This window comes from Annulohypoxylon truncatum, assembly GCF_022578515.1.
Source record: "Annulohypoxylon truncatum strain CBS 140777 unplaced genomic scaffold F4807scaffold_20, whole genome shotgun sequence".
Classification (NCBI taxonomy): Eukaryota; Fungi; Ascomycota; class Sordariomycetes; order Xylariales; family Hypoxylaceae; genus Annulohypoxylon; species Annulohypoxylon truncatum.
The window spans coordinates 1-233,755 of record NW_025953806.1 but is presented as its reverse complement, the minus strand read 5'-3'; the positions used below and the strand labels follow the sequence as shown (position 1 = coordinate 233,755).

The 233,755-nt window shown below is 48.6% G+C and overlaps 74 protein-coding genes across 74 annotated transcripts; 32 read left to right on the top strand and 42 right to left on the bottom strand.

Annotated features, from left to right (window-relative positions):
• Positions 1 to 1,499: 1,499 nt before the first annotated feature.
• Positions 1,500 to 4,017, bottom strand: F4807DRAFT_133503 (Di-copper centre-containing protein). Its single transcript, XM_047993011.1, has 4 exons — positions 3,499 to 4,017; positions 3,317 to 3,447; positions 2,972 to 3,238; positions 1,500 to 2,916 (listed from the first exon to the last, which is right to left on the bottom strand). The coding sequence occupies exons 1-4, from the start codon at positions 3,797 to 3,799 to the stop codon at positions 1,717 to 1,719; spliced, it is 1,899 nt and encodes a 632-aa protein (XP_047853290.1). The 5' UTR covers positions 3,800 to 4,017; the 3' UTR covers positions 1,500 to 1,716.
• A 695-nt stretch (positions 4,018 to 4,712) lies between these two features.
• On the bottom strand, positions 4,713 to 8,822 carry F4807DRAFT_133559 (DNA-directed RNA polymerase I subunit RPA2). Its single transcript, XM_047993012.1, has 2 exons — positions 8,151 to 8,822; positions 4,713 to 8,088 (listed from the first exon to the last, which is right to left on the bottom strand). The coding sequence occupies exons 1-2, from the start codon at positions 8,613 to 8,615 to the stop codon at positions 4,828 to 4,830; spliced, it is 3,726 nt and encodes a 1,241-aa protein (XP_047853289.1). The 5' UTR covers positions 8,616 to 8,822; the 3' UTR covers positions 4,713 to 4,827.
• A 2,135-nt stretch (positions 8,823 to 10,957) lies between these two features.
• Positions 10,958 to 12,374, top strand: F4807DRAFT_133120 (ADP-ribosylation factor 1). Its single transcript, XM_047993008.1, has 4 exons — positions 10,958 to 11,065; positions 11,183 to 11,255; positions 11,325 to 11,344; positions 11,440 to 12,374. The coding sequence occupies exons 2-4, from the start codon at positions 11,193 to 11,195 to the stop codon at positions 11,846 to 11,848; spliced, it is 492 nt and encodes a 163-aa protein (XP_047853288.1). The 5' UTR covers positions 10,958 to 11,065; positions 11,183 to 11,192; the 3' UTR covers positions 11,849 to 12,374.
• A 2,201-nt stretch (positions 12,375 to 14,575) lies between these two features.
• Positions 14,576 to 15,802, top strand: F4807DRAFT_429320 (chitin synthesis regulation, resistance to congo red-domain-containing protein). Its single transcript, XM_047998324.1, has 2 exons — positions 14,576 to 15,049; positions 15,108 to 15,802. Exons 1-2 carry the CDS (start codon positions 14,877 to 14,879, stop codon positions 15,418 to 15,420), a joined length of 486 nt encoding a protein of 161 aa, XP_047853287.1. The 5' UTR covers positions 14,576 to 14,876; the 3' UTR covers positions 15,421 to 15,802.
• Positions 15,803 to 17,626: 1,824 nt separating this feature from the next.
• Positions 17,627 to 18,918, top strand: F4807DRAFT_429314 (uncharacterized protein). The gene has a single exon (XM_047998323.1). The coding sequence runs from the start codon at positions 17,868 to 17,870 to the stop codon at positions 18,882 to 18,884; it is 1,017 nt and encodes a 338-aa protein (XP_047853286.1). The 5' UTR covers positions 17,627 to 17,867; the 3' UTR covers positions 18,885 to 18,918.
• A 786-nt stretch (positions 18,919 to 19,704) lies between these two features.
• F4807DRAFT_461306 (uncharacterized protein) lies at positions 19,705 to 20,583 on the bottom strand (the record flags this gene model as incomplete). Its single annotated transcript, XM_048001667.1, has 1 exon — positions 19,705 to 20,583. One exon carries the CDS (start codon positions 20,581 to 20,583, stop codon positions 19,705 to 19,707), a length of 879 nt encoding a protein of 292 aa, XP_047853285.1.
• Positions 20,584 to 21,376: 793 nt separating this feature from the next.
• Positions 21,377 to 23,777, bottom strand: F4807DRAFT_429265 (vacuolar membrane protein-domain-containing protein). The gene is made up of 5 exons (XM_047998322.1): positions 22,810 to 23,777; positions 21,754 to 22,751; positions 21,675 to 21,697; positions 21,589 to 21,624; positions 21,377 to 21,435 (listed from the first exon to the last, which is right to left on the bottom strand). The coding sequence occupies exons 1-2, from the start codon at positions 23,332 to 23,334 to the stop codon at positions 22,119 to 22,121; spliced, it is 1,158 nt and encodes a 385-aa protein (XP_047853284.1). The 5' UTR covers positions 23,335 to 23,777; the 3' UTR covers positions 21,377 to 21,435; positions 21,589 to 21,624; positions 21,675 to 21,697; positions 21,754 to 22,118.
• A 651-nt stretch (positions 23,778 to 24,428) lies between these two features.
• Positions 24,429 to 25,689, bottom strand: F4807DRAFT_132845 (pre-mRNA branch site protein p14). Its single transcript, XM_047993007.1, has 5 exons — positions 25,523 to 25,689; positions 25,403 to 25,426; positions 25,285 to 25,347; positions 25,090 to 25,217; positions 24,429 to 25,022 (listed from the first exon to the last, which is right to left on the bottom strand). The coding sequence occupies exons 1-5, from the start codon at positions 25,558 to 25,560 to the stop codon at positions 24,922 to 24,924; spliced, it is 354 nt and encodes a 117-aa protein (XP_047853283.1). The 5' UTR covers positions 25,561 to 25,689; the 3' UTR covers positions 24,429 to 24,921.
• Positions 25,690 to 27,233: 1,544 nt separating this feature from the next.
• Positions 27,234 to 29,152, top strand: F4807DRAFT_452132 (putative arylsulfatase; the record flags this gene model as incomplete). The annotated part of the gene is made up of 3 exons (XM_048000296.1): positions 27,234 to 27,464; positions 27,527 to 29,004; positions 29,062 to 29,152. 3 exons carry the CDS (start codon positions 27,234 to 27,236, stop codon positions 29,150 to 29,152), a joined length of 1,800 nt encoding a protein of 599 aa, XP_047853282.1.
• A 305-nt stretch (positions 29,153 to 29,457) lies between these two features.
• F4807DRAFT_429253 (uncharacterized protein) lies at positions 29,458 to 31,779 on the bottom strand. Its single transcript, XM_047998321.1, has one exon. It carries the CDS (start codon positions 31,122 to 31,124, stop codon positions 29,745 to 29,747), a length of 1,380 nt encoding a protein of 459 aa, XP_047853281.1. The 5' UTR covers positions 31,125 to 31,779; the 3' UTR covers positions 29,458 to 29,744.
• On the bottom strand, positions 31,158 to 32,649 carry F4807DRAFT_468391 (uncharacterized protein; the record flags this gene model as incomplete). Its single annotated transcript, XM_048002602.1, has 3 exons — positions 32,525 to 32,649; positions 32,036 to 32,471; positions 31,158 to 31,968 (listed from the first exon to the last, which is right to left on the bottom strand). The coding sequence occupies exons 1-3, from the start codon at positions 32,604 to 32,606 to the stop codon at positions 31,158 to 31,160; spliced, it is 1,329 nt and encodes a 442-aa protein (XP_047853280.1). The 5' UTR covers positions 32,607 to 32,649.
• Positions 32,650 to 33,719: 1,070 nt separating this feature from the next.
• Positions 33,720 to 34,535, top strand: F4807DRAFT_461300 (uncharacterized protein; the record flags this gene model as incomplete). Its single annotated transcript, XM_048001666.1, has 1 exon — positions 33,720 to 34,535. The coding sequence occupies one exon, from the start codon at positions 33,720 to 33,722 to the stop codon at positions 34,533 to 34,535; it is 816 nt and encodes a 271-aa protein (XP_047853279.1).
• A 295-nt stretch (positions 34,536 to 34,830) lies between these two features.
• F4807DRAFT_132797 (P-loop containing nucleoside triphosphate hydrolase protein) lies at positions 34,831 to 36,773 on the bottom strand. Its single transcript, XM_047993006.1, has 3 exons — positions 36,554 to 36,773; positions 36,413 to 36,504; positions 34,831 to 36,351 (listed from the first exon to the last, which is right to left on the bottom strand). Exons 1-3 carry the CDS (start codon positions 36,554 to 36,556, stop codon positions 35,127 to 35,129), a joined length of 1,320 nt encoding a protein of 439 aa, XP_047853278.1. The 5' UTR covers positions 36,557 to 36,773; the 3' UTR covers positions 34,831 to 35,126.
• Positions 36,774 to 36,948: 175 nt separating this feature from the next.
• F4807DRAFT_429247 (T-complex protein 1) lies at positions 36,949 to 39,159 on the top strand. The gene is made up of 4 exons (XM_047998320.1): positions 36,949 to 37,153; positions 37,206 to 37,257; positions 37,307 to 37,962; positions 38,013 to 39,159. Exons 1-4 carry the CDS (start codon positions 37,100 to 37,102, stop codon positions 38,853 to 38,855), a joined length of 1,605 nt encoding a protein of 534 aa, XP_047853277.1. The 5' UTR covers positions 36,949 to 37,099; the 3' UTR covers positions 38,856 to 39,159.
• Positions 39,160 to 39,407: 248 nt separating this feature from the next.
• F4807DRAFT_461297 (NAD(P)-binding protein) lies at positions 39,408 to 40,643 on the top strand (the record flags this gene model as incomplete). Its single annotated transcript, XM_048001665.1, has 3 exons — positions 39,408 to 39,562; positions 39,636 to 39,764; positions 39,929 to 40,643. 3 exons carry the CDS (start codon positions 39,408 to 39,410, stop codon positions 40,641 to 40,643), a joined length of 999 nt encoding a protein of 332 aa, XP_047853276.1.
• Positions 40,644 to 41,359: 716 nt separating this feature from the next.
• F4807DRAFT_452129 (uncharacterized protein) lies at positions 41,360 to 43,466 on the bottom strand (the record flags this gene model as incomplete). Its single annotated transcript, XM_048000295.1, has 2 exons — positions 41,360 to 41,405; positions 41,497 to 43,466. The coding sequence occupies 2 exons, from the start codon at positions 43,464 to 43,466 to the stop codon at positions 41,360 to 41,362; spliced, it is 2,016 nt and encodes a 671-aa protein (XP_047853275.1).
• A 973-nt stretch (positions 43,467 to 44,439) lies between these two features.
• On the bottom strand, positions 44,440 to 47,462 carry F4807DRAFT_132740 (uncharacterized protein). Its single transcript, XM_047993005.1, has 2 exons — positions 46,658 to 47,462; positions 44,440 to 46,600 (listed from the first exon to the last, which is right to left on the bottom strand). Exons 1-2 carry the CDS (start codon positions 46,917 to 46,919, stop codon positions 44,694 to 44,696), a joined length of 2,169 nt encoding a protein of 722 aa, XP_047853274.1. The 5' UTR covers positions 46,920 to 47,462; the 3' UTR covers positions 44,440 to 44,693.
• Positions 47,463 to 51,856: 4,394 nt separating this feature from the next.
• F4807DRAFT_132654 (uncharacterized protein) lies at positions 51,857 to 53,709 on the bottom strand. The gene is made up of 2 exons (XM_047993004.1): positions 53,199 to 53,709; positions 51,857 to 53,012 (listed from the first exon to the last, which is right to left on the bottom strand). Exons 1-2 carry the CDS (start codon positions 53,462 to 53,464, stop codon positions 51,980 to 51,982), a joined length of 1,299 nt encoding a protein of 432 aa, XP_047853273.1. The 5' UTR covers positions 53,465 to 53,709; the 3' UTR covers positions 51,857 to 51,979.
• Positions 53,710 to 54,460: 751 nt separating this feature from the next.
• On the bottom strand, positions 54,461 to 57,684 carry F4807DRAFT_132652 (uncharacterized protein). Its single transcript, XM_047993003.1, has 3 exons — positions 57,086 to 57,684; positions 55,284 to 57,029; positions 54,461 to 55,212 (listed from the first exon to the last, which is right to left on the bottom strand). Exons 1-3 carry the CDS (start codon positions 57,335 to 57,337, stop codon positions 54,682 to 54,684), a joined length of 2,529 nt encoding a protein of 842 aa, XP_047853272.1. The 5' UTR covers positions 57,338 to 57,684; the 3' UTR covers positions 54,461 to 54,681.
• A 1,573-nt stretch (positions 57,685 to 59,257) lies between these two features.
• F4807DRAFT_461292 (Pkr1-domain-containing protein) lies at positions 59,258 to 59,737 on the top strand (the record flags this gene model as incomplete). Its single annotated transcript, XM_048001664.1, has 1 exon — positions 59,258 to 59,737. One exon carries the CDS (start codon positions 59,258 to 59,260, stop codon positions 59,735 to 59,737), a length of 480 nt encoding a protein of 159 aa, XP_047853271.1.
• Positions 59,738 to 60,205: 468 nt separating this feature from the next.
• Positions 60,206 to 61,101, top strand: F4807DRAFT_429230 (Sm-like ribonucleoprotein). Its single transcript, XM_047998319.1, has 3 exons — positions 60,206 to 60,331; positions 60,436 to 60,485; positions 60,544 to 61,101. The coding sequence occupies exons 1-3, from the start codon at positions 60,318 to 60,320 to the stop codon at positions 60,840 to 60,842; spliced, it is 363 nt and encodes a 120-aa protein (XP_047853270.1). The 5' UTR covers positions 60,206 to 60,317; the 3' UTR covers positions 60,843 to 61,101.
• On the bottom strand, positions 61,012 to 62,138 carry F4807DRAFT_132613 (uncharacterized protein). The gene has a single exon (XM_047993002.1). The coding sequence runs from the start codon at positions 61,879 to 61,881 to the stop codon at positions 61,138 to 61,140; it is 744 nt and encodes a 247-aa protein (XP_047853269.1). The 5' UTR covers positions 61,882 to 62,138; the 3' UTR covers positions 61,012 to 61,137.
• Positions 62,139 to 62,427: 289 nt separating this feature from the next.
• On the bottom strand, positions 62,428 to 62,887 carry F4807DRAFT_461289 (uncharacterized protein; the record flags this gene model as incomplete). The annotated part of the gene is made up of 2 exons (XM_048001663.1): positions 62,428 to 62,689; positions 62,859 to 62,887. The coding sequence occupies 2 exons, from the start codon at positions 62,885 to 62,887 to the stop codon at positions 62,428 to 62,430; spliced, it is 291 nt and encodes a 96-aa protein (XP_047853268.1).
• A 477-nt stretch (positions 62,888 to 63,364) lies between these two features.
• On the bottom strand, positions 63,365 to 66,993 carry F4807DRAFT_429225 (nonselective cation channel). The gene is made up of 8 exons (XM_047998318.1): positions 66,059 to 66,993; positions 65,625 to 65,961; positions 65,524 to 65,572; positions 65,061 to 65,326; positions 64,752 to 65,009; positions 64,627 to 64,686; positions 64,517 to 64,580; positions 63,365 to 64,462 (listed from the first exon to the last, which is right to left on the bottom strand). Exons 1-8 carry the CDS (start codon positions 66,345 to 66,347, stop codon positions 63,563 to 63,565), a joined length of 2,223 nt encoding a protein of 740 aa, XP_047853267.1. The 5' UTR covers positions 66,348 to 66,993; the 3' UTR covers positions 63,365 to 63,562.
• Positions 66,994 to 67,066: 73 nt separating this feature from the next.
• F4807DRAFT_429223 (SNase-domain-containing protein) lies at positions 67,067 to 68,772 on the top strand. The gene is made up of 2 exons (XM_047998317.1): positions 67,067 to 67,559; positions 67,629 to 68,772. Exons 1-2 carry the CDS (start codon positions 67,191 to 67,193, stop codon positions 68,046 to 68,048), a joined length of 789 nt encoding a protein of 262 aa, XP_047853266.1. The 5' UTR covers positions 67,067 to 67,190; the 3' UTR covers positions 68,049 to 68,772.
• Positions 68,773 to 70,338: 1,566 nt separating this feature from the next.
• On the top strand, positions 70,339 to 74,719 carry F4807DRAFT_132446 (cortical protein marker for cell polarity-domain-containing protein). The gene is made up of 2 exons (XM_047993001.1): positions 70,339 to 74,277; positions 74,330 to 74,719. The coding sequence occupies exons 1-2, from the start codon at positions 70,806 to 70,808 to the stop codon at positions 74,560 to 74,562; spliced, it is 3,705 nt and encodes a 1,234-aa protein (XP_047853265.1). The 5' UTR covers positions 70,339 to 70,805; the 3' UTR covers positions 74,563 to 74,719.
• A 1,023-nt stretch (positions 74,720 to 75,742) lies between these two features.
• On the top strand, positions 75,743 to 79,722 carry F4807DRAFT_429217 (armadillo-type protein). Its single transcript, XM_047998316.1, has 2 exons — positions 75,743 to 78,111; positions 78,173 to 79,722. The coding sequence occupies exons 1-2, from the start codon at positions 75,871 to 75,873 to the stop codon at positions 79,577 to 79,579; spliced, it is 3,648 nt and encodes a 1,215-aa protein (XP_047853264.1). The 5' UTR covers positions 75,743 to 75,870; the 3' UTR covers positions 79,580 to 79,722.
• A 3,211-nt stretch (positions 79,723 to 82,933) lies between these two features.
• F4807DRAFT_132331 (uncharacterized protein) lies at positions 82,934 to 83,637 on the top strand. The gene has a single exon (XM_047993000.1). The coding sequence runs from the start codon at positions 82,974 to 82,976 to the stop codon at positions 83,529 to 83,531; it is 558 nt and encodes a 185-aa protein (XP_047853263.1). The 5' UTR covers positions 82,934 to 82,973; the 3' UTR covers positions 83,532 to 83,637.
• A 5,023-nt stretch (positions 83,638 to 88,660) lies between these two features.
• F4807DRAFT_461284 (uncharacterized protein) lies at positions 88,661 to 89,937 on the bottom strand (the record flags this gene model as incomplete). The annotated part of the gene is made up of 2 exons (XM_048001662.1): positions 88,661 to 88,797; positions 88,860 to 89,937. The coding sequence occupies 2 exons, from the start codon at positions 89,935 to 89,937 to the stop codon at positions 88,661 to 88,663; spliced, it is 1,215 nt and encodes a 404-aa protein (XP_047853262.1).
• An 11,881-nt stretch (positions 89,938 to 101,818) lies between these two features.
• On the bottom strand, positions 101,819 to 103,756 carry F4807DRAFT_429187 (8-oxoguanine DNA-glycosylase). Its single transcript, XM_047998315.1, has 4 exons — positions 103,528 to 103,756; positions 103,277 to 103,464; positions 102,968 to 103,125; positions 101,819 to 102,908 (listed from the first exon to the last, which is right to left on the bottom strand). Exons 1-4 carry the CDS (start codon positions 103,644 to 103,646, stop codon positions 102,162 to 102,164), a joined length of 1,212 nt encoding a protein of 403 aa, XP_047853261.1. The 5' UTR covers positions 103,647 to 103,756; the 3' UTR covers positions 101,819 to 102,161.
• Positions 103,757 to 103,959: 203 nt separating this feature from the next.
• Positions 103,960 to 106,356, top strand: F4807DRAFT_132127 (uncharacterized protein). Its single transcript, XM_047992998.1, has 5 exons — positions 103,960 to 104,194; positions 104,269 to 105,410; positions 105,468 to 105,729; positions 105,778 to 105,989; positions 106,042 to 106,356. Exons 1-5 carry the CDS (start codon positions 104,167 to 104,169, stop codon positions 106,066 to 106,068), a joined length of 1,671 nt encoding a protein of 556 aa, XP_047853260.1. The 5' UTR covers positions 103,960 to 104,166; the 3' UTR covers positions 106,069 to 106,356.
• F4807DRAFT_132128 (heme oxygenase-like protein) lies at positions 106,357 to 107,906 on the top strand. Its single transcript, XM_047992999.1, has 2 exons — positions 106,357 to 106,380; positions 106,540 to 107,906. The coding sequence occupies exon 2, from the start codon at positions 106,804 to 106,806 to the stop codon at positions 107,596 to 107,598; it is 795 nt and encodes a 264-aa protein (XP_047853259.1). The 5' UTR covers positions 106,357 to 106,380; positions 106,540 to 106,803; the 3' UTR covers positions 107,599 to 107,906.
• A 248-nt stretch (positions 107,907 to 108,154) lies between these two features.
• On the top strand, positions 108,155 to 111,890 carry F4807DRAFT_461279 (Mad3/BUB1 homology region 1-domain-containing protein; the record flags this gene model as incomplete). Its single annotated transcript, XM_048001661.1, has 3 exons — positions 108,155 to 109,141; positions 109,234 to 109,636; positions 109,768 to 111,890. The coding sequence occupies 3 exons, from the start codon at positions 108,155 to 108,157 to the stop codon at positions 111,888 to 111,890; spliced, it is 3,513 nt and encodes a 1,170-aa protein (XP_047853258.1).
• Positions 111,891 to 112,327: 437 nt separating this feature from the next.
• On the bottom strand, positions 112,328 to 113,773 carry F4807DRAFT_461278 (AP endonuclease; the record flags this gene model as incomplete). Its single annotated transcript, XM_048001660.1, has 3 exons — positions 112,328 to 112,864; positions 112,957 to 113,459; positions 113,515 to 113,773. The coding sequence occupies 3 exons, from the start codon at positions 113,771 to 113,773 to the stop codon at positions 112,328 to 112,330; spliced, it is 1,299 nt and encodes a 432-aa protein (XP_047853257.1).
• Positions 113,774 to 115,539: 1,766 nt separating this feature from the next.
• Positions 115,540 to 118,423, top strand: F4807DRAFT_132048 (MFS general substrate transporter). Its single transcript, XM_047992997.1, has 4 exons — positions 115,540 to 115,542; positions 115,655 to 116,719; positions 116,791 to 117,564; positions 117,618 to 118,423. Exons 2-4 carry the CDS (start codon positions 116,192 to 116,194, stop codon positions 118,383 to 118,385), a joined length of 2,070 nt encoding a protein of 689 aa, XP_047853256.1. The 5' UTR covers positions 115,540 to 115,542; positions 115,655 to 116,191; the 3' UTR covers positions 118,386 to 118,423.
• Positions 118,424 to 118,801: 378 nt separating this feature from the next.
• Positions 118,802 to 121,821, top strand: F4807DRAFT_132043 (DRMBL-domain-containing protein). Its single transcript, XM_047992996.1, has one exon. The coding sequence runs from the start codon at positions 119,140 to 119,142 to the stop codon at positions 121,708 to 121,710; it is 2,571 nt and encodes an 856-aa protein (XP_047853255.1). The 5' UTR covers positions 118,802 to 119,139; the 3' UTR covers positions 121,711 to 121,821.
• Positions 121,822 to 122,054: 233 nt separating this feature from the next.
• F4807DRAFT_429152 (U6 snRNA-associated Sm-like protein LSm2) lies at positions 122,055 to 123,810 on the bottom strand. Its single transcript, XM_047998314.1, has 4 exons — positions 123,532 to 123,810; positions 122,956 to 123,103; positions 122,584 to 122,686; positions 122,055 to 122,475 (listed from the first exon to the last, which is right to left on the bottom strand). Exons 1-4 carry the CDS (start codon positions 123,543 to 123,545, stop codon positions 122,444 to 122,446), a joined length of 297 nt encoding a protein of 98 aa, XP_047853254.1. The 5' UTR covers positions 123,546 to 123,810; the 3' UTR covers positions 122,055 to 122,443.
• Positions 123,811 to 124,409: 599 nt separating this feature from the next.
• On the bottom strand, positions 124,410 to 125,938 carry F4807DRAFT_132026 (CCAAT-binding transcription factor (CBF-B/NF-YA) subunit B-domain-containing protein). The gene has a single exon (XM_047992995.1). It carries the CDS (start codon positions 125,641 to 125,643, stop codon positions 124,699 to 124,701), a length of 945 nt encoding a protein of 314 aa, XP_047853253.1. The 5' UTR covers positions 125,644 to 125,938; the 3' UTR covers positions 124,410 to 124,698.
• Positions 125,939 to 126,369: 431 nt separating this feature from the next.
• On the bottom strand, positions 126,370 to 127,675 carry F4807DRAFT_131807 (uncharacterized protein). Its single transcript, XM_047992994.1, has one exon. The coding sequence runs from the start codon at positions 127,229 to 127,231 to the stop codon at positions 126,542 to 126,544; it is 690 nt and encodes a 229-aa protein (XP_047853252.1). The 5' UTR covers positions 127,232 to 127,675; the 3' UTR covers positions 126,370 to 126,541.
• Positions 127,676 to 141,416: 13,741 nt separating this feature from the next.
• Positions 141,417 to 142,544, bottom strand: F4807DRAFT_131625 (uncharacterized protein). The gene has a single exon (XM_047992992.1). It carries the CDS (start codon positions 142,309 to 142,311, stop codon positions 141,574 to 141,576), a length of 738 nt encoding a protein of 245 aa, XP_047853251.1. The 5' UTR covers positions 142,312 to 142,544; the 3' UTR covers positions 141,417 to 141,573.
• Positions 142,545 to 145,436: 2,892 nt separating this feature from the next.
• Positions 145,437 to 148,768, bottom strand: F4807DRAFT_131729 (VRR-NUC domain-containing protein). The gene is made up of 2 exons (XM_047992993.1): positions 148,157 to 148,768; positions 145,437 to 148,094 (listed from the first exon to the last, which is right to left on the bottom strand). The coding sequence occupies exons 1-2, from the start codon at positions 148,690 to 148,692 to the stop codon at positions 146,060 to 146,062; spliced, it is 2,571 nt and encodes an 856-aa protein (XP_047853250.1). The 5' UTR covers positions 148,693 to 148,768; the 3' UTR covers positions 145,437 to 146,059.
• A 209-nt stretch (positions 148,769 to 148,977) lies between these two features.
• F4807DRAFT_429124 (uncharacterized protein) lies at positions 148,978 to 150,353 on the top strand. Its single transcript, XM_047998313.1, has 3 exons — positions 148,978 to 149,306; positions 149,478 to 149,839; positions 150,029 to 150,353. Exons 1-3 carry the CDS (start codon positions 149,130 to 149,132, stop codon positions 150,102 to 150,104), a joined length of 615 nt encoding a protein of 204 aa, XP_047853249.1. The 5' UTR covers positions 148,978 to 149,129; the 3' UTR covers positions 150,105 to 150,353.
• On the bottom strand, positions 150,332 to 151,518 carry F4807DRAFT_131247 (40S ribosomal protein S13). The gene is made up of 4 exons (XM_047992988.1): positions 151,049 to 151,518; positions 150,958 to 150,990; positions 150,773 to 150,819; positions 150,332 to 150,714 (listed from the first exon to the last, which is right to left on the bottom strand). Exons 1-4 carry the CDS (start codon positions 151,248 to 151,250, stop codon positions 150,541 to 150,543), a joined length of 456 nt encoding a protein of 151 aa, XP_047853248.1. The 5' UTR covers positions 151,251 to 151,518; the 3' UTR covers positions 150,332 to 150,540.
• Positions 151,519 to 152,932: 1,414 nt separating this feature from the next.
• F4807DRAFT_429112 (phosphopyruvate hydratase) lies at positions 152,933 to 154,851 on the bottom strand. Its single transcript, XM_047998312.1, has 2 exons — positions 154,337 to 154,851; positions 152,933 to 154,279 (listed from the first exon to the last, which is right to left on the bottom strand). Exons 1-2 carry the CDS (start codon positions 154,458 to 154,460, stop codon positions 153,087 to 153,089), a joined length of 1,317 nt encoding a protein of 438 aa, XP_047853247.1. The 5' UTR covers positions 154,461 to 154,851; the 3' UTR covers positions 152,933 to 153,086.
• Positions 154,852 to 155,139: 288 nt separating this feature from the next.
• Positions 155,140 to 159,165, bottom strand: F4807DRAFT_131307 (peptidase family M1-domain-containing protein). The gene is made up of 5 exons (XM_047992989.1): positions 158,849 to 159,165; positions 158,399 to 158,776; positions 157,525 to 158,342; positions 156,351 to 157,462; positions 155,140 to 156,299 (listed from the first exon to the last, which is right to left on the bottom strand). The coding sequence occupies exons 1-5, from the start codon at positions 159,046 to 159,048 to the stop codon at positions 155,820 to 155,822; spliced, it is 2,988 nt and encodes a 995-aa protein (XP_047853246.1). The 5' UTR covers positions 159,049 to 159,165; the 3' UTR covers positions 155,140 to 155,819.
• A 1,047-nt stretch (positions 159,166 to 160,212) lies between these two features.
• Positions 160,213 to 162,779, bottom strand: F4807DRAFT_429107 (DEAD-domain-containing protein). The gene has a single exon (XM_047998311.1). The coding sequence runs from the start codon at positions 162,564 to 162,566 to the stop codon at positions 160,326 to 160,328; it is 2,241 nt and encodes a 746-aa protein (XP_047853245.1). The 5' UTR covers positions 162,567 to 162,779; the 3' UTR covers positions 160,213 to 160,325.
• Positions 162,780 to 162,982: 203 nt separating this feature from the next.
• F4807DRAFT_429106 (uncharacterized protein) lies at positions 162,983 to 163,807 on the top strand. The gene is made up of 3 exons (XM_047998310.1): positions 162,983 to 163,443; positions 163,533 to 163,593; positions 163,644 to 163,807. The coding sequence occupies exons 1-3, from the start codon at positions 163,058 to 163,060 to the stop codon at positions 163,677 to 163,679; spliced, it is 483 nt and encodes a 160-aa protein (XP_047853244.1). The 5' UTR covers positions 162,983 to 163,057; the 3' UTR covers positions 163,680 to 163,807.
• Positions 163,808 to 164,199: 392 nt separating this feature from the next.
• F4807DRAFT_461264 (uncharacterized protein) lies at positions 164,200 to 165,084 on the top strand (the record flags this gene model as incomplete). Its single annotated transcript, XM_048001659.1, has 1 exon — positions 164,200 to 165,084. The coding sequence occupies one exon, from the start codon at positions 164,200 to 164,202 to the stop codon at positions 165,082 to 165,084; it is 885 nt and encodes a 294-aa protein (XP_047853243.1).
• An 870-nt stretch (positions 165,085 to 165,954) lies between these two features.
• On the bottom strand, positions 165,955 to 166,994 carry F4807DRAFT_461263 (putative 14-3-3 family protein ArtA; the record flags this gene model as incomplete). The annotated part of the gene is made up of 5 exons (XM_048001658.1): positions 165,955 to 166,068; positions 166,126 to 166,196; positions 166,256 to 166,497; positions 166,561 to 166,867; positions 166,934 to 166,994. The coding sequence occupies 5 exons, from the start codon at positions 166,992 to 166,994 to the stop codon at positions 165,955 to 165,957; spliced, it is 795 nt and encodes a 264-aa protein (XP_047853242.1).
• Positions 166,995 to 170,448: 3,454 nt separating this feature from the next.
• F4807DRAFT_131156 (mitochondrial ATPase inhibitor, IATP-domain-containing protein) lies at positions 170,449 to 171,415 on the top strand. The gene is made up of 3 exons (XM_047992987.1): positions 170,449 to 170,595; positions 170,822 to 170,953; positions 171,019 to 171,415. Exons 1-3 carry the CDS (start codon positions 170,453 to 170,455, stop codon positions 171,056 to 171,058), a joined length of 315 nt encoding a protein of 104 aa, XP_047853241.1. The 5' UTR covers positions 170,449 to 170,452; the 3' UTR covers positions 171,059 to 171,415.
• A 184-nt stretch (positions 171,416 to 171,599) lies between these two features.
• F4807DRAFT_429089 (Nsp1-like C-terminal region-domain-containing protein) lies at positions 171,600 to 174,211 on the bottom strand. The gene is made up of 2 exons (XM_047998309.1): positions 174,123 to 174,211; positions 171,600 to 174,054 (listed from the first exon to the last, which is right to left on the bottom strand). Exon 2 carries the CDS (start codon positions 173,783 to 173,785, stop codon positions 171,638 to 171,640), a length of 2,148 nt encoding a protein of 715 aa, XP_047853240.1. The 5' UTR covers positions 173,786 to 174,054; positions 174,123 to 174,211; the 3' UTR covers positions 171,600 to 171,637.
• Positions 174,212 to 174,762: 551 nt separating this feature from the next.
• On the top strand, positions 174,763 to 176,770 carry F4807DRAFT_468373 (uncharacterized protein; the record flags this gene model as incomplete). The annotated part of the gene is made up of 4 exons (XM_048002601.1): positions 174,763 to 174,841; positions 174,899 to 175,321; positions 175,377 to 175,642; positions 175,705 to 176,770. The coding sequence occupies 4 exons, from the start codon at positions 174,763 to 174,765 to the stop codon at positions 176,416 to 176,418; spliced, it is 1,482 nt and encodes a 493-aa protein (XP_047853239.1). The 3' UTR covers positions 176,419 to 176,770.
• A 144-nt stretch (positions 176,771 to 176,914) lies between these two features.
• F4807DRAFT_429083 (eukaryotic translation initiation factor 2 subunit gamma) lies at positions 176,915 to 179,179 on the bottom strand. Its single transcript, XM_047998308.1, has 3 exons — positions 178,468 to 179,179; positions 177,430 to 178,416; positions 176,915 to 177,373 (listed from the first exon to the last, which is right to left on the bottom strand). Exons 1-3 carry the CDS (start codon positions 178,989 to 178,991, stop codon positions 177,343 to 177,345), a joined length of 1,542 nt encoding a protein of 513 aa, XP_047853238.1. The 5' UTR covers positions 178,992 to 179,179; the 3' UTR covers positions 176,915 to 177,342.
• Positions 179,180 to 181,917: 2,738 nt separating this feature from the next.
• On the top strand, positions 181,918 to 183,523 carry F4807DRAFT_461258 (uncharacterized protein; the record flags this gene model as incomplete). The annotated part of the gene is made up of 3 exons (XM_048001656.1): positions 181,918 to 182,331; positions 182,386 to 182,853; positions 182,912 to 183,523. The coding sequence occupies 3 exons, from the start codon at positions 181,918 to 181,920 to the stop codon at positions 183,521 to 183,523; spliced, it is 1,494 nt and encodes a 497-aa protein (XP_047853237.1).
• A 494-nt stretch (positions 183,524 to 184,017) lies between these two features.
• F4807DRAFT_429076 (uncharacterized protein) lies at positions 184,018 to 185,402 on the top strand. Its single transcript, XM_047998307.1, has 2 exons — positions 184,018 to 185,111; positions 185,224 to 185,402. Exon 1 carries the CDS (start codon positions 184,484 to 184,486, stop codon positions 184,790 to 184,792), a length of 309 nt encoding a protein of 102 aa, XP_047853235.1. The 5' UTR covers positions 184,018 to 184,483; the 3' UTR covers positions 184,793 to 185,111; positions 185,224 to 185,402.
• F4807DRAFT_461257 (uncharacterized protein) lies at positions 184,894 to 185,251 on the top strand (the record flags this gene model as incomplete). The annotated part of the gene is made up of 2 exons (XM_048001655.1): positions 184,894 to 185,111; positions 185,224 to 185,251. 2 exons carry the CDS (start codon positions 184,894 to 184,896, stop codon positions 185,249 to 185,251), a joined length of 246 nt encoding a protein of 81 aa, XP_047853236.1.
• Positions 185,403 to 185,594: 192 nt separating the features above from the next.
• F4807DRAFT_429074 (uridylate kinase) lies at positions 185,595 to 186,903 on the top strand. The gene is made up of 2 exons (XM_047998306.1): positions 185,595 to 185,660; positions 185,790 to 186,903. The coding sequence occupies exon 2, from the start codon at positions 185,872 to 185,874 to the stop codon at positions 186,520 to 186,522; it is 651 nt and encodes a 216-aa protein (XP_047853234.1). The 5' UTR covers positions 185,595 to 185,660; positions 185,790 to 185,871; the 3' UTR covers positions 186,523 to 186,903.
• F4807DRAFT_429073 (PCI-domain-containing protein) lies at positions 186,904 to 189,213 on the bottom strand. The gene is made up of 2 exons (XM_047998305.1): positions 188,236 to 189,213; positions 186,904 to 188,173 (listed from the first exon to the last, which is right to left on the bottom strand). Exons 1-2 carry the CDS (start codon positions 188,802 to 188,804, stop codon positions 187,384 to 187,386), a joined length of 1,359 nt encoding a protein of 452 aa, XP_047853233.1. The 5' UTR covers positions 188,805 to 189,213; the 3' UTR covers positions 186,904 to 187,383.
• A 2,949-nt stretch (positions 189,214 to 192,162) lies between these two features.
• On the top strand, positions 192,163 to 195,428 carry F4807DRAFT_429070 (uncharacterized protein). The gene is made up of 2 exons (XM_047998304.1): positions 192,163 to 192,776; positions 193,178 to 195,428. Exons 1-2 carry the CDS (start codon positions 192,535 to 192,537, stop codon positions 194,805 to 194,807), a joined length of 1,872 nt encoding a protein of 623 aa, XP_047853232.1. The 5' UTR covers positions 192,163 to 192,534; the 3' UTR covers positions 194,808 to 195,428.
• Positions 195,429 to 195,684: 256 nt separating this feature from the next.
• On the bottom strand, positions 195,685 to 199,596 carry F4807DRAFT_429069 (uncharacterized protein). Its single transcript, XM_047998303.1, has 5 exons — positions 199,480 to 199,596; positions 198,400 to 199,389; positions 197,502 to 197,978; positions 197,343 to 197,450; positions 195,685 to 197,281 (listed from the first exon to the last, which is right to left on the bottom strand). The coding sequence occupies exons 2-5, from the start codon at positions 199,081 to 199,083 to the stop codon at positions 196,247 to 196,249; spliced, it is 2,304 nt and encodes a 767-aa protein (XP_047853231.1). The 5' UTR covers positions 199,084 to 199,389; positions 199,480 to 199,596; the 3' UTR covers positions 195,685 to 196,246.
• A 348-nt stretch (positions 199,597 to 199,944) lies between these two features.
• On the bottom strand, positions 199,945 to 201,928 carry F4807DRAFT_429066 (Metallo-hydrolase/oxidoreductase). The gene has a single exon (XM_047998302.1). The coding sequence runs from the start codon at positions 201,601 to 201,603 to the stop codon at positions 200,545 to 200,547; it is 1,059 nt and encodes a 352-aa protein (XP_047853230.1). The 5' UTR covers positions 201,604 to 201,928; the 3' UTR covers positions 199,945 to 200,544.
• On the bottom strand, positions 201,906 to 203,980 carry F4807DRAFT_130874 (uncharacterized protein). The gene is made up of 2 exons (XM_047992985.1): positions 203,095 to 203,980; positions 201,906 to 202,737 (listed from the first exon to the last, which is right to left on the bottom strand). Exons 1-2 carry the CDS (start codon positions 203,801 to 203,803, stop codon positions 202,253 to 202,255), a joined length of 1,194 nt encoding a protein of 397 aa, XP_047853229.1. The 5' UTR covers positions 203,804 to 203,980; the 3' UTR covers positions 201,906 to 202,252.
• Positions 203,981 to 205,062, bottom strand: F4807DRAFT_130859 (uncharacterized protein). Its single transcript, XM_047992983.1, has one exon. The coding sequence runs from the start codon at positions 204,827 to 204,829 to the stop codon at positions 204,158 to 204,160; it is 672 nt and encodes a 223-aa protein (XP_047853228.1). The 5' UTR covers positions 204,830 to 205,062; the 3' UTR covers positions 203,981 to 204,157.
• Positions 205,063 to 209,843, bottom strand: F4807DRAFT_130860 (canalicular multispecific organic anion transporter 1). Its single transcript, XM_047992984.1, has one exon. The coding sequence runs from the start codon at positions 209,723 to 209,725 to the stop codon at positions 205,295 to 205,297; it is 4,431 nt and encodes a 1,476-aa protein (XP_047853227.1). The 5' UTR covers positions 209,726 to 209,843; the 3' UTR covers positions 205,063 to 205,294.
• A 443-nt stretch (positions 209,844 to 210,286) lies between these two features.
• On the bottom strand, positions 210,287 to 212,409 carry F4807DRAFT_429062 (Annexin). The gene is made up of 3 exons (XM_047998301.1): positions 212,370 to 212,409; positions 210,979 to 212,319; positions 210,287 to 210,922 (listed from the first exon to the last, which is right to left on the bottom strand). The coding sequence occupies exons 2-3, from the start codon at positions 212,008 to 212,010 to the stop codon at positions 210,635 to 210,637; spliced, it is 1,320 nt and encodes a 439-aa protein (XP_047853226.1). The 5' UTR covers positions 212,011 to 212,319; positions 212,370 to 212,409; the 3' UTR covers positions 210,287 to 210,634.
• Positions 212,410 to 212,864: 455 nt separating this feature from the next.
• Positions 212,865 to 213,290, bottom strand: F4807DRAFT_461248 (uncharacterized protein; the record flags this gene model as incomplete). The annotated part of the gene is made up of 2 exons (XM_048001654.1): positions 212,865 to 212,964; positions 213,025 to 213,290. 2 exons carry the CDS (start codon positions 213,288 to 213,290, stop codon positions 212,865 to 212,867), a joined length of 366 nt encoding a protein of 121 aa, XP_047853225.1.
• Positions 213,291 to 215,579: 2,289 nt separating this feature from the next.
• On the bottom strand, positions 215,580 to 216,874 carry F4807DRAFT_130399 (uncharacterized protein). The gene is made up of 5 exons (XM_047992980.1): positions 216,810 to 216,874; positions 216,528 to 216,721; positions 216,351 to 216,460; positions 215,868 to 216,227; positions 215,580 to 215,768 (listed from the first exon to the last, which is right to left on the bottom strand). Exons 2-5 carry the CDS (start codon positions 216,667 to 216,669, stop codon positions 215,661 to 215,663), a joined length of 720 nt encoding a protein of 239 aa, XP_047853224.1. The 5' UTR covers positions 216,670 to 216,721; positions 216,810 to 216,874; the 3' UTR covers positions 215,580 to 215,660.
• Positions 216,875 to 219,097: 2,223 nt separating this feature from the next.
• On the top strand, positions 219,098 to 220,432 carry F4807DRAFT_429035 (uncharacterized protein). Its single transcript, XM_047998300.1, has 4 exons — positions 219,098 to 219,435; positions 219,501 to 219,572; positions 219,632 to 219,834; positions 219,899 to 220,432. The coding sequence occupies exons 1-4, from the start codon at positions 219,222 to 219,224 to the stop codon at positions 220,253 to 220,255; spliced, it is 846 nt and encodes a 281-aa protein (XP_047853223.1). The 5' UTR covers positions 219,098 to 219,221; the 3' UTR covers positions 220,256 to 220,432.
• A 1,887-nt stretch (positions 220,433 to 222,319) lies between these two features.
• On the top strand, positions 222,320 to 223,062 carry F4807DRAFT_130335 (ribonuclease-domain-containing protein). The gene is made up of 2 exons (XM_047992979.1): positions 222,320 to 222,718; positions 222,777 to 223,062. Exons 1-2 carry the CDS (start codon positions 222,427 to 222,429, stop codon positions 222,887 to 222,889), a joined length of 405 nt encoding a protein of 134 aa, XP_047853222.1. The 5' UTR covers positions 222,320 to 222,426; the 3' UTR covers positions 222,890 to 223,062.
• A 224-nt stretch (positions 223,063 to 223,286) lies between these two features.
• Positions 223,287 to 223,667, bottom strand: F4807DRAFT_461244 (WSC domain-containing protein; the record flags this gene model as incomplete). The annotated part of the gene is made up of 2 exons (XM_048001653.1): positions 223,287 to 223,324; positions 223,379 to 223,667. 2 exons carry the CDS (start codon positions 223,665 to 223,667, stop codon positions 223,287 to 223,289), a joined length of 327 nt encoding a protein of 108 aa, XP_047853221.1.
• Positions 223,668 to 224,288: 621 nt separating this feature from the next.
• Positions 224,289 to 225,385, top strand: F4807DRAFT_429031 (uncharacterized protein). Its single transcript, XM_047998299.1, has 2 exons — positions 224,289 to 224,852; positions 224,946 to 225,385. The coding sequence occupies exons 1-2, from the start codon at positions 224,588 to 224,590 to the stop codon at positions 225,143 to 225,145; spliced, it is 465 nt and encodes a 154-aa protein (XP_047853220.1). The 5' UTR covers positions 224,289 to 224,587; the 3' UTR covers positions 225,146 to 225,385.
• Positions 225,386 to 225,458: 73 nt separating this feature from the next.
• On the bottom strand, positions 225,459 to 228,274 carry F4807DRAFT_468363 (uncharacterized protein; the record flags this gene model as incomplete). Its single annotated transcript, XM_048002600.1, has 2 exons — positions 225,459 to 228,085; positions 228,143 to 228,274. The coding sequence occupies 2 exons, from the start codon at positions 228,272 to 228,274 to the stop codon at positions 225,764 to 225,766; spliced, it is 2,454 nt and encodes an 817-aa protein (XP_047853219.1). The 3' UTR covers positions 225,459 to 225,763.
• A 1,248-nt stretch (positions 228,275 to 229,522) lies between these two features.
• Positions 229,523 to 230,662, top strand: F4807DRAFT_429026 (uncharacterized protein). Its single transcript, XM_047998298.1, has one exon. The coding sequence runs from the start codon at positions 229,616 to 229,618 to the stop codon at positions 230,378 to 230,380; it is 765 nt and encodes a 254-aa protein (XP_047853218.1). The 5' UTR covers positions 229,523 to 229,615; the 3' UTR covers positions 230,381 to 230,662.
• A 183-nt stretch (positions 230,663 to 230,845) lies between these two features.
• F4807DRAFT_130297 (galactokinase) lies at positions 230,846 to 233,038 on the bottom strand. The gene is made up of 2 exons (XM_047992978.1): positions 232,095 to 233,038; positions 230,846 to 232,032 (listed from the first exon to the last, which is right to left on the bottom strand). The coding sequence occupies exons 1-2, from the start codon at positions 232,724 to 232,726 to the stop codon at positions 231,114 to 231,116; spliced, it is 1,551 nt and encodes a 516-aa protein (XP_047853217.1). The 5' UTR covers positions 232,727 to 233,038; the 3' UTR covers positions 230,846 to 231,113.
• Between the last annotated feature and the right edge of the window lie 717 nt (positions 233,039 to 233,755).

Here is a 233,755-nt window from a genome sequence, read left to right as displayed (position 1 = left end):
GAATCTGTGACCAACAAACGTCAACTGAAGTCATACTAACTAGTAACACATAGTACTACGGTTGAGATATCCATCAGCCCACTTTCTGCTTCTTAAGGGGCTGGTTTTCAACGAACTACCTTTTATCATAGACCGAAAGCTGACCTAACTAAGCTGCCTTGAGTATAGACGTCGAACATCTTGGAATTAGGATTAGAATTAGAATCGCGAAAAGTTTCATGTGAAGGTCTCGTATCAACCGTTAACGGTCAACGGTGAATGGCTGTGCTCCCAACCCCCTGATCTCTACATGCGTAGTAACAGGGTACCTACCTACCAGATCGGGAAGGTCATCAATAAACAGCGCCTTATGCAGTACGGGACATAGATCTGGTTCATTCGCCGGGACCCGGTAGGGTTCGGGGGGTTCCGTGATATAATGATGAACGGATCAAGAGTATTCTGTCTGATAGTTTGCAATTGAGAGGATGTTAGACCCCTATGCGCTAGCTGTTGTCTATTGCGGATGAAGTCAATTATAAGTCTTAAAATCCAATCCCCCACGGACCATCTAACCCTACCCCTATTGGGCGACTTCATCGTAGGGTGGCTCACCGGGGGCTCACCGGGTGGCTTCGCCGTCTCAACGCCATTCAACCACATACGCAACATTATTCTCTATCAGTTAGCGTCCTTAGTCTAATGCTCCCACAAGCCTCAAACTAATGCAGTGTCTCTTCAAAGACGCCATGCGGCCGTTTGAATTGAGGTAGTGACCAGGTACCTAAGTCGAAGATCTCCTAGGGCTGAAACCTTAACTGCAAGCCTATCCATCGGTCCGATATCACTTGTTTTATCGAAACCAGTTTCAATATATCTAGTTCGATATAATCTCCGGGCACGCGAGTGCCTATGAATAGATCTCATATTTCCAATTGTCAACAATGTTTAGCATACAAGCTTGACATCTCGCGATTCTTTCTCGTAGGGGACCGATGACTTCGAAGAGTAAAGACAGTGGTATCCGGTGCACTGCTCGAAACGGTATCTGCGAATGGATCTTAGAGATAAACACGACGAGTTATTATGCCAACGAGTATCATGAGCACTTGCCTACCTATTTTGGTAGCTACCTAGGTAGTATCTTGAGTGAAAGAGGAAAGTCGTGGTATATACTATACCAATCCTTAGAGAAGTCTAAACAAGCAATTTATTCATTTTATTCACCATTACAAGCCGCAACACTAGCTAGTCTCAAGCAGCCTTCAGTACATATTCCAGATATCACGAAATTGGCAATCTAGGTATGGAATGAAGATGTCGTTGAGAATAGGTATTGTCTGGGAATACCGCTATGAGAAGGATGGATGGGTCCACCGAAATAGCCTCCAATCAGAGGTTAGCTCACTACCACAATAGGAATACGGATAGGAATTGTCAATACCTATTGGACTATTATGCCAATAGATGATGCTATGACGACATGGGTAAGATTTAATTTTGAAAGTTACACCTATATCCTCAGGAGAAGCAGTTAGTAGCCACTCGTCGCCTCTATACATCACCTTCATAGAGAGGAGAAGTAATCTGTCCATTAATTATTAACAATAGAAACAAAACTAGAATCGAATCACTTCAAAGTCTTCTACCTAATCAGGTCTCAAGGGTGCTGCTATAGGAAACCCACCACATACAACATGGCCAATCCTTCTATGAACTGTCTAGGACATATGTCTCTTATGCAAATAGATCAAAATGGGTTTCGATTTCACCCCATTCCGAAAGTACGTTTTCTGATTTTGGCGCCTTTACCATTGAGCTGATAATTTGGATATAGAGGCCGTCTACTTCATGAACTTCGACTATCGTGCCATTGGCGAGGCAAACCCGGATTTCGAGATTAGACCTAAGGAATGGCTCAACGTCATCCGCATGTAAGCTCGGTACCTCCCCGGATGCCACCAAATTCATCAGCGCCGAGGTTATTGGGACCGTTCCTGTGATTTTTCGATCAGACTGCATGCCATGCATACCTCTATGAGCGAATACTCCTAGAGTGCCAACTAAGCTGGAAGCTACCGGCCATGACAACGGGTCAGATGGAATTTCTCCTAAGAAGAGGTGGATAGAAAATGAACCACCCATCGCATGCTTTTTGACTCGTATGTTCGCAATCCACTCACGATACTTTCCGTTACTAAAAACGGCGCTCATAGCAGGGCGAGATGATGTCTGACTGTTCCAGGATAATCCATTTGCGGCATACAACCCCCGATCATCCAATTGCGTTTCATCTTTCTTGCCATGTCGCTGAGTCCCGCTTGGCCTCGTGAACATAGCAGCTGGGCTGAAGTTTCCGTAAAGTCTATTGATAGTGATAATAAGTTCTGCGCGACTCTTGTTGGCTACCTCAGGGTAGGTATAATTGAAGACTTCATGGTCTCGGACCATATCTGATGTCCAGAAGTGTGTTTCATTAGAGAAGAATGGCGTAAGGGGGGTCTGGGAGTCTTCCGTTTCGCCGGGAGACGTCGTGTGGGAAGAGTAAACAGCAGACTGAGGAACGACAAATGTGTCATTGTAAAGCAATTGCCACATTGCAAAGATCCTGTCGACATTGGTATGATGTAGCCAAAAGAGTGGATCGAATCCCGAGTAGGCTATGATGGCAAGATGTCCATAAACGCCTCCTCCTACGGTATGAATTGCGTCATGGAGGGACTCGACAGAATCATAGGTGCCGTTGTTTCCATAAGGGATCCAAGCCTCGTTGCTAAAAGCCGTATAATTTGGGTAATTGGAAAACAGGTTATATAAACGCTGTTGGAAGCTCGGGAGGTGAACGTCTAGCGCATGTGCCACGAATGAGTTATTAGATGTTGCGTTAGCACTATTTATTGGACGCGGTGCTCGTTTTGTCTCTGGCCATGCGTTATACTTTCATGGGTTATTGTCAGTTTGTAGTCTTCAACTCCGTGGAAGTCAGACTTACCGGAAAGTCAGGGAACGTCGATGCGTTAAATGGTCTGAAAACATAGCTGAATAAGGGGTTCGAGATTGTTTGAATGCCGTTTGGTCCGGATATGTTGATAGATGGTGAACCACCAACGCTTAAGGGGAGGACACTAACTCCCTCCGGTGGAACGGCGGCCCAGTCCCAGTACGGGATTCTAAAAGCCGTCGCAGCTTCCTGAATGCGGCCCCGACGATCTGGCGGATATAGCGATGCAATATATTGAACAATATTGTACAATACTTGCTGGGGCCAGGTAGGATTAGCACTATATTCTAGAGTAGCAAATGTCACAGACAAGACAACAAGATCACCTCAACGTACCTCATATAGAGCAAGGTAGGGCCTATGCCACGTAGGGAAGAGAATAGACACATGAGTACAGTATCCGCTATGCTCGTTGCCGGGGGTCGGGTCGACATCTGCCCATGTAAGTGCTGGAGCACCATGAATCCCTAACATGTAGTCAGTACAAAATATATCCAGTCTTACTCTTTGCTACGTACCTGTAATCTGGTACCACGAGAACGGTTTCTCTTGATCGGTGAACTGCATCCAACTGAGAGCGAGGATGTACAAGCTCCACTTGTCTTCATCCTTCTGCAAGTCTCGAATGTCTGGCCTCGGCTGTGCCTTGCCATCGACACGGGGAACGCCGGTGACGATACGGGACTGGACGGGATCCCGTTTTCGGAGGCGCACATCGGCATTAAACCCGTAATCATATTGCCCGGGGTGAACGAGATCGGCGATGGCTATAGAGAGCAAAAAGAATATGACAAGATAGACCTTATGAATGAGCGACATGACGAGCCCTCGACAAAGTCTTGAACGGTCGATCCCGGGAATTACTAAAGGACACAAAGAATGGTGCTGGTGCTGCAGGACTGTACAACGCAGACTGGAAATATTAGAGGCAAGGTACTTGAAGAAGGAGCCGGGAAGAAATTATTCAAGGCAAGGTATAACTAACTTATCTCCTTGACGAAGAGAAAGAAACCAAAGGAGCTGTGTCAGGCCGTTCTTTTTCATATGTTATGGAGGTAAGAGAGAATATGTATGAGGTTATATGTATGGTTGATTAAGAGGAAGAAATATGATGGGAGGAAGTCAAGACCTTCGGAATTCTGACAGAAACCGAGTATCTGTGTCTAGGTAGGTAGGTTTCTACTCAAGGTTGTAGTTTCCTGTGTGTGCATTGACCAGGACTTATTTTGGGAAACGGCGACTTGATGCGATCTCGTTATCTTGCTGTTGCTCCTTTTGCCGACCCTGAACTATTCAACGTTACAAACATCGAACGCATCGAACGCTCGACCAGGAGCAATTGATTCCGTAGCCCCGAGCCCATGATCAGATCTGGCATTCGTGAACATGAATAGGACCATCTCATCTTAGAACGGGCTCTCATAGTAGAAACTAGAAAAGTGATCAGTGTTTGAAGGAAATTGGCTACTCGCCTTGAATTGCAATCTCCCCAACACCGCATAAACGGGAAGATCTTAAATGAAGGGCCTCTATAACCAGGCAAATCCCTCTCTCGGGCGGCGCAGTGCACGACGATTGCGTCGGTAGGGATATAGATGATGCACAACATATGGCCATTCTGAGACCAATTGGTCATTGCAACGGCTACCTGCAGTACTGTCCCTCTGACAATATGATGAATCCCAAGACATCCCAAATGAAACCATTGTACGTCGTTCAATAATTCAATTAGACTCCTCTGTGTTACTACCAGAATTGTCTATTCCCCAAACCGAGGGCCGGTAACCTCTTAACTCCATCTGATGCTATCCCGCAGTAAATCTTTTTGAATGTGTCTAGTGAAATGTTTAAGCGGCCGCTATAGCAGGAGGGAGGCCATTTGCTTCCTTTGCCGCCGAAATACCCTTCCAATTTTTCTGCAACAGCGGTCCTTTTCGCGGAGCATCCTTCGGGTCAACTCGGTATTTCAGCTTGACACCCATAGCAGCTAGCTCAACATCCAGGTACTTCAGAGCACCGGGAACTGCTACTTTCGTTGTGTCTTCGCCTCCAACCCACTGATTCCCTTGGCCGTCTTCCCATATCTCACCAGCTAGCTTGGTCAAATCAACGTCACTGATCTGATCAAGGCGTGTCGCACAATTGCGGCATCGCACTGTGTTCGCCGTCTTCTTCCTGCCAACGAAAGGAGACACTGTCGGTTGTATCGACAAGAAGGAGCCGCATCTACGGCAGATCCATGACGGTGAGTAATCCGAGCAGTTGAGGAGACGGTCCTGGAGAAGGAATGCTGTGCCGTGTGCTAACAAAGCATCTCTCTCCATTTCTCCCACACGAATACCACCTCCTCGTTTTCTACCTTTGATTGGTTGACCTGTTGTTGCAACTACTGGTCCCGTGGTTCTTACTTGATATTTGTCGTTCACCATGTGTCGTAATCGTTGGTAATACACAACACCTATGTAGATGTCCGCAGCTAACTCCTCACCTGTAATTCCCGAATACATCGGCTCATTCCCGTGGTAATTGTATCCGGCCTTCATGAGCTGATGGCCGAAGAAGTCGGCGGCCGTGTTCTCCTCGTCGAAGCGGAAAGGTGTTGAATCTTGTGCTAGCCCATGAAGCGCACCTGCCTTTCCTGCTAGAGACTCGACAAACATACCGATTGTCATTCGTGACGGGAAAGCGTGAGGGTTGATGATAATATCTGGTTGGATACCGGACTCTGAGAATGGCATATCCACAGCCGGCCATTTCTGCGAACATACACCCTTTTGACCGTGACGAGATGAAAACTTGTCTCCGATGACTGGCGACCGAGGGACACGGAACTTGATCGAGATCGTCTGGGCAGGCTCGTTACCTTGCTCACTGCCAATTAATCGCACTTCTTCAATGAATCCTTGCTCCGAGTCCTTGTACTTTTCGTACTTGGTGACACCATCTCGGTTTACCAAGTTGCCACTATAGTCTGCAGAGACCGTGTGGTAAGCAAAAATGACGTCGCCCTCCTGAACCATTCGTCCGACGTGGGGGAGCCCGTCTTCGTCCAGCATCGTCTGCGTCCACGCCTTCACAACGCTGCCCGGGGCGAAGCCGAACATCTTAGTCACATTTTTGGCTGCTCTTGTGCGACTTTCTTCCTTGAGTGTGTATTTTTTGGTCTTGTAGATGGTCCCGTGCCCAAAACCTCGTTCGTGGGCCGACTTGTTTAGAATCATAGCGTCATCCATATCGTATCCGGTGTATGATATGACAGCAACAACAGCATTTGTGCCGTTGGGGAAATTGTCGAAGCCATATGCGTTGTGTAGCGGCGATCTAACGATAGGTGTCTGGCCGGTTTGGATACGGTACATTTTGTTGTCTGTTCGGTAGGCTAACGAAGCTCCTGGGGTTCCCATCGTCTGCTTGCCCATCTGGCATTGATACATATTTCTCGGAGATTGGTTGAAGTCGGAGAACGGTGTCATGTTCGCCAATATCGAAAGTATATTCGTGGGGTCGAACTCGACGTGTGTCGATTCCCCGGAGACGACTTCTTGTTCCGTACAAGCAATAGACATATATGGTTGCTCAAGGGGACCGACGAAATCCTCCTTCTCTAATGGAAGATATTTCGTCGGCCTCACCATCCTAGCTGGCTCGGATGACATATATATGCCAGGGTACGATCCTCCGTTAGAGGACGGTACATGGCCGATCTCAAGATGGACAGGGATGCCATGAGAGCCCTCGACTTTCCAATATCGAAACGTGTCCGCTATTCTGCGTGACTCGGACGGATGACACCAACCAAGGATCCTTCCGTTAAGCATGACTACGACACTCTCATCCGTAGCGGCAGATGAAGTGTCGACTACGCCAAGCTCAGCAGCTAGCTGGGGGATTGCCGAAACATCAACGGATTCGGTCATAATCTTGCACTTGTGCGCCAGATGATTGAGTAGGCCGCAAGGGGCACCATCTGGCGTGTGGACGGGACAAAGGTAACCCCAAGATTCGGGCAACAACTTTCGTACGGTTGTGGTCTTCAATTGAGCGAAGAAACTTCCACGATGAACCATGCGGAAATGGCTTATGAAACGAAGGAAATTGAGCTTCTCTGCAACAACGGTGAAACCCGATACTTGTTGTAGATCCAGACCAGATGGACTCGACAAATTGCCGGTTGACAGAAAGTATTCCAAAGCATTGCCGACGTTCTCGTTAGTTTTCTGGAATAGTTTGATGGGGAAATCTTTCCCAAATTCTTCCGAAGCAAATGACCTTGCCGGGTATCTCCTAAAATAGTCTCGAAGCGCACTGCGAAGTCCAACCGAAAGCAACTCATCTAGTCGCTCTTTAATTATCATGCCGTATAGAAACCCGCCTAAGAGGATCTCTTGGTTCTGCACCGCATCAGGGTTGTCCACGGCACAGTCACCAGCAACTAAAGCATAGAGTTTTCTGATCATGAACAAAAGCATGCGAAACTTGTCCGAATCTTGCCCTTCCGTGACATTCATATTGCCAAGATGAACGAGCACAATTCGCCGCAAGAACTCGGTGCCGACTTCATAGTTTGACAAAGTATCAGACACGCCCAATACCGGTCGAAATTTCTCCCCAAGATATGATCGGGTCTGTGCCATCGTGTATATTCCATAGGTCTTATAAGTCCGTAGTAGGAGCTCGACGCGATCCGTGAGGAATGTGTTATGGATCCCCTTCGAATCAGGGGATCCGATTAAACCTTCGAAAATTTCTCTGTCGTTCGTCTCCACGAGTGCCTTTAAAACCATCATGACAGGGACCAGGTACTCATTCTTTCGCCAAGAGAAACGAAAGGTAACATTTCCGTCGTCTAAGTAATGAAGAACGTTGGTCTGAGAAGTTTCATCTGGTCGTACTGATCTCACGATGATACCGTAAGGGGTATAAGCAGGACCGCGATTGGTGAAACTCGGACGGTTAATCGCTAAGGGGAAGTTTCTTCGGTTGACTAGGAGAAGCCGTATTATCTTCTCGATGCCATTGATGATGAAGTATCCCCCTAGTTCTTCTGATTCTTCCTTACGCAAAACTAACTGTGCTGGGCTGTTGTCCCTGAGATGGCAATACATCGACTAGAGTCTAGTTTAGGGACCAATTCTCTCATAAGTGTATTATCAAGAGCCCTGGGTCTTACCTTTACCATAATCGGGAGCTGACCAATTTCTCGAGTAAACTCTCTCGGATCTCCATCATTTATTCTATACTCGAAGGTAGCAGAAAGCTTTCCCCTATATGACACATGTCGTTCCCTACATTCAGCGGGAAGAATCTCTCGGTTTTTGACGGCAAATTTGTTGGTAGGAGGGAGTTGCGATTTCTGGAGGTGTATGCCTTTGTATCTGATCTTCAACTTGTTCTTCCCGGCCGGTGGAGCGCGCTCGTCTCCATCTAGAAACAGTTTTGTACCAATGTCGGCAATACCGTGCGCAATCAGGCCATCGTTGCCGAAAAGCGCATCGAAAGACTCGATGTGTGGATTGACGGCTTGTTGTAATAGAGGGTACGCAGAGCGATCTGTTGGGGGCTCTCTAAATAGCTTCTCTCGGCGAAGAGTATTATATTCGTGATCCCAGCTTGTGCTGGTTGGCTGCGGCGCCATGTTGGCGGCGAAAACTTTCCTTGTGTCAATTGAGGTGCAAAAGTCAAAGTTACTTCTCCCACATTGAGTTCACGTTTTCGAAGCTATCGTTGAAAAGCGATAACCTTGAAAAAAATTCCTTATCGACCAAAAGATTTCAATTCCCAGGATTAGCCCCCACCGTTATCACCTGATCTGCTATCGATAAGCGTTAATCAGATGGACTTACGTACCAGGTACGTAGTTAGCGCCCTCCTTAAGTTCCATTTCGATCCACCTGGACGCCGGCATTGGGGGTACATTGGTACGTAAAAAGCAGTTATGCAATTGCGTTGGTTGGACGTGCTTGAAAGTTGTAAAGTGATAGCTACGAATTGGCTCAAAGTTATGTACATATCTAGCTGCTTCCTTAGTTGTAGCAATGATCTTTTAAGTTCATCACGTTTTAATGGGTTCCAGCTCGACTTTTATAATATTCTGCTCCATATAAACTTTCATCTGAATCTCTTCCTCATTTTCTTCAAGAAAGTCTGGAGATTTTGCAATCAAGCTCGTTCCAAGTCGTTGCGATAGATATACAACAATCCTGTTCTGTTCTAGACGATTCTCAACCACTCATATCTTCACTAAGCACGAGGTACGACGTACCTCCAATACATACATACCCAGAAGGTTATTGTTGCTGTCATCTTGCACCAGTCTTGCAGCCCAACCCCGACCTCAAAGCTACCTGCCGTGCAATGCTTGCATCCCGCAGGCTGCCTCGCCTTGGCCCGAATCCGAATTCGTCTGGTGGTAATTGGTAGGTACCTAACCTTTAGACTCTTGGTCCTGGATTCTACCAGGTCTACAACCTACCTATCTTCTCTACTTCTGGCCTGCCGCATCTGACCTCGCTTGAGGTCGTTCACTACCTGCATCTGAAAGACCCGACCAGTTCTGGGACCTCAAACCATAGCCTACCATTCTCGACCTGATCCTTTTGCTACAAACAAGCCGATCTCCGTCCAGTGCTCCGGTCCAAGCACCAAAGCACCGCCGCCTTCTCCTCTTCCTCCCCCGTGATCGCTCGCACCGTGCTGCCGAAAGTTGGATTTGCCGTGATATCGTCCTAAACAGTTTCATTAAACGTTGATCTCTCCATACTACTTCTTGCTATTACTACTTGGGGCAAGGAGGAGCTAAGTACACAATCGCTGGTGGAAGCAAATTGTCTGCCCAGCGAGGAAGTACGTAAAGCATTACAGACCCAATACGTTTAGCTGCTTGCTGAGTGTGGGGGAGTTTTGGATACCTTACCCGCCCGAGCAGGTGACGGGTCTCCGAGGCGGCTAGAGTAGCAGTTCGGGAAAACCTCGAGGCGTAAAGTTGCGAGGAGAGCATAAGGAAAGTCTTGATTACCGTTCTTCTACAGTGCTCCCCACAGGAGAGAGCATAAGCCCTTACTGCTTTCGTTCTATCCCCAACTTCCATTCGACTATCTATTCTACTATCGCCTGCAGACCTACTGGCTAGGCAAGTCTTACATCTGATTCCCATCGAGCTACGAGACTAGCAGTCTGGGACCTCTGGGACCAGGACGATACCTCCAAGGGTTGTCCGTGTACGAAACGCTCGCAACGGGCCGTTCAATAGCGACCGTCTTAATTCCCCATACTCGCGGCTCTCCAATCTTGTTCCCGCTTGTCAAGTTTCCTATCCCGCGCGCGCATTATTCATTCCTTTTTGCTGTGTAGTCTTGTCCACAGTACCAACCTTACCTACTACATACCACTATCACTTTTTAGCCCATTTGGATTATTGTGGTTCGAAGTCGACCGGCCTTGTCGAAACAGACGAATGAAACCCCAGTCTTTCTAGCCGCTGCCCGTTCAGATGCAAGGTCGGCCTTCTATCCCTCCCACTTGGTCACGTCCCAGTTGAAGGCACGGGGCATCATAAGTTCATAACAGCTTGTGCGATCTTCCGTGGTGGGGAATTGTGACCCTCCGTCCAGGCGTCACCGTCCATCCCGCTTCTATCTTTCATCAAATGTTGCATGTACCTTCACCACCGCCAGAAGCTACCTAGACAGTTCGCATTCACCGAACGCAATTTGCGCCTGGGGCCGACGAACCCGCCGTGAGCGCTACGAGCGAAGACATCGCAGCTCATCGTCATACGAGACATTTTATTCCTAAATTCAGCAAGCAAGCCGAAGCGCAAACTATTTAAACCTGTTGTTTGAGACAAACCCTCAATCATCTCTTGCGTCCACCGCGTGTAATTTTTTTTCCCTTAACCGCCCAGCCTTGTGCGGACCTACAAAATATCCTCGCTTTCTACGATACCGGCGATCCGATAGCTCACAAGTTTAGCTACTGATTAGACACGATTACCTGTGAATCTGGACATGATGGCAGGGTTATTCCGAAAGGTGTATGACTGGTTGCTCAGAACGTTCTGGTGAGTCCACGAAAGCAGCGCCCAGCGCGGGGTCGCAAGATCGCGAGAGTGTGCCGCTCACCGCCGTACCTGCATGCGCATTTTGCATCACGACGCCGTCAACCTTCTTACTCGCAGCGCACCGTACTAACGGCCCCGACTAGGGCGACCGAAATGGATGTCACGATGATAGGTCTGCAGAATGCTGGAAAGACCTCCTTGCTTCGCGTCTTGTCGGTAGGTACCCGAAATCATCATCCATCAAAATCTTCAGCGCCGCTAATGATCTGTTTCTTCTTTTTCCAGGGTGGAGAATTTACGATCGAGTAAGCACGAGACCCTCACTAATAACACTGATGAAATTCGTCACACCCTCAGGCGTCGATACGGTAATCATCGGGTCGGCTAACAGGTCGTGTAGCTCTATTCCAACCGTCGGTTTCAACATGAAGCGCGTACAACGTGGCCATGTGACACTCAAATGCTGGGACTTGGGCGGTCAACCTCGTTTTCGGCCGATGTGGGAGAGGTACTGTCGCGGAGTGAATGCGATCGTGTTCATCGTAGACATCGCTGACCAAGACCTGCTGCCCATGGCAAAGGAAGAACTCCATTCCCTCATGTCGCAGCCGAGTCTTGAAGGGATCCCGTTGCTCGTGCTAGGCAATAAGTCTGACCTCCATATTAAGCTCAGCGTGGACGAGCTTATAGACGCTCTAGACCTCAAGAGTATAGGACATCGCGAGGTTTCCTGCTACGGGATTAGCGCGAAGGAGGAGACCAACCTAGACGCGGTAATCCAATGGCTCATGAAGTGGGCCAACAGATGAACTCTCTCTTTACGCAACACTTGACTTCTGTTTTTGATTTCTCCGGCCACCGGGGACCAATCCTGCTGACCGGGGCATCGTCTCGCTGTCCTCGCGGCACTTTCGAAGCATTTTCACGACGCTAATGATATCATGGGATGTAAAAGACGGTTCAACTTCCGGCCGGCGACGACCTAATATATAAATCATCTCTCGCGAGCTTAAATACGGAGGTGCCTGTACCGTTAGTGTGCCTTCAACATCTCGGGCCTCACCCTCCAGTATTCCCTTTCTTTTCATATGCCTCGTCTGCTCGACTCAAATACTGCATAGCAATCGGAGATGGAGTCGACGGTTTCGGAACTCGAAGTGCTAGAAGGGTCAGGATAACATCCGACATATTCTTTTTCCTTTTCCTTTCCTTTTCTTCGGCTGGAATCTCTTGTCAACGTTTGAAGGTTGTGACGGCGAACACTGCTAGACGTCCAAGTATGAGAGCAGGGCGGCAAGGAAGCATTGGTGTAGTTAGGTGCATTTATGACTAAATCAATTATGACTTGACGACTTCACTCAAAGCCAGAAGGCATATTCGACAATTTTATATGCGCTCCTCTTTGACGCGTGTGAAAAGACAATTAGCGAAAATTAAGGGCGTGAAAAAGAAATGCGCCCAGCGTGGCGCCGGAGGATTCCTTAAGTCGCCCTAGTGAGGTGTGTGACAAATATGCAGTTTGACATGGCGTCGGTGGCTCGACTCGGGGAGGAGACAGGGTCAAATTTGGCAAGAACTAGAAATAGAGTAAAGACAAAAGCCATTTACATGCCAAAATCAAGATTGGGATAGCACGAAGAGAAGGAAGGGAAAGGAGAAAAGCGTCGGCGACAAGAGAGGTGCAGGAATAGCGATACTTGAAGGCTACACACAGACCACATTTGATGCGATGATGAGTTGGCAAACCCTCCAGCGAGGCGATGGGAGGGGAATGATTGGCTCACAAGGCGACCGTGGACAGCGCAACGTGGACTTCAGGTACCTCAGCAGGGAGCATGTGGGTATGGAATATATGTATTCATGGATGCATTTGGACGAAAATTGGGCTCGCGGCTACCAGTCAAGTGGTATTCGCGAGTTACATCTACGGCAGGTAGAGGATCTTACGAGCGAGTCATGTACTTTTGTTTTATTTGGGTTGTGTGTCGTGCTGTTTCTTGTTTCTCTTCTCGGGCGAGGTTGCTGCTACAGTTGCAGTTGTGTGTGTTGAGATGGGCGGCATGCCATGGGCCCATGATAATGAATCTACGGAGATTTTTGACGTGGCCGCATGTCATTAGCTCGCGGACCTGCTGCCCTCCGTCCCCTTCAACTCAGCAACTGATCGTCAAATCTCGGGTTCTAGACTAGCTGAGTACATACAAGATCCTAGTAAAAGGACTCTGCCAAAAAAGAAAACAACTCGGAGTTTGTTGAGGAGAAATCAGATATTTACTAACATTGGGTAGTACTATTGGAAAATTATAAAATTCTCTTCTACCTATTCCGAATACCATAGTAGTAAGAGGTAGAAGTTGTAATCGTGCTTCTAATGCCATAATGTCAGACACCGGCACTTAGGCCTGCTTCCATGTATACGATGCCGGATAAGGAATGGAAAAGCGTGCAGGGACATAACAGGAAGTATCGTTAGTAATATAAGACAAGGATACATTCCTAGGAGAAGAAGCGAGACCGAAGTGTTTACATGCTTCAGGGAAAAGTAAGTGTAGATGGTCGCAACCCCCCCCGCGAATGTATGTCGTGAACCGTGACATGGATGTCGGTAAAGAAGGATGATAGATCCATACGCTTGTATTTTATACGTAGAAGGCAAATATCGCGCTTTGTCTCTCGGTGCCTCGTTATTTGATATCATTAAGGTCTAAGCGACCAGTAAAGAAGAGCTCTTGCGATTCTCATAGCCACAAGAACCTTGAAGTGATATGAGGAGAGACGGTAATCGTCTGAGGGGGAAGACACTCTTAAAGTCCTATGCAGGAGCTGAGGTCACCCATCGTGACCGTAACAGGATAGCTTCGCTATCTGAGACGGGTTCCAGATAGTCTAGAAGATGCGAGGGAATTTGTATTAGGGAATTTGTAGGTATTCCTCGGATTTGTCTTATTCCATTGTTGCTAAGACTTGCTCAGCCTTGATTGCGGAGCTATGGATGGGATCTAGGTATTCATTCGTCATCTCACGCCCAAGCCACGAGCAGCTAAGCAGGTGATTCAAACAAAATTGAACCATTATGGTATTTCGTTGCGAAAAGCTTCGACATTTGGAATAGAGTTAAGAGAGCTGTGCATTTGAAGGACCAATTGACTTTTTGCTCTGCCTCGATAGCTCCAAGACTCCATTCTGGAAAGTTCATTAGCAAGCTTTCAACTACATAAACCTTGCGCACAGTAAGTTAGTAGACATATGCAATCTTATGTAATATGTAGTCAGTGTATCTTCTCATGTGAATATGCGTGTAAGGTACATTGGCAGTACAAGACATGTCAAGGTCAGGCCCTCTAATACGCGTACACAGCCACCATTGGCAGCTAATTGGCACCACAGGCACTCAATGATGATTCCATTCCCGCCTGCCACGCCAAGCAAGATCCATTCCAAATCGGTAGTCGGCAACTTTCAGCCGTGTCATGCATCGTATTGCGTGTTCATTGTCCTAAGACCGCTCCTCAATAAAAAGCAGTCATCTCTTCTGAGCGTTTCAAATGAAATCTCACTCTGACTTTTTGTCAACATAAATACAAACTGCCTATCTTTAAAAAGTGAATATCCACAATACACAAAGTAGCACCAAATTACCTTAAACCTTCCTCGACGTCATTCCGCATCATACCCCGGGAACAAACGATAACCTTTCTACTTTCGGACATTTTTAGACGGACTTCTCTACCACTGCATCCGAACATATTTAATTGAAGGTTTCTTACCCACCAGCAATCACTTCTGACACATACATACATACCACAACTCATTCTCGTCGCGCATCGTCAAGAAGACATGGCGCCTTTCATCGACCAAGTCGGTGCCGAATTGGCAAAGCGCCAGCGATATTGCGATAATGGATACTACGACAGATACGGCAACTGCTACAGTGCATGGAATTGGTACGGCCGCTGGATCTTCGCGGCCGTAGTCATCGTTCTGATTCTCGCCGTCTTCTTCCTGTGGGCGTAAGTACTCAATCAAATATGCAAGACCGAGGGTTTTGAAAACTAACACCCGCCTCAGATGCATCAATTCTCGTCGTCGCAGACGCCAAGGCCTTCAGCCAATGTATGGTACGGGTTGGATGGCTGGCAACCAAGGCCAGAACGCGTATTACAACAACAACAACCCCCAAGGCTATAGTGCCCACCCTCCTCCTCCGGCGTACGGACAGGCGTATCCGATGGACAACCAGTACACCGGAACTACATTCAACCGTGACGATGGTTACTATGGTCAACATGAAGGCGTCGTACAGCCCCCGAAGAACGTCTACAACAACGGCGCCGCCAAGACTGACTACGCACCTCCTGAGGGCCCCCCTCCCAACCGATAAATCAGGAAAGTGATCAGACAAGTGGAGGACAGCAGACTTGGAACATACCCTGATTGATTTGGTGGTGTAAGGCGTTCATTTAAAGGGTCGGTTGCTTACTCGGCGTTGGTAATGAGGACGGGCATAGGGAATGAACAAGTAGTATGTCTGCACGATTCTGCACGTCGTTGGGAAGGGTCACAAGTGGTCAAGAATGGGTTTCGTTCTTTTGCCTTCATACCTACTTACGGGTCACTTCATGTGTACCTTCATAATGCTTATTGACTTCCGGGTTGCCCCGGAAAATGTCTCTAAGTCTTCACCTGGTGAAGTTCTCATTCTATTACAATAGTTGTCTAATGACACAGGCTTTCACAACCTGCAAAAGATCTCAGTTCCATGCATAATTGCCAATGTGATCCATCTGATTTGTTATATCAGCCGGTTCACCAGCTAAGGGAATTGTCAAATGAGGTGCGATGTCTTGAACATGCAGTCAGGTCCACTAGAGTTTTCAACGACGATCCCAAGGGTTGCGGATCCGCGGATCCGCGGGTGAGATTCTATGTACAGTGAAACGCTGCCAATCATTGCAGATTGCATAGCTTAACCCCGCAAATCTGCATCTTCTCAAGCTCGACCGGTGAACGTACGATATTTTTCGGTCTGATAGCTCCCCACATCGTCTTTTCTAACTTGGCACCCTTTGCGCACCAGATTCGGTCAATATATATGTAGTAGTAAACCAACCTGGCAAACAAAAGCCATCCATAAGGATTTGAGTTGTGGATTCTGTTCCTCCGGTAGCAAAAAAAAAATTCATTAGTCTGATGCCTGATTATACGGATTTAGAATGTGGGCGCAGTGAATACATACATAGTAAGCGCCTATAGGATCATCCTGACGCCAGCCACAGTTAGAGCACAAAGGAATACAACCCACAGGTCGACAGCCCCCTCATACAAAGATCAATTGTTGCCCAGCGAGTTGAAACAGCAGGCATATTGGCAATGACCTCGCGCCCTTGGCAAAAGACTGTGTAATCGTGTTTCGTTAATACGTAATTATCGAGTTAGGAAATATTAGAGTTAAATGACGAATGCAGTAGCTTATCGGGTCTTGCCTAGCAGCCCTGGCCTTGTCAGGTACCGCTGCCCTGCGCTGCTTAGGAACATGCTTCGTTTTAGGCAATCTCCACGCTGCGTCCCATCTACATAGCGGGTTAATTGCGACTTGCGTATGGAATTGCCGTTCTTCCAAACGCCCCCACCTTTTTCAGGAACGGCTTACAGAGTCCTGCGGCCGTTCTGCAGAGTTATTACCTCGCTTACCAGGTTCGATATTAGGGATTTACATACTATGTACAGCGATCCCCAGTAAGTTTAGGAAACTTTCCCTGTCCCTTCCTCCAAGCCTTTCTGAGGCCTTTACGCCTTTTACCTTCTCACCCACTACCACGCCAAATTCTCTCCTTCTCAATAATCGAGGCATGTTCTCGTGTTATTATTGATTCTTTGTTTTTTTCGCGACGATATACTAGTTATATCGTTTTACGCTCCTTTTTCCATATCGGATTGCTTTGACATTCATCCCTTCATTTTATTAGACAGACGGGCTCAACTTCGCCTTTGACTGATCCCCTATATCACACGCTTACCCTCAAAGCCACGCCGAAACAACGAGTCACGAGCGAAACATCGTCATATTTGGACTCGAAACGAGTAATTCACGGGCTGGGAAACCCAATTTAGATCTCCGTTAGTGTATAGAGTATTTTGTTTGCTATTGAGCAAGGTGATACTCCCACGGGTTGGGGATAATATTACTCTTACCACTATTTGACGGTATTTTCGTGCCATGGATCTTTAACAACGCTTCCGCAACTCGACCATCTTCCCGAAAATCTACGAATACCTACAAAATCACATTCACTTAGCACGGTACCGAAACTACGTTTATATTGAAGGACTACGCGATGCCACATATCGGCGTATTAATGGAGCGTAGCCTCCAAGAGCGAAGCTTCAAGGATGCTTTCGTAAACCTTCTTGCGCGAAGTGCCGCTGCAGCGATAAGCAAGCGTGCTTCAGTCGACAGTATCACAGGTGACATCAAAGACGCCAAGACTGCCTTCTCCAGTTGGGATAATTGTATGCAGGCCAGCTTTTGCAAGTACGGTTGAACGGATCCCAATCCCGCGTGATCTCATAATTCTAACATTCGATAGGTGGCCAGTAATTGCTGTAATTGTCATCGGTGGTCTGATCATTCTCTCCATCGTTTGGTGTATCGCTCGGTGTCTCTGCTGCGGCCTTTCGTGCTGTTGCGAGTGCTGTTATTGTCTAAAGTGCTGTGGTGAGTGCTGCGGATGTTGTGATCCACCACGAGGCAAGCGACACAAGTATCTCGATGAACCATTCGTCCCGCCACACCATAACGAAAACCAACAGTATCGTTCGCAAGCACCAATGACGCCAAGTTTTGCCCCAGCTCCAGCTCCAGCTCCAGTGTCTGACACCCCGCAATATGCCATATTTGAGGACAGTAAAAAGGACGCGGATTCTTTGCCTGCTATGCCGAGTTGGGAAGGCGCGCAGACGAAGAAAATCTTGATCGAGGATGATTCTGTTGAGATGGAACCTTTAAAGAAAACGGAGACCCAGAACATGGCTCTCAGTACGAACAACCTATCTCATCCGACTACGCCAAGCCCGGTTTCTCCTGATAACAGAAATCCCTATGGTCCGCCCCCCGCACAGGGTGGCCCTAACGGGTACATGGCTCCGGCGCGAGCTGGAACGGATCCGTACTCGGCAAATGGACAAGGATATGATCACTACGACTATAATGGTTACGGACAGGCTAGGCATGATAATTCGAACCAAGGATATGGTATGGCGGCAGTTGGGGCAATGAGAAGTCAAACACCTCAACAAGACTACAATAATGGATATAACAACGGGTATGGTAGAGGAGCCGATCAGGGATACCCTCAGTCGCGAACCCCGAGACCATATGACGAGTATGGACGCAGCGGAACCCCTGGTGCTCCGCCTAGCTACCGCACTGCACCAAGTGTGAACAACGCGTACAACAATCCCGCTCGAATGGGATCACCCGGTCCAGGAGCAGCTTATGGCTACGATAACCCAAATCGCATGCGGTCTCCTGGTCCCCAAATAGGGTTTGAATATCCTCAGAGGTCTCAAACGGCTACGCCCAGCAGCTATAATAGGCACCCAGCACCATACCGGCAATACTCGAACGATTCAAGCCGACCTCTAGTACAACCGACACCAGTGTCACCTATCCAGAACACTGGCGGATTCGATTTCAGTTCGGGTTATAGCCGACCCTCCACAGCAACCCCGGTGCAGACAGCCCCAGCGCAGGCGGCGAATGGAGGAACGGCATATCCCGGCTACCGCACATACAGACCCCCTGGAGGAGGGGCTCAGCAGCAGGATAGCTGGAACGGGGCGTAATGAATGAAAAGAAAAAAACGATTCGGCTTGTCGATATGTAGCAAAAGATTTATGGGCGCTTATGGGCTCAGCATCCTGGAGAAATATGTGCGTTTGGTAAAATTCTACGAACAAAGGCGTTTTGGGGATGATCATCTGCATAGCACGATGGAATTTCCGATAGAGAGATAAGGCTTGTTGTACAATTGATTTCTTGGAATTTCTTCCTGGTATGCTGTCTTTTTGTGTCGATATGATCGCCGACATTATGATGGGTTGGAGGTTTAATGTGGTCTGGAGGATAAAAGATTAAGGGGCGCCGGTTTCATTTGGACTGCCAGCAATCTGCCATCTTCCTTTGCTCAAGTGAGCACATAAGGGAGGAGCATTTTATGTGCTGGTATAGGAGATGGCTTTGTCTAAACATCCGCCGTATAGTGACTGCCAACAAGCTGATACAGTCACAGGATGAGAGCAATCACATTTAGCACAAGCAAACTCAGGTAAGTTCATAGAGAAATCACTTCGTGTATTTGTGAAATCGTTGCACTGGACTGATGACTAAATCAACGCCAGGCAATCGTGAATATCCATCTCCCCTTAACTCCCGTAAACAAAGTGTGTTGTCCAAGTGGACACATTATTTTCTCCCCTTTTTTCCAGATCTTAAAAGAAACCATTCCCCCCATTCCCTTAACTCCTAAGCCAGCGCAATGTATTTTCCGTCCCGCCGTTAACTACGTCCCAACCCAGTGCTAGTCTGTGACGATGGTTCCTTCCACCCCGTCCAAACCATTCATAGTGTCGGCGACTTGTATGGTAGGCGGCAGGCACGACACGCTTACTGGCGACCACCGGACATGGTGATGTCGGCCTCTTCGACATCTTCGTCGATCTCGACGGTGGTACGGCGGCCCTCTCGGTCGACAGTCTCGTGTCGAGAAAAGATGCGAGCGGGGCCGGTGCGGCGGCCAGCCTCTTGCTGTGCCTGCTGCGCCGTGGGGACGATGAACGGCTCGCCCATCAGCAGCGCCTCACCCTGCGTCGTGAAGGCGACAGCAGGGATCTCATTGTCGGGTGTAAGGCTGTTGGCGCGGCGATTGGTGGCGTCGTTGGTGTGGCCATCGCCATTGGTGTCATTGCCGGCGCTGTTGTTGGTGCTGTGGTCGCCGTCATTGTCGTCACCGCGGCGGTGGTTTGCCTGCTGGCCCTGCTGGGTCAGGTTGTAGGGGCCGATGTGGTCATGGTCGCTCACGCCGTTCATCTGGGCCGGCCCCGCTTCGTAGAGACGGCTGGCTCGTCCGGGTCGCGGGTTCGGAGCGTCGGGTCTCTGGGTACCGCGGCCTCGGCGAGGGGCAGGACGGTCCGCGGTGGTGGCGTTGGGAGGACGGTGAACGCCGTTGGTGATGCCGTTAGGACGGGCGGGACGGGTGCCATTGAACACTTCCGTGAAGTAATTGTCCACGGGAGTCATGTAATCACGGTGTTGCTCACGGTTGGTGTTGGCGCGGTTGGCGAGAGACCAGGTCGGGTTCTGGCCATAGGCAGCAGCATGTCGATCTTCCTCAGTGAAGAGGATAAAATCTTGCACGTCCTCAAAGAGCCCATCACGAGCATTGTCGATGTCGACGTCGGGGAGATAGTGCTGTGGATCGGGAGATCCGCCGTTTCCGTAGGCATGGGCTGCGGCATTGTGGGCGCGTGGGTGTCCAGAATTCATATTGTGGGTAAGCACCGACACCTCGATGTTGCAACGAGGGCAGCGGTAGTAATCACGCCCAATGGGGTTCAGATGGTGGTGTCGCGGCACACATGGTGAGCAACACCGTTCACACATCACAGTGACTCCTTGATAAGCATCCATTGCGAACGTATTTTTTGTCCTGTGGTTGAGTAGAGGCGGTAAGTGGTGATGTGTTGGAGAGTAGGTTGTGTTGTGGATGTGGATGTGGATGTACGGACGAGGAAGAGAGTTGTTTGAGGAAGAATTGTGAGTAGGAAATTCAGTGATGAGATCCGGTGTTAAATAGAAAAACACAGCACGATAGTGGGGCAATACCGTCGACGGTACTGGTGAGAACGGGGCAAGAGCAGTTTGACAAGAAGTGTTGTTATGGTAGCTGCCCCGTATGTGAGTCAAGAATTAATAGGGGGGACGGTGACGAGCTTACCGGAAGGAAGGTGCAGCTATACCTAGGTGACCACCTAGCGTATATTTTAGACTCCCCGAGACGCTCTTGACAGCCGGTTCACCAGTCTGTCACTTGTAGATGGAAAGAGGCAGCAGCAGGCAAAGGAATGTCGTCATAAGCCCTGCTATGGTATATCAGACGGGGCAGTTACAGCTGAGAGATGTGAGGAGGAAGCGACGTATGGGCAGTTGCGAATTGGCTGCCAGCTGATTTGGACAGTGACACCTTTTCATGATTCTAGGATATCATAGTCCGCTTACAGTGTCAAGAAAATAGCACTCTCGTCTAATTATTTTTGCGAAAATAAACAGGCCTGATATGGCATTCGTTGTGTAGATACTCTATCGCCACCAGTTCGAGTATCTGCTATCTAGAGACGACTCACAGTGTTAGCTCTCCGAACTAAGTCTCCTAAAAACAAACATGGGGAGTATTAGTATTATTATAATTCTCTCTGATGATGGCTTCTTCTCTCAGGGTGCACTTTGTCCCCTTTTCTTGAAACAGCAGCCACACATCGTGTCTCCACATACCAAGCTTTAAGGAGCTTTGAGCAAGCTTCAACTCATCTATGATATAAATTAACGCGGCGTATGCTTCGTCCAGACAACATACGTACTGCACAGAGGGACATAGGGGAGCATATCAAACGCACATTAGCAAAGATTGTGACACTGGAACACACTAATGAACAATACCTTATTCGTGATGACTTGATTCAGCCTTGCAGTTGGTCAACAAAGACGTAATAAGAACATGAAGGACCGTCTGCAGGCAACAACCTGCAGCTGCAGCTAAGACGCTGCGGAGTCCCGCCAAACGTATGAGGTACGAGGCCAAACTAATCCGCGATTGATATCTCTATGGATACCATTACCACTTATTTAAGATCAACCATACACCGTATCCATACCATATATTCCCAATATATAAAACACTGCTTAGGAATGCGTAAATGCCGATTGGTGTACTGATATCTTCATCATTGAGTACCTAATATACACCGTTTAAAAAAACAACAAACTTGCCAATGCTAAACCGTAAACAAAAGTGACGCAATAAGTTACTCTGGTGGAACCAATTCCTTGGGTAGAAGTCTGCCCCTATCTTCATGACTTCTACTGCTCCCTATGACCGTTTGGCCATCCAAATCCGGATCGTATTCTTCACGTCCTTGACCAGGGCCCTTTTGGGACTTCTTAAAATTCCTAGAATCGGAAAGCTTCATACTTTCGTTGCTCTCGGCGCTGACGGAGCCCTCGTCGTCGCTATCCGCGAGTGCGTCGTCGAAAGGATCACGTCCCTCGTCATCTTCCGACGGTAATATTTCGTGGCCGTTGTCCTTCAGCTTGATGAAACTGTCGATTATGTAATACTGCATCGCATTCATGATGAGGGGGAATAACATCATGACAAATACGATCTGAACGCGTTCGTTGCCTTCGGTCCACCTGAGAGCCCAATCCCCCACACGAGATATCCATGGTAATATGAAGAATATGATAAGGACGCAGACTTTCATGCCAAACAGGCCGCAGAAGTAGATAACGGATTGTTTTAGCCACCACCAGGCGCTTGGAGGGCTGCCGTAGTTGCCAGACTGAATTGACTCTGGCGGCTTTCCCCAGGGTGTGTATGATACGAGACCGGTGACGACGCGGAGAAGGATGATGAGAATGGGAATGCCGACGGTAGTCTGTCGTAGGATTAGTATCTGCCATGTTTATTACAAAGCATGCGGCACGTAGACTTACATCGATAGCCAAATTTAACAGATAGAAGGAGCAGGGGTTTGGGACGTATGGGTCATCCTCTCGTCGAAGCATTCTCTCCGCCGCCTGCACACTCGCCGGATCCAACTTAATAGAGAACCGACCGCTGGTGAGCATCGACATAAAAACATTCGCGATATGCACCAAAACCGACCCAAACACCTGCTTGGACACATCAAAGAACCAGATCTTGACAGGTCGCTGCGGCCGCTCTCGCCACCGCTTGTAGACCAGAGACAGGAGGGCCAAACCACCCAACGCAAGCTGTACAAATAAAGCAAACGGTCCTAACAACCGACACTCTCCCTCTCCGCCATGATCGCCTTCGGGAGGGGCCATTGATGTGGTCGCCGCGGCGGCTATCGCGGTGGCGGTAGTAGTAATAAGCGAAGAGACGTCGGCGGGAGCAGGAGGGAGGTCGACTCCTATCGCTGCGTTCGGGGAAGCCGTGGCTATCGTCGAGGGAATAACTTCGATAAGAGCAGCAGCCGTGGAAGAAATAGACATTACCTCTGTGCGAAAAGACACAGGGCAGCGGTTCGAGACAATGACGAGAGGGATAAGGAGCGAAGATCGACGCCTAGGTTCCAGCCAGGGTTCGAACGAATGGTGTTCCTGCTTGGAATTGAGGTGGCTTCTATGCCAATAAACGAGACCAACGAGAATGCATACGCGATTGGGTGTTTTTTTAAAACCCCAGTAGGGAGCGTCACAAAGAAGAAAGAACAAGAGGGGATGCCTTGCTGGCCTTGGTAAGCTTATTATTCCTGTCGGGGGAAAAGCAAAAACACGTTAATAGATTGGAAGCGGTTGTAGGTCGAGGTTGTAGGTGAAATGGGATTGTTACAAGCCACAATGATCAGCCGCTCAGCGCATCCATTTAATCCATCCTAAACATAACATCCATAAGTCCTTGGATATAAGGTTTCTATGATGCTATGGCGCTGTGAATGGCCGCATAAAACTGGAGATCGTATACGGGGTAGGGCCTAGGTACGGTAGTACAGGCCTTCCCAGTACTGCCTAGTACGACCTAAGTAAAGCTCCTGCCCCACCTAACCGTTAGAAGCCTGGGAGCCCTGATGCCTGTGGCGGTACCTTCTAACGCCAGATACCTCCTGCATTAGGCACTGTACGCCTACGAGGGAAGTATCTATCATCCTTCATCGACAAACGCCAAATACAGGTTTAGGCTTCATCAGTCAGAGGTTGATAAACTTCAAGATATGGCCACACGCTACCCATTTAAGGTTACATATCAAAGTTATCGGAACATTTAAAACACACGCCGGTCTTTTAATGGTTAGCCCTATCCTATTATATGATGAAAGGAAATTTTCTACGCTACGAAAATAGCTGTGTTACGAAGTAAATATTCGAAATCATGTTGAAATGTTATGTCCATCAGAGCAAATTAGTTAGTAACATTATTCATAGACGACATACATAGCCACATGATAAATTTGGAGACGGGATATATCATTTCTGAGAGTTAAAGCCGCAAGGTCTCCTGCATTCTCAAGGCTAGGTAGAGGTCGAAAAGCCTCAGAACCATGAATATTTAATATCTTCCCGTGTCATCGTAACGCCAGGTAAAACTATGTGACACACGTGGTGCCCATTCCCTAGAACCTCCCGAATCAACCTTAATCAATCTGAACAACGTACAACGTTCCCTGCGTTCTGTAGGTGTACCTAAAGAGCGACTCGCAATCATAAAAGGGGTAGCAAGGGTAGCGGTAGCATGCCGAGCAAAAGCCAATTCTGCGCTCTCGTGAAATTTGTTGTATAGCGTGACCGTATTGTCCATATCTGCGCAGATGATGTGTACGATACGTTCTAAGTCATGCATAGCTTGTTGGATTTCTGTGGGAGAATGCCTCGCACGAAGTTCAATGCGAGCTTGCGTGCGTGCCCGGCGACGTCGTCGGGCCTGCCCTTCTTATTATTCGCCACCGACGCCGGAGTCTTCTGGATCGACGTCGTAGTGGAGGTGGTAGCTCGCGAGCTAGATGTGGTAGAAGCTGGAGAAGACGGGACTGCAGACGGAGTACGAGCACATGTCTGTAGCCTGTCCGCAGGCCCGTCTAATTGTCAATCGATTCCATGCTTCATCTTGAGCTGCGCTAAATTGTCCTTGCGAGCCTGGAGGTCATCTTTCGACTTCAAGGTCTTCTCTGGCTGGTGCCATAGCACTGTTGATATGTTAGACGGCTGCAATGGGGATGCATAGGGGTCCACGTGATGACGTGGTCAACGTACCGACGAGGTAACGGTTCTGGAAGTTGTACCCATTTAGCTTCTCGAGGGCATTCTTTGCATCCATGACGTTCCAGAAGACGACATAGGCAGTTCCCTTTGCATCGACCGATATTCCCTGTCGAATTTGGCTAGATGTATGTAGTTAGCGGATACCGCCCATATGTGCGTATAATGCAGAGTCCAGCAGCAACGTACCGGATGAGTCCGTCCTCGCCGGGATCAAAGAGTTTCCAAAGCGCGTCAGACGATACCTCGTAGCTATATCATTGTCAGGAGGAGATCGAAGGTAGGTATCAGGGTAAGGTAAACTAACTTTAGATTCTTCACGAACAAGATTCTATATTCACCGACGTCAGCAAATGCGTCTCAGTCGAGATGCCAAGGCCCAGGCAAGCCGTGGGGGGCGAAAGGAATTCAAGGGTCAAAGACTTACGGAAGCTGCTCGGGGGCAATCTTGCCGGCGCGACTCATATCTTGATGAGGGCAGTTAATTGTTCGTTCTCTTGATTGAAATGATTAATTGCTGGATGTTGGTCCAGGTCGGTTGGTATTGGTGATTTGGTGATGGATGTTTTAGGTAGTGTCAAGATTGGCGAAGAGGCGTGTGCAGCTTTTGGAATCGATCTGGTTCTAGAGACGGGGGAGTTTCGTTTTGGTAGCGGAGCAAATCGGATTAGGCCACGCCAAAGGCCGAGCAAGTGCACGTGATGCAAAATTGGGTCTTATCAAACTGGGCAATCGTTTGACCTACACTAAGGTAGGTGCATAACTGTACTGTGCTGTACTGATGATAAGCCAACGCCGCTTCCTTCCTCCAGTATGGCGATTGAGCACGTGGATAAGTGAAAAAGGAAATTGCTCGGAATCAACTGGACATTGAGTCAATTGATCTAGAAATATCCATCTGTGTTCCTGCCACTACATATAAAAAGTCAGGCACCACATGCTGTTGTGTCTTACCTTGTTACGTCACTACAGGAAGAGCCTGGAGATTGGGTTTCCAGATCTTATTACTGACGGTTGAAAGAATAGGGCATTATGCCGATCTCCTTCACCTCTCATCTCCGCCTCGAGAACAAAGGGAGTTAGGTACTCGAAGGTACTTCCTCCGAGCTGGAGTTCCGAGCACTCCGAGATAAAATAGTAGGATTGGCTATATGCTCCGATTACGCCTTGCTTCACGAGCATCGTTCGCAGTATACAACATACGCGCCATCTTACTTGAGGCTGACCGTTATCTGTACCATTTTATTGGTATCTGAAGGTGCCACCACATTCGGCAGGATCATTTGTTTCATTCGCCATCCGGCAGTGCAAGCCGTTGAGTTGCTTTTCAAGTCAATGGGGTCTTCGGAAGCGAACCAGTTACACAAGCTAGCACTTATAATACACCCGATCTGAATGAAACTCTACAAATCTTGTCCTGTCAAGATCGGAACCGAACAGAATGCCTTACAACTATCACTAGGGCTATGCCGAACTATGAAGGTAGGCTGCGTATCGCAACACAAGCCTATCATGCCGAATAAGACAAGAAAGGTATCCGTATCCGCTGCGACTAGCGGCGACTTGAAGCAGATGTTCCAATAGTCTACTCGTCCAGCTCACTTAGAGGCGTCGCAGCGACCTATTACAATTGAGGATATTCACATTTGAAGGCACGTGGCCATGATGCTCTTCAAATGATCCAATCAAGTTGTTATTCACATATCCAGGAGATAAGAATAATAGTAGTAAATCCCGATAATGCAATTCTGAATCAAGTTTAATCCATCCCCCTTTTCATTTGGTAATGCTTCCTCCTAAATCTTACAACGTCGATTCATCTTAAAGAGTCCAAAGTTTTTCTGGCTCTTATGAAATAGCCATTGTTTAGTCGTCTCAGGTGAGTACTCTATATGTAGGTCAATTATTCCCTGCGATATTCCCTGCTCGCCTGATGGATATATCCATGTTCTTGTATTCTTCCGACATTCGATTATTGTGCTACGATGACTTTTGCCGGCAACACGGAAACGCCACTGTGTCTGTGAATGAAAATGTGGCTTCTTCCAGGAAGAGAGGCTTTACGGCGTTCGCTTCTTGGTATCTTCATGCTATCTGCGTTTTCTGCATTCAAATACGATCGGTATATTAGATCGACGATGGCGGAGAAGAAGCCGAATTTTCTAATTATTGTCGCAGACGACTTGGGGTTTAGTGACACTTCCCCTTATGGGGGCGAGATCGACACGCCCAATTTACAAAGGTTGGCTGAAGAGGGGATTCGCATGACCGGCTTTCATACGGCTGCATCATGTTCTCCTACGAGGGCTATGCTCCTGTCGGGCACAGACTCCCATATAGCCGGGCTAGGAGTAATGGCTGAAAAGATAGCAAGTGCTCTCTAATTATGGCATGCCTTACACCCCTACTTAGCTAACAGTCTTTCGTTCAGAAAAAGGTCCCTGGCATCTTCAAAAACAAGCCCGGGTACGAAGGGTACTTAAACTACCGCGTTGCTGCTCTAGGAGAAATCCTACAAGATGCAGGGTACTTCACCCTCATGAGTGGCAAGTGGCACTTAGGTTTGAAGAAGGAGCTTGGTCCTCACGCAAGAGGTTTTACCAAAGTACTCTCTACTCTTCCGGGGGCCGGAAACCATTTCAACCATGAGCCGCAACTGTATGATCTCAAGGAAAAGCCAACGGCCATTTTCAAAGGCGACGGCATTTGGATGAAGGATGGGGCTTTTATCAATGGTAGCACGGATCTACCCAAGAATTTCTACTCCTCGAATACATTCACAGATGACTTCTTGAACTTCTTGACGGAAAGAACAGAAGAAGAGAGATCCCAGCCTTTCTTTGGCTATCTCCCTTACACAGCGCCCCACTGGCCGCTACAGGCCCCGCAAGATGTCATCGAGAAATACCGGGGTAAGTACGACGATGGTCCCGCCGTACTACGGGATCGTAGACTTCACAGCTTGATAGAAAAAGGACTTGTACCACCCGATGTTGAGCCAGCGCCCTTGCACATGCTCAAGACTCAGCCTTGGGAGGAGCTATCAGAAGAAGACAAGAGAAAGTCTTCTCGAGCTATGGAGGTCTATGCAGCAATGGTCGACCTCATAGATGTAAACATAGGTCGCGTGCGAGCCTATCTCGAAGATACAGGCGAGCTCGACAACACTTTTATCGTCTTCATGTCTGACAATGGAGCCGAGGGACAACTATTAGAGGCCTTGCCCATCCTGGCTGGTTACACGGTCGAAGATGTTGTCAAAAAATACTACGATAATTCGTTGGAAAATATCGGCAACTACAACTCCTTCGTATGGTATGGGCCACAGTGGGCTGGCGCAGCAACAGCGCCTGCGCGCGGAGCGAAGTCACATTCGACCGAGGGCGGAATACACTGCCCCTGCATTGTGCGATATCCTCCCGCGTTGAGCAAAACCGGTTTAGTCACCAGCACTTTCACGACAGTCATGGACATCGTTCCGACCATCCTAGATCTCGCAGGCTTAAAACACCCGAGTCCCGTCTTTCGCGGCCGAGAGGTGGTACCCGTCCGAGGAAAATCTTGGCGACCGATCTTAGAACACCCCGAGGATGAGAGCATCCAAATATACCAACCCACGGACATTGTCGGCTGGGAACAGCTTGGAATCGCCGCCGTGAGAGTAGGCGATTGGAAAGCGCTGTTCCTCCCTCCTCCTAAAGGACCTGGCCGATGGGAATTGTACGATCTTTCTAAGGATATCGGCGAAGTTCATGATCTAGCGGAAAGTCACTCGGAGAAACTAAAGGAAATGCTCCGGCACTACGAAACTTACTTCCAGGAGACTGGCATGTTCGATTCGTACACCATGTACCACGAAGCGTTGAAGCAGAAGAAAGCCGAGGGAAAGAAAGTTGAGACCAGCTTATAGTATGTACATGTTCCTAAATGTTTGATGAGGTTCGTGCCAACTAACCTAAAAATCAGCACTCCATATATCTCAGTTCTTCGTCAAGGCTTAGCTTTTGTGCAGGAAAGGTTTCTGAGTATTGCCAAGGGCACCTGGGGTGATGAATAGAGGAATATCTCACAAGCAAAACGCAAGGTTGGGTACACAAATGGCGGGATTCTCTTGAAAGATGGTTCCCTTTTTTTAACTGTATTATTCCTACTAAAACTCAATATGGCACTTTGCTGCATTGCATTACATGTGCGTACCAAACTTGATAACGAGTTAGCATATGCGTGACTTTATAATGTCCTACAAATGGTATAGATATTTCATACTATGAAAATCAAGTTAACATAGAAGTATGCTTGGATGATACTCTGACTGGGACTCTCTACGCTACTAAGATGGTAAATAGCTAGAATCTACTTCGTGCCTATTAACATGTCTAGGTTAGGAGGATAGTATTAGGTTATTTATGACCTTCTACTCAGCTTTTCACATTAATATCACGACTCTTAACCTAAACATCTTATCCGTTGGAAAAGAAGATATAGAAATTGTCGATTAAATCGAGGTAATATCTTTCTAGGTAGTCAACTTTATCGCCTCGTCTCAACGACTAAATGTTTCCTATGTTCGTTAATCCTTGATGTTTACTCCCTAACCACTTCAGATAGATTTGTTGGCCCTTATCCATTATCTGTCGTCCACCACTTGATCACCATGTTTCGCCGGCCATAAGAGTCATCCGATCAACTCTTGCTGGACCTAACCTCGGCGTCCAGTCGCCAGTATCCCAGAGCCAGGCCTCCCAGCGGCTACCCGTAGAAAGAATGTTTTGAATAGGTCCGTCAGCAAACCAGAAACTCACAGTCATAGCTGATGTGACAATTTTCACGGTTGAGATAACGTGTACACGTCCGCTATGACTAGAAATACCTTGATACATTGGATCGGTATTTTCATCATCTAGCAATGCTTGGCGTAACCCAGCTTGAGGAATCTCACCATTGAGGCTTACATTCCAGAATATAAGAGCGATGACGGGATGGTAGACATGTGTTAAGAGAGTATCATCGGAATATGGAAAGCGCTGCTTGTATTCCCGAATTGTACCAATGTGTTGTAATGGGTTCTTATCCTGTAGGATGCCGAACGGGAGAAGATGGTTCCAGATCACAAAATGGGTTCTGAACTCTTCTACAAATGGCTCGATGAACATGTCGCGCTTTGGGTGTTTATGCATAGCTTCAGACTTGTCCATAAGTATCCCCTTCGGCGCTCTAGCTTGGCTAGAAATCCGCCCAGTACATATTTCTGTGAGTACTGCCGACAACCAATGTGACGGGTAACCGACGCGGGATAGGTGTATAATTAAACGGAAGAATGCTGTCATATTCAACGGCATATAAACTTGTTGACCCTTGACTTTGAGTCGGCGTGGTGGAAGGCAGAGTTTCAAAATATGCATGTGTAACCACTTTATCAACTCGTATCGAGGCATAAGTTGATCCCAACACATTGGTTTATTGCTCGTGCGTACCCAACTCAAAGCCTGTAGCATCAACAGGCAGAACCCATTACTACTGGAAATTCTTTCGTGAAAATCTCTCTCTTTATAAGAGGATTCATCCGTGAGAGTTGTTGCAAATGTGTTGGTTATCGTTGAGCGGTCGGTCAGAAGAAGATATTCGGTGAGAAATTGGTCTTGTGAGGCCCATTGGGTTGGGTTGAAAGAGACCCAGGACCTCAACTCAGAAATCTTGTCATGACGAAGAATTGGGACTCCATAAGTAAAAGTGGCTAATGGACCACCAATGATGTCCGGCAGATAACTCAAATCTATACCATCGTAACGATCCGGGATCGATGGATGATCATGATTGAGGAGATGTAGTTCTGCCAATTCCATGACGTTCATCGCATCATTGACGATTATCTTGATCACCGTTTGTTCTTGGATTTTTGCAGACCACTCAGCCGCTGAAGAGAAGAAGTGCGTAAGATATTCAAAAGCACACCAGTTAACTGTTCCCGTCTCCTCTGGATTAAACGTCCAGTAAAGATCACGCACGACTTCCTGTGGTGTGAAGTTCATACGAGGCGCAAAAGTGTACTCCCCCGACGAATACTAATCAAAGTCGAGGAGCGTCACATTCGGCCACCAGTATGATTCCACATAGCGCTCTAATAATATTTTGCCGATAGGTGGGCAGTTGGGCATGTACCCGAATCTCCCAGCTAATTCTAGCAGTCCGCGTTCGTTTTCTTCTAATACTGGAAGTGGAGGCAGCATGAAGTTTAGGTTCTTAAAACTGAGACTGTCAGGACTATCAGGCTCGCATGGCCGTGGAGGTATGTTGGTGTTAGAACTGGTTGTCATGTCCCTCTCTGCGAGCTGGTTGCCGGTAATGCTGAGGATCTGTCCTGTGGTGAATGGATGTTGGAGAGGATCCTGCCAATTTCGATAATGGCTAGAGATTAAACCCCGAGTTGCCGTGTCGATGCAAAAGCGTCCCATAATGAGAGATACGTCTGTGTTTAGTTCGTCGGAGACGCAGCGTATCGCACTCTTCAGTCTATCATAAACCCAGGACGGCATGATCTGAGAGGCGAAAGTGTAAGCAAGAGCCGCCTCGGTCACCCGTCGTTTTGTGTCTGACTCTGTGACCCAGTCGGCCAACATGCGGAACATTAACAGGTCTCGAGCAAATGTAATAGGCTTAAGGTCAACCAATGTGAAATAGAATTTTTTGGCTGAAGGAAAGAGGTTTTGCGAGACCATGTATCCAATATCAGATAACGTGGCAAAGACGTCTCTAGCATCGCCGGTATTGGTGAAAAGAAACGAATAATTCTCTTGATTCGGGTCAACTGATGAACTGTTAAAGAGGCTTCGCACGCGTTCGCTGCAGACGGGAATGAATTCGACTTCATCGGCTCTATATTAATAAGCATATTAGTATTTGTTCCTAAACGAACAACATTCCTAAAATTGCAAACTCTTACAGTCCTGGTCTACATTTTGGTAGACGTTCGATCACTTTGCGCCACAAAGTCTTTTTGTCGGGCTGGAAGGTCAGCCCTTGACTATGGCTGTCCGATCCATTGGTAGTGGTGGTAGGAGGACTAGACATAGTTGCCATTGCTTCTATGTGCAGAAGACTTTTCTCGAATTGGCGACGATTATGCTCTGACGTGATATGTGAAATTGCTGTCCGGGCCTTCTCAACGTTGCTAGACAAGAGACATGCTCTAGCCATAGCAATATAGAGCTCTTGTCTTATGGGCTCATGTGAATGCGGATCGAGAAGGGACAATGCACGTTGAATGAAGAATATGGCGCTCGCATAACTGCCTATCTCATACCGAACAGCGGCCAGTTTTGCTGGGAAGCGATAATCGTGCTCAGCAAAGCGGCGCCCTTCAAAAAACACCCATTCAGCTATAGGAGGAGTTAGTATTGTATGAAGATGATACCATTAGTGTGATACGTACCCTGAGGCAATTTGCCGGCGTCAAACAGCGCACATCCGAGCATGTATGCCCCAGAAGCAGCGTCTAGAAGTTGGGCGTCCATGATATTAAGATATCTGTTGAAACCGTTGATACTAGAGTATGGACGACTCTGTTGGTAGTTTGGACCACGTTACTTGGAAAAGAGGATGATATAAGTCGGCGACTATGACTTGATACCTATGTTGATGGATTGGTTGTATGATATCTTTGAAGTGATATGAAGGAATATTGCGACTGGGAACTGTGAGTGGGTTGGTTGAAGAGTGAGAAGAAAAGCGTTAGATCTGCGGCGGTTCCCCGTGTTTATATAGGTTTTGGAAGCCATTGTGAACATCCTACCTCTGGAAGTTACGATCCCAACCTTGCTCTAGGGGAAAGAGCGTCTTTGCAAAGTTCTGATGAAAACTGAAGGAGCTCAGGGTTTGAACACTGTGGTAGAGGTGTACCTGCCTTCGGTCGTTGTATATAGTTACCTAAAGAGGAAATAGCACGTATACTAAGGAAGTTGCAACTTCCTTCAATCAGTCTTAGTGTACAGTAGACTTTTCTAACTTTTAAAAGTTTAATATTGCATATATGTATTATCTAGGACGTGGCTTCCGTTTATTTGATGATGGAGTCTTCATGCCTAAGGTGCGATGGCTTAAGCTTTTATCTACCTACCTAGTATATATAAGAAAACTTGACTATTATTGACAGGAAATTACTCACTCTTTTGGGGCACTGACCAAATATGTATCCTGCTACTACTACATACTATGTAGGTAGGCAAACTTAGTTGTTTCTTGTTTTTTGCAAGTTAAAGTTGACTTCCAGTTTCCTCATAGCTGTGCCGGACTGTAGGTACAGTTAAGTTGCTAGTCGCACTAGGTACCTGATTAAGTACCTATTTAGCTATGACAGGTACACCCATGCCACAGGACCCCTGAAATTCAATTGATCCGAGCGTCGAGATAATCCGTCATATCCCGTATCACATCACCTTAATAAACAACCTACTTGGCCACCATGTAATAGTCCTTCCTTCTACTCGTCGCTAGCCCTCAGCCTGGCTTCGTTCATTCTTCTGGCGACCATAGTTGCCCTTTTTACTGCTAGATGAACCGGGAAAAATATCATCATCGTTTAAATTTGCTTCCAGTTTATGCAATCCTTTGGATACAGAGCTTTGGCAATGCCTTCGATAACACCGATTGAGCTGCCCACGTTCTCTACGAGTAAGAAGAGGAGACGAGATGACGACCACAACGAAAATCAAATGCCGTTGTACGGTTCGCCAAAGTCCTTGTTGAGGTCCTCACCCGCTAACTCCGACGCTCGCTCCAGAACAATACAACATAATGAATCAACAAGCCTTCTCTCTACCATCGACAATAATGAAAGGCTCATTCTCCCTTCCCCGGCCCGGGGCGCCTCCACGATGCTTAACATGCCGCGAAAAGTGATCCCGCTGCCTGTAAACAAAAGGTTCCGGCTAGTCAACGATGACGACGAGCACCTACATTCCCATAGTAGCCTACCGACCCACTACTCGTCGCAACAGTCCCACCATTCGCATGCTCATCCCGAGTACACGACACCACCAACATCACCACAGCAGAGCCGAGCGGGCGCCCAAACCAGACCGAATCCGCCAGTACCACTTAGCCCGTGTCACATCTGCCACCGAAAACCAACCAAGAAATCCGACCTCGACTCCTTCGCTGATTGCATGGGGTGCGGGCAAAGAGCCTGTTTTATCTGCATACGTGCGTGCCAAGGCTGGCTTCCGTCCTCGGAGGAAGATGAGAACTTATCTGCATCCTTCACCATGCAAGATGTAGACGACGACAGTAACTACAGTAATAAACCCGACCGAAAGGAAAGCAAGGGAGGAGGATGGAATGGTCGCGGCCACCGAGAAATGATCTGTAGCCGCTGCTGTGTAGAGCGAGGCCCTGAGGGCGACGTCGTCTGCCTGGGTTGTCTGGCCGGCATGGAAGGGGCATAGGGTGGTCCAAGACATAAAGGACATTAATCATCATCAACGCCGACGTCGCTCACTGTACAACATGACACCGCGTATCGAAGCTACTGCTCCTAATGAAGGAAGAGCGTAAGGGCAGGAAGAAAATGTTCGCTCTAAACATATTTACATTAGTGTCTTACGAGGAGGGTTCATTCCACTTTAGACATGAGCACGGCGTCAAACGGGCATCGCATTGCATTGCGTTGGAGCAAATTTATTACCTGTTAAGATACCATATTCTTATGAGCCGCGGGTTTGTTCATTATCGCGGGAATCGCTGCCAGGGCTTATGATGCAGCTTGTAATAATAGTGGATGGGCACACGGAACGTATTGTCAGGAAGATCATTGTGTAGATACTGTTTGAAGAGCTTTGCTCAGCAGGAATCGCATGCCCCTATTGCAGACTTTATGTCTCTACAATGCATATTACAAAGCGAGAACGGCGCTATAGCGCTTCATTAGCCATGCTTATTGATAGCTACCTCGGAATACAGAAATCCAGTGCAGCCATTTGTCCCATTATCTATCTACTCGTACATTTCAGGCCTCACGGCCCAAGTAGTTTCGCTTTCTAATTGTATTGCATGTACGTGGCGGTCGAGTTGAATTTCAGGTTACCCTTGATAACCTTGTCCACGGCGCTCAGGAAGTCCTTCTCCGAGGCGACCTTCCTTCTCGCTCGGATGGCGAACATGCCTGCCTCTGTACAGACACTGCGTAGCTCGGCACCGGTAGCGTTGGGGCAGAGACGGGAGATCAGCTCCCATCGGATATCACGCTCCACCGACATACTCTTGGCGTGGATCCGTAAGATGTTTGCGCGTCCCTCGAGATCCGGCAAGGAGAACTCAATCTTGCGATCGATACGACCAGGTCTCATGAGCGCAGGGTCCAACGTAGAGGGTCTGTTCGTCGCGAACATGACCTTGATGTTTCCACGGGCGTCGAAACCGTCTAGTTGGGTGATGAGTTCTAACATAGTTCGCTGGACCTCGTTGTCTCCGCCGGCTCCGTCGTCGAATCGAGCACCGCCAACTGCATCGATTTCGTCGAAGAAGATGATACAAGCCTTCTTGGTTCGTGCCATCTCGAAGAGCTCTCGCACCATTCTAGCTCCTTCGCCGACGTACTTCTGTACTAGTTCGCTACCGATAACTCGGATAAATGTGGCATCCGTTCTGTTTGCGACAGCTCGGGCGCAGAGAGTCTTTCCGGTACCGGGGGGACCATATAGCAGAGCACCCTTCGGAGGATCAATACCGAGATTGACAAACCGCTCGGGCGACAGCAGCGGCATCTCGACGACTTCTCTTAACTTCTCAACCTGTTCCTTGCAGCCACCGACATCGCCATAGGTAACGTCCGGCTTCTCTTCCACCGTCATCATAGTAACACTAGCGTCGATCTTGGGTGGCAGAGGTAAGAGAATCTGGTATTTATTTCGGTCGACGCCTACCCGCATACCTTCCTCTATGTCGGTAGGCGATACACGCTCGCCTAGCTGAACGACAAACTTCGCGATTTGCTTGACGTTGATGACGTATTTGCTCTTCGTCTCGTCCTTCGGGTCGGCAATGATCTTGGTGCACCGCGCTACCTGAAGCGGCTGCTCCTCGGACATGCGTTGACGGTCGGCGGCGACATCCCACAGATGAGGTGCGGCGAGTCCCGTATCAGATTCCTTAACACCGATCTTTTCATCCACAGCCTGTTGCTTCTCCTTGATCTGCTTCTCTAGGTTCTTGATCGCCGTACCGTAGGGTGCCGCGCCGTAGGTCTTCAGAACTTGGATATCTCTGATTGCACGGTTAGTTGCGTCATGAAATAAAACCGTTGGAATATTGGGTTAGAGTTTACTCGTCTGATAGAGGTGTGATCTTCTTCTCTTCTATTTCATCGTCGGCGAAGTTCTTCCTGTACTTCTCCCAACTTGATCCGGTGGCAGAAGGCTGCACTGCTGTTAGCTAGGACGCATGACAAAACACGTAGGAGCATTACCATTTTGTTAAGAGGCTCCTGTTATCAAGGAGCTCAGTAGTATTTATGGGAATAAAAAGAAGCGAATGAACAAGAGAGTGTGAGGATAAATTTGTTAAGGTGGTTGAGTATTGTTTGGGGGTGGACGGATTGATTGGTGATGAAGTTGGGAAGTTAGAAAGTTGCGAATGGCAACCAGAAGCTTGGGCTAGGCGAAGTTCAGGGTTGTTGCTGATGATAGATCACTGTGGTTGCATAAGCTCGTTCATTGCCTAGAGCCCTGGAGAGTCGCAGCTTCCAGTAAAGGTCGATACGTATCTTACCGCTATACCGTATTAGGATTAGCGGATAAGTAGCCTCGCAGCTACCCCGGGAACGTTTTTACTCAACTAAACTCTGGGTACTAAAAAATATCACAGCCTGCGCGGGGAGCTTTTTTGTTAAGGCGGCCACTTCCATAATAGGAGTACAGCAAAATTCTAAGATACTTTCCAAACTTCCTCAATCCCCATTTCTAAACACATACCCTAGAAACTGTCATATTTGTTGCTGAGATCCTGAACCATCATGGCTACCGCAGCGCAGTCCGCCGGTGGCGGTAATTCCAACGCTACTTTCAGAGTATGCTTGCTTGCACCCCTCAGCTTTGGAGTCCTGTATTAACAAATGATAGGATAAGGAAAAGCCCGTCGCCGTTCGATCCTCAAATATTGTTGCTGCTAGAGGTACTTACAAGCCCTGAAGCTATTTGGTACACCTGCTAACTCCCAACAGCTGTCGCCGATGCTATCAGAACTTCGCTGGGTCCCCGAGGAATGGACAAGATGATCAGAAGCGGCAAGGGCGAGACCATAATTACGAATGATGGAAACACAATGTTAAAGAGCATGTCCGTCATGCACCCGACAGCTAAGATGCTTGTCAACCTTTCAGCAGCACAAGATGTCGAGGCAGGAGATGGTACAACGTCAGTAGTGGTCATATGCGGCGCGTTGCTTGGTGCAGCAGACAGATTACTGTCTAAAGGAATCCACCCCTCCGTTATTTCCGAATCTTTCCAGAGAGCGGCGGCGGCGGCAGTTCAGATCCTCCACGATATGTCTCAACCCATTTCACTAAACGACACCGCCGCCCTCCTTCAAGCAGCGAATACATCCTTGTCCTCCAAGATTGTTTCTCAGTACTCTGGCTTGTTGGGTCCCATGGCGGTTAACTCGGTTACCAAGACCATCGACATCAAGACAGCAGATAATGTTGACCTCAAGAACATTAGAATCATCAAGAAGGTGGGAGGTACGATAGAAGACAGCGAGTTGGTGGATGGACTTGTTCTCAACCAGCCTGTCATCAAAGCAGCTGGTGGGCCTGTGAGAATGGAGAAAGCCAAGATCGGTCTGATCCAATTTCAACTAAGTCCCCCGAAGCCAGATGTAAGTCAATACCGGTTCCGCTATTTTACTATTTCTAATAATGTGTGTAGATGGAGAATACTATCCAGGTCAACGACTACCGTCAAATGGACAAAATCGTCAAGGAGGAGCGTCTTTACCTCCTTAACCTGGTCAAGAAGATCAAGAAGGCCAAGTGTAACGTGCTTTTAATACAGAAGTCCATCTTACGCGATGCCGTCAACGACCTTTCTCTACATTTCCTTGCTAAACTCAACATCCTTGCGGTCAAGGATATTGAACGAGACGAGGTTGAATTCATCTGCAAATCTACCGGCTGCAAACCGATTGCGGACATCGACTCCTTCACGGAGGATAAGCTCGGAACGGCTGATCTCGTTGAGGAATCTCAGTCAAGTGGTGCACGGATGGTCAAGGTCACGGGTACAAAATCGGCGGGCAAGACAGTGTCGGTTGTCTGCCGAGGCGCCAATAGCCTAATTCTAGACGAGGCTGAGCGTTCGCTCCACGATGCTCTTTGCGTCATCCGCTGCCTAGTCAAGAAGAAGGCTCTCATTGCGGGAGGCGGTGCGCCGGAGATCGAGATAGCAGCTCAGCTCTCCAAACAAGCACGCTCGTTGACTGGTACGGAAGCAATCTGCTGGAAAGCCTTTGCAGATGCTCTAGAAGTAATACCTACTACTCTAGCAGAAAACGCCGGATTGAACAGCATCAAGGTAGTCACAGATCTACGACATCGGCACGAGATGGGAGAGAAGAACGCAGGGGTCAGCATCAAGAGCGGCGGTGTCAACTCGAACATCGCCAAGGAGAACGTGCTGCAGCCTTTATTGGTGAGCACGAGCGCTATCGAGCTAGCAGCTGAGACGGTCAAGATGATCCTTAGAATTGACGACATCGCCTTGACGCGGTAATATGGGGTAGGCCAATCAGAAGGAAATGTACGTGAAATGAGATAACATAGACAGGATGTCCACGAACCTCCAAGCTATAGGTGACGAGTCTACATCCACAGTAAGACTCGGCCGAGTCAAATGAAAATAATCTCAACAAATACCATGATTTCTAATCCAAGCCATACAGATTCTCAGATATTGCTTACAAAGATGTTATTCACTCGGCCGGGTGACGCTTTCGGGGCCGATGTTACGGCTTTAGTTACCTTGCGGGGCAGGAGGGGTTCGGTTTCAATGCCAAAATGGCGTCACTTCCGCGACAGCTTAGGCGACCTGCCTCAAGTCCGTTCTCTTTGTGTAAGGAAATAGCTCCCCGTACTCAGTGTAGGTCTCGTAAATTCCCGAGTCATTTCTAAAATCCCGAATTCCTTGGACCCATAATCGGTGTTTATGTCCTCTATAAGAACAGCTTCATCCCGCCTGCTAGCTCACAGTTCTAGGAGTCGAGCATCCACCATCTCTTCGTACTTACACTTTCACAAGACAACACCCACGACCTATATACGCACCATGGCTTCCATACCGAGCACCCAGAAGGGCGTCCTAATCGACAAGACGGGCGGCACTGAGGTCCTGCAATACAAGACCGACTTGCCCGTGCCAGCTCTTGTCGAAGGCCAACTCTTAGTCAAGAACGATTATATCGGAGTCAATTTCATCGACACGTAAGTCTCCCCTTACCATAAAGGGACCACTTGTCGTTTCTTATTGTACTAATGATATATGTTATATATATAGGTACTTCCGCAGTGGTCTATACCCAGCGCCCCAATTCCCGTATATTCTCGGCCGAGAAGCTGAAGGTACCGTCGTCAAGACAGGCGGCGGCGAGCTCTATGGGCTGAAGGAGGGAGATAAAGTTGTATGGTACGTATAGGCATAACGGCTCGTTACATTCAATGTCTACCTATTCTCAAATCACCTCTGTGCTACCATGATACCCCCTTGGCTTGGCAGGCCCCCCTTTTCCTCTCTAAACATACCTATCTCTCATTCAAATTTCAACGCCGTTTACTAACTCTCACTCACAGGATGGCCGATAGCGCTTACGCCCAATACACCGCCGTCCCCGCCTCAAAGGCGATCAAGGTGCCGTCCACGCTACCTCCTAAAGTAGCCGCGGCGTCGCTGTTGCAAGGCCTAACAGCCCTAACCCTCGTGCGCGAAGCGCACCCCGTGCAGAAGGGGGACTGGGTCCTGGTGCACGCCGCCGCGGGCGGCACGGGGCTCTGGCTCGTGCAACTCCTGAAATCGATCGGCGCGCGCACCATCGGCACGGCGTCGACGCCGGAGAAGGTCGCGCTGGCCCTTAAGGCCGGCGCGACCCACGTCATCAACTACAGCGACTCGGACGTGCGGGCGCGCGTGGCGGAGCTGACGGCCGGCCAGGGCGTCGTCGCCGTCTTCGACGGCGTCGGCAAGTCGACTTTCGACCTGAGCCTCGACGTGCTCGCGCGCAAGGGCAGCCTCGTGTCCTTCGGCAACGCGAGCGGTGCCGTGCCGCCTGTTACTATCACGCGGCTCACGGCTAAGAACGCGAAGTTGTTAAGGCCTACCGTGGCGAATTACGTCGCTACGCGCGCCGAGTACGAGGCTTATAGCAAGGAGTTGTTTGATTTTATTGAGCGGGACGGGCTTGATGCGAGGATTCATGGGGTGTACCCTTTGAGTGAGGTCGCGAGGGCGCAGGAGGATCTGGAGGGGAGGAAGACGACGGGGAAGTTGCTTTTGGATCCGGAGAAGTAGATGGGATGGATGGTACGAGCGGGTGTTTTAAGATAGACCGTTGAGGAACGAAATATACGTTAGGAATGTGTTCGAGATGGTATATTTGAGAAAAATAAGCACCTCTATCGAAACAACATCGAAATCGTTTGGTTTCGATGTGCTTAGATACGCAATGTAAGAATCTAGGTATCGACTCGAGCACTTGATTACTTTAGGGATAGACAGCTGTACTATCAAATTCCTCCGCGTTTACTATACTTGTCGACACACTATATGGCGGCCCTCGATCTACCAATTTCGTTACGAGGTCACGTATGACCCTTAGTCAGAAACCTCGGCAAGTCGTGTTTAATAAATATTCATTGTCATTGGGACTATGGTACAGCATGTCCTCGCCACTTTCAAGCAGCGGAATCAGCACGCAAGGCACAGTAGTGCCAGGTGAACTGATGAGACAGCAATTATACCCCCCTAATCGCCAACGCCCTCTCCCCTGAAATGCCTTTGGATGTAAAACGAACCTGCCTTGGATCTGGCCCGCAAAGCCGATCCCCGAGGAAGACAAACCAGGGAAAATACATTGCACCGTGTCCTTGGGGCAAAAAAAAAAAGGGACTTTTGTCTTCATAACCGGAACTCCAATAGGGGGGAATACGCAGTGAACAAAGAGTTTGAAAACCGCCGACTAGGAACGAATATACCGTTTCGAGTTTCCCTTGTCAGGGTGCTCGCATTCAACCCAGCATGGAGTGTGAATTGATCAGTTTAGGACCGTGCTCACTGCAGCAGGTATCGTTAGTATATAAATCATTATATCTTCGAATTCGAACAATGGAATGAGAGGGAAAGGATATAGGAAAAGGATGCTTACTTGTAATCGACACGATTGAGGCTCATCATGCGCTGCGACTCCGTAGTCTGGGCATCCAAGTTATGGACGCAGAAAGCCAGACGGGCCGCGATGAGCGAGCCAAGGAACATGGCCTCCTCAAAGCCGTTCTTGGTCCATTCCGCCAAGTACGTGGGCGGAGGTGCTTGCTTAATGCTCATAGGCGACTGGCCATGCGAATGATGACCGGATACAATGTCTCCTGCTGCTGAGCCGGGAGCTAGCGCCGAGCCTGGAACACCTAGAGAAGCGGTTGTCGCCGCTTGCAGTAGCGGATTAACCGCGCTCGTGGTCGGGAGCTGGCCGGTGAAAGAGCCAGTGGGTGTCTGAGAGCCGGTTCCACTCGGCGTCGCCATGTTAGAGGGTAACTCGGAAGTAAATATCGTAGCGGTACTAGGCGAGACCATGTGACGCGCGATGAGGGTCTGGATAATGTTGTCCTTGAGGCCACGCAGACGACTGCCGTTGCCGACAAAGACGATGTTGTCCCAGCAGCCGGGACGCTTGTAGAGCTCCTCGATGCTCTGAATCGCCTGATAGATCGTATCGGTAATACGGTCTATCTCGCGACGATCTGCGAAGAGGAATCTCTCAAGTCCGACCTCAATATCACGTCGCACTCGCCTCGTTCGTCGCTCCGTGCCGGTAGCATTGGCTGTGGACTCTACGACATCACCATTGGCGTCTGCAGACAGCTCGGGCTTCGTCTCTTGGGCGCCAGGTGCCGCCTCGGCAGTCTGCGCGTCACCCGTGGGCGCAGTACCATTTGTCGGAGCAGAAGATTCCGTCTTAGGAGCTCCGTTTGAGATGGGAACTTGTACGTCCTCATGCACCAGCTCCTCGTAATGGAACGTGTTAAACTTTCTCTTGGAGTTGGGCAATCGAGCTGGCTTGGCCCCCGCAGGCTCGGCTTCCTGACCCTTGCCTTGCTTTTTCGACTTCGCCTTCTCGGCCTTCTCCTTTTCTTTCTTCGCCAGGAATTCTCGAGTATTTCCGCTAGTGACAATATTGGCTACGTCAAGGACACCTTCATCGGCCTCCTTTCCCTCTGTAGCTGTGCCATCCGTTTCGCCGCCAAAGGCCGTGGCGGGTTTTGGAGGCTCAACGACTTTTACACCTTCTCCGCTAGGTGGAGCAGCGGCGATAGGCTGGCCAGTAGCCACGGTCGGATTGTCCGTAGGGAGTTCCATGAAGTTCTCAGCTTCAGGCGCGTATGGTAGAACTTCACACAAGGGACTCTTCTTGAGCTGCTCGGCCATGTCATAAGTAAAGTTCTTGTCCTTCAGAAGCGACAGTAGCTTTTGGGTAAAAATCTCTCCGCCTGCGATATCTCGGAAGGGGTTAGGATGGCCTAGTTGCTTGTGGCTAACAATCAGGTATTCGTGTATGCAGGTAACGTCGACTTTCTCGAAGCCAATGTCGACAACTGTCAAGGTGGGCCACTTCAAGCCATACTGCGTTGCGACTGCGCTATTCAGCAAGCATAGAGCAGGAGTCTTAGTCTTCTCAAATACGTAGCGCGCGATCGTTTCACAGCAGGGTCGTGTCCACTGCGGCGATGCCATGAGCAGGATGGGTGTGTTATGGTACGTGGTTGTGAGTAAACTGTGGACGTGATCGAGGAATGCTAGGAAGGCAGCCATATGTACGATGCGACCACCCTGTAGAGGATATATTGCACCCTCAACGCTGTCGCGATCCTCGACATATTCCCATTGGTCGTCATCTTTCTCGTCGCTGGCAGCAGCACTTCCGGATGCGCCAGCCTTCTTGCGCTTGTATATGCGGTAAGGGGTGTATTCCTTGGTGTCGGGGTCTTTGAACATTCTAGTGGGAATACGATGCGCGGGAGGTGTAAGCTCGCCACAGCCCAGCTGGGCCATGGTAGTCTGGCTGCCGGGGCAGATGATGAGGACTTGCTCCTCCCGCCATTTTCCCTGTTGACTAGCCATCTCGCTGCAACGCCTACAGGGAGACGTAGATAGCCTGCGCAGAGGCTCTTTCTTCGATTGTGGGTTTACGTCGGGGAAATGCCTGCAGTAATGGTCTTCGTCGCTGAAGCTCTCTTCCTGAAATTCGCGAAGTCTCGAAAGCGCGACGCGCCCACTTCGATTGGAGCTACGGGTACTGGTAGGCGCCAGCGGCTGTGGCTGAGGCTGTGGAGGTTGTGGCTGGACAGGCTCGGAAGCAGGCGGAGCGGGAGCAGGAATAGGGTCCGAGTCTTGGCTATCCTGGCTATCTTCGCTGTCTTGCCTGGAACTATGTTAATCCGTGATCAATGTCTCCACGCAAGTAAGCTTAAATTAAATGGAATAGATAGGTGAAGCGCCGAGGCAGGTGTGTAGATCATACTACAAGATTGATTACATACATATTGAAGATACCTAGATTTCGTTTTGCCGTCGAGCGTCGCCCGCGATTACCCAGGGGGTGTTTTTTCCACTTCGGTTTGCGTGCCATTGTGTTATTGTATGTGATCTTGTTCGAAAGAAACGAGGTTGTGAAAGCAGAAAGTAACAACGTCAGCGTTGAGAAGAAGAAAAGATTTGGGACGACAAGATATGTCAGTGTAAAGACGACGAAGGTGCGGATGTTGAGGTTGACAAGCAAGCCTTGGAAATTTTTAGGCGCCTGTGTTCTACTACGGACATCTATCTTCAGTACATTGTAGCACTGCACCTACATAGGTAGAGACCTTGGTGACTCACTGTCGCCATCTAGGTATTAACACGCTTCCAATGCCATTCTCATCCACCCTAGTACCAGTAGATAATGGAATAAACTCAGTACCTCTCCTCGTAGTTGAACTCTTGACGAGACCCCATAGGTCCCTAACTAGGTACGCATTCACATTATGCCTGTCAGCTACATTGAATATATGGATGTATGTATGCTTCATGTGTTCAGGTTTGTACAATGTATAAAAACAATAAAAATACATATCAAGGGTATTGTCGTGCTCGAGCTTGAGAACATCCATTTCATCCTCAACGCGCTCTTCTAATGCTCGTCCCCACGTGTGAAGTTTCGTGCAAGATAGTCCCACATGCCTATAACCCGGCCATTCCTTGACATATTGGTATCTCATCCTCCCATTAGCCGTCCCTATGATGTTCCTAGAACTCCAAACGTGCCGTAATCATGAACTAAAGAAATGTTGAATACCTCACTGTTATCCCTTACGCGACAGAGACAGATCGGTCGGGGCTTGCCTGTAAGCTACTGTGCCGCTGTGCTTCTGGCGACAGGTCGACGATGGTCTCCTCTTTGAAGGAAGATCGATCACTGATCTTGGCAAGCTGGCCCTCGACGCTTGCTGATTCTCGAGTCGGAGTCACCGAGTTCTCAATATTTTTAGTTTCTTCATCCTCAACAGATACGGCTGCTGCTTTCTCCACCTTTTCTGTTGGGGGTTCATTTGCTATATCCGCAAGCTTGTCGGTGTTATCCTTAGCTTTAGGCGTCGTTGCTTCGTCGACATCGGCTTCAAGCTCAAATTCCTGTCTCAATGGGCTACTCACTAAGCCGCCGACATCGCCCATCTGACTTCGTGTACGAGATGAACGACCCGGATTCCTGGCTGGAAGCGGTGGTGGTATCCTTACAGGGATATTGACTCGGGAAGCTCCTACTACAACTCGAGCTGGAGCTTGAGCCGTGGCCACTTCATAAACTACGGCTTCTTCTTCTTCTTCCTCTTCATCGGAACCATCTTCTTCGCCCTCCTCTGCTTCTTCCTCATTTTCATCCTCCTCGTCATCTCCATCATTACTATGGTTATCGTCCGAAACCTCGTCGGCTGTATTAGTATTAATAGCTTCAGTATGTGTTCCTATGCTCTTTCTCTTATCCTCGCTAGCTTCGACGTTTAGGTCCCGGTCTTCCCCTTTAATTGCGATGGTGGTTATTGGCTCGTCATCCAAGTCTGGGAAATTCGATAGCTTCCTCAAAGCACTAATGTCGATTTTAGTATAGTCGACTTCTACCGGTTCTTTCACTTCTAAGATATCTTCAATCGTTTGTGGTTGGTTCCCATCCTCGCTTTGGCTTTGGCTTGAGCCAGGTGTAGTCTGGGGTGTCGCAAAATATGTTTGGGTACCCGCATCGGTCATCTGGCTCCGTTCAGTGGCCATCGTTTTGTTGGACATATAACTGCCTCTATTGCTTCGTGATAGAAAAGTGTCAACGCTTTGGCGACCAGCTCTGGGGAAGAATGGACTCGTCGGGCTAGGGTTATATTCAAATTGCGTGCTGTCGGGCCTTAGTCGTGTGCCAGCCTCACGAATACCCATCCCGGCCATCTCGAGAGCCAAAACACCAAAAGGATCCGGATCTTCCAAGTCGGGGACACCGAATGCCGGCGATGGGCCTGCCGTCTTCGGTGATTCGATCGTCGCATCTCCCGGCGCCTGCGATGCAAGTTGTTCGACAAGGGCCGTATCATAGTCGGTTCTCCCTTCGGCAGCCTTGAGAACCTCAGTTAGAGATCGAGTCTGGGGCATGCTTTGGTTGATATCGCCTGCTAGGATCTTGGCAACACTTATTTTCATCCCATAGAAACGTTCATTTTCGTCGGCTCGCTCGCTTACGACTATACCTTCCAACTTGACTTCCGCACTCTGGCCCCTCGCTTTGATATACGTGATGGCCCGGTCGCTTAGATCGGCCCACGTAACGTCGTTTTCAAGTAACCCGAGAGCCACAAGAGGACCAGCTGTCAGACTGACATCGGTACCAAGCGTCATTCTAGGTCTAGCGAAAGCCTCAAGGACGGTGAAATTATTGATAACAAGGACGCAGTCGTAGATGTCGACCCCGAAGACGAATCGTAAACTAGCAGTCTGAAGCATCAGACCGGATGGCGGAGACCACGTCCCATCTGCTTTGCGCGCGATTAAGACGCCGCTACCACCGGAGCCGGAACCGGAATTCCATATTCCAGATCGCATCGAGGTAAAAATTGCGAGCCCAACGGCATTCTGTATTATCCTCGGAGGTATCTTCTTTAACAGTCTATGCGACGAGTGGGAGCTCGAATAGGTCGACGGACTCCCCGGTCGGTCGTCTGGAGTTGAGAAGCCATCGCCTATAGCAAGACGTTAGTATCAGTTTGTTCTTCGGCGTGAACAGCGCAAGCACATACTGCAAAAAGACTTGATAATGCGAGCGGCCTTTTCGCATTCCTTATCCAAAGTGGTGGGTAAGAAGGCATCTCTACTCAGTCTCGAGGTGCTCAGGCGGTTGACGGGAGAGGGGATCTTGTCGGCCCAGCCTCGGACGATGTCGACGCTGTTCTTTTTGACATGGCCATTTGTATTGGTATTAGTGTTGGTATTGGTACTACCATTGACGCCGGTGCTCGTCCTGCTGCGATCCCACGGGAGGAGTGCGGAAACCCGCTGCATGGCTGCCTGCAACTAAGAGAGCACGGATCGTCACCTTCCGGAATGTGCGCGTCCCAGGGGAAAGGCTGTTCAGTTATTTATCAGAGATCAAAACTATAGTGACTAAGTCAGATCAACAGTAGAAAGGATGGAAAGTCGGATCTCCTCATCGGGCAGGCACTGGGCCAGCAACATTGAAGAGGAAAAGATGGAAGTGTGGAAAGATGGAACCGAAGTCTCGGGTCAGAGCCTCTGACGGAGGAGGGGATTGGGAAAAGAAACTGACGACAGCTCGGGCAATGGTTGGCAGTTTGCTTTGTTCTAGTTCTATGTAGGATGGATGTATGGATGTAGTATGTGTTAGATACATAAGGGTCGATAAGGTAGTAGGCCGTCTGGGCCCCCAGGCTAGGAGTGCTGAGAGTGTGTGCAGTATGCAGAACAAAAGTGACGTTTTGACTGGGTATTGCACTGGTTAACCAACCCCAAGCCGGCTTAAGATGCATGCGTAAATGCATGTTTAGTGGAGCTAAAGTCAGGTAGACAGGGTAGGCAGGGTTGGCAGGGAATACAGGCAGGGTAGGACAAGGTTAGACGGAGCAGGGCCAGGGGTAAGAGGAGTAAAGCTTGGGGAGACTATTCCGCATTGAGGCGTCAGCGATGGCGGGGGGGTTACTTGGTTTATTGAAAGGGGGGTCATTCCGCACTGCCGGCTGTTTTAATGAATTCAGGAACGAGAACAACAAATTTGATCAATTGATCAACTCGATCCAGGTACCAGCTTGCTAAACACACCTAATCAATCTATTTCGTCTAGTGGATGGATATTCCCTACTAGGTGCCTTCTCAAGGAGGTAAACGAGATAAGCGAAGTTGCGACAGGTGCTTCGTTTGCAGCGCGAACGAGGACGGCGCGTGGGATATAGACGGAATGGATATGAACCGAGTCATGACCTCGGGGACCCTCAGTATACATACATACCTGCGTACCTATTTACTAACCATCCTAAGTTCCTAACCAGTCAGCCAGTATGGAATAGTAGTACCTAAACGTTTCCAAAGGTTCTCTCATCCCGGTCTTAGGCAAAAGCAAAAGTAAACTCTAGTACCTGGTCTTGGTAATCAAACGGGCACTGCAAAACTTTAGCTTATACAGGTAGCAGAGGTAGGTATTACCTAGGTATTCAACCTCAAGACCTTGGAAAGTTTAAAAGGTCACACACCAGATACCATGTACCATACCTAGTAAGTACTTCCAAGGTTACTTGCAGAGGACTTGAAGACAGCTTGAAGACCTAAAAACAAAAATGAAACAAGCAAAATTGCTATATAAGTGAAGTATTGGTGGATAATCTAATTATACATTCAATCCATACACGCATTCAATTAACTTCGTACAAAATATGAGGGATCATGTCGCCGTGCCGGGGTGTCCAATGATATTCCTTATCGAACCCTCTCCTAGATGAGACTCGGGATCTCAAGTCGATCAACATGGAAACCCTGTTTAAACTGGTTGAAGTTAACTCTCCGCACTAGCAATCCAAGCCTCAATTGCTTTTTTTCTTTCTAAATCCCATCTTTTTTTCCTTTCCCTTGAGCTACTACCTAGATAGCTACTAGTACGTCGTTCTAGGTTGGTCTGGGTGCGCGTAGGTTCGCCACTCACTTACCAGCAATTCTATGCTTGGGTATGGGGTATGTAGCATAAAGCATAGGTCATATGTAAGCGTGTATATTTCTTTTTTCACGATGTCTCATCGAGAAGTTGGGGGTGTCTTAGCCTGGTGCGCGCGGGACTTCATCATGGCGATGGGACAGAAATGACCCTGCCAAGCCGCGCATCAAGCACACTGACACATGGGCGCTTGCAGTTGCAGCGAACACTGATCACGAGCACGACATGAACTGATGGATCTGACTTTGCACAACGCCCACCCGGACGGTGGCGGGGAGTCCGGGTCTGCGGACGGCTCGTTAGATGATGATGGGCCTGTGAATTGGTTCGACGGCGGGTGACATCGTCGCCTTTACGGAAATACGCTACCAACCGAGCCAGGCCATCGCGACTTCGTGCTTTTGAAAAAAGACTTCATTCATAATCTATCCATGTTTGTTATTACATACCTACTTAGGTATGTACGTACCAGCTGACAAGACGAGTTACGTATTATAACACTACGAAGCACGACGCACGGGAACTAGTGGAGGAGTTGTCTCGCAATATGTTTTTAATTTACTAAAATTCCTAGGACCTCACACACCTGCATGTCTGCAGAGCCAAGAAATACGTACATACCTATCTATCAAAAAAAGGAAGACATTTGGGTAGTATGTATGTTGTTACGATGCTGCGATGGCGATCCGTCATGTGTCGTTCACCCATTTATTATTATTATCGTTACGAGGGATCAGCTTTTCGTCGTCTTAGGTTTGACCCATTACTCGTGTGATACGAGGTCATGTTCGCACAGCCTACATGTGTACGCAAGTAATAACTGCTTTTGATCCACATATCTTACCTACATTAGCTAGGGCTACAGATTTCCCAAGCCGTTGGAAAACTTCTCTCCGACCTTCAAAACAAGGCTACCCCGGCCCTACCCGGTTCAGCCGTCAGCGGACAGATCTAAAGAAGGTAAAAAAGAGATCGAAAAGGCTATTGCATGTGAGGTTACTTCGAAGCCAAATCTCCGAGTTGGAGCTGGATATGGCAATATATTACAATGTTATTACATCGTGACTTTCCTCACCGCAAGAATGTACAGTGATTTCACTTCGTGCCACCAGGCCACTTACAGCCCATCTAGGTATTCAGAATTGCGAAATAAAATCCCGGCTGAGCCGCGGCCCCCAATCATAGCCTGCGCGTCCTGTAGTAAGCGTAGCGTTCGCGAGCCATCCCGTCTACTAGCCTGCATAATTATTGCTCATGGTTTTAAATAGGGCTGTTTGTTCTGGGCCCCGAAGTGTGGAAACATGGATGGAAAACGGCGAATCGAACGGCGAATGTACTTCGTACATGGCACGTTTGCGGCGTCCTGGGCGTCTCAAATTGGTAAATTGGCATGGCTATGCTATGACTAATCGAGTATTTGCTAGAAGACTGGGGAACCAACGAGGCCAACTTTTAGCTACATCCATACGTCATGGCTCCTCTCGAGCTGCAAAGTCTGCAGCCTCGGAGAGTGGAATCGGTGGATTGCATGTAGTCCGCAGTCTGCAGACTAACGGAGAATAAGAAGAAAAAAAAAAAGAAATCAAAAACCAAGATCCACTTCAGGCTAAGTCTTTCTAAGTGGCATCGTAATTCGATATACGTAGGTACGATAACTTCAACAGAACAAAGCTCGAGACATTTCCCTAGCAAAATAATTAGCCAAGGCGACGACAGTAGTAGCGACCTCTAATGAAACAAAACACGATCCGCCCATACAAGCCTCATAAAAGAATCGTCTATTATAACTAGGATGTATAATAATTGTATAGCGACGGATCTTGGTATGTAAATCCCGGCGACTTGGTGACTTGGAATAACGGTCATTGTGGGTTCGGCGATCCCCAGGTTAACGTGGATCCAATGAATATATCTCTTACGTGTTGATTCCCACGACCCAGATCTCCGGTGAGCTCTTGGCTTTCCGGTAACTAGGTTACTTAGAAGCTATGTAAATCAGGTTTGCAAACATCCCCATTAGCGGTTTTGTTTATACTAACGTGCTTCGGTTGCTGAAAATAGCAAGATTAAAAACCCGGGACCCGCCTCCCCCTATACACGTACATACATACATGAAACTTATCACCACCGGTGGATATTGACAAGGGTACCTTATTCAGACCTCTAAAGTCTTCCAAAGTGTCGGTAAACACTGATTGAAACTCTGGATTCGTTGGCAGTTTTCTGGCGACCCTAGACATAGCTTAGAGGAGACTTCTAGTGATTAATGGTCAAGTTTAGTGCCAGTGGGTGCTTCTGAAATTTGCCGGAAAACCGGCAGTTCCGTGTTTCTTGATACGAGTCCGTCAATTATCAAATTCATGTTGTCAAGTGGATTAGTTGCCAATTTAGCATTACGGCGAAGTAAACATTGGGTAAGTGCGAATTTCAGACGATAGCCCCTTGGCTCCTAATAATGAACAAAGTGACCTTAGATTTCAAGTAGATAGTGTCGAAGGCAATATGATTAGTACGAGAGATATAAGTTGTTGACAGTTATACTTGTTGTTTATTAGCTTGATGGCTGATGTATCCACCAAGGATCGAATATATAGGGAAAGGGGTGACTGACTAACCGACAAGCTATATATTCCTAAAACCTCTTCTATAGGACTACCATATAATCAAATAAGATGAAGAAAATGTTAGAACAGACAAGGTAAAAAGCTAAGGAGTATATCACTGTAGTCATTCTAATTCGAAGTCTTCATTATCAGTCTAGCCATACGATACAATCTGCGTCCATCGCCCGTATATTCCGTCGTGTCCACAGTTCCCATCATAAAATTCCGTAACAACAATAGATCAATAAATTTGTCATATGCTCCGTAAATCGCCCGTTCGCCAAAGTGATGGAACATTACTCGTGAATAACCCCGTCCCTTTCCTGAAGCAAAGCAATTTGGACGTGATGTATAGCTGGGGACGAAAGATATCATAAAACGCCGACGTGATTTGCACCTGTAGAACATAATGATAATGTCGTCCTCTATAGTATATGCCCTTCCCTTTCCGCGTGAGAAGAGCGAGATAAATGAAGAAAGAGAATAAGAATAGAATAGGGTAGAATAGAAGGAAGAGAAATAAATATTAAGAAAAAGAGTGGTGTCGTGGCTCATGCTTGATTCGTATTTTCCTCTTCTCGCCTCCCCAGTCGCGATGGTGTTGGTGGGATTCGCGCCGGAAATTGTTAAGGACAATTCTCATACCCCGTTCCGACGCCGCCGCAGCTACCGCTTCCCGACCGCTCGCCTGGCAATGCAAGAGCTTTCGTGGTGATACAATAGAATCAAGAAACATTTCTCATAACGATTAATAATCATGAAGACGGTGATGGTAGTTTCACCCCGTGTCGTGTGCCTCCTCAGTAACTATGCTGGGCCAGTTCGTTTCCGGGATAGGGACCCCCTCTGAGGACGTAGTACTCGAAAGGGGCGCAGTTGATCGTCTTTCGCGAACTGCGCACCCATTTGGGGCGAGGGACCTCCTCCCACTCCTCGTTGAACATGGGGTAGAAGTTGTAGGACTCGTGCGACGGCAGGTCGCGGTGCTCGCACTCGAAGATGCCTTCCAGATGCAGGCGCTTCAGCTCGGGCAGCTTGTTCCGGAGCCCCGCGAACAGCGACTTGAACGTTCCCTCGTACAGGTGGACTCCTCCCAGCGATACCTCGAACGGCTTGGCGAGCCCCCGACCGCCGAGACGTAGACGGACGAGGGTGGAGCTGTGCCGTAAGAGGAAGTCCTTGAGGTCGTCCTCCTCGCAGGAAACGCCTTCCAGCGTTAAGTCGGTGAGATTCCTGTACGTGAAGTCGTAGAACAGTTCTCGGAAGGATAGCACGAACTTCGAGTTTTCGCTAGTGTAGGGGTGGAATGCGAGCTTTAGCTTCCGCAACCCCTTGGCCAGCTGCAGTATGCGACCGAGCCCGTTCACGGCCCTGAAAGCGGCTCCCGGGCCCTGCAGCCCGGAGGGGTCGAGGGTGAGGTCAAGGGTGTCTAGGCTATCGAAAGCTTGGGCGTGCGTGTACCAATGCGTGCGATGGCCCGCCAAGCGGAAAATCTCGAGAGGAAGTCTATCGATCTTAAAAGTGGATAAGGGGATGCCGTGAAGTGCGAATATGATGGCGTCCAGATTGCTATAAGTCTGAGGACGATCCAATTTCCTGCAACTAGGGTAGTCGAAAACCTCCCTTAGCAGGCCGTTGTTGAGCGGGCATTGCGTGTACGTGACCTCCAGATGCTTGAGGTTTGGTAATGCGGAACACGCCTCTCGCAGATCATCCTGCCTTAGATGCAATGGACCGACGGACTTGCGTCCCCTTTCGATCCTCTCAAATTCCTGCCTAGCTGTTCCCATAACCTCATTGCGTTGATCCGGAGGTGTCACAAAGTGTTGAAACCTGTGGAACGAGTGAGCAAGGTTCCATGTTCTCCGATGGGATAAAGATTGATCTCAATATCTTGTTTTGATATAGGAACACAGATGGCCGTAATATTCATATAAAGGATGATATACGATTCTCGGGGTTGACAAGACCACAGCAGCGATTCGAAATATGTTAAAATAATGTCAAAAATACACTTACCATGATGTACTCCATGCGTCGTAATAAGAAAGCTCCCCTAGAAAAATGCAGATCGACGTGATACTCCCTCTCAATCGTTCGTGCAGGGCGATGGAGTGTAATCGTTCGATATCGTTCCTCCAACTAACAGCGGTGAACCTGGGAGACAGCAGGTACTCGTAGCCTACGTCCGCCAACGTACGAGTGACCTCTCGAAGATTTCTGACTGACTCGGGGTCGCAGTGAGAGAATATGAGTCTCAGAAGCTCGACTGGTAAGGTATCCATAGAGAGCGTATGAGTATGAACGTTGTTGTTCTTACGAGAATTTCCTTCTTCTTTTTCCCGACGAAAAATGATGAGCAGAGGAAAAGCCGGATGATTGGTTATGTCAGATAAAAGCGAGCTCAGTGTTGAAAGGGACCGAAACTCCGCCAGTTCAAGGAGTATGGAAAATCAACAAAACGCCGCAACAGACCAGGTTATAGCCGAGATTTCAAAAGAACGGAAATCCAAGTCCTCCTTCGCGTCCTCGACGAATTTTTCTACTTGGAAATGGCGGTTAGTAAATAGGGTAGCGAGCACGGTCGTAGCCCGTACTCAACGAAATGGCGGAGTGTTGTGTGTTTGGTGCATCTTTCTGCAACAAGCCTTTCCGGTTCTAGGACAAAGGAAAAAACCGCACCAACTATCGGTGAGCATGAGACACACATATACAATGTACTAATTTCGATATTCTGACGGACAACAGCATGGGCTAAAATAATAATAATAATAATTTAAAAATCCCAAACCCCAGATGTTTCCTTGTGAATGGGTCCCTTTTTCTGAGTACCTGCTTCGGGGGCTGAAAGGATTTCGCAAGGTGAGATGGCGGTAAAGCGACCCTGGTATGACAGTGAGAGATTGCTGGGTACGGTGAAGGACAAAAACAGTCTGGGAAGGCAAGGATTCGGACTGTGACTTTTGATAGTCCCAGTTCCTGCATTAGGCCTCATTGGCCGCCATTGGCCGCCATTGGTCGCCATTGGCCTCATTGGAGCCGGAAAGGCACCGTCTGCCATATATCTTGGCAGACTGTACGATCCCGACCCAGTGATTCGATTGTAAGCAACCCTGACAGCCCTGACTGACGTTACTGGCCTTACATATACTTGCTGGGGGCCTGACTAGATCTAGCGGGTCGATACAGCTCAGCAGTGGCGTTTTCTTCAGCGCTATTCGATAGCTCTCAGCTATGAAGTGTCCCCTTGCATTTTTTTTTTCTCAAGACGGTGACAACAATGCAAAAACCCAACTGATCGGGCACAATCTTAAAATTCCTGTCGGTGAGAGGCAAATAGGAGTCCGACATTATCAAATCCCACCTTTTACTGCTTCTAGAACGCTTTTAAAAATAAACCCGCTTCGTGTCCCGACAAAGAGCCGTGTTCCTATTGAGGCTCCTCAATCATAAAATACAACATAACGAAAACTCCTATGCCCTAAAGCCCCCGAGTCATAGCTCATAGCCTGGCGTGTCTCGCCTTGAATATAGCCACCTTGTCGTCGTAAAACAGTATCTCACGTAAACGAAACCGTGCGGCTGACCCACCCAAATCGCCCTCTTGCACCGAGTCTGCCTCAGACTCAGCGTCATCGGATACGTCTGTCAAGTCATCCCCAGCGTCCGCTTGACTCCCATTACTGTTTTCATCGTCGTTCACATCATCGTCGTCATCTTCTTCCGTTTCTTCGTCAGCCTCACTGCCATCATCTTCGTTGTCATCGTCTTCCTCGATCACGATGGCACCCTGTCCCTGATCTCCGCTACCTGAACCGCCACCGCTAACATCACTCGGTCGAGTCTCTAATATCTCGAAGCATTTAGACCCTATACCTACGTAACAAAGTTGAATTTCTGCTCGCAAAGTGATGATGTCAACGAGCTGGAGTGCAAGCTCTTTGGGCTCGAAACTAGAAATGTGCTCCAGCATGTACGGGATATGTAGAGAGCGAAGCTGCGGGATGTTCGGCAGTCGCTGAAGGAATGGGTGCTGTAGTACAAACTGTCAGTTTCCATCGTCGAAAGCGGTGCATGTAGCTCAAGAGGAGTGCTTGTGCTTACCCAGTCCTTGTAATCAAACGCCGCGGAAAGTTCCTTTAAGTTCGGCATTTTCCCACTTGTGATGTACGAGACTATTTCACTACTAAGCACCCAGTTTGACCAACGGCGACCTTCTGATGATTCGTTCGAACAATCAAGAAGGAGCTTCTTCAAACTTGATTTGTGCCGTTTTATCGCCCCCTTGAAAATCTGGTCGAGTTTCACAGCAGGAAGCGGCGTGCGACGGCGATCTTGCAAGAAAAGGACCTCCAGACTATTTGGCGCGAGTGTTTCTTTAATGAAACTAATGAGAGTACTCGAAGTACTATCTGTATGTATGTGTTTCAATGCAAGGTGGTACTGACTTGGCGCGCCGGCAGCTGCGCCATGGCCTGGAGTGGTAGGGTGGAATTGCCTTTTCAAAGTTCTCCAGAGGTGCTCAACAAACATACAGTCTATGATGGTGAGACTTGTCAAAACGCTCCAGTCAATGGCTTTCGTGCAAACCTGTAGCGACAATGGTACTCGCTCGAGCTCTAACGTCTCTAATTGGAGCTTTCCATCAAGACGTTTTCTCTCCATGCGCGATCCATTACGGCCATCATACTGCCACTGAGTCTTCTGGTATGATGTACCGGTTGCCTCCATCATGGCGTGCGGTGCATGTGCAGCGTTGGAACTAGAACCGAATTCCTCGGCTGCATTGAACGGCGACGTAGAACCCTGTCCTTGAGGGAGCTCTGTTAGTTCCTTTTCTGGAAGTTTCGCAGATTTTCGTCGGATGTCATATATTCTGCCAACCAGTACTCCCATAACACCCCCTAGTCTCCTATCACCAATTCGACTTTCGCCAGGCCAGCGAGCATCATGGTCCACTTGCTGCAGGGCGTAACTATCCCACGCCTGCGCAAAGTCGGCCGTACGAGATTTCTGCGAAATTCCCACTCGGAGTTCTCGGAGGCATGATCTCGAGCGCTCGATAAGCACCGACATCTCATCTAAGTAGGCAAGTTCATCGATGTCTAATACCGTTAAGCTCTTCAAAGGTGGTAGAACACTGAAGGTCGGATACTCGACCTGGCTCTCCGAATACTTGATCGGCTGGGTCACAGACGGATGAAAGTCACTGGGTAGTGTATTGCCGACAGGTGTCATTGTACTTCCTAGAGGCGGAACAGCTAGAGGCGGCGGTGGGGGGTGGATCGGACTAGAGATGGATGATGAAGCATCGGGAATTTCAGAGTTGTCATGCCAACGGATCCAGACCTTCTCGAGTTTGGGTTCGCCTTTGACGTAATGATCTTGGAGGGATGCGAGTGCCATGAAGACCTCCGACAGAACGCCGGTGGGCATATCCCATACAAACGTTTCCAAGTTGACCATCTTTCCGACGGCGATGGCCACCAATGTTCCTAGCATCTTTCCGCTCTCCTTCGTAACCATGTACTCGGATGTCCAGTCCTTAGGTCCATTACCAAGCGAGAACTTACGCGTGTATCTTGCGTACTGGTTATCCGCGAGCCTCTTGGAAGGTATCTCATACCCTATAGAGCTTCCTCGTAGCCATCTCGACCTCTGGGCGAACTTGCTGCCTAGACACAATGTGGCTAACCCATATGTCAGCGCGTCGACATTTTTGCTGTCGGATGGAGGAACGGTGTCGTCTGGCCAGACAATATCGAAGCGGGCATATATCTGTGGTATTGTCAGGTAGTAAAGTGTGGAGTTTGTCAAGGCTAAGGAGGTAAGGTCATTCGTATGAGTAACCTAGATTACAATCGTTAGAATATATTGCAGTCCGCGACAAGGTATAGGTAACTTGCCTCCTTCACGATGAGTCTAAGGATGTCGACAGGGAGATCAAGTAGCTGCAATGGTCTCGGCTTAGCTCCTATTGCTTCCCACTCGGGACCCTTGCCTCTAAGGAGCTTGGATAAGATCGGGACAGGCGGCTCGCGCGCAGTGAATTCGGATGATGACTCGGATAGGTACTGTCCATTTTCCTGCCGTGTTTGCATATGCGAAACTAACGACTCCTTCAGATTGGAGTGGCTTGAATCCGGGCTGTTCGCCATGATGCTTCCTTGTTGACACTTGCCCTAACTTGTGATGTCGCTCGATGTTAAAGGCGCCCTAAACATCGGGTCGCATGCTGTCGAAGGTTGAGAGGCGCAGTCGAAGACGATCGATGCTGCGGATTACCTAGACTCAATTATACCGTGTCGCGCAAACTTGATGGTATGAATAACCTCCAGCGATGCAATGAGGTAGGAAGTAAGTAGTACGAGTCACCTGGGAGGTCCGCGGGTATGGATTGTGTTGCTATGCGTAGATGGGGTTTAGAACGGCGATTCGGAAACTAGGTACTGAGGTAGATGATTTGAACAAAGAGAATGGTTTCCGTCAATAATGTTGATGGATGAGGAGTGTGGCTCCAGTCGTCAGTCGTGAGGTGATAATGATTGATAAAGATGTGTGTTGATGTATGAATGTATTCGTGAGATCAGTGGTAAGGCTAGGCTGGAGCTGGATCTGTACTTGACTTTTGACTCCTTCGGCAGAAATACCTAGAAGTATAGAATTACGTGCTTCTAATTGGACCGTTGCACGGGTAGGCACGGGGGCACACGGGCGCGTAGAACAATAAGGTTCGCACCTCTACCTGAAATGATCGGCGGGATACCCTCTACGACCACGGTGGGAAGGCAGCACCGATACAACGATTGATTATCGATAACCTTCAGTACTCACCTGGAAATCAGTACCGCGTATGTACATATACTTAGCAAGCCTTAATACCTGAATCATTAATTACAGTTGATACACATATAGAGGGTTCGATTCTGACTTACATTAAGTATTGCTACAAAATATAAATACCTATTTAAGGAAACATTTGAACAACGTGAACATGAAACTATTCATTTAGTGTATGAGTAAGTTTGATAATACATCCAGGACATAGGCACCTTATGTACTTCCTCACGCGGGTAGTTACCTCGGCTTCCATAATCCATTTTTGAATCCTTGGAAGTCCTTTAGCAGATAGTGATTACATTGTTCTGGCATCCAACAGAACAGGCCGTATGCAGACCTGAAGATATTCAATATACCTATGTATAATATGGAACATTGAATCTTGGGTCTTCGCGGTAGTTCGCCATTTCGGCAAGAAAGCTTGATGTTTTACTTGTTTGGGCCTTCGACTTGCCCAAGGGTCGCCCGTTTTTAATGATCCATTTTAAACGATAAGGTTAGCATGGGTCAGGTTTAGGTAACTGCCCAGGCTGCCAGGTAAAGTTGCAACCTTTGAACATGAGCCCCTCCAAAGCCCCGCCTCTCCATAACTCTCCATAATCTACCCGTGCATCTTTTCACTTGTACAAGTTGTACCTGCCCTCGACGTATTATCCTTTATTACGACAATACATCCTCCTTTCCCTCCTTATTGCTCCTCGCTTTCTCCCCAACCTCTTTATTCTTAAATATCTTGTGTGTATAAGTCTATTCAGCAGACTCTCGCGATCTGTATCTATCATAGACTATTATTATTTGTTATCGTGCGTCGGGCGATAACCAACTATCTTTGACGTTCTAGGTTTTGGGGGCTTTTCTAGTAGGGAGCTTGTCTTCACTGCCCCGCTCGCCTTCCCAGGTTGCTTTTTTGTTCCTTTAGTCGCGCGGTTTGCCTTGTGGCTAAATCGGCCAGCTTTCTTGCGCAGTATCTTGTCTTTCTACGACTAGATGACTGCCTTGGTCACTTCCTAACAACACGTTGGTCTTAAGCCAAGGTTAGTTTAAACACGCCTCTGTCACATCAGTTCCCATCTGACTCATCGCTGTCTTTTACTCAACCTACTCTCCTGCCTTTACTAAATCTGCAAAACTTTAGATTATTAGCAAGGACTTGAACGGTTTTCTGCTGTCGCGTATCGATCCAACCCACACAACGCTTGTCGCATCTACATTCCGAGACTCGATCTGCGTTGAAAATCATGGCTAGCTTCGTGCAGGATCTTTGGGAGTCCATTTTCACCCCTGGTGCAACACCGACACTCTTAGTTGCGACCAATGCCACCTTTGCCTGCCTCCAGCTCGTCCTTCTTCTCCTATTAGTCGCAACATATAGTATCCATTTTATAATACTGTCATTCTTGTGTGGAGGGCTCTGGTGGGCTATCAACTGGTTTGCGGCCGAGTTGAGGGTCGCCCAAGTAAAGGAGGCCAGGGAGAAGGCACGTTCTGAACGAGCTGCGGCAGCAAAATCCTCGGACGACAGCGAGACCGAAGTAGAGACTACTTTTATTCCAAAAAGTAAACCAACATTGGCAAGCAAAGAGGTCGAGGTTAAGGAACAGATAGGGGAGTTAAAGCTCCGTGCAGAACCCTCATCCTCGTCGGGAACAAAATCTAGTGCCAGTACAGAGGACGAATGGGAAAAGGTATCCGAGAATGAAAACGAGAAGGACAAATGAAATCATAAATACAACGATCACGATGAACTGATATAAGACGTTAGGAGGGGAGCATTTGCACGAGCGTTTGTAGTTAGGTTGGGTCAGTGGCATTAGATACCTCTGTTTCAGAGCCTTTGGAGTTCATACCATCATCGCACCCTACTCTGTTTCTTCTAGTTCTGGGATGAGAAGAGATAGACTTCATATATCATATACTCACATTTTATTAACATGATTATTAGTATGGAATTACTGTTTAATTCTTATATGTATATATATGTACTATAGTATGACGGCCTAAGCTCATTGGAGGTGACGATGGGGAGTAATGAGCACCGAAGGTACATAGGTACATAGGTTCCTATGGAGAAGGGTACGTACTATTGGCAAAAGAGCTATCTGTCACGTGACTAGTCTCCAACGGTGCTAGGTGATAATGAACTTCAATTTTCACAGTCGTGGAACTTTTGCTGTGTACTTAATCCAAGCTCTCTAAAACGCGACAAACCTATCTCGAACTTACAAGCTTTACAACACGCCACACAACAACGTCTGACCTATTTTCTTGGTTTCGCAAAGATACTATCAATCGGTCAAGATGAAGCTCGTTAGGTAAGCTATTGTAATTCTTTTTTGGCGCATGGTTATGTCCTGAATCATCCACAGCACAAAGATACCTCGACGGCACCAATGCTAACCGCAACTTTTTTTTTCAGATTCTTGATGAAATGTGCCAACGAGACGGTGACGATTGAGCTCAAGAATGGTACGCGCACCGCTTCACCCTCTCGCCAATACGAAAACTAACCAAGCTATTCCTTTAGGAACTATCGTTCATGGCACAATCACATCGGTCTCCCCACTAATGAACACCGCCTTGCGAACGGTGAAGATGACCCCACGCGGCCAAGATCCCATCTCCCTCGACACGATGAACATCCGAGGATCTACAATTCGATACTTCATCCTCCCCGACTCGCTTCCCCTAGACACCCTTCTCATCGACGACTCGGTGAAACCCAAGAACAAGGCTCGCAAGGAAGCAGCAGACCGAGGTGGCCGAGGTGGAGGACGCGGCAGGGGCAGAGGACGAGGTCGTGGCCGTGGCCGAGGCAGACCTTAAGGTAGTCGTTGATTTGGATGGGTTGTTGGTAAATAATTCTTAAAGCACAACTGCGCCCTCTACGTGATAGGAGAAGGCTAGCCGCAGTCCAGGCAATGGAAATGTTGTACTCGAGTACGGGGAGTGAGTGGGCATTGCTCTTACGGCGTTGGGGAGGGGGGCACATGAAAACCATAAAGAATGGCAAAAGCTGGTATGGCTCCTTTGCACCTACTTATTTCTTCACATGAAGAGCTGAAGGCTCACGAGAAACAATAAAGTCCCATTGGCACACCACGCAAAGATCCTACGTGTTTTACTCTATCCAGATCCTGATGATCTGCAGTCTTTCCCACCCGGCCTTTTTCCCACTTGTCCCAACAGTCGCGACGTTCCAAGCCTCGCCTAGGAGTCGAATCCTCTCCTTGACTTCCTCCGGCCTGTTTTGCGCGCAGAGCAGGATGTACGCGCACCCTTTGCTCGATAGTACTTGAGGCAGGCTGTTGATCAACCTATCCGTCGTCTCCATTCCGTCTCTGCCGCCTGCGTATGATAACGAGAGCATGTATGAATCGTCGTCAAATGTCGGTTTCGTATCCGGGTGCGGCAGGTCCATCAGTCCCGGCTGCTTTGGTAGTTCCGGTGTCGGGACGTAAGGAGGGTTAAAGATCAAGACATCTGCTAATCCATTTTTCAGGGGCGCGACTAGGTCGCCTTGGGAAGCCCCAAGATACCTGCCATGCGACGCTGCATTTTCCGGTACGGCCTTCCTCACTGTTTCGTTCGTAGCCCTGCACGCATAACCGTTTACGTCGACGGCCGCGGTCAGAACGTTCCGGGACCCGAAGAGGACTTGCGCATGTGCGTTGACGAAGGCGATGACTACTCCCGAGCCGGGTCCTATTTCCACCACCAACGGAACGTATCCATGCCCGAAGCGGTTGTGCAGGAACTCTATTTCAGGCGTTGATGAAAGCGTATCTAATAGTAGGAAAGAATCTTCTGCAGGTTCATACACCCTCTCGTACGCCACATGTGACGTGTCAGGCGTTGGAAGCATCTCTTCTCCGTTGATGGTCGAAGAGATGTCGAGACGACAGAATTAACAAGTCAAAGTATAAAATTTCCAATCAAGAGAAAAATAAGTTACGAGCACGTGATACCCTAAGCCCTACGTGATAGGAGAGATAGGTATATTGATTCATCGTGACTGCTAATTTGATATTATCCTGACAACAGCTAGTGTTGTGTCGGACGTCTCACGAGGGCAGATATCGCCAGGTTTTAACTATACCAGCTAGTAGCGAGTTATTGCCGAGTTTGGCAAGTAGCATCACGACCGACGCCCAGAGCAAATCTCATTTTGCTCGTCGGAATACCCAACGATCCTAGTACGAATCGAACTTATTGCCATGCAATACCATCGTGGAAAGCAACTGGTTCATGGAGAGTACCCCTCTCGACCTGTGTCCATTAGTTGGCCTCCCATCCATATAGCACCATAAAGGGAGACCGTAACAAATCAACATACCTATCAGCAAAGACTCTTCACCATCCCAAAGTCTTCAGCTCATTTAAAGATTCTCCGCATCTTCCAAACTCATCTTCACATCACGGCGCATTCGCAGCCCGGGTCGCTCTTGCTGGGGCCGGCGCCCCAACGCCAGCGGCGGTTGATGTCCGTGATCATGCGGACCTGATGCTTGTTGTAGCATCCGGGCATCAGGCAGGCGGGACACAGGCCCGTGACGTAGACAAGCTGCGGCGAATCGCGCGCTACGCCGTCCCCGAACTCGGGACACGTATCGAAGCCCTGGCCGGGCCAGCACGGTCGGTAGATGTGCAACCAGTGGTGCCTGCAATTGCGGCTGCAGAAGTCTAGAGACAAGGGGGAAGATTAGCGAGCTTTTAATATGTGGACATTCATATGGCTATGTTATTATATTCATGGGGCAGTTGGGTCAGGTCTGAAAAAGGAGGAAGTGATGTTGAGGCGTGAGATGACAGCCTTTTTTTCATCGATATGAACCGACTAACTCTTCATAAGGCCACTTGAACCCGTTCATTTTCCGAGTTCTAGATAGGAATGAGATAATATATATGGTGAGATGATGGGCTTGAGATTATACATACGGATCGTTGTGCACATCTCGCCGTCTCCCTCGAGCAGGACAGAATGAATACTTCAATAAAGTTGAGGTTGTCGATGTGTTTGTGAAGTGTTTGTTGTGAAGTTTTCCTGAGTAGGCAATAGAAGCTATCAAAAAGAGCGCAAAGTCCGGTTCTTTCGATTAAAGCGCAGGGTCCAAGCTGCACTTTCCATCCGACTAGCATTCGCAAATGCAAACATGGCCGAGACCCTCCCGTACCTTCCATCTCATCCTCGAGTTCCCGATTATATACCGTTAATACAGTCAGATATACAAACTCGTAGAGACAGCCCTCGAGGCTGATGCCCAAATGTATGGGTATCAAATGTGACCACAGTGCCATTAGATATAAATGAATGGTTAATATAAACACTGTAGTGAACATGACAACGAGCCTCAGTCTTCTGTTATAGTATCTATTACGTATGCTATATGAAGTGCTTAATTCCGATACAAAACTAAGCTCGCTAGTCCCAAGTCGTATATCTAGGTACGTGTCTGAGAATCCGATAGTTGAGTCACTTTTGTACATATGTGAATTGGTACTCAGCTATACAATCCGGTATGTATAGCTAGTTATCGTCATTAACCTCATGATTCCTGAGTCTTCCTGTCGTCGTCATCACTGCTACATATCCTCGCCAGCATCTCCTCGATCCTCGAAGTAGTGCGCTCCAATGAGCCTAGACGACTTGTCAGGTCTTCGATTTCGGATGATTCACTCATAATAGCCCGTATCTGCTCTGTCAACATCCCATACGGGGCTATCGAGTCTCTACGACTCGGTGGTTTATATGATTGTGGCTGTTGTTGTTGTTGTTGTTGTTGTTCTTCTTCTTGCTGCTGCTGCTGCTGCTGCTGCTGCTGTCGCTGTTGAACAGTGTCGTCGCTGTCCTGCTTCTTACTCTGCTCCAGCAATGTAGAGGTCTGGTTTCGAGCAAACTGCCTTCGAATCATATGATGTGTCAGCTCATCGTCAACGGCAATATCATTTTCCACCGAATCAGGAGGCGCGATATCAAATACAGCTTGCATATCTCCGTGGCTCGTTATTCTCCATCTCTCCCAGAACCAGCTTCGGCTACGACGTTTCTTCGGCAGTTGCTCTGTAGGGTACTGCGCTAACTCCGTATCCGACCATAAAAGTCGCCTCTCTATCACGGCAATGAAGAGCAGCACTGGTAGGTTGATTGTCCTAACGGTTGCCACATGTATCTTGTGGAACCAGCGGGGACTGACCACGAACCTCATTGGAACCAGAATAAATAGGGCAATAATGTTAAACGGTGGCTGATATGCGAATATGGCATCGCTCTTCACGCCTTCGAGAGTTAAGACGGCTTTTCGAAATTGTATCTCGGCAGTGGCGTTGCTGACAATGGTACTGAAGGTATTCGAGAGCATTGAAACTAATATTGTCAAGAATAGCGTGTTGCCCAAGAACGCAAATGTGACCATCAGGGTTGGCCCTAAGAGCCAGTGGAATTCCGTCTGGAATAATAACATTAGACACGGAGACACGATAATCATATTATCTTCACTTACAGAACGTGAAATACCAGTGCCATCCAAGCCAAACCAAATCCATAGCATCCATTTACTAATGGTCCTGTTTATCATTAGCCTTAGACTATATATTAAATCTAAGAACTTACACTATATTGTGTCGTCCCTCCGCTAGCCATACCATAGAAAGCAAGAAGCCCCCGAAACACCTAGCTCTCATTAGATTCTTGAATACTAACAGGCGACTATTAGTAGTGCTTCAGGGGACACCTACCAACCTGCCAGGGCTGTCAAGAGAGTGAAATCCGCCATCATCGACCGTAGGGATAAGAACACCAAATTGTCCGAGAGTAGGTTAAATGCCAGTCGGGGCACGAGTACAGGAGCTCCCATAGCAAGTACGTCGAGAGCTTGTTGTCCCGGTTCAAGCTGCCCGCATTTCCAACCGTAGATTCTCAAAATAATATAAGCCCAATAGACCAGTACAAACATGACATCTAGGAATGACCACAGATTCTGTGTATACACATTCCTGTCGTACAAATTAGTAAATTACGAAAATCAGAACGTAAGTTAGACATACCATCCATGTGCAAGGAGTGTTGCAAACTGATCTAGAACCCAGCCGAATGCATACACTGAAAACGCAACTTCTAGGATACTTAGGTACTCTGCCTTCCTTTCAAGCATGAATAGAAGGTATAGTATAAGGAGGATCACAAATTGTGTTATTTCTAACATGTTCCTTGTACGGGGTACTATTAGGCGGTACTGGTTTAGTAAGGGTGCTTCATGTGGTTCATATAGCGATATGGGTTTCTGCTTATATCGATCCGGTATCATATCCAGCTGTCGAAATTAGCAATGTCTTACAAAAGCTCAAAATAATAACATTCCATAAGATTGAATCCGCTCGGGGCGAACGAAGTGAAAAGTATTGTCACATACTATATTCACGTTAGCTTTATAAACAATATGGAAATTTGACAAGTGCGTTGAGAGAAAAAAGGGGTTCATCGACGAGTAACATTCATCCCATACTCACCGAAAGTAGAAGGTGTATAAATGACCTGGCCAATGTAAATCGCGTTGACCCTGATATATGTGAGCCATATTGTATATTATTTCACGGGCTGATATCACTCACACTTTCTGACAATGTGTTGAACTAAGGAAATGCTTGCTACTAGTTAAGACAGCAACTTCGAGGGCAGGCAATGTTCTATTTTGGCTCCATGCAGGTCCTAGATAGGCCTCTTGGCGAACCTCCTCAGGTGCGTTCTGAAAGGGACCAAAACCAGCAACCAAAATGTTCGCCAAAAGAAGTAATCCTTCGGATCCCGGGTTGTCATCGCCGAAGCGTCTTAAGATGCGAGTCGCCACTAACTCGCAAAGTGTCGCTCGCGTGAAGTGAACATTTTGTCTATTGGTCATATGTTCCTGCTCATGCAGGAACTGAGATCTGTTCACAAGTAAACAATAAACTAAAATGTAATTAGTTATGTCTCGGTATTAGAGGTAGTTTGGGCGTAGGATGGCAAAGGTACATAATGCTTGGAGCTCTTAAATGTATCCACGTACCGATGGAAATGTCATTCTTCTCGTAAAGCTTGTCCACCAGGGGTCGGACGACCGATATATTGAGCCGAATATCTGTTAATTGCTCAAGAGTAAGATAGTCTTCGACTATGCTGATGACGTCCCTTCGTATCCTATGAATATTTGTATACACTGGGAGGTGGGCATGTGGATTTGTATTGCAACTAAATAGCGGCTCTTGTTCTGGAGTGTTGCCAAAAACATTGCGATTTAAAAGTGGCTGCTCCTCTGCTTCTCGCAGCCGAACCGTCCGCCGACGAGGGTTAAGCATCTTGAAACTTTAGAAATCCACATCCGAAAGATGAACTGCCCTAAATCAACACTCAACGCATGGCCGCGGGATGATGCAAGATATGTTATAACCATGAATGTATAGCTTAAACCAATGAGAGCCTCAAGCTCTTCCGCCAATGGTTGTAATATGTACCAAGGTTGTTGAAATGGGTGCTTTGTGAAAATCGCGGAAATTCCCGGATGATTGAGTGGTCGTATGAATTGCTGTTGATGTGTCTTTGGGTTGACGTGGTCGTGAGGAGAGAATTGAAGCTTAAAAACCCATTGGTTTCGTGGATAGATATTGTTGGTTAGAGAATAGGTACGTGTTAATCATGAAAGAGAATGTTTACGCCGAGGATGGTCTCTGGCCGTGAGAGATAGGTACCTAGTGAATATCGGTGTTTCACTTTTTCAGATCCCTTTCCAAACTTAGAAGTTTATCGCTCACGTTTTAGCTAAGTAGATGAGTAGCTCCTTCCTACATATAACATGCTAGATATACATGTAGATTAAGTTGGCGACAGCTGCACATTGACGTCGATGGGGCTTTCCTAGGTCCTGCAACATGCTCGACACATGCTCGATCCACTGATCATTTGGCTGGGCCAAGCTGGGGATATAAATGGATCCACCTTGTGCTACGTACGTACGGTCGTACATGTCCATTCAGAGGAAGAGATAAGATAAGGCTAATTTTTGCTCTATTCGGTAAAGTCGCGGGGGTTTTATCACCGCCAATTGTGCATCATAAGCCTGGTCTACGAGACTTCAAACACTCGACAACTCTCTTCATTTGATTCTCGGGGTCGGTCGCTGACTTCCTCAAGTCATAACCATTATGATATGGCCTTTCACTTCCGCCTCCAAGAAAGATGATGAGTCTTCGAGGCAGTCAGTCGCTTGGGATGAAAGTTTAAATGGAACCGACTGGCAACACTATAAAGATCCGAGAAATTGGGTCCCGACTTTGCTTGTGACAACAACCGTCCTCGCGTCCTTAAAGATCTACCGCTCGTACCTACGCCGAATACCTGGAGCCACACACATAAAACCGGGATTTTTTAGGAAGAGAAGTCTATTCGGCCGGGTTACAAGCGTTGGAGATGGAGACAACTTCCACATGTACCACACACCCGGCGGCCGTCTAGCCGGTTGGGGTTGGCTACGGAGAGTGCCTACTAAGAAGACCGAGTTAAAGAACATGACCGTAAGCACATCCGAAACTTAATATGCTTTTCTATAATTGTCTCTTCATTGCTGACCTGAATCATATCAGATCCCCGTACGCATTGCTGGTATTGACGCACCAGAAGGCGCTCACTTTGGACGACCCGCTCAACCGTACTCGACCGATGCTCTGGCCTGGCTATCTAGTTATATACTTGGTCGCCGGGTCCGGGCCAAAATCTACAAGCGTGATCAGTATGATCGTGTCGTCGCCACCGTATTTGTGAGACGGTTCCTCCTCCGCCGGGACGTTGGGTTGGAAATGCTGAAGCGAGGTCTGGCTACGACTTATGAGGCCAAGAGCGGCGCCGAATTTGGTGGCCTCGAGGAGAAGTACAAGGCCGCTGAGGTGAAGGCGAAGGAGAAAAAGCGAGGAATGTGGGGTGGCGAGCCGCAGTTCTTCGAAAGCCCTCGAGATTATAAGACTCGAATGAACTCGGAAGAGTCCAAAACCAATAACGCCAAATGATGAGAGATGAACGAATCATGACTCGGTTATACCTAGGTATTTTGTATTTGCGAATGGCTGTGCGGTGTATTAATGCGATGAGAGTCGAGTCCGCTCTAACTCTATCCTATGATACACATTTGAGACTTGGGCAAATTTTGCCATGTGCCTACATACCTGGGTATGTATAAGGAACGATATTGGTCTGGTAATAAGGCTAAGCTATCTATTTGTCTAGTTTCTTAATAGGAAACGTATTGCGAGCATTGGCGATCAACCAAACCTATCAATCCGATTTAACCCTTCGACCCATGCACGGATCATCAAGTTGCTCTTCCCCAGAACCTCCCGCAACTAGTACCCGTGTCCATGTTTACTTACCTAACTTGTGGAATTGTTTATATAGATTCACCAAGTGGATATACTGGATCGTGGGTCGCCCGATGAGAACTCAGACATACCTCCATATGATTACGTAGCCCGGGGTTTTCTTCGAGGCGGTGTTCCTCCTTCCCCCACCCTTTGTGACGGGTATGGATGGAACATAACCTTATAGATCTCACAGAAGGTACTGTATTGTTGAATCTATTATTGTTCTAACCTGCAATCTTTATTCTTCTTGTTACGTTGCTGTTCCTTGCTTAAAATTTTGGTACGCATAATCAGTAATGACCATAGAGAGTCGGACTCGGGAATATCAAATAACCGTGGGTTACATATTGAAGAAGTCGTTCAGTTATACGGGATTGGTCGAAAATACGTCAGATTTCAGAAACACGAGAAATTCATCCTGCACTCTGTAGAACCACGGGTAACTCCCGGGTGTGGCCTAACTTTGCGGTCCGTCTGTAGTCTGATGGTGAGACTGGACCAGTCACAGAGTTGGACGATGAGATTTACATCTTCCAAGAATTGTCTTGGCCTTCAGGAACAGCCTTCCAGGAACCCTGTTCCCCCTGTAACCCCTGTAAGCACCCTAAACATTCGTGGAACCCCCTTGCTACTGCCCCTTATGACCACATCAAATAATTAGACAGCCCAGCAGCGCAGATGGAGCATGCATCTCTGCAGAGGAAAATCAGAAGAAATTTGCCGCTACTGCAGGTGCAGACCCTCCCAAGCCTCCCTTCCATCCATCCATCCATCCTTTCTGCCACTCTTCCGCCCTTATTCTTCCTGTGGAACGCTGGTTGCTCTTCTTACCGTTCGACGTAGAGGTAGAAAACACCAAAAATATTGTCACTCCTTTTTCCCCGTTACCTAGGTGTATCATCAGGACCGTGTTCGAGGTGCCTGGTAATTTGCACATTTTGCTTGTTGCGCAATTCTCTCTTTTATTTTATTTTTCATTTCCTTCTCGCTTTTAGTCGCTCGTTCGATCTCCTTAACTATCCAATCACCACTTGTTGTTAGGCCCCTGATCTGAGGACAGCATTATTCGGCAGGCCACGTCTCTGACAGCAACGAGTTCTGGGACAGTCAAGGAACACCAAGTGCGATCGTGTCGTCACCATCGTCCACATCGTCCACGTCCGCTCATTTCGTCAAAGGGAACTAATTCAACGTTCCCACTTCGCTCGTTTCCCGAAAAGAAAAAGAAGAGAAAATCTCCAGACACTCACCACCCAAATCACGACTTGCTTGGCAAATCGGGCTAGTCCCTGCCAGCATCAATTGCCTATATCCCGGGTACTTAGGTACCTAATCAAACAGAAATCACCATATACCACGAAGAAGATTTGGAGGTTGGGATTTTGTATAGCTCAGCCGGTAGGAAAGCCTCACTTCTGTTCACAAGTATCACAGCTGGCAACGCAAGTCACCCCTGTTGTAATACAATCGGCCGACTGTCGCATTGTGCGCGGGCATCGCTTGAGACCTCGTAAGTGATGAGCCCCCCTTCTCCCGTTCTTGTCATCCGTGGATATTTCCGTTAGCGAGCGAAAAGTACGTGTAGTATATTCGCGTTATACTACGTAATACCTATTGTTTGCTTGAATTAGGAAACTTTCTTATATCACTTGTTATGTCACTGTTCTAATACCTAACAAGCCTTGTCTTTTTCGTTTCTCTCTTTTCATCTCATATTTCGACTCAGGCATCCCTCGCCCTGGGCTGATTTGGGTAACAATTGGCGGAAATCTTGAATGGAAGGTTGAAGTAAATGAGATGAGCTAAATGAGCTAACAAGGTACCAGTGCAGGTACCCCCCCACGAGGTGACAACACACTTCGGGCAGGCACTTGGGTATTAGCATAGCCCATTCCGTCTATCACCTCGACACTAACAAACTAAGCACGCCTAGCACGCCCGATTAAGTTCAATTTCCCAAAATCTTGGAACTCTAGAAGACTACGCAACTCACCCCGATCACTATCACGATCACGAATACAATTGCAACCCTCAATTCGTGATTGCCATTCTAATTGATACTGCGCATCTTCGTCGTTTCGAGACCTCCATTCATTCATTCGCTTGGTTTTATTTTCTGTTTTTAGCGTCAGTTTCGCACCTCGAATTAGTCGATTTTCCCGAGTTGTCGCCCCGTTTATACACAAACACGTCGCGACACCGCCTAATCCGTTCCACCTTGCCGGCTCCTGAATTCGCTACTACCTACGCTATATACTGATTCCTTCGAGGTTATGGACTCCGTCGGAAAATAGAGTGTTTGCGCCGTGTCGGAAGACGATTCATCGTCAGCTGTGGTATCTCAAAGTTGGGCGTAGTCAAGACCGAGGCGCATTATATTGCCTCGGTCACTAGTTACGATTCACCATGAAGATATCATTCAGCCGAAGCCTTGCTACGCGTAGCAATTTCTCCATGTCGTCATCATGGCTTCTCACCGTCGCCTCCCTCTCATCACTTTCTCACGCCATCACCTTTAATTCGATACCTGACGCGGGACTCGACACAAGCCAACTGGGAAGGGTCGGGATCGCTGGTGATTTTAGTGGCATTTCCCTCTACCAATATGAAGGGCAAACGGAGCAGCCTTTCAACACCAACGGGTCTCAACAACTTTTGACGCGCCTTCCGAATGGTCTCTTCGTCAGCCTACTGGAAGCGGACGCATCCATCCAGACCATGTGCTCATTTCAAGGACAGGTTATTCTAGGTGGTAATTTTACTAGTTTAGGCGGAGTCCAGTCACCTGGAATTGCTTCCTATGATCCTAATACTTCCAAGGTCACACCTATAGCTAATCTTTCCGGTCAAGTTAACAGCTTGTTCTGCGATGATGCGGCCAAGAAGGTTTATGTTGGAGGTAGTTTCAGAGCAGTGGACTCAACCAATGCGATAACGTGGCTCGCGTCGAAAAGCTGGGCAAGCTTGCCATTTGCTGGTTTTAATGGACCTGTGAACTCGATCACGAAGGCGCCCAGTGGCCATATCGTTTTTGGTGGTAGCTTTACCGGCCTAGGAAATACGAGTACACCGAGAACGCCCGATGGCCAGGTTATCAATCTTTCTACCGCGACTATTCAAGCTGATTCAGGCACGTCAACGGCGGGTTTTAGTGACCCTAAGAACATTGTCTGTAAGACTGACGGGGTCGATGGCTCTGGCAATACCTGGCTCTTGGCCGATAACACCGCAGGAGCGTGGAAGGCTACCTTTAACTTCGGCTTCGAGCCTACTAAACTCCGGCTTTGGAATACTCACCAGGACGGTCGGGGAACCAAGACATGGAGGTTCACTGCGCAGCCAATCAATGGCATCATGAACTTTACTTATATCGACCCGGCAACTCAGCAGAATCTCACATGCACAAGTGAGTGTCCTCTTAGCAACGACCCCTCGGTCAAGTTCCAGGACTTCCACTTTGTGAACAGTATCGGGATGAACGCATTTAGCATCGATGTGTCTGCGTGGTATGGTAGTGGTGGTGGCCTAGATGGTATCGAATTATTCCAGGATGATATCTTCGCTTTTGCGATCAACGATTTCAATGAACCGACCTGCGCCAATACTTCAACTCCCTCGACAGCCACGGCTACAGGTCCCTGGACGACGACTACGTCTGGACAGAGTAACTCAGAATACCTGTCGGCTGAGCTATTGAAACCTGTTGCCTCTGATGCTGCTTCAGTCGTGTTCTATCCCGACATCAGGGAAGCCGGTGAATACATTATTAAATTGTACACACCAGGTTGCCTCCAAGACAACACATGTTCAACACGTGGCCAAGTCAATGTATCCGGAACATTATCAGCCAGTGGCACCAATCGAACTTTGCAGTCCCGGATTCTTTACCAGACGAACGAGTACGATAAATATGATCAACTTCACATTGGATCCGTCGATGCTAGCTCAAGTTCCTTCCGACCTAGCATTACCATGACGCCTGTTCCCGGCCAAGACCAGACCATACCCGGTGACAACTTCGTCATGGTTGCTCAAAGGGTTGGATTTGAGCTGCTCAACTCTACCGGAGGTCTGAATGGATTGTTCGAGTATGACCCTAGCAGTGCTACTGTTGATACAACAAACTTCTCTAGCTCTGCTTTCGCTAAGCTCGGTTCTTCATTCTCGAATAATTCTGCGGTAGCGTCACTAGCTGCTACTAGCGATAGGACTTTTGTTGGTGGTAATTTCACATCTGACAGTGTACAAAACATTGTTGCCATCGATAAGAACGGACAGACCATAGCTCTCGACGGCGGCCTAAACGGCGAAGTCGTATCGATGTATCTGGATGGAAACCAATTATTCGTTGGCGGTAGATTCAACAATACTCGAGAGGGATCTACATCAGGACTAGGCAATGTTGCCGTTTATGACAGCACAGCTAATAAATGGACCGCACTCGGAGCTGGTGTGGACGGAGCCGTGACAAGTATTGTGCCCACCACATTAAATTTGAGCAGCACAGCAGAAGACGTTCTCACTTTGACCGGTGATTTCTCACATCTGCTCGCATTCGGCAGTAACACAGCTGTTGAGGTAAGCGGTTTTGCCGTCTGGGTCAAATCGCAAAGTAACTGGCTACAAAATTTGAATGCAACTGTCCCGCTCGTGAGCGGTGTGCTGTCGACGTCATTGGCTTTGTCTGATAACCAGACTCTCTTCGCTGGTTCTATATCTTCTCAGCTTCTTGAAGCAAATGGCGCCGCGACTTTCTCTGATGGCTTTGGCAAGTTTCCTATTAACATCCAACCTCCGGCCGGCGTTTCCGATAGCTCCACAAGTGGGCTGTCCAAGCGCGCGAGTTTGCTCAATAGCACTAATACTATTGCCGGTGTTGTTTCCGGGGCGTTCTACGAAACCGACGGGAGAAACATCACAGTCCTTGGTGGCCACTTCGTTGCGACCGCGTCTAATGGATCTACTATCTATAACTTGGCCTTAATTGACGGCGCGGACTCCAACACCGTGACAGGCCTGGGAACGGAAATATCTGTGGACTCCGTTTTCCTATCACTTGCAGTTCAAGGTGATAACCTGTATGCTGGAGGGCGAGTCAACGGTACAGCTCAGGGATCCGATGTCAACGGCCTCATCTCATATAACCTCGTGTCGAAGTCGTTCAATAATCAACCCCCAGCTCTGGCCGGTGATAATGTCACAGTCTCCTCCGTCAATGTCAGGCCAGATAGTTCGGACGTTTACGTCGGTGGATCCTTTGAAAGAGCTGGATCACTTCCATGCCCCAGTGTCTGTCTTTTCAGCACTTCAACTAGCCAGTGGAATCGACCAGGCTTTGAGCTAGGGGGTGATGTCAATTCTATGATGTGGTCGACCAATTCCGTTTTATTTGCCGGTGGTAATTTGACAATCAACAACAGCGCGACGTACCTGGCATCCTACGATGCATCTGGTAATCATTGGACTGCGTTTTCAGGCGCCTCGGACCTTCCGGGTCCTGTAATTGCTTTGACTGCTGCAAACAGTGCTAGAGACCAGGTCTGGGTTGCCGGCACTCAATCTAACGGTTCGACATACCTGATGAAGTACGATGGTTCATCTTGGAAGACGGCGGCAGTTGCGCTAGATCAAACTACTGTAATTAGCAACTTGCAAATGTTCACGATAACGGGATCGCATGATTCGTCGGATCTCATTGCTTCCAACCAGGTCCTATTGCTTACAGGCTCTATCGGAATACCTGGCTTTGGGACAGCATCGAGCGCAATCTTCAACGGCACTACAGTACAGCCTTTCGCACTAACCTCGAATGCGGATGGCAAGACTGGGTCGATCTCTCGAATTTTCGTACAGAACGACAATTTCTTCACCTCTTCAAGTAAGCTTACCTCCCACACTTCCATGCGATATTTTGCTAACTATGTCTCTAGGTGGTGGTATGCCGCGCGTATTTGTCGCTCTAATCGGGCTTGCTATCTCCTTGGGCATTATGGTACTCATTGTACTGGCTGGCCTTGCATTAGACCGATATCGCAAGAAGCGGGAAGGTTATATCCCGGCTCCGACGTCCATGTTCGATCGTGGCAGTGGCATGCAACGGATACCGCCGCATGAACTACTTCATTCCTTAAACCAAGGCAGACCAGGAGCCCCGACTGTGTGAGAAGCAACATCGGCACGGTCTTAATACTATAAAGTCTCGGCAACTGAGTCTGTCTTGGATAAAGGACGTATTTAGCACTAGCCTGTCATTCGATGTGTCTAGGTAGTGCTCCCCCCGAAAAAAAGTAAATCCTAGAACTAGACCTGGCGCTTGCTAAGAGCCAGGAAACCGATATTATACCAAAGATACCCAACCAACAACCTGACCTACCAAAACTGAGAAACGAGTCGAGGAGGACAGGAATCCATCATCCGCTAAGGATTTTGCTAATCTTTGGCGTTTTCACGAGTTACGACAACGCCAAAAAAACTTAATGTTTATATGCCTAGTTTCTTCACCAACCTTTGTGTTATTAGTCCTTCATTGCCGCCCCTTGTACATTTCTGGATCGCTTCGCAGCCTCGTCCCCCCGGCTGCTGATGGAGATAGTGTTGATGTCACAACTCGAAAATACACCGAGTTGATGATATTTTTGACGAGAAAGGATCAGATATTCAACGTAAAAATTCTGTTTGAGAGACAGGGCATACCTTTGACAGATATTTGAAAAGGGTGGAATCGGCTGAAGATAACTCGAGGTTGAGCAGCCATCTACGCCAGTCTGGCGATAGTTAGGTAGTTAATCTACGGAACAACTCCTAAGCTGTTTGGTCTGCTTGTGACCTTGTGCTGCATACGTTCCGATACGATACGCAGACATTATCTCGCTGCTGTACGTTGCAAGCTCTGGCACAATCATGACTGCCTGCTGAGCTAGATAGCTTTTTGCGCTTGAATGACGAATACTTTGAACTTGTTACCTCCATACTTGAATTTGCCTCTCTCGTGTCTTGCCTTGGTTTTACCTTTCATGTCTACCTTTATAACTACCTAGTTAAGCCTGCAATAATTTGTAAAAAAGGGAACTGATATGTTGTGGCTATTACTAGTACGACGAGTCAGGCGATTCTCGGTTTGATGAGCCAATCACACATATGTAACTTGGAAAAATAAATTATCAAGTCAGTCATTATTGCAATATGCTATTATGCGCCATATCTAGTCAATCGCTATAACAGTATTTTCAAGGTAATAGTGGTTCCAGCCACATAAATTTGCCACAAATTCACCTATCCGAACATGCGCTAGTGGGTACGTGCAGATTTCGAGTGGCTCTAGCTTCAGTAAAACGCCTTTCATTATCTCTCAATCAGCTAACCTCTTTAGAGCCTCGTCAGCGCATGAAATCTCGTTCATCGCCAACCAGCCTTTCCTCTTCCTGTTTCCATCTAAGAAAGGTCAAGATAGCATCCGGCTGAATGATCCACCATGGCGGACGCTGACTTTGAGGCCGTTAGAAAGCTTCAGGCTGAGCGGAACGCTGCTGCAGCTGCAAAGAAAGGATCTCGCGGTCGCGATCCTAACAGCCAGCGATCCGAGAGCTCGACGAAGGCGAAGCTGACCGAATCTTTCGACACCGACCTCTACGAGCGCGATGGAGGTGACAAATATGCAGGATATCTCACCTCTATCCCTGCCGGCGATGGGGAAGACGAAGAGATGGAAGATGTTGACAACTCGCGTCGTCTAGTTGGCCAGTACACGGCGACACGTGCCCAGATCGACGAATTTGCACATGGCAATGGAGTCGAAGAAGATGACCCCTTCGCTGGCAGAGGCGAAAACAGCACAAGAATCATCGATCGTGAATCCGACTATCACAAGCGCCGCTTCGATCGCGTTCTGACGCCAACCAGAGCTGATGCCTTCAATCGCCAGGGAGGTGCCGCCGAGGAAGGCGATACGTATCGAGATATTATGGAGCGGAGAGAGATAGAGAGGGAAGAAGAGCGCGTAAAGCGCGCTATTCAAGCAAAACGGGAAGGAAAAGAAGCCGACGGTGATCAGCAGGCATCTCTCAAGGATGGGGACAAGGAGAACTCAGAGGCCGGATCCACCGACGCTGTAACTTCTGGACGGAAGCGCAAGAAGAGGTGGGATGTTGCTTCGACAGCGGTAGATGAACCTTCATCTGAGCCGGCCGAAGGCAAATCTAAAAGGTCTAGATGGGACCAGGCGCCATCACTCGCTGCCCCCGGTGCTGCTGATGGAGCTAAGAAGAGATCGCGATGGGATCAGGCCCCGTCTGCGACTCCAATAGGAAACAGTGGACTGGTTACGCCAATGCACACATCCTCAATCGGTGTTGGTGCCGTCAAAGCAGACTTACCTGGCCCTCCTGGTATGCTAGGCGATGAAGAGTTGGACGCATTGCTTCCTGGTGAGGAGCAGGGCTACAAGACTCTTGATCCGCCACAAGGTTATTCTACGCATCCTCCCCTTCACAGAGTTGCGGCTACGCCGCTGCCCCAGAACTACGGAGGTTTCATGATGCAGGATCCGGAGAGTACAAGATTAGGAGGAAGCCAGATGCCCAAGGAAATCCCTGGCGTTGGGGAACTACAGTTCTTCAAGCAAGAAGACATGGCCTATTTCGGAAAACTAGCAGATGGCTCTGACGAAAACAGCTTGAGCGTCGATGAACTAAAAGAGCGAAAGATTATGCGGCTCCTCCTGAAGATCAAGAATGGTACACCTCCCATGCGGAAGACTGCCCTTCGACAACTAACGGACAATGCGCGGCAGTTCGGCGCTGGTCCTCTATTCAACCAGATTCTTCCTCTTCTAATGGAAAAGACATTAGAAGACCAGGAGCGTCACTTGCTCGTCAAAGTGATCGACCGTATACTCTGGAAGCTAGACGATCTTGTTCGGCCTTACGTTCATAAGATTCTAGTTGTCATCGAACCCCTTCTCATTGACCAGGATTATTATGCCAGAGTTGAGGGCCGAGAAATTATATCCAATCTCAGTAAGGCCGCCGGTCTTGCCACGATGATCAGCACAATGAGGCCAGATATTGACCATGTTGATGAGTACGTCCGAAACACGACTGCTAGGGCTTTTGCGGTGGTTGCCTCAGCGCTCGGCATCCCCGCTCTCTTGCCTTTCCTGCGTGCTGTATGCCGAAGCAAAAAATCATGGCAAGCTCGTCATACCGGTGTCAAGATCGTACAACAAATTCCCATTTTAATGGGATGTGCCGTACTGCCTCATCTCAAGGGACTGGTGGACTGCATAGGACCGAATCTAAACGACGAGCAAACAAAGGTACGAACAGTGACCAGTTTGGCTATTGCTGCTCTTGCCGAAGCATCAAATCCTTATGGTATTGAAAGTTTCGACGATATCCTAAACCCTCTATGGACTGGTGCTCGGAAACAGCGAGGCAAGGGTCTCGCCGGCTTTCTCAAGGCTGTTGGCTACATCATCCCACTCATGGACGAAGAATACGCCAACTATTACACGGCACAGGTGATGGATATCCTCCTTCGAGAATTCTCATCTCCGGATGAAGAGATGAAGAAAGTCGTGTTAAAGGTCGTTTCACAATGTGCAGGCACTGAAGGTGTAACAGCCGGCTATCTGAAGGAGCACGTTCTCGATGAATTCTTCAAGAGCTTCTGGGTTCGGCGAATGGCTCTAGATAAGCGAAACTATCGACAAGTGGTATGTTCAATTCTTTAAATTCAATATCTCGTCCAAAAATAACTAATCCCAAGTATTGTAGGTCGAGACAACCGTCGACATTGGCCAAAAGGTTGGCGTCAGCGAGATATTGGAGCGAATTGTTGGTAATTTGAAGGATGAGAGCGAAGCATATCGCAAAATGACCGTCGAGACCGTCGAAAAGGTGGTTGCTGGCCTGGGAGCTGCAGACATTGGAGAAAGGTTAGAAGAACGACTCATCGACGGCATTCTTCATTCCTTCCAGGAGCAAAGTGTCGAGGACATCATCATGCTTAACGGCTTCGGCACGGTGGTCAACGCCTTAGGCACGCGGTGCAAGCCTTACCTGCCCCAAATAGTATCAACTATCCTGTGGCGACTCAACAATAAATCGGCAACAATTCGTCAACAAGCTGCAGACCTTATCAGCAGAATCGCGATAGTCATGAAGCAATGCGGCGAAGATGCGCTCATGGGCAAGCTAGGCGTTGTCCTATACGAATACCTAGGAGAGGAATACCCTGAGGTCTTAGGTTCTATCCTCTCAGCTCTCCGAAGCATCGTTACTGTGGTTGGTATAAGCCAGATGCAACCCCCTATCAAGGATTTGCTGCCGCGTCTTACCCCTATCCTACGAAACCGACACGAGAAGGTGCAAGAGAACACCATCGACCTTGTGGGTCGAATCGCTGATCGTGGACCAGAGAGTGTGAACGCGAGAGAGTGGATGCGAATTTGCTTCGAGCTACTAGACATGCTAAAGGCACACAAGAAGGGCATTCGAAGAGCAGCCAACAACACGTTCGGTTTCATCGCCAAGGCTATCGGACCACAGGACGTGTTAGCAACCTTGCTTAACAATTTACGAGTACAAGAGCGACAGTCTCGTGTTTGCACAGCTGTTGCAATTGGTATCGTGGCCGAAACTTGTGCTCCTTTCACTGTTCTCCCGGCTTTGATGAACGAGTATCGCGTTCCCGAACTTAATGTCCAGAATGGTGTGCTGAAGTCCTTGTCATTCCTCTTCGAATACATTGGAGAAATGGCCAAGGATTACGTCTACGCAGTTACGCCACTCCTCGAGGATGCTCTGATAGACCGTGATCAGGTACACCGACAGACAGCTGCATCTGTGGTCAAGCACATCGCGTTAGGGGTAGTTGGTCTAGGGTGTGAAGATGCCATGGTCCATCTTCTCAACCTCCTGTGGCCTAACTTATTCGAGACCAGCCCTCACGTCATCGACCGAATTGTGGAAGCAATTGAGGCCATCCGGATGGCTGTCGGGCCCGGTCTTGTGCTGAACTACGTGTGGGCGGGCTTGTTCCATCCCGCTCGCAAGGTTCGGCAGCCTTACTGGCGGCTCTACAACGACGCATACGTGCAAGCTGCCGACGCCATGGTGCCTTATTATCCAAACCTGAACGAAGAGGGTATTGACAGGCCTGAGTTGGCGATTGTGCTATAGTTCGCGGTAGTCTTAAAAAAATTCACAGTGATAGCATTGCTTTGGCTTACTTGGTTCGGGGTTGGGGCTGGTGGTGTATAATACATGCTTAGGTAGATGAAAAACCGGCTAACTAATGAGAAGACATCTTCGTGAAGCGTTAAGCATACAGTGGAAACACAACATGGCTATGTGATCGTAGTGATTGCCGTAAAAGCGATAGAGCACAGAACATCACTTGGGCTATCTTACACCTTAGATAATGGTATCTACTACAGTTCAGAACAGAGCTAACTAGAACGCGCGTCGAGCGTGATATTCGGGTTCTGATTGGTGAGCTCCTTTGCCCCAACTTTAGAATCCTTGTCTGAGGCGTCCTGCTGCTTGGGAACGTATATTCCATGGCTTGGGATTTTAGATACAGCGACTAATATCTACAAGATTACAACCGGAGACCTTTACTTAGAGCTACTAGGTACTATAGCTAGGCCTCAGATAGATCCCTATAAACATGCCGTTCCATTGTTATGAGCAAATATGGGAAGTTTGAAATGCTTCAGATAGATAGAGATGCATTAAACAAACAAAAATCTAGGTAGCCTTTTAAGGAGTGTGGCATGACCATCATGTCATTATATATCTGAAGATTTCAAGAGGTTACACCGGCATGAGCGTACCACCAACTCTTCCATACGCTTCCTGGGCAAAGTTATCTATTCCGGCTTCCTTCCAGGGAGATAGGCGACGAGCCGTAACAAGGGTTTTCCTAGTCATTATCCCCTAGGGTTACCTAAATCTAGAAAACACGTTTTGAAACGAGACAAGCAATCATTGTGTTATCAGCATAAACGTTTGATGCTTAATATGCGTGTACGGTACAACACAGTGGTGGTCGTACGATGTTCATAGGTACTTCCATACCTTCGGGATGTGAGAAGATCGCTCCTTTGTGTCAGAATGTTCGACGGATTCTAGAAAACTTCGCTGGATGATCGCAAACCGCGGCGCTTGTTTCGTCGAAGCTGATCTCGAGCCTTATTTCCTTCGAGATCATCCTCTTTCCCCCTAACTTCCCCAGGATTTTGCGATTTTCCTAGGGGAAGGGGGATGCGAAAATCCACGCGACACGTCCCTGTCGATCAGCGGCAGTGGAAGGCTTATCATATCCTCCAAAGGGGAAAATGTGACGAAGGTCGCTGCCATCCCATCCTAACAACCCGTTTCCTTCAGCGCCTCTCTCCCGAGTTCCGAATCCAGCGCGCTGGAACGGCATTGACTTGGTGTGTCTGACCTATTCCACGTACGTGTCTAGATCTACGGGAACGGTGGTTTCAACCTCAAAGCTCAACGTCGAGGAGGAAAGGACGTACCGTAGCGCGCATCCCATCTCCATCTTCTACCTCGGACTCGGATTAGATCTACGATTACGTGATTCCCCCTTTTCCTCCTGAGGCTTAGGCAAGGCTAGTAAGCGCCAAGATCCATCGCTCTACATACTATGTACAGTAGTTAGGCAACCCCCATTTCCTCATCGAGCATTCCGGATGTACGCTAGCGAACGATGACGGCAAAGGGTAATACTTTGCTATTTGGCAAGCCGTTCAGAAGTCCGGCGCAGAGGCGAACACAGTATCGAAATGATTACACGATGTAGGTAGGCCTGTATGTAAGTGGTCGACACGATATCTCTTACGTTACGTCGGGCGGCGCGTACCGCATTGAGAAGATGAAGGGTACCATCCTGTACCATAGTGTACCGGACTTGCTATTGGGTTGGGGACGGGATCCTCCCTTCACGTGCGTTGGATATGTACGAATAGGCAGGATCCGGCTCGGGGGTAGCGGTACTTGCGATACATACCTACATAATAAGCCTACATACATAGACATTACATATATCAATCAATCTGCTCTCGGTATGCGACTCTGACCACGCAACGCAGGCGGTAGGGATCGGCAATAGGTGCATGAGCAGGTCAGCTCACACGGACAAGGAACCCCGGGTTTCTTCGAGGGACGGACAAGCCGCGTCCCGCCCACTCAAAGGAGGAGAACCAGCGTACTCGACTCCGTCGCGCGTGCATATGTTGAACAAGAGGCGGTGAGATTATTGAAACTGAGAGCCAGTTATCCAATAGCCAGTCAGGAAAAAGACATCGAGAGAGGCGAACGAAGGACAGATACCCCAAACGCATTGTATGGTAACCTATAAAAGGAGTAACAAAAAGTCCACTCCTATCTCACTATCCTATCAACTCGGGTGGGTTGTTTTTGATGTGGTGGTAGTAATCGTAGCACGTATGTGGTATAGGAGGAATGGTTTATGGTTTCAATTTAACCAGCTAACAAAGAACTAACATGCTAGCAAGATGATGGATGTAATTAGCGAAATTGATTTGATTGATTAGGGTATATTATATTACTTAATAGAGGAATTATTGGGTTCGATGGGTTAGAAAAAAAAAGGTGTATACCGCATATGGAGAAGCGATAGGGGAGAAAAATACTACCTGGTAATATGGGAATTCTCCGAGACAAGACACGATAGGATGTACGTATATATTTTTACATAAACGTTCACGTACAGTAGCTTCCTCAGTCTAGGTTCTACATAATACGTATAGGTACATCTTCGGAAGATTGCGAACGTTGATACATATCCGTAGTACGTACTCCTTATAACAGATTGGAAAGAGCAGAGCAACAGGCACCTACTAGAGGAACTTACATAGCCGCATACTACATACATAATGTAGGGAGGCACTGGTAAAGAGAAAAGGGTAAGAGGTTCAATGCGCAACAAATGCATTCCCATCTCTAGAAATGGCATTTGACCAATATCCATCGTAAAGGTTGACATTTTAATATGTTCGTATACTACTATGTATACCACCTATACTACCGACATATAGAGTATAGTGTAGGTGCGTACGTCCATTCATACGTAGTAAACTGATGTATCCAAGCCTGGAAAGGGCAGCTACCTTGCTTTCCGAGTGTCCGAATTCTGCCGCATCTGAACAATCGTATGCACACTCCGCTGTGGAGAAGGAAGTACCGTACTCGCCTGTGGGTGCGAATATACTGCGGTACACGATTTGAGACGGGGAGGGGGCGTGTACGGAAAACCATTAACACATATATCCCTGTCAATATCTAGGTAGGCTAGGAGCTTCCCTGCACATGTCTGTGTGGACCTTTTCCAGGGTGTGGACGAATCATAAACGAGCGCTGGATCTAAGCCAGAAAACCCTGCTGCAAGATGATGTCATTTTCGAGTTCGCTTGACCGCCCCCAAAGGCAATTCCCAACGACCGCCCTCGAAATTGCGCCAAAATTCGCAATTTGTTCTCTCTTCCCCCCCAGCCCCTTTACATACTCCTCTTGTTAATAGATCCGACCACCGTCAAATGAGATGCCGGTCTCCATTATTATGATTATTTATTTCTCCCCAGTTAGACCATTGTGGACTCTTGACGACGGGACACGGACATTGAGCCACCTAGCATATTGGATTTGGCAACGTTTTGCCGTTCGCGTTGGCGCAAGTGCACAAAGTGCAAAAGTGCAACGCTCCAGGTCCACGATCTCGAAGAGAGTAAAGACCCACGGGCTGTCAATATGGAACCGGTCCAATATATCGAGCCCAGCAGTGAGAAGACTTGAAACGTACGCTCCATGGGGAAGGAGGACGGCGCCGCGGAAAAGAAAGATAGTTGTGGAGTGCCAATCATGCAAGATACGTGCACTACGCTACGCTGGCTACGGTACTGAGTATCATCGTATGTATTGTACCGAAGCAACTAAGGTAAGGAAAAACATCCCTCCCACCGGCAAGCCACCACGATACTCTCTGCTTCTTCAAAGCCCCGGACGCGTCAACAAGACACACACTCCGCAATGCTTGGCCTTAGCTTGGCTATTACTCTTGGTTACGTCTATTATAGGGTGGGATATTTTACCAAGTGGTTGACATCTCGAAAGAAGAATCCAAAACAAAACTTCCACCGAAGCCTGGTGCGGGTTATGACGGGAAGGTTACGGAACATCCATGACCTACGTTTCAAGGAAACCCATCTCCATCTCATCCCGCTGTTCAAGGGCCTTATGCACCATGTGAGATGACATCCCGGTCCGGCAGCATGATACGGATTCGTCTAAGCCGCACTCTCGTCGCATAGTCGTTTATATAAACAGCAACAGGCGCACGGCGCCCCCTTTTGATTCATCCCAAGTGGCGAAAGATAGGGAATCCATGAATCCCATTATTACCGCTATTACCATCATCGCATCACATTTTCGACCATTTTGGGGTATCACCACATTCATCACTACGTACATACAGTACTGCAATACAACTATATAACAAGCTTTGGCAACTGGGTCGGGAACAATCTGGAGAAACTATACTGAACCAGGAATACGTACAACTTTGTACAGGATTATACCCAATCACAGGTCGATGAGCGTGTTGGTCCTCCACCGCGAGCGCCCGTCTCCCCGCGGACCTTGTTGCACAAAGAGGACCCTGAAGATCACGGCGTCCTGTATGTGGCTGTACGATGCGAAGTCTTGGCCTTGAATTCCCTTGACCACCTGGCCAATGCTTTCCCCCTTAGAATAGGTACTCTCCTTGCCGTAGCCAACTGTTTTCTCCTCCTTTGGCCTTTTTCTATTGGTCAGACCCGCCGAATTTGAAATGGTCGACTTTGTGTGTCCGACCCCTGTACCGAGCTACTCAACCGACGTCATAAGGTACTCAATCATCAACTGTGTCGTCATTGGGCGGAACGGCTTCTTCTAAGTTGTTAAAATAAACTTGGCCCATTGGACCAGCTCCGCGACTGTTGACGAGGCCGTCTTCTCTAAGCGACACTAGCCAATACGGCTATACAACATAACGTCCTATCCGTGCCGCGATGCTGGGTGCCAATTTGCAAGTGCCATATTGGTCTCTTCTACCCCCTCTTAGTCTGTCCCCTCCTTCGTCTCATCTTCCTCTCCGCTCCGGTTCTATCCCTTCCGGCGCGATAACTCTCTGCGCCAGAGTGGCACCCGACAGGGAGGATGGGGCAAAAAAGGAGAGACGAAAAAAAAAAGCAAACCCGCTTCATTGGTGTGGATGAGGTGTCCCAGCTGTCGTCAGCGGCATGTTACGTACTGCCCTCACATTCGCCATGAAGAAAAGCGAACTTTTTGCCGGACCGTCTGGCAGGTTCATTCTCGATGCATCGATGGGCCTTTCATCTCAACTTAAAGTCCGCTTTTTTTTTTTCACCGTTTAGTAAAGGTTCCCGTCCGATGCAATAGAATCGGGCCTTTCTCGTCCTATTCGTAGAAGTCAACCCGTTGCAGTACGAAGAACCACCGTCCCGGTTGACTATTAAGCATGTAACCGGTAAGTCAAAGTTAGAGGAACCTCCAGAGGCACATTACACGTACCACCAACTGCGCTTGGGAGGTCTGAGGTCTTGTGTCTTGAGAAAGAAACGCAGCCCACATCTCACATTAACGCCGAGCAACACTCTTTCGGCGTACCCAGGCACCATTCACGTGGAAAGGCGCCATCAGGGTCTCCCCGCTGCTTGGAAAGCAGTATTGGTAATGATCTTCGCTGTGACGCCTGTCGATGACCGTCTGGCCACGGGCCAACTCCTTATATTTCTATCATTTCTTTTCAATAGCGAATATACGATAACCGGTTTTTCTTCGCCGCCTTTACATATGATTCAGGACATAGATCTAGGATGGGCCGCTGAATAAGACGCCGTAAACAGCAAAGATTGCTGACGTCGTTGTCCTTCGTGTCAGCCGCGCTGTCCGTAATAGGTAGGTACGCTATCCTCTCCGGATTCTCCTTGTGGAGTCAAAACACAAGATGGTCGCCGAACCGATCTAGGAAGGGATCGCGGCTCTCCCGCCCCCTTATATGTATTGTACTCTAGTTCTCCCACGCAGCGAACGACCGCGGTATGCAGGACCAGCGCAAAGGTCTCAGAATCTTAGCAAGGCCCCCCGATGTCTTAGGTAGGCATATACGTGTGTGGACAGGCTTAATGCGCGTAGTCGAGATACCCGCCAGGTTTCGAGCGGTCGTTCGAAAGCCGGGCGCGGGGAAATGGACAAGACGGGCCCAACGAGACCCTCGAGGCGCGTGATATAGTCATTATGACACGATTTTTTAATGAGCAGCAGCAGAAAAAGCTGCCCGTCCCTTTTTTTCTCACATGGGCAGATTTGGGAAGAGGGAGGGGGGGGCCCGGCAACGAGACTAGTAGATAGCGATCAAAAAGGCGGGTAGAGCGAGATTACTGGTTACCTACTTTGGTAGGCTGAAGATACGATTCCGGTTTCCTTTATATTCGGCCTTAGGCACACACAGGTAGGAAGGAATTCGGTACGGGGCTAGGCTAGGCTGGGCTAGGTAGCGAGGAATAGTGTAGGCAGCGAGGAATAAGGGCTAAAAGACAAAAGAAGGTAGAGCGATTTTGAGTAGAAGTGCCCACATTACAACGGTATCCGCTGGGCGGCGCACTAGAGTAGCGTCGCAGCGTTAGGCGTGTTTCATGTTTTTTAAAAAGGGAGAGGGGGGGGAAGAGCCGCTGTCATGTCACCTGTCTACCTGCGCTTGCTTGTCGGCTTGTGTTCGTTTACTGTACGTTGTACCTAGGTTACGGCTTATGCGCATGTGGAATGTGGGAATGGGTTGCTAGCGATTGACGATCCGGGATGACGGGGGGAGGGAAGGACAAGGGGTACAAGGGTTAGTTGGGAAGAGGGGCGCAAGGATTAGGGGCGGCGGGTCTAAAGGCAGGCATCGATGTCTAAATGTACGGGATAAGGGATTAAGGGAAAGGTTCAAGGTTGTTGCTAACTACCGCCCTAGGTATAGCATATATATATATGTCCATATATATACGGGTTGAATACCATTGTAGTATTAGGCAGGTACGTACCTTACTTATCCTTACGGAAACCTGGGAGAGCCGGGGCTGTACACGATTACTTACATCTGGCAGACGGCCAATGAGAGGGTGAAAGGTGCGAAGGGCGAGAGAAGGTTCTGACACGATATCTCGCAGGAGACACGGGGAACCGAGAAGAGAAGGCGGCGAAGTAGGTTGACCACCTTCTATTTGTCGGTTTTCTCAGTCGATTCCCGGTTTTTTCTTAAAGGACGAGAAACAAAAATAAAAAAAGAATATACGAAATCGAAAACTCCTCCTATAACAGTTCACCGAACGGGGGGGAAAACGTCGGTCTTTGGGTTGCATACATAATCATACGCGTATACGGGTGTGGGTGCGTTCTATACAGGTATGTAATGTAATGTAGAAAAGATTCCAGAGGGAATTTAATGTGATCTCCTGTGCAATATCTGTACGACGCACGAAATGCCTACCTACGCTACGTCGTAGCAGAACGGCTCTTTTTTACCCCCTTCACCCCCCCTGGTTTTGCCTCTTCCCGGTATTTGATGGGGGAGAGCCGGCGAACGGTATTAAAGTAGCAATGTGTAGTATATATGAGGTATGTACGTGTGTGTATGTGTGTATGTGTGTAAAAAGAACATGTATGAACGAATATATGTATGTACGTACGGTAAATGTAGGTGGTAACCGATGGGATGGATAATAAAGTGGGAAGGGAGCCTCCTCCAATAGGAGGCGCGTACTTCTTACCAACATATGTCAGTCGCTTGCGGGAGACGGGGAGATAGAGCCCGCCCGTTTGTTGTGTAATACCTGATTACCTATTATATCTAAAAGTAATATAAGTGGATCGTCCTTACATGTGGTATAGATGGCTTTAATATTCAAAAAGGGTGTAAGAAGATTCCCACATTCGGGCATCCCGATCGCTGACGGAGTAGACAAGTAAACGGTGGTGGATATAGAGTCAAGGTTTCCCCAGCTCGCCTAGCCGGTTAGGCAGATATCGTACTGCATACCTAGTATACATATACATAATCCATACTCCTGACGAGAGGGGCGCCTAGTATAGATCTGACGAAAATATTAGGTTCGAAGCCGGCTCCGCTCTTGATACATTAGTTCTGGTTTCCTAACGACGATCAGCCTGGGATGAGATCAGATAGCCCCGTCACTAAACAGTCGGGACGATGCATGAAAAAAAGGGTCAGGCACAGGTAGTTGTTCGGATCGCGACACTTCTCAGATAAGCATCACTTCGTAAACAGAGTTAAATGAAGACAGATAAATCAAAAATAAACAATATACCACGTGAATCAAGCACGATCATAACCACAAATGATCAAAAGGTAAAACGTCCGTTGAACATCCGTATGTATATATATTTCAACAATTAGATTACAGAGGCAGTAGCGAATGTAGATATCTTCGGCGCGAGACGCCAAACCAAGGCGTCTCGGGTTCGAGGATGAATGCTCTGCCTTCCTGGGGTATATGCGAAGCTAGCTAATAATACAAGTCTGTCTTCTCTTCGCCTCGCTCTTCCGTGTCACTTTTGGTCACTTTTTTGTGCTCGCTCCAAGAAGCTGCCACCACGGGAACTCTGCGAATCGCCATAGGCAGCTGTCGCTTCTCAACGTAAACGAATGCATGCGATCTTCACCCCGTCCCCATGATCCTTATAAACCTGAACGCCGTCTGTGAGGGTATCTCCTCGGGGAAATAAAAACAATCCCTAAAACCCCCCCAGATGTGTCGATGTGTGGCCATACCCCAACCCGATTGGCAGCCACGAGCGATGGACGCGAAGAAGACGGTAATAAACAATGCCATGAAATGAGCCCACCCAAATCTATAAGCTCATCAATGCAACCTGCGCTTCGAACTCTCCTGGATATCACTCCAACCAGCAGCGCAAACAAATTTCGATATTGTCTTGGTACAAGAGGCGCAGGCCCGCAACCTGCTTTTTTTGGTTTTCGATAGCATCAGGCCGGACAAAATAGATGCTGGTAAATAGTCTCCTCTAAACCCATGAGACCAATTCAAACGTGACTCAACATAAGGTATCCGCATAACAAGGACATTCGTAAAGAATTCTAAATCGTAACCTTGAGCACAATCGAACATATTTTTTGTCATGAAGCGTGGGGTTTTATTTTTGGTTCCTTCAGTCGGAATGATCATCGTGGTGATCTTCTGATCCAGCGTCGGACTTGGAGTCGTTCTTATGTACTTTGCGGTGTCGTCGTAGGTTTGATACAACAGAGAAATGTCTTCCACATCCCTCAACTTCACAACAGAAGGCTGTATTAATTTTCACATCAGCTTTCAATCCTGACCGAGATACATGCACTCTCTATACTTACGCTTTTCGCCGGTGTGGCTGTACATATGCGTCTGTAGTGAGCTTGGCCGGGTAAATCGCTTGTCGCAGACTTTGCATTTATGCTTCTTCTGAGTGCTGGATGAGACTTTCGAGCTAAATTGCCCCATCATCGATTGAGGAGCCGGAGGGGGTTGAGTCATCAAATTCGGTCGGGGTAACGTCCGAGAGGTAACCGACTCGATATCAGAACCTGCTGTCGAGTAATCACTGACCGATGAATCGACCGAGCCTGCATAATAACCACTACCGTAATTACTTGCTGATGAGATAGATGAGCTGGTGGAGTGCGTCGACGGGAAACCGTATGAGTCAGTGGAACCTCTGCCGCGATTGCCGGGAGGGTATATGGCTCTGGGAGTCTCTTGACTCATCGCCAACATACCCTGCCCGGCGTCAAGAGCATCCGCGAAGCTCCTCCGATCGTCGGCTGGAAGTCCTCTGTGATTCATGTCAACCAATGAATTCCGGTGAGGGCGGGACGCGCCGCCTGAGCCGGGCTCGACCATTGGGAGCGAGGAAATTGACGATTGTGAATACCTTCGATTATCAGCTTCTGGCGCAAGAGCGAAAGTTGAGCGCATGGGCGCCGGTGCATACCCGGACACGCTATCATAAGAGCTCGGCGACGCCGAGTACGTCGCGTTAACTGGAGAAGCCGCCGTCGCCGTCGCGTACGCGGATTCTCCGTATGCGGCCGATGTGGTTTGCATTCGGTTTAGGTTTAAGAGATCTTGCGGCATATTGAGTAAGTCCTGCTGTCCATAAAGGTCCGCCATGAGAGTGCTGCTACCTGCTGAAGATGCCGTCACCGGGATGCTCCCATACGATGCCATGGAGGCACTGCTGTTGGGGCCCGCCCTCGCGGCGTGCTGTTTTGCCATTGAGTCGAGACCGCCCAAGTTGGCATTGAGCCCTTGCGAATACATGCCGTGGCCACCATGTTGGCTAGTCGAGCCCGCGGCCCACGGGTTGGTGAAGTGAGGAGGGTTTGAGTAGGAAGACATGTGGTCGAAGTTGAGGGCCCCGAGTCGTGATTGATTATCAAGAGTCATAGTCATCTTCGACACAATATATCATAAAAGAGAAATAAGAGGTTGGAAGTATGAAGGCTTTCCAACACTTAGACCCGACTCCTATTTTTTCCCCGGTCGTTAAAAAAAGAGTTAGAAGGAAGTCTGGAATAGTTCGCTGATCAGATGCGGGATCCCGAAGGGGACAGATTCGTGTCACCTTGCCGAGGCGGTGACTTGTCTCTCAAGATCCAGTGAAGAAGATCCGTCACGAGCTACGGGAGGGGGATCAGCGAGCCTTAAGTGTGTTTGGCAGGACACTTCAGGAAGTATGCGACCAGGAACCCCCGAATAGTCGGACGAAGGTACACACTGGGGCAGCCGGTACTTTTCAGAGACGCAGCCCAATCGTATGAAGCTTAACGCACTCCAGCAATTGGGACAGGTGGGACCAGTGTCCTTAGCCTACAAGCAAGTCCAGTGACGACGGTGAACAGATTGATCGACAATCCAATGTCCCGTACTAAAGCAGGTCGGGGCAGGGTTGGACACACTGTAGGGTGGTGCACAAGAAAGGACGGTAGGGTAGGATATTGAACAGATCGAACCAGGGCTGAAATTTGAAAAGATGGTGTCCAATTTGATAGGAGCCGTTTTAGGTCTTGACTGATCATGAGAATGTGGAGTTCGGTGGCTCGTTTCAAGACCGAAGCGTACAAGATCAGCAGCGGCCAGATATCCGGGAGGTCAGATGTACATATAACTCGAGAGACTCTATGTACTTTGTTACAGGTAACCCAGATAAACTGAACCTCGCAGCACGATTGTTGATCCTTTTGTATGTAAGTCAGGTATGTCTCTTTTGTTCGAGACAGGGTATAGCGTTGTTAGTTTTGTTGCGGTCTTGTCGATGTCGGCCGACGTCGAGATGTGAGATATTTCGTCGTAGACGTGGTGGAAGATGTCAAGCGGAAGAGGCACGGTCAAAAAGAAGGATGGTCAGGCTTTACATACATAAATCGTCCCTCTTATTATTCGGCTTGCCTATGGGACGTATTTCAGGTGGCCAGCTAGTACGTCAACTAGCAGCATTAGACGACTAAAGAAGGAGAAGGGGATTCCAGCGCGGGTTGTTAAAAAAGTAGCCAGGGTATCAGAGTCCCCTCTAACTCCACATATAAGAGTGATAAATTGGGGCGAGTGGGACACAAAACATTGAACCACAGGGATCGAATACTACTACCTAGTATGTAGAATGGAGGCGGAGGTGGAAAAAAAAGTGGTTGACGAGAGAGAGAGGAGAGGAGGTACGGGTACGGCTGCTTAGTACATAGGTAGGACGGGAAATGCCATTCAACTAAACTAGGAGGCATGTAATAAGAGAAACTGCGGTGCGAGCTGTGCGAGGTGCTTGCTGACTGGGTAGGTACGGCAGGTACGGTACCTAACGCAAAAAAGAGATGAGAACATTGAACATGACAGGGTATTGTTGAAAGTAACGGCAAGGGTCTAAGGCTAAGGCTAAGGCTACGGGGGTGCGCCGTTGACGCTAGCTTTCGATAAGTACCGGTACGGGTGGACACTATCCTGGAGAAACATCCTTGGCGATTTCTATAATGTATTATACATCGGTAGGTACGTACAGAAGTAACTACACACTACACAGCACATAACATAACATAATAGGGCTCATTCTTAGCTTACGCCACTGATGCGGAGGATGGGAGGATAGGAGGATGGGGGTTGCCGTTATGCAGGGTCTGTAAGCCCGGCTTTGGCTTCGTGCTCTATCACAAGTTCTTTACTTTCTTTTTTCTAGCTATTTTTTCCATCCTCATTTTCGAGTGCCGGCTCTAGCGAATCTATTGCAGCTATGCACAAACACCACCCCATCTGATAAATCAGCTCGTTCTTCCTGGCGCCCAGTCGGGGAATATTGGAGAAAAAGAACTTGGGGTTTCCAAGTAGCCACGCTACTACCTAGCAGAAAAAAAAGGGTACGAAATGCTTGCAGTCGGGCTTTCCATCTATTCTACCTGTCCCACTGCCTGACCCCTTCTACCCTTTCCCCTTTGGTGGCTTTTGGTGGGAAAGGATGAAGCTAAGAGTGTCCTAGCCTGGAGGTCTTGGCAAGCAACTACGTCATGCGGTGTGTGAATAGTGATTGGACATATTTGTGATACTCCACAAAAGTGGTTCTCCTCAAAGTGAGCGATGCACCTTTTCAATGTGTCCCAGACACGACATCATTGAACCCACGTTGCTGACTAAAAAGAGGTGGTCGTTGTCGGAGTTGTCTGTCCCGGTATCAAGGGATGATTGAGTAAGTAGGAAAGTGTGTAGCATTAGAGAAAGAGATTCGTATAGCAGCATTGAAAATCACCCCTTTTTCCATCACTGCATGTTTCTTTTCTTTTTTTTCCCCTTCTATTGCATTGGAGAACACCAACATAAAGCTAGGTCTGCCTTCGGTCCGGCACTAATTATTATTGTGGCGGCAGTGTGGTGTTCGTGTTCAGCCGGCGATGTCTTGGCATTTTTGGAGGAATTGCGATTACGGCACAAATGATAAGAATATTTAGACAGCTAGAGTGAACCCATCTACCTGTCAGAGGAATGGTAATGACATTAGAATAATCACGCCTACTATGTAAGTACGGTGAAGAAAGATTTCTACAATGTTCTCGGGATGAAACCGAGGGTTGCATGTATGACGATATCTTCGAGCCAGTCGGGCCAGCTCCTTGAGTCTATGAAGCTAATTAAGCGGTACTGCCTCGGGGAAAGTTGACGGTTATTGCTCAGTGCTCACAGGACTGACGTCGTCATTCAGGATTGGCAAGCGAAGGAAAACCTGTGCAAGTATGAAGTATGACGACGACGCTCCAAGATAGCCCTGCCTTCTGGCATCTTACACGTTCCTTAATAGGGGGAGGTGAGGGGAGAGAGGGGATGGGGGGGCCATCTGGGTCTCAATCTACCAACCCGACAACTACATAGTAAACGAATATGTAGGTTGGCATAAATTATATCTTTTCATTTGCTTCAGTCAATGCCTAGTATGTCAACATCACGATATCAGCGCTTGTATCGTGTAGAGGATAGGATGATCCCATGGATGACAGCTGTAAAACATCCATTGTATGCCCCCTTGCCCCCTTGCCCATTGGCCTTGCCAATAAGTGAACACCAGGTTGCTGGGACAAGATTAACCACATGCAACGAGCAGAGTCGCAAAAGAACTCGGTCGCAAGTATTATGAACATAGCATGAATTAAAATGCCCGATGTAGGGACTCCTGTACGAAATACCTACTGGTCGGCGTTTTGGCGTTTTGAAGTAATGGCACTTGTCTGCGATGATGTGATGGTTTTTGCTCCGGGTTGAAGAGATAGATAGCGTTACACTAACCTCTTGACGGGGATCTCTTGGCGATGACCGGGGTGTCGTCATAGTTGTTCAAAATTCGGGAGAAGGATTTGAGGTGTCTGATGCGAAAGCCAATTGATTGGTTCGAATGCGCTTAGCGGGAAATACAACGTAAGCTACCTAGTAGCTTTTTTTAAGTACCTCCACAAATTGGAAATGACACAATCGAACAATTATCAATGGATGAAGGATAATTGAGTTATGGCCAATCACATTAACAACCTAATAAAAACCGACTGTGGGTTAATATAACAAGCCGGGATTGAATACCTAGTAGCAAGCTGGTTGAGAAAAAGAACAGGACCCTGAGATCAGACACAGACAGAGAGATGATAGTCTTTCTTTGGTCCCTGAGAAAATTTAAGGGACTGGGGAATACATAGCTAGGTACTTGGGTACCAGTATAGCATGTGGCACGTATGCAGCCACACGTCTAGATCACGGGGATCCTGGAAGTTATCGACAATAGATTCAATGTTCTAACTCGGAATTAAGCACACTACATGTAATGTTATGTGCATTGGTACCCTAACCTTTTCAGAAAAGCGCAATCAATCAAAACAGCGGTAGTTTACGCCATCTTTAAGGTGAGTAACACAAATAAAACGGCAGTTCTGCGACTTAAACAACGTCATATACCAGAAATGGGTATCCATCGTGTTAAGATGGGGTTCTTCAAGGCTAAAACAAGGCTTGCCTAGGGGGTCAACGGCGTTCCCAAGCGTTCCAAAGTCTTTTTAAGCTTGAATTTAGCGGAGGGCCAGAGCGCGGTCCGGGCAAACCTTCGGTCGTTCACAAGAATGAAACATTGAAACATTGAATCAAATATCACAAGCCACTGTATCTTGATATCCAGTCCAGCGGCGTCATGCGAGTCAAAACGCCATCAAGCAGCTATCATATTTAGCACCCGCCGTCTCTTGGCCGGTCAACGTGTACCTGATCGTCCGATTGTACATACATACCTACCATCATGGTAGTAGTCTGTACGTACATGGATATCATCAGCAAATCTTCAGAATTACGGATACCCTCAATTGCCTAAACACGTGGTCGGCGCTAAAGCATCATGGAATCCCTACAAGAGTCGAAAGATCTAGGTACCGAGTTGTTAGTGTATGCATGGTGAGATGACTTGCTCGTCATATTCGATCACGACAACACCAGGACAGGGAAGAAAGCAGTTAAGGTTGTGGCATCTGATATTAAATATATCCGCTCGTGTCTATTTCGTGTATATCTTACATAGCACACTCCCACCTTGCTCGCGGCCTTACCGCGTAGAATAAACCCATCCATGCTGCGGGAATCAAATTACATGCACGTGGGTAAATGGGTCAGTTCCAAGGTTATTTTGCTGCTGCTACGTAGGTCCCGGGCAAGGCTATCTCTCATCACATTTCATACACATCATGTGAAGGCAAGCTACCAGGCAGTTACTCCTTCTTCCCCATCATTAATTCGGGTCGCTCTAGAGTCTTGGGGCTCTTTCTGGTTGGCGACGGTGAATGAATGAACACCGTAGCAACGCCCTCACAGACGTTCGGTTCGTCCAAGAGCCCTGCATCTTGACCATCGCATACCCGCAGACCAGGTTACATTTTAATACTATGAATTCTTTGACCGCTTGGCATTCATCTCTTTCCATAACACTTATTCCATTTTGGACCTCGAACGATAAGGCTAAGTCAGGTTATTGTCTCGTTATGGTAAACTATTGCAACTTGTCAGCATACATGCATATTCACCTGCACACCTGCATGGCACTTGCAGGATACCTTGATTATGGGTCTAGCTAAGGCTAATATAAATTGTAAAATTGTATAATATTACAGATACTAGGTATATTCAAAATATCTCATATGTTTATGAGAAATAACATGTTGATATCGACGTCAAGCCCTAAAATGGTCAACGACGGCTTAAATTAATAAATTGATCTTGAAATTTTGTTTATTAAGTGCGTCCATGTGGTTGTATTACCCAGGAATGTAGCGGTTGGGTTCCTTGGCAACATTGAAAAAGTTCAATTAAGTTCAATTAGATTCCCGAGGAAGCGCGACGCTGACGATCAGCAATGTGTCAACGGCACTTCCCTAAGCCACAAGCCCACCTTCCCGCTTTCTGGGTATCACCGATAAATTCATTGTAGCTTGTTCCGTACAGACTATTGAGTCTACCATTTACATAATCATTTTCCAACTACTACCGTTTATTGCATACACTACACTTCTATTTCATCTCTTTTCTCTTCGTCCCTCTTTTTCTTTTCCTCTCTTCTTTTCTCCACATGGATACCATCGCATCCGTTCATACAACCCTCTTCCCTTTTAAGTTATTGAATCCGCACGGAAGAATCCTAGTCGTCTTCTAGAAGTTCGATGATGTAGACTCTGGACAAATTGCGAATGGTGATTTATCTCCAAATTACGCAGGGGATATTGGCTTCCACTTTGGTCAGCCCCGGGACATATGACTGTCCAGTAAGAGGAGTCGAGCATAGCCAAGGAGCATGGGTGCGTTTCAAATAAACATTCGACTGGCATTCCCCAAAAGTCGCATTAGCAATACCACTCAGACCCCGGCAGTTTGTCTGGCATATAGTCGTCGATCATGGCCTATTCTGGTCATTATATACAAGACGGCGTCTTTAGCGCGGGTCTGCCGCATCAATGCCCCTTGCACCCCCATCTGCAGCTCGACCATAACGGGAATCCATTCTAGGATAGCACTTTATTGCATACCTTACCCGACGAGACATCGCGAAGAGTGAACCCCTAATATCAGTATGCTTTAAGGTTTCGCTCCGATTGATGTTATATGGAGGATTGTTTTCCTTCTAATTACAGCGAAGAAGAGCCGCGAGGCTCGTGTGACGGAAAGAGAGAGATAATGGACCCCATAAGATTAATGGATGCTGGCGGATAGCCAGGACCCAATCCAACAACGCCCACCCGCACGGCAGTCCATAGTAGTATCCAAGGATCCGGGGAGTCTCTGCCTCGCCTTGGCACCACGCTTACTGTGAAGGGGAGAGGGCCAGCTTAGTGAAAGAGACGAGAAAAAAAGGTCTTGCCAGCGAGCTCGAGCTTTTTGGAACAACGTATTCACATATTCACGCACACTGGCACCTAATGAACGCTCAAAGCTGGAGCTGCAACCCCCAAAATCCGAGGGTAAACATTGAACTAGTACAACTTCGTGTTGAGGAGCCAGCTAGCGCACCCACACTGCCGAAGCCGGTCGCTGAGAGAGGAGAACAAGACTAAAAGAAGTTGGTCGGCGACCAACCTCGACGAGGGTGCCATTAGCAAATTTCCAATTTTCCCTTGTGAGAGCCTCTCCCCCAACATCTATGCACTAATATTTTGGCACAAGGATTCATTATTTCTTATGCGGAGCTTTTTGCACACGAAGATAACCTAGGTTAACAAGCCAAGCTCTATTCCGGCTATTTGAGATATCACACTTTTTCCCGCTTCATCTCGGAATCTTCGGTTAGCGCGAGCTATTGTGTCAAGACTCGATAGATCAATACCAAATCCGTCGTGGCAAACATAGGCGCGTATAGCAAGTGCTGGCACTAAGTGAATCGTCGCATCGTAAAAACGAGGGAATGTGTATGTGAATATTTTTACACCGACACGGCCGACGATAGTTTTCGTTCATACGGCTCGGACTTGACAAGAAAAATTGGTAGATGAGGCTTGCAACCGAGCCACACCCACCAATCAAAATGCTCTGCGTGAGATAAAGACTGGGACCGAGACAACATATTGCATCTCGGGCTTACACGGAAATGCAGTTTACGGAGATTTATCCAGCGAGCATTAAATAGCATGAGAGTCAGCTCGGGTCCGGTAAAAGGCACCTATCCTCCGAGACACCGATGAAGGATAAGGCTGCTTTGCAGATGTGTATGGGAACATATGATAATAATATCAACGTCAAAAACTTGCTCTGGCGTCGCCACTATTGGGGCATGGGGTCCCTATCCATTCGTCGTTGTGACAACTTTGAAATTCGACGTGGCTGAATACCATCAATTTTCTTTTGACGACAAAATATTGACCGTGGAGACACCGAAGAGTGATCAGTAATTGTGATAGAATTTTTGTTCGAGAAGATTTACTATTTCGGACGTGGGATCAAACTGGCTAAGGATCAGGATCGACCCTTGTACCGTACCTAGTTTTCAGTCATCATTCAACAATGCAATGCGAGCAAAACAAATCCTTCGCGTTTTACATGACGATGCTGGCGCCAGTGCTATTCGCCGCATTCTCGGTATCTCCTTAGCCTAAGCCTTACATATACTCGGTGTAAATGAGCAATGACATCTTTAGATATCTCGCTTGTCAAATTCCAACTCTTAAAAAAGACTATTATGAGCTGGGTATGAGCGAAGTCGGTTTCCTACAGGAATCTATTTCCTGTTTCAAATCTAAATAAACGTTAGCCTGGCATTGATACAATTATTAATAATTCATCTTTTACGAGAGGCCTCCGCGCATCGCGGCTGGTATAACCCCTTGCTCACACATCCCCTTTTGAATATTACCTAAAGGAGCAATATAGTTATAATATTAGGATAATGCCAGCTGGTTCAGGGATTACAAATAAGATAGGGAATGATATTTCCTTTTACTATCGAACGTTCTAAAATGCTGTCCTAATCACGTAGTTTTGCGCATAGTGAAGCGTCGAACAGGAACTACCCAAATGGCCTGCCTTTAGCAGGTAGCCATGAACGAGTTGTACTATGGTCCGATGGGTAAGAATTAGCACACTGTCAGGTATTTGGGAGTTATATGGGGACAACCGGCCTTACCAATTTGGTGGTAGCGTGTCCTAGTGCACCCTACGGGTACTTTCAAACCCTGATTCAGAAAATTATTACTTAGCCAATACTTTGAATGGTGGCTTCAAAATAATTGCTGATTATAAAGATTATGCTAAATAATATCTATGGTTATTTTTTGTTAGAATAGCTTTAGTTTTATGATGTAGTTGACGTTGATGCTGCAATTCTTCGAATGTATTGGTAGTCCCACCAAGATCTGCTGCTAAACTATAACAAGTAAGGAGGTTCTAAGAATCAGGGGTCCCCAGCCAAAAAGTTGACCTGACAGTGTGCTAATTCTTACCCATCGGACCATAGTATGGGCACTACGGAGTGCGTCTAACCGCCAATAATAGAATATGTGAGCGGAAATGCTGGACAGATACATAAAGACATCCCTGAGCTGAGCCGCTTAAGGTCCCTGTAGATCAGAACGGCCAGAATCCTCTTCTGTCTCTGGAATTTTCAGAGCAAACTAACGATTGTTTTGTGAGTAAGAATCATCTCAGCAACCCGTTCGGGATAGCTCAACACAAGATGAAGGCTGATGCTTTTACTGAAAGGACGTCCACAGGAATGGGCAGCCCATGTAGGATGATATGTAGTAGAGTAACATCAATATTCAATCATAAAAAGCTTATGTGCATGATGTACACAAGCATCAAGCCAAAACGCGGTTGACTAATGCCCGTGACTACCCTCTATGAAGATAATATAGTGGGTGACGAGATAAGTGTGAAGGAACCGTACGAAGGTCAGTCGACATTCACTAGTTATGTGGTGCTGCATTCCTAGTAGGTGCCCACACTCCGCGGTCTAGAATTCCAAGAACCGGTATGTTTCTAGATCACTCGTCCATTAATCATAGCTTCTTCCAATATCAACCGGCGAAAGATGTACGTTCAGGTACTGTCCTTCCTTTCAGAGTTGCATATCCTATGCACGTTGGTAATCTTGAATGTACAGTCCCATTTGACGCCCGAGGAGGCTCTGACAGTGGCGGGGCAAGGGTGTAGATCCTTCATCCTTTCGAGTCCTTCGGTGCGAGGCACTATTACCTAAGACGGCAGTCGTAGAACCATCATGTTTCGATCTTTGGTTATGCTCATAGCGTATGACGAGATATGGAGTTTTTCTGACACCCACCGGGATAGTCGACGATAAAGAACATTATACGGGCAACGATTAGACAGCAAGGCTACCGTGTCCTACAGGAATAGATGAGTTGACCAACTCACCCTACATGAGACTTGTCTCTATATACGAAAAAAGCAGCTCCCGGTGAGCCAGATATGGGTAATGGATGACTTTATGGTGTGTGGCCAATGCAAGGGACGAAGCCCTTTTCCCCTTGGGGGAGGCAATCCCAAGATGTATACTAACTAGATGTCGAAATCGTAGAGTGATAATATTTACATGAGACTTGCTAAAACGAACAACACAAAACACGTACAAGCCGTTTTGCGCATGTTGTGGCGTCTTAATAGCTATGACATATAGGCATACTTCAGGATATCAATGTGAAACTTCCGGGCAAGAGAAGACACCCTACAGCACAGCCCAACTATGCCATCGACCAAATACCAGGTAAAGGCGTTGTAGTAATGGACACGAGCTCAAGCCATACCCAAGCTTTGTCTCGATTTCCCAAACCTCAACAGTTGGATGCCCGGACACCAACGAACCCGGGTTTATATCATTGTCCGCTAATCCGGCTGAGACCATGCGGCTAAATTGTGCAACGTCGTACGATGCCCGCCGTCGCGGCCTTACGGAACATAACCGATACGTCTGTTCGACATTAAAAGAGCTATCCGTGAATGAGGCGAAATATGTCGTGCATTTATCCCTCGTCGACCGGTTCAACTTCGTCAAGCAGCTCAGTATACGCTGCCTTAGTGAACAGCATCTTAACACTCCACGGGTCTCCGTTCGGTCGTAAGAGGAATGATACGTTACACAGAGATCCCTAAATATACGGGGCGCCGGTAGAGGTGGTCGTGATAGTAGAGCTCAATGTTTACCTATGTCCAGGTATACCATCAAGCCGTAGCTGAACAAAGCCTCTCAAACTCATTGATTAGATGTATATAAAACGTGAGGTGGATAAAGTGATAACATTCCAATGAGTGACATGCCGAGAAGACCCTCGTCGTTAATAACATGGTAGTGAGGGCGAAGGAGCAACGTTCCGTGCAAAGATCAACATGTCTGTAATATATTATACAGCCGGTTGGCATAAGGCACCAAGTCAGATGGCTTCGGTTTGCAGTAAGGAGGGACATAAAACCATATTGGTGTTGCTAAACTTCAGGATCTTGTTACGCTACTCTGGGGCGAATGTAATGTTGCCGACAAGATACAGAGATTGTATCTTCCATCTATTCCGCTGTAGGGGTGGAGTTCTCCCTGAGTTTTCTGAGTCACATGAGGGATAGTCAAGATAATTTCGAGTCTATGTCGTGTCACGGATTAGCATTAGATGGACCGGGACTCTAGAATGAATGCCGAGTTCCGAGGAAACCTGAACTCTATTTAGGCGTACACATGAGAGTAAACCCGTGTCGCGCTGTCTATGTTATCATAAGTAACCTTCCGGTCGACGAACTGGTGAATGAGAGGTGGAAGCTCGATACCTATTTTGACGACTATGCGAGGGATCAGCTCGTAGACTATGGCAACGTCATTGAGTAGAATGTAGTAGCAAGGGGCCCGTATCAGCCGCATAAACATATGATATCAACGCCTGAACCCTCCATTATATGACTTCCGAAGCCCCCTAGAACATGAAGCTAATGCCTCTCCGGTAAGGGGCTTCTAGGCCACCTCCTATTCTATGCCCGTAAAGTTGGTATCAAAGAACTCTTACGGGCTGGTCTAAAGTAAAAGTTGATGTCCAACGGGCTTTCGAAGTATTCATGACCGGAGATGTAGCAATATGTCCAGTAGACGCATGATATGCTGTGGTGACTATCAATGCTAAGTCACCTTAATCGAGCTTAACAGATTCACCTTCAGCTAGTACGCTCCTGTATTCATGAGTTGAAAGTAGAGTGGCCAAGTCGCCTCTACGGAGGATATTAGAAGCTTTGTGCTTGAATAGGTAGGTATTGAGCGCGCACGAGTTCGATCAGTGGTGGCATTCGACAGTCAAGGGGAGAAGAGGAGACGGGAATGACGCGATTTCCTCAATCGACTAGGTCATGAGAGATCCTTCAAGCCGATGTTGTATAGGTAGCTTATTATGAGGTAGTCTGTAACCTCCAAAAAGGAGGCGGTGTCATATTGATAACATTCCCGTGTAAGAGGAACACTAAATTATTATATGTATGGACACAACTGAGAGATATGGGTTCTATGGAGAGACATGGAAGTGCGATACGTAGAGAGTGCAGTGGAGGTAGGTCGATTGAGCAAACTAGAGCTTGCACTTGCCAAGTAGTAGTTGAGGACATCTATAAACTTTCTTCAGGGATATATATTTTCCACAGGTAGCGTATTAGGAGGCAGTTTAAAGGGTATTCTTGGTTCGTGTCAAGTCCCTAGCAAATATGCTCTATCTATCAATAGCCAGTAATAAGCATGGTGCTAGATGGTCAAGAAAACATCTCTGAAGGAAAGCTATAAAACGAACCTGTGGTAACGATCTCATGGGAATTGATGGGAAGCACCCTTTAAACATGTGTTGGGACGTAATGCCAATATTATTATGGCATTCCTACTGAGTTAAGGTATATACAATACTCTAGTTATTAACCCCATGAGCATTTGACTAGATTTATGGAACTATGGTTCGAATCTCCCGATAGCGACGTTCCTTTCTGCCTTCTAGTGAATGCTTTTCAAATCCTGACTATCGAAAGGCCTATGGGTAGGTCCGTGGAAGCAGAGGCAAACTGTGGAAGGTACCGGACATTATCAATTTGTACCTTTCAGTATAGTGAAGAGAGATCTAACGACGTTGCTGAGCAGCATTGGGTTGGATACACGAACTAACTTCTCAACGTCTGGTTCGCCTCCTTTTGCTAGCTCGTGTTGGTTCTGCGGTGTTAAGCTCTTCAGTCTTGACTACTTCCGTGACCGCAACCTGGCGCCTCTTTCGGGAACGACTTGTAGGCTTGCTTGTGGCGATATCTTCTTCAGCCTCCTTAACTTCAACTTTGATATCAACCACTTCGGTTTTGCTCGATGCTTGTTCCGAGAATGACTTTAAGTTTGCGGTGAAGAGTACTGATTGAGCCCATCCTGCCTGTTTACCCCATATCTCCCGAAAGTGATCACCGACAGCGTCATACATGGCCTTGGAGAACGTCTTTGTTTTGACCTTGCCGAATTTGTAATCTCTCTGAGCGATCTGCCACACATGGGTATCTACGGGGATTGCCTCATCCCATCCCAGACCCATAAGGCAGACGCAGTCTGCAACCTTTGGCCCAACGCCAGAGAGAGTGAGAAGTTCCTCATGGGCGAATCTGTAGGTAGGCGGTCCGTCGGCTTCCTCCGTCTTCATGGTAGACCAGCCCGGGTTATCAGGATTGATTAAACTCTCGAGCCATCCTGCTGGTCTTTCCTCCGTGACTATACGAGCCGTCTCGGCGATGTATTTGGCCCGGTATCCAAAACCGAGCTCCCTGAGGTGAGCCTCTACCTTTTTCCCGCTCAAAGCTTGGGGAGTGGGGAAATCATGGAAGGCCTCGTCACCAATGTGTCCGATCAACGGGCCATAGTGTTTACAGAGCTTATGGACCTGTAAAGTGTAATGTTAGCACGTGAGTATAGAGTTCAAGAGGAATGGCTATGATATACCATTTGTGAGATACGCGAAATATTGTTGTTGCTGCTGCAGATGAACGCTATTAATGCTTCCCATGGGCTTTGACTTAGAATTCTAATTCCTGTAAACTTGGGAGCTTTCTTCCGGAAATTAGGGTCAGAATTAGACCATTGGTCATATAGTGCTGTTACTGTTGCAAGTATGAGTTAGTAAGAGAGTTGTGTATTAAGATAATTCTATGACTTAGCCGTCTAACAGTGCAATTCCTCAACGAATGAAATACATGGTATATTTTTGGAACACATGTTAAAAGTATCAGCTGGGCCTTGGGGTAGTCTTACAGTCATGCTTCAAACTAAAGTAATGTCGGAGGAGGGCTTCGGTATCATCATCACTTTCGCTCTCTGGCTCGCCTTTTACGGATAATGGAGGTGTCAACGATGGTGGAACAATTGGAGAAATCACTTTGTAGTGAAGATGAGTTTTGTCCTGTTTCAACGAGAGCAGTCGGCCATGTAGAACACAGTTCCTAATGATAAACCATCTTAGTAATTCATTTGGATACCTATCATTAAAGTAGAAGACGCGTTACCATTCATCGTCTATTTTGCGCCAACGAAATGACTGTCCACAGCGGAGTGTTGTCTCAATGCACAAATCGGTCAAGCTCAAAGGCAACTTTCGCCATTCGGATATTCGTATAGGAGACATTCAGATACTGAATTGAGTGAACTGTAGGAGAGATGTAAGTTTATATAGTGGTCAATGAATAAAACGTCCAATGTTTTTAGTCTTGTTAGGTGCATCGGACTTAAAGGCTTAAAGGGGGTTTAATAATTCTTTTCTTCAGTGGTGTTTCGCCTCTTTCCCTTATTTTTACTTTTTATCGCCCCAAAAGAGGAAAGCGGGGCTGATATCTGCTAAATCTAAGTAAGCTAGTCCCAACTAGGCTTAGCTATATGTATTCTGTACCACTTGAGCCACTCAGCGTCTGCAAACCTCCGACGTGAACCAACCAAAAAATCTATTTTCCAGCCTCGTTGTAGCTCCACTGACTGTCAACAGCTCAACCTAACTTACATACATGCAGCATAGCTCGTTATCTTCTAAGTTCTTTCAATTCCTGCCTGCTCTACTTTACCTTACCACCGTCTTCACTTTTGATTGAAGACTGTTCACTTTTTTTCATTTCTTTCGTACTGCATTTTGCACGAGGGATTGAATCAACATTATGAACGGAGACAGTTACACTTCTCGAGGTAAGAAAGCATTCCATTCCATTTAGGTTTCTATCATCCTATTGAGAACATATTAATTAAATGATCATATATAGATGGCCGTCATGGCTCATCTCGAGATTTTGCTCGCGATGACCGGAGAGACCGAGGTGATCGACGGGAGCGACGACGAAGCAGATCGCCTCGTCGGTCGCATCGTGATGCGAGAGATGAGGATGCTTATGCTTCAAGTCGCAGCCACCGAGATCGCGAACGTGAAGACCGATACGGTGGTGCTGGCGGCGGCAGAGACCGAAGAGACCGAGAATGGGATCGCGATCGTGGATCAAGAAGAGATGGTCGTCGCGAAGATGCTGGCGGCCGGCCCCCTCGACGCGACCGCGACTTATTCGATGATCGACGCGGTGGCGACAGGCGAGATCGCGACAGAATTGAGAGAAACCGAGATGATGACCTCTTCGCTCAGAATCGACGAGGACGTAGCCCAACGCCACCACCCAAGAAGCGCGAGCCAACTCCAGATCTCACCGACATTATCCCTGTTTTAGAGCGCAAACGACGCATGACCCAATGGGATATCAAGCCTCCTGGTTATGAGAACGTTACCGCCGAACAAGCCAAACTATCTGGCATGTTCCCCCTACCGGGCGCCCCTCGACAACAGCCTATGGATCCTACGAAATTACAAGCTTTCATGAACCAACCCGGCGGTGCGGTTAACAGCGCAGCACTGAAGCCAGGCAATTCCCGACAAAGCAAGAGATTGATCGTTTACAATGTCCCTCCTGGTTCAACGGAGGAAATGATCATGGGCTTCTTCAACCTTCAGTTGAATGGCCTTAACGTTGTTGAGAGTACCGACCCCTGCGTTCTGTGTCAAATTTCCAAGGACCAGTCATTTGCTCTTCTTGAATTCAGACACGCTTCGGAAGCTACCGTTGCCCTCGCCCTTGACGGTATCTCGATGGAAGCCGATGTTGCGAACGGCGCTGCTAATGGTAATGGACGTGGTTTGAAGATCCAGCGACCTAAGGACTACATTGTACCAGCCATTGCCGAGGATGTTCCATACAAGGCTGGAGTAGTCTCGAACGTGGTTATCGACACTCCGAACAAAATCAGCATCGCAAACCTGCCCCCGTACCTTACCGAAGAACAAGTCACTGAACTGTTGACCTCATTCGGCGAACTTAAGGCCTTGGCTTTGGTTAAAGATATTGGAACCGAGGAATCTCGCGTAAGTCACTCTTCATATTTGATTTGTATTGAATTTCTCGGATCTAAGTTTTGATAGGGTATCGCATTCTGCGAATTCGTTGATCCCGCCACAACAGACATTGCCATTCAGGGCCTCAACGGTATGGCCATCGGTGACAACAAGCTTAAGGTGCGGAAGGCTAGCATTGGTATAACCCAGGTCGCGGGCGTTGAGATGGGCGTGAATGCTATGTCCATGCTTGCCGGAACCACCGCCAACGACTCGGAGGAGACTCGTGTTTTGCAGTTACTGAACATGGTGACACCGGAAGAATTAATGGACAACGATGATTACCAAGGTATGCATTCTATCTATTCTTCATGCCTAAATTTGCTAACTTCATTAGAAATATGTGAGGATGTCCAAGAAGAGTGCTCGAAGTTCGGCCAGATCATAGATCTTAAAGTTCCTCGACCTACTGGTGGTAGTCGACAATCTTCGGGAGTTGGCAAGATCTATGTCAAGTATGACACGACGGCGTCTGCCAAGAAGGCTCTACAGGCTCTTGCGGGCCGAAAATTTGCAGACAGAACCGTAGTGACGACATACTTCCCAGAGGTGAGCATATCCATTCTTTATACGATAATTAATACTGACCTATTATGCGTAGGAAAACTTCGAGGTGGGCGCGTGGTAGTTAAAAAATGGGTTCATATAGTCTTTCATCCCGAAGTACGAAGAGGTTATTACCGCTGCGCAGATACGATTTGCGGGAAAGGAAGGCTGGGCTAACGAATCGCAAGGCTTAACACTGCGAATTGTACAACAACAGACATACGTGATGGAGTGGCGTACTAATGAGGCAATTCACAGCACTTGTCGGGCTTGAAATCACTGGATGTGTTCAATCATCGGAACGATATAATACTCGTTCGACATTTCCCGCGTAAAGCGTCAACTCGTAAATGGTCGCATACAGAGGTCGACAAATCCTGCCTTGTCTAAAGAGGTAAGGTTAATGATACTCGCCATTGCCCAATATCGTCCTCTTAAAAGAATGACAGCTGCTTCTGGACCAGTGCCTGATGATATTCTGTCTTGGCCGAATCATTCATGCATAGTATATGCTGTGTTGTTTCATCAGTAATATCTACTAATTTCGATGAAGATCTACGGGGTGATCTAAACATTTGAACAAGAAGGTTCTGTCGACGAGTTATGGTTTCGCCAATGAGACGTTACCCAGCGTGGGATGATTACATTATTACGTAACGTTTGCTTGGTGAGTGTACGGCGCTTGGGCTTTAAACTTGAAGTTATAACTGCACATGTGTAGTTGCACATAGCTGTGGCATTAGTTAGCTAAAGCTATCCAACCCTTCAAGTTGAAAGTCCTCGAAAAAGTGTTCAAATTGTCGCACACTAGTCTATCATGTCGAAACCAACAGTATCAGATTTTTTGCTCTCGAACCCCGAGATAAGTGACCTGTATCAGCGAGCTACTCAGTCCGACTTTCTTAGCCTTGCTGGTCAAGGCCAGTTACCCCCGGATATTCTTAGTCAATGGCTATCTCAAGATCGGCTCTACGCCCAGGCCTACGTTAGATTTGCTGGAGGATTGATCTCTCGTGTTCAACTACCGACTAGGTTGAATGACCGAGAGACCACAAAAAGTCTGGAATGGCGCATTCTGACGCTGATCCAGACTGCTCTTGCAGGTGTTACGAGGGAGCTACAGTTATTTGAAGAAGCCGCTAAGAAATACGGACTGGACCTTGAAGCCCTCGGACCTGTGGCCGAAGGAAATAATTTGTCCAACAAGTCGACCGTTTTCGGACCTAATAAGGTCACGCAGGATTACATCAACTTATTTGACTCATTCGCCGCGCAGCCTCGCGGAGATGCGTCCAAAACTCTCCTAGACGGATTGGTCCTCCTCTGGACTACGGAGAAAGTTTACCTAGATTCTTGGACCTATGCAAAACAGCAGGCTTCGGGTAATACAGATAGTAAAGCGGATCTCGACGGCGGAGCTTTACGGAAGGAGTTCATTCCTAATTGGACTTCTGAGGAGTTCGTGGCTTTTGTGGATGAGTGTCGGGAGTGTCTGGATGCCTACGCCGCCACACAAGCTGAGGACACGGAGGAAGTCATCGCTACGGGTTCGATGGTGCTTTACAAGAAAGTCCTTGTCCTCGAGGAATCGTTCTGGCCAATGGTCGCATGAGGGCAGTACTTTTCAGACCGAAAACGTTCGTCATTCAACCCTGAAAAACGTAATCATATAGATCGAAGATTCTTTTGAGGAAGAGTAGCTGGGTTGTGAGGCTAAATCACTGAGGATACTAGGTATCGCTGTTATGTTTGAATGACTAGGTACCAGTCATCCAATTTAATACTGAAATAAAATATCAAATCACAGTAGTAGGAAAAGAAGCGCTTTAGGGGATGAACTATATTGCTTTTAGCCATAAACTGGGTTTAATGATAGATTGATATAAACCAATCGCTCAATTCAATATCCGAGATACTTAACGGTTATCGCCCCATATTTTATTGTTGTCGAGGTAACGATAAGTGCCACAGGTGCCACAATCAAAATAGTCAACAAGGGACAGGGGTGAAACTTACATCTATTATTTACACCGACTAACTCCACACCACCACCGCTTGTCGCATGTTGATCTTCCCAACTTCAACAACGAATAATACTAACATTGCAGGCCGGCTCTGGTTCCCTGAAGCGAGCATCGCCATTGTCGCTATTTCCTTATTCTAAAAAAATGGCTGCTGGTGATCTCATTGATTTCGACATCATCGAAGGGCAAAAGGAGAATATTCAGTCCTTGCCCGGAGGACGATCGGCTAGGAAGCTCGTCGAAGCCTTTTCACCATCCCCTCTACACAAACTCTCAACACCTACACCAACAGACACTAAGAATATCAACGACTGTATCAGAGCCGAGTACGAGGAAGAGATTGCAAACATTTCCGAGTCTGACGACCCTTTGGATGTCTTTGACCGATACGTCCGATGGACCTTTGATGCGTATCCCTCTGCGCAAGCTACACCTCAATCGCAATTGCACACTCTACTTGAGCGTGCCACCAAGTCTTTCATTGGCTCAGCGCAATACAAGAACGACCCCAGATATCTGAAGTTGTGGCTTTTATACATCAAGTTCTTCTCCGACTCTCCTCGAGAGACATACGTTTTCCTATCGCGCCATAGCATCGGCGAAGGACTAGCCTTATTCTACGAGGAGTACGCCGCTTGGTTGGAAAGCGCTGGCCGTTGGGCACAGGCTGAGGAGGTATACAAACTAGGCATTGAGCGTGAGGCGAGACCGGTGCAGAGATTGGTTCGCAAATTCGGCGAATTTGAGCAGAGGCGGGCGCAAGATCCTGCCGCAGCGGACGCTCCGTCATCGCCAGCGCTACCGACAGTTCGACCAGCACTAATGGCTAAAATCGACCCTTACGCTGCTATGGCGCGAGCGCCGGACCCCCAGGCTCCTAGGCCAAACATGGGTCTCGGCGGTCAATCCTCGAAGCCAGGAAAGGCCAAACTAGCTGTTTTCTCAGACGCCGGCTCTGAACCAAGTGCAATGTCAAAGATGGGCGAAGGTGCGAAGGGTTGGGATACAATAGGATCATTGTCGGATCGTAAGAAGGAGAATATGGTGGAGGCAAAGCCCTGGGTGGGAGAGACGTTGACGACGCAAGTGAAGAAGAGTAGCGGGCCAAAGATGGCTGTATTCCGCGATCCTGTAAGTTAATATCTCTAACCCTATGTGGCAATGCCCATTTGTTGATAACAGCAGGACTAATTTATGGCGTTTGCGCGATTGTGTATATTCAGTCTATGGCGAGAATAGCAGAGTCTCATATTGTCATTGCCCCTTCAAAGCACCAAGTGATCGTGAACCCCCACAGTGGTAAAAGAGAGCGCGTCTTTGTTAATCTCGAGGCTATCTATCCAACTCCTGAGGAGCCTGGGACTGAACTCAGTTTCGAAGAATTATGGGCTGCAAATCAAGGTTGGCTTGATGTGTGCTGGGATGACGACGACAGCATTGTAGAGGAGCAAGAGGAATTAACACCCCGAAAACCAGAAGTCGATTTGCTTGGCCACAGGATGGCAGAGAAGTTGATGATTCACCACGACGCCGTAGAGCTCGATGAGAACGGTTTAGTGAAAGATCAGGTCAGGCCAGTAAAAAGCAAAAAGAAGAAAATGATGGAAGTCAACGAAACTCAAATTAGTGAGTCACTATCACCACTATCACTGCTATCCCCGCTATGACCACTATCATCACTCTCGTCACCGACCCTTCTACGCCACATTTTCAGGTTAGGCAACCGCGAAAGATTAAACTCACTAATTCCTTCATAGTTAAAGCAAAACTTGACTCACCATCGGGCCCGAAAATCAAGAAGAAAAGCAACATGTATTCTTCTGAACCGACAATGACAATGCACACTAAGGCAGCGACTAATGAGATCTACGAGCTGTTCAATGCTCCCCTCAAATCTACCAAAGAGGAAAACGAGGAGAGTGGTGACGAAGAGTATCTGACAGATGGCGACTACACTAGTGGTGGAGAGAGCGCCAATACCACCAGACAAATCTCGACAAGTGAAGCTGGTGATGATGAGACGTCTGACGTCAAGAGTGTGAGCGAATGGTCCGATTTCACGGCCCAGAAGCACGTCCCCAAAATTGAAGGTGATGGCGACGATGAACAGGTGGATGGAGAACAAAGCGATTCTGAGGTGTCGGATCTTATCGACACAAAAGATGATGACGAAGAATCCGAAGATTCACCTCCGAGAACTAGGACTAGGTTCATCCCCATTCCACCTGAAGACTACGAAGCACCTACCCGACCGTATAGGGACCCGGCCGAGGTGGCTAACAACCGCCTGCCATTCATGACACCTATCACGGAACGTACAGAATCCTCTCTCGGTCTCGCCACCGCAGCCAAGTACACTATTACCAAAGTTCTTAGTAAGAGAGATAGTCGTGGTGACTTGACTGAAGAGGATGAGGATGAAGATGACGAAGACTTCGGACCGCTGAGTAGCCCTCTACGCGAAGTTCTGAATGAGAATCGTTCACCATTAAAGATCTCACAGCCTCTCCTGAAGAAGCTGAAAGCTGCTACACCCCCTAGTCAACCCAAGGCAAAGAATATACCGAAGGGGCCAATTATCAAGGAGCTGCGATGCAACCCGGTCGATAAGGCTATTCGAGATGAGATCCTTGAATCTATGCACCCTCCGCTTAGCTCATATCCCGGCTTCTACGACCATCGTAATGAGAGATGCGACAAGGGTGCCGAGGTTCGCAAATTCGCTAAAGCTATGGCGAAGGCGGGAGGCAAAAAGGATGGCGACAAGACAGGCACCATTCACTCCCTGCCCGTGCTCGAGTTTCCCGAGATTATAGGAGACTACACTGTCAAGCGAGAACTAGGCGCTGGAGCGTTCGCCCCGGTCTACCTTGTCGAGAACTCGTCGCCGGACTCCGACGATGACGATGAGAACGCACCTAAGGTCGCCATGGGTAAGGGTGCTTTTGCAACAACTAGTCGCAACCACCTCGAAGCTTTGAAGATGGAACAGCCGCCTACGGCTTGGGAGTTTCATATGATGCGTCTCGCCGCCACACGTCTGGGCCCGCAGCACCGCGCGACGGCCTCTATCTCGGCCGCGCACGAACTACACCTGTACCAGGACGAAGGGTTCCTATTCCTCCCCCTCCACCCGCACGGCACCCTCCTAGACGTCGTCAACTTCTTCAGCGAGACCAACAAGGCGCCCATGGACGAGCCGCTCGCCATGTTCTTCAGCATCGAGCTGCTGCGGACGGTCGAGGCGCTGCACTCAAAGCAGATCCTGCACGGGGACCTCAAGCCGGACAACTGCCTGCTGCGGCTCGACGACGGCGGCGCGTCGGCCTCGTCGGCGCTGTCCTGCCAGTGGCGGGCGGACGGGTCGGGCGGCTGGGCGGGCCGCGGCGTGGTGCTGATCGACTTCGGGCGCGGCATCGACATGCGGGCCTTCGACGCGGAGGTGCAGTTCGTCGCGGACTGGCGCACGGACCAGCACGACTGCGCCGAGGTGCGCGAGGGCCGCCCCTGGACCTGGCAGCTCGACTACCACGGCCTCGCCGGCACCATACACACCCTCCTCTTCGGCAAGTACATCGAGACGGCGCGCGCGGCGGACCATCAGAGCGGTCTCGGCACGTCTGCCGGCAGGCGATACCGCGTCCGCGAGAGCTTCAAGCGGTACTGGCAGACGGAGATCTGGGGAGAGTGTTTTGATGTCTTGCTCAATCCGGGGAGTCATGTCGATGCGGAGGATGGACGGCGGATGCCGGTGAATCGCAGCTTGAGGCGCGTCAGGGAGCGCATGGAGAAGTGGCTTGAGGCTAATTGTGAGAAGGGTGTTGGATTGAGGGGCTTGATGGCTAGGGTTGAGGGGATGGCGAGGGCGAGGCGGCATTGATTGGTTATGTGGTATGAATTAATGGATGGATGGATAGGAAATGTGGCCATGAGACTTTGAACGCGTACGTCTGAATTGCATTGTTGGGCGTTGAGGGGGTTAGGGGTTAGGGGTTCGCATTTCTCTCTCACGAGGTTCCGGAACATCATTCGTGGTCGCGGCATGTTTACTACACTTCTGCCGAGTTAGGCAGAAGGCGGTGGCGGCGGTATTCTTTCTACCTTTATCGCCTTTACCCCTTGTTCATACGAAATTTGCAGTCAGGATTATTGCTTTTGTTTACATACCCCCCCATACCAGTAACGCCTTGCCTTCCTTTTTATGAAATCAATAGAGTACAGTCCTATTATGACAAACACACCGTTAGACCTTGTTATGATCAGATTCCACATGATCCCCGTGAAATGTCCTTGACCGTGACGCAATTATCTAGGTAATCACTCGGAATCTTCGTCCTCCGAAGCCTCGGCTTTCTTCTTTCCGCGCTGCGTCTTCTTCTTCGGCGCGGCCTTGGTGGCCTTCTTCGCGTCTTTGGCGCTCTTGCGATCGACCTGGTCCTGGATCTTGTCGCGCTCGGCGGCGCCCTCGGCCTGCAGGCGCTTCTCGAGGGCCTTGAACTGGTCGCCGTCGATGTCCATGCCGATCAGGGACTCGAGCAGCTTGATCTCGTCGGCCCAGACCTGCTTGTCCTCGTAGGTCTTGCCGTCGGCGCCCTTGCGCTCGATGGGCGTCTCGAGGATCATGGGCATGTCGCGGAGGTCGTCGTGGTTGACGATGGCGTGGAAGGCGCGCAGGCCCAGGAAGCCCGTGCCGATGTTCGCGTGCAGGTCCCGGTGCGAGTCCAGCGGCGCCTTGCTGTCGTTCAGGTGGAAGGCTTTGAGGTACTGGCTTCCGACGATCTCGTTGAACTTGTTGAGGAATTGGTTGAAGAGTGAGGGTTCGCGGATGTCGTAGCCGGCGGCGAAGGCGTGGCACTGTGGTTCGTGGTGAGTACTGGCTTTTTTTTTCTTCCCAGGAAAATGGGCGAATGGGTATGTAGATAGACTTAAAAAGGGGATGTACTTACTGTGTCTATACAGACTCCAACTCTGTCCTTATCGTCCACGAGTCGGATGATATTTCTTAGATCCTCGAGTGTGGTGCCGATGACGTTGCCTTGCCCAGCCATGTTCTCAAGTACCGTGATCACGGTTCTCGTCTCCTCATGTGCCTTGTTCAGCTGCTTTACTATACGCGCGATAGCCTCTTCTCTGGGCTCGCCGTTGGTATTTCCCGGGTGGAAATTATACAGCTTGATGCCGAGCGACTCGCAGCGCTTCAAGTCATCCAAGAACGAATTGTACGCCTGCTCCGCCTTCTCCTCATCCGCCGCCGCGAGGTTCACGAGATACGATCCGTGTGGTAGGCAGTGTTTGTGAACCTCGAATTTGTTGCTCTTTGACAGGGTAAGGAATCCGTCGAGGGCATCGGGCGCGATAGGCGGATTTACCCATTTCCGCTGGGACTTTAGGAATAGCGCAAACGCATTTGCACCGATGTGCATAGCGTTTGTAATCGAATTTTGTACACCTAAGGAATTGATGTTAGCTCGGAGCGAGTTTGAACACATAGAGGCATCACGAACCTCCTGCGCTGCTGACGTGCGCGCCAATATACATAGGCTTCTTAAGAGTATCTATAACGGTTCGCTTGGCAAGTTCCACAAGCTCTTCAGCCTTTCCCTTGGCGGTCTTGCGTTTCTTTGCGGCCTTGGGTTCCGGCGCAGCGGGTTCCACGTCATCTTCATCCTCTTCGACCTTTCTCTTTCCAGCTTTGCCTTTCGGCGCAGTGGCAGCGGGCGCCGCGACGGCCTTGCCTCGTCGAGATGACTGACGAGGAGGCATTGTGTGGAAGTTTTTCGCCGCTGCGAGAAAGAATCGACGTGGTTGAAAATAAAGGTGGTATAAACTCTTCATGAAAACCGTAGGATCAAAGTAGAACTGGATATGTAGACCGTGAATTGAGTGCACGCCGACGCGTCCGGACGCGAGAGTCAGTGACTCGTAATCACGTGTGATCAATTAAAGTTTCGAGTTATTATCGATAAGATGACATTTTCTCTCAACCTTATCAACAATTAATAATTAGGTACATAACCCAGAAATGTGACAATTCACATTCGCATACAAGAGCAAACTCGAAACTTGAAACCCACACTAAACCAAGTAGCCGGTAGACGAATCAGGATGACGGATAGCCAATTACCAGTTGAGGTCTCAATTTGCAATCCTGGTGGTGATGATCACTCAGTCCCTTGTCATTGGGTTTCTTGAAACATCGTATGAGAGAGCAGCAATCGAGCACGATGCGGCGCGCTGGCTTTATCCAATCTTATCGCCGTGGCTAGGTCAAACAGTTTTTATGCAAATATAATCCATAATCCATCCATTACATCGATGGGATGGATGATACATTAATGGTTAGTACGTGGGGCAATTAGTAAAGGATGAGCAGGATGAGATACTACTAGTATGAAAAAGACCCGGCGCAATTATATTATTCTGTTTCTATTTACAGCGATATCAAAGCACGTTTCGAGGCTTTCAACTGTCATTTGGAGCAGTATACCTAGGTTGGGAGATGCCGCTCTCCGCACATACGCACGCACGGCCAACGATAACAAACACGGCCAACTGCGGTAGAGACAGAAATTGCAAGAGATCACACGATCAATTACGAATTCGGGTAAAGTCCCTGGTGGTCGGGAATTTAGAGTCGTCTTGCCCAGCCGACGGACGTTCGCCTAGCAATTTGAAATGCATTTTCTTGCAGCGCCGAGGGAAAGCTTAGCAGAAGCTTTAGCAGCTTAGCAGCATCTCGACGAAATGATGGAACATTGGAATCTCTCTTTGGCCAACCATAGCTCGAGACGTTTTCTTCCGGCCCAGCCTGCAGCTGTTTACTAGGCTGCTAGGGCGGGGGTCCAAAGCTAGTAGTCCCTCTTGCAGAATCTTCCTCCCTCGGCAGGTCGAGTTCCAAGGTTCGCCTTCGGTGACCACGGCTACCATGATCCTGGCTTACAGCATCTCGAACGAACGTCGGCCCGCATGGTCCCTGTCTTAGCCCCATGTATCCCCACGGCTTATTTGCTACATGAGGTACTTCTGACGTTCGGAAAGGATTAGCTTCCCCAGTCTCTTGCAGGGGGCATCTACCGAATCATCTGGCCCAGGGGGAAAACGTGCTGGATTTACCACATCTGATTGGTTAATCTTTCGTCGTCAAGAGATCTGGAAGATACGACCAAAGTCAAAGTCTAACATCCAACATATTGGTTTCTGCAAGCCGGATATGACTTTACGTCAAATGGAGACAATCTCGTCACGATTCGAACTTCCCTTTTGAGATTCTGCTCAATCGGATTGTCTTTCATCTGAACATTCGTATGCTTTTTCCAGATCGACAATTACTTGCTCATGGAATTCGTAACAGACTAGACTTGGCTCTCTTGGCCATAGCACTGACTGGTCTCAACTTATAGAACATGTCTATCTGCGTCAATGATTAGCCCTCCCGTCTGCTCGCGTGAGGTACTACTGTCCAAAGCTTCTGACGCCGCCAGGTTATGCACCCCCGTTAGCCAAGAACATTCTAAGACCCGCACTCATGGATGGTACGTAAGGAAGTCGGTCCCCTAAACAACTTTTGTGGGGGATCTCTTGCCAGTCAGAAGCCAAGAATCCCCATCGTGCCCCGAGTACAACCTAGTCCACTAACCTAGCAAGCCTAGTACTCCTAGTTTGTACCGAATCGTAGCATCTCTGATCGATGGAAGCGTATACCTTTCGTGAGGTAGCTTGCCACGGCCAGTCCGTAGTAATTTTTCCCGCTTAGTCTATTGTTCGTTTATATATCTGTGTTGGTCATTCTCGAACACAATTCCTCTTCTTTTTTCATATCCTTTAACCACGCCATACCAGCGGCAGAGGCATCATCTTATACGTTTCGTACATAAGTGGCTACGGAGGAGCTACACAACGCCCGTGCCGCGTGCCTATCGCTTAATATAACCTTCCTTTCAACAAACAAACCCTAGGAAACGGTACACCAAGACAGCCTTATCCGTACCCTTTCCCCTAAAGCCAAGACGGCCCTGTCAAGCATTACCAACTTTGTTGTTATATCCTATCACAATAGACTTTGATCGCAACCTATCAGAATAAGCTTGTGTTGATCCTTTCGAGAGCCGATCGGCCTCCTCATCCTTATTTCCTCTTTTCCATCCGCTCTCCCTATATCACTACCTATCCCCATACAAAGCCATGGCGAACCTCCTTCGTCGCCACCACGAACATGATCCCCCGATAGGGGAGATCCCCGTTCCTCACGGCCCCGAGACGGGTGATGAACACCAACACTACCCTCGAAGGAACTCGACCAGTTATGCTACCGACTACGAGAGACAGATTTTCTCGCATCTAACGCATCCCGACGACTCGTACACGGATGATGGCGTCTACTGGGCTGATCTGCCTTTCTGGAAGCGCTTTTCTTTCGTCAGTGCGGTGGACCGGGCTGAAAGTGCCGCCGAAGCCAAAGGTATCTGGGCTATGGTCAAGGAAGACCCTCTTAGCCCGGTCTCTTGGTACTTCAGAAACGCCATTCTCCCTGGTGCTGGTCTCGGCCTAGAAGGTTACGTCCTTTTTTCCATTGGCAATCTCGAACCTCTGTTTGAGGCCGCATGGCCGAGCTGCTGGAAGTCAGGTGCGCCCGATTGTAGCACTAATTGGGTGGCCTCTGTAACCTACCTTGAGATTATTGGTATTATGGTCGGTCAAGTGGCGGTCGGAGTAAGTCTTTTTAATACCATTTCTCCAAGAGTCGGAAATAGCGCAATGTTACTGACAATTTCTTCGTATAGATTATTGGCGACTGGATCGGTCGACGATGGGGTTTGATACAAGATGCCCTGGTCATGTTTCTCGGTCTTCTCATGTTGACCGGATCGTGGGGAACAACACTCCAAGGTTGGGTCATCATGTACGCCTGGTCTTTGTTCGTCTACGGCATCGGAGTCGGCGGCGAGTATCCCATCACAGCTACTTCGTCGATGGAAAATGCCGTCACCGCCGGTAGATTGTCGACCAGAGATGATCGCCTCCACCGTGGTCGCAAAGTCACCATGGCATTCTTGATGCAAGGTTGGGGTCAATTTGTCAACCAAGTCGTCCTCATTGTCCTCTTGGTGATCTTCAACCGAGGTCACGGCAACCCCCCGTACTCCGTAACCGCTGCTCAGTACGCCTTCCGTCTGTCCTTCGCCTTCCCAGCTATCGGCACTTTATGGCTGGCCTATTACCGTACTTGGCGCATGAAGTCTGCCAGCAAGCAGCTCGAGAAAGCCAAGAAGAAGTCGAAGGTAACGGGATACGATGTTCGATCTCTCAAGTTGACATTTAGCAACTTCGGTGGACGTCTATTCGCCACTGCCGGTGGATGGTTCTGCAACGACGTCTTTTTCTACGGCAACAAGCTCTTCCAAGGTCAATTCATCAAGGTCATTTCTGACAACCCTAGCTCGATTATGACAACGTGGACATGGAACTTGGTCAACGTCGTCGTTTCGCTCGCCGGCTACTACATGGCTTCCATGCTAATTGACAACAAGATGTATGGAAGGAAAGCTATGCAACAGGTTAGTGGTCTCTTTCCACTCCTTCACTCTTCGTGTGACTGACATGCAATTAGGTCGGCTTCTTCATGTGCTTTGTCATGTTCGTAGTACCCGCATTCAAGTACGACTACTACATCAGCTCGGCAGGCATCCATGCATTCCAGGCGATGTACTTCTTGTCATCCTTCTTCAATCAGTTCGGCCCCAACTCCGTCACCTTCCTCGTCGCTGGAGAGGTATACCCCACTCAGATTCGAGCCAGCGCCCACGGATTTTCCGCAATGATTGGAAAGGCCGGTGCTCTCTTGGCTTCAGTTTTGTACAACTACATCGATACCAGGACCAAGTTCCACGTTGTACCCTGGTTTGGTCTTGCGGGTATGGTCATCACATACATCTGGCTCCCCGACACTACCGGTCTCGATCTCAAGGAACAGGAGCGCCGATGGCAATACATCCTTGAAGGCCGCGACAGCGAGTACCATGGCATCGCTATCCACCCGGCGCATCTTTCCCTCTGGGAACGATGGATGGGCGTCGGAAAGAACTACCACCCCGACTTGGACATGAAGGCCAAGATTAGGGATATGCGAACCGACTGGGAGGAGCGAGAGGCCGCCAGAGCTGGCAGCGACGTGGAATCAGTGACTCCTATTGACGATGACGAAGAATACACAAATGATATCCACGACTACTTCAGGGGCACTGTCACCGGTAGCATCAACTCTCTGAAAGGAGAGAAGTCAAAGGGAGTTGACAGGACTTCGGGCAATGCGCCCAGTGATAGAACACTCGAAGAACCGACTTTAGACGGAAATAAGGAGTCTACAACGGTATCGTAAGAGTGTTCATGTTGACTAGCGCTTCAAATTCGTGGGAGTGGATTTCTGGACTTCTAATTAGACTACCTATGGCTTCTCACCGGGCTCGCATGAGGTTAAGGGTGGCGGAACGTGATTGACGTGAGGATTGGGCGGGACTTAAACATGATACACCGAATTGTTTACCTATATAGTTGATAGGTAGCATGGCGTTACGGTTGAGAGGATTGGACTGTGACAAAGAACAGTCGTTGATTTTGATTTCATACATTGACAAATCATTACATAATAAAATAGCTATATATCCCGATTAGTGAAAAGTATTGTCTTGGTGCGATTTCTGGCTGATGAAGATGGGTTAATTACATAGTGGTGAATAGTCAAGTGACAGCGCGTAAATGAGGGACGCGTCTAAAAGTGGGTGTCGTTGTAATCCGTACCGACCGAGGGGCAAAAAAAATCCCTTTTGGTAGGTTAATCTCTTAGTATCCTAAAATAGACATTCACATCGATGACGAGATTTGCAACAAATTGGAAAGAGCGAAAGAGCGAAATAACATCTCTTTAGATCCATGGCGAAAGCCTACCGCGACTAGTAAAAGACGTATATATGATGGAAAGAGCATATTGCTCAATTAGTGATTTCATTTAGTTGAAATTATTATTCAGTCGCCAATCATCGTCAACTTCTTTCTTTTAACACCAATTGCTCAAATCAACTTTTAACCACCGAATACGTACGACACGCCCAATTGATGTCGATGACCTCTACACGATGCCTCCCCCGACAACAGTCAAGTCGATAACCCCTCGTCGAAAACAAACCAAACTAAACTTCGGCCCCTCGGCGAATGGCAAGGGCGCAAACGCAAAGACGCCGTCCGCGAAGAAGCCAAATGGAAACATTCTTAATTTCTTCCAGAAGGTCGAAATAGAGGAACAGTTGTTTTGTGCTGGTCCTGTGGATAAATTGGCCCCCCAACCGAATAGTACGGTGCCCTCTCCGCCGAAAGACGACGAGGATCTGTTCGGGGACAATGATATTGACAAAGATGCCGCGAACGAAACGAGATCGCCGAAGCGGAGGAAGTTGAGTCACAATAACGACGATATTGTACCGCATAGCTTGGAGGATGTGCGCAGTGATGGGCCGGAGCAGGCAAGGTCATCGCCGCCGGGACGGACGCGAACGAAGCCAGCTCGAGGGAGGGTTCCGTTTTTGATTGATTCCGACAGCGAAGATGACGAGGTGGAAACCTCGCCATTGAAGGACGGCATGGATGACGAAACACATGCTACTTTAGCAGAGGTTGAGAATATAATAGAAAAATCAGAAGTCGTTCCCGTGCCCAAGTTACCCGTCGACGAAAGTTGCCCGGAAATACCTGAAATCCCGCCGTTGAACCAAGAAGAATCCATTTACGAAGAATTCAGAGATCTCGAGGATATGGAGGGACTCTTCGGAGACGTCGACGAGTTTGACGATGGCGAAGAATTTCGGGAAAGGCGTTACATGGAAGAGCAAGCGAGGCTCGAAGCCGAGGAAGCAGGAAACTATACTTCTGATGGAATGGCTGACGAGTTTAATGCTGTCGAAGGAATCGTAGAAAGTTGCCCGCTGTGCAATGCTAGTCTAACTGGTCTCTCTTCCGACCAAGCAGCAGTTCATGTGAACGCTTGTTTAGACGGTAACCCATTACCCCTTCCAAAGACGGGAGAGCCGCCGCCGCCTGATACAGTCGATGCTCCAGAAATCAGTAAGCGCTTCGCAAAGGCCGCCGTACCACGACCCGGCCAAGCCAATCCTATCAAGCTAGGGAACACGGCAAGCCAGCCAACCTCAGCCTTCAGCAAGTTGATGTCAGGACATGCGGAGGATGCGGCGTGGGCTTCCGCCGCTGCTGCCGAAAATGCGTCCCGAGGGAAACCTGCGTATAAACGGACATGTCCTTTTTACAAGATCATGCCCGGGCTTTCCATCTGCGTCGATGCGTTTCGGTATGGCGCCGTAAAAGACTGCAATGCTTATTTCCTCAGTCATTTCCACAGTGATCACTATATCGGCTTAACGGCCAATTGGTCCCACGGGCCTATTTACTGCAGCAAAGTAACAGGAAGTCTTGTCAAAAGCCAACTCCGGACTGCGGCGAAATGGGTCAAGGAGCTTGAGTTCGAAGAGACGGTTGAGGTTCCCGGGACCGAAGGAGTAACGGTCACTATGATACCAGCCAACCACTGTCCGGGCAGTTCATTATTCCTGTTCGAGAAGACGATCGGGAAAGGGCCCAGAAAGCAGCGAATTCTTCACTGCGGCGATTTTCGAGCTTGCCAAGCACATATCAGTCATTCACTGCTAAGGCCCGATATAGTTGATACCATCTCGGGCAAAATAAAGCAGCAAAAGATCGATGTCTGTTACTTAGACACTACATACCTTAATCCTCGCTATTCTTTCCCTCCGCAAGACGATGTTATCTCAGCTTGTGCCGAATTCTGCAAATCAATATCTGGAGACCCGGACGGAGTCTTGAATGGGTTATCGCATGAGAAGGGCGCAGTTAGCAAGTTCTTCCATAAGATAGGGGAGAACAGTTCCTCATCTGCCATCGCCAAAGCCGAGGGTAAGACTCGGAAGAACCGGCTCCTTATAATCTGCGGCACGTACTCCATTGGCAAGGAGCGCATATGCAAGGCCATCGCGCAAGCACTAGGGACCAAGATCTTCGCGTCGCCGGCCAAGATCAAGATTTGCAAGCAGCTAGGCGACCCGGAACTCGCGGCGCTCATGACGTCCAACCCGTTCGAGGCTCAGGTCCACATGCAGTCGCTAGCGGAGATCCGCGCGGAGACGCTCCAGGAGTACCTCAACGGCTACAAGGGCCACTTCGACCGCATCATCGGCTTCCGTCCCAGCGGCTGGAATTACAGGGGAGGCGCCAGCACGGCCAAGAACGTTCCCGCCAACACGTCGCCCATGAGCGTGCCGACGACGGGGATCCTGCACGGGCCGGCGTGGCGGACGCGGTTCTCGAGCAAGGACCTGGTGGCCCAGAGGGGCAGCACGAGCCAGGCCATGTGCTTCGGCGTGCCGTACTCGGAGCACAGCAGCTTCCGCGAGCTGGCGCTGTTCCTGATGACGCTGCGGATCGAGAAGGTGGTGCCCACGGTCAACGTGGGCAGCGAGCCTAGTCGCAGGAGGATGAAGGGGTGGATAGACCGCTGGCTGGCGGAGCGGAGGAAAGGGGGTGTTGTGAGGGTGCTTGAGGGGGAGAATGAGGGTGAGGGTGTGGGTGAGAAAGAGCTTTGGGAAGGTAAGGATGGGAGGGGTGGGGGTGTTTGGTGGTAGGGTAGGATATTGGGTATGGCGTGCTGTGTTTAGAAGAATGGGGCTTGGGATAGAGTTCTAAGTGCTCGGTATATATCGTTGCATGAGCTGTCTATATAAGATTTTATGAACATACCCTCTGGTTTTCGCTGTGAATGTTACGCTGAGATGAGTGTAGTATGTAGGTATGTCTTCGACGGCCAGAGAGCCTCTGGTTAGGACCATCTTGAGTCGGAGCCCACCCTAGTAGGACTCAAAGATGGTAATTCGACATCGATTGTTAAATCTACATATTTGGTGTGTTATATATTTATTCTTAGCAAAGGTCACTTGGTGATTGGGGATACGATCGCTTGGGTTAAGGGGTTAGATATTGGCTAAGCAAAACTAGTAAATTCGTATCGATCATTTCACTCAGACTTGGAGTCTACGAGAGCGCACAGAAGTCTAGCTTAAGAGTATCGAATCTGTATCATGCAAGGACGGGTTGGTCATTCATTATGAATTGGTGCCTATCGTCTAACGATGTATCATGGCGACATACGTATGCGTCTTCGGGGGTCTGCCGAAAGCCTAAGGAGTGCTATTTTTATTTATTCGTCATGATAATGAAAATAGCAGCGCGAGTATCCTTTTCTTAAGGACAATTATCGTAGACCCCTTCAAATTGTCGGTTCCGGGTTGCTGAAATTACTACGTCGCAAACGTTGCTTGCCAGTCCTGCTCCGTTTTGCGTCCCTCGAGGGCAGCATCCTCACTTCCCTTTTCCAGCTTGCTGCGCGGCTTCTGTTGCGGATTGTTAGTACTGCTCGTGTGGTCATATAGAAAGAGGATGTGGTGTCCTTCCGGACACCTAAGAAATAAAGGGGGAAGGGATGAGGGATGAGTACGAACCTCTTCTCGTGGCATCCTCCAGTAGCGCGATGTCCACGGCATTGGCAGGGAGGTGGACATATCTTACGACCGAGCCTCGGATGAAGACATTCTTGACAGAGCTCTAGAGTCGCGTTCATTAGCAAAAAACAGGAAATAGCTTGCCACATTAACTTTCTTGCTAGGACCTGGGATGGAGAAGAGAGACAAGGGAAAGATAGATATGAGGCAGTCGAATCACCATTGACAGACTCTGAGGTCTACTCCTTCCTGACCAGAAGTATGTATAACCAAGGAAAAAAAAACAAAGATAGATTAGAAAATGAGAGACAACGGTGCCTTTATGAACATAGAAACCATCCAAAGAGAACTAGCTCCCAACCTGCGACTCACCAGATGCGGGTACTTGATCTCTTCGACGACTTGTATATCATCGAGCTTGATGTTGAGATACTGATCGACGCTCTTGAGCGTGCCTCGGATCTGGATGTCGTTCTTGAGCTCGACCGTAACCTCGTGGTCGATGAGGGTCTTGAAGAAACTATCTCCCATCCACGTTAGCCAATTTCTATCCCTTTCCGCCATTTCCTAGCCTGCATCTCCTCCTCTTCGCGTCTCCAGCTCTTCTGTGCATCATCTCTAGGCATTTCTGATATCCCCAAGCCCCCAATAAGCAAGCTTCAGGGCATGGAGACAGTTTTTACACATGACCCCCATGTTCCATGGTTCACGTGACAAAGCACGAGGTGCCGTGCCCGTCCTTGTGCATGAACAAATGAAGCAGCGTATGCCACCGTCCCCTCCTCAAACGTAGCTGCGGCATTCCAACCACCAGATTGTAATTCCAACGGTTGGATTTGCTTGCTTCCAATATCATAATCGCCTCGGTGGGATATCCATCAAACGATGTCGTTCTCGAAGCGAAGCCGTGCAGGAAAAAAAGCAAACAAATGCGACTGAAAAACGTACCTGAAGAAAAGCATCTTGGAAATTGTTACGTCTCTGGAGTCAGACGAAAACCTAGCATTCCAAATGGGTTGGATGCAACTGTGATGCCCGATTCGTTGTTTTTCTAACGAATGTGTCAAGCTAAAGATGTATAAGTAAAAATGGGACCTGGTCTTAGTTTACCCAAGTACGTGAAAGAAATCACGTGACAGATACAATTCACTGTGTCAAACTTAAAGCCCAACTGCTGATGAATTTTAAATCTGGTACCTAATCATAAAATTACAGTCACGATCGGAGAAAATCTCAAGCAATTCGGTCAAACAAGTTCATTTTTTCACATAAAATATAACACGCGAATATGAGTGGTATGAAGAAGCGCAAGTTTGTTGTACTTCATAATTCCTATGTCTCTGTTCCCTGTATCCGGCGACGGATAACCATTGGAAATCTATGTCCATCCCGTTATCCCAGCGTGGGGGTCCAGGTTTTCGGCAAGATTCTTTTTTCTCCCAATCTTGGCAGGGTTATTTCATCATTGCTTTCTGTTTTCTTTTTTCCCCTCTCTGCATTTGGTCTCCTTAAAATCAACGCCACCCCTTTCGCCTGACGCATCTTTGGTAGCCTGACCACTTGTGTGCGTGTCCGAGCAAAAATACATCCGCCCTAAAGTAGATGACACGAAAATAAAACGAAGAAAGGACGCGGGAGAAAAGTAAAGTAATGGCAACCAGATCTGGCAAATAAGGGGGGTATCCATCCGTTCATCTCAATTCATTCCATGCAATCTTCCTCCCGTCAAACTTCCCTAGACCGTATCCCTTCCCACCGAATGTGCCAGTATGCAATCGCATTAATAAAAAAAAAGTGAAAAAAGGGGAAAAAAGAAGGTATCGCGTGGGCGATGGCGAAACGGTTTAGGGAAAATCGAAAGCGAGTGTCCTGACGCCCCTGCACATTCCACTGGCGTACTTACGGAACCTTCGCGCAAGCCGGCTACCGAGAACAAAAGATCAACGCACTTATCCCCTCCCCCAAATCGACTCCCTACTGTGCTCCCATCCCCCAAGATTGGATACGGGAAGGTATCAGTAGTAAGAGTCGGGTGTATCGTAACGTCGTAACGGCTCACAAAATAAAGTGGTATAGTATGGTATGGTATGGTATGTGTATGACTTATAGCTTCCTTCAGCTATCATCTTCGGCATCATCATCTTCGTCGTCGTCAGGTGTCGCCGGCTCCATCTTTGCCTTCTTATTCGGCAGCGTGGAATTGGTCTCCGATTTCCTCTTCGATCCAGTCTTGACACTTGCTGCCTCTACCGCACCGCCGTCCTTATCATCACCTGCGCCTTTATTCCTCTCGATCTCGGCGACCTCTTCTGCAGTTAAGAATCGACCACCGGGACCTCGAGGTCTGCGCATCGCGTGATTATGTCGCGATTCGTGAAGGTAAGGTTTCCTCCCCTTACTCGTCAGCCTCAGGGCTTCCTCTAGGCGTTGGCGGGCCACTCTCCTCTTGAGGATACGATGGAATTGCTTCGCGTTGACGTAGAGGGGTGACTCTTCGGCACCAGCCGTCATCTCAGGTGATTGAGGCGGTGGCATCGATTGCGTCGGCGGCATCGGCGGAGGTGCAACAGCAGAGCGGGCACCGGCATGATTCATCATGGGCGCGTTCGGAACGCCTGGGCTTGTGACCTGGCTCAGGCGCCGTCCCGGTAGCTGGTTTACGTTGTTTAGTTGTTGAGGTGATCGAGGGTCGCGCGAGTCCTTCTTTCCCCCGGGCGTCATCCTCGGTGAATTTTGGGGCAGGCTAGGATCTGAAGGCATGTAGCCTGAATAACCGGTGCCGCCGGCCGCGGCAGCAGTCGCGGCCATAGCAGCCGCCTGGATCTGAGGTACACCGTAGTGCATCCCCTGCTGGGGTACTCCGTACTGAGTTTGGTACATGTTGTGTCCTTGTCCTGGAGTCGAGGTTTGGTGTTGAGATGGTAAAATTGGCGAGGTTTGGACGCCGTGTTGGTGTATGCTGTGGCTTGTGGGAGATGTGATGTTGTTACCAGCACCAGAATTCGTGTAACCAGAATGCGCCGTCTGTGGTGGTTGCTGGTATTGCGCGTAGTCCATCATTATCGGGGACAGTCAGCGCGCAGGGCGGCGGGGATTTTGCAATACCCAAAGGTTGATGTCTCTTGTTGCGATGCGAAATCGAATCAGAGACAAGCGGGTAAGTCGAACAAGGAAATCTGTTGGCCACTTAGGATAATAGTAGTGGTACAAGTTCTTGCTGAGATGATGAATTAAAGACCGTGCAAAGCTTGTCCTCGGGTTGCTTGACGTCCTTGAGATAAAAGGCTGTAAGGTTGGCTGCAGTTGGGCATACGCGTTGGGATTGTCCTTGGTCACTTAGGTAGCCGCGAAGTAGGCTGGTTGTGCATCCAATCTATTGGATATGCGTGGATGAGCTGGCACTGGGTGATGTGGTAGGTGCACGCAGGGTCGCACTAGGGCATATGCAAAAACGAATGTATCTCGCGGGGTGGGATCAGGATAGTTCAGATCCCAAAAAGAGGCGGAACTTGAGCAACCACGTGAGAATCTGGGGATACCTGAGCCGCCGTGAGGCTATTCAGTTCGACAGTGAGCCTATGGCAAATTGTCTTCTGCGGGAGCGGGTAGCCTAGCGAAACAGCTCGAGGTCGTTCTCAAGGCCTATTCGCAATGGGCTATTTGATTGTGGAGATCTACCCAACCAGAGGTATTAGATTCGCTATTTGTTAAGTATAAGGGAAGCTCGGATGATGGGAGGGGGGGTGGAAGGGGGGTGAGAAATCCGTCTTTTTTTTTTCGCGCTGGGCCACCACTTGATGCGCTGGCATGCATGACGGAATATGCACAAGCTTGGGCCCCACCCTGTCGACCAGCTCACACAGAGCGACAAGGAGATCCAACTCCATTGCCCAGAAGTGGCGCAAGGCAAAGGCTGCCCGATGCTAGCTATACCTTGCGAGGTAGATGTAGAGCTAGGTTATCGAAGCTCTATGCGGAGCTCGAGAATCTCAAGGCTGCATTGCGGGCGATTGGCCAAGAAGCATATGCATTCATCGGACACATGCGACGTACATATATGTAGCTTGTTTGGGATGAGGCAGCGGACTACTAGACGCACAGGCACACAAGCACACCAAAGGTAAGGAAAAGGTGTGCGGGAGAAAAGGGACAAGGAAGGAAAAGGAAAGGGCCGAGACGAGTTACGCAAGAATAGATGGGTTGGTGCCTTGAGTGGATGAGTTTGCGACGTGAAGAGGGTATACCCGATCGTCAAGCCTTGCCTTAGTGGGAAAGAGAAGAGATGGTGCGCTGCGGTGTAGGTGGTGTGCGGATGTATCGTTGCAGACGGGCAGATGGGGGATAAAGGGAAAAGCGACGTAGGTGTGTGCAAATGTAGCAAGAGTACCGAATAGATACATACCTCTTTTTGGCAGGTTCCCGAATACTTGGGTTCACTTGCGTAGGCGTGCCGGACTGATGGGACTAGTCGCGTCTTTTTATCATGAAGGAATGTTAGTAGACTGATTCTAGAAAGATAGAAAAAGAAAAACGAGGGAATTCCACGAATTAGGCGAGGAGTGCAACTAACAGCATGCCAGTGAAAGAGAGGAAGGGATGCGATATTAGATATTGACAAACAGGTGCATCTGAGGGATCGATGTACCATCCTGGGGTAGAGCTTGCGACAACGCAATTAGATGAGAATAGCTGGGTGTACCTATATGCCGGGATTGAGGTGGCTCTGGAGGGGGCTATTTGTGTAGGAGGAATCTGGGCCAGCACCTGGGCACAGCCCGGTGTGAAAGAGAACGAGTGCTGTATGGGATGTATGATGTAGGCTGTAGGCTGTAGGCTGTGGGATGCATGATGTACGTACGGCAAGTAACTCACCAAGGAATAAAGGGCAGATACTAATGACGCGCCTCGAAATCTCTCTTCGACCGAGGAGGTTTCCGAGACTAGGGCGCGAACAAGGACGACGATTGCACTCTGATTGAACAGAGGAGATCTCTATGAACCGTTGTCCGCAGATGGGTTCAATCACCTGATGGGCTAATAGAGCCAATGACAACAATGAAGATAGTCCTATTGACTATGATAGGTCTCCGTGACTGTTCGCGAAGAGGTTAGTTTTATGGTAGGCACCGACGAGCTCGATGATTTGCTAGAATCGGGGTGGATTTCTTGTCGCCTGTTTGCGCTGGAGCGCTTACTGGCCAGATTTATTTTCCTAGGCGTTCGCGTTTCCCCATTCGACGAAAGTTATAGATTGGAAGAAGGGATATGAGATTGAAACAGGTTATGGGGTAGATAGATGCTCCTCCCATGCCATGCTTATAAGAAAAGACAAAGGGTTGAAGATAATAGGCGTATAGTAGTTGAGACGAGAGACAATGCGAGAGCCATACATACCTCAAGATAACTCAAGTCTTGCGACGGTTGTAATATTTTTTAAACTAACTCCAAGGCGGTATAGGTCCTTAATAACGCGACTTACTGCCTTTGTGTGCGCAACACAAGGAGTATGGACTAGAGGGACTAGAGTAGGATATAGATGGTTAAAGGTGGTGCAGTCGCACACACGAAGAGTCAAGTATCGTTTGCGCGTAACTCAACGGTAGCGCGGTGGCAGCCGACGATGAGTATGTTGATACTTGATACTCGATGCGTCGATGCGATAGGCGTAGGCGCCTATGCAGCAGTAACAGGAATTGACGTATGTCGCGTTGTGCTTGTCCTTGTGCTCCGGTGCTTGTACCTGGACGCTGGATCTTCAGGTGACCGGAAGACTGTGAGTGGACGAAAAGAATTGAAAGGGTTCCAGTCAGCCCAGATAATGCGGAGCGGATAAATGTTGGACAAGATGAGTATAAAGTTGGTAAGGTTATAATGAAAATTAAACCAGGGCTCCTAAGGGCTCCAGAATGGACAGAAGGGCCAGAAGGGGCAGAGGGGGCAGAGGAGGCTTGATTTGATTCGATGTTTTAGAAAGAGACTTTCTGGCAGACTGGGTGCTGTTTGGATGAAAAAAAGGACCAGAGCGTGGGAGGAAAGGCAATTGATTCGATGGTTTTTTTTAACAAGTGGTGGACCAAGGAGGGCAAGAGCGGATTGATTGGACTGATTGGTAGAGAAATGGGCAAGAGGCGAGTAAAAATTGAGGGAAGTGCGAGCTGCCCTTTGATGGGGGGTTCCAGAGGTCCCGACGTTTTAATGGGGCTACATGGGCCTACATTTGTGACTAATCAGCTGCTATGTTGAAATCTTCGATGTGGATAGAAGTGGGTACGGTGCGGGTCAATTTATGGACCAATCCTGGCTAATCCTGACCAACCGTCCCGCTTTTGTGCCAGCGTAGGGATAGACACAACTGTGATTGCAGCATGATCCCTGTTTCTGCTGAAAATTTCTGTGGCGGCTGGGGCTGGTGGTTGAAGCCGGGTCGTTTCGCTTTCTTTCGCTGCTTTTGTCTTTCGAATTCGCATTTCCACAGTACGATACAATACAATATCTATTCTAGGTATGTACAAATAATTTGACAATTTTGCAACCTTTAATTTAACTCCCAAATCTAACATCGAAACTAACTTGTTTTCATCACATTTCGAATGTACATACTTGCCTAGTATGTCAGCTTCATATAATCTCGTCTTGTGATTGCAAGGGGGGCGAGGTCTGATATCCTTTCTCATACAATCTCGATGCACGAGGTAATACGACCTACATAATCAACAGCCGTTTTTCATGCGTGTTAGAAGAAATCATTGCATTGCGCGGGAACTACCTAAGGATACCTAAACGGTGACAAATGCATTCTGCTAACCTGCCGGACCGGTGGCTGGGCCCTAGATGTACATACATACATACGTATGTATGGTATCTGTATGTTTTTCTCCAGCCCCCCTCCTCCCGAGATCTGTTGTTACGTAGTGTAAGTCCGCTTGACGTGTCAGCGTCCTTCCATTTTCAAAATGACGGGTAGAGAATCATGTTTTGACAGGGGTATGATGATGCTTCTATCTCTCTTCCAGGTCTCCCAAGTCTCCCCCGCGCGCTACTTCATATGACATAGTACAGGAGAAACAACACCCAAGAGCTTTAACAAAAGTCCCTAATCTTGATTATGTATACTACATATAATACCAGATGCTACATATCAGCCATATGCAGCTATAGCTACAGATGGTGATGGTGAGATTCAGCGGGGTTTGGGCTGATCATGGTAACTTTCGGCTTTACCAAGGAACCAAGGATAGATGCCGGTCGGTGGGACGCTCAACGGCGGCAGACCAAACTCACTCAGGCCTGTCAGGCCCTTGAGAGAACCGCAATCTCTCCCTTTGATTATTCGAAATTCGGTAATAAACCTCGTCAGCGGCTAGCCCTTCTAGCTCTTACAGAACACATCCTTCGAGCTACGCGCAATTTTGAGCTCGGCGCAAAAAAGGTGATGGCCCTTACATCGAAAATCGCTCTCGCGATTCTCATCACTCCCCCAGATCGACACCAGCATGACGGATGATCACTGTGGCGTGTGGCAACTACTGTTGTTATTTATGCTAAGGTGCTTAGGTGCTTAGGTGCTAAGATGCTAAGATGCTAAGGATCTATCCCAGACCCGGGCCTATGTGCATACTTACGCGCTACTTGAATACGGTCGTAAGACGAGAGGAAGCCGAGGAAGAAGCTTGGCTGACAACACGATGCTCTAGACCAAGATTGTCCAAGTGAAAAAGCACCCCAAGTCTAATTTTAGGACACTTCCGCATTCAGCATCCGCGCAACGCGTGATTTGCGCATGTCGGGGTATCTGAGTACTGTATTATGAATTATGATAGAGACCGTCAGTGCTTGTGCTCACTTGTTTACCTACCCTATTTCAACTCCCTAGTTTTACACGTCACGGAGAGCCTGGGCCCGCACGACCCGGTTCGGCAGCAAAAGCAGGTAGTTCGGAAGTACTGTGAGAAGGGATATTCTCTTAGGCGGCTCCAATACTATTACTACTACTAGTATGTACTGCATGTCAGCAATCACAGTGCGGTATTCTGCCACACAAACGGAGGCACTGTGAAACTAGCACACCCAGAGACACACACACAGTCTTTCCGCCTGTTGGTGGGTGCATCATTCTGACGGTGAGCGAAGAGGCGGCGGGGCTCATTCCCGTTCTGCTCAGGCATCACGTCCGTTTCGGCCTCTTGGGCTTGGTGCTCCGGATCGCATTGAGTATAGAAAAAGTCGGTGTAACGAGACTGTGCAGTAGCTTACTTCAGACCGAGTTCCCTAGAATAGCCATTATCGACTGTTGAAGGCGATGTTTGTCGTCACTAGCTATAAAAAGAGTGATAAGAGCCCCATGAAAAGAAGGCGGTAAACCGGCATTCTTAGCAACGTTAGCAAGGGTATTACGGTAAGACTCGACGATAACTTGATTCGCGACGATCTATCGCTGTGACTGGTTGGAAATTCGGCTTTGTATGAATTTTGTGACTGGTCTAGAATATGTCTTGGATATTCCCTTTCGGAGCACCTTAGTGGACCATTTTACGTCCGCTACTAAAGTACGAGAGTGGATCTCGTGGGCTTATGAGCTTGGGGAGACGCCCAAAAAAATCCACGAGGGATTTGCTCAGCCGCGTAATATGTATGTTGAGAGTCGAGACAAGCACCGAATATCCACCAACAAACCCCGTCGCAGCTTCGGGACGAACCTAGATGTAGCAGACACTGGTTCGTATTTGTGGCTGCGGCACAGAAAGACCCCATCGTCAACCATTGGTTTTCCAACGAAGGTTGTCACATGCGAAGCCAGTATATTGGGATTGATCCGCGCCTTTAGCGTATTCATACCTTATCTAAGTAGACAGGTTTGAAGCTCACGTCGCGATGCTTACCAGTATAGAGTAAACATCAGGCCTATTTGCTCCGTCCTCTGGCCATGTTAGCCGAATGGATCGTATGAGGAGTCAATAGCGCGATTGAGAACCTGTCGAGATAATTGGAGTATTGTCATGTACCTACCTAGAGTGGTCATATCTCATATTTGCAAGCATCGCTGTAACAGCGTCTAGCATTCTCCCTGCTTTCAGAAGCCGCTGACGTCTTTTTAAGGCAATTAATTTACGTGGATATACAGCATATACTATGGGGGTGCTTTCTACTGCGTACGAGACGACCAGGTCTTGATAGAAGCATTAAAATCTCCGAGCGCCCTGCAGATTTTATTTGCACTTACTAATCATGAGCTCGGTAGCAGAGGTGGTTAGCTATTTTCAGCCTCATCGTCTCTTCTTAATTTACCCCGGTTATTGTTTTGACAGCTGCAGTTGAATATCCAACCAGTTGTGAGAGTGAGAGCTCTTCAAATCGCCACAATTGAATAGCTCCGCCAATTTCCTAAATCTGCAACGAGCTCATGAGGAAAGCTCTGGGGCAGTTGGACGAATGAGATGTTAGAGTTGAGTCTTTGCGCTCCAATTCGACTCCCACACTTCCACACTTCCACACCACCACCATGCCCATGCTTACGCTTGTCTCGCGTACCTGGCGCCTAGATTCAGGGCCGCATAAAGGGTCGCGAGCATTTCATGCTTCAGCCAGTCTTATCACATGCTCGTCTCCAGCATTGCTATCAGCCATTCGGAGACCTCGACCTACCTAACTTCAAAGCGTCACTCGTAGTCTTAACCAAATTCTTCGGTAGATCGCTTAGACTACGACACTAAAGACTGGGCCCTGGTTACGTTGCCGTTTCTATGTTACATTTTCAAGATACAATTCATTGAATTCTTCAATGTCTCCCGGAATGATATCGTCGTATATGAAAAGTCTAATGATTGTCACTACGACGTAATATGATTATGATCAGGAGTAAGTTCCTATAATGCTCTGCACAGACTGCTGAAAGAGTCATTGCTTAGAGACTCATTTGTTTGAAAGTGGCTTCGGGTGGTTCGGGCTCATCATTCAACTATTGTTACACGATATCGTAAAAGGTGAATAGATATAATACGGATATCACCTATCCCGAACTCTCTCCATCTCCAAAGAGAGCAATATCCCCGGCGCCTCTTTCGGCCCCTGGATACGAAGCCGTGATTATCACCGAAACACTAGCAGCACTCTCTTAAGCTGCCAGACGAGATCTAACAGTACAGGTTTGTCGATCGCTCGTGGCTCCCAAGGACCACTGGAAATCACAGTCCCTAGATAGGCAGCTCCATATTCACCCGAGGTGATGGAGGCTAGAGACACAAATTGAACTTACGATGGATATGAAACTAAGCTCCAAGATAGGAGTATCTCATCACATTTTCTATACTAGGGGTGAGACTTAAGCCCGGAGCTAACTACTAGGGTTTGATGAAGAAACGAAATGGGGGCTACTAGGTAGACCCAAGCAAAGTCATTCGTATTACCAATACTAGGGATGGACGTCGATTGCCAAGGGCTTTTTGAAAGGTAGATACCAACACTGATAGGACAAGGAACTGAAGCATAGAATCAGTGTAGATTGGGCCTCATCCTACGCGGCCCCGAGAAACGCCGAGACGTGACGACAGCTTCATTTCCACATTGTTGTCTTCGGTTCCTAAAGTTATCGCTGACGTTAGCCATACATATCAATGCCATGATATTCAAGTTACTACCTCACTAAAGTTGCTAGAGCTCCTGCGAGGACCATTATCGCCACCACCGAGGATCTCCATATGTCGGCTCAGGGTCCCGTCGCTATAGCCCGGTTTCCACCGCGTAGATCTCGAACAGAGCTGTCACGTAACACGTGTTTACCTCGTAGCATCCTTTATCATCCACTACCCTAATGGTATGAAGAGTAACATCGTCTGGCGGGTTAGTTCGCATGTTGCTATTGGATTCGTTAGGGGGGTAGTTAGTCTTCTGCGGGATAGTTTCCATGGTAGGTATCCATCCTCGCTGATACCAACTCGCTGTATATTAGGTAGACTGTGAAATAGTATAAAAAGCGATTTCTACCTAGCAATACTAGACGTTGAGTATACGTTCCTGTACGGGCGCTCAACAAAAATAACAGATATCTTTAGGCCTCTAGGTAGATACTTGCCAGTACGTGACATGTCATGGAACTAAGGTGCTAGTTGGCAATGATGTTCATCCTCATGTCGAGACCTCAATGCTGTCAACCACCTTGTTCTTTTCTTTTGATCACTCCCTCATGAGCTACGCATCGGATACCAACCCTCTAGCCGAAATTCCCAGAGTAACCCCATCCGTCTTGATCTACGGTGCTGCGCAATCTCCCGATAAGGCGACTAGATCGCGAAAATCCCTTCAGTCCGATGATATGGTCCTATTGTACTACAAGAATAGAACTTAGTTAAACATGAAGAGAGAATTTACATCATATGACTTGCGATATACGTAAAATAAACGTCGTGGCGAGAAGGGAGGACTCGATTTGGGAACACGAGAATTTCGGGTTTGTGGTGTATGGTATGGTTCCTAGTCGTAGTAGCTTAGGGTTCATCAATTTCATCTATAATACTTCTTAAGTGATGCCATATTAGCTAATGTCTAGATCCCGTGGGGATCTTCCTGTTGGGCGAAAGGCAGGGTGATGATGGTGACCCCTTTTCCGGCCTGGTGCAGATCGCCGACACGTCCTCTTTTCAATATAATCCCACAGTCCCGCATACGGTGGGAATTCTAGCTAACTCCCCAATAGTGACCCTGATACAACACAGAGCCACCTGGGCACAGCTAACTGGGCCGCATCGTTGGCCACGGCCCAACGACAAGTTGTGCCTGACAACTCAGCGAATCACGTTATTTCGACATCTCTACGTTAAAACCACGCCCTTTAACTAGATGAAATTTGGGAAGCTAGTAGTTAAATGCTTCATAGAGATGTAGTTAGATTTAGGTTTAATTATAAGCCTCTATTAATGAATATTTTGGTAGCTCTGATGGGGCACTCCATCTTCATACATTCGAAATTTGTTGGCGGCAGTGCGGAAAAGGACGCAAATCACTCGTGTTGTGTCGGACAAAGCATCATTCCCATAATTGTTTCCTGCGTTGAAGATCCTTCCTCCAACTTGTGTGACAGTGACAACATTCACCACATACTACTGGCTTTCAATGACGAAGATCCCGTTCTCTCCGACACTCGAAGAGCTTAGGAGAGAGCAAGGCCTCCCTTAGACTTAAGAGACGGATTCTTATGGATTCTGTGTTGATATTGTATCCCTAAATATATTGAATAGTCGTTAGGTAGGTAGGCTTCGGATCTGTAGGAGACGGGATGTTGTGCTGAAATGGCCTTCTTCGAGCCCCTGAATAGGTACCTACAAGGCAGGCTACCAGCAAAATTCTCAATGGCATGAATTGATGAATCCTAAGAGAACTTGGAAACGTCAATACAGCGCATTCTTTCATCCGCCTGCCGATACTAGCGTTCACTTCTCCTCGCCGAGGGATCGCGGAGTGCGCATACGTATCAGTTTAAGAGTTGCAATAGTCTACTAATGGATGGTATCAAAAGCGGACGCCGTGAAATATATATTGTTTTATGGTCTATGAAACTTCTAGTATTTTAGATAGGTACTGTACATACGAACCTACGCTTCACTAAGTTACCTTGCGCACGACCAACATTTGTGCAGCTCACGAGTCAGCGCGTCGTCATTGCTAGAGTTTCCACCGCTTCACTTGAAGTCTTAGAGGAACTTCCAAGACACCAATGAACGTCTCTTCGTTCTCGACTATATTTTTAATTCCCGGCGTAGCCCACACAATGGTTCGATTCTACGAATATCGTTCTAAGCCGACTACACAACACCCCATTGGAATAGGAGCTCGATATCGTTGAAGGTTGATCGGAAATCCGACATATAATACAGGAAGGCGTTGATAGGGATTAGAGAAGATTTCTTGAAGCTATATACTACACCCCTTTCATATTTAGCCTCCTTTGCAGTCTGCACACCACATACCTACACAAGGTAGGCATCACTCATCGATATAACATGAAATCCTCTTAATGATTTATACAATATCAAAGTTAAGGCACCTATACATAAATAAGATCATAGGAGTTCTGTTACACCCAAAGCGCACAACACAATAAACGCAGAAAAACAACTACAACAAGTGATCGAATCGTCTCATTTAAGGTAGCTGTCTTGGAGGAAGAGAGAATCTTCCATGCTTTCAGCCTAAGGATAAAGCCATATAGGTATATATGTCTCGTCCTCTGTCCCTCGTCCCTTATCGTTCTTGTCCTGTCATTCCTGCAGCAGGTCCTTGGATTCCCTGTATTGGTAATAAAAGGGGTTGGAAGTTGATAGTCAAAGAGATATTACTCCTGAGGAACAAGATGGCGTCGAGACAGAAGCTACCAAGAGGTCACCATTCGACTTGTTTAGGGATATTCAAGTTCTTGCGCTTAAAAAGTGTTGTCGTTATACACCACATGGATGCCGACTAATTCATAAATCTAACCCACTGCTAAGTATTCGTCGCCTTTTCTAACTGCCCCTACACACAGACGAATCATGGAATAGTTGACTGCAACAAGGCATCTGAAAATACTGTACGTCCCTTTAACCTCATGCTTATGCGCCTAGATATGACCCCTTCACCGCTTGCTTGTACCGCTACTGCCTCATCCTTCAAACTGCTATCGATTCTCGTGTTGAATATAGTCTAGGATAATGTGTAGACCGATCCTCGATACATAGATGAAGCACTATCATTGGAATGGGACCGTTAGCCGAACAGATGCGGACCGTCTATGCTATCACTATCGCGATGCGAACTTGAAAAGGAAGCAGAAACAGTGGGTTTTTGTTGGGAATCTTTGAGTCTGTCTTCCGGGACAGTCGTATATATGTTAAGCCCCCGTCAGGGGGTCGAGCTTTTAACGAGTCGACCAGGCTTGCGCCAGTGGACCTTGACCCTCCATTGTCGAACTGAGGGCCATCGTCCGCGCTTTAATCAATTCAAGGGAAATCAAATCGTCAATTCAATCAAAACCTAGATTAAGTCAGTGAATAGCAGCGGAGGTAGGCTTGAGGCTCCCCATTGAGCATTGAGAGGTTATCAGCTATATACATTCACACAGCTGCTGGCAAATCCCGGCGAACCTCTTACTACTATCATTTATTCTACGACACGACCGTAAATTAATATCTCCCAGTCCCTCAAGGATCGCCTCGGTCCGACGACGAATCAAGAAATCGCGATTTTCAAATACCTGTTATCTGAGATAGAATGGCAATATACCTGAGTCTCATTGGACTCACTTTTAGGCGCAGTTGGAAAAGGATAGCTGACTGTATCGACTGGTCAAAGCTGTATAAAGTTGCGAAACTGGTGAATTGATGAGTCCCTAATCCGAGTCAGATCGAGTCGAATCAAGTCAAGTTTCTAACTGAGGCTCCAAGCCAACTTGCCACTGTCCTTCCAGACTGAACGCCCCAAGGATGAATCGCTACCGATGTTTTCTTCTACACATGCCAGAAATCATTACATGCTCCACACCCTGGCCTTCTTTAGCCATAAACTGACCGAACCCCTACGGAGGACCCAGGGATAATCTCCAAGGCAAGCCTTGAATATACTTCAACGAGATGCTCAGTTAGCATGGACGGCCGATCGTCGTAGGAAAGAAACAGAGAACCCACTCGATGCTGATACAAAAGCCCGGGGGCTGACAGATTCCCTCGCAGGTAAACACTACATAGTGAGTCACAGCTGTCAAAGATCGACCCCCATGCTATCGATCTACACGCAAAACTCACATCTGTGGTGTTGCCTAGCCCCTTCCGATCGACCTCACAAAGCGACTGGGCTAGACGTGACCGAGCTGAAAAGATAGCCTGCAAAGAGGAGCATCAGTCCTAGAAAAAAGGCATTGCGCCCAGACGCCTATCTAGGACAGGCGAGGTAGCTGAAGACCGCTGCAGGGTATGCGGCTACAGCACACTCCTCTGATACGATACCTCAAAATTTCGACACGGCTCCAGGCAGCCTTTCGCCAGGATATATGAGTCAGAAACACCTGCCGGACCTGGGTGCGCGCGCGCATACGTCCGTGCAGCCAGCAAGCCATATATTGATTATATGCATGATGTCAAAGGCACCAGCCAAAAGGGCGAAGAACTCCGCGGCTTGATCTGGCCCCCAACTCTGGATTCCCACTGTCTACCTGCCTTATGCGCCCGAGTTCTCTCCGCTAGAGCAGAAGCAAGCCACGGACAGCTGAGTTTCGGATCGGCTAAGCAGTCTAGGTATGTAGGCTCAAAGAGCGCCCGTGAAACCCGTGAAAAAATGCCTCTAGGTATGTACACCAAGGCCTCAACCGATATCACACGTTCCCTACGACGCGTTAGATCAGGAACCGAGCCGGCGGGTGTGAAGGGGGAGGCACGGGACGGTCGCTATCTGCGAGGCTGCCGCGGGATATGCACTTGGCGTCAGCAAGAGTGGGTTAGGTTAGACGTGAGCTATATCTCTCGTCGCAGCCAACATTGCCCTCTATCGTGGGGGGAAGCGCAACGCTTTGGAACAAGGGTTTGATAAATTTTCTCCCACGTGCGGAAATCTTGGGAAATAATATCCGAAGAAGATATCATCTTACATGTTCGCATCTTACGTTGTAACTAACAACTATGGAGAACGAGGTGATAGAGGGGTCTGGAAGGCGACGACGAGCGTCACTTTTTATTAAGACAGGTACCCATTTGGTATATGGACACATTCAATGCGTGCCAACTCTAATCAGCAAAGGCAAGGCTATAATATCCCTCAAGTATACTTGAACGAACAGAGTACCTATATCATAGGCATATTCTACCTAACATCGATGTTCCAATATAAAGCGGTTTATTGAGCGGTAAAAAGCGTGGTGGATATCTCGCAATAATAGAGGCACTTATAGCTCCACAATTAGAGCAAGGGGCGCGGCGATCGGGTTGGCGTCGTTCGCTTCGGAGAATAACCATCTTCTTTTGGGCTCCTCTTTTCCCATGACGACACTTCGATTGGAACCGACTGGGCCCTCGCAGTTGGGACTACGATTTACAGGCTGTCTCAACAAACGGACTATCTGTCTGGACGCGGTTAGTTTCTAGGGCTGCTATAGGCTACGTATATGTACGGAATACACGATGCATATAACTCCGAGACGGCACGGTTCAAAATGCATATCGCACACGCATTGATGAACTGAGACACATTTTTTAGACCAGATGAAAGAGAAACCATGGGGCCTCAGACAAGCGCACACACAGACGCACAGGCGCCGCCCGACCGCATCCATAGCATACATACTTCACCTACCTACCTACCTACCTACCTACCTAAGCCTTAAGGGATCGGGGTAAGGATACCGACGTGGGACATTTGCAAAAGTGAAAGGAGGTAAAGTAGTCTTTTAGGTAGGCTACTACTGCGATCCTCGTCACATTTTTTTCCCTCCCCGGCCAGCTTCGGATGCGTGATAACGGCGCACTGCCACCGTTCCCTCGGAACCTCATCCGCCAAATGGATGTTTCTGCCTCGCGGCGCCTCGTCCGAGACGGGTCAGACCGAGCACGCAAATTATGACTTTTGTTTGCTTATAATGCTCCTTTCTGATCACGCGCGGAGGGGCCAATGGTGCTCGAGCCCTTCGTGATCTCGAGATACCTATACTTTAGGCAGGCTAGCATGCGCTGTCTCGTCCCGCATTGGGGCCACGGGTCTTGGCGAGACATATAGAGCTACCCCGAATATACCCGCCGCCTACATCTATTCATGACGACCATGAATCTAACCGGAGCTGTTTTCTTTGCTTGGCTGACTTCCCGTTTGCGAAATGAGCAAAACTCGCCCCCGGTGGATGGCCACCTCGGTAGCGGCCGTCCGCTGCTTCGCGGCAGGCAACGACTAGGTTAGGCAATATCATGTATAGGTAGGCAGTTACCTATTCACCGCCCCGTGACAGGTTCATGGTTCCCAAGGTAGCAATCCGTAAAAGTTCACACAGAGGACCATTGCCTAGCACTTTGCTTGCTTCCTCAACAATCTCTTTCCGTCACTAGTGGGAATGAAATCCCCGCGAAAGGAGGGAGAGGGAGAGGGAGAGAGGGGTTCCGGCACGGGCTCAGATCTGGGAGTCTGGGGGAAAGGGGATGCGCGGCTTTCGCACATACGGTGGACAATTAGACAGACGACATACGAAGGCTAAGGTGGTGTTTGATCGGATAGGTAGGAGAGAAGGAACCAATTTAACAGAAAAAGGTCGCGGGCGCTTAAACGGCCCCCCCTTTAGCCAATTACAAGTCGCGACTCCCGTTCGAACCGCTGCATGACACACCCATCCACCCTTCACTGAGAAGGTAAGGTTGAGCCAATAGGGTCGTCACTTCGGTCCGGAGCCAGCGCTTAAGAAGATTGCGCACTGAATGTCCCCACCTTCTATTTAGACTTCAGACTTCAGACTTCGAAGCTCCAGTTTCGAAGGGAAACCCTAATGCGAAGAAGGGCTAGCGCCGTCCATTCTCTTTCCTTGCCCCTGTCGAGCCCCGCGCATGCAAGTCCCAGGATATCGGGACGCACGAACCGACCAATTAGACCGAGTACGCCTTTGCATATAGAAGGCGGGCGTCGCGAGTAGCAAGGTACCGATTACATCTAACTACATAATATTCTGAACATTGGAGTTTTTCTAAGTGTTTATAGTCGACAATTTATTGAAGAGCAATAAGAGATAATAGCTGAGATATAGAGTAAAGGAGACGTACATACTATACTACGTACTAGGTAGGAAATATAACATGATAACTGTGTAAGAAGCAGTATAGAGGCACAGTCAAAGGTATACCTTATACAGGAACACTAGGTAGACTAGTGTAAGCCACCCGTCCGCACATCCACTTTATACCAAATAGCATAATACGCAGCGTCGAAAATGGTGGTGTGGGCGATCTTGATCCAGGGGCCCCCTCAATCTTGGTTACCTACCTGACCTACTACCGCGGGCAGTTCGCGTGGTCACAAAAATAAAATAAAAAGACCGTGTAAGAGGGCGGAGACTGTAGGAAGGAGGCCACCACTGACGGCCGCACTCTTGACCGAAATTCCACCCAGTCTAAGACGAGCAGCCAGTAAGTTGTCAACGCTTACGAGCCCAACCTCCCGGCCGCATCAGAGGTCGCTTTAGCGGAAAACAACATTTAACGTCCGCTCCCGTTTTGCGGTTCAAACCAAAATAAATAAATAAACAGTTGAAAAAGCGAGTAAAAATCACGTAGGGGTCGGGGGTTCGCCTATAGACACAGTTTTATGGCCAAACACTGATAGTATAGCATAGACACTAAGCTCTCGTAACAAGCTAGGTAGGTAACGGATACCATGTATTGTGAATGTTGGCTACGCGAATTTTGACACTGTTCCGTCCGGTGCTATCCTATAGCAGCCCAATCGTGCTTGTTCTCTCCCTCACGCCCACGTCGGCCCCCTTTTCAAAGGTCCACACACACACGCACAACGGAGCCGACAAAAACAAATAATAATAGGAGTCCAAAAAAATTACCTGGTATCGCTTTGCAAGCCCAGGCTTCCCAAGGTTGCTGATGCCCGCCAGCAAACGCCAATAAACTCCATCGCACTTTCTTAACAGAGATCCGCCCAAATCCCGTCCTCTTTGTAATGCCAGGTACGCCATGGATCTAGATCGTAAGAAGCCATAAAGTCATTCCCACCGCTTCTCTGATGGTCCCTGGTTAAATTCCATGGTCCATCGATTCTAGCGGTGGCTTTGTTGCGGATTTGATGATAAATATTTCGAAGAAGGGGAGACGTAGAGAATGTGAGTGAGCGAGTAAATGAGTGAGATAGATAGTAATAGGTATAAACAAATGGAAAATAGATGACAATTCTTGGCATAGAAGCCGATATAGAGTTGGGGGAGGATGTTAAGACTTTAGTTCGTTCGGGATTGAGTAGTATGGCAAATAAGGAGGTGGTTTAGTCGAGGTCCTAAACCGTATTCGTCCGTGCCGCCGCCGCCGTTGCGGCAGCTGCTTGAGCTTTCGGGCAGTCCAGATGCGTCGTCTTCCTTCTCTTGCCCTTCGGCGCCGGGTCCATTCTCGGCGTGTAAGTAACGGTCCTCGTAACAACCTCTCGAATGTGCCGCACACTCTTCCCTGTCGATTTTTGCGCTCTGCAATCCTGCGCATACCTAGACTTCAACGCTGCTTCCCAGTCAAACGGTGATCGCACTGATCTCGCGCTAAATGGAGACCGCGCTGTTGCGCTTAGTGGCGAGTCTATCGTTGATACGGCAGGGGATGGAGGCATGTGAAGGCTTGGGAACGACGTTGCTCCTGTTGGTGGTGCGGACATCGGCTGGCTTGAGAAAGGGCTTGGCGGAATGCCGGCTGGTGATTTATGGTTGCCGCATTTGCAGGAACAGTCCGTCTGTTCGCTGCTTGCGGTCGATGGTGCTGACTCCTGCGCTGAGTCATCTTCCGGCGTGCTAGTTCCCGACGACCTCTTCTCCGGCACAACTGGCGAGGATACCGACATGGCCTTGAGAAAATCCATATAAGCCGTAGGTGGGCTGATAGGGGTTCTAGCGCTGTTAGGGAACTCCTCCTTAATAAAGTCCGGAACTGCAGATAGAGGCGTCTTGGCCGAGAGAGCAGAGAGCTCCGACGGGAAGGTGGCCGTGACTGGGGTGGTCAACTGCGCGAGCTTTGGCTTGCTTGTAGGCATGATGGCGAGTCCTGAGGATAAGTCGAGTATAAATTGGTTGTTGGAATAGCCTCAAGTCAAACGAATGACTCAGAAGGATAGGAAGACGGGATGCCTACAAGCTGCACAACGAAGTCGCCCGTGGTGGAAGAAGAGTAGGTAGGTGGTGGTGGTGGATGAGGGGGATAGGTGACTATAATATGTAACTCTCGGACAGGCCAAGGATGAGGTTGCTGCGTGGAGGACAAGGATCCGGGCGAACAACCTAGTCAATGCTGAGACGAAGGCGCCAACGGGAAGCTAAGCTACACCCCGGCTAGAAACACTAGAAACGCTAGGGATCGATGTGACAGATCCCAATGGTAGGGGGGAGTGGTTCCAGAAGTATGTACCGTCCTTGGGTCGTTGGGAGTCCTTAGATGGGTAGGTATTCTTTCGAACGTATGTAACTTATACCGAACAGAGCTAGGTACACAAGACTAGGTAATGTGTTTACCTATTATCGGTACGCGCTGCAAGTTGGAGACGGGATGGTCAACAGACAGACCGACACGAGAGTATGAAAACAAGGTAGGTCGACTCGTGGCCCGGCTAGTGGATAGAGATCCGAGAGAGACGGAAACAGAGACTTTGGGAAGCGTTGGCGCGAAGACAGAAAAAGGTCAAGGTCCAAGGTCCGTCTCGAGGGCGGCGGCAGTGGTGGGTTAGCTGTGGATGTGCAAAGTGAAGGACGTCTTCGGATTGGTTGCTTAGAGGCGGCAGGGATCAGGTGCCCTTAGATCCAAGCCCTTTGCAGCTTTAATTGTAGTATGTATGTGGTAGACGCAAGAAAGATGTACTGCTGACTCTAGATTGCTTGATTAGTCTTGTTGTATTGTATTGACGAACTCCTTCATTTAGCAGGGGGAGCATGTAAGAGAGGTACGTAAATGTGAGGTATGCGAAAGTATGTAGGAACAATATAAGAGCACTTGACTTACATCTTTTATTAAAATGATTCACTCTCCGAAGTAACTTCCCAAAGTAACTTCCCAAGCCTTGAATGTATAAGCTACCTGAACTGGGGTCGCGGTTGACTGAGCCTAGCTCAGTTCAAGGACCTATCCGAGCTTGAGTCTGATTGGTTCGATAGCCTTCGTTGGTGTGGTTTGCCAGGCGCAATATACCGGGATGTCGCTGGTGGGTTCGAATGGATCGGAGGTATTCGGTACTTGCGTTAAGCGCTGCCGCTACTGGGTACCTGTGTGTATTTACTATATTTGGGTCCTGGTTAGCGCCGTTCCGTTGCCCACTCTTCTGATTTGACGTCTCCCTCTTCTGCCCCTGTCTTTCAATGTCTTCAATGTCTTTCCTTATTGCACCTTCGTCACGGGCTGCACAGGAGACTGCAACCATTCACGACTCACCTTCACCTAAACTCGAGCGGCAAGAAATCCTAGACCGTACAGATCGTAGAGAGAATTGCTTTTTTATCACTGTCGGCTCTCTATCCGGATGTGGGTTCTGGTCAGACGTTGAGCTGAATGAGCTGAGCAGTGGATCGCGGGATTGCCGTCGATGTGGCGCGCTGATGAATGATGAATGATGCTTGTACGCTGGGATAACCTAGGACAACCTGGGATATACCTGGGTGCTTATATGTTGTGCGTTGAAAAAAGGTAGGATATTGATATTTTCAATCATGCGGTTTCAGCTGTCGAGTATCCTCAAGCAAGGTCCGTCCCGCTATGTCTTACGCACGGATGAATTACACAGGCAGATGATCGTGAAGTCCGGGGATTGATGACTTTTATGTGCGGTTATATATCTTCACTGTTTCAATCTTTCATCTCCAGGTATTGTTCCATATCATGGCGTTGCTTCACTCAGCGCGCGGCTCGCGATGGATGCTTCGTTTTTCATTAGACTTGTACAACTAGAGGCTGTCTATCTCCCATAGATAGAATTGCTGTCTTGTTTTTCTTCTTTGCGGCTTGAGGCCTTAGCCAGGCTTAAGCAGAGCGCGCGCCACATGACGCATTGCATCGGCCGAAGGCATTCCAGAGATGCTGTTGGCCAGGAGGTTCTCAAGTGAATCTCTCTTAGTGGTTGGGGTCCTAAATCTACCATAGAGCTCCCCCGAAGTCTCATATTCGATACTCCCAGCGCGCGCTTCCTCGAGGGCCAGATCATGAGACCACGGAGAAGTAGCCTCTTCTTCTAACTCAAAGAGAAAATAATCTAGAATGTTTCTATGCCAGTCACATTCCCCAATTAACCCAGTGTTGTGGAGCCGCCGTACTTCTCTTAAGCGCCGCCAAACCCTGCTAATGTCTACGCCAACTATTCCTCTAACTACCCTCGTTAGTCGTCTTTGCGCGCTTAGGATGAAGCTTCTTCGACACAGTTGCTACAGATACTGACTTCAGTACCATCCTGCAGGAAGTGACCGCGTCTAGCATGCACGTTGGGATAGGAGCCATCGGGCCTTAGCACGTAGGTAGTAAGGTACGTTGGAGATAGCTTAACCTCAGAATCTATCATTGGCTTCCACGTGTAAAGGGATGCGGCTAGAGTCCTTCGCGGACTAGCAGACTAGGAATGTCCCATGTAAATGATAGCATGGTATCTCGATAGCAAGTCGATATGAACTAATGCGTGGCAAGAGTCGTGCAGATTCTATAGACTTGGTAGGGACTTGGTGTCGACAGTCGTACTAACATGTTCTCTTCAGGTAAGCGGCAGAGCAGGCTGCTATAGCATTCGGCATAAACTAACACTTTCTATGCTCGAGTCGTACCAACCGGACCAGATCCAGAGTTACTCCACGAGTTCATACCTCCATGGTCAATGAGTGTTTATAGATAAACAAACACGGACCAGAGAAGACGTGTATTTGCCTGCCGGCAGCTTCGTCTTTGAGATGCTTGGCCTATTTCTCGCTCTGCTCCAAGATTACTGTATAATATGCCATTTTAAGCGCGCAGGGCTGCACGTGAAACTGTATGAACAGCAGCCAAGATGAGCTATCGCGGTAAACGTTTCCACGTTATACGCTCGCTATCAACGTCTTGATGTAAGATAGTGGTGTGTATACGCACGCAAAACGTCACCATCTCGCTTCACGTGCGATATATGTTATTCGTTAAGTATAGTGTATGTTTACCATGCAGAGAAAGTGCACTTTTTCTGCTCATCTTCGCAAAGTCATAGTCTCGACCGGTACCAATCACTATCTCATCGACACCACCTCATAGCAATGAAACGTGCCACGATATGCCTCTCCAAAACGATGTGCTTTCTTAGCTCCTAGGAGCGTAAAGGATTATCACGACGCATCACGCTTCTTTCGGCCAGTCCCAACGTCAAGTATCCACACCGTCGTTGGAGATGTACATTCGACTGGACGGGGCTCCGCTCCGCGAGCTATTGACCGCCATTTGTGTACTTCCATAGACTGCCTAGATGCGAGAGGGAGGAGATGGAGGCATTGCTGATTTTCATTTGATGGGGTTAATGGGGACTGGCTAATCAGGGTGATCCTTGGATGAGGAGAGTCGGTAGGCAGTATAGATCATGTCGTGTCGAGTAGATACCTGCAGCCAATCTTGGATTATATGTTACCATAACATAAGAAGGTATGTATAGGGTACTCGGGGCGGGATACCCCCACGCGTGAGCGCCACCAAGGTAGTACCACTGAAGAGGCCACGGCGGAAGAACGTGAGTTCCATAGGGTAGCTCCCCAGATTGGTATGTGCGTTGATCTTGCGGGCTTTTGCTTTCCCCGTTAAATTTCCTTGATTTCTTTCGCTACTGCATTGCATAGAGCTACTTTCACGCCAGCCCCGGTGAGTACGTGAATCCAGAGTCTCTGCGTATCGCTGAGGCGGTCATTGGCACTCTTCACCTCGGAAAACATCACTTCCCGGTTCGGCTCTGTTCTCCAAAGTATCAGATCTGGTATACCGCCGCCTCTTTGACCGTATTCCTGTGCCATGACCTTGCATACAGCGGCTAGCGCCGCACCATCAAAGCAGCTCGCTAGTTCTAAGAGGTCTTCTAACTCGTAGTCCCAATTGAGGCCGACAACACAGGTGCGGTTTTCGCGCTCTCGCCGGTCAACCTCCTCGATTAACGTTGCCGCCCCACCATTCGCGATCTCGACGAGTCGATGGTTAATCTCAGACGCCCGAGTAGGGTAGAAGGCGTCCGTGTGCAAGTCCAGCGGGCATGTCTGGTACGCGGTCTGGAACACATTGGGCATGTAGAGGAAGAGAATATCGAAGAACAGGTATGCGAAGAGCGTTCTAACGATGCCGCCCTCCGCGTGATAGCCCTTCCAACCTTGGCTTCTATACCAGCTTAGACACATGGCTTCCACGCTGCATTCTCCGTCGCCGTCCGCTTCGTCCACCCATATTGTCTTTGTGCTCGCTTCCCGTCCATTCTTACCTACGATGTCATCTTTCTTGATTTGAATACCCTCAGCAAAGTGTTCTTCCGGCTTCTGCAGCCGGACGTGGCCGAAGTCATGTTGCAAACGTTTCGGAATCTTAAGCTGTTTCTCGAGCTTGACTAAACGTTTCTGTATATCGTAATGATAAATTAGATGGCAATCTCGGTCCTCTAGGGCGGTCTCGCAAGTTGCCACTGCGATTCGTTTCCAATGCTTCTTTTGCAACTCTAGATCTTTGTAGGAGGGGTCTAGTTCCGAAGCGTACATGTAATGTTCCTCCAGAAGGGCCTTCCGTTGGTACCACGAACCTCGACGAGCTAAATGGAAGAGACGTTGATCGAGCAATTCCGTTAGTAATTCATGCTCCCGCCGATGCTCCTTCAATCGACCGAGCACATGCGCGGCTTTATGAACGATACGAGTGTACGAATGGGCAGGGTTGAGTCGTCTCAAATAAGCCCCTTCGCCGGATTCGTAAACTCTCTTCTCCTTTTCCTGTTCCTCTTGCACCAAAGTTTTCCACCTGGGATAGATTTCCTCGAATATCTTGACGATCTTTCGGAAATCTGCTTCTGTGACAGGTCCATTAAATTCTAGTATGCTGTCGACAGCATACTCGGTCCTCATAGCTGTTTCGAACTCCAATAATTGAGCTCTGGACGGGAAGATGTTGGCCGACCTGCTGACAATATAATTTGGAAAATTACGCTTCGATATCTTTGCCAGTATAATCGTAGTTAAAGATTTCTCTGTCCATTCAGTAGACCTGTAGAAGACCAAGTGAACTCTTTCAAACAATCTAAAAACAGGTAAGGAGAGCCTTATACAAGGCCCGGTTACAGCCAATATTTTCTCGAGAAAGTGCTTTCTCCTGTTGGAGTCTTCGCCAAGACTTGGGCCTGGCGATTCCGTCTCAGGCGTACTCCTGTCTGGTGAGTCTACAGAACCCATAGTGCTAGAGCGTCGGAGACCTAACGCGAAGAGGCCAGTTTGCTGATTGCTCATCCTGCAAATGGATTTTGCAAGTTCTGCCTTATTCTTGCCTCCGACCTTCGCCTCTTTGGCTAAGGCTTTGACCTCGTCTAGACTCAGAAGTGCTACGGCCTCTTCCACACTTGTGATGAATTGCTCCGACATGTCCGCGAAAGTAAACCTCTCGTTAAGCACACATGGGTCCTGACTTAGAGACGTAAGTATCGGTTCTACATATTCGAGGACGGGTGGAGAGCCAGAAGAAGCTGATGGCAAATCCCGACTCCTCTGCAACTCGTCGACGGCTGCCTCGATATCTGCGATGTCGTCGTGATAGCGCAGGCGGGCTATACGGTGCCATGATGCTGTCTTCCTTAAGAACAATCGCACGTACCTACGAGAATGAATAAGCATTGGATCTTGCATATAGACAATGCTTGATGTTTAGTCGCGTACAGGAACTGAGCTTCGTAACTTAAATTATTCCATTGATCAAAGATGTACATTTCTTCATCGTTGAATAGGTGAGACTCCTCGTCAAGTACTGTATTAAGAGCGAGGTTGAAGGCGTCGACGTAAAGAGATGTCTTGCCTCTCACCCATTTCCTCGAATCGAGCCTCGACTCAGCATTTGCGGTATCGTTATCCCCTTGTGAAGCTTTGAAGGCTTGGTATTCCTCAAGGGCTTGTTTTCCAGACTTGACCTCAGGGAGTGAGCTCTCAATGGCGATCTGCCGAGAGGGTTCAACTTCTGCTTCTGAATTCTGCGAGGCATCGTCATCCAGATCAGAAGTTGCACTGTCTATTCTTCGAAAGCCTAGCAATAGCTTCAATGATGGACTGCTAGATTTAATGTCCTGATCTGAATCCTCGTCGCTATCGCGGACTTCCTCCCTTTTAACCTTCTTCGTGGGAGGTGGACGATCGTGCTTGCCATTAGGCTGAGATTTTGAAGTATAGGATGGGTTTAATCTCTTGACAAATGCATCCATTATTGCTACCTTATATGCCGATTGGAAATCATTGCGGCCAAAATCTTAAATGATAAGAAATAGTGCGAACTCAAATGTGGTGAAAGGAGCGAATGGGTGAATGACTTCATACAAAAGAACGCGTGGCAAGACGCGACTCGAGATTTGGTAAGGGCAATCGCAACGCGCAGTCACGCGTCAGCAGATCGTACCTTCCATGTACCTTTCTCATACTTCTACAGCGCTCAGGAGGGGCAACCACGCTAGGAAATTAGTACCTATCGTAGCTTCAATACTTCCTGAATACCTGGGTGCTTGCATATGCACGAAACCGCCAAACTTTCTCCATACATGTAGAAAATTCCACGACTAAGAACCAAAAGCCAACCTCATCATCAAACTTCCGCTTTTCCCCAGTTTCTCTGGCCCAATTCGCAACCGCCCGCTTCCCGCGAACGATGAGCGACGAGATCAGGCAAACTCCCGTACCCGTTCCCTTCGTTTACGGTCAGCCCGCCGCCTCGCAATCCGCCGATACCACAATGTCGAACCCCAACGAACCTCTCGCGACCGTCGCCGAGGACCCGAGCTCGGGCATGGCAGCGGCGCCTGCTCCCAGCACCGAGGCAGCAGCTGTAGGCAGCCCCCAGCAGTCTATCACTTCCCATTTCCCATTCCCCACTCTTCATCTCCATCTCCATCTTTCCTCTACACAACTTTTTACACCTCCCTATCCCGCATCCCAAACCTCTAGTACCAAAGCCTCTCCATCGCCAAAGCTAACCACAATGAGCACCGTCCCACAGTCCCCCTCGAACCCCGCTAGCGGCAGCGCTCCTCAAACCACGACCACCACGGCCGCCCCTACAACCACCACCACGGGCGGCAGCGGCAACACGCCCACACCAACCAACGCCCCGAGCCCAGCCGCCGCCACCGCACCCGGCGGCAGCGGTCGAACCGGCACGCCTCTACGCAACACCAACGGCGGCGGCGGCCAGGAGAACGCGGCGGCCACCAGCACCTCGCGCGCCGCCTCGCAGCACCCGGACGCGGGCTTCGCCATGCCGGCCGAGGCCCCCGCCCACGGCGCCCCCGCGCGCCAGTACCTGAACTCCAAGGTGACGGGCCCGCTGCTCGACGGCATGAAGAAGCTCGTCCAGGAGAAGTAAGTTTTAGCCTGCCTACTTACCTACATACCTACCCGCATAGATACCTACATACATAATACCTGAGGTTTGTACGCGAATATCTCCGCTTCGGAAGCCGCGTTTACGCTCGTAACAGGAGGATATGTGTTTTAAGGATTTGTCTATAGAACTTTGCTAGGAAGGCTGCTAACGCGCATTTTTCGCAGGCCCAAGGACCCTCTTCGCGTCCTCGGCGAGTACTTGATCCAGCGATCCAAGGAGCTCGAGACGACGTCGACGTGAAGGGTTGGAAGGCAAGCATCAGCACGGAGTTACGGTTCTAAGGGAAAAGTTATTTGTCGTTGCTAGATTCTGCATGGCACCATGGATTTGGCCATTGAAGGATGATACCACATTGCATTAGGAACCTTGTTTGCTTTTGATACGGAGGCTTGATGTGGAGGAGGTTAATTGAGTGAGCAAGTCAAATTCTAAGAAGAGCATTGCAGTCTATTAGGACAAGGCAGTCACAATACTATTCTTCACGAAGACCCAAATTTTAATTCGTAATCATATCAACTGATGTGAGTGCTCATTGTTCGCCTATCTCACGGATGCGACTAGGTATAAGAATCGAGCATCCGTCACTTTTGTGGCTGCCCAAAGAAGCAATCCCGTTTCCACAAACTCCATGACCAGACCTGGTATTCCATGCAAAACATCCTCCAAGGGTTTATGCTTATGCGACAATGGTGCTGGCGGTGGCGCTCTCGTACTTCCAGGTCGGGGGGAGGACGCCGACGGTCTTGTAGTAGCGAGCGAGACGGTGGATACGCGACTCGATCAGAATGAGGCGGAACTTGGCGTCCTTGTCCTTGCGGTTGCGCTCCAAGTGCTTTCGGACGGAGACGGCCTTGAGGGTTTGATCATTAGCATGCATTTCCAACATTGACTAGGTACATTGCACTCACCTTCTTGATCAACATGTATAGATCCTCAGGAAGCTCGGGAGCGAGGCCTATATAGAGATCACACCGTCAGCCTTGACCAACAGCGGCATTATGATTGACATGGGTTCCGAAGAGCACCATGTGTATTTTATAGATTGTATGCGCAGCCATTCGATGGCTTCGAGGGGGGATATTTCATGTCGTACCATTTGACTTCAGGATTCGCAGGATCTTGTTACCTAGGCATCATAGTTAGCTCGTGTAAACTGTGACCTATTGAGTTCATTTCTTTCATACCAGTGACGATGCGGACTTGGGCGATTCCGTGGGAGTCACGGAGAACGACACCGATCTGAGAGGGAGTAGCACCCTTTCGGGCGAGTCTGCAGATTTGCTCCTCGACCTGAGCGGGAGTGGTCTTGAGCCAGGCGGGGGCAACGCGCGAGTAGGGAAGCGCGGAGTCCGAAATTCCCTTTCCATTAGAGTGAAGACGACCCATTTTGACGGTTGTATGTGTCGACTTGTGGTGGTTGTCGAAGTTGTGTCGAAATGATCGAAAGGTCGGAAAGTTGTTGAATTCGTGAAGTTTTGAATGGGATTAATTTCTTCAGAAATTTACTAGTAGATTTGTGTGTCGAACTTCGGCTCTAATTGGTGGCCTGTGCACAGACCCTGCTATCATGTAGAAAAGCCGATGTTTTGCCGATGATACTAAGATTCCTTATCTTTCGGGTCCCAAATAAATTTTACTCTTTCTCTGTTCCTCAATTTTCTTGCTTGAATCCTGCGGCGAAATTATTGTCGAGGGTTGATAATATGATTGTTTCAGATGTCATGCAAATATTCGTCTACTCTTGGTAGTTCCATCTTCCAATTTCTACCTACCTACCATGCACACGATATTGCTGGGGTTGAGGCAAATCTATTCAGTTCGACCGAATCATTCTTCTCAAGGTAAGCCACTCGAACCCATACAATTCTCACTTCGACTCCCTCCATTGCTTCTGATGATACACTCCATTCTTTACTTATTTTCTGGTACCTCTTATATCATCGGGTCTTCGGACCTGAAATGTATTAAACGGACTTCTGACAGACGGATTCGTTGTTCTCAGTTCTCATATGAATCTCTGATAGCTGAACCTCAACTGACATAATTTGCAGGTAACTAATACAATACACATGCACACTAAGTGATACATATTAGATTGGCGAGTGTTCTTCGCCAACCGGAATCACCGCATAGAGACCCAAGTGAGTCTTAGCGTTCTGCTCTGACTGCTTGTGATACCGAACGATATTGCGCAATATTGGCCAGCACGTTAGATGATCTCCAGTTGATGGCCTGATAATCCAACGCTGCTTCTGTTTTTTATATATTACATTGTGCCACATTAGCTAGTCTCATACACACTATCGTCAATATACATACTGCTATAACAATGAAAAACTGTCACCATACTATGATAGTCTCAAGTGTCTAATATACCTAGTAACCATACTTCGTTTCCATATGTTGATCTCTAGGCACGAGTTTCGCGGAACTCCGAGATGCTCCACGCTACCTGCCAACTTCAGTACGGAGGTATTATACAGATGATTGACTTGAGACTATATTTTCGTACCTACGGGCTGGACGGAGATGTTAGGTATAGAACCGAACGCGGTATAGAGTCATCTAGACTCTGAGGCGACTTTAAAATCAAGCAGGTGATTTCTCTCAACGCTAGAAACAAATCTCGGAGCTGTTATTCCGGCTATTTTCAATGAAGCTAGGTTCAGAGTAGTTGGATCGGGTATCTGGGTAACTAGGCTTCTTAAGCTTAGATATCAATACTACCCTAGCACAGCTCCATGAACGTTCATGGATCAGTGACCAGCAGCCCGTAGAGCCACAAGCTTTCATCTATTATCCGCCGTGACTTTTCGACGATATGCGATAATAAACACAACCTTAGAACTTTCTCGACGTCTTACGCAATACCAATTTGTGAGCCGTAGCCCGTAGCCGGAGAATTCACGTACGTTTCCGGATTGTTTACGTGCTAAAGCCGAAGATTCGGGTGCGGCTAGACGGCATCAACTACATCAGATATTAGATCCGATTTATTCTCCGGACCTCACTACATCATAGAGCCCATTCGTCCCAATTGCACAGAAGGGACAGCGACGACCAAGAAATGGTTGCACATTTTCATTTCAATTCAGGATATACGAGCTAATAGTATTCTAGGTGACCGTTTTTTCCCGAGCTAACCGCCCCCAGTCATCCCCGCCATGATCGTAAACATATTAAGCGCGTATCATAGGTAATTTTTCCAATTTCCTATGTAATCTATAGGTTGACAGCTTTGCGGAAGTTCTCGCCCGCGTAGATGGCGTTGTCTCCGAGTTCTTCCTCGATACGGAGAATCTGGTTAAGCTTGGCGAGACGCTCGGAACGAGCAGGAGCACCAGTCTTGATCTGACCCGCTCGGATACCGACGACAATATCGGCAATGGTCACATCCTCGGTCTCACCAGAACGGTGGGAGACCATGACACCCCAGCCGTCAGCAAAGGAGTCCTTGGCAGCCTGGATAGACTCGGTTAGAGTTCCGATCTGGTTGACCTTCAGGAGCAAGGCGTTAGCAGCCTTGAGCTCGATGGCCTTCTTGATACGGATAGGGTTGGTGACCGTCAAGTCATCACCGACGATCTGGATGTCTTGGGTCTTGTAGAAGTAGCTCCAGGCCTCCCAGTCGTCCTCAGCGAAGGGGTCTTCAATGCTAACAATGGGGTACTTCTTGGCCAGGTCGGCGTACAGAGCAGCCAACTCTTCGTAGGTGATCCACTTGCTGGGGTCACTCTCGGGGTTCTTGAAGTCGAGGTCGTACTTCTTGACGTCCTCCTTGTAGAACTCGCTGGATGCAACATCCATGGCGATCTTCACCTGACCGGTGTAACCAGCCTGCTCAATGGCATCGGTGATGAGGTCAAGAGCCTCGGCGGCAGTCTGGATATCCGGGGCTACACCACCCTCGTCTCCAACATTGCCCGCAGATTGGCCGTACTTCTTCTTGGCAAGAGACTTTAGCTTTTGGTAGACCTCGGCGCCTTGACGCATAGCCTCGGTGAAAGAAGGAGCGGCAGAAGGAACAATCATGAATTCTTGGAATGCCAATCGGCCACCAGCATGGGAACCACCGTTCAAGACGTTCATGAAGGGAACGGGGAGAACATAAGGCTTCTTGGTGCCGGCGAGATCCGAGACATGGGCATATAGTGGTACACCCTTCTCAGCAGCACCAGCCTTGGCAATGGCCAGACTGACACCCAAGATAGCGTTGGCACCAAGCTTCGTCTTGTTCGCTGTTCCGTCGAGGCTGTTGAGGAACTTGTCGACAGAGCTCTGGTCCTTCACATCGAGACCCTCCTTGATGACAGCGGGGGCAATGATGCTGTTGACATTGTCGACGGCCTTGGTAACACCCTTGCCGCCCCACTTGCTCTTGTCACCGTCACGGAGCTCGCAGGCCTCGTGCTGACCTATTGTACCATATTAGCGGATGGGATATATCGAGGCCGCGTAAGAAGAACACGAACCGGTGGAAGCTCCAGAAGGAACTATGGCACGGTGAAGACCGGTCTCAGTGACAACGTCAACCTCTACGGTAGGGTTGCCACGAGAGTCGTAGACGGAACGAGCGTGAATCTTCTTGATGGCCATCTTCAAGTCTTATGTGTAGTAAGGCTGCAGAGAAACGGTAGGTTAGTTAAAAGAGTGATTTCGAGTTGAATAAAGTTGATGGGAAGTATAGCGAAGCTCAAGGTAATTAATAGAAGAACCTTGTAGGCAAGAAATTCGCTCAATGGGAGTCTCGTGTAAGTGACTCAACCAAGCGGTAGTATATGCCTCAGAATAGTATCTAGATAGAAAATTGTAGGGGTGGTGAGGATTGGAGGGGAAGGATGGTGGGATGGCGGGGTAGCTCAAGATGTCATCAAAAGGGAAGGAATTGTAGGGGGAGCATGATGTGAACAAATTCACGATGGCTTGTATATGGGTAGCTAGAGGAATGAAGCTCGTTGACTTACTATGTTCTAAGGATTCTGCTAGGAGGTAGGTGATGAGGTGAATTGGTAAGAAGGAAGAAGAAAAATTATAAACTCTGACAAGTCAAGAAATTGTAAGGTACCTAAATGCTTCCAGGCTGGGCGGAGGGTGGGCTGCTTGGCTCGCTGCTTGGTACAAGCGTGGGCTGAACGGACAACGTGAGTGAGCAAGAGAGCAAACGGAATGGCACGACTATAATTGGACTATAATTGGCGGGCTGGCGGGGTCCGGGCGACGGACCTCACCAGGATGACACCGCGGAGGAAGGAGGGGCTCGATGGTACAGCACTGGTACATGTCTCATACGCCAAGCTTACTTGGCTACACAAGTACCCTAATAATTACTCCGTAACTGCTTCAAGTAATCTGGCTTGGGATAAAAATTAAAAATTGTTGGACCGTTGAACTAGCCCACTGGCGCCATCACCGGCCCGACATACGTCAAGGACATGAAGAAAGTTTTGTTTTTGTAACACGTTACCCCTCTACGTATCGACCTATCTCGTTGGGGAAGGGCAAGAATAAAAACCAGCATGTGAAGTAACACAAGCCAATAACAACACTTGAAACCGGGATAGCTAGGTTAATCATTCCTATGTCTATATAACCACTTGTATATATCCACGGATAGCTGCGATGTTATACTGACCAGCTTATATACATGCTTTTCCTCTGATATAGCCTCTACGATACGATAAGTCCAAGACTTCTTGCGCTGTTCTTAGGTGTATATAGGCACCGAGAACCTCTCACGCAAGTAAGAATCTTACACAAGTCAAGATAATATCTCATCAATAGCTTCAAGTAATAGATTTCATTTTTCTGCTTTTCCATGAACAGAACTACTTTTTCTATCCTTGTCTACGGGTATCTCTCGGGCTCCTTTCTGCATATGAAAACAATTCCTAGCAAATGCCCTCTAAAAACCCATACAGAAATCTCGTGATTCATTGTTTAGATTCACTTTTACTTTTACGAGCTACCGCCGTATCCGTTTTCCCTGACCCACGCCGCAACATCGTCACGGTCACGTTCCAGCCAGGAGATCTTGCTACGGATGGCATCCTTGCTTTGGGCAAGGGGTTGCGCGAACGCCTTGGTGTCGATGTCCTTGAAGAACTCCTCCACCCTCTGTAATTGTTCTGGCTTCGCGAAGCTGGACGTGCAGATAGTAACCATCGAGCCCAGGATAGGGGCGTTTCCACTAAGACGCTTGGTGATTTCCGGCCACTTCTCAGTTAGCCAGGTGAACAACGCATCAATTCCCTCTGCATGGCTTCTCAGCCCGCTTGCTGGAAGGTATAGATCTTGGCTCTTGACCTCGCCGCTAAGGACAAGGTCCAATGTGCTCTTGATAAGGGCCGGCTCCTTAGCCCGGCCGATGCATCGTAGAGCGGTATTGCGCTCATCGCTGTTGCTGGAGGTACGGAAGAAGTTGAGAACTTTGTCGTACTGGAAATCATATTAGTAATGGCTTCGGCGGACTTTCGAGACTAAACTTACCTCTTCCTTTCCACCATACTTCAGAGCCATACTGAAGACGCTACCTCGGATGTTCGGGTGGATGGCTGACTTATCACCATCCATATACTTGTTGAACATCTCCTTCGATGCAGTGATGATGGCTTGATCTCCGGCCATACCAGCTGCACCAAACAGCATAGACTTAAATTGTTGCTCAACGTGACCATCCTTATCCGAGAAGCTCCAGCCTAACTTATGAGCTCTCTCACTAATGAGCTCATTAACAAAGGCTTCGAGTCCATCTTTCACGGTCTTGTCCTCAAATACCCAGGCCGATTGAACAGTCGCAACCCTAGCGATGATCTCGCTCCATACAACAAACGACTCCTCTGTGTCAAAACCTTTCAATAGGTTCAGGACACCAGACGTCTTCTGATAACCCGATACGGCAAGAGCACCGGCATCGGCGATCATACCAGCGCGGTCCTCAACCGTGAGTAAGCCCTCCTTGGCGGACTGGCCTAGCTTAGTGAGGCGTTCTGGTGTGTAACTTGTTCTGTAAATGCTCGTGTGGTTCGCATTCAGTTTGAAGAAGTCCAAGTCCTTAACCTTGAACACATCTTCTCTCTTCGTCAACGTAAGGGAGTCTTCTATACCATCCTTTGATCGGAGGCCTAGAAAGACTGGATACAGCACTTGGTCCTCTTCGGGCTTCGTGTCACCAGTCCTCAGGAACCGATTCTGCTTGACCCGAATTGTGCTATCCGCTGCATTTTCCGTAACCTGGACTACGGGAAAGCCAACGTTCTTGGTCCAGATGGACATGATCTCCTTGACAGGCTTGCCACTTGCCTCTTCAAGGGCTGCCCACAGGTCTTCCGTTTGAGTGTTACCGTAGGCATGCTTCTTGATGTATTTCCGAACACCTTCCAAGAAGGTCTCCTCACCAAGATAGGTAGAAATCATGCGAAGGACGCACGAACCCTTGGAGTAGGAAATAGCATCGAAAATTTGATCAACCTCGCTGGCGCGCTTAACTGGTACCTCGATAGGATGACTGCTTCTCAGCGAGTCTAGTCCTAAAGCACTCTGGAGGTTGTCCGTAACGTAGTTCTCCCAGACCTTCCACTCTGGGTAAAAGTAGTTGCAGCCTAAGTGGGTGGTAACAGTCAGTCGGACATTCTTTTAAACCAAAATGGAATAGGAAACTCACTAAGCCAACTCATCAGAGTCGCGAAACCTTCGTTCAGCCATAGACCTTCCCACCAGTCCATAGTCACCAAGTTACCAAACCATTGGTGCGCCAATTCATGCTGCACAACCTCGGCAACACGTTCTTTCATGGCTGCACCGCTAGCCTTCTCATCCAGCATAAGATCAACGACACGGTAAGTGATGAGACCCCAGTTTTCCATAGCACCTGCCGCAAAATCAGGGATAGCAACCATGTCCATCTTAGGCAGCGGAAATTCAGCTCCAAAGATCTTTTCGTAATATTCCAAAGTTCGCGCGGCGAGCTCGAGCGAGAAACGACCGTGTTCGATGTCCGAACTAGGGGGTGCGTACACCCGGATTGGGACACGGAACTTCTTCGTCTCAATGTAGTTTAGTTCACCAATAATGAAAGCAACGAGGTAAGTCGACATGAGAGGAGTGGTGTTGAACTTGACAGCCTTCTTCGTAGACCCGCTCATATCTGAGTGCACCTCCGACTCGGAAGCAACGTCCATGTTGCTGAGGCAAGTCAAGTGCTTGTCTGCGATGAGGGTGACGGTAAACTTTGCCTTGTGCATGGGCTCGTCGAAACAGGGGAAAGCGCGGCGACAGTCGTTGGCCTCCATCTGCGTCGTAGCGAGGATACCTTCAGAGCCATCGGACTTCTTGTAGGTAGATCTGTAGAATCCTGCCATCTGGTCGTTCAGCTGGCCGCTGAACTTGATTTCCAGCTGAGTCTTGCCCGTTGGAATAGCATCTTTAAGCTCGATCTTGGAGACCTGCTTGGATTTGTCGTAGGTAATCGCGGAGGAAGAGCTGGCGAGGTTTGTTAGAAATAAGGGCACGTGTCCGTCTGTACAACACAAACTTGCCTAATAACGTTGTCACCAGACTTGATGTGAGCGCTGTGAATGTCGAGGTCGATGGTGTGAAGAGAGATGGACTTGGTCTCATCCTTCACATCGAAATCGATAAGGACCTTTCCCTCGAATGTGAACTTGTCGAGATTAGGTTCTAAAGTCACATCATAGTGCGTCGGGATGACGTTGGTCGGGAGGAGCTCGCGACCCTTAGTAGGGTCTGGCGCTGCCCCTCCAGTATGCTCGACGTCTCCAGCAAGTCTACACATGTTTTGTCTCCGGTATGAACAGTGTCTGAGGGGTGTCTTCGACAGCGTAGTACTTCTAACCTTCTCAAAGGGAGAGGTTCGTGGGACCGAGGTGAGTGAGGAGTAAGTCGTAAGGCGAGAGCTAGGCGCAGCTTCGGGGTTAGTCTACGAGCCTAATTTGGGTTGGAAGGGCGGTCAATTGGGTTAGGTATACCAGTAAGAGGGTGGAGTGGTTAAGGCAGGACTGCGCCAGGAGTGATTCTGTCTCCACCGAGATGCGGTTGCGGTTGGTGTGGTTGGTGTGGTTGAAGGGCCAGTAAGAGAAGTAAGAGAGGCAAGTGGTCTTAGTCGGACTCGTGCAAGTGTTGAGATTCGAGGGACGGACTCGACACGGTAAGAGGCGCGAAAAGACATGTGCCGGGAAGAGGAAAGGAAAGGTGATATAATACAATTGTTATATAATACAGTGTAGAATGCTAAGGAAGAAGATACAGCTGTGAGGTACACCTGGTAGTGACTCGGACCTGGGTTTCACATGCGGTATTACGATATGGAGGGGTTTAGAGGGGTCCAGTATATCCTAAGCAACCGGTTTATTCGCAAATAGAGGGGTGGAGGGGTAGGAGGGGCAATCCCTATTCGTGCATTATGAGATCGACAATAGATTCAAGGCTCCCAATTCTATCAAAAACCAACAATGTGTGTATACAATTATTTGTGTGTGGGTGGCGTGCTAAGTTAGGTATGGATGGAATGAGCCCTTTTTCACTTGGCCATCAGGGTTCACGAAAATCCTATATACGGACATGGATATCTTGGGATGCAGAAAAAAAGAAAAAGAAAAATAAAGAAAATGGGACATAAGAAAAGTTTGACCTCTAAAAATGACGCCCACGGAAGGTAGGCGGTGTAGCGGGAGATTTGCAGGGATTGTCCCACACAGCTTTGATAGGTGCTACCTTACCTCTCCATCTTTCTAGATTCGTTAGATTCGCACCAACAACTTAAATCTGGGCAGCCAAGAGAATGTACCTACCAACTGCGGCAACTAAGACGTACATATCCTACATATCGGTCGCTGCTGGCGGCCGTCTCTCCCGAAACCGCAACTCTTGGAAGCAATCTCATGCAGGGTCGCATTCAAGGCATCTCAGCTACGCATTCTAGAACGTAGATCCCCGATGTAAACGAATCGAAGCGAGACGAATTCCCGTCCTTGCCATCCACCCAGTGCTACACTTTGATACTCGGATCAAGTTCGCAATTTGATATGGTCAAATGTTGTGCGACTTGAAAGTCCAACGGTACGGATATAACCATTTAGATGTCTTAGAAGAGAACACGATTCGTAGACCACGATATTGCCTAGCAATGCCCAATATACTGGAAACAGTGAATTTTGATTTCCATTTTCTTACTATCCCATGTCTATGTTAGCCGAATGGTATTGTATACCCACCTCTATTATTTGGCTAGTAGGAAGCATAAAGGGGTAATGTAATATGAAGGACTTCTCTGCGTTGACCAGCGAGACTGTTCCTAAGGCATGGTGACTTTGTAGGCTTCGCTTTATATAGAGGACAACGATATGGATCCCTAAGTAGGTAATCAAAATCAATTAGATAGAACCATCATAGTTATATTCACTCTGACAATAAGTCGAATAATTACGTGTAAGTATCGGCTATCCCCTAATCCCATCCGGCCCCCTTTCCACCAAACCCCTTCTCCTCGATCTTCTTGGGGCCTTTCGTCGGCTTCTGCTGTGCCGCCTCGTGCCGACGTAGCTCCTCCGGCACCTTGGATATCGAGCTCTTCGATAGCATCTGCCGTAGATCGTACATGACGTCTGCGTCCTCGTTGCCCAGGAACGTGATGGCGACACCGCTCTTGCCCGCACGACCCGTACGACCGATACGGTGCGTGTAGCTCTCGATGGACATAGCCATGTTGAAGTTGACGACGAGGGACACGTCCGGGACATCGATACCACGACCAGCCAGGTCAGTCGCCACCAGGACATCCGTCGAGCCACCACGTACCGAGGCCAGGGCCTGCTCTCGCTGCTCCTGGGTCTTGCTACCGTGAAGTGTGACGGCTGAGAAGCCCATGTGCTTGATTTCTCGAGCCACAGCATCACAGTTGCGCTTGATGTTGACGAAGACGATGATGGGCGGTGCGAACTCATTGGACGATAGGATCTCCTGCAAGCGTTTCTTGCGGCGATCCTCTCCAGGTACGAACTCGACCCGTTGCTCAACTGTATCAACTGCTTCTCCAGCATTTCCGATCGTGACCGTAGCAGGACGGCGTAGATATTTCTTAGCGATCTTCTCGACAGCTGTAGGCATAGTGGCCGTGTACATCATAGTTTGTCGGTATCGATCTTTGCCACCAAGGTGCCTGCTCATCAGCTGCGCGTCTTCAGCAGCTTCGGTGTCTGGTTTTTCGTTGGTGACCGGAAGCGCATCCAAGATCTTGTTCACGGGCTCTTCGAAGCCCATGTCGATCATACGATCTGCTTCATCCATGATGATGTAACAACACTGTGATAGTACCAGCAGGCGTCGTTCGATACAGTCGACTAGACGACCAGGCGTAGCGACAATAATCTCAGCACCATTTCGCAACGCAAATGCTTGTTCTTCAAGCGAATGTCCACCCACGAGACTAACAACCGTAAAGCCCAGTGGTATCGCGAACTTCTTGGCTTCCGTCTCGATTTGCTGGACTAACTCTCGGGTCGGGGCTATGATCAGCGAATACGGACCGTCGTTCTTGGTAAGCTCAGTTAAAGGAGGCAGTTCCGAGATGTAAACTAGTAGAGGTAGCAAGAAAGCAGCCGTCTTTCCTGAACCGGTGACAGCGACACCAATGAGGTCTCGTGCCTGTAGAGCAATAGGGATTGCTGCGCGTTGGACTGGAGTTGGTTCGTCGTAGCCAACCTTGCTAATAATATCAAGTAGCCGTCGAGGCAGACCAGATTCCTGCCAGTTTCGCATAGGATTCGGAATAAGTCCACCCTTTGTTGATATGCCAAAGTCTTCCTTGAAGATACGCCAATCTCGTTCGCGCATATCTTCAAGCTTCTTCTCGGACCAGTGCTTCCCTAGCCCGTTGCGGTTGGCCCTCTCCTTCGCCCTTTGCATCATGTCTAATAGTTCTTGCGCTCGTTGTGCTCCATTTTCAGGATCGCGCTCGATCAGAGACCTGGCGTATTTCTTGGCGTTCTCCTCTGTCATATCATCACCAAATCCAGCCAGCCTTCCTCTTCCAAAGAAGGTTGGCTCAGCTCTCTCTGCGTAGATGGGATTGTGATCTTGGGTCGTGTCTTCTTCCGCATCCCATTCAAAAGTGAATTTCTTATCCGTCGTTCTTCTCCGCTTCTTCTTAGCTGAGAACGTCGACTGATTCATCTCAGGGCCCATGTATCGTGCTCTTATCAAAGCGGCTTCTGCTTCTTCTGGCGCTGGCCGTTTTTCTCCCGCCAACCCCTTTTTACCTCGTGATTTCCCTCGCGTGTCGCCGTTTTCGTAATCGTTGGCGTCGCGTTTATCATGACCAGATTGGCGCATAGCTTTGGGTCCTGTTGGAACGACTGGCGCATGATCTCGATCGCGACGGTCGCCATATCGTCTATCGGGTTCTCGCGCAGCTGCAGGTCTACTACTAGATTTACTTCGCGCTTCTTCTTGGGCTTTTCGTCTTCGTCTCTCTTCCTCCTCTTTCTCCTTTTCTGCTGCTAGGCGCTCACGCTCTGCCTTAGGGATAAATCTTGGTTTGGCAGCAGCATCGTTTGCCTCTTTCTTTTTGCGCAGGATCTCTTCGATGTCTAGAGGCGCTTTTCGCTTGCTTGCCTCTCCATTTGCTCCATTCGTTCCGTTGGTGCCGTTCGTATGTGCGACCGATCCGGCTCGCGGTTGCATCCCCATGGTCGTAGGAGTGTCAATATAGATGAAGCTTACTTCTCCCTAAGACTTTCGAATTATTTTGGACTTGCGGAATACACAATCAGGCAATTCTTGCGACCGTATCAAAGATCCCTATTACAGAGTATGAATCCACCCAAACGGCTGAAACAATCCACCGTAGTTGAATATAACACGAAATGAAGCTGTTCTTGTTTCTGTTAAGTACAAATTTCAATGTTGGAGGCGAAGATAAATCTACCTAATGTAAGCAGATAGGTGACTGGAATCGGCTTATCGGGGTACGACTTGCAAAGAACCGCTGGGCCACTAGTGGCCTAAGCCAATCGGAGAATTTAGATTAAACACAGGCCCCTGCCAATTGCCATCCACTACCAAAATTTGGGAAGCTGTGAATGCACTTTTTTTGCGACTTATACCTTACGAACACGACCTTTCCTCAACAACAGCCAATTGTCCTGAGTAACAGTTGATCACTGCAATTGTGATTGGGGATGGCGGCGGTCAACACAAAATACGTCGAGCTGGCGAAGCAGCTGCACCCGCGGCTGTCCCGTTTCTTCGCCAAGTACCCTCCAAATCAGATACTCCCGGCCTCGACGAGGACAAACACGATCGCGGGCGGCGCAACGCCGAATCCCTTCCTACCGCACAAACACCCGGTGACCGGGAAGTGGCACGATCCAGAGTACTCCCTCAGGCGACAGGCAGAACTCGTAAAGTTAGCGCGGGAACAGGGAGTCGAAGAGCTATTACCTTTCACATCTAAGGGTACTGAGGAGAGAATACGGCACAGAGTCGAGCACGGTCTCCGCGTTCGTGGTACGGGTGTTGGACAGTCGGTCAAGGGTCACAAGCACGAAAGAATGCTGGCTGCAAAGTACGTTATAGCCTTTATATTCCCCACGAGCAATCTGTTTGCTACCAGGACGCTTATATTTCATGGTTCAATGCTAACCAACGGGACAGGATGGAGAAGAGGAGAACGGCTATGTTGGGTATGCCCAAACTCGTCAGACAATGGCGGAAGGTAAGTTGTGCTATTCCGTCCATATTTCATATCGCTAACAGAGTCGACAGCTTGGGAAGAACAGGTGGACAAAGTATCCACGGTAAACGAATGTATCATGATATTAAGGCAGTATATAGCCAACGAAACAAAATGTACAAAATTCATGTATCCGTTTGTACGAAAATCCGTGATCTTATCCCGGGAAATCAAGAAACCACTCTTGCCCTCGTGCCTTGATCTGGCCAACTTCTTTTGAAGCATTTCCAGGGGTTTATATCTAAAACGACCAGCCACGAAGCACATTGCGTTAATATCCGTATGTAGGTCATGCTTAGGGCTTTCTCTGCATCAATTCCCTCCCCAGAAACGATATCCCCTTATTCTCGCGACTTGGAGATATTAGCGAGAACCTCGCCCGAGTAGCTCACGTGACCACGTGGCGCCGATTAACTTTTTCTTAAAACCGGTTTGCCAAAGGAGCCTCGCCCTTGACGTACTTACCACCACCTCCGGAGAGGCTAATAAAGGAACTTTCAATTTCGCCATTTATAGAACTGGCTAGCGGATTCATCGAAGTAGTTTAATTGCTTTGGAGTAGCTATCGATCCGGCAAGTTTGCCAAATATGGCGCCTCCGATATCTAATACGTCAGCTGAGCCCACGCTCTACGACATCCTCGCTCTGACCCCCAAGCACCTGGAGGGCCAAGCCGGCGCGGCCCAGCAGCAGAAGATAGTGAAGCAGGCCTACCACCGGGCCCTGCTGAAGCACCACCCGGACAAAGCGGCCAGCGGCCCACCAGCCTCATCCTCATCCCCATCCTCGCCCTCAGCCTCAGCCTCTTCCCCAAACCCATCAGGCGGCTCCAAATCAAAGTCATCCCCCAAAGCGCACGCAAAACAAGGCTCCCACAGCCAGCCGCGCATCGCCTACACGGTAGACCAGATCCAGCACGCGTACGCGGTACTCTCGGACGCCAAGCAACGGCGGGAGTACGACCGCTTACTCCGCGCGTCTCCCGCGCAGCGGCATCAGCAGACGCAGTCGTCCTTCCAGACGGGCGTCGAGACAGTGGACCTAGACGACGTATCCTTCGACGAGCAGACGGGGGTGTACTACCGCCCCTGCCGGTGCGGCAACGCGCGCGGCTACGCCTTCACGGAGGAGAACCTGGAGGAGTTCGAGGAGGACGGCGTGCTCATGGTCGAGTGTCTCGACTGCAGCCTCTGGGTCCGGGTCCTGTTCGCCGCGGCCGAGGACGAGGAGCCTGCTGCTAATAACGTAGCTACCGTCGTGAATCCCGGTGGTAGCAGAGGTCCGCGCGACGAAGCCGTAGCACCCCGAGGGCGAGGCGAAGATATTGCCGTCACGACTTCGGGAGAGCAGCGCGGCGCCGGCACCGGCAGGGGGTTCACCTTTAACTGGAGTTTTAATTGGGGAATATCGCTATCCGGGACTGCTGCGTCCAGCTCCGCAACAATCGAGACGGGTAGCAGCTCGCGGCGGTAGCCCGATCTACTCACTCGTCAAGAACCGCCAAGCAGTGACCATTCAAGGCTTGAAAAAGCTCTTGGCTAACCGTATCATCCACGAATAAGATAGGCTCGCTCTCGCTTCCTATTCTCCACGAGCAAAGTATGTCACGTGGCCGGGGCGACTTACATTGATACTCGACTACGCACTTGTTCTATATATCAATGGGTAAAGGTTTGGAGATCACTGTTTCTGTGGAGGCATTTCAGAATGATTCAATGAGGCGCATGTATTGGTAACGGAACATGAAGTAATACGATACGTTACGACTTAGAAGTACAATCAAAAGGACTCGGCGTCTTCATTACTGATGTAGAATTTTTGCCTTCATATCAAGAACGAGGAATAACCTCATTAAATGTATGACAAATAAAACCGACTGTTGTGTGCCGTGTTACATCGCAATACAGACCGGCAACCTCCCGTCTAAGCTACTCACGCCGATCGTGATACTTTTTATATGCTCCCCAGATCTTAGTTTCACCGTAGGAAGAAAAGAAAAATAGATACCCTTCACTTTTTTGTGTCCATATTCATAACATTAATACTTTTGCAGGTGCAGTAAAGTATGGGTTTATTGTCCAGACGAATTCGCATTAGAGACTAAAGGGCAAGCAGAAACCTACCAAAAGCTCCTTAGCCCTTTTTGCCTGTTGGGAAAAGAGAACCCTCCAAAGACTTCGGGCCGGTGCATTTGCCACGTGAGGAAAAAAACAGAAAAATGCAGAATCTCAAGGAAGAGGGTTCTCAAGCAAACACTCCATAGACACCAGATTCCACCCTGCCCCGCAGTCGACCTCTTGACATCTAGAGACTATTAAGGGACGCATGCTCTTTTTGCTTCTCTTACTCGGCGGCCTTGGGCTCCTCAGTGGGAGTGTCGGTGGCCTTCTCGGCTTCCTGGGCGGGAGCCGCTGCTGACTCTGCGGGAGGCTCAGCCTCGGAAGAAGTCCAGAGGGTCTGATTTTCAGTTAGATAAGATACACGCGATTATATATTTATAGAAAGAACACATACCAAGTTGTCTCGGAGGAGTTGCATGATCAGAGTCGAGTCCTTGTAGCTCTCCTCGCTCAGGGTGTCAAGTTCTGGAAAACCTCCATGTTAGCCTCGTATCTGTCAAAATTTTCGTATACCTAAAACTTACCGGCAATCGCGTCATCGAAAGCTTGCTTCGCAAGGTGGCAAGCTTGGTCAGGAGCGTTCAGAATCTCATAGTAGAACACGGAGAAGTTAAGGGCAAGGCCGAGACGAATGGGGTGCGTGGGAGGAAGCTCGGTCTGGGCAACCTCGGTGGCAGCCTTGTAAGCCTCAAGAGACTTGTCGGCAGACTCCTTTCGCCGGTCACCAACGGCGAACTCGGCGAGATAACGGTGGTAGTCACCCTTCCTTTATGGCCATTAGCAGGCTGCGAATAATTTACCATTCCAGATCCGAAATCATTAGACTTACATCTTGTGGTAGAAGACCTTAGACTCGCCAGACTTGGCGGAAGGGATCAGGTGCTTGTCCAAGACATCGAGGATATCATCGCAGATCTTGGCCAACTCGTTCTCGATCTTCTGTCGGTACTCCTTGATAAGGCCGACCTGGGACGAGTTGCCCTTGGACTCCTCCTTCTGCTCGATGGAGGTGACGATTCGCCAAGAGGCACGTCGGGCACCGATCACGTTCTTGTAAGCGACGGACAGGAGATTGCGCTCCTCGACAGTAAGATCACGGTCCTCAGAAGCGACAATCTTCATGTTCTCGACCATCTCTGTGAGCAGACAAAGTTAGCAATGCCACCTTGCGGGGCCTCGGGGAGTAGATTAATATCACGTACCTTCATAGCGCTCAGCCTGCTCGGCCAGCTTGGCGAGATACACAGCATCTTCGTGACCCATTTTGGCGAAGTGAAGTCAGGTAAACCCCGGAACTGGTAGGAGGTATCAGGTTAGCTGTGATCCTATTCGGATGATGTTCTCGTTAAATTAAAATGGGTGGGTGGATGCGGTGTGGAAATGAAGTAGGGTATTAGGAGAAGGAAAAATACAGCGTTGTGTATGGGAAAGGGAATGATCAGTGGCCTGGAGATTTAGAAATAATGTTATGGCCACGTGAGATGTTTACGATCTGAGCCCCGAGAAGCGCGCTACCTTGTGGTGAATACGGAAATACGGAAAGGGTTGAAAGAGTGTGACGGTGAAGCAGAAAGATGATGCCCCCCCGCAGTCGGTGGGGTTTGCGCCAGTGGATGCGGCTTGGAAACGCGTATAGAAAAGGTAGACGGAAAGTCGTGGGCGTTGTCGCAATGATCAATTGGGATAGAGGACGAGGCGCATTAAACGGCTGATGGGCTTGTTGTCGTGTGTGTAAGGCGTCAAAGGAGGCCGTCGTGATGTGGGCGATGACGAAAGTGCAAGGCGGGACTCAGGTAGCAGATAGCAGGCCAAGGAACATGACCGCAAAATGCAGAAATGGGGGAAGGGGGAAAATAAGGGAAACGCTTAAGGAGAATATCTTTATATTCTTCACATGGATGAAGATAATTTACATACCTGTTGCTTTCTCGAAGTGGTGTCGTGAGGGATTCTCTTGTGCGTGATGGTGCACAAGAATGGTTGTATGAAGACAAAGGGAGAAAGGAATAGGTTGGTGGTGGTGTTTTGGCAAGTTTTGGTAAGTTCTGGGAAGCAAAAGTTTTGGGAGAGTTTTTGTGATTTTTGTTGTTAGGCGGTAGGCAGTAGAAGGGTAGAAGGTAGGATGTAGAAGGCGGTAGGCGGTAGGTGGTAAATGTGGTAAGGTTAGAGGGAGCCTGAGGTGAAGAAGAAAGAGAGCCCAGGAGGGTTGCAAGCCAGGGTGTAGAGCGGATGTGCCCCAGTAGCTCTCTCGTGGGAGGGGAGATTGTGGGCGGGCAGCAGCCAGTAACCACGGGGTACACCCTGTAATTCACGTAATTCGCGGGCGGCTATGTACAGTACATTGACGTAAGTACCTTATTTCAAGTATCTCCTAGGAACCTAGGCTGCTTTCCCAGGTTACCAGTACCGGTTCCGTCTCAAGCCTAACTGGACGTGAGCCAGTGAGCTATCGGCCTATAAACTTGGCAGCGGGCGATGGATCATTTGACAATGCAACAAGGCTGGTTCATCCTCAAATCTAACCGTCTGGTACTTCCCTTTAATGACTGGTATCATGTTTCGATACAAACGAAGGTACATGATATTGCATGCACAGGTACATGCATGTGTACATTTGAATCTACAGGTCTACCTACAGGTTTCAACATGAAGTCTGATAACATTAGTGAGGTAAAGCATGAGTTCTCGTCACTTCCCCCTTGACTTTACTTTCCAATATTCAATATTTATATGTTTTCGTCATTTGAAGCAGCAATGGCTCCCATGATTATCGTGCCTATCGTGTCCATTTATTTATTTATTTATTTACATGCATACCTAGGTAGGTTTACAGTGTGCACCTAAATATTAAGAAGCATGATTTCTTTTTCTGGCTCCCTTAGTTCTCCTACGTCAGTCCCAATACCTCTCAGCTGTGCCGCCTTGCAATGATACTTGTACCCCACGCATTTCAAGATTCCAATTCCATGCCAGGTTTGTATCTTTTCCGTCCATAGAGGCAACCTCTTCAAGCACCTGACCAGAAAACACCATGCGTCAAAGAACAAGATGATTAAGCCCTTTTGATGCTGGCATCAAATTGGGTTAGCCTTCACCTTGTTCTTCATGTGTGGCCCTTGAGCGACGCTCATATTAGGAAGAGCATCCAAATGAACCCCCCAGTTCAAATTATTCGATGTCTCAGGAGTCACCTAGAAAGGGTCTAGAGGTCTCGTTAGCCAATCACCTTTGCAAGATGATGGCTCAAGGCCATTCTTTGTCCCCTTGTTCCTTAAGAATTTTCGTAGACGCCATCGAAGCGTTCCATCTGAGAATGGCACAATGCCACCGCCGCCATTACTGGGCGATAAGAGGAAAATAATTTCAGCCTACGTCAACGTCTGCAGCCCAAATAGCTCATACATATGCACGGTGCTGCGCCAGGCTTTCTCATTCGGGGCCATGCCCATGCCGGCTACCGCGAGCCCTAAGCCCCTCATTCGTCCGGTTTATCTAGACTATCGTCAATGCAAACTTGACCTGAAAATCAAGAGTAGGAAGGGAAAAAAGAAGCTTCGACATATGCAAAACGTCACCGGTGTGGTCTCTTCGTTTCTTCTAAAAGGGAGGGAATCCACGCGTTGCCAAGCTTTGTTTCTGGATTATTTTTGCCACTATTTCCATAGCCAGGAACTGCCCCCTCACATTAGAAAAGAATAAGATAAAACTGAAGATAAAAATCATGTCCCTCCCTATGTGCCACCCCTCTCCACGATACTAACCAAACCGGAGCCTCGACGATACCTTATTCTTTTAGATTCTAGCGTCTACCATGTAGCATAGCTGAGAATCTCGGAAGAATCCAGCCCTGTGTCTTATATATTAGCATTGACAGACTGGCTACGCCGATTTATGCATCGGGTTTCATGCAAAAATCAGCCTCATCATCAATACATGGGGTAGTATTGCTATTTAATGTTGCTGTCAATACGTATGCATGACCGCCGAAGGACATGTATATTCGACTTATAACGAGATTATAAAATGATAGCGATAGTACATATGCAGAATAATAGAACCAACAAATATACAGCTTAAATCGAAATTAAGAAGTGTATTTACATTCAATGTTAGTTTGTTCAATGATACGCAGCAAAATATTCATTGCCAACTGCAATGGTAGGCGCTTATACGAACCTTCTATATCAGATGACCACATAGGAATGGCGTGGTGATAGATGAAAAAACGAGTCCTTTCCTTTTTTTGCGTGATCAGGATCACGGAGCACAGATGACTTATGATGTTATGTGGTATGGCCTTATGTAGTGCAGACTTGTATGGTTCGAGCCAGTCTAAGAGAAGGAGCAACTTGAGCCTAGGCAATTCCAACCTCAACCCCCCTCCCCACCAAACACAGAAAAAAAAGGCGGCCTTAGGGCAGCTCCGTTCCGTTTGCGTCCGTGCGTTCCCCGTCTACTTCCGCCCGTCCTTAGCTGCTGCCATTGACTTCATGGGATGAGCTCCAAAACCGAACGAAGCGAATTGCAACCAACTCTCCACCAAAAATTAGACTCAAGTGCCTCAATTTGATTGTCCCGATCACACCACGCACGCCAATTAAATATCGCGATCAGGTACCTTTGGCTTTCCCCAGATCCTCAGTAACTACATACAGTTAAAATCGAAAAAAAAAACTGATTTTTCTTCTCTTCGAAACCGAAAAGAATACCCGATCGCCACCATGTTCCGTCAAACTTTGACCAAGGTCCCGTCCCGCGACCTCCGCCTCTATCCATCCTCTAGCCGAGCCTTCTCGACGAGTCTCCGTGCCATGGCTGCGGGAGATACCGGTTCGCCGAACAAGCTAGGTAGCCTGGGTGCAAAGTACGTGATATATATATAACTTCAATATACCCCCGCAAATCGTATTAAAAAGTCGCCGGGGTGGGAGCGGGTGCCCCTGGCAATCTCGAGTTTCGAAGCTCTTACATCCTGGCGACTTGCCTCGGGCATGAGAAGAATACATAAGAAGTCGCGGGGAAACCCAAGGGGACATGTGGATAAAACGAAATACCAAGGAAACTAACTAACAAATCACCGAAAAAAACAGTGACGCATTCCAAAAGCGCGAAAAGGCTAACGAGGACTTCGCCATCCGTCAGCGTGAGAAGCAAAAGCTCCTCGAGCTGCGCCAGAAGCTGCGCGAGCAACAGGAGCACCTCCAGAGACTCACCGACCACATGTAAGCTAGTATCTTACGAAATGCGGAACTACGGAACGGTCACTAACGAACCTGTTTCTCTTTAGTGACGAGCTGACCAAAGAGCAAGGCGGCGAGCACAACTAGAGATAATACTAGAAACTCATAAGAGAAGGAAGTCCGAAACTCCGTGTTCATTAAGGTGCCTAGCATCGACACTCGAGTTTTTGCCCGGTCACTAGAAAACCCAGATTTGTCCTTCGGCCGTCGCATTTTTGCCATGTCGTAATGTACATAAATACAGCCATTTCCATGTGGGCGATGAGCTTTCGTTGCTTTCTCGAGAATCAACTCTCGTCTCTCATCGCAGCGCACATATCAGTGTCTTCTTCATCTTCATGCGTGCCGTGATATCTGAATCTATGGTGTTATGTGCAATGTTGTCCTATACTCCTAGACCAGACTTCCCCTGACAGAAATCACTTCCTCTCATTCCGGTTACCAAATAAACTCCCAAGCGTTTATCGACGTCCCATGTAAGATCGGTAGAAGCTATCGACATTGTCTTGCTCCGGTCCACCATAATGGTTGCCGATAGTGCTGCGTTCCTTCTGCGCCGCCGCAACCTTAGCTTGGAGCGCGGCAGCATTTGTGTCGATCCACTGGAGCTGGGACAGATGTCCGTTCAGCACACGGACGATTTGACTCAACTATAGATGGGGTTAGCTAACTGGAACATCTCAGGGGCCTTTCGTAGAAAAGACTTACCGGGTCATCTGGCTTGTTGCCCTTGCTCAATGTACCGGAAATATCGTTGATTTCCTTAATCATCTTCGTCAAATCACGTCCCATTTCATCCAGTCTCTCCGTGACCTTTTCGGCCAGCTTGTAGGTTTTCTCTCGCTCCTGGTCAGGACCTGCAAGCTGATCTCCGTGTCCAATCTGCTTGGCAAACATCGAGTCTACCTCGCCCTCGTATCTATCCAACCATGACTCAAGTTCTTCCTGTTGACTCTCGATTCCAACGAGCTGTCGCTCAATCTCTCGACTACCTTTCTCAGCTTCAAAGGTATCCAGATAAAGCTTCTGGATTCTCTCTCCGTTCTCGACTAGGAGACGATCCCACTGAGCGACTTGAGCTGCTTGCTCTTTGAACTCCTTCTGGTACTTCGAGAGATCCGTAGCCCAGCGAGTGATGATCTCGTCCATTGTTTTGTTCTTGAGTCGCGCCATAGACGAAGGAGGACCGGCAGTAGAGGCATTCATGGCATTAGGGGCAGCCGCAGAGGGTTGCAAACTCGTGCTAGCCGCTTGCTGAGCAGGCTTGGAAGCACCACCGAATAAGGAGCTTGCAGGAGCAGCGGTCGTGGTCGTAGAGCCTAGAGAAGGAGTAGAAGCAGAAGTTGCCGCACCAGTGCTTGGTGCAGCGGTTGTGGCAGGTGTGGATCCTGCCGCTGAAGTAGAAGCAGCGCCGCCGAAGAGGCCAGACGCAGGTTTGGCTGGTTCAGTGGTTGCGGTACCAGAGGCCGGTTTGCCTAGACCAGAGAACATGGAAGTTGTTTGCGGCTTAGCCGGCTCAGATGAGGCAGCGGGACCCGAAGGTTTGTTAAGGCCTGAGAAGAGTGAGCTGGTCTGCGTTGTCGTCGGAGCGGCAGGGGTGGACGTCGTAGCCGGAGTAGATGAAGGCTTGTTGAGACCAGAGAATAACGAGGATGAGCCAGCTGACGCCGTCGACGTCGGCGTGGTGCTTGGGCCTCCAAAAAGAGGATTGCTAGGCTTTGCCGAAGATGCCTCAGCTGGCTTCGATGCCTGTTGCCCAAAAAGTGAGGAAGCGCCCGCAGGTACAGCGCCGGTAGTCTGTGCGGGAGCTGCAGGTTTCGCTCCAAATAGACTTGGGGCAGAGGAGCCTTCAGCAGGCTTCGCGCCTCCGAAGAGGTTAGAGGGTTGGTTTGAGGTCTGGCCAGTACCCGCAAACAGCGAAGGAGCGGCTGAAGCAGATGATGCTGGCTGGCTTGTTGCCGTTGCAGCCTGCGAACCACCCGCAGCTCCGAACAAGCTACCGGGCTGGCTCTCCTTCTTCTCGCCCTGTTGAGCGCCTGCAAAGAGAGAGGAGCTCTGAGTTCCGGTATTTCCGAAGAGGCTACCAGTAGGTTTCGTCGGGGGTGCTCCCGCAGGAGTGGTAGAGTTCAGTGGGAACATCGTCTTCGTAGGTGTTGACACGGAAGGGCTAGGGGCGTTGATAGTCGGGGTGTTGCTAGAACTCGCACCACCAAAGAGGTTACTGCTTCCGCCAAGGTTACCAAACATACCGCCAGCTTGAGAGGTAGGGGCGTTAGTGGTTGGCGTTGAAGCCTTGTTGTCCTTCGATCCGAACAATCCACCTGCAGGGAAAGCACCCGATACTGCCGAAGTCGGGGTTGTAGATGCACCAGTCGACGCAGGTGCTGAAGTGTTGTTGTTTCCGAAGAGGTTTGTGGATTGAGCTGGTTTCGCACCACCGAAGAGGTTGGAACTAGGAGCTGAAGAAATGCTGCCAAATAGCGGAGCGGGACTTCCACTCGGCGCGGTAGTGGTTGGTGCACTACCGCCTGCTGTAGCTCCTCCAAATAAAGGCTTCTGTTCTGCTGGTTTGGCTGCACTATTTCCAAACAAGCTAGGTGAAGTTCCTGGTGCCGATGCAGCTGTCGTGTTGCTAGAATTTCCACCTAGATTTCCGAAGGAGAAGCTAGGTGTTCCGGTAGATGAGCCACCGAAAAGATTGCTCGAGCTGCCTGAGGTCGTTGTGCCAAACAAGCTGCCAGTACCAGGTGCACTTGACGTAGTGGCATTGTTGGATTGACCTCCAGAGGTTGCATTATTGCCGAAGAACGACATGGTGTCGGTTTGTTTGCTAGGTATGTAGGGTAGGAATGTGGTATCGGGTACGAAGATGATGGACGTGTGTTTGTTCGTTGGAATGTGATGGCCCGTCTAGTCGGCAGCGTAAAGTACGATTATTTCGATGTAGACTTGAGACCTGCACTCATCCCTCAACCCACAAGGGTAGAAAAGGCTTGGGTGCCGGCGTCTGGAAGTTCACGGGACTGCGCAAACCCAATGCCGGTAACAAGAGAATAAATCCTCGATGGTAGTTGTCCAGTTATCTTAGCCGACGATGGAAGAATTAGTATGTCTACTTCCGTGAAAGGTGGAGGGTTGACGTTTAACATACCAGTTCTTTTTAGTTGTTTTTTTAAAAGTATGCGTCGCAGACCGACCACTTCAAATGTTTTTGCGCGACAAGCTTCAAAAGATGTCAAGTTCGACGCGACTGGGTACCTTCCATGCACAGACCATTTTCAGGTCGTACTTCACTGTGATTTAGCTAATTTAGGTACGTACCTTCCACCCCCGTTGAGGGAGATCTCCAGCCACACTAAGGCTCGTTCAGGCTCGTTATGGCTTATGTAATTAAGGCCTTATCTAATCAGCCCCTACTGAATGATCTGGGCACCCACCGCCTAGTCTAGAACGTCTGTCTCCGATCATTTAACTAAACACTCGATCTCTGCTCATGACCTCACCTCAAAGGGGTAGAACGCTAGGGGAGATGGTTTATAACCTCACACACTTTTAATAGATCCTACAGCCGTTTCCTAGATCACCAATTCATAAACAATTGTCTCTTCCCACCCCTAAGTTTCCTCAACTTGTTTCAGAGATACCCCTCAACACAGCCCTACGGTTGTCAATAAGGGAGGCCGCAGCTCTTAATTATTATCAAGTATATATCTCGAACCTATAAACATCCATCTGTGATCTCTCCGAGCCAACCAAAATCCATTCGGCCTGCTACTTGGAATATTTTCATCATGACCAGAGAACGAAGATCTGTTAGCTTGGAAGCCCCAGAGAGGAGGGGTGTAGAGGACCCAGGTGCTCGTGAGCTTGGTACGGTTTAGCGCTCATCGCAGGTCCCCCCTTTAGGCTAACAATTACCCGCACCAGCATCCTCCGATTCTGACGAGCATTTTTCCGATGCTCAGACCTCCCCTGGGAATAGTCCTGGATCTGCCTCTCCAGTACCGCGGACGCGAGTCGAGAAAGTAGACGATGAGCCATCTTACGGTGAAGTACCCGGCACAGAAGCTTACAAGAAGCGGACGGAGGATGCCGAGCCAGATGAGATTGCCATCCTCAATGAGACGAAGTCGCAGTCTGTCTCTCCGGACAGGCCTGTGACGCCTGGAGGTCATCCAATTCCGAAGACCGTCGTCGAGGAATCAGAGGACGCTCCCGGGTCCTCGACTCATCGCTACCACGAGACTCTTCACGAAGCAGACGCCTCACCCGACTTTATTCGCAAAGCCGACGGTACTGGCGAGGCAAATCCGGCTCCATCCTCGCTTGACACCAGCAAAGAAGCAACTGGTACGGCAGCCAAGTCCTCCTAAGCTATCCAGTACGATTGACCCTGCCCTCGTAGATGACGCGACTATGACCCCATCGCTCAAGTCACCAATAAAACATCGACGGAGAAAATCATCCGCAGCAAAATCAACGGGGAGTTTTGGTGGCCAAGGAACCGTTGATAATGATGACGATGATGACTTTGGCGACGACTTTGACGATTTTGAAGAGGGTGATGAAGATGCTGATTTTGGCGACTTCGATGATGGCTTTCAAGCGGCCGAGGCCGAAGCTTCGGCTAACATGCCGGCTCTTCAGTCTCAGGTCTCAATACCTTCGTTTGTATGTTTAGGTCTCTCTTTAGGTAGTCACATTTTTTATGCTAACTTATCTTCTCCCGTCAGCCAATATTAGATCTAGACGGCCTTGACTCGGAGGATATCCTAACAGCTACAGAGCCATACTTAGACGCCCTATTCTCCCCTGACATACAAGACATCCCAGAACTACCATCACCTCCGAAAGACAATCCTATATTCTTCAACCCTAGAAGCGCCTCGCTTTGGTCACAACTAGCAGCACCACCACCTCTGCAACCTCCCGATTGGATCCGATCTCGGATACGACGTCTATTTCTAGTTTCACTTGGTGTACCAGTGGATTTAGACGAGATATTACCAGCCTCCAAGCAAAAGAAGCTTGTGCTTCCATCCGTCCACCGTGTCACCTCAAACGGCTCCCTACGCACATCATCAGACTCTCGATCAGTCTCTAGGCTGAGAAAACCGGAGGCCGATAACAACTCCTCGGTATCCGTGGACTCTCAAGGCAAGGAGAAGCCGAGGTCGGCTTCGAAACGGCAGAAAGGCCCGCCCGAACCACCTGAGCTAGATCTCGTCTCCGCGAGACAACTCTGCGCGACGACGGACGAGGCTTTAGGGGGTATGACGGACAAGGAGCTCCAGCAGCACGTGAAGAAGCTGCAGGAGATGGAGGGATTAGCGAAGGAGGTGCTCGAGTACTGGAAGAAGCGTACGGACGAGAAGATAGGGGACAGGGAGGCGTTCGAAGGAGTTATAGAAAACCTTGTGAAGCACGCGCGCAAAACTAGGAAATGAGAAGCTGAATAATATAAGAACTATAATGGTTACCTATATTTGAGCGTCTCATTCAGATGATCTGCATATTAGAGCTAAGGTGCCCACCGCGTAAGAGGAATTCTAATTGTCTAGGTACCTATACAGTCCGTTGAGATATCTCTCATGAAGATACACGCCTTGATCTGGGTTCCTCGACCTCTTAATTCTATATCAGGTCCTACTGAGCGGGTGAGATGGTTTCAAGTTTGCCAACTTCACGAATCAGCGATATTTAGGCCCAGTCTAGGTCCGTAGACAACCTCATATGCTTCCTCCTTATAAATAAATGTACTTCCCTCCACGTATCTCCCGTTACAATGGAAGTTAGAAGGTACATATAGACCGATAATCTGGTTCTCTCCATGAAGAATTGCAATATCACATTTGATTACCTAGGTACCTAGGCCGGTTCTGTGCAGTATTTACATGTCGATGAGGTTTTTAGAGGCTGTCATGAAATTCTACAGACAACCAGTTTGATCGGAGCAATAATATAATTATACTGAGGTTTAAGGCTACAACGTAAGTGATTGGATATTTTTGTAGTCACAACAACTGGGGCATTGTTCATAGACTGTTTCATTATGCAGACGAGTTCTCCTAGGGTCTCCAATCTCCTTGGGCGAAGATCAGAAGTCGAGGTCCACTGGAATAGTCATTATTAATTCTTCCATTTTGTCTATTGCAAGCACCCAGATACACAAACCTCCCCGGAGATTTTCTCTCCACTCTCAAGAGCTTCCGGTAAGGTGTCTGCAATCCTGCCAAGTACCTAAAGACCATGCTCCTGACGATAGACCTCCGTACCCAGGGGACCCTATTTGTTTTGTGCTCCTAGCTACAGCCTCAAAACTGTAGCTTGTAAAACACTTTTCGCGATATGCCTTATACCACGCCTGATTCTCACGATTCGGTTGGCTCTAACGTGACACCGCTGCATAAATTCATTAGCTGACTCAGAAATATCGTAGAAATTGTGGGAGAACTTACGCTGTGATAGTGGCCCATCCGATAAGACGCCAGTGCTTTTCGATTCTTCGGCTTAGAGCGATCTTCTCTCCCAAGTTTGTACAAGCAGGGCTGGTCAAGGATAGCTTAGCGGCGTCCTGCTTGATAGCAGCAACCTTAGCACCAGTCGAGGTAGAACCAATGTTCACCATTAGCACCTCGTTCTTGGTCAACTTGGCAACCTTTGCTTGCTTGCCGTCTGCTGTACGAACACCAAGAAGTCGCTTCAAGAGGTAGAAGTTAACTTCGATCTCACTATAGATAGCTGGGAGACGACCCTTGAGACCGAGAACGAAACCAACCAGACGATCAGCTCGGCAGAGGGTAGGATCGATACGCGTACCAACACCGATAAGACCACCAGGGACGGCATATTTCAGGTCGTTGAATTCCGAGTTTAGAGACACAATGCGACTGCAGATGGGCTTGCATTGGAGAGCACCCTTATCATCTCGAGTCACAATACCTGGTCGGATCTCGATCTCGTCACCAAGCTTCAGCACACCGTGTAGAATACTGCCACCAGCAACACCACCCTTTAGCTCCTCGATCTCGGCACCAGGCTTGTTAACATCGAAAGATCGGATGACCATCATGTGCGGTTCCTGGGTGAAATCTCTGATGGGTACGGGGATGGTGTTTACGATAGCCTCGTTGATAGCGTCAATGTTGAACTTCAGCTGGGCGGAGATGGGGATAATTGGCGACTTGGCGGCAGGAGTTCCACGGACGAATTTCAGAATCGACTGGTAATGTTGTTGGGCGGCTTCTTCCCGCATCAGGTCGACCTTGTTCTGGAGGATGATGATCTTGTCTAGCTTCATAATCTCGATAGCCGCAAGATGTTCCGAGGTCTGAGGTTGAGGCACGGATTCATTGCCAGCAATGAGCAGGAGAGCAGCGTCCATGACTGCGGCTCCAGACAACATAGTACTCATGAGAATATCGTGACCAGGGCAATCCACAAAACTAAAATCTGTCAGGACATATGCGACCAAGTAAGGCAAGGAGTAGACCTACGAGACGTGTCGCAACAATCTGTATGTACCACTGCATCCATCGCGTTCGCACGGAGGGTCAACTTCCTTCTCACTCTTGTAGCTTCGGTAGCAGCCAGGTCTAGGACACTCGGGATTGTCACATTTGTAGATTTTGGCGTTCGCATAACCCAGCTTGATGGTAATATTTCGGATCAGTTCGTTCTTGAAACGGACCGTCTGTACGCCGGAGATGGCCTTCACGACGGTAGACTTTCCGTGAGCGACGTGGCCGATCGTGCCAATGTTGATGGTTGCCTGTCGGGCAATAATCTCGGGCGTAAGCGGGGTCAACGAGGGGAGGTCGAGGTCTTTCGCATCGGTCTGGGGAGGAAGAGGAGGTCGCTGAACGGGAGGAAGTGCAGCCATGGGCGATTTCTTCATAGCTGACTTGAGAGGCTTCTGATCTACTTCCTCAACTCCATCATCGAGACCTTCGTTGACAGACTCATTGCCGGAATCCGACTCGGATTCGATGTCGTTGCCGAACTTGTCAGGCGCGGACATTGTGCTGGAATTTAATATGAAAATAAGTTAGTTCCCTTTGTTTTTCTTGATTGTACGCCTCTCTCTTGTCCTGGGTTTAACGATGGGTAGATGTCAGGTAAACGTGAAAGATACGATAAAAAAAATGACGTTTCAGTGCCGAGTTTGCGATTTTTTTGACCTGAAGTTGTGTACGGTATGAGTCTTCCTGCCATGCTCCGATAAGATAACGAATGAGGGGCAAATCTATAAGTATTTTTGTATCTGAGTTGCTACCGGTTCATTGATGCCTCTATCTGCATAATCTGCATATGCCTGTTAAATTCATTTCGAATAACGTTATGAGCATAAAGGGAATTTCATTCAAACACAAACAGTATTCTAATTGAAGTTTACTATTTGACTTCAAATTAGGGGGAAACGTCTCTCATGTTTGCTACCATATTATTGTCCCTTATTCCCATATTTCCGAGGTATATAATTAAACTTCTCTTCCTCAACACTTCTCTCAAAAGTTCCCTAAAGGGAATCCAGCTACCTGTGCCGGACCTTGATCAATCACCACTTACCTTCCTATACAGATTACAATATAGCCTCATAGAGGAGACCGAGAACTCAACCATCATACAGCTCAGGTTTGTAACTTAAAAATATCAACGAGTCAATAGTAGTTGTGGACGATCTCAACACCGATGTGGTATCAAACTTGCACCAAGACAAATTACCCGATGCCTGCGAAGAGCCTCACTCACTGACCAGGACAGGACTATTCTTGGATATTCGCCTCTCAATGAGGCTGATATTTGTGTTCCCCGAGGCACGGTCACATACGAGCTTACTGAAGACTCATAATCAACCCGTGGCAGCTCGGTCTCGTGGTAATGAGTGCTGTTGTCTGCACAAATACATCCTTATGCAGCCCTACATTGACCTTTCCTCCGACATGGGTTACATAGCGTCTTAGGATTCTATTATAATATTCAGAACAGCATCTTCAGCATACTAGTGAAGAGTTGTCATCTCAGCACATATGCCCGTATGGCATCTAGGGCATATTCAAGTGTGTGTTAACAGCTTCGTTATATAGCAGTAGTGCTGCTCTCGATCCAGCCTATACGCTTTTCGATCACAGTCTCATTGGCCACGAGGCACAAGAGCCCTAAAAATAGGCCTCGAAAGCCTTGGCGGCACATTACAGCCTTGATTGTTAGGAATTAAGTGACGCTACATCGAGTGTGGTAGCACGAAATTGTATGCATATTCATCAGAAATTGGCCTCCCTTCCCGCGCGTCCGTACCAACCGATCGTCATTTGGGAAGGGGTCCGGGGAGGGGGGTGAAAGGCTTTCGTCTCTTGGGTTACATTTATCACGACAACCACCCTTCCGATTATTTTCCTCAAATTGGCCGAGTCCGTAATCGACTGATTTAATTTTCGAGTACTAAAAAAGGATCATATTGCCCTCAGCCTTATTATTGCGTTTATCTCGTAGCCAAGGGTACTCTCAAAGTGCCTCCGTCGAGACTGTCGAGTCTCCATTGCACAGAAAAATATTAAGGCCAGTCCACAGTTCAGATTAGTCAGGGGTATAGGATTCCAATATCTGCAAGGAATCCTGCTTGAACTCACGGTCAACCGTATGGCCAAAAATGTGAGCGCGAATAGAGGACAGCAAATGGCTCTAAGTGAGTCGGTACTCGAAGTCCCGGTCGTTCTGTCGAATGTGGGTGGTGAAAGTTTACCGCCCAGGCACAACTGGATCCTGCATGGTGTCGTGCGGTATCACGTCTTTACAGCTTCTGATTGGCCATGTGTTCAACCTTGCATTTGCACGGGTCTTACATGGGGGTGGTCTCTGCCTATCAGATGGATAGATCGTCAACAGGGGTCGATGAAAGCTGCTAGGAAGAATCGCGCCGGCTAGTCCCATGCGCCCAACCACATTTCGTTCTCCCCGTCTTTGCGCTCGACTGGGAAGGATCCCTGGTCGTTGACAAGCCTTCGTCTTTAACCTCATTCGTAATTCTGGTATGTAGAGTGCACCCAATTCCCGCCCAGCCCTGCACTCAAGAGGCGGGTTGGCTGTAACGGGCGGATTGTGTCGATTCTGGAGAATGTACTTCGACCCTTACCAGCGATGTGCCGGTGTACTTCCAACCTGATAGGCGAAGGTCGCCTTTTCCTGCGAGTAACCCGTCTTACGATTATCAAGATTTCTGTATTCCTAGGTACAGAAAGAGAAGTATCGTTAGCATAGTAGTTTTCGATTATTGTCCTCCCAACAGAGAGAGCAGTGGCCCCTCTTCTCACATCCTTTTCTCAGTATGCCTTCCTGTTAGCTTCATTGCTATCTACACAAGACTCTTCCTCCAGCTCTAGTGTTTTCGTTTGCGCAGAAACCTGGTGTCAGAAATCTGCGACTTGCTTCATTTAACTCTAGAATCGACGGTGACACGTTGATCTGGGAAAGTCGATACAACCAAGCAAGTATCCGGCGCCAGACCAGTTCCTCCGGGCGTCTATTTTCATAAACGTACAACTTGGATATTGGGGTTTGCTTTAGCTGCCCTATCAGAGTTCTCCGTCTGGGGGATTTCCTACCCCTGGTCCACCGTGAGCGATCCCATTGCATCTTCTGTAGCCCCATTGACTAACCATCCCATGCAGAACGCTCTCAGAAACAAGGACAAATGAGGTGGTAGCGTCTCGAGGCGGCGCCTACTCAAAACCTCCACCTCCCCCAACTATCCGACTTTGGGATACTTTTTCTCTCGATAGCTGGTCTCTCAAATTTCTTCTCATATTGCTTCATTCCTATCTTTGGTCTATATACATACGGACTCCATTCCTGAAGCTATCATACAAAACCCGTAGTAGCCTGTACGCATAGACAGAGTCTCGTTCCCTTCTTTCGCTTTCCTTTCTTTTATACCACACAACGCCACAATGGCGCCGCAAGATGATAGAAGGCGGCCTGCCGCTCTCAACTTGACTCCCACGAGAAAATCGTCTACTAGCTCATCTTCCACATCATCGCTCAAGCCACCAAGGACGCCGAGATTTGCGGAAGCTACTACAGTTCACTCACCAGTAGAGCAACGGAGTATGCCGTTTGGAAGAGACGGGTCACATGTAGCTCAGGCCCAACCGGCCGATGTTGGGTTTGGATATATCAACGACGACACGAGAAAGGAGCCAGTAAACATGCCGATGACGCCGAAGTCGCCTCTGAAGAGCGCAATGAGGGTTCCGGGCACGCCAGCGAGGAAAATTGAGAACCCCTTGAGCCCGACATTCAGGGAAGAGGATATCCTAGAGAAGCGGGAGAAAGCCACCGAGAAAGAGCAAGAACGGGATCTAGTAGGCAATTCCACGATCAAGCAATCGTAACCCCGGGACTAACATAATGCGCAGGGCATAAAATCAAAAGTGCGGATGGCCAAATTCGCGCTCCGAGGCGTTAGCTTCAGTTGCAGTACTATCATTCTCGCTATGCTCACTTCCTCGCTCTCCATCTTCCACGCCACCAAGAGTCTGCCAGCACAGAACGGCCTGCCGCCGTGGGCGACGGGTACAAGCACCTGGCCGCAGATTCTCGTGCTGGCTGTTTCTTGCGTCAACCTCCTCATCTGCATCCTCGTCTTCATTGGCTACTGCCGAGGTGGTCACCACCGCGCCGAGAAAGTCGGTGTCTACTATACGCTATTCGCAGTCGGCTGGTTTATCGTTTCCGTAATCCTATGGGCGGCCGCTGCTGGCGTTATCCAGTTCACGAGGAACAACAGCGGCAACCAGGATCTGTGGGGATGGTCGTGTGTCAACAATAAACGTTCCGAGCTCTTCTCGCAGAAGGTTGATTACGAACTCGTCTGCAGACTTCAGGTGAGTAGCTAACTACAGAATCATCCGCAAACCAAGCGATAAAACTAACTTCACCTAGAACTGGGCCCTGATCTGCATCATTATCGAGATTGTGATCGATGTCATCACGATCACTCTGTACAGCGTCGTGTTCTACAGGTACTACACCAAGCGACGCCTGGCCAAGTCGATGGACCTACGAGACCGCGCCAGGTCTGACCTGTATCTCGCCCAACTCCGGTCGCAATCAGCGCCTAACACACCAGGCTTTGGCCCCAAGTCGCCATCCTTCTCGCAGTACGCCATGTCGCCGCGCTTCCCGCCGTCGGCCTACAAGTCGCTCGGCGATATCGAGGAAGGACAAGCACCCTCGTTCACACCGGGAGCCCAGATCGTCGAGCCACCATCCGCATTTGCGAGCCAAAACGCAAAGGCGGCCGACAAGCCGTTCAAACTGCAGGCTCCGCCAACCAAAGCGCCCTCTGCCACCCCCAAGCTAGGCCAGGGTGCATTTAGGACACCCACGACCCCCGAGGCTCCTAGCCACAGCTTCAGCAACAACTTCAACGAGCACGGTCCCGTCGCACCTGGCGAAGTCCAATACGACGCAGTGCCCATCCCAGGAGCATATGCGGATGCGGTGATGAAGAGCCCGCCACCCAACCAACCGAATTTCGGACACGCGCGGTAGATGGGGTGCAACTTCTAACTTGGTGGGAAGGGGAAAGCTTTTGATTTTTACATGATTGGATATAGCCTAATTTCTTTTGTTCAGCTGAGCTGGAAAACATCACTTTTTTTGTTTTTGGTCACGTCGAAGTTTGGACACTACCCAACGACCATCTACGATTGCAGGATTTAAAGGAGTCGACGAAGTACTCTCTCAAACCGACCTAAACTGGCTCATTCAACCACTACTACGCGGCGTTTCTCGAGGTTATATGATTGGGGGTCTGTGTGGACGTTGTATGTATTTATGTTGGGACACTTCTTTGGGCGAGCGGAACTCAGGATATACCTCGGGGGCGGCAATGAGCACGCTTTTATATACCTTATCTACTATAATAACGATACCTATATCTACGACTATATCTACGTCTGTCAGATCTGTATACTTAGTTCCATTTTTCTTGTCTTGCAGAATGATATATCAGTTCGATAATCTGTTAGAGCCCCACGAGAACTAAGGTGCTTACTTGCTTGTCTACTTGTCGACTTGTCCTACCTAGCGTCGTCCGTGTCTACGGGCCGGCCCGCAGGCTCCAGCTGGAAGAACTCACTGGTGTTGGTATTGGACGTGTTATAGCAAGGTATCGGAGTAGGGTGTAAGTAGGCATGTAAGGGGGTTGAAAATTCGTAAGCTTCGTAAGCTTCTTTGTTACCTTCTAGCCAGAGAAATCCCTCCCTAGACAGCGTGTCCGCGCGGCTACGGTTCCTTTCCGCGGACATGTGGTATCCCCAGGACGAGAAGATTTGTTTGCTTGTTGATGAGGGTCATAGGTATATGTTTGCCGGTCTAGAACGGCCGACTTGAGGCTCGAGAACTTTTGACAGGAATACGGAGGTGATCTGTCCCGAAGGCGCAGCCCGTTGATTATGAATCAATTCATGCCGAGATGATTGGTGATGTCACACGAACTGGGCGGTGTTCATGTTTGGTGAAACACATCTGTTGGCTACGGTGGTCGTGACCAGATTACACGGCCTTCGCTTATCAATCTGTCTCGATCCCTCAACCAATTCTTCAATATTGACTGGGTTTATTTTGATATCAGATGATATGTCACCAACATTGAAGTTCATGATGTACCCATTTTCTGTTCGTCGGATGATGCCAGCTGGCGGACGGCTGCTAGGTACTCATAAATCGTATCGTCTGATGGTGGGTCGCTTCCAAAGCTCCTCCAAGCTCGCTATCATCAAGCTTTTGCCCTGCCCACCTGAAAAAGTCACAGCTTGATTAATATTGCGGCGCAAATTGAAGCCTCGATTGTGGCGGCTGTGATCAGGATTGCCGAACCCTCGACGAAGGAGAAACGGCCCCCAGATCCACCGGTACCAATGGCGGGTGCTACGGTTCATGCTCAGCGGCTGCTCATGCGGCCTGTCTCGCCTTTCCGGTTTCAAACCTCATATTCCTCTACATCGTCGTTACGGACTTACAGCACGCAGCCCCCAAGAGGCTCAAACAACGTTGTCAAGTTCTGGCCTTTTGTAGCCATCATCGGTATCGGGTTCGCGAGCTACGCCTACATGGCCAAGACGAGGGCGGCGGCCAAGTGAGTTCTCCCGTGTTTATATTTCGTCCATTACCTAACTTTTCCTTCTACTTAAATATTGTAGAGTGAATATATACCGAAGTAAACGTAGATTATTAACAAATGACTACAGGACTGCGCCAATGAAAAAGCTACAATAGCTTCTACCGGCATGTTTCCCGATGCTGTGTATTATATGACGATTATTCAGTGCACGAAGGAAGAGTTCATCGTTGTATCACCAACTGTACTATCAGTACAATCTGCCACTTGGGTACATAGGTAGCTCATGAATGACGATTCTATGCAATATTTTCCAGTTATCGTGCTGCAAATGCGCCGGGCAAGACGTATTAATTATGATCATATTTCCCTAAACAATGCCATCTCTATAGCGAAGTTTGGCTCAATCGAGGCTACATCGATAACGGGTATGGAAAGGAGGGGCTCGCATAAAGTTATCGACCCTGGCCTTAGTCCAAACCTTGGAAGTTAGCGGGGTGCGGGACATAGCAGAAATTAAGCCGTAGTAGCAACTATCCCGATCAACCAGGCCAAACTCAATCCCTCGTCAGTAAACAAACCCCTTAAATCTCAAGGCCGATCTTTGTGATCTGCTTGTCATAGACCCTTCGCTTTCCGTCGAGCTAAGTCATCGCATCCGTCTCCTCACTGACTCCAGTCGCTTGCATACCTAAGAAGCACACACATATATAACAACCTCGAACCACTCCTATCAGTGCCGAAAACTCGAAGACAAACCCCTCCACAAACCAAGAAGATGTCTACCATCGATAACCTCAAAGACCGCACCACCCCCGTCTTCTCGAAAGACGACGTCACCGTGCTTTTCGTGCTCGGCGGCCCCGGCGCCGGGAAGGGCACGCAGTGCGAGCGCCTGGTCGCCAAATACGGGTTCGCGCACCTGTCGGCCGGCGACCTCCTGCGCGCCGAGCAGAACCGGCCAAACAGCGAATTCGGCTCTTTGATCCGGGAGCACATCCGCAACGGCACGATCGTGCCGATGGAAGTAACCATCGCGCTCCTCGAATCCTCCATGCGGTCCATCCTCTCCTCCAACCCCAACCCCAGCAAGGGCAAGTTCCTCATCGACGGGTTCCCGCGAAAGCTGGACCAGGCGCTGAAATTCGAGGAGGCCGTCGTGCCGGCGCGCTTCGTGCTGTTCTACGACTGCCCGGAGGCCGAGATGGAGCGGCGGCTGATGGAGCGCGGCAAGACGAGCGGCCGCGAGGACGACAACGCCGACAGCATCCGCAAGCGCTTCCGCACCTTCGTCGACACCAGCATGCCCGTCGTCGAGTACTTCGAGGCCCAGGACCGCGTCGTCAAGATCGATGCCCGTCCCGAGCCCGACAAGGTCTTCGAGGCCACCCAGGCCGAGCTCGCGAAGCGTCTCGGCGAGAACTTTTAGATCCGCTTTATCTCTATCTCTCTCGAGGTTAGGCGGTTTGGTCTAGGTCGCGTAGCCGTAGAGGGAGGGGAGGGGAGGGAAAGGAAAGGGGAAATGGATGAAGGACGAAAGAATAGGCGTTGCGGATCTAGATTTGAAACTTGCTTGTTGTTCACTACATAGGTATCTACGAGTAGGTACTTATTTAGGCCGTACATAGAGAAGGGGACGCCGAAGAGAAGAAATATGATGACGACGGTCGATGAAAAAGCTGACGAATCAACGATGGAAATAATGGGGTTGTAAGTCAAGACGAACGATCGAGAGTGTGGTTTTGCATAGTCTACGACGGGCAAGGTAGCGTTTCACATTCCTATACGAATAGATAGACGAGCATGAAAAGTATTAATAATGTAAGTCTTTTGCATTTACCATTCCGGGAGAAATTCAGCGCCTTCCCTTGAGAGAACTTTTCTGTATCCTCTAAATACACAAGTTCTGAGCGGAGAACAAAGGAAAGCGGGCCGGAGAATGCATGGCTCAACCCTATGTAGGACGACCTTGAATATGGTCATCCGCTGTTCCAAGCATGGGAGCTAGGGGACAGAGCGGCCTTCAGAGGCATATCTCATCGCGTACTTCATCGCAACGTATCACAACACAGCACCTCGCAAGGTGCTAACCGCCCAACAGCAGCAGATCGTGTGGAATACCACACAACCGTATCGTCACTGTGCCATTCCCGGACCATCGCCATGATTGCCTTGAAAACCCTTTTTCGAAACCGATGTAAACTCTCGCCCATGAAAGCCGTAGACGCCTAAGCCGTGCCGATGCAACCAACGTAAGACGGAAACGTCAAGAAAGGGGACGTACGATGATCTAATCATCGTCGTCCGTTCGCTCTCGACGAGGCGCGCGCTCGCTGCGATCACCACGGTCACCGCCACCTCGGCGCCCACCACCACCCCCTCGCTCGCCTGTTCCAGAAGGACCACTGCCACTGACACCCGCATTCGCCAGGCGTCGCTCAATTTCCTCCACTTCGCGTCTCTTATGCGCCTCGGCGTTACCCTGCTCCCTACGCAGGTTGGTGATCACGTTGCGGATGATGACTTTCCATCCCTCCACACGATCGCCTACCTCACGCCACTGCTTCTCGCCAAAAACGCGGTAGAACGTCTGGTGAACAAGGAACACCTTCTTAAGTTGAGAAAGCTTGCCCTCCACAAGTCCAGCACGAATTACGTCGATGGTCCACATCTCAACTTCTTCAGATGGGATCTGCAATGCCTTCTCGATGTTGGCATAGGGAATCTCGTGATTAGGAGTGCTAGCTGCAAGGCTAGCGAACGTGAGCAATCGGATCTTGCGCTGCAGCTTGTCGCCATCTAGGTGCTCCTTCTCGATAAAACCCTCATGCTCGTCATTGAAGTCATTGTAATCCTCCAAGTCCTTCTCGGCAAAGATTACAAGGAGCTCATGGTAAAGAGGATGTGATTCAGAGAGAGATTGGATAGCCGGTACGGCAAGAAGATCTTGGAAATCGTTGTGAGTTGGTGACAGAATCGCGGTCTTTAGAGCGCGGAGGGCTAGCTTCTGAGACTCTTCCGACTTGGTCTCGTCCTCGTCAAAAGTGCGCAAAGCGCTGAGGACATATTGATAGGAGGTCCTGCGGGATTATCTGGTTAGCAATTGAACCCACCATGAGGATTATGCAAGATCGTTACTCACTCTTCGTCACCTGCTTCATGAGCTATCTCAGCAACCTCAATGTACAGCTTGCGCTGATCCTCTTCGTCAGTCTCCCAGTGCTGGAGCCAGCCCTTCAATTCGGGTAAAGTCTTCTTAAGGGTGTCGTAGAAGCCATTGCTCTTGACGAATCGCAAAATTGCCATGAAGACATTGTAACGCAACTCGTTGTCTCGTTCACTGTCGTGGTTGAGCAGATTGAAGATAGTAGTAAGAGCGTTAAGCGCTAGGCCGGGACCGTGAACAGGTGAAGAAGTGATAGGCTTCGTGAGGTTATCGCATACGCGGGGTAGGAAAATTCCGGCGTTGTCTGATTGTAGGACTAGATAGACCAGCAAGTTGTAGCCTGACTGGAACTCCTTCTCAGGTACTGCATTGAGAGCGGGAGATGCAAGCACAATCTTCTTTAGTACTTCATCTTTCTGATCCTTCTCCAAGAGAGGCTTGACCTCTTCGCCGACATGCAAGTAATCGGCCATCTCCTTCGCAAGCTCCGCAAATGAGCCGTCTACGAAGACGCGCTGCTGCGACTGCTCCTCTTGAGCAGCCATGGTGAAGGTAGTGGAAGGGGAAGGTTGAGGTCGAGCTTGAGCGTATACTTCAAGTTGTTTGTTTGCGACAGCTGATACTTCCTCAATCTTCTCTAAGAGTTCAGTGAAAACCTGAATCAGGAGGCGATTGACCAGACTGAGAGGACGTGTTGGCTGAGGGTCAGGAGAAGGCTCCTCGTTCGAATCTGAATCGTCTTGGTTGTAAGAATCGTCGTGCTCGTCGGAATCGCGTTCGTTGGAACCACTGTCGTCGTCGGGGTTTAGGTCCTCTTCGCCTGGCGACACAGCTTGATCGCGGCGAGACAAGCGTTGGAGGTGAAAATGGCGGCAATCTGGTTTGCGCAAACGACCTGAACGAACACCAGGAAAATTACCAGATTCCACTTCTTGTGATAGAGAATGAAGGAAGTGTAAATTAGGAAGTTTTGTGGCGGGGTTACGTGAACCCATTGCGGACAGGGATTAGGCGACTTTAGCGCCCGATGATTAGCCGATAGTTGAAAATTGCAAAGTTAAAGTGGGACCGGAAGAAGGATCATCCGATAGCGGGGACTATCGGAATGGGGGAATGAAAAGAGCGGAAAAAGAGAGATAGTCCGGAAGTGGGGAAAAGAAAGGGAAAATTAATCCGAAGATCAAAAGTGGAGAATTAACGAGAGTGGGCCCGAAGATTATCCGTAGTGGGGAAAAGAGATGTGTGAGGTTGTGGCGGTGCAAAGTGAAAAAAGGTGAAGGGAGAAAGTTTGGAATTAAAGATTGTGGCGAATTGTGGCGGTGCTTTATAGAATTAGGAAAGGCGCGGTATCAGTGGCCATGCACTGGGCAGGTACCGAGTTACTTACTAAGCGGAGCCTGAAAACGCATTCTGATAAGTACCGAGGTACCTATGTGTCTTCATTTTTCAAGATGTACCTGGTACTCAAACTCGGCAGCCGATCCACGTGAATTGACAGGCAATATATGTATCTTGTACCGAGTCACATTCACTATTTATCTTGATTGGTTAACATATTGGTATTATTTCCTCAATTTTCTTTGATTATGTTGCTAATAATAGGTACAAATTCGAGTTGCTACAATTTCTGTAGGAATACTAGTTGACCAGTACTTCAATGAATATAGCATCTATGGTTTCTCTGAATTTAGGTCTCAGTTCTAAGACCTAATAATAAACCATCTCGAAGAATATTACCATAGTACTGATGACCATATGTCTACATTGAGCTCCTTACCTATTCTGCTATCATACCATAGACATGCAAGGATGCCATCCTATGAAGAACTCTAGTGGCTAGCAAGTCACCAACTCGCAACATCTAAGTAGCTTATTTGAACTTCCCATCCCACGCTTGACTATTTTTCATTCAACGGCCATTACCAAGATATGTGTGATCCCGGCCTATGATCATCCAATTTTACTAATATCTAAGTAAGATGGTCGCAGGTAACTACTACGTTTGGGTCTGAGATTATGTTTTCTACATAATAGTGTCGGAGATATGTACATGTATGATCTTGGGTAGAATTCATGGGTCGATACTTGTTCACTGAGAGATGCATAGAAAGTATGTGCATAAAGCTCACAGACAGCTACCGTAGCAGCGTAGCAAGCTCGAAAGGTCAAGGCGTACGCCATGGCCTGGTGCAGGGAAGCATAACACAGATGCATCGTGACGTGCTATTTCCCTATAACAGTCGGAGAATACCTGCGATTTTGCCTGATGTAACCTGACTGGCCGAAAGGGAAATACTCCATAGCCCACTTTCCTAATTGGAACTAATGGTTGAATTGCTTTTCTTGTTCCTTCTCCGCGAACCCCCGAACGCCAGAAAGATCAAGGTGAAACAGTCCCCACAGTGTTTAGAATCTCCAGGGCCGTTTAATTCTTCGAGGTTACCTAGTCCTTGAACTGAAGCTGTACCACACATGTGACTGGTTGAAGGGTTCGAAGATTTCAACAAGGAAATATTCATTGGGGACGAGAGGTAGACCGTTACCGGCTCCAAGTCTTACCTAGTATTGCGCCGAAAATGATTACATGTAAGACGTTGAAGTTGAATACTCTCAGCCGTGATAGGCCTGTGCCGTATATTGACGTTACCTACCTAGCTAGATACCGACTTAGTCTTGAGTGATGACTGGGAGCGGGATCTTTTAGACTGCCTACTTGGTATTAACAAAATATCTATATTAGGAGTATGTAGTGGGAAGAGCCGGAGAAGGATTAGTAGTAGTATTCTTCGGCTGACAGAAAGGTGGCTCTTCGATGTACTATGTAATGACGAGATGTAATATTAAAGGACCACGTATAATTATAATATCTGAGAGCCCTTTCAAGCGCCAACATATGCGCTCTGCAATATATCAGGGTCCTTCGGCCCCTCTCTCCTATTAACAAACATATCCTCAAACGACGTTAATAAATAATTCGGATACCAATCTCCAACGCACGGCATTAAGTTACCGATCTTCAGGAACCAGAATTTAGCGCGACGGCCGAGACGCGCATCTGTTGACCTTCAGGCGGCCGCGGCCAGTCGATGGGTAAAAAGAGGCCTGTCATGCGACCGTTTGATCTCCGAGGGCCTTTCAACGAGTAATGCATTCAACATACGACAAACAATATCCGAGAACAATCCTATATAGTGGACATAGAAGTTCGCGCTATCGGATGAATTGTGTGGAATTGCCCCCAAAGTTCAGCTGAACAATCGATAAATAAAGAGGCGTGTTTTTCGACATTGCCTCTGCCAAGCAAATAAGAAGTACGAAGCAATTGGCGAACAGGAGAACACAACGTCACGTCACTGGCGGCCAAAATACTACCGATTATTATTACGGCTTAACATATTAGAGGGGCAAAGGAAACTCTCCGCAATCATTTGAAAGAAGCCTCGTCCAATTTATTCTCTCGTTTGGGCAGAGAGAAATACAACGGTCGAATTCTTTTTATCTATCCGCGACTCTCCGGATAAATGTCCCGTTTCTGGAATCCCTTCCTCTAACTAGCCAAGGTCAACTAGTGTGAAGCATCCCTCCCCGGCTGGTGATCTAACACACTCCGAGTGTCGCTAGTAGACACCATAACGAAAGAGAGTATCAACGCCCGGAAGAACCCCGCCGATATTGTATCACAGAATATATATAGAGCCCGCTATCAGTCATCAGGTCGCAATGTTCGACCGTCTTCGAAATGCCCCAAAAGATAGGGGTGCGCAGCAGCTGAATAGGAAGAAACTTGAAGCCTGGCAAAACTCGCGTGAACAATCGTCATCGGCCGGTCGTGGCGTAAAAGGGGGAGATAGTCAATATCAATATTCCATAAGAGGAGGACCTCCGCCCCCGAGGCCATCGCGGGACCCCAACAGTCTACCCGAACGGTAAGTTCCAAGTTGCTTTTATTAGGTTTGGGGGACATCTTCAACATTTCAAGATTTTGTAGTGTTTTCAAGGCTGTACAACTCGCCAATACCAGATTGAGATAATGAGCTACGGGGAACAAGGCCGACGTCAACAGCTTTCCGCAAATAGGCCCCCTAGCGCGAGCGAATTGGAGGATTGAGAGTGTAATTCCGGGGCGTTCAGGATGGCACAAAAAGCTCAAGAGGATCATCATCCTCGTGCCACACTTGTCGCACCCTGTCGCACTCGTCGTAATTCGTCACAATTCGTCGCGACTGTCATGATTCTACAAGTCGCATTCTGTTTGTCTGTTTGCTTGCTTACAAGATGCTAACTCCACGGTATCATAGTCAGCAGAACCGTCAGAATCACCAACCTCCAGCGGCTGCGAGATCGTCAAATCAATATCGTCATTCCGGCTCCGTCCGTCCCGTATCTTCCGTATACTCACAGCCGACGCCGGTGGCCGCGACCTTCGCCGCGCAGCAGTTGCGACTCGAAGTCCCGCATAGCGATCCGAACGAGATTTCCCCGCCGAGTTCTCCTGACGTATTGTCACCGAGGGATGGGTAAGTGCGATTGCTTTCTTTGTTTGCGCTAGCTATAAGCTATGAAAGGGTGGAAACAACTACCTGCCAATATCCAAATAAGAGGAAGTAAAGAAGGAAGTGACTTAGGCATGAAACGACGACTTTTAAGTGAATATGTTCAGTGTCATCCACTTGTCGGTCGACCTAAACTCGTCACTCCATAAGTCCATTCTTTGGCTTTATAACTTGGACCATTTTTGGAAGCTATTTTTGTTTTGTTTTTGGAAAGACACCTTTTTAAGTGACAAAGTGTCGAAGAATCACAACACCTTTTGATACATCATGAGGAATTCCAAGATAAATAGCTTCATTGATCGAAGCAGCGCAGCTTTGAAACTAAAGAAACTGAAGCCGAAGCTAACATCCATTTGCTGTCTCAGGCCGAACCCAGGCGACGTTTCTCCCATTGAAGAAGTACCAGACATGTCTCAGCTCTCCGCAGATCCTAGGGGTATCCCTAGATCCGATGCTCGCAGCAATATTCCTATGATGCGCCGCGAGCGTCGAAAAAACTCGGATGCCGCCATAAGAACCCTCCGCGAATCCATGTCCCGCGAAAAGTTGAAGCAGCCGCGACCATACGGTCATGATGTGCGTTGGAACCCAGCTACCGGCGAGCCCACAACGGATTCGAAGGGCAGGCCGTCGCAGGTGAATCCGCAGGAGTTCGTTCAGGGACTTGCGTCTCGACCTGGCTCAGTATCCCCACCGCAGGCTAAGCAAGAGAAGCAAGGCCAGATCACTTTCGGTGAACGTTTACGCCGAGTACGACAACCCAACGGCTCTTCTCAAGCAGAGTCAGCTCCACGACCCGAATGGCGGGGAGCAAGTGGACGAACGACACTCGTTGCGCCTGTGAACGACAACAAAGATGTGGCTCCATTAAAGCTTCCTCCTAAGAGTAGCAAGCGTGGAGGCCGCGAATCTGGTGGTCTATCCCCTGTTCATTCAGTCGATTCTGAATCTGCTCCATCCCCGCCAGTCCGTGGTTTGGGCATATCGAATCAACTTACTCAGCCACAATCGCCTGCGTCACCCAGCATCGCGGTCACAAATTCGAGTGCCAACCCGCATATATATCCTAGCCCACCCCTTTCTGACGACAATACGGCCCTAGCCGGTAATCCTCAACATCAGTCTTTACAGGTCCCGCCGAATGATAAGGCGATTCGCAGGAAACCAGCCGGAGGACCAGGCCACCAAGCCCAACCATCATGGTCCTCCTCGGTATACTCCGAACAAGACCCACGCGCATCCCTGAACAACCCACCACCACCTATCGACACATCCCTGGACGGCTGGACGCAGCCGCCTTCCCGCTTTAGCGTGACCACCTATGCAACATCGTCCCAGCAGTCAACAACTCCCAGAGATAGCATCGACGTAGACGTGAATGCTTCTACGGTACCCACGTCATCCCAGCAATTTATAGCTCAACAGCATCAGCAGTCTTCAGTTCTCGACCGCAAGCGACCCATAGTTTCGGGCTACGATAGTCCCGGTTCGCGCAAAAACAACAACCCTTCCGAGCCAGTCAAGATCAGCCTCGATTCACACTACATGACGTCCGCCGTGTCCCGGCCGCGCAAGGCATCCCCCGATGCAGCGGTCCCCAGAGGCAACGAATCGCTGCTCTCGCTCGGGTCGCTGTCGGATAAGGACAAGACGCTCCCACTAGCGCCTCCCGAGACTCAGTCAGCGCAAACGCAAGACCGCGTGGCGCAGCTCAATGCCAAATTACAGGCGCTGGGCAACCGCCGCATCAACATTAACACGGCGATCAAGCAAATGACGGAGTTAATGCCGACGGATAACATCCTAGCCAGCGATGCCGTGATTCATAAGCGAGAGGAGGAGAAGAGGAAGGTCGAGACTCTGAGGCAGGAGCTCGCTGATGTGGAGAGGGAGTCGTATGAATTAGGCCTCAAGCTGCACCGCGCATATAAGAGGCTGGACCGAGATGCGGAGTATGAACCCACGACGCTGTGGGTTAGGCGGGTTACGGGATAGTGAGAGCTGCGTCGTAGGGAACTGGGCTGGACTAGGGCTGGATTGAATAAGGTGGCGGCGGCGGCTGCGGACTTCTGAGATGCCTCAACTGGTTATTCCCTGCCATTTGGGATAGGTGTGGAAATCCCGTGTGGTGTTGAACAAGGTACTTCCTCTCTACCCAAGAATAAGGAAGAAGATACGTCAAGTTCTATTCACCGCATTTATCCCCTTTTTTATGTCCATTTGTCTTTCTACAACAGGCGGTTTGCTACGACTACCTTACGTTACATCAAGATACATTTTGGTTCGGCTCTCATATGGCTTGCAGGCGGCATCATGATCGAGAAGAGAAGGAACATCGAGATACCTATTAATGTATGCATGTAGCAAGCAGGCAGGCCAAGCATGGAGTTTTGCGAGATACCTATTCAATTCTTTTTTTCCTTACCTCTTTTTTCTCGGACAGGGGGGTATTGATCGAGTTGTAAATAGACAAATAAAGAAAATGAATGAACGAGAGATATGAACTGAATCAATGTTATTATTCTTATGAGCGTGGGTTCTTTGCTATGAGAGGATATGAATGTGTAGTGTGATTGAATGTATGGACAAGGAGATAGGGGACGGGATAGGCGCAGCGGGTTGGGGGAAGTCACTGCATAGTTTTGTATACCCAATATCCGTCGAGACTACTGTCACTTTACTATAAGGCATATCCAGTTGCTATGAGCCTTATATTCGTATTCTTCTTCTGCTCTCCGATTCTACCGCGATGTGTGAGGGAGCTAACGTCCATATACATTCGAAAAGGGGCACCAACACAGGCAGAGGGAACCGCTGCAAAGATGTACTACATTCATGAACACTCTACTTGCATAAAGCTGCGACAGATAGATGGAATTAAACATGTGTTTTTTATTAGGTATCAATTCGACCGAGCCCAATTTACTCGCAGGCAAAAACTGCATGTATTTAATGTTCTTTTTTTCTTAAAATTGGTACCATTAACACCACCCCCCTTTCGCGAGTCCGTAGACCTCGCTCAACCCAACTGACTCCTTAAATACGTCTACGGGTAGCCGATAATACATGGTTTCTAGAGACGCAGTGCTCTAGACGCCGGATTTTGATCCCCCCTTGTTTTAATACCGCCCCTGCCTGATAATCGTCATGGATTAAAACTCGTCGGCACGTTGAAATAATTCAATCCCCTGAAAAAAAAAAAAAAGAAAAGAGAAAAGGTTGGCAACTCCAAATGGTAGTAATGCAATGCGGCGCAATGCGGAAGTGAATGCGAATGCAGTGAATCATATTCATACACTAAAAAAGGGACCTTGGAGCTTCATCATGAAGCTAAAGGTTAGAAGGGCAAGTGCCGGTATAAGTGTAAGCACGCATCCGCATACTGACGCCCGCATCGCTAGTCAGAATCACTTAGATCTAGGGTTTTGCTGATTCTATCCCGCAAATCCCTTGGACGGCGTATGGCTAGCTTTGCGGGCTGGCGGTATACTCGCTGGAATATCTTCATCGGAGTCGGAATCCGAAGAATTCTCATCGTCTTTCACGACGATAGGTTCCGAAGCTTCGTTGCTTCGTTGAGGAGTCGATTCTTCCATTGTCGTATCCGTCGGAGAGGCCTGGTTCGAAAGAGGCACATGGGACGAGACGCGATAGCCCTTCTTCTGAAGCGTCGAAAGGCTGTTCTGGGCGAGCTCCTGAGCGCGCGAAGCTTGCGATTGTGGGGAAGCGGAAGCACGTTTGGTTGATGTGGGATCATCTGTAGCTGCAGTTGCGCTTGATCCGCCTAAGCCTGCGTTTATGTCCGAGACAGCTAAATGATCGACTTTATGCTCGGGGTTACCGTTAGTAGGAGCAATAGTGGCAGGATTGGCGAGGGCGTTGTTAGAAGCTTGCGGGCTAAGATGGGCGGGTCCGTCGTCAGTTCGTCGACGTTTGGCGCTCGGTGTATCCTCTGCCTGGCTCGGACTGTTATGCTTCCAACCCATACGTTGCCGTTCATTATCAATCTCTGCCTTCGTGCGTCGGTTCCTGAGACGAACTCCATATTTCTTCCGGATGATACTCTGCTTAGTACTAAAACTATTCTGAAGACCTTCAAGCTTGACCTGTCTTTGAGCTGGATCTTGAATTTCCTCTGCTTCTTTAAAGCGAGCAGTGTACGTGATTTCAGCCTGCCGGAGTTCTTCGTTCAATCGTGCTAATGTGGCTGGAGTGAGATGGGCGTAGGGACTGTGTTCCTTAGCTAAGGATCCCGGTGATTCTGCCGCAGCTCCCCTGGACTTTACCGGTGTTGCAAGAGGCTGAGAAGGAAGAGGAACTTCGATTAGGGTTCGGGGTGGGGGTAAAGGTGAAGGATGAATAGGGCTGTTATTGCCTGACGAAAGCGTGATAGGTGATCCGGTATGTGTGGAGCCTTTGGGAGTTGCTGGCATTGTACCATGCTCTCCACATACATGGTTGGCGATATGCTGTTGTTTATGTGAGCGCCTCTTCAACCAGAATAGAACAGAGAAAAATATATTCGCTTACATATTGCTGGCCAACTTTAGTTAAAAAGCCAGCACCACAATGCTTGCATGCAAGTGGGAACCCATCCTTATTTGGCGGTTGCTTAGTGCATACTTGTTTCTGGACGTGCTATATTTGGATCAGCAGTGGAACTAGACATGAAAGCTTGGTAGGACTCACATATTCATAAGGTTGCGTACTATCGAATTTGCGCCAACACAATGGACATTGCAAGATAGGAGGAGCAAGTCCACGTCCTTGCTGTACCGACGGCATGCTTGGTCTATGTTGCAATCTTGGGGCTGGGTCAACAACCGGATGAGGTGACGGATCGAAGAGCGCTGGGGTCGGGTTGAAGTTAGACTCGTCTTTCTTATGATCTTCGATAATATCACTGTTCTCGTAACCAAGACGCTCAGCCCTGGCGAGAGCGTTAATCAGAGAGCGGGCATCAATTGTTTTCAGTCGCCTTTCCAATGCGCAATCAAGGAAATAGTCGCTGGCCTTTTCTAATATCTCATCGGCTAATTCATCTAGATCTGGTGTGGTGAGATGTGAGATAATCTCATGTTTCGACTCGGCCACCATCTGGGCACCGAAATCCTTGATAGACCTTCGGATTATAACCCCATTTGAATGATGAATAACAGCATTCAACTAGTTGTTGCGTTAGTCGATGAATGGTTGATTACCAAATATCGTAAGAATGAAACCAAAATAGCATCGAAGCCTACGTCAAACAACCAATCCAAGGGCACGAATAGTTGAAGGGCATAAAGCTAATGTATCTTCATATGAGGAAGGAGGACAGAAATTATCGAATTTCCAGACGTTTTGATAATCTAGTGACCATGGAACCTTCTGAGATCGCTAAAATGGAAAGAAGAAGGTCCTGTGCTTTTGGTGAAAGAGCCAGTAACTCGAATAATCTCAACTATGAGTGGTGAGAGGAAAGTGCTAACTAATTAGTTGCACTAAAGGGTTATAGGGATGTATCCGCATAGGATAAGGTGAAAAGGGGTCCATAATAAGAATGCGCCTTAACTATCCTTGGTAGGTATAAATGGAAAACACTTACAAGAAATGCATGATGAAATTCCGAGCCTAGTAAGCACTTCTGCCAATTATCGCGGATAGCTCTCCTAACAGCTGAAGATACAGATTGCTGCATAGCGTGCGTAAGTCGCGATAGATCATCAAGGAACTTGGGGTTCTCTAGGTGATGCTCCCTTTTAGGGGAAGGAAATCCTTGTGAGGTGGGGTGCGATTGGGGGCTGCTTTTCGATCGTGAATATGCTCCAGGCGGGTCCACGATGGAGACCTTATGATTTGAATTTCCGGAGGCTCTGAAGCGCGTAGGCTGCCGCAGAAGAACCGGCGGCGGCGCAGGTTGTGACATCGACGGCATAGGTATTGGGATCGTTGGTGGCTTTGGTGGTGCTGCCGCTATAGGGGGAAGTGTGGATGCTGGTGAGTGCGTCGATACTGATGCGGTAGAACCTGTTGTCTGAGACGGCGCAGATGGTTGGACGGATGTTGTTGCACTTGGCGACCCTATGGACGGTGATCCCGGCCTAGATCCGTTGACTCCATTTCCCTTGAGACCATTAATACTCCTAGGAAGGCCATTTGGGTAGTGCGTCGAAAGATCCACCGGAGGTTGAACCGGCGATGGAAGCCGTGCAGGCGTTGGACTCGGACCGGACCTCGGCTCAGGGCCGGGCTCATTCGGTGCTGACGCTGATTGTGAATGTGTTTCCATGACGGAGTAGCTCGATGACTGGCATTAAGAAGATGGCAGATGGCGACAAATTTCTCGGGTTTCCCAAAGGCTCACGCGTTCTTGTAAAATCGCTAGATAACGTACTATAGGCGCAGTATAATATGTACGTTTAGGGGATTTTGCTGTGGAGACGCGCGTTTTAAGGCGTTCCTAACCTTAATATGTCCAGGCGTTGACTCGCTGCATCTGCTTGTCAACCGTCTGAGCAGTTGACCTAAAAAAAAAATTCTCCCAAGTTTGGTAAGTACTCCCGTATTTTTCAGGGCTGTTTGATGCTGTTGGAGTCTAGTGAAATCAATTAGCATATTTGATGCCTGCACGTTGGATGTGACGGCTATGAACCAACGGCTCAAGCTTGTTATGAGCTTGACTTACCGGTTTTGATATTAAAAGCTCTCTTCCATAGCCACAGCTTGAGCGTCCAATGCGCCAAAAGTCAAGCTAGAATTGAAATTTATTGAACGAACAGCAAACGCGCAAAATGAAATGGACGTTCCGGATTATTATGTCTTTTTTTTTCTAACGGGGTGGAGCCAAGTCATTTATTAGTAGCTGATTTTACCTCCGATTAGCGTCGATTAAATACATAAAGTACACTTAATATTCGGGCAACTTATAAGTGATCCACACTTTTATAAGTAAGGCAACGAATGATTGGCCTGTCCTTCATTCTGCTACGCGAAAGGTGTGACATTGGTTTTTTTTAACATGGAAGGTAGAATGTCTTGATCCGGGTGAATTATTAAGTTGCCAATAATATCCGTGCTTTCTAGTGCTATTTTGAGTAAGGTGCAAAGGGCTAAGTTAGTTTTTAGTATGTACTTCCTGGCTGCCCTATTTCCATTCTTGTTCCTGCCTCTCCATCCTATTAATTACATGAACCTAGGTAGGTAATTACCTTCTTTTCCCCGCCACCTAGAGGCTTGCCACATTATTTTACCTTATTAATATATCTTCATTACGTGACCCTCAGCTCCCAATTAATTTGCTTATGCGCATTCGCGTTCGATTTATAATGTCTCAATACCTGTCATCTCCCCCATCTCCCCACCCTGGTGAAAAAGACGAACTGCAAATGATAACTTAATCGATCTCGGGAAGTAGTGTGAGACAACAGATCCATTGAACAGCCTATCTCATCCAAGATCTCCCTCTAAAGAAATTATAAAGTCGCACAAGCCGTCGATTGGTTTATCTTGCCAGTGTTGCTTTACGGCCGGCTGAAGAAGTACAAGGTGTCCACGTATCAAACTACATCAGCTACTTTATTTAGCCTGTTTATCAAAGCCGTTTGATAAATGAAGAATCATCTGCCTAACAGCATGATATTATTGAGAGCCTGCATGCTTCCCCGGATCCTTTTCCACGGTTCTTAGGTGTCCGGCAATACATCTTCTCGTGCGACCATCCTCTAGAGTCTCCTATTCTTCTCAAGCTCGTTCAAGCCCCACGGACTTTGAACTCGTACTGTTCCCCGCGATCAAGATAAACCACCCGTTCACTCCAGCCATTCTCGTCGACCTCCTTTTTAAACTCCGACAGGGGCGACAAGAAGACGTCGTAGTCGTCGTAATGGATTGGAATGGTCAAGTCCGGATTAATAAGCTGCATCAGCTGTATTCCTTGTTTGGCGTCCATTGTAACCATGACTAAGGGCATTGAAGGTCCGGGGATCGTCGTGCCGCCTAGGTGTACTAACATGAGGTCGACCTTCTCATTACGGAGCCGCTTCGGGATTTCCTTGAGTTCGTCTACGAATAATGTGTCGCCGGAGATGTAAATGCGATACCCTGTATCGATGGATTCCGGGTCGCCTCCAGTTGGGGCCTTGAAACTAAAACCAAACTCGAGAAGCCATCCATTTGTCGGCGGTACAGCTTTGAGCAAGTCGTTAGCCTTAGCCAACGGACCCGGAGGCACGTGTTTCCCCGGCATACCCGTCACTTTAATGACTGGTACTTTGCCGTACCCGCCGGCATGAGAAGGCTCTTTGCGGTCAATATGAAGCATGATACTCTCGAAGAAGTCAAGGCCATGGATCGACTGGAATGGGTCATCCTTGGTTTCACCCGAGAGACATTCCTTGGCATGCGGAGTGGTGATGATATCGAATGCCCTATTCAGCGACTTCTCGACCAGGCGGTCGAAGTGATCTTCATGATAGTGAGATAACAGAATACAGTCAAGTGGCGGCAGCTCGTGTAAGTCCACGGCTGGATTTGTCTTTCGCTGTGCAGTCACTCCTGGTCCTAGGTGGACATGATCTCCGGTATGCAAGAAGTTGGGATCGGTAAGTATCCGAATTCCTTGCCACTCGATTATCGTTGTCGCTGTGCCGACGAAGTAAATACTGGCATCTTCATTAAGTTTCGATCCTTGAGGATCTGTGAACACTCTTTTCACTGGCAATGTAGCATCGGCCTCGTCAGACGTTGCCTCATCCTTAAGTAAGGGTTGCCTCTTTGACGCATTAAGATGAAGATGGCGCATTGAAGCCATTCTTAACTATGACGCCTTTCTAATCCGCCAATTTGAAGGGACATTGAATTTATTGTCGTCATTTAAAACTATATGTAGGCGAGTGCTCACTGGTATCATGACGTGGACGTTGAAGATGGATGATGTAATACACTTATATCAGTTACAACAGACTCCCCGCGTGATTCGCTTTCTACTTTGAAGCTTTAGGACAAACTTAATGCATCGAACGCGGTTTGAAGTCTACCTTATAATTGTCAACTGCTTATGAACCTTAGTTAGAGTGTGGCATAGCTAACCTTAACAACCTTATCATGGCGAAGGTTAGTCGGGTGTTTCCAAACCAAACCCTATGTCCTTAACCACGAGTTTTGTTACGGCCTCAAATAACATGCACAAAATCAGTACGGCGAGATATGTTAATCCGTGTGTGTTCATTGAATAACGCGTGGCTCATCATTAGGTTGGATCCAAGCGGTCCTAACCTCTCAGAGACAAGCCACACGATCCTATCCGATCCTATCCGACAATACCAAACCAATCCAGTGAAAATAGGGAGGAAACATGACTGAGTTATACAGGTATCATGAGACGATTGCCAGCTACTTCCCAAGACTTTCTACAGCGTAACTTTCAATGCCCATCTTTACCGTCTCATCTTATTCCACACCTATTTATCACGACCCTTTCGAACAGGGCTATCCTGTTCATCCTCATCCTTTTTCTGCACTCGTGGGGACACCATACCACCCGCGTCTGATCCCTTGTCACCATCCTTATCCTCGCTCTTGCCAGGCTGCGGGGTAGATTCGCGTGCAGCCACGGCACGTCGCTTCTGAGGACGTTGTTCGGAGGAGACGTTCGTAGTAGATCCCGTAGCATTGACACTGCTAGGTCGGCGAGCTGTACCGGCAGCAACGGTGGTTCGGGGCTCGAAACCGCCGGTAGCGTTCGCATTGGTGCTGGCAGGGGCGGCGGCGCGATTGCCGGTGTTGCTGGTGTTCGTGGTACCCGGGATATTCATGGCTCGGCCATTGTGCAAGGGATTGCCGTCGGACCACAAGTATGAACCAGGCGGTCTGCGGGAGTAATCCGCTGGGAAGAAGGGTTGAGATGCGGGAACGGGGACGTATGAAGCTTGGCCATAACCGCCGGTGCGGTTGCCCGTGTAGCCGACAGCCCCGGTACTCTGCATACCCATGGCTCCACTGTTGGTCGGAGCGTTTCCTTCGGGATACCAGGATGACATACGCGACGGTCTTCGCTGAGGAGTCGCTGTCGGGATAGGTCGACGCGCGGGAGCGCCATGCGGCACCTGGCTATAACCGCCGGTGCGGTTGCCGGTGTAGTTGACGCCGCCGTTACCCTGCATACCCATGGCTTGATTGTTGGTGGAAGTGTTTCCAGCCGAGGCCCAGGATGGCACACGCGATAGTCTCTGATGAGGAGTCGCTGACGGTGTGGATCGACGCGCGGGAGTGCTATGTGGCACCTGGTCATTGCCGCCGGCGCGGTTGCCGGTGTAGCTAACGCCTCCAGTATTCTGCATACCTATGGCTTGATTGTTGGTGGAGGTATTTCCGGCTGAACACCAGGATGGAATACGCGACGATCTCCGATGGTGAAACGCTGTGGGGGCGGGCGGCGGAGCGGGCGGGTCGTATGAAATATGGCTGGGACTGGCGCGAGCGACGCCGTTGTACGAGTTGCTGATGCCTCCGGTATTCTGCATACCCATGGCTCGGCCGTTGGCCAACGGATTTCCGTCGGACCACAAGGATGAGTTTGGCGACGGGCGCTGGTTGTGAGCCGCTGGCGCAGAAGGTCGAGGCGCGTTGGCGCCGTCTGAAACCTGCCCATTATCGACATAGTAGGACTGATGTAGCTTTTGGGATTTTCGTGTGTACTGTTCATCGTATTTTCTAATTTGGGTCTCATAGTCTTGAAGAGTTGTTGGGCGAGGTGCTGCGGCGGCGTATCCTCCTCCAGGAGTGCGCGTGCCGCCGTAAGCGTTGGTTCGGTTGTTTTCGGTGATACATGAAGGCGTTGGCGTTTGCATATCCAAGCGTAAGAAGTCAGGTGTTACGGTACTGTGATCAATACCACCCGCAGTTCTCGGGTTGGCGCGAGGCTTGTCATCGTCGTCTGGTGAGCCCGCGGCATTCTGCGCAATGCTTCTAATATCAGCACGAGCGGCACTAGGAGGGGCCTGCGGTGCCATCACATCTTGTGTCTTTTTCGCACCTGTCGCGGCGGTGTTAGGTTCGTCATCGGTCGTGGTCTCGGCTGAAGAAGCATGGCCGTGTGATGAGCCCGCGGCACTCTGCGCAATGTTTCCAGTGCTAGCAGCGGAGGGACTAGGCGAGGCCTGCGCTGCTACATCTTGTGCCTCGTCGTGATCTGACTGGGCAGGGGACGCGGGTGGTGAGTTAACCGTGTCGGGAGAAACTGGTACTGGAATAGCTGGGGCCGGCGGAAGTACCGGAGGCGCCAGAATGACTTGATCATCTGGAATAGTCGGAATAACAGGAATCTCTTTTCCTGTTGGATAAAGCTTCGGAGGAGGTCCGTCGTTCTAAAACAGACCTTGCATCTCTCTAGCTGTCCATTTACGCTTGTCATCCTTGACATGCGCGCGAGGGGCCAGCGCGGCTAGCTTGACATCGACGGGGTGAGCCCAGTTCTTCCACGCAGAGATTCCGCCGGATGATGACAGCCTGTGTGATGGCAGCGGATTTCCCGAATGCTGGGAACCCCAAAAGTCCGCGACCACCTTCTTGCCATAGTTGTTTCGGTCACGATATTGCCGATTTATTCGCTCTTGCAGATTCTCGACGGGGTTTCTGTTGAAGTAAAGTTGCTGAATAATAGGGATCACACGTTTACCGAGCATGTAGTTGATGAAAAATGCGCGACTCTGAGCAAGCTCAGCCATGGCTCTCATCAAGTCTTCATCAGAAATAGACGCTTTTTCGGGGACCAATCTGGTGCTCTTGAACTCCTCCAATCTTCCAGCAGTTCGATACGCTTCGAACTCGCAGACGAATGCATCGAGGCCGCGAAGCCAAACATTGTGCTTTGTCTCAATACTGGTGCCACGGGCAAATTTTGCAGGGTAGTTCGAAGTGAGCTCCAACATCTCAACTCTGAAGTTGATTTGTTCAACATCCTTTTTGAATGTCAGTGCACAATCTCGAATAAATGAACCCTCGAGAGGGGTGTTCGCAAGAGCGCTTCGAGGATTCATGGTTGCGGTGATATTTGGTCTTCAAAGGGGATGAAAAGGGAAGTGATGTGAGTGGTGGAATTATCATCTACGAGATGGAGTAGAAGATGATGAAGGAAGGAAGAAAGAAAGAAAAATAGATGTGTAAACAAAGTAGAAAATAAACAAGTAGGTAAACAAGTAATAATGTGGTGTCATGGCTGTTGTCGACGGTTCACTCGATCGTGAAGTCGTGGGAGACCTACCTCTTAGGACGAGGGCTGAATCCAAGACTTGGTCTTTATTATGAGGGTATCGTTTCGTACGGGCCTTGTATGAGAAAAGGGGGACGAAGCTAACTAATGTAGTATTCTGGGTGTTATACTTCTCTTCCAATGTCTTCTAATCCTCGTGGGTTTACGCCGTAACCGCTGTAGATACCCAAGTATGGATATTATTCAATCTGCTATATTTCTATTATTCGTCACTATAATTAAAGACCACTCCCTACTTGCGTCTTCCAGCTGGGCCAGCCTCTACCACACGCCCGGCATCCAATCTTATAAAGTAGTCAGCATCCTTCACGGCCTCTAATCGATGGGCGATTGTGATCACTGTACTATCCTTGAGTTCCGATAATAGGACGTCCTGTATTGCCAAGGCAGTCTTCTTATCAATGGAGGCAGTTGCCTCGTCCAGAATAATAATGGGGCTCTTCCTGAGAATGGCTCGACCGATACCAACCAGTTGACGTTGGCCCTGACTGAGGTTTTTGCCTCCAACATCGACGATGGAATCAAGAGACCACTTAGGCCCCAAGACCCGAAACAGCGCCTCTTGGCATTCCTCGTCCGTATGCTGCTCCTTCGGATCTAGGTTGTTTCGAATTGTGCCCGGAAACAACACCGGATCCTGGGCCACAGCGCTGATCCGCTGACGCCAGGTATGTACATCAACTTTTGATAGATCAAGATCGCCAACACGTATATGCCCCTTCGTTGGATGCATTGTTGCAAGAAGGGAGAGGGCTAGTGTAGTCTTGCCGGATCCTGTTCGTCCCAGTACTGCGCACGTTGACCCGCTAGGGATCGTGAAGGAGACATCGACCAAAGAAGGCTCGAGATGCTCTGCGTATTTAATCGTTACTGAATCAAATGTGATGCTGTCCTGGTATGAAGGCCAGTTGGGAGGGGGTTTGATGTCTCCATTGGGTTCTTCTTCCAGATCCAGAAGTTCAACAACCCTCTCCACAGATACGAAGTCCATCTGAAGCTGACCATACGTCTTACATAGGACATGAGTAGCTTCGACGAACTGTGTGGCGCTTGTGAGAACGAATGCGATCAAGCCAGACGAAAGCCCTTGGTATAAACCTAGAAGCGTCAGGACGAAAATTGAACCAGCGGATAGTATATCGTATCGGTATTGGAGCCAGGACTGCAAGCTCCAGTAAAAGTGGTCCATTTTCTGGAATGTATCTGTGGCGGCGATATTGCGGTTCTGAAAGACCGATTGTGCTTTGAACGCTCGAATAGTAGCCAACCCGTCGGCGAGGATACCGAAATTCGACATCAGTGGGCTGAGGGTCACCATTTCCAACCTGCGGAGGTTTTGCGAGGTTGGCAAAAACCACCTGAAAATAACAACGAACCAGATAGTCATTGCGATAGCGAAGATGAAGAATACTGGGGTTGTGAAGGCGATGACGACCATAGAAGCCAGCCATGTCAAAGACCAAAAAGCTGAATTTTGAAGTGGTTGTATGACTCCACCATCCAGCATTCCAATGTCGGAAGTCAGTCGATTCATTAAGCGCCCTACTGGGGTAGTGTCGTAAAAGCGGAATGTCGCGCAGCTCACTTGATTAATAGCTCTGGCAAACAAGTCCTTGGCTGCTCTATATAGGATGAGTGTAAGACCGCACTGGGTAAGAAAGTACAACGCAGTCAAAACGATCCCGATAACTGTATACCACACTAGCCATGGTTTAACATCATCTTCCGGGCTGGGTAGCCCATCGAAGATGCCGTTCGCAATATCAGATGGACTCGATAGCTGAGCTTCGACGCTTCCGTATGCCTCACCCCATGCCTTCAAAAACCAATAATTGAAGATACGAGCGAAACGGAAAAGTGCAAATATCCCGATGACAGCAAACCAGTATGTCAGTTTGCCCGCTTTGATATATGTCCAGTAAACTCGGGCAAGGACGCCACCTGATGCCCGACTTTCCTCCGAAACGAACTTGTCAGGGACTGCGGCGTTCGCTAACTCTTCTGGGGCTTCCTGGGGTTGGTCTTCGAAAACGGCGTTTTTATTCTGCGCGGGAGCGTCGAGTTCTCCGGGGTATTCATCGGACGAGAAAACACGAGCTTTGCCGTTGGTGATTTCAATCACTTGATCTGCGAGTGCCAGACATAGGTCAACCCGATGTGTAACGAGTATGACAGTACGGCCTTTCAAAAGGGATCCGTGGAAGAGTTTGCTGACGATAGCCTGGGCAGTTGAATGATCGAGCGCCGCAAGCGGGTCATCAAGCAGTAGGAAGCGAGATTGACAGTATACGGCTCTTGCTAACGCGACTCGTGCTTTTTGGCCTCCAGAAAGACCAATGCCGTTCTCTCCAATATTCGATTTATCCCCATGAGGAAAGCTGGCTAGGTCTGGCACTAATTCGCAGGCATCAAGGACCTCGCTGTATCTACTTCTGTCCATAGGGAAGTTAAACAGAATGTTGTCCCGGATGCTCATATTTTGAAGCCATGGAGACTGAGCACAATAGCCCACCATCTCGTTTGGTAAACTGCAGTCTCCTTTCACTTGATCGAGTTCGCCTAAAATGGCTTCTAATAATGCTGTCTTCCCTGAACCGACCTTTCCATGGACTAGAGTAAGTCCACTTGGGAATTGCAGATTCAAATCTTCCAGCACGAGTTTCCCATTGGTAGGCCACGCAAACGATGCGTCTCGGAATTCGATTTCAGAGGGGATGTCGTTATAACCACGCTCTTCTTTGTCCGGTTCGCGCATGAAGGTTTCAAGGCGCTCTATTGCCAGAGAGGCGTTGATGAGTACCGTTATCAAACCAGGTAATTCTTTCAAACTCGACTCAAGCAGTCCAAAGAGTGACAAGGCGGGGAATGCTACGTGGACCGGCAAAGGGCGTCCTGCAATGAAAGTTACTGCGAAGAAAGTGAATACGGGGAAAAGAGCACCAGCAGCAAGATTAGAGGTATTAACTCCAATGCTCCATAAGCTAGTGATAACCCTCAAATGCAGCTCTTTTGCTCGTGCTTGCATGATGTCGTCCAGCCACTTAGACTGCCAATCATACCAGCGAAGGGGCCTGATAGCCTCCACAAACTGGGTAGTCGCCTGAAGTCTGACGTCCGTCGCAGCTCTCCGACGCCTCTCAACTTTGACTTGTGAACGAATAAACCACCCGTTTAATATTTGGAGGATGACTGCCCAAGCCACACCAAAAAGACATGGCCAACCTAGCAATTGCCAGATAAGGAGGAGGGAGAAGATCAACTGCAATGGTTTCGTAAGAAGAGATGGAAACTCCCAAAACCGCTGGGCAACCTCATAGGCGTCATTTCTCATCAAATTAAGGATTTTGCCCATAGTTGCCGGTTGCTCTGCGTTAGTCTCGACTTCGCTTTTGCCCTTAGACTCACGAAATCTGAAGAACTCGAGAAAACGATCAAAGCGAGTCTTTTCGGGCTCCTGTATCTCTCCGAGTAGCGGCGTCTCTTCGTCAGACTCGAAGCCATTTTCCTGGGGAGGTTCTCCCAGATCTGTGCGGAGCCCGAACGATTTCCGCGATAATGTTTTGGCGTAGACTGCTGTAAGTAGCTCGCCACGCGACCTCTCGTATGCGCGACGGCTGTACCATAACTGGAAAACACTCGATTGAGCGGCGACAATGCGCACGAACAGGATAGCAAATGCGTAGAAAACCGAATCCTTAGTATGGGCAGGGCCTCCCTCGATAGACTGCAGTAAGCGTTGCAGAAGAGCCGGGTTCGCAAGGTTCGCCGTAGTTTCTACGATTCCAAGAAATGTAATGATGAATAGATCCAAGCCATTTGCCAAAAGTAACCGTTTTATAATCGAACCCTTAAGATCTCGGAATAACATATGCAACCTCTCATGCTGAAAATCATACGGTAGTAACCAAACATCTTCGTCATTCAACGTACTCTTAAATCCTTTAGTAATCAGTGGAGACAGCCAAGAAACAGTCATAAATTGCCATAAGCTCAAATTATCCTCGGGGCTGCGAAATTGAGAGGTTGGAGGTAAAGTAGAATTCGCAATGCCAGTCGAATCAAGGTCGGGATCTCGCATGGGCATTGAGAGGATGAGGAATATAGTGGCTAACGCCACTCCGACGCTAGCGACGTGGATTATATTCACACGTCCCGTCTCGTTATACCATGACACCAGCGAAATCAACCCGCAGACAGTAGTAGTGATAAATAATGTTAGAAGCGTCTTTGGCGTCTTTCTCGGACGACCGACGGCCGTAATGAATAGAGCAGTAACCCATGGCGCAAGTTCTAGAATTCTGACGTTGTTAAATGGCGGTGATGCGGCGACCAGGATAGCTAGAACGAGTCCGATCGCAGACAGGACCAACAGACAGAAAGTCCAAAAACTGTAAGGTCTCGAACGAATCCCAGATAATAAGGCCTCTTCCTTAGCAAAAGGCCGAATCCATTGTGGTGCTTGAGGGAAGAGACCGCGGGCGATATACAGGAGTAAACACGTGCCCGCGATTGCGGCTTGCGCGATCGAGCTTCGAGCAATGACATCCATAGACGCTATGGTATGGCGAAGAATCGATTGGTCTTGAGAAGAAAAGAACGAAGGGTTTTGTGTTGGAACAGATTTAAGAAATTCGAGAAACTCATATTGATCGGTATATATCATACTCGTTGCGTGTGACGAAGAGAAGGTTCTTAAAGTGTATCCATAGTCTGTATTTCAACGACGAACATTTGAGTACCCAACGACGACCCTAAAAGCGGGTGATCGTCAGTTAGTTAGGAGGCGGAGATGGATACGTAAGCTGGCAACGAATTTCGAGCTCTTTGTACAAAGTATAGCGAGCTGTGGCTGCACAATTCCCAATTCTCTCCGGTAACTCCTGTCGTTCTTTAGGATACTACTTACTTAGTTCCTGATTATAGTGACTGTAACACAAGACCCAATTGAAGCAAAAGTCTATAGGATATATGCAGAAGAAGAGAAAGCGCGCGGTGATACTACAATGGAAGCTAAGGAAGTTAAAGCTGTGTATGGTTGCTCAAAGTTCAAAGTTCTGTGGGGGAATAAGCTTCATATGTAAGGCGCCACAGCCCACAACCGGTAAGGCGTGTCTTGGCCCACATGTAGCTTCCAACCTCTCAACACCTGATGGCAGCTGCAAACGGTTCGATTATACCATATTTCTTATCTTCAACACCTTTACCGATTGGCATATGCATGTGGATTGGGCAGATAATTCCGATTGCACCATCCTAGAGGAGTATTGTGTATTCCAACAACCAAAACATACAGCACATCATATTGGCATTGAAGCTATTGGCGGTTCCGATCGAGATTCGGAAGAACAGACGAATTAGACAACTTAAAAACACACGCCCCTTTTCCGTAGCTACGCACACATCAATGCGAATAGTTATCAATGAGCGTAGTACATCTCAAGTAACTTAGGGATATCATAGAAGCTCCTATCTATCTTCCGCGTTGGTATTGCCATAATCACCAAAGGGTATTCAGGAAACCGATAGCGCCAAATAAGTTACGTCAAAGCGTAACTAACCTTCCCGACATGGCTTAAACTGGTTCTCCGATACAAGCAAGCATGAGCCTTTGATAGTCACCACTTGTCTCGCCTTTGATTCGACTGGCAAGGCTTCGTCGGTAGCGCTGCTGGAACGCCCCGTTGACATTCGCCATCGTCTGCCTATCCCAATGATATCTCACCACTCTAGACACCAAAAGATGATCCTTCGTCCCTAGACCTGCCATCGCGTCTTCGAGCAATGAAGCCGCATGCATATACTTATCAACAGCATTACGTAGTTGATATAGCAAAGCCTGTTGCATGTGACCACTGAACTCCTGAGAAAAGGTTAGCATTTATAAAAATTAACAATAGTATCTAAAGTCCGACTCACCTTCTTGATGACATCTTCCAACCGTCTTCTGAATTTTTGTTCGTAGGCATGATTGATAGCCCGGATTTGATTGTCGTTTCGCGTAGACAGAATGGAGCACACCATCATCTCGTCGGTGCCTACTTTGCCCTCCGTCGCACGATACAGCTCCATTACATCCTGGTCAATAGCCTGGGGGATAACCGGGGCGCTGTCTTCGGCCCTATTTGCTCCTAAGACAATCAAGAAATGCCTTTCGGTCTTCATACTGAGGTCACCCTTCACATCGCTCTCAAGCGACCGGTGGAACGTGTGCCGGTACATTTGCTTGATCGAATTTAAATCCGCGTTACTGCGGCTCAAAAGCACGTCATTGAGAACCTTCTCCTTCGTTCCGGGGCCGTCCATCGCAGAGTTGAGCAGATGGACATCGTGGAGCAGGGGGCCTCTGACGATCGCAACGAGCCCCGTCTCGAACCATCCCCTCGTCTCCGACACGATGTCCTTCTCGAGCGTGCGGCTGAAACTCCGGAAGTAGGCCGACTTGATCGCCTCGATCTGCAAGGGGTCTTTCGTGGCCAGGACCCGAATTAACGCCTTCTCGTCCGTGCCGAAACCCTTCATGGCGCCCCGAAGCGCTCTAGCATCGGGAGTCGCATCCCAGTTAATTACCTGGGGAGGGCCGTAACCCACGCTGGGTGGGGTGGGGGGACCCCCGGGGCCAGGTGGTGGGTAAGACTGATATGCTTGCTGAGGTGGCGGTGGTTGCGGTGGTGGTGCGCCGTATTGGCCCGGAGGCGGTCCATAACCTGGCTGGGGCGGCGGGGCTCCGTAGTATCCTTGATTCGGAGCGGGAGGGTAACCACCGGGTTGGCCGGGGTATGGGCTCTGTTGCGGCGGTGGGGGAGGATATTGACCTCCCGGAGGATAAGGGCTTGCTTGACCGGGATAGCCCTGGGGTGGGGGATATTGGCCCTGAAGAGGGTATTGCTGTGACGGTGGTTGGCCGTAGCCGGGATATCCACCCGACTGGCCGTAATAAGGATATGACATCGGCTTCAGGTTGTCTATCGGTAAGTCTTATACCTAATGCGGGTTTTCCTAGTTGACTTCAATTATTGCCTACGGCTCTTCTATGGCTTACGAAGACTCGATGTAGGCAATGCGGGGTTCGAATTCTATTAGGGAGGACCGGTAGATGAAGGGAGTACTAGGGTACTAGGTAAGCACTGATGGGTAACGTGATACTTAGGCACAACAAATATGATGTACTAAGTAGAAATTAGAAAGTTGAAGGAAGACAATAAAGACAATACTGTTAGAAATTTCTCGATGACAATATTTATCGAGTTCCTATTGAGGCTGTGAGTTTAAATTTGCCAACAAAGACCCTTCCCTAATGACGTCTAGGCAGGCACGATCAACTCGACTAGCTGGCGTAGTGGAGGCGCAGTCTTGCCGCCGATACTGAGACGGGTTCAATCTTGTGTGGCTGAGCATTCCATCTGGTCGGGCGCCTAGGCACTAAACGGCCTCCTACAGATCACTAGAGGTACCTAATCTGGACTGCCAAGATGGGGACGCGAAGCTCGCCGCCACAGGACCAGGCAGACAGAAAACAACCATGACAGCCACACAAACGGAAGTCCGAAATAGTATTCACGAATACACATTTCAATGTGGGACGATTTGGGTAGATGCAAAATATGATTTCTATAAACGTCTAGGGAGCGAATTGAATAACCTGAGCGTCCCACCAAGCATGCCTATACTGCATCAAGATCCTCCCTCAATTCAACCTCCGCTTCTACCACCTTTTTAGCGTTGCATCCAACTCCAACTGCCAAACCACTACCACTCCTCTACACATTCCACCGAAGCCTCGTCACATCACATGATCAGGTCGTTTATTTGCCCCATTTGCAAACAATGCTGCCAACCACGACGGTGTTCGTCGAGAGGCGCGCCGGCGTCTTGGAGGTAATGGCGGTGCTGTGGTCACCCGTTCTGTGCATTTGTTAGTAATCGTTAATCGATTGATGCATAGGCATCCAAGATGCGACTTACCCGTCGGTGTTCTTGTAGCTGAAGCACATAACATCATCTATCGGGATATCCCCGGTGGTACCAGTAAGGTATATGGTAGAGACCTCCTTGAGGACGGGGTCTCCGTTGTAGACACCGCCGAAGCCGACATTAATAGTCTGGTTTCGGAGACCGGTGCCAGCTCCGCCGTGAGACGACTCAATGTTGAGTATGGCGGAGGCTCCTTCACCAGCAAAAGCGCTGCCAGCAAGGGCGAGGGTGGAGGCGATGAGAGTGGCGAACTGCATTTTGAATATTGGGGATGGTATTTGGATTGGTGATTAAAGATTAAGTTGATGAGGATTCTTGGTGAGTAGTAAATCGTTGGTGTTGATGCTTGGCTGAGGTTAATGGAGCAGTTCCTAAGTGTAGGTCCTAACCATCAACTTTATAGAAAATCTCGAAGTCTTCTTCGAGCCTTCTTCAGCCCCTTACAAGAAGCCGCTTTTCGCTTAACGTTCTTACGTGGTACCAACAACGTCGATCCTGAACATGCATACCGGAGGCTGATGTTGACAGTACAGCACACGAACGGCACAGCGCGGCAAGGATTTTGGGGCGCAGGCGGATCTGACCCGAACCGCGATACACGATTTCGCATTCAGCGGGGAATGAGACAAAGTCGAGTAATTGGTTTACCGTGGGAAAACTCTATTGGACCCAAAGGACGAAGTTTACGATCGCGGGAAGCCCCAATGATGATTCATTAGCGGTGAATACGACAATATAGGCTATGGCCACAACACGATCAATCCGTCTGTGGCGTAAAAATCCAACCGCTCAACACGATACAAGCGGCCTATTGATGGTATCAATATTTTGATCGGCTTCTGCTTACGGCGTCGCTAGATGTTCTTTTGTAATACGGACCATCTGAACCGCCACGTTAATCCCCGACTCAGACACCGTCAATCCCAAGGGTTATCCTCGCACTGCGGTACGACTAACTCTATTATGATTGTAGAGGTAAGCTTCTAGCATTTTCGCGTGCATTAGTTAATCTGTCATCGACACTTGATCAGACCTGCGAGGTCCCTTATGACACCGTTCGTCAAGGTGCATCTTACAACTGAGACATAGGCTATGCTGTAGTCGGGTATGCTCTTCAACACGTATTCTGATCAATGATATCGTCCTTCGTGACGTTCTACTCGGCAATCCATAGCTAAAGTTTGTTGGTTTCATTTCCCCCTAATTCAAAGAAGAAGCTTTTCTAATTAGCATTAGGCAACCACATAAACCAAAAGGTTCTGTTAGCTATCCCAGATCGCTTCCCCAGACCGCCTACATGCAGGGTCGAAATAAAGTCAAACCAACACCTGAAAATCAGTGCCTCTTCTTGCCAATTTGATTATGGAGAGCTTTGTTCATTTGCATGACACGACTTCATGAAAACGTGGCACGGAGTTCGTACATGCTATGCAAATTCGGGGTTTGCGGCAACGGGATCACCTCGCAGATTCCCCTAAACATACCCGTATTCAATGTTCCCGATTCGCCTCGATGAATCTGTGATAGGAACAGTCAATGTCAAGGTAGATCACCTTAATGCGCACCCTGAGTGGTGGGAGAGACCGGTGCTAGGGGAAAGAAAAGGACAACGAGAGAAACGAAAGACCAGGGTGAGTCGATCGATTCTACTTTTCCGCTGCGTGAAAACCTATGAGGCACAATTCTACCGGACTATTCATCTTTTTTCTACAGTGGTTGACATGCTACTACATAGTAGTGTTGATCCATTAGCTTAGCAAGGCAGGGAAGTCCCATAGCTGTTCTTCGCCTCGTTGTCTGCTTCACATATTCCTATCTCAAACTTCTCACGAATTTCATGAACTACGTTGGCAACATCACTTACTAGTCTATAAAGTACGAGTTTTACATTTGTACCCTTAGACGGCATATCTTAAATGCTACTATGGGATAGCATAAGGGAGTAACGAGGGCTGTTTAATCTTGGTTATCTCTTCAACAAGTAGTTATCAACATTCGGGGACTAGGAAGCAAAATACACCAAAGCACCCACAAAAGCTCGATTCAGGGAACCGCTGGTACAAACGATACAAGACAATGGATTTAAAATCAGGTACCGTTCATACTCTATCCTAGGTCTAGTCATGTGAAGCTGTATTTTTGCCTCCTGATCCCTGCATGTTGACAACTGTCAGTCAAAGGGATGGCAGCGAAAGACAGGAATAGTTTTTGCATATGCTAGCCAGTAGCAGTACGCAGCCGAGAACTATTGATGCCTCACACGTTTGATTCTCAAGGTTAAGTTATTCTTTATACAGCTAGAGTCTACTAGGTGAATCATTACTAAGACTCAATTGGTATGACCAAGTACGAGGGGCTTCTAAATGCGGGCTCAGGGGAAGCGAAAACTGACCAATCATGGAAGACAACCCTTTCGGGGACTTACTCCTATCACATTGGAGGAATGGAATCAACAATACGAATTGATATTCAAGTGAGCTATCATAAATCCTCCATAAGTATGTAATTACATTTACGTTATGATTATCCAATTACGGCATTAATATGTTACATAGGTGTGTACAGCGTACGGTGTGACCGGTACATCCATCTGGCAGTCCGGACACCTACGTAGGAGAGCCCAACCCTTACTGCGCCGCAGCATACAGGGCGCCGAGCGCCAGAGCGCCATAGAAGCCGACGGAGCTACCAGCGTTGGCGTTGGCGGCGCTGGTGACGACGACCAACCCAGACGACTAGTAGTATGGATTGATTAGTCAAACGTCTTTCTCGGTTTGCCTACCTAAAAGGGGAAAAGAGTAAGGGGGAGGTGAAGGTGAAGGTGGATGACTAACCGTCGTCGCGGTTCCGTTGCCGCTCGCGCTGCCAGTGCCCGTGGGGGTGTAGGTGGTGGTCACGGGACTCGAAGCGCTCGTCACCGACGCAGATACGGTGGCGGAGGCAGTGGTACCTTGCGCAGATGTTTCACCGGAGGTGGCGGTGGAAGTAGCAGCTGTGGTCGCCTCTGATGTCGCCGAGCTAGTGGCCGTCGGGGTTTCAGTTGACGAGGCCTCGGTAGCCGTTGAAGTGGCCGACGAAGTGCTGCCGCCGGCGGGGATCGCGGCTCCAACATCTGGCTGCGAGCCAGAGAGCGGGGTCGTGGATAGACCGCACGCGCTGGCGTCTTTGGTGAGCGTGGTTCCGTAGTACTGCCACTATAGTACCGGGAGTTAGTATCTCCTCTTTTAGGGGCGTTTAACGAGTGATCTAGAGTTCGAGCTCCCGTCGGCAAAGAGAGCTCTCTGGGAATTATCGAAGGATATATCGATGATACATACAATGTCTTGGTTATCCGGGCCGGAACACTGAAGACAAGCCTTATAATCGGTCAGGAAGATTTCGTCGTTGCACACATCGTCGCTGCTTCGTCCCTCGATGATGGCTTGGCCTAGACCCGAATTGTATTATTAGCATTACGTTCCTCTTGCACTAAGTGCCACCGAGGTAATACGAACCGCAGTTGTCGTGGCAGTTGTAAGCGGCACTGCCAACCTCCTGACGCTTGAGCAGGCGAGCAATAAACTGCAACTCATCCGTAGAGGCAGAAACTGCGGTAGCAGTAAGAACTGCGGCTACAGTCCAACGAAGGGCGACCATTTTGACGGTTATATGTTGATAAGCGAACGTATGTGTGGACAAAAACGAGTGTCTGATTGATGATACGGGTAAGTATGCGAAGGGGTTCAAGGCGTCGGTGAGTGACGAGAAACTAAGGTAACAGCAGCGGAAGAGGCTACCAGTGTCTTATAACTGTATAATCCAAACCCAGGAATTCTCGAAATCATGTGTTAAATCATGCACCTCGGATGCGGATAGCTCCAGCAAACATTTCAGCTAAGGCAAAGGGTTTACGCAGCGCCGACTAGGATTCGTGAGCGAGGCGATGTGAGGCCGGCCGAGCTCGGAGATTAGGCTATAAGTCATGTAAGTACGATCAAATCGCTAGTTTTGGGAGACTTCTTCCGGAAAAGAACCCATTCTCCGGTCACAGCCTTGGCATCGACTACGACATTGGTGTTTCCTAGATACGATCACAGTAGCTCGTTGAGAGGGGCGATTTGATGATCCGTTCGGGTGGTACTCACTATCCTTGCTATAGATCTTTTTGTCAGGCCATGACATGCCGTTGATTGCTTGGATTGCTTGGATCCTGTTGCTCGGCATCACCAGGGCATCACCCTATTTTATCAATAGACTCTAATATCCTGGATGCTCAATGTACGAGCTTCCTCTTCGCCTCCCTCACACCCCGTCCTGTCGCCTGTCATTCTGGAAAACCGTTACGAGAATATTGACGTTCTGGACCGGTATTGGCCGCTCGATCTGATTAGATTGATAAGATTAGATGGAGTGCCACACCCATGTGAAATCTCCGCTTTGAAGATGGTCCCACAACGGCCTAAAGAGGGGCTTGAAAGAAACTAACGATAAAATGGCAAGGATCTTCCCTCTAGCGCCATCAGATAAACCATAATGTGGGTCGCGCGGAAGAAACGGTGAACTTCGATCCTTCGATCTACATTGTACAACTTCCATTCTTTCGCAACTCAATTTTAGCCGGCGCTTATACAAGTCGAGATGACGAAACGGAATATCTAGATGTACCACGAATTTCATGTTCAATCGCTTTCTGTCTTCGTTCAGAATGGATTCGGGCTCGCTTGGGGATGTCATGCCACCTTGTAAGCTGATTCGGGAGCTTAGGCTTTCTGTAATGCGAGTAGCGTTAAAAGGCTCGGCATCAGGGGTCTACGAGTTCACGATCTGGAGGTTTGGAAAATCAGACCACCCATCCAGCCTAGCTTTCGAATCCACCCGTCAAACTGTCAACACTCCGATTCGCGTATTCTCCCCTGACCTAATGCCGTCACATATGGTCTAACTATATCTATCGAATCGGCCCCACCCTTGGACGGGACGGACACATGGTGAAGGTGACGGACTTGGTTACTACGTTACTAGCCGCGAAATATCTGTCGCTGGTTACCTGCTAGTTTTTCTATACTAACATCTAAGATACACATCGTTCCTCTCTGGCGTTCTAGAATTTATTCGGTGAGCACAATTCTTTGAGATCATATGCTTACTTTGATATCATTATCCTGATTCCCACGCTTCCTAGACAGTCTAACATCTTTTGATACTAGCGTTTTCCTTAGTTGTTCAGGTGTAAGATAGGATTGGGCGGCCGGATTTCAAGTATGTCCTATTACATACATGCAGGCGAGCAAGGGCTTGGAGGAATTTACACCCTAGGCCTGCGTATGCAAGCATCTTAGGTAATAGCTCTCTTGGCAACTTGAGAAGAATCTGAGGTCCATGGAAAGGTTTTGTCTGCTCTTGGGAATCATAGATGAAATCTTTGTGAGACCTTCCTAACATAGACCAGGGAGTCCATGCCACCAGCTTGCCTGCCCTGCTTGCCGTGATCGGATAGGTCACCCATTCTACAATCCGCTGTGGCATGTACATAACTCTTCGGTCACCGTATACGGTGGTTGCTCGGCCAATTAACTTAGGGCATCGGCCTACTTGAGTTGCTGAGGGCGATAGGACCATTGTATTCAACACTCAAGGTTCGTTAAACTGGGCGCCCTGATGTATAGCAATGCTTACCATGCCATTTCTAGAGTTGATATTCTAGTGCTTTCAAAACCAACAGACTTGTATTGCGATGTGATCTGATAACTGTATTGCTGACATGTATGTACTAGGCATGAGCAAATCTAAGGCGCTCAGGATTAATTCGAAAATTGATATCTACCCAGTCGACAGTGTTGCCGACTGGGAGTCAGATGCAAAATCATCAATAGTGTCTTGGGTCGGCTTATCTCGGACGAATGACTGAGCACACCAGTTAGCACCTATACGGCCGGATTTATAGCTTGGCAAGGCATGATTGGCTTGTGACGAGGGGCCGGTTATTGTACTTAGATGAATTCCCCACGGAATACATTAGACTGCAACTGTTGCATAGGTACCTAGGTAGGCAAGTAATACTTATAGGATCGACTTCCACTGCGCCTATATTTCCTTTCAAAAGGCTCCTCTCAGCCACATGAATATCCCCATAGGCGTGCAGACAACTCCGCCCTGTGTCACTGAGATCCTTTCATTAACTGTTTTTCCTATCATATTATTCATCCAACATGCGATTCAGTCAGTTGTCTTATATCGCCGCCCTCGTTGGCAGCCAGCTAGTTGCTGGTGATGACGAAGCTCATGGTGAGGGCCTTGAAGGCACTGTCATGGGTCCCGTCGCCTTTCTATGGCCTGACGACAGACCTTGGAGCGCCTCGGCTGATAACTCGGGGCCTTGTGGAAGTTCCAGCGGCGTGAGCAACCGAACCATCTTCCCGCTCAGTAAGTACATACACACAAGGTAGAGCCTACGAAAGTATCAGCTCGCTAACCTCTTCTTCGTTTAGCTCAGGGAACTGTCGCTCTGTCGATTGCAGACGATGCCTGGAATGTTAACTTCTCTATTGCATACGACAACGGTCAGTCGCATACCCCCATTTATGTACTGTTATCTATTATAATACTAATGAGTCTCCAGCACCGACAATCCAGAGCCAGTTCACCCAACAGGTTGTTAGTGAAGTCACAGAGATAGAACCTGGCCACCAATGCTATAAGGTTGCTAGTATCCCCAGCAGCGTGACTGCGGGAACCAACGCTACCATCCAGTTGGAATATTGGTCAAACGTCGACAACGAGCTTGGCGGTGCCAACCAAACCTTCTACGCCTGCGCCGATATTGTAAGATAACCCGAGTATGCATCTCTACTGAATCTAGGTATATTAACACGTCAAATCCATCTAGACTTTCGTCAAGACAAAAGACTTTGATATCACAGCCCCTTGTTTCAATGTAACAGCGTCAGACTTCGATTCAGGCGCCTCATCCTCGACTTCTAGCTCGGTCCCAAGCGCCACAGGCACAACCGCTAGCTCTGACACAACTAGCAACCAGAGCTCAAGCTCGTCTAGTGATGGCCTATCTACCGGAGCGAAGGCTGGTGTTGCCGTTGGTGTGGTTGTGGCTTCTCTTGGTATCGTGGGCGTCGTCGCCTTCATCATGCTTAGGAAGCGCAGGTCGGCCCCTCACGATAGTGAGGCATCAGTACCCGCCGCCAAGAACCAGCCTGAGGTAGCCTCTGTCAATAGTCACCAAAACTAAGTTATTTAGTTGTTGTAATTTGGATTAGGCAGTCAACAACTTGGAAATAAGCAAGATGGTTGGATAGTTACCTAGGTATAAGACTTTGGAAAGACGATGGTTGAAGATGAATGTGACCATGCCCTATCATTTTTACAGAGATAGTTAATATACCCTGTTACATATACCAATCTATCTAAGAACGACTGTCAAAGGTGACTGAAGGTGCTTCGCGAAAGGACGTACCATAGAATGTCTATATCTTAGGGGTTTTTGTATCATGTTTAGGTAAAATACTTGAAAGGTAATGAATCTCCTATCAATCATCAAGCACCCCTTAATCTAATCGTAGAAAGTATTTTCGCTGATTCTCAACATCATGTCAACCATCAAGGTGATTTTCTATGAGGGTGCATGCACGGTGATAGAAGAGATCAATAGGAAAAGATAGGAAAAGATAGGAAACAAAACATAAAAAAATATTATTAGAACGTTAAGAGGCCCGGCCTAGGATTTGTTGATCGGCTCCTAGCTACTGCGCCCCCGCTATTGGGTATTTCTTTGCCACTCCTTTTCAGGATCTCGAGAGAATTGCACTTGCAACCCGCGAGAATCGAACCCTAGACCACCCATTGCAGGGGGCCGTTAGAGCAGGATCGATGAGGTGTCTGTGACACATCCACTTGACCATTCTGTATGTTCAGGCCGTGGATCTTGTGCCGCCGATGGAAATCTGTGACTTTACTATGCTATTTAACCTTCATTTCGGCTGCTGCCTGGCGGATTGACCACCTGGCGAGCTGGCTGACATTGATAGCGTAAGCATTGACCACAACGGGACGACGATGAGAGACGAGATGCTACAGCTGAGCTATCGGAATCATTCCGGTAGAACGTTATCCCGTCTCTTCTGTACAAGATTGCCAAAACTAACGTGATACCATAACAAATCTAAGGAGCTTGTAGTCGATTAGTAAAATGAAGACAACGATATTTCTGAATTCATTCACCTTCAGCACCTTCCTGTCATATTACAACAGATTGTAAAGTGAAGAGTCTCAAGAGTACAAACTCTTGATCCATCGCTAATATTCAAATCAAATAAGCAAGAATGGGCTACACCTTCGTATTCTTTCATATCGTGAGTAGGAGGTTTCTGGCTCCTGAGCAAGCATCTTCACAGATAAAATGGATTATGCAGTCTGGCATGAGCGTTACCCCGTGACGATGAGGTTGGGTTCATCCCATTCAAATATCCTAAGAAATTAATTAGCATAAGTTCTTCAATACTGAGGAGTCTTCAAGCTGACGGGAAACATATTAGAAATAGACAATCCTCTTTCAACGTAACCATGAAAAGAGTTTTGCGGTGTTCATTCTTCCTCGCCGCAGCTTCTTGTATCGATGTCGATATCGATATTGACAACAAAATTTGAAGAGTTAAAAGGCCGCAAAGTCTTAGAATGGGCGCCAATACCTTGAAGGGTTTAGATGATGAACATACCCGAGGTCTAAGATAGAGGAGTTCTTAGAGATATAGATAATTCGACATTGGGAGACTAGCTAATCCAACTTACATATAATGCCCTATCTCCTTCAAATGTTATCGCCAAGAACGTTACGGTGGCATTAGCAAGGCCATAAGACAGGTTATTCCTCAGCCAAGCCCGCGCTAGGAGACAAGGCGAGTTCCGACGAACAGTAAATTGTCGTCCCCTGGATGTTAGTCGCCAATAGCACACGAGGTATTAGACACGCCAAAGTCCCAAGATCTAGGTCCCGTCCAATTGCCTCACATCTCGAGTCCCCGCATTCTCACGATCACGCACCCTCCACCAACCTTATCGGCACGTTCTATCGTTTTATCCATGACCTTCCCCTTCGAGCATCAATTTATCTGAACGCTCGTCTGCCAAGCTCTTCGGTGCACGTCCCAGAAGGAGAAACTCCCGTCCCGTTCAAGCGTAGCTCTGCGTAAGTTATAACGACGGATGAATGTTCTTCGGTGCTTCGTTGCCTTGCGAGGAAGGAGGATCGTCAGGTACGCCGCGCGAAAAACAAGTCGATAGAAAGTCGATAGAGTAGATAGGTGTATAAATAGGATCCTCCATTCCGTCCTGTGTCGTAGCCAGTCTGCCTCAACCAGCTCGAATATAGCTCTTTGACGAAGTCTATACCATATAACCAGGGCCATGTACTTCGTCAACAGCATTTCCCTTCTGCCCCTTGTGGCCTTCATCGCATCCGTGACAGCCGCCCCACTCCTCACGGAACGTGAAGCGCTCGCGGCCACAACATGCGGGTCAACTTACTACACTGCCACCCAAGTAAACCAAGCTGCTCAGAAGGCGTGTAGCTACTACACCTCCGGCGATGCTCCCGGAGGCTACCCGCACACGTATAACAACTATGAGGGTTTCTCGTTTGCGGTAGCCGGGCCTTATCTCGAGTTCCCGATGTTGACGAGCGGCGTGTACACCGGCGGTGTGTTTCCGAGTCTCCCATTTTCCAATATGACCTGGGTAAGCTAACGAACAGTAAGGATCCCCCGGAGCTGACCGAGTCGTCATCAACACCTCCTGCAAGCTCGCAGGTGAAATCACCCATACCGGGGCTAGCGGTAACAACTTCGTCGGCTGCTCGGGGACGTCTTAGCCAGATGGCCGTCGAATTGGTGTTATAGGGATCGATGGCTTATTATAAGTCGAGAGACCCATGAATAAGTCGTATTCCAGACATAATACAATGTATATGAATAGTCTAAATCATGATTTAGTGTGCTCTTAAATATTCAGTGCCTTGTCCATAAATTTTACGGAACATTCCTTGATTTCCCTGAAATAAATTTGTTTGAATGATACCTAACTATACTGGAAGCTAAAAATATCTCCTCTATAATTTATATAATTTTCCTTCCGTCTTGTGATATGTATATATCCTAGGTCGGACATTCTGTCTTGCTTTCCGGTGACGTCTTGTAGAGGAAGTCCAGAGTTCCCAATGGGCGCTTCACCAGGTATGGCGGCCTCTGGTGCGGCTTCGAGGCGGGGCTCTAAAGGCTGGAAACTGAGAAGAACCCTTCACCGCCACCTATTTACTTGGTCAGCTCAATCTGCAAACGCCGAAGAAGACTATAGTTCATACACTTATCCTCTGCGTACCCTGAGCAGGGGGTGTTGCAGGATGAGTCTGCTACGGCGTCGCTCTGAGGGGGCGCCTCGGCTCCGCAAAAGCAATCGGTACCTTTCGTGGTAGCTAGTATGGGCAGGTTCGCCGCCTTACAAACTTGCTGGCATTGCCCAAGGGACTGATATACATCGTGTTCTTTGAAGCTGAGATTTGTCGACGAAGAGAAGCAACCCAGATAGGCAGACTGTGCGGCCGAGGCAAATAGCGCCAGGACGACGAAGTTGGAGGTGAGCTGGAACATCATTTTGACGGTAATTGTGTCGTGAACTTAGCAATTAGGGTACTGATGCAGATGAAGAGAACCTGACTCTAACAAGGCGAGTCGACATTGGAATTATATATTGCATAGCTGCCTAAGAATGAAGGAGCTGAGGAGTCACTGAGTGCGTAAAGGATTCCGTATACGCTCTGGCCAATGAGCGGATGTTTCGTCAGCAGCTCCGGCGGCTCAGCACATGAGATCGACGATATTTTACTTATTTCGTCGGCTGAGGCCTGGCTGAAGGCTGATCGTCGGACATTTTATCCGTCTAGGTCGGTTGTCATTGTCGATCCCGTATGCGCAAAAGGTGAGTAATTTTAGAAAGCGACAACGTAGGATGCCTTCATCGTATAGGTAGCAAATGCATTTGCATAAATTGACTTCCTATATCACGTGAACGGCGTTCATGGATATTCCTCATAATCCAATGAGATAATCGTACGACACCTTATGATACATTCACTCCTATTGCTGCAATACGTACGTACCTACGTACATAGTTGCAAGCGGTAAAGAACCGCTTCTACCCCGGACCCACATCGAGATTGCAAGTACCGCCTAATTGGGATGTCCTTGACTCGATTGACCAATCAACATTGGACTAAAACCAATCATCATCATCAAGGTTCCAGCTCATTTCCTAAAACGGGCTAGAATGACGTAGAGACCGGTGTAGGGCAGGTTCGAATGTCTAAGGTCTAGACTTTCCGGTATTCACCTTAGCTTCCTTTGTCGTCGAACCGTTTCGACTCGTAACCTTAAATACCTAGACTCTTTCTCCCCTCTTTCAAAGAATCCTCTTCTCCGCCCTTACGAAGACTGCATACTACGTATCGAGCAACTAGACGAATCACCCGAATCAAGAAGAACATCTATAGATCTTTGATCATCGAACCGCAGCTATGGCTTCCGCAGAAGTGTGCCCCGTAGTCGGAACTACGAACCACACTCTCCCGCCCTCGCACCCCAAGATCGACCTCTCGCAGCCGGGACAGACTTGCCCCGTCGTCGGCGCCAAATCCGAGCACCATACAAAGCTCCACCAGCACCCCTCGCTTCCCAGCGACGACGTGTCTTCCGCGACTACTAAATCCGTCGGCTCGGCCGACGCCCAGGCCTGTCCCGCGTTGAGGGGTGTCGTGAACGAGCCCAAGAGCAAGGAGATGGGTATGTACACACCCTTTGCTGACTACCATAACTTCTAGAGCCTCCTGAGTATCTATGTAACAGTTGCTGATTTATTATGCTACCTATACATAGACGACCGCGTGTGCCCCGTCGTTGGTCCCGTCACAACCGTCCTGCCGCCTCACCACCCCAGCACGGCCAGCAAGGCCGACAGTGATGTCTGCCCTGTGACAAAGGCAAAGGTTGGACATCACAAGGATAAGGTCATTGTTCATCCTGAGGTCGAGGGAGCTTCCGGCGTATGCCCGGTGACCGGAGCGAAGCAAGAATGAAAGCGAGAACCAATTGATCTACGCTATTTAAGAACTACAACTTCATGTAATGGCTGGGCATGGCAGATTGTATAGTACAAAAAATGTATACTCACTTTTACGCGAGCTTATTAATTACGCCGATCTTTCCGAAGGTGTAAGGTATGGGCATCATTTACTCTTACACGAGTGAAAAAGTATATATGTTGGTAGAAAAGGAATACAACATGAAATCGAAACCTATTTATGAGGAGTTAATGCCTCACTACGTTTGTCAAGGGACTGCACTTAGTAAGGGGAGATTCTGAATGTTCATTGATCGGTCGACGTGTGACCATAACTACATGAATGCCATCGTAGGCAAGAGAAAATAGGAACTGTATCGAACCACGCGCAGTCCGATAATCCTAGAGGAAATTGCGGGACGCGAAATGGAAGAAGTTAGCAACTGAGCTCTGATACCAGATTACGAGCCCAGTATGCAAAATATTCCCCTCCCACTCTGTACCCTGAAGATAATCCAACCATGGACTCGGGGATGGAAAACCCAGGGTACTTATGCAACTGATACACCAACTTCATCGTAAAATACCAAGGTTAGTTTCCTAAACCACCTCGCCTCCCCAACCATCCCACCCCCTAAACCGCCTCGACTTTCGAATCGGCATCGCTTCCTTGGGCCTCCTTAGGCTGTGATGCAGCAAGCTTGAACATTTCGCGCCTGTAACCGTAAGTTCTGCGGAGTCGTCGGCCGTATTGTTTTACGATCAGGTAGTTGATCTCGCCACCCATGTACGGTTCCTCGAAGTAGGTGGGGTGGCCGAAGCCCATCGTATCCATGTCAGGCGTGAAGACCCAGCCAGACCCGAAAAGCTTCTCCGCCTTGAATCCCACGGACATCAGCGCGTAAACGAAGTCGTTCCATTGTATTCCTTTTGTCACCTCGTAACTGCCGAGCCCTTCGAACAGTAGGGCTTTGAATACCTTCAAGGCGCGCTTGTTAACTTCTATCGTCACCGGCGGAGCCTTCATCTCTCCCTCTCCTTCTCCATCTCCATTCTGTGCCAACTTCTTGTTCTGGGCAATAGCTTCGTCAAGAAGCTGGTCTACGGGATCGACTGGGACGTTGTCGTCTTTCTTCTTCTTTTCTTTCTTAGCCGCCTTCACAGGCTCCACCCAAGATGCAGTTCTCTGCAACTCATCGCGATACAAGAGATTCTCGACGTGCGTCGATACCGCGTCCACGTCCCTCAGACCACGAAGGAGGACCGTCCAGAATCTGTCTTGATGTGCTTCTACCATGCGTCTTCTCTTGATGTCCTCCTCGGTCGGAGTGGAAGACTCTTCGGCTACGAAAACGTACTCGCCCTTTGAATCATGCTTGAGCGACTTGGCTACCTTCTCCCAAAGCTCCTTCTTCGCATTACCGAGGTAGGTTTCCTGCAGGTGATCCAGCATCCACTGATCGTTAAGCTCGTTGGCATGATTCATATAGTAGGATCGGTAACCTGAGATCCAGGGCTGGAAGAATTCAAGCTGATAAAGGCACTCGCAGAGGAGACCCAAGTTCGAGACTTGGCCAGCTACGAAAGGACTCATGAGAGCTCTGGCCTTAGGCTCTTGTCGCGTGAATAGGTCTAGCTCGGCAACTAGGCCCCTGACGCCCATGTCGAATCGATTGTGTTCGGTTGACAAGTTGTTGAAAATCCACATGAGACGATCGCGAATACAATCTTGAATGATATTTTCCCGGGGCCAAATAAGGGGATGTCCTATAGCCGACATCTCATCCGAACGATAAAACGTGTCTCGTAGCAGTGGTGAGCTGTAAACGCTCGACTCGAAATCTGCAGTAGCTAGAAGTTCCCACGAGGAACAAATCAGATTATGGAAAATATCGAATAACGCCTCGTTCAGCTCCGGTGTCGGGGGGCTCTTGGGGGTCAGAAGGCCTTCCTTAAATTGAGTAACGATAAGGCAGTTGAGTCGGCAAGCCTTCTTGAAGAGGACATTGAACATATCCACATTCGCGATAGCTTCTTTGATAACGCGTTCGAAAACTCGAGCCCATAGTTTAGTCCGGCTCAGGCCTCGCTGTGGGCCGGGATTGCCGTCAACATCGGCTACCATCTCCGTCATGTGTTCCAATCTATCCTTCGCAGTGAACACCAAGTAGTTAGGGTCCTCTCTCAAGGCCCATAGGTGATCCTCTGCGTGCGCCAGCTTAGTCCCAATGAACGTTACGATTCGGGACAAATCAGTTGACCTTGGTGCCTTGTACTGATCCTCATATGCTTGGATGGCGAGTATTTCGACGCCTTCAATGTTGGTCTTGGTTAAGTGGTATGGGTATTCCGGCGGTAGAATATGGTCTCCTTGTGCCGGGTAGACCTCCTCTGGTGACATGTCGTGGAGAATCTGCTGGCAGATAACGTTCAGAAACCAGTAGATTTGGGATTGTGCTAGAACAGCCCAATAGCTATCGCCTGCAGTAAACCATCCTCGGGTAGGCTCCGACTGGACATCATCCGCGTCATCGTCCCAAGAGTAGAGCTTTCCATAGGTCTCGGGCGAATCACGATCTCGAAGCACAGCGAAGTAACCTGGGAGGTCGATTTGTCCGATGAGACCATTTCTCATGCCGAAATTCAAGATACCAATGTCATGGTTCGCGAATTTGTGGGGATGGAATCTTGCGCGTTGATGGAGCATCAGCAAAAGAATCTCTTTGTTGCTCAGGTCTTCGGAATTGAGGTTTGGCCACATCAAGGCGATCGTGTCTTCGTCCTCAAGGGAATGGCCGTTGCGTAGACTCTGCCATGTCTTAACATCGGGTCGATGGATCTGCGGCATCTCAGGCCAAGCCTTCAATAACAGAGCCTTGCGCTTCGACTTGGATTTTCCCATCCAGCGCTTCGTGATTGTCTCCTCGTGGTGGCAGATGATTGTACGCAAGTCCTTCTAGCCCTTGAATACTTTCACCGCCTTCTCGAGAATCAAACGTCGACATTCCTCCACCGTAGGTTGCTGAGAATCTGTCGTGCCGTTTTCGCCATTGTGTTGAGAAGGATCATTGAGATCCTTACAAGCCTGTGCTTGATCATGAAATCGGACCGTTTTTGGGTCGACTGGTCCGATGGTGTCGTCCATGTTGGGCGAGCTCCAACACGTTAAGCTTAAGTGTTTATCAATGAAGATTAATGTGTTGGATGATGGATAAAATTGATGGAATGCTGATGAAATATGTGATGGGGTGTTGATGAAGTATGTGTTGTGAGGATGTGTACGAAAGAAGGTATGTTTGAAGGAGGAAAGGAAAAAAGATGGGAGGACTGCAGAAATTATTTACTTTTTCCACCTGTGCCTGATGAAAATTCATTTCGTGGCAGCTTCCGGCTTGCGGCTTGCTGGTTATCAATAGCCAGGCACTGTCTCCGATTTCGAAATTACTTACAGTATGAATGACGGTTCCTTCCAAGTTGATCTCGTTATGTCGTTACTGATATCGTTGACGTTGCGCTTGGGAGAGTACGACTTGAATCTTAGTTCGTCCGACTTTCATAAACGGGATCGGTCCATTATTCAATTTGGTCTTGGATCAATTGACCTCTTAATGTTCGTGATCAGCAAATAAGAGATCCGTTACTATGTTAGACTTTCAGAGATAGAATCTATTGCAAATGTATAACGCTACCACTCGGATTGTGTCCCTTCTTAAGGGATCCTATATCTTTCATGTCGAGTTTCATATAGCGAGTTCATATATACTTGCTTCACCATAACGAATGCTTTCATAACTTGTTCATGCACGAGTACATATCTTAGGTTCACTGTTTTTTATCTTAAGATTAGCAATGTGTTATAATAATATTGTGGCTTGATTTAAATGAAGTGAATTGGATAGCTTGGTTTTATTTTATATTGATATGGGTGAGGTTAAAGAACAATGTTGAAATGATTTCATGTTAGCAACTTGGTGACCTCCTAGCACTCCCTCAATCAAGGCATCATAAATTACTTGTCGACATTTTATTAGTTCTCATCTTTTCCCCTAGGTAATTTCTACTCGCACTGATTTTATCCCGTTACTATTCATTGTAAAACAGTCTAAAAGTTACTAAATATCTCTTTATATCTCATATCTCACAATAAGTCTTCAGAAGGAGACAAGTCGAGTGATTGAGATACAGTGGAACTTTCCCGAGGGCAAGTGGGTCTCCTGCAGGTATGACTAGTGTGTGTGGCGCTACTTCCAAAATCGGAAAATTACATGTGGCTGGGAGAGAACTAGCCAATGAAAGAGATCAAATCTCGCGGTTAAGCCCCTGCTCATAACCCCGCTTTTTCCACTTTCCAGCCACCTTAATAGATCCCCGTCAAACTCAAGTTGATTGCGAAGCCATTTAATTCTTGCTTGACTTGATTCCCAACCATCTAATTATCGTCAATCGCATGGGATATCTCCCATAATAAAAAGGTAATGCATGCGTCATGGTAATTTTGCATTCTCTTCGTCCTGTAGATCCTTCCCCTCCTTCAAACTGTAAGGTGCAAAATCTCTCGCAGCCCTCAGCCGTCTCAAGCAAGTTTCTTGAGGTGTTGACCAAGATGCATCCGAACGTGTTGATCTCCTTCCTTTTCTTCACATCCTCTTCTGCGTTGCCATTCATTGCGCAAAAGAGAGAGCCAACTAGTCCTTTAGAAGCTCGCGCTACTTATTCAGTCGTTCCCATCGATGGAGGCGGTTCGGATTCTACAGAGACGATTACCGCAACTCCAACTCCAACTACGAAGACAGTTGTCGAGACCTCTCCGCCAGTCACCGACACTGTAACAATCACTGCTGATCCGGCCACACAAACCGTCTCTACTACAGTCTCCGTTGTTGATATCGAACCAACAACCGACGTTGTGACGACTACCGTGTCTTCAGACAAAACGTCAACATCAATCTCAGCTTACCCCAGCCTGCCCAGCACGGAGCCCACTACACCATTCACAACGCCTACTTCAACTACACTCATTTCGACTTCATCTCCCACACCGTCAAGTGTGGCTACTACTTCGGCTCCATCATTGACGGAGACCTCGCCGCAACCTACAATCCCCACTAGCTCTTTCACAACTTTTTGGGCAACGTCTGTTCCAGTGACAAGTTGGAGCTGGAGCTCAAGCACATCGTACGACGATGGCTCCTGGCATACGACCTATCCCTGGAACGGCACCGTGGCTCACCGATTTGCTCGCCGACATTAAAATGACATACCGAGCCTTTTTATTCTTTGTATTTCTTTAACTTCCTCTAACCGGGAACGAACTGTACGGATAATACATGCCATGTATGGAATATTACGTGTAAAGATCATTACGGAAGGATGAAATATGAGGATTAATGTAATATCATGTTTGGGGACTTGGAACTTCGCCTAGTCAAGGGACGGAATAATGGACCTCACGCAACCCAAGCGCTGGAATGCGTCGACTCGTATTTAATAGCCCGAGATGCTAGATACGAAAATAAATATTGTTAAACAATACCTATGGCTTTTAGACTGTGACTTGTGTGGTTTGGAGTTAAAAGTCTGCTTCTAATGACTTGAAATTTCTTCTCCCCATTCCATTCCCGCTATGCAATTTTGAACCATTTCCTAAACAGGCAACGAAACTTAGAATATGGCCAATCACGCTTCAAGAGTCTCAGCATCGACAAGGGGTGTGATGTATGAGATAGATAAGATATTCTTAGGACATCTCACTAAAGTCCTAGGCCGGCTGGAGTAAGCTAAGCGAATGTTGAGAATATTGAAAGGAGGCGGGATTTTGGTAGTAGGCTCACCTATTAGTATCAGTACCTATCGATGTAGGAATAATCTAGCATGAGAACACGCTATGAATTATGATAAGATTTCTTGGAGATTCGAAGGTTGCATACTTCTAACGATATATGATTACCAATGACGTGCAAATATATACTATCTATCTTGTACGCTCAAATCTTCCCGTCATTCAGCTTGAATACTGCACTGCCGTTCATCGGCCGACTAACGACAATCGCCGCCTCTAGGTCCGTTTTGCTCAACTGCCTCTTGGAGTAATACTTCTCGAGCAATGCCTTGCGGATATCTTCCACCTTGTCAGCGGGCACCAGATGAACGCTGCAACCACCCCAGCCAGCGCCCGTCAGCCGACTGCCGTAGCTTCCAGCTTCGCGCGCAATTTTGCACAGCTCGTCGATTTCTGGACAACTGCATTCATATAATTCTCGGCACGAGTCTTGGGTTTCGTTCATTAACTTGCCGAGCTTGGCATTGTATTCGACGGTGTGTTCGGAATCCGGTGCCAGAGCTGGATTCTCGAGAAGTTCGAGGAACTGGAGGACACGCAGGGCCTCGGTAAACACATGCAGTGCACGCTGGCGGAGCTTGAAATATTCACCCCGTACCGGGAAGCTGGACATAAAGCGAGCTTTCACCTCTTCGACTGATATACTGATACCCGCGGCAATTTCTTCCACGGTGTATCCCTGCTCTTGAGTGAGTGTAGATTTGGTTAACTCGATCAATTCTTTAAGTTGCTCGGACATTGACTTCTGAGAGCCTTTGAAGTAATTGGTGTGGAATCCGTGTATGGACACGCCCAGTGGGCCTGCATCCTTGGGAAGTTCGGTTCCCTTGGGGCATAGTTTAGCATTAAGATATGCTGCTGCCATGCTACATTCGACAACTCGGAGATTGTAGTGGATTGGGCCGGTTTCCTGCTTATTCGATGTAACGAATGATTGCGCGACCATAAAGCAAAGCTCAGGATTCGTTTTAGGGAAAAATACTGGTCGTGCTGCAAGGGACGGAGAGAAATCGACTAGAAGAGCCGACCCTTGCTTAGAGAATACCGAAGCAGATTGGTCCATTCTACAAATAGTCAGTTATACTAATGTAGTTGAGCCAATACAGTTAAAAAAAGGCATACTCACCCTCCAGAATTGACACCCACCGCTCGTTCACTCACGATAGCAACCTCTGTTAGAGCCTTCTTGTCGACATCACGCTCACCGTTGGCAATCATGACAGCCAATGCGCTAGAACTCACAAAAGCAGCGCTAGAGCTGAGGCCACCGCCAGCGGGCACTGTTCCATCCATCAGGACCTCCATACTCTTGGGCTTGAAGTCATCTCCGTATTTCTTCCTGAGTAATTGTAGCGCTCCCCTCAACCCTGATTTGAAGTAATTGGTCCATTCGTGTAAAGTTGCGTCGATCTCGACCTCGGAATACGGTACATCGAATTCGCGGGTCGGGAACCGTTCATTATCGACATTGGCTATCTTGATCTTATAAGTGCCTTCTCGAGACGGCTCAAGATCGGTAGAGACGGCGATGATGATATCATTGGTCATTCCCATAGGCAATACGGAGTAAAGCGAATAATCGATGTGTTCGCCAATGATGTTCACGCGACCTGGCGATCGCGACACGAACTGCGCGGGGCTGCCATAGAGGGCCTGGAACTTGTCAAGCAGCTTATTCCACCGCACCGTCTGGTCAGCCAACGACTGCTTGGTGTAGATGTCCTGCAGCGCAGTGACAGTAGGTACGGGCCCCGACATGATGCTGTGATCTAATCAAGATCAGGTCCCAAATAACTTGGGCAATTGGAAAGGAGAGATTGGATAGCTTCGTAGAAATATACCCCGAGCTTGCCCCGCTTTGAGCTTCAAGCTGTCAATTGACTTTCTTAGTTGCGCTTTAGAATTTTCGATTAGAGTTTTGGCTTCTTAGGCTAAGCGACTAGGAGATAACCGTTTACAAAAGATATAGATGCTAGCGACTTTATAGGAAGAATGCTAGAGGAAGATGCGAGTTAGTTGCACGACAGTTTAGAAAGAAAAGTCGCAAGTCACAAGATCGTAAAAGTTGGCAAACACACTCGTTTTCCTATGATCGTCATGAGGTACCTGCCCACCTTAGCTAAGATCTAGGTACCCCGCGGCCAGCCGTTCCGAGGGATGGACCGGGGTATGGGCGGATAGCGTTGGTAGCCCTTCTAGGTACCAGGTATATGGCACCTAAGAAACACCCCGCCCCTTTTTTAAACAACCTTAAAACTTCCACCAATTGATTGACATTTTCCTTCTATCGTACCGCCATATCCAGACGAGAATGGCTTCAAGTGTTGATCGGGATCATTCATAATTAAGTCACTAGAAGTGTCTACTTGAATGAACTGATACCAGTTTGAATAGTCCAAGAAGAAACCCCAGGCTTCCTATCGCGATGTTACGAGATACCCGCCTGGTCGGAATATCATTAGATCACACCATTGGAAGGCGGAGCCGACCAGAAATGCCCAGGGCCGATGTCTATGAAAAGACCAATTACCCGCAATGCTAATTGAAAGGACCAGTCCATCGAGACAAACGTGAGCGCTAAGAGATGTTTCATTTGAAGGGTATGGCCAACTCTATTCCACTAAGAAACATAGTCCAGAGTGAATATAGAGAGGACCAAATCTCGTCGCGATTTCAACAATAAGCTGGGGGGGGCCCCGCGCCCCCCCCCCGCCGCCCCCAGGGGGGGGGGAGGGGGGGGGGGGGGGGGGGGGGGGGGGGGGGGGGGGGGCGGGGGTGGGGGGGGGC

Excerpts from the sequence above, each read along its gene's own strand:
- F4807DRAFT_133503 (XM_047993011.1), bottom strand. The coding sequence starts at position 3,799 with ATGTCGCTCATTCATAAGGTCTATCTTGTCATATTCTTTTTGCTCTCT. Across the intron at positions 3,448-3,498 it reads CTCGTGGTACCAGATTACAG|GGATTCATGGTGCTCCAGCA; the intron begins GTACGTAGCAAA and ends ACTACATGTTAG. Across the intron at positions 2,917-2,971 it reads CGACGTTCCCTGACTTTCCG|TATAACGCATGGCCAGAGAC; the intron begins GTAAGTCTGACT and ends AACCCATGAAAG.
- F4807DRAFT_133559 (XM_047993012.1), bottom strand. The coding sequence starts at position 8,615 with ATGGCGCCGCAGCCAACCAGCACAAGCTGGGATCACGAATATAATACT. Across the intron at positions 8,089-8,150 it reads AGCTCCCGATTATGGTAAAG|TCGATGTATTGCCATCTCAG; the intron begins GTAAGACCCAGG and ends ACTAGACTCTAG.
- F4807DRAFT_133120 (XM_047993008.1), top strand. The coding sequence starts at position 11,193 with ATGGATGTCACGATGATAGGTCTGCAGAATGCTGGAAAGACCTCCTTG. Across the intron at positions 11,256-11,324 it reads CCTTGCTTCGCGTCTTGTCG|GGTGGAGAATTTACGATCGA; the intron begins GTAGGTACCCGA and ends TTCTTTTTCCAG. Across the intron at positions 11,345-11,439 it reads GGTGGAGAATTTACGATCGA|CTCTATTCCAACCGTCGGTT; the intron begins GTAAGCACGAGA and ends CAGGTCGTGTAG.
- F4807DRAFT_429320 (XM_047998324.1), top strand. The coding sequence starts at position 14,877 with ATGGCGCCTTTCATCGACCAAGTCGGTGCCGAATTGGCAAAGCGCCAG. Across the intron at positions 15,050-15,107 it reads GCCGTCTTCTTCCTGTGGGC|ATGCATCAATTCTCGTCGTC; the intron begins GTAAGTACTCAA and ends CACCCGCCTCAG.
- F4807DRAFT_429314 (XM_047998323.1), top strand. The coding sequence starts at position 17,868 with ATGACGCCAAGTTTTGCCCCAGCTCCAGCTCCAGCTCCAGTGTCTGAC.
- F4807DRAFT_429265 (XM_047998322.1), bottom strand. The coding sequence starts at position 23,334 with ATGTCTATTTCTTCCACGGCTGCTGCTCTTATCGAAGTTATTCCCTCG. Across the intron at positions 22,752-22,809 it reads TGTTAAATTTGGCTATCGAT|ACTACCGTCGGCATTCCCAT; the intron begins GTAAGTCTACGT and ends ATCCTACGACAG.
- F4807DRAFT_132845 (XM_047993007.1), bottom strand. The coding sequence starts at position 25,560 with ATGAGTCGCGCCGGCAAGATTGCCCCCGAGCAGCTTCC. Across the intron at positions 25,218-25,284 it reads GGCGAGGACGGACTCATCCG|CCAAATTCGACAGGGAATAT; the intron begins GTACGTTGCTGC and ends ACATACATCTAG. Across the intron at positions 25,023-25,089 it reads CCAGAACCGTTACCTCGTCG|TGCTATGGCACCAGCCAGAG; the intron begins GTACGTTGACCA and ends ACATATCAACAG.
- F4807DRAFT_429253 (XM_047998321.1), bottom strand. The coding sequence starts at position 31,124 with ATGAACTTCACACCACAGGAAGTCGTGCGTGATCTTTACTGGACGTTT.
- F4807DRAFT_132797 (XM_047993006.1), bottom strand. Across the intron at positions 36,352-36,412 it reads ATCACACCTCTATCAGACGA|AGATATCCAAGTTCTGAAGA; the intron begins GTAAACTCTAAC and ends CCGTGCAATCAG.
- F4807DRAFT_429247 (XM_047998320.1), top strand. The coding sequence starts at position 37,100 with ATGGCTACCGCAGCGCAGTCCGCCGGTGGCGGTAATTCCAACGCTACT. Across the intron at positions 37,258-37,306 it reads AAATATTGTTGCTGCTAGAG|CTGTCGCCGATGCTATCAGA; the intron begins GTACTTACAAGC and ends AACTCCCAACAG. Across the intron at positions 37,963-38,012 it reads TAAGTCCCCCGAAGCCAGAT|ATGGAGAATACTATCCAGGT; the intron begins GTAAGTCAATAC and ends TAATGTGTGTAG.
- F4807DRAFT_132740 (XM_047993005.1), bottom strand. The coding sequence starts at position 46,919 with ATGCAGCGGGTTTCCGCACTCCTCCCGTGGGATCGCAGCAGGACGAGC. Across the intron at positions 46,601-46,657 it reads CATTATCAAGTCTTTTTGCA|GCGATGGCTTCTCAACTCCA; the intron begins GTATGTGCTTGC and ends GTCTTGCTATAG.
- F4807DRAFT_132654 (XM_047993004.1), bottom strand. The coding sequence starts at position 53,464 with ATGGATACCTTACCAGTCGAGCTTCTGAGACTCATATTCTCTCACTGC. Across the intron at positions 53,013-53,198 it reads GACGCATGGAGTACATCATG|GTTTCAACACTTTGTGACAC; the intron begins GTAAGTGTATTT and ends CTCGTTCCACAG.
- F4807DRAFT_132652 (XM_047993003.1), bottom strand. The coding sequence starts at position 57,337 with ATGGCGAACAGCCCGGATTCAAGCCACTCCAATCTGAAGGAGTCGTTA. Across the intron at positions 57,030-57,085 it reads TTAGACTCATCGTGAAGGAG|GTTACTCATACGAATGACCT; the intron begins GCAAGTTACCTA and ends ATTGTAATCTAG. Across the intron at positions 55,213-55,283 it reads CGTTTGATTACAAGGACTGG|CACCCATTCCTTCAGCGACT; the intron begins GTAAGCACAAGC and ends TTTGTACTACAG.
- F4807DRAFT_429230 (XM_047998319.1), top strand. Across the intron at positions 60,486-60,543 it reads GACGATTGAGCTCAAGAATG|GAACTATCGTTCATGGCACA; the intron begins GTACGCGCACCG and ends CTATTCCTTTAG.
- F4807DRAFT_132613 (XM_047993002.1), bottom strand. The coding sequence starts at position 61,881 with ATGCTTCCAACGCCTGACACGTCACATGTGGCGTACGAGAGGGTGTAT.
- F4807DRAFT_429225 (XM_047998318.1), bottom strand. The coding sequence starts at position 66,347 with ATGCTTAACCCTCGTCGGCGGACGGTTCGGCTGCGAGAAGCAGAGGAG. Across the intron at positions 65,573-65,624 it reads TCAACACATTGTCAGAAAGT|GGTCAACGCGATTTACATTG; the intron begins GTGAGTGATATC and ends CACATATATCAG. Across the intron at positions 65,010-65,060 it reads ACACTCCTTGCACATGGATG|GAATGTGTATACACAGAATC; the intron begins GTATGTCTAACT and ends TTTGTACGACAG.
- F4807DRAFT_429223 (XM_047998317.1), top strand. The coding sequence starts at position 67,191 with ATGATATGGCCTTTCACTTCCGCCTCCAAGAAAGATGATGAGTCTTCG. Across the intron at positions 67,560-67,628 it reads CCGAGTTAAAGAACATGACC|ATCCCCGTACGCATTGCTGG; the intron begins GTAAGCACATCC and ends GAATCATATCAG.
- F4807DRAFT_132446 (XM_047993001.1), top strand. The coding sequence starts at position 70,806 with ATGAAGATATCATTCAGCCGAAGCCTTGCTACGCGTAGCAATTTCTCC. Across the intron at positions 74,278-74,329 it reads CAATTTCTTCACCTCTTCAA|GTGGTGGTATGCCGCGCGTA; the intron begins GTAAGCTTACCT and ends CTATGTCTCTAG.
- F4807DRAFT_429217 (XM_047998316.1), top strand. The coding sequence starts at position 75,871 with ATGGCGGACGCTGACTTTGAGGCCGTTAGAAAGCTTCAGGCTGAGCGG. Across the intron at positions 78,112-78,172 it reads AGCGAAACTATCGACAAGTG|GTCGAGACAACCGTCGACAT; the intron begins GTATGTTCAATT and ends CAAGTATTGTAG.
- F4807DRAFT_132331 (XM_047993000.1), top strand. The coding sequence starts at position 82,974 with ATGCCGGTCTCCATTATTATGATTATTTATTTCTCCCCAGTTAGACCA.
- F4807DRAFT_429187 (XM_047998315.1), bottom strand. The coding sequence starts at position 103,646 with ATGTCTCCTATACGAATATCCGAATGGCGAAAGTTGCCTTTGAGCTTG. Across the intron at positions 103,126-103,276 it reads CTTTAGTTTGAAGCATGACT|TAACAGCACTATATGACCAA; the intron begins GTAAGACTACCC and ends TACTTGCAACAG. Across the intron at positions 102,909-102,967 it reads TTTCGCGTATCTCACAAATG|GTCCATAAGCTCTGTAAACA; the intron begins GTATATCATAGC and ends TACACTTTACAG.
- F4807DRAFT_132127 (XM_047992998.1), top strand. The coding sequence starts at position 104,167 with ATGAACGGAGACAGTTACACTTCTCGAG. Across the intron at positions 105,411-105,467 it reads TTGGAACCGAGGAATCTCGC|GGTATCGCATTCTGCGAATT; the intron begins GTAAGTCACTCT and ends AAGTTTTGATAG. Across the intron at positions 105,730-105,777 it reads GGACAACGATGATTACCAAG|AAATATGTGAGGATGTCCAA; the intron begins GTATGCATTCTA and ends TAACTTCATTAG.
- F4807DRAFT_132128 (XM_047992999.1), top strand. The coding sequence starts at position 106,804 with ATGTCGAAACCAACAGTATCAGATTTTTTGCTCTCGAACCCCGAGATA.
- F4807DRAFT_132048 (XM_047992997.1), top strand. The coding sequence starts at position 116,192 with ATGGCGAACCTCCTTCGTCGCCACCACGAACATGATCCCCCGATAGGG. Across the intron at positions 116,720-116,790 it reads TCGGTCAAGTGGCGGTCGGA|ATTATTGGCGACTGGATCGG; the intron begins GTAAGTCTTTTT and ends TTCTTCGTATAG. Across the intron at positions 117,565-117,617 it reads GAAGGAAAGCTATGCAACAG|GTCGGCTTCTTCATGTGCTT; the intron begins GTTAGTGGTCTC and ends ACATGCAATTAG.
- F4807DRAFT_132043 (XM_047992996.1), top strand. The coding sequence starts at position 119,140 with ATGCCTCCCCCGACAACAGTCAAGTCGATAACCCCTCGTCGAAAACAA.
- F4807DRAFT_429152 (XM_047998314.1), bottom strand. Across the intron at positions 122,687-122,955 it reads AGATCAAGTACCCGCATCTG|AGCTCTGTCAAGAATGTCTT; the intron begins GTGAGTCGCAGG and ends ACGCGACTCTAG. Across the intron at positions 122,476-122,583 it reads GGAGGATGCCACGAGAAGAG|AAGCCGCGCAGCAAGCTGGA; the intron begins GTTCGTACTCAT and ends AATCCGCAACAG.
- F4807DRAFT_132026 (XM_047992995.1), bottom strand. The coding sequence starts at position 125,643 with ATGATGGACTACGCGCAATACCAGCAACCACCACAGACGGCGCATTCT.
- F4807DRAFT_131807 (XM_047992994.1), bottom strand. The coding sequence starts at position 127,231 with ATGGTACATCGATCCCTCAGATGCACCTGTTTGTCAATATCTAATATC.
- F4807DRAFT_131625 (XM_047992992.1), bottom strand. The coding sequence starts at position 142,311 with ATGCCTACAAGCAAGCCAAAGCTCGCGCAGTTGACCACCCCAGTCACG.
- F4807DRAFT_131729 (XM_047992993.1), bottom strand. The coding sequence starts at position 148,692 with ATGGATGCATTTGTCAAGAGATTAAACCCATCCTATACTTCAAAATCT. Across the intron at positions 148,095-148,156 it reads AGTTACGAAGCTCAGTTCCT|GTACGTGCGATTGTTCTTAA; the intron begins GTACGCGACTAA and ends TCATTCTCGTAG.
- F4807DRAFT_429124 (XM_047998313.1), top strand. The coding sequence starts at position 149,130 with ATGAGCGACGAGATCAGGCAAACTCCCGTACCCGTTCCCTTCGTTTAC. Across the intron at positions 149,307-149,477 it reads CCAGCACCGAGGCAGCAGCT|TCCCCCTCGAACCCCGCTAG; the intron begins GTAGGCAGCCCC and ends ACCGTCCCACAG. Across the intron at positions 149,840-150,028 it reads AAGAAGCTCGTCCAGGAGAA|GCCCAAGGACCCTCTTCGCG; the intron begins GTAAGTTTTAGC and ends CATTTTTCGCAG.
- F4807DRAFT_131247 (XM_047992988.1), bottom strand. The coding sequence starts at position 151,250 with ATGGGTCGTCTTCACTCTAATGGAAAGGGAATTTCGGACTCCGCGCTT. Across the intron at positions 150,991-151,048 it reads CCAAGTCCGCATCGTCACTG|GTAACAAGATCCTGCGAATC; the intron begins GTATGAAAGAAA and ends TATGATGCCTAG. Across the intron at positions 150,820-150,957 it reads GCGAATCCTGAAGTCAAATG|GCCTCGCTCCCGAGCTTCCT; the intron begins GTACGACATGAA and ends ATCTCTATATAG.
- F4807DRAFT_429112 (XM_047998312.1), bottom strand. The coding sequence starts at position 154,460 with ATGGCCATCAAGAAGATTCACGCTCGTTCCGTCTACGACTCTCGTGGC. Across the intron at positions 154,280-154,336 it reads TCCTTCTGGAGCTTCCACCG|GTCAGCACGAGGCCTGCGAG; the intron begins GTTCGTGTTCTT and ends ATGGTACAATAG.
- F4807DRAFT_131307 (XM_047992989.1), bottom strand. The coding sequence starts at position 159,048 with ATGTCTTTTCGCGCCTCTTACCGTGTCGAGTCCGTCCCTCGAATCTCA. Across the intron at positions 157,463-157,524 it reads GACTCTGATGAGTTGGCTTA|GCTGCAACTACTTTTACCCA; the intron begins GTGAGTTTCCTA and ends CCACCCACTTAG. Across the intron at positions 156,300-156,350 it reads AGTATGGTGGAAAGGAAGAG|TACGACAAAGTTCTCAACTT; the intron begins GTAAGTTTAGTC and ends TATGATTTCCAG.
- F4807DRAFT_429107 (XM_047998311.1), bottom strand. The coding sequence starts at position 162,566 with ATGGGGATGCAACCGCGAGCCGGATCGGTCGCACATACGAACGGCACC.
- F4807DRAFT_429106 (XM_047998310.1), top strand. The coding sequence starts at position 163,058 with ATGGCGGCGGTCAACACAAAATACGTCGAGCTGGCGAAGCAGCTGCAC. Across the intron at positions 163,444-163,532 it reads GAAAGAATGCTGGCTGCAAA|GATGGAGAAGAGGAGAACGG; the intron begins GTACGTTATAGC and ends CCAACGGGACAG. Across the intron at positions 163,594-163,643 it reads TCGTCAGACAATGGCGGAAG|CTTGGGAAGAACAGGTGGAC; the intron begins GTAAGTTGTGCT and ends CAGAGTCGACAG.
- F4807DRAFT_131156 (XM_047992987.1), top strand. The coding sequence starts at position 170,453 with ATGTTCCGTCAAACTTTGACCAAGGTCCCGTCCCGCGACCTCCGCCTC. Across the intron at positions 170,596-170,821 it reads CTAGGTAGCCTGGGTGCAAA|TGACGCATTCCAAAAGCGCG; the intron begins GTACGTGATATA and ends CGAAAAAAACAG. Across the intron at positions 170,954-171,018 it reads CAGAGACTCACCGACCACAT|TGACGAGCTGACCAAAGAGC; the intron begins GTAAGCTAGTAT and ends GTTTCTCTTTAG.
- F4807DRAFT_429089 (XM_047998309.1), bottom strand. The coding sequence starts at position 173,785 with ATGTCGTTCTTCGGCAATAATGCAACCTCTGGAGGTCAATCCAACAAT.
- F4807DRAFT_429083 (XM_047998308.1), bottom strand. The coding sequence starts at position 178,991 with ATGTCCGCGCCTGACAAGTTCGGCAACGACATCGAATCCGAGTCGGAT. Across the intron at positions 178,417-178,467 it reads AGATTGTTGCGACACGTCTC|TTTTGTGGATTGCCCTGGTC; the intron begins GTAGGTCTACTC and ends GACAGATTTTAG. Across the intron at positions 177,374-177,429 it reads GGATGGGCCACTATCACAGC|CGGTGTCACGTTAGAGCCAA; the intron begins GTAAGTTCTCCC and ends GAATTTATGCAG.
- F4807DRAFT_429076 (XM_047998307.1), top strand. The coding sequence starts at position 184,484 with ATGTTTGGTGAAACACATCTGTTGGCTACGGTGGTCGTGACCAGATTA.
- F4807DRAFT_429074 (XM_047998306.1), top strand. The coding sequence starts at position 185,872 with ATGTCTACCATCGATAACCTCAAAGACCGCACCACCCCCGTCTTCTCG.
- F4807DRAFT_429073 (XM_047998305.1), bottom strand. The coding sequence starts at position 188,804 with ATGGCTGCTCAAGAGGAGCAGTCGCAGCAGCGCGTCTTCGTAGACGGC. Across the intron at positions 188,174-188,235 it reads CATGAAGCAGGTGACGAAGA|GACCTCCTATCAATATGTCC; the intron begins GTGAGTAACGAT and ends ATAATCCCGCAG.
- F4807DRAFT_429070 (XM_047998304.1), top strand. The coding sequence starts at position 192,535 with ATGCTAACTCCACGGTATCATAGTCAGCAGAACCGTCAGAATCACCAA. Across the intron at positions 192,777-193,177 it reads GTATTGTCACCGAGGGATGG|GCCGAACCCAGGCGACGTTT; the intron begins GTAAGTGCGATT and ends TTGCTGTCTCAG.
- F4807DRAFT_429069 (XM_047998303.1), bottom strand. The coding sequence starts at position 199,083 with ATGGAAACACATTCACAATCAGCGTCAGCACCGAATGAGCCCGGCCCT. Across the intron at positions 197,979-198,399 it reads AATTTCATCATGCATTTCTT|TTGAATGCTGTTATTCATCA; the intron begins GTAAGTGTTTTC and ends CGCAACAACTAG. Across the intron at positions 197,451-197,501 it reads GTACGCAACCTTATGAATAT|CACGTCCAGAAACAAGTATG; the intron begins GTGAGTCCTACC and ends ATCCAAATATAG.
- F4807DRAFT_429066 (XM_047998302.1), bottom strand. The coding sequence starts at position 201,603 with ATGGCTTCAATGCGCCATCTTCATCTTAATGCGTCAAAGAGGCAACCC.
- F4807DRAFT_130874 (XM_047992985.1), bottom strand. The coding sequence starts at position 203,803 with ATGGCACCGCAGGCCCCTCCTAGTGCCGCTCGTGCTGATATTAGAAGC. Across the intron at positions 202,738-203,094 it reads CGTTAGCTACACCGGCAACC|CCGGCGGTTATGGCCAAGCT; the intron begins GCGCCGGCGGCA and ends CGGGCAACCGCA.
- F4807DRAFT_130859 (XM_047992983.1), bottom strand. The coding sequence starts at position 204,829 with ATGAATCCTCGAAGCGCTCTTGCGAACACCCCTCTCGAGGGTTCATTT.
- F4807DRAFT_130860 (XM_047992984.1), bottom strand. The coding sequence starts at position 209,725 with ATGATATATACCGATCAATATGAGTTTCTCGAATTTCTTAAATCTGTT.
- F4807DRAFT_429062 (XM_047998301.1), bottom strand. The coding sequence starts at position 212,010 with ATGTCATATCCTTATTACGGCCAGTCGGGTGGATATCCCGGCTACGGC. Across the intron at positions 210,923-210,978 it reads TGGAAGATGTCATCAAGAAG|GAGTTCAGTGGTCACATGCA; the intron begins GTGAGTCGGACT and ends ACCTTTTCTCAG.
- F4807DRAFT_130399 (XM_047992980.1), bottom strand. The coding sequence starts at position 216,669 with ATGGTCGCCCTTCGTTGGACTGTAGCCGCAGTTCTTACTGCTACCGCA. Across the intron at positions 216,461-216,527 it reads CAACTGCCACGACAACTGCG|GCCAAGCCATCATCGAGGGA; the intron begins GTTCGTATTACC and ends ATTCGGGTCTAG. Across the intron at positions 216,228-216,350 it reads GCCCGGATAACCAAGACATT|TGGCAGTACTACGGAACCAC; the intron begins GTATGTATCATC and ends CCGGTACTATAG.
- F4807DRAFT_429035 (XM_047998300.1), top strand. The coding sequence starts at position 219,222 with ATGCGATTCAGTCAGTTGTCTTATATCGCCGCCCTCGTTGGCAGCCAG. Across the intron at positions 219,573-219,631 it reads CTCTATTGCATACGACAACG|CACCGACAATCCAGAGCCAG; the intron begins GTCAGTCGCATA and ends ATGAGTCTCCAG. Across the intron at positions 219,835-219,898 it reads TCTACGCCTGCGCCGATATT|ACTTTCGTCAAGACAAAAGA; the intron begins GTAAGATAACCC and ends AAATCCATCTAG.
- F4807DRAFT_130335 (XM_047992979.1), top strand. The coding sequence starts at position 222,427 with ATGTACTTCGTCAACAGCATTTCCCTTCTGCCCCTTGTGGCCTTCATC. Across the intron at positions 222,719-222,776 it reads GAGCGGCGTGTACACCGGCG|GATCCCCCGGAGCTGACCGA; the intron begins GTGTGTTTCCGA and ends ACGAACAGTAAG.
- F4807DRAFT_429031 (XM_047998299.1), top strand. The coding sequence starts at position 224,588 with ATGGCTTCCGCAGAAGTGTGCCCCGTAGTCGGAACTACGAACCACACT. Across the intron at positions 224,853-224,945 it reads GCCCAAGAGCAAGGAGATGG|ACGACCGCGTGTGCCCCGTC; the intron begins GTATGTACACAC and ends ACCTATACATAG.
- F4807DRAFT_429026 (XM_047998298.1), top strand. The coding sequence starts at position 229,616 with ATGGTAATTTTGCATTCTCTTCGTCCTGTAGATCCTTCCCCTCCTTCA.
- F4807DRAFT_130297 (XM_047992978.1), bottom strand. The coding sequence starts at position 232,726 with ATGTCGGGGCCCGTACCTACTGTCACTGCGCTGCAGGACATCTACACC. Across the intron at positions 232,033-232,094 it reads GTGGGTGTCAATTCTGGAGG|AATGGACCAATCTGCTTCGG; the intron begins GTGAGTATGCCT and ends GACTATTTGTAG.